At 43.7% G+C, this 262884-nt stretch overlaps 3 protein-coding genes and 1 long non-coding RNA gene across 5 annotated transcripts; 1 reads left to right on the plus strand and 3 right to left on the minus strand.

The window, feature by feature from the left end:
- Positions 1 to 2106: 2106 nt before the first annotated feature.
- ASIC5 (acid sensing ion channel subunit family member 5) lies at positions 2107 to 100608 on the minus strand. 2 transcript variants are annotated; one of them, XM_077477098.1, is made up of 10 exons: positions 100388 to 100605; positions 45429 to 45750; positions 41474 to 41711; positions 29761 to 29880; positions 23970 to 24119; positions 21838 to 21985; positions 18977 to 19033; positions 18619 to 18787; positions 11303 to 11394; positions 2107 to 4359 (listed from the first exon to the last, which is right to left on the minus strand). In XM_077477098.1, the coding sequence occupies exons 1-10, from the start codon at positions 100410 to 100412 to the stop codon at positions 4178 to 4180; spliced, it is 1503 nt and encodes a 500-aa protein (XP_077333224.1). In that variant the 5' UTR covers positions 100413 to 100605; the 3' UTR covers positions 2107 to 4177. The 2 variants fall into 2 exon arrangements, with proteins under 2 accessions (XP_077333224.1, XP_077333225.1); XM_077477099.1 differs by lacking the exon at positions 29761 to 29880 and having other exon boundaries at positions 100388 to 100608.
- Positions 98880 to 122172, plus strand: TDO2 (tryptophan 2,3-dioxygenase). The gene is made up of 12 exons (XM_077477101.1): positions 98880 to 99032; positions 99127 to 99232; positions 102547 to 102637; positions 104933 to 105003; positions 106327 to 106454; positions 106699 to 106885; positions 107951 to 108058; positions 108901 to 109012; positions 111002 to 111059; positions 111168 to 111247; positions 112912 to 113002; positions 116229 to 122172. The coding sequence occupies exons 1-12, from the start codon at positions 98998 to 99000 to the stop codon at positions 116380 to 116382; spliced, it is 1221 nt and encodes a 406-aa protein (XP_077333227.1). The 5' UTR covers positions 98880 to 98997; the 3' UTR covers positions 116383 to 122172.
- An 8444-nt stretch (positions 122173 to 130616) lies between these two features.
- CTSO (cathepsin O) lies at positions 130617 to 172504 on the minus strand. Its single transcript, XM_077477102.1, has 8 exons — positions 172220 to 172504; positions 154201 to 154306; positions 148300 to 148439; positions 147363 to 147530; positions 145891 to 146012; positions 136239 to 136402; positions 133733 to 133825; positions 130617 to 131408 (listed from the first exon to the last, which is right to left on the minus strand). The coding sequence occupies exons 1-8, from the start codon at positions 172427 to 172429 to the stop codon at positions 131374 to 131376; spliced, it is 1038 nt and encodes a 345-aa protein (XP_077333228.1). The 5' UTR covers positions 172430 to 172504; the 3' UTR covers positions 130617 to 131373.
- Positions 172505 to 221396: 48892 nt separating this feature from the next.
- LOC143975099 (uncharacterized) lies at positions 221397 to 237452 on the minus strand. The gene is made up of 2 exons (XR_013272324.1): positions 237281 to 237452; positions 221397 to 222158 (listed from the first exon to the last, which is right to left on the minus strand). It is a non-coding gene; the product is annotated as an uncharacterized LOC143975099 (long non-coding RNA).
- Positions 237453 to 262884: the final 25432 nt, after the last annotated feature.

The following is a 262884-nucleotide window of genomic DNA, read 5'->3' on the forward strand; positions in this document are numbered from 1 at the left end:
TGTAGGGGAGAAATGTCAGAATTGGCCTGGCGGTCAAGCGGTTAAAGTTGAGTTGAGAGTCTCCACCCAAGAAATTGTGTCCATATTCACTTTAATAATTCAATCATTTGAAAAGCAAATTCTTGCTTATGTATTTCTTCTACACATGACTGGATAATTCAAGAGAATATTCAGACAATTTATTGTGAGGGAATTCTTGACTCTTTTAGTAATCAACCCAAAGATGTCATCCGCATCATCCAACTCATAGGAATTGATTTACTGTAGAGTAAACTGTTCAATTAGCAATGTGAATGTTCACCTACCTCAGGAAATAAAGCAAAGTTGTGTTCGTCCAATCATGGCTAAGCACAGTGAACATACTTTCTCTGTATTTACTAAGCTAAGTAGATATTACTTTACAAAGTAAACAGTTTCTATAAACTATGGGCTTGATTTACTAATATTGGAGGGTGCAAAATCTGGTGCAGCTCTTCATGGTAACCAAACAGCTTCTAACTTCAGATTATTTAATTAAGCATTGACAATAAAACTAGAAGCTGACTGGTTTCTATGCAGACCTGCACTAGATTTTACTCTCATCAGTTTTAATAAATCAACCCCTATGTTTTAAAGCAACCCCATATGCATAGAACCATAGTATAGTACTGCTATGTAAAGCAGGAAGCAGAGCGTGTGTATAATAGAAGTATATATTGTTGCCACTGTGTGCACATATAATTACAAACTACGGTATACATTAAAACAAAGTTTGAAATAATAAAAACAGATTGTTAACATCAAATTGATTTCTTTTATATCTAGAAAATCATTTCAAAGGCTATACATTACCTTTAACAATGTGGAAATGTTTAATTTAATTTGTGTGCTTGTACAGGAAATATGATATGAATATTAGAGTTTTATATTTAATATTTAATATAATAAAAATATAGTAATTTCGAGTTTATACAACATTATTGAAAAAGACAAATATTACATCAATTATACAGAAAATATATTACTCAAAAAACATTAGTACATTTTTTTCATTTGTTTTTGAATGAAATGGAAGAGTTGTCAGTATAAATCATTACTGCAGTAATCTACTGCTAGAAAGACGGCAGTGGTCTGTGGGTGGTAGGTATATCTATTGCAGGGAGAGGCTGGACAGGGTTGAAAACAATGAGGAAGCTGATCAATCCATCTCCTTAGATTAGGTCTGGACTCCAGTTGTCACTTACAGCAAGAGATGCCAGTGCAAATGCCATCCGGGATCTGCACGAGCCACTGAGTCCGAATTCCATTTTAAAATGGTACTGGGATAAATAAGTGCTGTCCTAGGTACTGTTTTAAAACACACAATACTCAAATAATTAAGGAACAAAAACTATGAATATGAGTTTCCTGCCTCATATTCCTAGTCTTTGTTTCTTAATTATGGGTGTTTTCAAAAATCTTGTGTGGCAGCTTTTACAGGGTAAAGAGTTTTGAGGTTTAAAGCTGTCAATTTTTCATCAAAGAGAAGGAAGCAGGACTTTAGTAAATTTCTTTAAGCAGTATCTTGAGCAAGACTGCACATACTCACACATGCATGTGATTTTGAATTACAAAAAAAATCCTTAAACATGGTGACTGAGCAGTATTTCATATTTTTTGAGGATCTAAATTTGACTGGGTCTAAATTTGCTGGATTCATTTAAAATGTACAGGCTATGGGGCATTATGCTAATGTAGGCCTAATAGAGGGTCATAAGGCTGGAACATTTACAGTATTTCACAAAAGTGAGTACACCCCTCACATTTTTGTAAATATTTTATTATATCTTTTCATATGACAACACTGAAGAAATTACACTTTGCGAAAATGTACTATAAAGTAGTGAGTGTACAGCTTGTACAGGCATACCCCACTTTTAAGAACACAATGGGATTTATTTACTAAAGCTAGAAAGTGCAAAATCAGGCTCAATTCTGCATAGAAACCAATGAGCTTCTAACCCCAGCTTGTTCAATTAGCTTTGGTAATACAACCTGGTAGCTCATTGGTTTTATGCAGAAGTGAGCCTGATTTTGCACTTTCCAGCTTTAGTAAATAAACCCCATTGTGTACTTAAAAGTGGGGTATGCCTGTATAACAGTGTGAATTTGCTGTCCCCTCAAAATAACTCAACACACAGCTATTAATGTCTAAACCGCTGACAACAAAAGTGAGTACACCCCTAAGTGAAAATGTCCAAATTGGGCCCAATTAGCCATTTTCCCACCCCAATGTCATTTGACTCTTTAGTGTTACGATGTGTGAATGGGAAGCAAGTATGTTAAATTTGGCGTTATCGCTCTTACTCTCTCATACTGGTCACTGGAAGTTCAACATGGCACCTTATGGCAAAGAACTCTCTGAGGATCTGAAAAAAAGAATAGTTGCTCTACATAAAGATGGCTAAGGCTATAAGAAGATTGCCAAGACCCTGAAACTGAGCTGCAGCAGGGTGGCCAAGACCATACAGTGGTTTAAAAGGACAGGTTGCACTCAGAACAGGCCTCGCCATGGTCGACCAAAGAAATTGAGTACACGTGCTTAGCATCATATCCAGAGGTATTACATATAAGTACTGCCAACATTGCTGCAGAGGTTAAAGATGATGCACAAGAAAGCCCACAAACAGTTTGCTGAAGACAAGCAGACTAAGGTAATTCCTGGAACCATGTCTTGTGGTCTGATGAGACCAAGATAAACTTATTTGGTTCAGATGGTGTCAAGCGTGTGTGGTCGGCAATCAGGTGAGGGGTACAAAGACAAGTGTGTCTTGCCTACAGTCAAGCATGGTGGTGGGAGTGCCATGGTCTGGGGCTACATGAGTTCATGGAACCATGAATGCCAACATGTACTGTGACATACTGAAGCAAAGCACGATCCCCTCCCTTCAGAGACTGGTCCACAGGGCAGTATTTCAACATGATAACGACCCCAAACACACCTCCAAGACCACCACTGTTTTGCTAAAGAACTGATGGTAAAGGCAATGGACTGGTCAAGCATGTCTCCAGACCTAAACCCTATTGAGCATCTGTGGGACATCCTCAAATGGAAGGTGGAGGAGCGCAAGGTCTCTAACATCCACCAGCTCTGTGATGTCGTCATGAAGGAGTGGAAGAAGACTCCAGTGGCAACCTGTAAAGCTCTGGTGAACTCCATGCCCAAGAGGGTTAAGACAGTGCTGGAAAATAATGGTGGCCACACAAAATATTCACACTTTGGGCCCAATTTAGACATTTTCACTTAGAGGTTTACTCACTTTTGTTGCCAGGGGATTAGACATGAATGGCTGTATGTTGAGTTATTTTGAGTTATTTTGAAGGGACAGCAAATTTACACTGTTATACAAATTGTGCACTCACTACATTGCATTGTAGCAAAGTGTCAATTCTTCACTGTTATCACATGAAAAGATATAATAAAATATTTACAAAAATGTGAGGGGGGTACACTTTTGTGAGATACTGTATATACATTCGTTTCAGACCATTTAGACATGTATGGGCTACATGCTTGTTTCAGTGATTCCCTTGGTAATGAAGGATGAGGATGACAATCCCAGAGTCTTGCACCTTTAAAAACAAGTTAGCAGTGACAGTTGCATAAGTGTGCTTCCACCTCTTTTCACACAGTAGAACAGGTGTTGCATGAAACAGTCTTAAAGCCCAACTCCAGGAAAAATGTAATTTAAATAGTGCATTATGCATCAGATACTCCTCAGATTTGATTACAAATAGTTCTTTCTAAGCCACCTTGCAATGTAATGACTCAAAGTCACAGTTTCCTTTAATTTCACAGTTTCCAAGCTAAATTCCTGCCCAAGGGACCATCTATTTTCCCTGCTCGTCATCTTCTTGGACACTGGTCCCCTCAATACCTCCATGAGTTCTATGAGAAAGAACCTGGCTGCTGTTTCCACCAACAGGAGATGTCCACATCAAGCAGGCAGCGATGTGGACATCTGAAGAATGAACCCAGGAAGTAAACAGAAGAGATTAGAAGGATCATCATGTGACCAAGGCTTTAGGTAGGTAAAAAGGGCCTTTCATTTTTTTAAATACGAGCAGTGAGAGGAGTGTGAGAGGGAAGAGTGGGAGGAGGGGTTACTAATATCCTAAAGTTGGGCTTTAGGTTCACTCACAATAAATACATTGCTGTTTAGCAATTCTGTATCTCTTGTTTGTATCTTGCTTGGCTATCTGCACACCGAGATACGTTGGGTATTTTCAGCAACACGAATGCACAGGCCCAGAGAATATTGGTTAATACAAACTCCATAATTTCTATAACTGTAATCATGCTTGCTCCACAAAAAAGACCAAGCTGTCCACCCACATCAGCTGCAAGAAAAAATATTGATAATAATATATTAGATAGTATATGCAAGACAACTCAGTTTTTTAAACAACTGCTGACATGAACGCTTAAGCAATTTATAATAAGAAGGTTTTGGATAGAGTAGCGGAGAGTAAGGATATACAACCAAACACAAGTAAAACAAGGCATTGGATACTGATTTTCAATGGGTCAACCAAATTATCACTGGGCACATTATCTTTGTTTTTTGCAGCACTACACAATTGGTAGGAAATACCTGGAATTGAGAATCCATGTACTGTATATACAGTCCAATGAGATCAACTAATGTCCAAGATTCCAAAGTTTTAATATTAAATACGGTTCATATTAGAAAAAACAACAAAGGCCTGACATAATCCTTATTCTACTAAACATAGAGAACAAAAGTAGAGTTGTTGTCCTCCAGTCAAATGTTATACTTTGGGGAAAAGAAACAAGCAAACTGATTGTTTATTTTGGGAAACATGAAACGCACCAATTTCCTTCAATTTGTTATAAATACCCTTCAGGTTACTTTACATATGGCTGCATTTTTAGCTCCTTTTTTAGCTCCTGGCACTGTCACACTTTGAATGACAGTCACTGAGTCATCCAACACTGCACCCAAATTAATTTCTTATCATTTTTTTAGACAGATAGAGCTTTCTTTTGGTGGTATTGAATCGCCACTGGGTTTTTTATTATTTTGCTATATAAACAAAAAAAATACCCAACATTTTGGGGAAAAAACAACACATTTCTCTTCCGATATAAAATTTTGCAAATACATTTTCTTTATTCATAAATGTAGGTCAAAATGTATTCTGCTACATTTCTTTGGTAAAAAGAACCCAAATCAATGTAGATTATTTATTTAGTGAAAATAGTTTGTATGTTTACAAACTATGGTATTTATTTACACAGTATTTGGAAATTGATCAATTCTGATGTACTGACTGCCTATCTCATTTCTTGAGGCCCTATAATGTCATGACCATACAACTATCCCTCAAAATTACCCCACAATTTTTGTCAACCTTTTTGGGAAAATTAAGAAATTAAATACATTGTTTTTCACAAAGTTGCTATTTTAGCACATTATTTCTCACCCACACTGCATAGGCATACTTAGAATTACACCCCAAACACATTCAGTTATGCCTCCCATGTATAGGAATACCACATCTGTGAGACTTTTTCACAGCCTAGATGCATAGAGGGTTCCAAAATCCAAGGAGCAACTTTGAGCTTTATATTTTATGCAGCTAATTTCTTCACTATCTATCATATTTTTGGAGGCCTTGGAGCAACAGGACAATAGAAACACCCACAAAATTACACAATTTTACAAATAAAACAACCCTGATGTATTTTCTGAAAGGTATAGTGAGTCTTTTGAAAATGTAATTTTTTTTGCTACAAGTTTTTGGAAAATGCAGGAATGAAATTAAAATATATTTATTTACACAAATATGTCAATTAATAAGATATGTCTAACACACATACGTTACAGGCATACTTAGAATTACACCCCAAAACACATTCTGCTATGTCTCCTGAGTATGGCGCTACCACAGACTTTTTCACAGCCTAGGCACATAGAGGGTCCCTGTCAGGCTTGGGCTCAGCCCTTACTTCTCTGAGCTTGCCGCTCAGCTGTCGGCTAATTGCCAGCTCCTATCTCTCTTCACAGTTACCCAGCTGTTGCTGATATCCTGCTTGTCAGTCCTACCTACTTAAGCCGTCTCGTTCAGAGGAGCTCTGCCTTCGCCTTATTCAACATCACAGAGACGCTCTTCTGCATTTCTGTTAAAAGACTTGCTTGGCTAACATCCCTTCTGGCTACAGATCCTGTTTGCTGTTTTACTAAGCTCATCTCTGGTGCCCTGACTTTTGGCTTGTCTGACTATCTTTTCCGGTTCCTGAATTCTGGTTATGTTTTGACTATGTTTGTTCTATTTACTTTTATTACAAGTGTGACTTAACTGTACATCTGTCTCAGTCTGATTTAATGGTTTCTGACAGTAGGCGAAGGCCATGAATTCAGTAGATACCATCAATCCACTTCTTGGTAATATTTTTTCCAGATTGGATGAGCAAGATCACCGCATGGATCAGTTTTCCATGGCGTTACAAACACTCCTGATTCACAAGGCTCATCTGGAATCTCCCACTGTGGCTGCTCCGGTACAACCTGAGTTTCAGGCCGTCCCTGCTGCTGTGCCAGTCTCTGTGCAGGCACTCTCCTCGAGTATCCACTCTGCTTGCCCAGCGATTTGGGGGCAATCCAGTTAAATGTAGAGGGTTTCTCAACCAGGTTGAGATATACTTTGAGATGCTGCCCTAGGCATTTCCCATGGAGAGAAGCAAAGTAGGTTTCGTTATATCTTTGCTTTCTGAGAGAGCCTTGGCCTGGTCAAACCCTCTATGGGAGACACAAAAACCTGTTGTCTTGAGCTACCCTGAGTTTGTGGCCTCCTTTAAAAGGGGATTTGATGTTCCCACACGCTCCGCTTCTGCTGCCAAGTGCGTCCTGTCCATCAGAGTACGAGAACTGTTGCCGACTACGCCATTGAATTCCGTACTCTGGCAGCAGAGGTTGCTTGAAACAATGAGGCCCTTCTGGCTGCTTTTTCTCATGGTCTCCTGGATTCCATCAAGGATGAGATAGCAGCTTGAGATATAACCACTGAGCTGGAGAGGTTGATTACGTTTGCCATCCTCATTGACTCCAGACTCAGAGAAAGACTCTCTTTTAAAGAGCACTTGCGGAAGAATCCTGTACGTATGCTTCCGAGCTTTGCTGTCCCACCCGTGCCTCCTTCACCTCCCATGCCTCCTGGTACCGATTCAGTCAGTGAAAATGAACCCATGCACTTGGGCTTCACACATCTCTCTGTAGATGAGAGAACCTTTAGGAGGAGGGAGAAAATGTGCCTTTATTGTGGCCAGACAGGTCACTTTTTAAAGTCTTGTCCTACCTGTCCAGGGAACACACGAACCTTGAAGTCCTGTCACGCACAGACCTTAGGTGGCGTTGTTAAGTCCCCAGTTATCCAGAAAGATAAGCCCCTGGTTTCGGTCACCCTTTCTTGGGCTGAGTCATCCATTGAGATACAGGCGCTAATCGACTCTGGGGCTGCAGGCCTGTTAATTGATGCTACCTTTGTATCGAAGCACTCAATTCCGCTGCAGCTGCGTGACACTCCACTTGCCATTGAGGCTCTTCATGGGAGACCTCTACAGCCTGCCCATGTGACTCATGAGACGGTTCTGTTGTCCATGGCTATAGGGGCTCTTCACCATGAGATAATCCATTTCCTCACCTAAGTTTCTGCTGGTTATTGGTTCTCCTTGGTTACAGAGGCACAACACCTTTTTTGATTGGCTCCGTGCTGAGGTTCAATCATGGACGCCACAATGCAGTAAGACATGCTTCGCAAAGGTAGCCATGGTCCTGTGCACCTCTTCACTCTCCTCCCGCTTCAATCACGGACCATGGTTGATATGGTGTCAGGATGATTGAAGTGCATTATTTCTATTATTAATTTGTAATTTAAAATTAAATAGGTTAACTCAGCCTAATGCAGAATCAGTGGGAGCCCTGAGCGTGTCACTTGCCACGTTGCCTGCCACCAGATGCCGAACATCATTTGCCAGGATGCCTGCCACCAGCTGGGGAATGTCACTTGCCACGTCATATGCCTCCAGATGTGGATTGTCACTTGCCACATCACCTGACACCAGATGTGGATTACCACCTGCCACGTCGCCGGCCACCAGATGAGAAATGTCACCTGCCACCAGATGCAGACTGTCACTTGTCACATCACCTACCACCAAATGCGGATTGTCACTTGCCACGTCACCTGCCACCAGATGAGATTGTTGTTACTTGCCACCAGATGCAGATTGTCACTTGCCCCATCGCCTGCCACCAGATGTGAATTGTCACTTGCCACGTTGCCTACCACCAGATGCAGATTGCCACTTGCAATGTGACCTGCCACCAGATGAGAAATGTCACCTGCCACGTCGCTTGTCACCAGATGCAGATTGTCACTTGCCACGTAACCTACCACCAGATGCGGACTGTCACTTGCTACGTCACCTGCCACCAGATGAGAAACGTCACCTGCCAAGTCACCTGCCACCAGATGCAGATTGTCACTTGCCACGTCACCTACCACCAGATACGGATTGCCACTTGCCATGCTTCCTGCCACCAGATGCAGATTTTCACTTGCCAAGATGCCTGCCACCAGATGAGGAATATAACTTGCCACATTGCCCATCACCAGATGCGGATTGTCACCTGCCACGTCACCTGCCACCAGATGAGAAATAAATGTCACATGCCACCAGATGCAGATTGTCACTTGCCACGTCGCCTACAACCTGATGTGAATTGCCACTTTCCACTCTGCTTGCCACCAGATGCAGATTGTCACTTGACATGCTGCATACCACCGGATGAGGAATGTCACTCGCCACGCTGCCTGCCACCAGATTCAGATTTTCACTTGTCACACTGCCTGCCAGTGCCACCAGATGAGGAATGTCACTTGCTACATCACCTGCCAGCTACATCACCTGCCACCCTATGTAGATTGTCACTGCATTGGTGGCAGCGTTGGTTCATTTAGCAGAGAGGCAGGCCTCTGTGCAGAGGTAGTTTCTGAGCGAGGGCAGATCGGTGATGTGGTGTGGGTGGTGAGAGATGATGTCATCTCTCTGCTCACTGCTGCAGCTCTGACAATAAAGAGGCCCGTGTTGTAAGGGCGAAAGAGCAGTGATGCGGGGTGGGTGGAAAGAGATGATGTCATCTCTGCTCACTCGCCTCTCTTATTCACCCGGCTCTCATCCTTCCGCCCGGCCTCCCCATTCTCTTATGCTGCCCACCCCCTGCCTCACCCGGTTGCAGAGAGGCCACGGCCCAGTAGCTTAGTGTAGTGTCACCTATAGCAGTCCCAGTTCCTATAAACCAAGCAAGCCTAAACTACTTGTATATGGCTGACCCCAAGATTGCCATGTTCAGTGGCTATGAAGAACAGAAGGTTAAAGGAAGGAACAGCAAAAGCGTCTGTGTGGTTCTAGGAGTGAAGATGTCCTCAGGGGATGGCTGGGACTGATGTTTCACAGGAACATAGACTACCAGACATGCAGATGGGTCAGTTGAGGTGTAGGCAGAAACATGGTCAGCAAACAAGCAAAGGATAAGTCTAGGCAACAGGTAGAAACGTTGTCAATAAACAGGCCAGGGTTAGTATAGGCAAAATTCAGTGGACACAGCGGGTTACAGATTGCGATGCTGCACATTTTAGAGAACACTCATAAGCAGCTGATGCAGGAGGACGTACAGGTATGTCAATCTGCATCAGTGCTGCTCCCCTCCGGCCCTTTATATTCATTGGCCAGACAGGGAGCAGTTAAACCTTAAAACTAAAATTCATTATATTGCGGCTGCATTAGCTATCTTTTTCTCCTTTATTTTCAGACAGGAAGTCTTATTTTTCAACTTCTTTTAACAGACCAAGCTGTCCAGAAAAGGTGTTGGTTAGAGGGTCGGGACAGACCATTTAACACGGACAGGGGTGTGCACAATGGTCAGCTTTTATTTATTTATGTAAAACCTTTATCCCAAAAGGAAAAAAACAGTTGCTGTAGTTCAGCTTTAATTTGTTAGTGAAGTCGATCTAATTCTGTTAGTGTGTCTAAGGCCGCGTACACACGCGCGGACTGTTCGCCCAACCTTGTCCGCTGAACAGTGTTTGGGCGGACAGTCCGCTCGTGTGTGGGGCTTCAGCGGACAGTTTCAGCGGACAGTTGGCCGAACAAGGTCTTACGGAAATTCCGAAAAACTGTCCGCTGAAACAAGGTTTCAGCGGACTGTTCGCTCGTGTGTAGGCTTGTTCGGCCAACTAAGTCTCGCGCATGCTCAGATAGGATTTCCACGTCGGAAGGTTGCATTGCAGTGTATAGGACGTCGTATTTTTCGTCCCGTCGTACGTGCCGTTCACGTCATCGCGCACGGTTTCAGCAAACTGTTCGTCCGTCGTGTGTGGCCATGTCCGTCCATGCTAAGTTTGAGCGGACTGTTCGCTCAAACTGTTGGACGGACAAAGTTGGGCCAACAGTCCGCGCGTGTGTACGCGGCCTAACCTTACCCTCTCCCTAGGATAACAGTGCCACTATCCAAAAGAGGAGTCACTTTAAGACAGGAAGTGTGTTACTGGCAGATCATCAGGTTGAAATAAAAAAAAAAGTGCAGCCACCACATTTAAAGATTACTAAGCTTTTATACCTAAAAATTTTTGTTTTGGTTTAATACTACTTTAGCTTTCCATCTTCTTAAATTCAAATGTATTCATCTGATATGAGTTTCCCTTTGTGCTCCCTTTTGTTATATTAATGTGGAATCTGTATGTTTCTTCTGCAATGAGAGCATCTTACCTGCCTGTTAGAAAGTTACTAAAGACTGTAAAAAGAGTCTCCTTGGGCCAGCCAATCGGTAGACGCGAGTAAAGATGTCAGCAGTGACCAGGAGCTTGTGGATTTTGCAGCACTGGGGTGGATGTAAGTTGTACTTCATCTATCATTTTATTATAACTATGTATTTATTAATATTGCATTTAATATTTTTTTAACTGCAAATAGCAAAACAAATTGGCCTTGTTGCATGAAGTATGTAATGCACTGTAATAAGAAAAATGTTAAAAAGACTACTTGCTTTTACAAATCTAATCTTTTGCTACATGTGAAATAAAGCAGGCTATGAGAATAGAGTTCTAGAATAGATTTAAAACATTTGATAGCAAAAACAAAAATTCACTCCATATTGATTGGTTAACAAAAGCACATTGAAACCCATATATTTATTGATTAATAAATTGATTTATTGATTATAGATTATTAATCAGTATTGATTCATAAATCAATACTTACATAGCAGTGCACTTGACGTCATAGCTTTTTGCTGCTCGGTTACTTTGTAATTCAACTCACTGTACTTAATGTCAATATACACCAAGTTATTCCTAGAAAAATATACATATTAAATAGGAAAACAATCTTCACTTTAACCTGTTTGCACTGTTAATTAACAAGAAAGCAATACGTGTAATGACATTGTGGAAATTGTTTGTTTACATACTACAATATCTTCTATAGCAGTACAAATTATGGAAAAAAGTTAAATAACAGAGGTATTTATATTTGTTGGCACTTCAACGTTTCCAGTACTGTATTGTGCATTTCATATAAAAATGTTTAGGTTACGAACAAAGTTATCATTAGAACTTATCCTTTTAATGCTTACTATATTCATAGGTAGCCCATTCAGAAATGATCATGTCTAAGCTTACATATTGTGAGCAGTGGAGGAAGGGTGCAATTTGGCATCTTTGCCCTGGGCACTGGATGACCTTGTCCCTTGCGTTGAACTTCTGCACTTTTCGCCTAACTGAATTCTTCTTTATAGTATATGTTTTTCTGAATAGGGCTCCTAGGTAGTGCAGAGTAGAACATTGACCAAAGTTAGAATTTATCCCTTTTCCTATAAGTCAGATGCCGACATGGTGATAAAAGGGCAGCAATTAATGGCTAAGTAATGGTTGAGCACAACCCTCACCCAATTCCAATCTTCTTCTGAGCAACCCAGTCAGTAAGAATAGAGTATCTTCTGTGCCCACCTGCTCTCTGCAGCATCAAAGTGATTTCTTTTAGCCACTCACCCAGACCTCATAGAAGTCAAATTGTAGAAACCAGGATGTCTGCTAATGCAGCTCAGTGGTATTGTACTATATACTGCAGAACAGGGGCGTTGCTAGGTGGCAAAAAGACCAAGGGCTTCAGCCTGAAGTCAGAGCCCGGCACCGGGGGGGGGGGGGGGGTGGGGGGGTTGTATGGGGGGGGGGTGTTACCTACCTGACATACATTGACCTACCTGACACACACTGACATACCTGGCTGACACAAACTGACCTACCTGACATGCACTGACCTACCTGGCTGACATACACTGACCTACATGACCCACACTGACCTACCTGTCTGACATACACTGACCTACCTGACCCACACTGACTTATCTGGCTGACATACACTGACCTACCTGAACTACACTGACCTACCTGGTTGACACACACTGACCTACCTGGCTGACACACACTGACCTACCTGACATACACTGACCTACCTGACATACACTGACACACACTGACCTACCTGACATGCACTAACTTACCTAACACGCACTGACCTACCTGACACACACTGACCTACCTATCTGACATACACTGACCCACACTGACCTACCCGACATGCATTGACCTACCTGCCCTTGCTCCCTTAAAGCATACATTTATTTATTTAAAATTAATCAAGGGGCAGTCAAATGAAGCCACTGTGCCATCAACTGCAGCCACTGTGCCCCGTCAAATACAGCCACTGTGCCCCCGTCAAATGCAGCCACTGTGCCCCGTCAAATGCAGCCACCATGCCCCATCAACTGAAGCCACTGTGCCCTATCAAATTAAGCCACTGTGCCCCGTCAAATTAAGCCACTGTGCCCGTCAATTGCAGCCACTGTGCCAGTCAATTGCAGCCACTGTGCCCTGTCACATGAAGCCACTGTGCCCCGTCAATTGCAGCCACTGTGCCCATCAATTGCAGCCACTGTGCCCATCAATTGCAGCCACTGTGCCCCATCACATGAAGCCACTGTGCCCCGTCAATTGCAGCCACTGTCCCCATCAATTGAAGCCACTGTGCCCCGTCACATGAAGCCAATGTGCCCCATCACATGAAGCCACTGTGCCCGTCAATTGCAGCCAATGTGCCCATCAATTGCAGCCACTGTGCCCTGTCACATGAAGCCAATGTGCCCCACCACATGAAGCCACTGTGTGCGTCATTTGCAGCCACTGTGCCCATCAAAAGATAGAGAGACGAGAGAGAGAGAAAACAAGAGAAAAAAAAGAGAGGAGAGAGAGAGAAAATAGAGAGAGACAGAGAGAGAGAGAAAAAAAACAGAGAGGAAAAAAGAGAGAGAAAGAGACAGACAGCGAGAGAGAGAGAAAAACACCTTTTTTTTTCTTTAATCTTCGTCGTTCTGTCCCAGCCACCATGGCCGTTATCCAGCATGACTGGATGTTGAGGGCGAGGGTGAGAGAGAAGGGGGCGTCGCCGCGCCGTCATCCTCCTGATCTCCTGCGGCATATTACTCCACCTACTGTCAGTCAGTGTGTGGCACCGCAATATCGGAGAACACAGTCTGTGTAAACTGCTGCCGCTGCTGTCTGCCTGTCTCAGTCTGACCCTTCTCTGACACTCTGGGCTATTGGCCACACATTTGGGACTCCAGCCTCAATAGCCCCATGCGAACGAGGCCTATGCTGCAGAATATAGGAACTCTATTTTAAAAATGCTAAACATCTGCTGGACATGCAAAGTCGTAATGCCTGATGTGTGTGATAATGCCAGAATCAATTGAAGTAAAGATTGGTTCCAATGGACCTACCATAAAGCAAATTCGTGATTAAGTCTAGTATGGGTGGACCCTGTTCTGGTCTAGTTACACAAAGAAGTGCTCACTAGATTCTTAAATGTACACAGAAGAGTGCCTGGTCCAAAATTAATTTTAGTTAAAGGATTTTTGAAACATTTATAAGAGCCTTAGGTATAGCCAATTGATTTTTTTTGGGGGGATTGGCTCTCTGATCTTCAGGGATTGAACAATCAGTGTGATAAAATCACAGCAGAATGCACAAAGGAACCTGTGTTAAGGCTTGATGAGGACTACCATCTCCTGATGGCATTGTAGACTCTTTTTTGCCCCCAAAAAGCATTGTATAGTCTGTATCCGATGGTCTTAACCATTAAATGTTTCACGTGAGATGAACTTTTATAGCAGGTGCTCCTCTGTACACATTCAAGATGCAAAGCCTTGAGGAAGTTCATAACTCACAGAAAACAAAATGAACCAGTGAAAATGCAATGGAAAACTGCTAGTTATTTTCCTAGGAGGCATATAGCAACCACACTCCATGTGCTCCTTGATTATTATGTGCAATTTAGACTGGACTGACTTGACTGGCACAGAAAAAGTGATTGTAAAGTCTTGTTCAAAAAAGCATAAAAAATAACAAACATGTTATGCTTACCTCCTGCAGTTGGTTTTGCACAGAGCAGCACAGATCCTCCTCTTCTTGGGTCCCTCTTCTGTAATCCTGGCCCCTCCCTCCTGTCGAGTGACCCCACAGTCAGCAGCTTCCTATGTGGGCACTGGAGCCAAGTCACAGCTCCATGTGTCCATTCAGACATGGAGCCCCGCCCCGACCCAGCCCCCTCTCTCCCCTGATTGGCTGACTGGCTTTGACAGCCACGGGAGCCACTGGCACTGCTGCTGTGTCTCAGCCAATCCGGAGGAGTAACCGGGACAGCTTAGACATTTGTGGACATCGCTGGAGAGAGATGGGGTTCAGGTAAGTAATTGCATTGCATTGCATTGCATTAGGATAAAAAACCTTCTGCCTTTACAACTGCTTTAGTTTAATATGCCTTCCTATGTTATTCTTTAGCATTGTGCTGTGTTTATAAATAAATATATATATATATATATATATATATATATATATATATATATATATATATATATATATATATATATATATATATATATATATATATATAGTATTTGAACTTCCATGAGTTTAGGTTTGTAAGAAGTTTATTAAAACTTAAAGCCTTCTGAGCAGCACCAGCTGAGTCATTTGAGCCTGTGCCAAACAGATCCATCATTATGGATAAGGCTAAAGTTTGAAAGGGGAGTCCCGTGGGTTCAAGTTTCAGAGTCCTAGCATGTTTATGTGCAGATTTGCCTTGAAGACTTTTTCAAACCATAATGTAATGCATAAACTTTAAACTACTGGCAACAAGCTTAAAAGGACGAGCACTGAACTTACTCTCTCTGGAGAAGAGACGCTTGAGAGGGGATATTATTTCAATTTATAAATACCGTACTGGTGACCCCACAATAGGGATACATTTTTTCCGCGTAAGGGAATTTAATAAGTCAAGCGGCCATTCACTAAAATTAGAAGAAAAGTGGTTTAGCCTGAAACTACGTAGAGGGTTCTTTACTTTAAGAGTGGCAAGGATGTGGAATTCCCTTCCACAGGCAGTGGTCTCAGCGGGTAGCAACGATAGTTTCAGAAAACTATTAGATTAGCACCTGAACGACTGTAACATACAGGGATATGCAATGTAATTCTGACATATCATCACACACATAGGTTGGACTTGATAGACTTGTGTCTTTTTTCAACTTCACCTACTATGTAACTATGCTGTAGTCCTGGATTGGAGTGGGAGAGTCACGTGACTGGCCTGAAGATACATAACAGAAAGGTATTTAGAGGCCTCGTTTTTAACAAACAATTACACAGTGCAGTGTGGCTGCTTAAAAGAGAGGGGCTGGTAGCAATTTTTTTTAAAGTTTAGTTTGTACTGACAGCAGCATGGGGGGGGGGGGGGTGCAGAGACAGCTCACACAGTCTCCCAAGTGGACAGGCAGGGAAGGGAGGGGGAAGAGGATAGGGAGAGCAGAGAGGAGAGCTGCAGATGATGGAGGCACGTAAACTGACCACGGTTTCAGGGCTCAGCAGCCGAGGGGAGGGCAGAACCAGGCAGGATCAGCCAGATTTTTTACAGCTTCCAGAGGGGGAGGTTAGACAGCACACGCACTGTGCTGTTTAACCTGCTATAAGGGAACAGGGTCTCTTTTTTTTTTCATAGGGTTACAAACACTTTAATTGAATGTTAGCTCCATCCATTGCAAACTATATTGTTTACTGCAAGGCTTCCTTTTAAAAAAAATTAGGTATATTTCATTTATTTTTTAAAGTTATGCTAGTTTTTTTTAGTTAATGTTGATCAGTTCTTTATTTTTCTGCTTTTTTTTGCTGTCAAATTTCCCTTTAACCACTTAAGGACCAGAAGAATTTTCCCCCAATGACTAGGCCATTTTTTGCGATACGGCACTGCATCGCTTTAACTGACAATTGCGTGGTCACGCAAAGCTGTACCCAAACAAAATTGCATCCTTTTTTCCCACAAATAGAGCTTTCCTTTGGTGGTATCTTATTTGATCACCTCTGCAGTTTTCCTCTTTTGCGCTATATTGTTTACAATTTTGAATTTTGAAAAAAATAATAATTTTTTTACTTTTTGCTTTTAAACATATAATATATATATATATATATATATATATATATATATATATATATATATATATATATATATATATATATAAAACAAATATATTTATCAGTATAGGCTGATATATATATATTCTTCTACATATTTTTGGTAAAAAAAAATCTCAATAGATAGTATATTGATTGGTTTGAGCAAAAGCTGTTGCGTCTACAACTATGTGATAGATTTAGGGACTTATTTTTTTTATTGTTTTTACTGGTAATGGTGACGATGTGCAATTTTTAGTGGGACTGTGACATTGCGGCGGACAAATCTAACCCCAAATGGCACTTTTTTGAAAATCACACTAACAGGGAAGAGGTTAATGCTAGGGGGTGATCAAGGAGTTAACTGTGTTCCCTAGGTATGTTCTAACTGTAGGGGGGATGGGCTGCCTAGGACATGACAGAGATCACTGTTCCCGATCATGGCAACAGTAGATCTCTAACATGTCATCTGTCAGAATGGGGATCCGCCTTGTTTATAAAGGTAGATCCCCATTCTGCCTCTGTACCAGGCGGTCACGGGCGGGCGGCGGACATCGAGCCCGCCCGACTAGCGTGCACACTCCTGCAGCATACCTTGGTGTGAGCACGCGCCGCCAGCGCCACGCACCCGCCCACAACTGTGCCTGCTGACATACAATGATGGTGATTCGTGCAGGGGAGCCAACCTGCCGTAGTACAACTTGCGGCAGCTGGTCCTTAAGTGATTAAAAAAACATGGGATTTTGTTTTAGGGGTGGTATTTTAGGGTCTTCATTTATTTTTGTCTCTGGTAAATTTGGGCCTAGCCTAGCTCATTAAAATTGTCTTCCTGATGATCTTATATTTTGATGAGAAATTGAGCAGTGCTAGGACAGTTTTTCATTAGTGAAGACATGGACAGCCAAAGCAAAATACTGGCAAATATGTATCTGTCATTCAAAGCAGCCCTATTACTTTTTGATGAAAAAAGCATGTGTTTCTGCTAAAAGTGCCTCAAAAAATACTTTTTTGAAAAAGTGAAATTAAGCCAAGCTAATTGTAAAACAAAATAAATAAATTCTATGGTCAAATATGTGCTGCAAGTATATACTGTTGCCTAGACTGTCCGCGAACAAACAGGTTCAGCTTATATGCATACAGCTTTAAGGCATCCCCCCCAAACATGTTCTTTAAACGATTTGCTTATTTTCAGTGCTGCCTTCAAAGTCACATGTGAAGAACCTCTCTTTCAATACTGTGTTTTATTTCAATTCCATTTGCATTTTTGCATTGGCATATGTCCCCCATGGCAGTGCCCAGCTTTCAGTGTCTTTTTTGACCGTAGGCTGCATATTACCCCCAAAAATGGCCAGAATTTAACAAGATTTGCCTCCCTTCCCCATTAGACTTAAGTAGGATTCGCCTCTAAGATCAAGTTAAGTTTTAACCAAGATTTGCCAATTCCTTGTTAAATCAACACATAGTAGTTACCAAAAGTTACTAACTGTGACTGTTTTCCTACCTGTCTATCCATCTATCTTTGTGCCTATCTATCTATGGAACACAGGTGGACAACACTGGAATAGAAGTGAACACAAACACAAATAAATACTGTATGAATGACTGACGCCTCTGCTCATTAATGACTCTGTGTATATAATGCATTAATGATGCTTGCTTTGTGGATCACCCATGTTCTTATCTATAAAATAACAGAGAAAAGCTTTCTTTTTTCAGACTACACGTTTGAAATCAATAGACATCTCATTTGGAAAATGGCATTTAATGCTTCTCACTCAGTCTACATGATTTATGTTAGTTAAGCACTTAGTGATAGAACAATGTTCTAGACATTAGGTTGTTTAACTGTTAACTTTGGTTTCCACTGTTTGCAGACAATAAAATTACAGCCTTAGAAAACCCGAGGTCACAATGCAGTTCAGATATTCTTTGAAACCAGTAAGAAAACATTGATAAGTATGTGGATCAAGTTGACAACACAAGAACTCTACTTTGAGCTTTAAAAGGTACATTTACCTTATGTAGGTTATATTTTTACTCAGCTTTTTGGAGAGGAAATCTGCAGCTTTGTCACTGGGAAATGTGGAGTATGAAAGGGTAGCTGGGTAGTCAGTCTCTTCACACGGAACTGGGCAAGTAGAATTGTAGGTTCCAACACTACACAGCTCCAGTTTTTCAATTCTGACTGTTCAAAAACAAAACACAATTATTATACACAAACGTGTGCTATATATACTGTGTAAATGTATATATATATATATATATATATATATATATATATATATATATATTTATTTATTTTTAAATTATATATATTTTATTATATTAATTTACATTATGAATATATGTATGTTATATATTTAGAAGTACTTACGAAGTGTAGGATATACACAGCTATAAAACTGTGGAAGGTCACATTCCTTTCCAACACCTGTCAAAAAGTTGTATATTAAAGATGATTTCATTTGCAAAAAATTGCATGTACAGTGCTACTAACATTCCTTGATAAAAGAGCAGCTGCAGACTGATAAGTCATTTCTGTGTTCACCGTCAGTTCTTACAGTATGTACTCCAGCAGTGACTGATTGGCTCCTAGTGATATGCCTCCTTCTCCTAGCCTGAGTGCTGCTGTACAGAGGCTGTGTCTGGAGTTCAGCTCCACATGAACATATTGTATTTGAATAGACTAAATGAATGCAGTCTACCCTCTGTGCAAGCTAACTCTCTACATACAGTTAGGTCCATATATATTTAGACACAAGCACAATTTTAGGTTTTTACAGGTATTTACCAAAACATATTTAAACTATAGTTATATAATGGATGTTGGCTGAAAGTGCATACTCTCAGGTTTAATTTGAGGGTATGTCCATTCAAATCGGAGGAAGAGTTTAAGAATTACAACTCTCAAGAATAGCCATCCCCCCATTTTCAAGGGACCAAAAATGAATAGGACAGTTGTATCAAAAGCTTTTTCATAGCCAGGTGTGGGCTACTCCTTCATTATTTCTTCATCAATGAATTAGGTAAAATGTCTGGAGTTGATTCTAAGTGGTGTAAAACATGGTGGAGGCAGTGTGATGGCATGGGCATGTTTCCAGTGGTCCACTAGGTCATTGGTGTTTATTGATGTGACAGAAGAAACCGGATGAATTCTGCAGTGTTTAGCGCTATACTGTTAGCCCAGATTCAGCCAAATGCTGCAAAGTTGACTGGACGGCACTTCACCGTACAGATGGACAATGATCCAAAACACACTGCAAAAGCAACCCAGGAGCTTTTGAAGGAAAAGAAATGGAATATTCTGCAATGGCCGAGTCAATCACCTGATCACAACCCAATTGAACATGCATTTCACTTGCTGAAGTCAAAACTAAAGACAGAAAGACCCAGAAACAAAGAACAACTGAAGATAGCTGCAGTTAGAGCCTGGCAAAGCTTCAGAAAGGAGGAAACCCAGTCTTTGGTAATGTCCATGGGTTCCAGACTTCAGGCAGTCATTGCCAGTAAAGGATTCTCAACAAAATCTTAAAAATTAACATTTATAAGTTATATTCATTTGTCCAATTACATTTGAGCCCCTGAAAAAGGGGGGACTGTGTATCAAAATTGTTGAAGTTCCTAAAATTTGTACTTGATATTTATGTTCAATCCCTTTACTTAAAAAGTTTGCACTTCAAAATTCATTTAGATTGTTTTGTTTTAATTTTATTCTGGCGGCAAACAGAGCCAAAAGTATGACAATTGTACCTGTGCCCAAATATATATGGACCTAACTGTATGATTTTATGTTTATCTTCTGAATAGCCCTAAACATGTGCCTTTATTAGAGCTAAGAGAACTTGATATCTCAATCCCTATGAGAAGTTGGCACTCTTGATGTTGGGATTGGTGTAGTAAAAAGTGGCAAGGTAAGTACATTAATGGATTGAAAGGTGTGCTGGTGGTTCTGCACAATAGGCTAAATAATTAAAAACTGCTGCCCCTACAGATACAGCCACCTGGGTGGAGTACAGGGTATGATTTAAAGGGATGTAGATGTGGCGCTGTTCACGTGTTATAAGGGGGGGATTATTTACAAATGTTAAATCCACTTTGCACTACAAGTGCACTGCAATGCAGTCATTGTAGATCTGAGGAGAAGATCTGAAATGAGTGGAAGCTTTGCTGATTTTATCATCTAATCATGTGCAGGCTAAAATGCTGTTTCTTATTTTCCTTGCTTGCCCCCCCCCCCCTAAGATCTACAGTGACTGCACTTCCAAGTGCACTTTCAGTGCACTTGAAGTGCAAAGTGGATTTGCCTTTTGTAAATAACCCCCATGGTGTATAAATTGCTGTGTAATTTAAATAAATTGGAGTGTACAATGAGTACTGTATTGGTATACACTTGCATGAAGAAATTATTCCCAAACAAAGTGGCAGGTGCTCTTCAAAAGGTGACACTAGTGCTCTTCAATCTTTTGTGCTGGTGCTCTTAATAGTGCCCCTGTAGGAAATGCACTCACTGGAAATCCTCACCCCACACAGGGGCATTGCGCATTTACAGTGGGATGATACACGTGCAAGAGGGATTGACGTCACCGGCGGCTGTCTTCCCATGCTGACTCCATTTGGTTTTATGTGACTTTTTGCTGGCACTTAATAGAAGTGCCTTTCTATATGAACTTTTTATGATTTTTCCTTTCCAATAACTATATGTTTCATGTATTGATTTATTGGATGAGGAGATGTATTAATTGTGATATTTAGTGCTGCACTTTTTATTGTACTATTATTGCCAAGGTAGGTACATTATCAAGGTCAACAGGTGGACAACCTCCTTCTTTGGCTTTCATTGATGAGCCCACATGACCAGCAAGATGCTGTTGGTCAGGGTTAGGTGCTTACATACTCCTAGTTTCAAAAATACACAAATACCTAATTGGTGCTGAAGTAGTTAGTAGGTCAAAGCAATGTGAACATGTCCAATTGAATGTGATTAACTATTACTAGCCGATCCAAGTACATTTAAGTATGAGAAGTAGGGTGCATAGCACAGGATCATATAAAAAAGTCTGCAGCCCCACCGATAATCAACAGTGAACAGTGAAAGACTTGCTGAATCAAACTGCAATAGGTTTAAAAAAACTTGGATAAAACAAGTGGATGTTACAGCTTTAACACAGCGACAATGTTCCCTTGAATATCACTACTGTAAGTGATTTTATATTTGCCAGCAAATAAAATTGTTACCGGGAAGTAAGAATGGTAAGCATCCACATTTTTCTTGTATATAATTTGCCTTGCACTCCTGTACACATCCATATGTACTGTAGATTTCATGATGTACCAATGTTAAATCAGGATTACATTCCCCCCAAGGATATTCTTGCATTATTGCCTGCAATTGAAACAATACATTAATCTTTTGCAAGTTATAATTTCTATAGGTTTAAAGGATCATTCTAGACTAAGATTATATCACAGTTATAGTGCAACTTGTCTGAATTAACTACTGGCATCTTTCTCCTTCTTAGGACTTTCAGCCCACCTGTGTGAAAATAAATTAAATGTCAAAAGGGCAAAAAAGATCCCTTTTCATAGCCACAGCAGGTTGGCAGACCTGGAAAAAACATCACAGAGCAGAAAAAAAGAAGCCAGTGGGTAGTTCAAAGCATACATAAACACTTTGAGATCCTGCTCTCCAATTTTTTCCTTCCGAATTTCCGACGGAAAAAGCCTGATAGAGCCCACACACAATCGGATTTTCCGACAATATAATCCGATCAGACCTTTTCCGTTGGAATTTACGACTGTATGTACAGGCCATTAGTGTGGTGATCACTGATACAGTGACTGGAGTGGCAGTGATCAGGCACACTGCGACTGGTAAAGCCTTTTTATAGTATGTAAAAAAAATGTCTTTTATATACTGTCACCAGAGTAGTTCAATGTCACGACAGTGAGATTGTACTGTTTTGAGAGGGTGATCATTTTTTTTTTTTTGTAAGCAGCCAGTTTGCTTACACCGTTTGGTTGCATTCATACAGTTATTTTTTACTACTGTGATCGCTGTGATTGTTATGGCGATCACATGGTACAGGGTCAATTTCATTGTAGAGCCAACTGATGGTGAAATCTGATACTGAGGCTTTCCTACTAGCCTTTAATAATACTTAAAAAAATACTAAGAATTTGCAATGGACCATAGGAAAGAAAGAAATACCCACACAGCAAGTCCATCCACCCAGGACCAGTAGAGTTTTGGAAGAGAAAACACTCCACGCACCTAAACATGTCTAAGTGCTACGACTATTTAGTGCTTGAGCGTTAATTAATTTCAATAGCCTGAATAAATTATTATTCTGACAAACTAATTAATGCCTAATCAATTAATCTGCATAAACAACCCTAAACACATGTTACAAGCATTATACATTTTTTTCTACCAAATCTCTGCTGCCAGGAGGAAAGCATTCTAGGAGAGTTAGCAAAATATCCAGTATGCACGAGGTCTAACTGACTGACAATAGCTTGCTTAAAGGTACAAATTAAAATGCTAACTAAACTTAAAAAAAAAAAAACAAGAATGTGAAAATTCACCTCTCCTGCTGCAAGCAATACTGAACAAAGTATGGTTGATGACCAACCATGCGTCAAAATCTGCTGCAAAGTCAACACTTCCAGGAGTTCCTATCTCCTGCCCACCCTGTAGCTCTCAGTGGTTCTTTGTGCTGACTTCAATGTCACTATTGTTTCCTGTATCACTAATATGGTCTGCACTGGAAGCCAGTAGGACGGGGTAATGACGCAGAACAACTTAGAGACAGGAACAGTGCATTGCTTGCCCCAAACAAGGACTTCCATGGCAGGATCTCCAGATATGTTAATGAAAGCTACAGGCTTGAAAAGATTGAAAATGACTTTGGAGATTACATTAAATTATATGGGTTTGCATACAGTATAGTTTAATGCCCAAGGTCCTCTGACTATACATGAGCTTGTACCAGTACAGTACAGACTCTGCTTGTTCAAAAACTATTTGATCTGCTTAAGAACGTATTGAATCTAATGGTACCTAAGCACAATTTTCAAATGTCTAAATTCCCCAGCATCATTAGCATATTCTTCAAAGCTATACTAATGATGGGAAGCTGACATTTATTGGCTTTATAACCTGCTGAGTTGCAGCAGTGTCATCTAACTTTGAGAGAGAGCATTAAATATGCACACTTAATTGAAGAGTCACCTCTGTGCCGTGTAAAACCTTTTAATTTGCTCTTCCTGTTTAAAAACTGTGTGTGAGTTATATATTTGCATTGGAAATGATCTATCAACAAAAACATCTGGACCTTCATTTGCCTATCTATTAAACATATAAATACCTTGTAGAGTCTGATGGAAGCATGTGAATGCATCCCCACTGGACTGTGCAAGCCCAAACCATTAAATCGGGGAGGAATCTTTGGTGAGTGTATCACAAATGTTATCCCAGCATCCACAAAGCCCAGTGTTGGATCATCTGTGAATTCAGTCTGGTAAAGAAGAGCCATTGTTACTACTGTAATAAACATATACTGTATATCCAAAATGTCATCTCAACACAAGAGGAAAAGATATAAATTTTCCTGAAAACATACAAGCAGAAGTTCTATGAAAACACAGATAAACCCTGCATTTTTGAAGGTGTTACCAAGATTAAAGGGTTGTTGTTAAACATGCAGCTACAGTATGTATTGTGACACAATATTAGTGCATGATCCATCCAATTCTGAAAACGTATTTATGTTGCACTTGGTCTTTGGATAGATGGTTCAGTGACTTACAAGCATCCCAGAACCCAAGGTGCATCAAGCATTGACTAAATCTACAACAGTCACACAAAAAATATTCTTTCTCGCATAGGAGCCGCTGGATTTACGGGCCTTCCCCTTGCTCACAGCCAAGCAACAGGAATTTTCACATTTCCTTCAAAGGCTTCATAGGTTTTTGTTTTTTGTTTTTGTTTATTTAGGGGATAACTTGGATAGAAAATAGAGATACCCATAACTGAAAAACTTGAATAAACACTTGAGGACCTTTCTGCTAAGAATTGGCTTCAAAGGTGCTGCTCACCCATGGGAATGATGATGCTGCAGGAATAACATCAAAAAAAGGTTCTAACTGGCAATGCAGGTGCTGTTCTGCAGAAATGCTAAAGCACCTGGCTACTACCGTTCCAAGCTAAAGATGTGGGGATGCTTCTGGCTGCTTTGTGCTGGATCCAAGTTGTCCTTTCGTCCCAGACATGTAAAGTATCACAGCCTTACTGTTTTCTCTGTACAGGCTTGGGGTAAATTGAAATGAAAGGTACTCACTCAGTCCCTTCCTGGAATTCAAGAGGATGCTGTATGGGCACACTGCTATACAGGTCTTGCTTTCAGGATGGCTTCAGCTAAACCTAGCTGAGGCTGGTAAAGGGTGTGATACTTCCAACTGCTCTTTCTCTCTCGCTTTCTCCTGCTCCTGCCCAGGGAAGGAGCCCCCCCAGCACAGGGGCCCCCTCCAGACGACTGGACCCTGGATTCGGCTCCCCTGACTGCCAAAAAAACAGGGGGAGGTAACAGAGCCACAACCCTTGAGGCCCTGTATAGTCAACACCACAATTTAACCTCTGCTTACAGAGGAACCAAACTAAATCTACCTACACTTATGGCCCGTATACACAATCGGACTTTCCGGCGGACTTGGGCGGCCGGACAATCCTCCGGACTTTGCAGTGGAGGTCCGGCGAACTTTCTGAATGAGCGGACTTACACACACACGAACACACACAAACGGACTTCCCACCGGACGTTTGGCAGAGGTCTGACAGACTTTCCAAAAGAACGGACTTGCCCACACATGGACTAAAGTCTGTTCATTTTGAACGTAACTTCAGGTACAACAGGACTAGAGAAGGAAGTCAATGTTGCCGCTTTCATCAGCGAGATTGACACCTTGTGAGCCCCGTCGCCTGGTATGGGTTTTAAGGGTAACCCCCAAAGCCGAAAAAACAGCGTGGAGGTCCCACCAAAGTCCATACCAGACCCTTATCCGAGTACGCAGCCTGACCGGTCAGGAAAGGGGGTGGGGATGAGCGAGCGCCCCCCCCCCTCCTGAACCGTACCAGGCCCCATGCCCTCAACATGGGGGATGGGTGCTTTGAGGAAGGGGGGCTCCCTGCGCCCCCCACCCCAAAGCACCTTGTCCTCATGTTGATGAGGGCAAGGGCCTCTTCCCGACAACCCTGGCCGTTGGTTGCGGGGGTCTGCGGGCTTATTGGAATCCGGGAGCCCCTTTAATAAGGGGCCTCCAGATCCCGGCCCCCCCACCCTATGTGAATGAGTATGGGGTACATCGTACCCCTACCCATTCACCTGGGGGGAAAAGTGTCAATAAAAAAAAACACACTACACAGGTTTTTAAAGTAGTTTATTAGACAGCTCCAGGGGTCTTCTTCCGACTCCGGGGGTCTTCTTCCAACTTCTCCGCGCTTTCTGGTTCTTCTCACCAGGCTCCTCCGCTATCTTCTGCTCTTTTACCTCTCTTTTGTTGACAGAGGAGCCCTGCTTTCTCCTTCGTCGTCACTGTCGTCGCCGTCTTCTTCTTCTTCCTTCTTCTGTTCTTCCACTCTTGACACAACGCTCTCTCCCGCTTTAATGCCGTGGACACAGTGCACGGCGACTTATATAGGCATAAGGGGCAGGGTCACCGGGTTATCGCACATGTGACCCCGCCCATTATGACGTCACAGTCGCGGAGCATGTTGGGACTGTGACATCATAAGGGGAGGGTCACATGTGACATCACCCGGTTACCCCACCCCGTATGCCTATATAAGTCACTGCACACTGTATCCATGGTATTACAGCGGGAGAGAGCATTGTGTCAACATCGGAAGAACAGAAGAAGGAAGAAGAAGAAGACGGAGACTAAGGTGACGACGAAGGAGGCCAAAGAGGTGAAGATAGTGGAGGAGCTCGGCGAGACGAACTGGAAAGCGCAGAAAAGTCAGAAGAAGGCCCCCAAAGTCAGAAGAAGACCCCCGGAGCTGGAAGAAGACCCCCGGAGCTGCCTAATATAGTACTTTAAAAACCTGTGTAGTGTTTTTTATTGACACTTTTTCCCCTAGATGTACCCCATACTCATTCACATAGGGTGGGGGCCCGGGATCTGGGGGCCCCCATATTAAAGGGGGCTCCTGGATTCCAATAAGCCCTCCCGCCCGCAGACCCCAACAACCAACGGCCAGGGTTGTCGGGAAGAGGCCCTTGTCCTCTTCAACATGGGGACAAGGTGCTTTGGAGTGGGGGGCCGCAGGGCGCCCCCTTCTTCAAAGAACACACCGCCCATGTTGAGGGCATGTGGCCTGGTATGGTTCAGGAGGGGGGGGGCGCTCGCTTGTCCCCACCACCTTTCCTGACCGGTCAGGCTGTGTGCTCGGATAAGGGTCTGGTATGGACTTTGGGGGGACTCCCACACCGTTTTTTTGGCGTAGTGGGTTACCCTTAAAACCCATAGCAGGTGACGGGGCTTGCAAGGTGTCAATCTCGCTGATGAAAGCGGTGACATTGACTTCCTTCTGTAGTCCCGTCGTACCTGAAGTCACGTTCAAAATGAATGGACTTTAGTCCGTGTGTGGGCAAGTCCGTTCATTTGGGAAGTCTGTCGGGTCAGTATACAGTCAAGCGGACTACCTGACAGCAGCTGGGTCCAGCGGACTTTCGGCAGAAAGATTTAAAACATGTTTTAAATCTCAGTCTACCAAACTTTGGAGAAGAAAAAGTCAGCTGGAGCCCACACACGATCGAATTGTCTGGCGGACCTTAAGTCCGCTGGATAGTCCAATCGTGTGTACGCGGCATTAGTAACACTGAGGGTGCTAAATGCAAATAAGATGTTGCAGTTTAAGTTAATAAGTTGTTGCAGTGTGTTATATAACTTTACAACTTTACATTTGCATCTCACATTAGGGACCTATTTATACTTGTCTGTCTTCTAGAACATGAATTTCATGAATGAATAAGTATTTCAGGTAGAAATCCTATTTTTTATATGTGGCTGGTTCATAAATATGTGCTGCTTGTTAAATGGCCCATTTTAACCTAAATCGGACCAATTCATTAAGCTTTATCGCATGCAATATCATATTACTAATTTTCATACATTATCGCATGCGGTAAATAAAATCCAATTCATAAAATAAAATAAAAATAACAATTGTGTGGTATTTACCGGGAAAAAAATGTGACGGTAAATATTGCATAAAAAGCTCTTAAGTCCAATTCACAAACGGACCAGAGAGTAAAAAGGCATGTGATATTTATCACCAGAGTTTTGCTGGCGGTATCACATGCGGTGTTTGTCAAAAATCGCTGTTATTTGACAATAGCTGGTTGCTAAGGAGCAGCCGCTGGGTCCTTAACAACAGATGACTCCATATGGTCCCAAGGGGATGGGACCACCAGGTGACATAGCAAAATGGCCCGCCCCTTACCTATATACAAATGTCTAATGGTGGAGCCTGCAATAGGTGGCCAACCATCATCAATGGTAAGAGCATCTTTGTTTTTGTTTTTTTTGGGTCTGGCAGGCGGTGGGCAGCGTGATTGGCGGTGGATTTACATCCGGGGACCTTTTTTTCATTTTTTACCAAAGGAATTGTCAAAAACTGTGTGTGTTTTTATTACTTGTGACACTTTTTTTGGTGAATGGATAGGGGTACTATGTGCCCGATACTCATTCACATGGGGGGGTGGGATCTGGGGCACCCTTCTTACAGCCTCTTACCCGCAGACCCCCACAACCATCAACCACGGTTGTGGGGATGGGGCCCTTGTCCCCAACAACATGGGGACTAGGTGCTTTGGGGTGGGGGGGCACCCAAAGCACCCACCCCCCATGATGAGGGTATGTGGCCTGGTATGGTTCAGTAGGGGGGGGGGGCGCTCGTTCGTCCCTCCCCTTTCCTGACCTGCGGGGCTGCATGCTTGGATAAGAGTCTGATATGGATTTTAGGGGAAACCCCATGTCATTTTCTTGGCATGGGGTTCCCCTTAAAATCCATACCAGACCCAAAGGGTCAATTTCTACATTTTTAATTGTCTGCTTAATTGTCTGCTTTTTTTTCACATTCAGCTGTCAGCAGGGAACCCACTGACAGCTGATGAGTCATCCATTGTTAAGGACATGGCGGCTGGCTTCCCGGCCTGCTCATTTGCAACCAGCTCAATGCGGTAAATTATCGTATTAACTAATGCGGTCACCTAACTACCGCTACATCTAACCAATACCACATTCGGTATTTAACACAAAATTCTAAATGAATTGAACACTTGCACAATTGTTACTACATGCAGTATTTTATTGCATTGTATGCGCCGTTATTTAACTCTTAGCGAGTTGACCACAAAGTGTGCTATATCATGTGGTCATATTTGTGAATGCGCTAAATGTGAATTGCAGAATTTCCTTTGATGGGGTTTGAAACAAGTTCCCATCTTCTATACTAGTCACTCTCAACCAGGATTCCATCAAACCATAGGTTTTCTTCCAGAGGTTGCTAGGGGCTCCTTGAATTGACTTCCCATTTGATGATGCCCGCATAGTTCAAGGATCAATGCCAGAATGACTCAGATGATCATTTTGCTCTATAGGGGGACCTTCTGACCATCACTGTAAGAGGGGCATTCTTCCCACTGGCCTGCAATATAGGATGGGTTTTTCTCACTGAGACCCAATGAATTTGTTTAGCATGAGTTCCCCATGTCCTGAAAATAAGTTCAGGGGTTCCTCTGGGGTAAAAAAAAGTTGGTCTATACTAATCATTGATCATACTCATTGCAGGGTGCGTGAGTATGTGGAGGGTCATGCTAACAGCAGAAGAGCATGTTCACAAACATACCCATAAAAGTAGCAGATGATTCCCTTCACTGCCAAGCAATGCAAGCAAAAGCAAAGTATAGTAACTAGCACATACATAGCTATTCATATGGATAATTTATTATTGAATTTAGTGAGTTTCCCACAACTTTTTAAGTAACAAGCCAGTTAATAAATTATAGCACCAAATACCAGGGATGTAACCAAACAGACATGCTTGCAATGAAAGTATATTATAGTGTTTAATGATTCAAAGATAATTTGCATAATGACCTGTTTGATATCGAACAGTACACTTAATCCTTTCCCTACTGTATTAATGCTTTTTGAATTAGGTGTATTGTGGTTAAAAGTGAAGCAGTTCCCATACTCTGTAAAAACATGCTCAAAGTCCTAAAAGAGAAAAAAGTAAATATAATTATGTATATCTATATATATATATATATATATAAAGGAAAATATATATTAGGAGTTATATGAAAATGCACTGCAAGCACAGTAGGAGTAGCTTGTAACATATCCTATTTATAGAAATAGTGTTTCAGTCTGTAACAAACTGTGGTACAATGAACATCTAAAGCACTCTGATTAAAATTGACAATAAAAAAATTAAGCATCCAAAAAAGGATTGTCAACTGTGCATGAACAGGAATTATTTTAATTTAAAGCTTAACTCGAGTGAAATATATGTTGCATACTTACATCTTTGCAAGCTTTGCACACTATAAATATGCATATATGATACCTGATTGACCTTGAATGACATGCATACAGGATAAATGAAAAAAATAAAATTGTGTATCCCCCCCCCCAAAAAAAAATGCATACATCCAGTATAGATTTTAGGGAAGACCCCATGCAAAAATAAAATAAAAATGCATGAGGTCCCCCAGCATAGGTGGCCTGATAAGGCTGGCTACAAGAATGCACCCTTCTTCCTGAACCATAATAGGCCACATGCCTTCCCCACAAGCCTGGCCTGGTGCTTGTAGGGGTCTGGGGACAGGGGACTTATTGGAATCTGGGAATTTAAAATAAGGGGCACCCAGATACGCCACCCCCCCCCCCACCAAGTGAAAAGTATAGGGTACATAGTACCCCTTCTCATTCACAAAAAAAAAATTTGTGAAAAGAAAAATAAGGAGCAAACTGCGCTACGGAATACCCAAAATTCAAAATAGTCGGAAGCTGCAATTTTAATGTATACCAAAAATACAGAAATCAAAATAAGAAAAGGGAAAAATTGCGCTAACCTCTAGACCCCAAAGTGAAAAGGGTATGTATATATGCAAATCCAAAAGTGAAAAACAAACGAAAAACTTCAGATTATTATACCTGAAAAAATCACTTCAACAAATTGTACATGTGTGTACATGTGCAACACTGACCCTCACAAGTAAAACACACTTATGTGGTACCAGTGTTCGTATCAAAGAAAAAGGAGGAAAAAAGGGAACCACTGTGTATTAAAATAAAACATAAAAATATATGTAAAAAATAACAACATAAATAATGAGCTGGAAGCTCAAACGAGATGTCTAACAAAAAAATATAAATATGTGATACACAAAATAGAGAGATAAATAAATTTAAAAAATATCAACACTGTATAATGTCCATATGATTATAGGTAAAAAATATCTTATTAATAGTGCAAATTGTCCATGTAATTGACCGACAACCAGTGATGAATCTTCAAGTGAATGACTGAATTGAAGCAAACAATTTTTTTCTCCAAAGGTGCAATGTGCTCTTAGCCACCACCAAATATATAAACTGGCTCCTTACCAACTTGAGACGACCCCCCCATTACAGAGGGTCACAACAGATGAAATTGGATTAGATGGGCATTCAGGTTGATGTACCACTTGATCGATCACAGATCTTCCACAAGGTGGAGCTATAGCTGTCTTTACCTTCCCTCCATATGCCACTCTCAGCTCAGCGCGATGCTTTTTCCATGTGACAAATCTGCATTTGTTTCCTTGGTGCAGGAGATTCTGTAAGGAGCTCACAATTCTGCAAATCTCAGGAGGAAGCAGGGGTCTGTGTGTGTGTGTGTATCCAGTGAATAGGCTATGTTACCTCCCCGTTGTCAAACACATAGTGAAAAAACATCTGTAATGGGGGGTCGTCTCAAGTTGGTAAGGAGCCAATTTATATATTTGGTGGTGGCTAAGAGCACATTGCACCTTTGGAGAAAAAAATAGTTTGCTTCAATTCAGTCATTCACTTGAAGATTCATCACTGGTGGTCGGTCAATTACATGGACAATTTGCACTATTAATAAGATATTTTTTACCTATAATCATATGGACATTATACAGTGTTGATATTGTTTAAATCATTTTATTTATTTATTTCTCTATTTTGTGTATCACATATTTATATTTTTTTGTTAGACATCTCGTTTGAGCTTCCAGCTCATTATTTATGTTCAGTTATATTTTACATATAATTTTATGTTTTATTTTAATACACAGTGGTCCCCTTTTTTCCTCCTTTTTCTTTGATACGAACACTGGTACCACATAAGTGTGTTTTACTTGTGAGGGTCAGTGTTGCACATGTACACACATGTACAATTTGTTGAAGTGATTTTTTTCAGGTATAACAATCTGAAGTTTTTTGTTTGTTTTTCACTTTTGGATTTGCATATATACATACCCTTTTCACTTTGGGGTCTAGAGGTTAGCGCAATTTTTCCCTTTTCTTACAAAAAAAAAAATTAAACAGCAAAAGCTTATGTAAAAACCCTCATGATGTAAATCCATTGCCAATCACATCATCCCGCAATATAGAGCCACGTTAGTCATGATGTCTACTGTGTAGGGATTTGGTTTGGCTTTTTAATCATCTGTCTATCATTTAATAAATTGCAGCTTTTTTAACTTTGATTTTATTATGTTTCAAAAATCTATTTCTGCACATATAGAATTCTGCATAGTCATTACAATTCAGCACTGCGTGACAACCTACAAGCATTTACAGGGGGCATCAAGAAACCCCACACCCTTGGGACTTATCTCAAGGAGAACAGTTCGGTTCATTCGGATTGTTTGAAGCTTGAACTTCCAGACCTCCCTAGCAAATTGAACTCTTCAAATAAGAGGTGCCTCAGTAGGTATTGTATCATTATTATGTTTGGAGACTTCTGTGGTGGTGGAACCTCACATCTATAAACCATTCAAGAATCTCTGTGAGTAGTTATGTGTTTTATGTTAATCTGTCTATGTTTGGATTGATGTCAGACTAACCTTTTGAATGTTTGGGTTCCTAGAAGTAGCTACAATTAGGGTTACTGCTTTACAAGGCTTCGACCTCAAGAAGATCAAGGTATATTGCCTTAACGGCTGGTATATCCACCTAGGCATATTAGTGTGTAAATTGGACTACTGTATTTAGTTCTGACCTGTGGAATTCCATGGTCACAAGGGCAGTTCCGTTGTAGCAGTCAGCTCTACACTGTGCACATGGTAGCTGTGTGTAACGGAATCATATGGGCAGGAGGAGCTCTCAGTGCCTGTGCTGAAGCTGTGTGTCATGCAGGGATGGGAGACTGATGGCACAGCATTAGGTGTGGTGGAGGGGGGGTGCAGCTGAACTCCGGGGGGGTGCGCAGGGGGGGAAGGCCCCTAGATCTGGCCACAGTCTTACCAATCCTACTGCTTGTGTAGATGGGCTGAATGTTGCTCTGATCCCCGCTGCCCTCCTCTCCTGTTCATCCCATGTGATCGGAGCAGTACACATCCCACACACACAAGCAGCAAATGCTCCACCTTCAAGGTTTTTCCTTAATCCCTACAAAAGTGCTGCTAGAGGAGCGCCAGAGGGAGGACTGAACTGCAGGAGCCTCCCATGCACCTGGGGCCCCTGGGCAGTGCCCAGGTTAGCCCGTACATTAAGACAACCCTGGGTGGCAACTGCCCCCCTTCGATGCGGCTCCACACTCACCCTTAGCTTATTTCGAACATGTTCAGCGAGTTTTGTGTTCAAGTCCTTGACATATCTTGGACTCCATTTAATAAAGTATATTGGAGTTTGGAGGTGCCAATGTTTTTGGATCTTGTGGATTACATTTTAAATGTTTTATTTCCATCTAATTTTACAGTCCAAAGTAAGACTGTAATGATTTAGTAAAGATATAAATCTGTTCATTTTCTAGGAATATGATTAAGTCCCTCAGGTTTCTGTGGCTATCATAAGCCCCCTATGGTTCATTCTCAATAAATTGCACATCTGCCTCAGGCAGATCGACATCTAAAGAACTGGAGACCTATAATGGTGGTAAGCAAAGTATCAGGTGAGGCTCTGCTTGACTGAAGATGCTATATGCTACTAAAGTGGTCGTTGTACTATAATATATGGATATGTCTGACAACGGGTGCTGAGTAATGAGACTGAGTGCTTGTTGCCTAGTGGTAGGTTTGTGTCTTCAGCAAGACACTGCTCAGTACTGATAACAATTTTTCAGTCCTACAGAAAGTAGTATAAAGGCCTGGAGCCTTGGCTTCAATGGCTGAAAGTTATTAAGCAATGGGGAATATCATGGTTAACTGAGCCTGTTGGACTACATTTGTGAGGAATCAAGCCTTTTTAAGTTCATAAAGTGAACAGTACTCAATTTAATTTGATCAATTGTTATATATGTGTGTTATGAGTCATCCTATGTTATGCCATGAATTAATAGTGTATGGTAAAATATATTAATCTTATTGTTAGTGTATCAAGTAGTAAACAGTATATTAGCAAGGAAACTAGAAATGTAGATATTATGTTGATTCAGAGAAAAATAAGCAGAAGAATTGGAATCAGAGTTTATGTTAAATTATGCCGTGTACACACAATCGGAATTCCGGCCAGAAAAAGACAGACGAGAGCTTTTCATCGGAAAATGCGACCATGTGTATGCTCCATCGGAATTTAGCTGTCCGAATTTCCGCCAGCCAAAAATTGATAGCATGTTCTCAATTTTTCCGACGGAAAAACTTTCTATTGGTAATTCCGATCATGTGTATGCAATTCCAACACGCCAAAAATCACGCATGCTCAGATTCAACTACGAGACAGAAGCTATTGGCTACTGGCTATTGAACTTCCTTTTTCTAGTCACGTCATACGCGTTGTACGTCACCACGTTATAAATGATCGGAATTTGATGAGACCGTGTGTAGGCAAGACAGCTTAAGCCGAATTCAGTCGGAATTCCGTTGGGAAAACCATCAGAGCTTTTTCCGACGAGAATTTCGATCGTGTGTACGCGGCATAAGAGGGAAAAGATTACTACAAATGGTTAAAAGTTGACAGTGACTTACCAGATTGAGGTTAATAATAATAGCTATATGAAGTTACATTTCTATATGTTATGTATTTGAATAGTGCCCTCTGGGGACCTACTAAAAATAAAGTGCATTTTTGTATTGGCTGCCCAGTTGATTTGAGATGTGATTATGTGTGGGAAAGATAGTAAGAGATGTTAGCTATGATGGATTTCCAAGGGGAAATTCATGATACCATCTACCAAAACTCAGATCTCTCCGAAGAAAGAGGTAACTTATTTTATAATTAAATAAAATTATGAATGTTCTAAAAGGTTTACTCAAAATGTTAGGGTGATCATGTGTTGCTTCATGACAATATACAAAAAAGCGGGGACCTCAAGAGTAGTGATGGACGAACTTCCGACGGGACGTTTCGCGAACGCGAAACGCGAACGGACACAAACGTTCGCGAAAACGACCGTTCGCCGCGGGCTCCATTGACTTCAATGGGAGGCGAATTTCGCAAACCTTTAGGTCGAATTTGCGGCCACGGGGTAATTATTAGGGGGTAGCACGTAGTCCCACCACCTGGACAATAGCATAATACATGTATGAGGTGAATTTGGGATCGATAACTACAAGCATTTTTTTTTTATTTGGGAAATTGTTCTGACAATTCAGGACTATGGAGCTAATGAAGGCAATGGAGGAGAGGGAAGGTCAGGGACCAGGGTAGGCAAACAAGAGGGTGCAGGAGATACAGAGCACTGACAGCAGCACCGTAATACAGAGCACTGACATCAGCACCGTGACATACAGCGCTGACAGCAGCTCCGTGACATACAGCGCTGACAGCAGCTCCGTGACATACAGCGCTGACAGCAGCTCCGTGACATACAGCGCTGACAGCAGCTCCGTGACATACAGCGCTGACAGCAGCTCCGTGACATACAGCGCTGACAGCAGCACCGTGACATACAGCGCTGACAGCAGCTCCGTGACATACAGCGCTGACAGCAGCTCCGTGACATACAGCGCTGACAGCAGCTCCGTGACATACAGCACTGACAGCAGCTCCGTGACATACAGCGCTGACAGCAGCTCCGTGACATACAGCGCTGACAGCAGCACCGTGACATACAGCGCTGACAGCAGCTCCGTGACATACAGCGCTGACAGCAGCTCCGTGACATACAGCGCTGACAGCAGCTCCGTGACATACAGCGCTGACAGCAGCTCCGTGACATACAGCGCTGACAGCAGCTCCGTGACATACAGCGCTGACAGCAGCTCCGTGACATACAGCGCTGACAGCAGCTCCGTGACATACAGCGCTGACAGCAGCTCCGTGACATACAGCGCTGACAGCAGCACCGTAAGCAGCCCCAGGAGGAAGTCAGCACAGCACAGGGATGGTGTGATCCCCTCATAATAAGAACCCCCAGGAGGAAGTCAGCACAGCACAGGGATGGTGGGAGCCCCTCATAATAAGAACACCCAGGAGGAAGTCAGCACAGCACAGGGATGGTGGGAACCCCTCATAATAAGCAGCCCCAGTAGAAATATGACACCGCTCAACCTCTTCAAAGAGGAGGGTAGGGGCATATAGTACGGTGTGCTTTTTTGGGTCAGGGAAGTGAGCCAAATGAATTAAGAAGGTCTGTGTGCTTGATTCCAAAAATTGTTTATAGACATATACATGGTCTACTGATCACATGTGTTGAATTCCTCCGAGATCCATGCCTCATTCATTTTTAGAAATGTGAGGTAGTTAACACTGTCGTGAGCTAGGCGAGTACGCTTATCGGTCACAATCCCCCCTGCTGCGCTGAACGTCCTTTCGGACAGGACACTGGATGAGGGGCAAGCCAACAGTTCGATTGCAAATTGGGCAAGCTCTGGCCAGAGGTCAAGCCTGCCCACCCAGTAGTCTAGGGGTTCATCACTCCTCAGAGCGTCCACATCGGCCGTTAACCCAATGTAGTCGGACACCTGACGGTCTAGGCGTTCCCTGATGCTGGATCCGGATGACACCTGTCGATGGGTCGGCTGAAAGAATGACCTCATATCCGAAGTCACCAACACATCTTCAAACCGGCCTCTTCTTGCAGGCGCTGTTGGATTGGTACCCGCAAATCCTTCTCTGGGAGTGGGAATTGCTCCTCTGCCAGCGCACGCAAAAGCAGAATGCAGCATTTCTCGAAGCAAGGCCTGGAAGTGCTGCATTCTGACAGCCCTCTGCGACGGCGGTAACATTTCCGCCATTTTGTGTTTGTACCGGGGATCTAAGTACGTTGCCACCCAGTACTGGTCCTTGACCCTCATGCTTTTTATACGGGGGTCCCTATTAAAACACTGGAGCATGAAGGCCCCCATTTGCACTCAAGCGGAAGGTATGTGGTGGTGGTGGTGTTGTTGGTGGTAGTGTCTTTGGGGGTGCACATAGCAGAGAGTGAAGAAGAGGGTGCAGATCGAGAGGATGAGGAGGGTGCAGAAGAATAAGGCTGAGTGAGCCACTCAACCAAGTCTGGTGCGTCCTTTAAAGTAATTGAACGCACCTTCTGCAACTTCCCACTTTGGCTCAAGGCTGTTGCTCCTGCCCTACCCCTACCACCCCTGCGGAAGGGCCTGCCTCTTCCTCTGCCTGTCATTTTTTAAATCACCCTGTGACAAAACTCTTAGTCCCTATACCGCTGAAGGACTGCTGCAGTATAGGGCAGCGGTCAGCAGTAGTGCACGTCAACCCTATGTATTGTGGACCGATAGCGGTCCTTACAGAACAGCAGACTGTACTGCACTCAGGCCTATGTACCGTAGCACCCTATACCAAGTTACCAGTCCTTATAAAAACTTTTGTGGACCAAGCAGGTTGTGTGTTAGTGATTAGCAGACTGTACGTCAGTCCCTATACCAATGAAGGACTGCTGCAGTATAGGGCAGCGGTCAGCAGTAGTGCACGGCAACCCTATGTATTGTGGACCGATAGCGGTCCTTACAGAACAGCAGACTGTACTGCACTCAGGCCTATGTACCGTAGCACCCTATACCAAGTTACCAGTCCTTATAAAAACTTTTGTGGACCAAGCAGGTTGTGTATTAGTGTTTAGCAGACTGTGCGTCAGTCCCTATACCGCTGAAGGACTGCTGCAGTATAGGGCAGCGGTCAGCAGTAGTGCACGGCAACCCTATGTATTGTGGACCGATAGCAGTCCTTACAGAACAGCAGACTGTACTGCACTCAGGCCTATGTACCGTAGCACCCTATACCAAGTTACCAGTCCTTATAAAAACTTTTGTGGACCAAGCAGGTTGTGTGTTAGTGTTTAGCAGACTGTGCGTCAGTCCCTATACCGCTGAAGGACTGCTGCAGTATAGGGCAGCGGTCAGCAGTAGTGCACGTCAACCCTATGTATTGTGGACCGATAGCGGTCCTTACAGAACAGCAGACTGTAACGCACTCAGGCCTATGTACCGTAGCACCCTATACCAAGTTACCAGTCCTTATAAGAACTTTTGTGGACCAAGCAGGTTGTGTATTAGTGTTTAGCAGACTGTGCGTCAGTCCCTATACCGCTGAAGGACTGCTGCAGTATAGGGCAGCGGTCAGCAGTAGTGCACGGCAACCCTATGTATTGTGGACCGATAGCGGTCCTTACAGAACAGCAGACTGTACCGCACCCAAGCCTATGTACCGTAGCACCCTAGACAGACCAAGTTACCAGTCCTGATAAAGAGCTTTGTGGAACAAGTGAGTTGTGAATGATTAGCAGACTGCAGCAGAAGGGCAGCAGTCAAGTATAATATTCTTTCTATATTTGGAAGAAAGAATATTATACGTGTACAAGCCTATTACCGTACCACTGATACCAGTCCTGAAAAGAACCTTTGTGGAACTAATAGTAACAGCAAGTCTTTAAAATTATCCTCACTGCCTGACACACTGCTTCCTGCCTGTCCCTATACAAATTGGCAAAAAAGAGTAGGCTGGAACGATTAGCTGGAATAGCTCTTTTGTGGACCTGATAGTAACAGCTAATGATGATGATGATGATGATGATGAAGAAAGACTAATCTGGCTGAGCTGTCCCTAAAATAGCAGCATACAGCGCTCTGTCCCTTTATCTAAACTGACAAAAGAAACTCAGGCTGCTGACCTAACACCTATACCAGTCCTGAAAAGAACTTTTGTGTACCAAATAGCTAGCGTTTTCTCTGTCCCTACTCCACACAGGATCCTTTCCCTACAGTGACAGAAGAAAGAATGTAAAATGGCCACCGGATCGGGTGTATTTATAGGTTAGGGGGAATGTCCAAGTGTCCATGAGCTGTCATGTCTCAATTGGTTGTCCTGTAACACATGATAAACGTGTCACGAAAGGTTAAAGTTCTTGTATACATTAAACACGTAAGTCCGCCGGGGCGAACGACGGAAAAAGGCGTTCGAACCCGCGGACGGCGAAAGTCGGAAATTCGCCGCGAAACGACCGCCGGGCGAAACGTTCGTCCATCACTACTCAAGAGAGAATGAATGGAAAAAGTCTGCAGCATTATACGGGTATATCTCCTCTGATGGACATCAAACCCCAAAAGTGCAACTTCAAAACAACTTGTCTTAAAGGACTTTGGATCACTGGACTTTCACATGCTTTATGCCTGAAATCAAGCCATTGATCAAGAAATTGAAAGATCTTGAGGGCACTCTTTTTCTCATAGATTGGAAGTGTTTCTTATATATCTGCTTCAAGGAGATTCAAAATTACGTCTTGAATACTGGCCTGCAAAATACTATTGTTTCCTGTTTAGCTAGAGAGTGAATGGCTGTGTGGAAATTAATAAAGCTGAGTGATAGCTCTGTATGACTGCTTAGGGGTCTTGGTCTATTGTGTCTCTCTCCAAAATGGAGACAGTTCTCCAATCTTATATGTAGGGCTAGCTCACCTTTAAGGTTTTGGTCCTGGAATAAGAGATGGGGGCCTTGCCAAAAATAGCAAAGTTAGTAAGTGATAAGATGTTTGTGAAAACCCTACATTAGAGGACCAGTGGGTAAGGACGTGAGTATAAGATTAGATGGCTAATAACCCAGGCATCTCCACAAATGAGGTGTCAAATATTTTGGGAGTCTCTCACCATGTACACCTTTTGCCTGTGTTACTCCAGGCTAATGTGGGCAAATGCAGGGAGGTGGTCCAAAATGACCATATGGGGGAAATATGTAGGGATTTGGCTTGAAGTGGTCATTTTAATGACCTGTCTATCATTTGTATGAATTGCAGCCATTTTAAGTTTTATCTTACTATGGAGTTTATTTACTAAAGGCAAATCCACTGTGAACTACAAATCAACTCCTATGTCTCAAAGAGCAATTTCTGCATATATAGAACCCTACACTGCATGATAACCTACAAGCATTTATGAGGGGCTGCAGCAAACCCCACAGCCTCGAGACCTATCTCAAGGAGAACAGATCTAAATTGTGCAACTTTTAACTTGTCAATGACGTTAATCAATGCTGTTTAAAGATAATAAAAAAGGCTGAATGATTATAACAAGTTTTGGTTGTCTAGAATCGTAAGCAAACTCACCACACGTGTGTATTGCGGATGTCAAATTAATCTTATCTGATTTGAAACTACCCACAGATGTTGATGCTGCTTTTCTCCCACCAAATATAGGGCAAGGAGATGGCAGCTGTTATATATAAGGGGGCATGGCTCCCACATAATGTAATTAACCATATATGGGACTTGTGATGTAATTGACCAAATATTGTCATGTCCATATATGGTCAATGACAGCACCAAGCCGCCCTGTATATAACAGCAGTTGTCATACATCGGACCTGTCATTCGGTGGGAGGCTAGCAAAGGACCAGGTCAGCGGGCAATATGATTGATGTGGATCTACATCCCTGGATGATGTGGCTGATGGTGGAAGTACATTGTCTGGGTGTTTATTTCTCAATACTTGAACAACCAAAATTTGGGTTAATTACAAATCTACAGCATTTGTTTTACACTGAGAATCATATTGTGGCCAAACATTTACCCATGTCCCCATCCTTCAACAGTCCTATGCCAGAGCCATATTGCAATGTTGACTGCTCAGGCTTAGCACAAACATCAATAGAAGTTAAAGTGATATTAAAGCCTTGTTTTTTTATTTTTTTGTTTATAAATAACAAATATTTCATACTTACCTACTCTGTGCCGTGGATTTGCACAGGGCAGCCCAGATCCCCCCCTTTTCAGGTCCCTCACCGGTGCTCCTGGCCCCTCCCTCCTGCCGAGTGTCCCCCACACCAAGCAGCTTGCTATGGGGGCACCCGAGCTAAGCCACTACTCTGTGTGTCCATTCAGACATGGAGCCATGGCTTGACCTGCCCCTTTTAACTCCTCATTGGCTCACTGACTTTGATTGACAACAGCAGGAGTCAATAGCACCTGCTGCTGTGTCTCAGCCAATCAGGAGGGAGAGCCGGACAGCTGAGTATCTTAGAATGCATTGAGATAAAAAAAAAAAACCTTCTGCATTTAGAACCACTTTAAGAGCCTGTGTTCAGAGGAACACTGATGCATGTAGGAACCAAAACATGCCTATAAGTTAGCAATATTGTTAAGTTCAATGCTTTGAAACCTGCAATGTGTGTAATGTTAACTGCAACAAAGAACCCATTTGCAAATTGTTTTGTTGATCCTTGCTCTTTGAACAGAAAAATAGTACCTTACCTCTCGATAACATGGAATGCCAAAGAAGTCACATTTTAACAGTGTACTGTTATTGAGATAAAATCCATAATTTTTAGTAAAGTCTTTGATGCTGAAATTTTGGTGGAGCTGCAAAAATTTATTAATTTCTTGTATATCCTCGTGATCCTTTCCTGCATTTGAAAAATACAGTACTGTAGATACAATGTTCCACATTACAAATGCAATACTTAGATTGTTCACTGCAGGAGTTTGGAACCTACAATTATGAATAGATGAAAGATAGTTATTGTATTGCAGGTAAATAGATTATTTTGCTTTAAAATTAAAATAGAATTGGTTTACAGAATCTGCTTTACATATTACTTAAAAGAGTTGTAAAGGCAGAAAGTTTTTTTTTTATCTTAATGCATTATTATATGCATTAAGATAAAAAAAAACCTTCTGTGTGTAGTAGAATCCCCTGCACCCTCTAATTACTTATCTGAGCCCCATCTCTCTCCAGCAATGTCAACGAGTGCCTTAGCAGTCTGGGACTCTCCTCCTGATTGGCTGAGACACAGCAGTGGTGCCACAGGGGAGAGAGGGGGCCATTTCGGGGCTCTGTGTCTGAATGGATACACATAGCTGTGAATTGGCTTGGGTGCCCCCATAGCAAGTGCCTCCATAGCAAGCTGCTGGCTGTGGGGGCACTCGATAGGAGGAAGGGACCAAGAGCACAGAAGAGGGACCCCAGAAAAGGAAGACTTTACAATCACTTTAAAGTGAACTTGTGTTTTCCCCACATAATAACATGTTCATTTTTACTTAACTCTTCTCAGCTGCATATTCTTACCTTCTTGTTGTTCCTTCGCCACTCGACCTACCAAGAAAGATTAAGTCTGGGTTCACGATGCAGACAGCATCCCTGTTCTCCATCTCAGGGATGAATCAGGGCCATTTCTAGATTGTAAGCTCTAACGAGCAGGGTCCTCTGATCCCTCCTGTATTGATTTGTATTGTAAGTGTACTGTCTGCCCTGATATTGTAAAGCGCTGCGCAAACTGTTGGCGCTATATAAATCCTGAATAATAATAATAATAATAATTTTTTTTTGCCTGAATTTGGCCCTGAAACTGAGCCAAAGACGCAGAGGACGCCTGTACAAGCCACTCCGCAGCTACCTTGCATCCAATTCGCACTAGTGTGACCCAACCTAAAGGTCCCATGTAAACTACAACTCATATTTTACACAGGGCTATGAACTTCTCTTGTGACAGCACTGATTGGCTGTCTCGTAGAGTGAATCACGTGATCCTCCATACCCAGAAGCATTTTTTTGTCTTTTGGCATTTAGAGCTAAAGAGATTGGCAGGAGAGCAAAAGAAAGATAATTATATATCAGGAGGTGGTGAGTAATTAAAGCAAAGATGAAGGAAAAGTATCTATTTGCTTCACAGCGTATCACTGGTCAAAAATGTTAATTTCCAGATTGGATTTCAATTATATCTAGCCTACTAGTATTAATCTGAATGATCTTTACGTTTGTAGAGAGGAGAGTCCAGTGAGGAGGGGCTGCTTTGCCCACCTCAGCACCTGCTGCTATATGGCCTCAAGCTGAAGGCCTAGAAGCTGGAGAGCTGACCCATGTGTTCTGAATGGCTGAGTGGGGCCATGCCTGAGGTGACTCCTGTGAGTACAGACCAAAAATCTAGGGTCCTGTTATTTTGGAGTCTACTCCTTCTCATAGAGGAATTACTCAAGTGTACATGTGCTGCAAACAGGAATCTCACAGTCAAGTTGAAGAAGTTGTCCTCCCTGTAAGTAGTTAAAGTGGTTTTGTACAGAAAATTGCAAGTTCGTCTTATTCAAATAGCTTTGGAACATAGATGCAGTTATGACCATTGAAATAAAATAATATGCAGTATTTACCTTTTATTTTTAATGTTTATGCCGACTTCTGGGCTCTCCTCTCGTGGGAGTAGGCGTGTTTATTGGCTTCGCAATGGTCCCTGGGAACATTTTTAGCTATTTCCCAGGAATCCATGGGGGACACAGTCAAGCTGAAATTGCCATTTTGAAAGTGGGTAGGCAGCTCTATCAGCCATTACCACTATAGAACAGGAGACAAAAGGAAGGAAAACAAAGAGGACACTCAATGAGCATGTGCGAGATGGAGCAGTGGATGCTGGGAGCTCAGTGTCATCGCATCCAGGAAGTAAATGCCTGTGGGCTTCAAACGCCCACAGTGAAAATGGAAACCGCCGGACTGCTTTTTTAAAAGTTTTCCTTAGCAATGAAATTGTCACGCCGGGGGTTAAAAAGACGCCGATGGTGGCTGAAAAGACCCGGTAGGAATCGCCCAACAGTGACACAGGTAAAAAAAAAAAAAAAACGGCATTTGAATCCCGCTTTAAATCTGGACTATTCCCTTCCCTATCCAAGTTCTCAAATAAACACATCAAAAACAACCAAAACCCCTAGACTGATTATTCAAGAAATAAGCCTAAGTGTGTGCTTGGCTGTGGAAAATAAAAATATTGTGTGCCTGGCTGAAGAGTCAAAGTAAGAAAATATTTAAGTGGCTTCTACAGGGGTAGCGCTACATTTACTTCCTTGAAATCTGTGATATGTGTCCACTGTGCCCTATGAGTAGGCACTGCTGTGTCACAGAAGTCACAAAGCCTGCCTTCTGAAATACAGAGGTGCTGAGAGGAAGAGTTTCAGGAGGCAGAGTCAGCACAGGAATCACAACTTGCAGGTAGCAAGGTACCATGGGATGTGTAGTCCTTGAGAATTGAACATACACAGCAGAAGTGAAGCTGCAAAGCATGCAGGAAATCCAGGCAGTTGTGAAAAGAGAAGACCAGACCAGCCTCCACTCCCTCTGACGTCACCCATTTACATCAAGTGGCCCCGCCCTCAGCTATATAACAGCTGTCAAAGTGAGAAGCGTACAGTGTGTGGGAGCATTCCATGGAGGCAGAGCTGTTTTGCGTTTATTTTTTTTTACTTTTTTCGGTTTGTTGAGTGGCGTGAGATGAATTTACATCACATAACATTTTTATTTTTTAATAAAGGACTTGTCCCAAAGTGTCTCCTGTCATTTTTACTATTTTTTACACTTTGTGCATGTGTAGGGGTACAATGTGCCCATTACCAATTCACATGGGGGGGGGGTCGGGATCTGGGGGTCACTTGCTAAGCCCGATAAGCCCCCTGCCTGCAGACCCCCACAACCACCATCAAGGGTTGTGGGGATAAGGCCCTTGTCCCCATCAACATGGGGACAAGGTGCTTTGCAAGGCTACTCCAAAGCATCCTCCCCATGTTGAGGGTAGTGGCCTGGTATGGTTCAGGAGGGGAGGGGACGTTTTCTCATTCTCCCCCTCTTTTCCTGCGGCCTGCCAGGTTGTGTGCTTGGATAAGGGGCTTTTCCACTTTTTATGGCAATAACTTGCATATAATCCTTTAAAATTAGCACTTTTGGTTTTTCATGTTAGTGTCCCATAGACTTTAATTACACTTTCAAATTTGCCACGAACACAGCTTAATGTTCTTTTTTCGCCAAATATCCGAACAACCAAAGTTCGGCCCGAACTTATGCTTAGGCCGAACCATTTACCCACCCCTAGTGTTTAGTATAAGACACACCAGAGAGCATGTTATACAGTAAAGGTTTTAATTAGTATGCTCCTACTGCCTTTTGACTCTGCGAAATACTCTGTGTGCACTGTAGAGGCAGCAGAACTCACATTCAGAAAGTAATTTATCAATCAACAAAATATGCAATATAAATATATAAATGTATAAATATACAGAATAATATGGTTGTAAATGGCAAAATGAAAAGTTACCCCTATGAACAAATTTAACTTATATGCTTTACGTAAAAGAACAAAATGGTGTTAAAACGTTATTAGACCCTTTAAAATCAGCCCTCTTTGTCTTGTCTTTGTCTTTGTCTTGTCATTAAAAATAAATAACGCATACATACCTGTTCAGATTACAAAATGTGACAGAGGGGAATTCAATCTTTTCAACATACTGGACAGTTACTGATGTCATTGTTGGCCAATTAAAATAATTTACAATGCGTGAGCAGACTTGTGAAAATGCTGCAAAGAGAGAAACCAGTACAACAACGAACCAGACAACTCTGCGGATTTGGCCCCATGTTCCAGTGCTATTGCCATCTACAAGGTTATGTAATCCATGAAATGAGGTGGAAACTGCAAAGTCATGGTTATATTTCCTCCGTTCTTCTGTGCATGGAGCAGAATGCTTTCTAAGGACATTATGCATCTTATGCCATACTGCTGAAATAGGAAAAAGTATCAAATTAGTTTTCATACTACTTATGAAGACTAGTGAAAGAAATGCTTTGTACTTTGTCAGACTTACCCCTATCTTAATGTTATTTTTATTTAAGTTGACAATGGAAGATTTAGATATAAGACTAGATATAATGTGCATTATATATATATATATATATATATATATATATATATATATATATATATATATATATATATATATATATATATATATATATATATATATGTATCTCTTTGACTACCTAATTCATCATAATACATATTTAAGGTCATATAATTACATATGGAAATGTACAAAAAAATTGTAAATGTAAAAAAAAAACAAAAAAAAAATGTAACTAAAAGATCACAGAATATGACATTGCAGCTTGAGTTGTTCAGCCTTATGCCAGAAACTCAGATGGAAAAGGTACGATCATATTATATTGTTGGAAAATCCGATCGTGTGTGGGCTCTATCGGACTTTTTCCATCGGAAATTCTGCCGGAAAAAATTTGAGAGCAGGATCTCAAATTTTCCGACAAAAAGATCAGATCTGACTTTTTCCGATCGTTTGTAGAGAATTCCGATCGGACAAAGTGCCGCACATGCTCAGATCAAATTACGAGACCAAAGCTATTGGCTACTAGCCTCAACGTAGTCCCGTTGTAACGTCATCACGTTCCGAGCGATCGGATTTTCCGACAGCTTTGTCCAATCGTGTGTATGCAACACCAGTTTAGGACAAAATCAGTCGGAAGAAATCAGACGGATTTTGTTGTCGGAATGTCCGACCGTGTGTACAAGGCATTAGTGTTCAGTTGCAAGCTGAAGGCTTTAATTTTTGTCAGTGGAGCCTCCAGTCTGCATGTGATCACTATGACACAGGTGACAGGTGATCACACAAGCAGGTTGATTGATGCCTAATCATCATTAGGGACCAAGGTTGTCATTTACAGCCATGGGCATGGGACATCCTGATGGGGACATTGCTATACAGATTGCAGAATTGAAGGGGTTAGCAGGCAGTATACAGTGGTTTGTTAGATTTTATTTATTTATTGATTATAGTCCAGACTAAACATATCATTTGTAAAAAATAAAAATCTGTTTTGGTAGGTATACAGTATATACAATATTGTATATTTATATTTTGATAAACAGTGTAATCAAAAATGTAAATTTGTGCTCACTGACAATGTGCTATATGTTTCCTCAGGCTTTAGGGTACGTTGTTGGTGAAATTTTCTGTGAAAAATCGGTAAAACTAAAACTTTGCTAGGTTATCACCAAACATGAGGAAAATCTAGATCTATTTAAGCTGTGAGCAATATTTAGAAATAATTATCGACAAAGAAACAACACAGTAAAGATAGTAGATAAAGTATATCATATTATACATATACTGTATCATAATGTTAAATGTTATGTAACTACTACTAGTACAATACAATTTTGAGGTTAATTGTTTGGCAGTAACTAATTTAAAGCGGGATTCCACCCTAAAGTGGAACCTCCACTGATCGGATCCCTCCCCCCCTCCGGTGTCACAATTGACACCTTTCAGGGGGGAGGGGGGTGGAGATACCTGTCAAAGACAGGTATTTACACCCACTTCCGGGCATAGACTCCCATGGGAGTCTACGCCATTTGCTGCCCTGCCGCGCTGTCTGCTGGGACACACACGGGTCCCAGTGACAGCGCGGAGCTTTCCTATTGCGCTGCGCGACTCGCGCATGCGCAGTAAGGAACCGGGAAGTGAAGCCGATTCGCTTCACTTCCTGATTCCCTCACCTAGAATGGTGGCGGCAGCAGCCGAGAGCCGAGCGATCGATCGGCCTCGGCTGTCGGCATTGCTGGAACCCGGGACAGGTGAGTGTCCATTTATTAAAAGTCAGCAGCTGTAGTATTTATAGCTGCTGGCTTTTAATATTTTAGTTTTTGGTGGAATCCCTCTTTAAATACATTAATTGTAATTTGTAGAAACTGGATAACATTTGTTTGTCTCTATTGATAAAATATATTATTTACCATTAAAAAGGTATACTGCTTTTTATGCTATGCAAACCTTAAAGGGAACATATAGTGTAAAGTTAGCCATACATGGATCATAATTTTGTTCAGTTTAGCAGGGACCGGCCACTTTTTGATCAATGTCTGGTCACTACAGTTGAACAGAAGGCGATCAACCAATTGACCTCTGTTCAATCACCCTGTCAGATAAAAGCCGCTCAATCAGCGCCGCAGGCAATAGGCTGCAGCGTTGATCTGTGTATTCTGACAATGGTGAAATCTCCACATCCTCATCCTCCACTGTAAGAATAAAATAGAGCAGCAGAGAGGATTTTCCCATCCACCTCGAATGTGTGGATAGGGGAATTGGGCCAGTTTCTTCCATTTAACCAAAGGGTCCCCAACACCCGTGCCACGGACCGGTCCTTCCCCTGTTTGCAGTGGGGCCGCAACGGCTGCATAAAAAGAGGTGCAGTGGGCAAGCAGACAGATGACATCATCTCTCCCCTGTTCTGCCTTCCGACTGTCATAGGACGGCAGTATAACTACTGTGCATGTGCCAGTTTCCTCGCTCTTGAATGCGGAATGCTCAGGATGCTACACAACTGAGGAGAGGCTGCTGGAGAATACCTGCAAGTGTTTTCACTGCAGTGCACCTAGTGGCAGGATAGTGATGAGGGCCGAAGATGGCAAGTGTCAAGCTGTATCTGGTGGCAAGTGACATGCTGCATCTGGTGGCAAGTGACACGCTGCATCTGGTGGCAAGCAATGGCAAGTGATATGCTGCATCTGGTGGCAGTCAATGGTGGTAAGTGACACACTGCATCTGGTGACAAGTGACAGTGGCCAGTGACACGTTGCATCTGAAGGCAGGTAACAATGGCAAGTGACACGCTGCATCTGAAAGCAGGCAACAGTGGCAGGTGACATGCTGCATCTGGTGACAGGCGACAGTGGCAAGTGACACGCTTGCATCAGGTGGCAGGCAAAGATAGAAAGTGGCAGGCTTCATTTGAAGGCAGGCGACGGTGGCAGGTGACACGCTGCATATGGTGACAGGCAGGGGCGGACTGACAACACATGAGGCCCTCGGGCAATCAGAGATTATGGGGCCTCCAGGCAATCAGAGATTATGGGGCCACACAGTATACCCACACATACAGTATACAATCACATAGTATACACAGTATACACAGACATGTTTCTATAGCCTGAGAAGGTACTGGAGAGGTGGGGCAGCTATAATCTCAGTTTTTTTTTAGACCAAAAGGATGTCGGTAAGGGACATTTCAGAGACAGATGTAAAAAAAAAAAAACGCAGATTTTTACATACTGTACCTGGTTTTACTGAAGCTGGCAACCCTGATGGGGAAAGTGACATGCTGCATCTAAAGGCAGGCGATGGTGGCAAGTGACACACTGCATCTGGTGGCAAGTGATGGTGGCAAGTGACATACTGCATCTGGTGGCAAGTGATGGTGGCAAGTGACACACTGCATCTGGTGGCAAGTGATGGTGGCAAGTGACATACTGCATCTGGTGGCAAGCAACAGTGGCAAGTGACACACTGCATCTGAAGGCAGGCAATTGTGGCAAGTGAGAAGCTGCATCTGGTGGCAGGCAATGGTGGCAAGCGACACACTGCAGCTGGTGGCAAGCAACAGTGGCAAGTGACACACTCAGGCCTCCCACTGCATTATGGTGAGCCAAGCTATTTAATTGTGAATTACAATGTAATAATAAAAATAATGCGCTTCAATCATCCAGACACCATATCAACCATGGTGTCATGATGATTGAAGTGTTAACACCAGCTATTTTCTTCTCTTCACAAATAATTCATGGCATTCGACACCTAACCCCCCCCCCTTCTTCCACTACACCGGTCCCTAGTGCCAAAAAGACCCATGTATGGCCAGCACATATTTGAAGTCATTATTTTTGTATTTATCTAAAATATTTTCAATGTGACTGTCCCATTTATGTTTTTTCTATTGTTAGATAAATTAATTTGAAGATTAATCACTAGAGGGAGCAATATCTTAGATTGAGTCTTGTTTAAAGTGTACTTTTTCAGAAAAAATGTAAAAGTGAACTAACATCCTAAACACTCCCCACCCCTCATCTGTCTTTTCTATCTCAGAGTGGCCATGCACAGGAATAAGTTAAGTGGCTAACAAAGCCTCCATCTTCTTCCTCCTTCTAAATGAAGAGCAGCCAGTCATCTACAACTGTTGCTAATGCACCCTATTCTTACTCTTCCAATCCTCTGCAGCATTCTCCAACATTCACCCTATGGTCTCCAGTAGAATTCTTCCGCACCGCTCCCTACACCACATACAGCTTAAAAGGCATCTTCTAAACATGTAATTTAAAAGATTGATGTTTTTTTTTGATGTTGCCCTCTAAACCGCATTAACCACTTGCCACCTACTCACAATATATTTACTGTGGGCAGGCGGAAGCTTCAGGCTAAGCAATGTACTGGTACGTCATTCAGCACTGGCGCTCGGTACCTGGCTGCTGTGAGCGGCCAGGGTATCACTAAGACCAATCATAGCGATCACATAATTACATGTAAGCAAAACTGTTGTGAAAGTAATCCATTCATGACAGCTTGCTTACTGTTGTGATGCTGTGATTGGCCTCACAGCTATCACATAGTACCAGGGCCAATCACAGAACCCTGTACCGTGTGATTACAATATACAGCATCACAATAATAAGCAAGCTGTCATGAATGAAAACCACCAATGACAGTTAAAACTATCGCTTATAATAGTGATCATCGTCGCCACACCAGTGATATGATGATGCTGTGCTGTAGTGGTGACAGTATGTAAAAAAAAAAAAAAATATATATATATATATATATATATATATATATATATATATATATATATATATATATGTTAAAAGGCCAGTATGGTGGCCTGAATTTATGGGAGGAGCCCGTAGGAGTCATTGATCAGCCCGTTCAGCTGTGTTTCTTATCAGCCAGTACGGTGGCCGGAATTTATGGGAGGAGCCCGGAGGGGTATTTAATCAGCCCATTCTGCTGTGTTCCTTGTCGGTTCCTGTGTGCAATAGTTGCTACGTCACAGACCCAGAGCCGACTATTCAAGACTGTTCGATAGAATGAGTGCAGTGTTCGTGAGTTCCGTCTTCATTGAAGTCCTGTCTTCATCCTTGTGTTACAGTCGGTTTTTGCCGTCGTGAGCGTTCGTGTATTTGTCTGAGGCGCAACACTCGAAAACTTGCCGGTATCGTGCAACGCATCTGGTTCGGCTGTCACGGGTAGGGCTTCAGCTCCCATTTCTCATTTCATGTTATTTCATGTCACTAAACTGTGATCCGTTGAACTCACGAACCACTCACTGAAATGTCACCTTCGTATTTTTCCGATATTGTTTCACGCATCCGTTACCTCTAAACAGTTGTGATCCTTGCTTCTCGAAAGAAGTCGTGGTCATCCGTTCGTGACACCACATCGAGCATTTCATTTCACAAACCTGCTATACCGACCAAATCACTGGTCTCTACTGAAACGTCCGAATCGTTCGGATCATTTCGAAAATTCCCAATCAGATGTTCTAAATTCTAATTAAACGGCTCATTTCAATCATTTTAATCATGGCATTTCCTTTCATTCTTCTCGTAAGAAGTCGTGGTCACTCGTTCATGACACCACATCGAGCATTTCATTTTTCAAACCTTCCGCATACCGACCAAATCACGGGTCTCTACGTCTGAATCGTTCAGATCATTTGGGAAATTCCCAAACAGACGTTCTAAATTCTAACTAACCAGAGAATTTCAATCATTTCGATCATTTCAATCGTTTCGATCGTTTCAATCATTCCGATCATTTCAATCATTTTCGATCATTTCAATCATTTCATTTCATTTCGGTCACGAGTCGCGCTCCGATTCGAATCTAGTCGCATCTCCGATGCACCGATTCGCTCCGATGTGCCCCAGTTGTCGGCCTCATTTCAATACATGCTCCAGTGACAGAATCATTCGCAGGTTCAGCCACGGTTTTCGATTCTTGTCTTTGTCATGGCATATCATTTCTGGTCACCTATCACGCCCCGTTACGAATCCAGTCGCATTATACCGATGCACCGATTCGCCTCGGTACGCCCAGTTGTTTGGCCTCATTTCTATACATGCTCCAGAGACGGATTCTTTACTGAATCGGTGGGCCAGTCGTTGATTCCGGTCTCTGTCATGGTATGTCACTTATTAAGCTCCGATTAGAATCCTGTCACAGTTATGTGCATCGATTCGTCCGGTGTGCCCAGCTGCTTCGCCTCATTTCAGTACATGCTGCAGAGACAGGGTTCACCGTTGATTCTTGAGCGCAGCCGTTGATCCCTGTCTTTGTCATGGGTATCATTTCGTTTCACCTATCACGCTCCGACACGAATAGTCATGCCTATGTTCTAATTCGTCTCGGCGTGCCCCAGGACTGGCCTCATTCAGTACATGCTCCAGAGTCCGTTTCGTGCTCAGTCGCAAAGTTACGGCATGGCGATTCGGGCCTCTATCATGGCGGATTCACTCATTTCACTCATCTCACTGTCACCTCCTGCACCTTTCAGTTCATGCTCCAGAGTCCGGCTCGCTGTCAGTGGCGCCGGTGACACGACCGAGCTGCGCTTCTGCCATGGCAGGTTCTCATCAAAGGCAACATTTCGTTTATGTTTGTTCGTCTCATTTCATTTCCAAAAAAAAAAAAGGGGGGGGGAAAGGAAAAAATAATAATGATAGAAAAAAAAAAGGGGGAAAAAAAAAAAAAATATATATATATATATATATATATATATATATATATATATATATATATATATATATATATATATATATATATATATATATATATATATATATATATATATATAGAGAGAGAGAGAGAGAGAGAGAGAGAGAGAGAGAGAGAAAAAAAATATATATAAAAAAAAAAAAAACATTTCATTGTGTTTGTTTGTCTCATTTCATTTTTATTTTTCATTTCTTTTTTTAAAGCTCACCACTCCCATTAGGAGTCACCATTTGGCCAGTTGTCTGTGACAGGTATGGAATTCTCAACTGGTTTTGCCTTTGTGTTTACAGGTCAGTCGAGTCCAGTAGCACCCTCCATGCACTGATTCATCTAGGCATGCCCCAGTTGTCTTGACCTCATTTCGTTCTGTGCTCCGCGGTTCCAACTCATCGTTAATCATAACATACCAATTCTTGTCTATATCACGGCAAACATTTCATTTATTTCATTTCACATATTCATCGCTTACCAACTCAAATCCCTCAAACCAGCAACGCATTAATCCACACCCGTCATTTCAGCCATACGGGTATAACTCAACAATTCATATCGGATTCATTTCATCTACTCCACGATCGTTTGGGTCGGATTTATCACACAACCAATTCATAGGATTCATTTCACACCTACATCCGGTTCATATCGGATTCATTTTGCACGCATCCAAGTACAAAATTTGTGCAAGCTTGTTGCTAGCACGCATCCAATCACAAACATCCTGCAAGCACATCTAGGCATAACTCCCTGCAATCGTGGCAGACTCACATCCAAGCATAAACTTCTTGCAATCGTTGCAAACACGCATCCAAGCATAGACTTCTTGCAATGGTTGCTAGCACACATCCTAGCAGAAACTTTGCAGTTGTCGCTAGCAAGCCCCAGGCACAAACGTAGTACTATCCTGGCTGGCAGGAGTTCTGGCTGGCTCAGTGCATTGCTGGGTAAGGCCTGGATACTTTCCTAATGTATGTAGTATGACGGGGTGCTATATTGTAGGTAGGTTGATCCAGGGAGAAATCTGATTGCCGCTCGAGGGGTCAGGAAGGAATTTTTTCCCCTGCTGTAGCTAATTAGAGCATGCTCTGCGGGTTTTTTTTTGCCTTCCTCTGAATCAGCTGTGGGGATAGCATTGGGTGTGTCGGGTTGTGCAATGTTGTTTGTCTAAATTGTTGATTTTGTCGTGGGCTGGGTGGACTTTTGTCTTTTCAACCTAGCTAACTACGCATCCTAGCATAACTTCTTGCAATCGTAGCAAGCACGCATCTTGGCATAACTTATTCAGTCTTTTAAGGTCATACTGCTCACAGCCCTGTGTCCGGACGTCTGCGACACCACCGAGTCCAGCCACCACAAACACATCTCCAGTGACGTTAACTCCCTTGCTATCATTGTGAGCACACATTTAAGCGCAACACTTGCTATCACGGCTAGGCGTGCAACTTAGCATAACTTGTGATTGTTGCAAGCATTTTGTTTGCACTCAGCCACACATCATTTTCAGCGGTACCCATTTGGCCACTTAGCCCCAGTGATATTTTTTTTTTTTTCATACGCCACTCGCCATTCCTGACGCTCATTCCTCTCGTTGGGCAGTTGAGTTCAGCTTCCGTCCTACACCAGAGGTCGAGTTGCCACACGCAGCTGGCTTCTTCTCGTAACACTGTCAGGCTATATCTAGCCAGCACCCGACATTTCTATCCTTACAGGACCCCGGTGAGCCGTCTGTTGATGGCCCATACAGTAAGATCCCCTCTAACTGGTATCCAAAAACATCTGCCCGTAGCCAACGCTAGACGCTTGCCCATCACAACTGCCATCTTTAGGGACATGTAGAACATCCTCGCACGCCAGTTTCCCCCTTGACAAGCTGACCCTGTCAGGTCAGTTTTTCAAACACTTCACCCACACACAGGGGTATACCTAGAAGCAGCTTCAGTCTGTTTCGGGTATGCTCAGTTCTGCAATATGGTCATTTCCCAGGGTTGATCTTTATGTCATGCATCCTCCTCTTCCCCTCCCAGATTCAGGGCCCCTGTCAGACCCTTAATCTGGATGCCACGGATCTTTCAATGTCAGAGGTTCCGTACTACGTAGATCGGTATATCATGTTCATACCGTCTATCTCGCCCCTATCACCCCAGCTAGTGACAGATGTAGCGACCATCACAGGCTTCGCTGCAATTTTTGGCCACCATCAGGCAAGCAGCAGAGGTTATTGCAAGATAGGTCTAAATCCCTAGCAGTCATGTCCTTCCTGGGTAGGCTGGTACAGCTGTCGTTGTTAATTCAGTTTAAAGTTGACTATACATTGTTCCTGGCCTAGAGCAATCTCGTAGCAGATGCGCTGTCGTATTTGACTGGAGCCGATCCAGTGTCAGCCATTGTCCTTGGTCGGTCTCACCTAAACCCCGGTTTAGTACAATATCTACAAACAGCGACCAAACTCGTAAACGTCTCACTTTCTCGCAACATGCTCAACCTACCAGACGGTCTGGAGGGCCTTCAGAAATTCCGGACACACCACTCATATGAAACCTCCAACATCAGGCAGTTACTGGCCTTTCCGTCATACTGTCATACCCAGCTGCCTATCCCATAACACTGTTCGGCTATACTTAGCCGGCAGGCAACATTTCTTGTCCTTGCCGGACCCCGCAAACCTTCTTTATTCATGTCCCACGCTGGTTGAACCGTGCTTCGTGAAGTCCAGGAAATCCAACCGATAGTCGGTAAAAAATGCTTACCCGAACGGGTGACATCCTTAAGGGTATTCCGACCATCCTGACTATCCCTTCGTTTGGTCTCTCCCCTAGCATGGTCCTACAAGCAGCCAGGTGTTGGCCTACTACAGGTTCCTGTGACCTGGAAAGTTCACCTGCGGTAATCCAGCAGGCCGAGAGCTATGTAGACACTACTTAGCCTGATACAAAGATCACTTCGTACTTCCCCTAGCGGTTTCAAAGAGCAGCAAGTAAGCTCCAGCGTAGACATCCACTTTTACAGAATCGGTAACAGCGGGTCCCCAGACAATGTCATTGAATAGCTAGGCAGGTAGGAGTCTGCCTGCTCCACCCAGTACAGCCACAATCCTCAGGTGGAAATGGCTCAGGCATCTATTAAACTCACTCAGTGATCAAACTCAATCAATAAAGAGCAATTCCCTACCAGAATGTTTTTGCCCCCTTATTTTGGTATACCGTACGTTAGACCAGGGCACACCTTGCAGGTCTATTTCAAGTGGTAAGTTTATGTTAACCCTGTTTGTCATCGTTATACATATCGGACATAGGGCTCTGAACCATAAGTTAAAAGGCCAGTATGGTGGCCTGAATTTATGGGAGGAGTAATTGATCAGCCCATTCAGCTGTGTTCCTTATCAGCCAGTACGGTGGCAGGAATTTATGGGAGGAGCCCGGAGGGGTATTTAATCAGCCCATTCTGCTGTGTTCCTTGTCGGTTCCTGTGTGCAATACCCACCCTCCCATCCCCTTTTTAGGGCATTTCTCAAGGCATCATACTCCTCACAGAGTACTCATTTCACTTCATTTCATGTTCATTTCATTTAATCCTCATTTCTTATCTAGGGTATGCCCCCTTATTTTGGTATACCGTACGTTAGACCAGGGCAAACCTTGCAGGTCTATTTCAAGTGGTAAGTTTATGTTAACCCTGTTTGTCATCGTTATACGTATCGGACATAGGGCTCTGAACCATAAATATATATACACACACACACACACACATATATACTATATATATATTTCTTCATCTTCCAAAACATTGTGACAAAAAATTACTACTTCAAAAAACTTGCCATGTCTCCTACTAAATACCTTGGACTGTCTACTTCCAAAAAGGGGGAATTTGCAGGGTATGTGTACTGTCCTGACAAATGAGATCGAGAAATTAGGACCTTAAGTAATGAGGTCGTCTGTAAATCAGGATTGATACATTTCCAAATATATATATATATTATAGGAAATGTATCAATCCTGATTTACAGACAACCTCATTACTTAAGGTCCTAATTTCTCGATCTCATTTGTTTATATATATATATATATATATATATATATACACATACATACATACATACATACAATATACATCTATCTATATACAATGCCTTGAAAAAGTATAAATACCGCTTTAAGTTTTCCACATTTTGTTATGTTACGACCAACACAAAGTGGCACATAATTGTGAAGTGGAAGGAAAAGGATAAATGGTTTTCACATTAAAAAAACAGTCCCATTCCCAGCACATGCCGAAAATGTAGTGGTCAGATGTGGCTCTCAACCAAACTGTCAAACCATCCAATGGCTGGTGTCATAACTGATCACATGTGCAGAAGCATGGCAGTTGAAGATTAAGCAGAGGCCAAGATCGCAGCTTCCTTGGCTGAAAAAGAAGAGTAGGGTTTAATTCCACTTTAAATATCTGAAAAGTGTGGTGTGCACTTGTATTCAGCCCCCTTTACTCTGATACCCCTAACTAAAATCTAGTGGAACCAATTGCCTTCAGAAGTCTTTTAATTAGTAAAAAAAGGCCACCCGTGTGTATTTTAATCTCAATATAAATACAGCTGTTCTGTAAAGCCCTCAGAGGTTTGTTAGAGAACCTTTGTGAACAAACAGCATCACAAAGACCAAAGAACACATCAGGCAGGTCGGGGATAAAGTTTAAAGCAGGGTTAGGTTATAAAAAAATATTCCAAGCTTTGAACATCTCACGGAGCACTGTTCAATCCATCTAAAAATGGAAAGCGTAAAAGGCACAACTGCAAACCTACCAAGACATGGCCATCCAACTAAACTGACAGGACAGGCAAGGAGAGCATTAATCAGAGAAGCAGCCAAGAGGTGGGAGAATCTGTCCACAGGACAACTATTAGTTGTGCACTCCACAAATCTGGCTTTTAGGGAAGAGTGGCAAGAAGAAAGCCATCGTTGAAAAAAAGCCATAAGAAGTCCTATTTGCACATTGCAAGAAGCCATGTAGGGGACACAGAAAACATGTGGAAGAAAGTGCTCTGGTGAAACGAGACCAAAATTAAACTTTTTGGCCTAAAAAGCAAAATGCTATGCGTGATGGAAAAATAACACTGCACATCACCATGAACACACCATCCCCACCGTGAAACACTTCGGCAGGGACAGGAATGCTGGTCAGAGATGGATGGAGCAAAATGCAGGGCAATTTTAGAAGAAAATCTGTTATGCTGCGTACACACGTAGCAGACTATCTGGCAGACTTAGTCTGGTGGACTTTCTGCCGGACTGTCCGCACGAGCTACCTGCCCACACATGGTACTTTTGCGGCAGACTAATAAGGTGTACTAAGTCTGCCGGACTATCCGCCGTACTTTCGAAATTAACGGACTCTCCCACACACGCGGAGGAAAGTCCGCTCATTTTGAGCGCGTCTCCAGGTAGCCGCGGCCAGCGAAGGAGGCGTCGCTGGCCCCGTCACCTGGTATGGACTTAAAGGGGAATCCCTATGCTGAAAAATTGGCGTGGGGGTCCCCCCCTAGGTCCATATCAGACCCTTATCTGAGCACGCTACCCGTCCGGCCAGGAAAGGGGGTGGGGACAAGCGAGCGGCCCCCCACCTCCTGAGCCGTACCAGGCCATGTGCCCTCAACATGGGGGGTGCCTTGGGGAAGGGGGGGCGCGCGCCCCCCCACCCCAAAGCACCTTGTCCCCATGTTGATGAGGACAAGGGCCTCTTCCCGTCAAACCCTGGCCGTTGGTTGTCAGGGTCTGCGGGTGGGGGACTTATCAGAATATGTGAGCCCTCTTTAATAAGGGGGCCCCCGAATCCCGGCCCCCCACCCTATGTGAATGAGTATGGGGTACAATGTACCCCTACCCATTCACCTGTGAAAAAAAGTAAAAAAAAACACAACACACAAGGGTTAAAATAGTTTATTGCACAGCTCCGGGGGTCTTCTTCCGTCTTCGGGGGTCTTCTCGCCAGACTCACTAGCGGAGGAGCCCGGCTTTCTTCTCCGCCGCCCTCTTCTTCCGACTTCGAGGGTCTTGTCCCCCTTCTTCGGGGGGGTCTTGTCCCCCTCTTTGGTTCTTCTTGCTGGGCTACCACGCCTTCTTCTAGCTCTTTTACAAGTGGTGGCCCGGTCTTCTGTCGCCGCTGCCGCCGTCTTCTGTTCTTCTCTTCTGGAGATGCTGCCTCGTCGCTGTCTCCGGTCAAAATGGCAGGGACGTGGCGTGCAGTGACTTATATAGGGACATCACCGGATGATGATGTCCAGTGATGGGACATCACCGGATGATGTCACAGTCCCAGCATCCTCGGATAAGGATCTGATATGGACCTGGGGGGGACCCCCACGCTGATTTTTCTGCGTAGGGATTCCCCTTTAAGTCCATACCAGGTGACGGGGCCAGCAACGCCTTCTTCGCTGGCCCCGCCTACCTTTAGCTGCTCTCAAAATGAGCGGGCTTTCCTCGAGAAAAGTCCATTCATTTCAAAAGTACGGCGGACTGGCACACACACAGCCGTACTGACCGCCGAAATGCGAGTCCGGGATTGGAGTGCAAAACTACTTTCTTTGTCTGCCGGACTTTTGGGTAGTAAAAGTCCGCTGGAGCCTACACACGGGCGGATTGTATGGCGGACTTGAGTCCGCCAGACTTTTACACTTTTACACCAGATTGTTTGATCGTGTGTATGAGGCATTAGAGTCTGCAAAAGACTTGAGACTGGGGCAGAGGTTCACCATCCAGCAGGACAACGACCCTAAACATACAGCCAGAGCTACAATGGAATGGTTTAGATCAAAGCATATTCATGTGTTATAATGGCCCAGTTCAAGTCCAAACCTAAGTCCAATTTAGAGTCTATGGCAAGACCTGGAAATTGCTGTTCACAGACGCTCTCCATCCAATCTGACAGAGCTTGAACTATTTTGCAAAGAAGAATGGGCACAAATTTCACTCTCTAGATCAGGGATATGCAATTAGCGGACCTCCAGGTGTTGCAGAACTACAAGTCCCAAGAGGCATAGCAAGACTGACAGCCACAAGCATGACACCCAGAGGCAGAGGCATAATGTTTTTCAACAGCTGGAGGTCCGCTAATTGCATATCCCTGCTCTAGATGTACAAAGCTGGTAGAGACATCCCCGCAAAGACTTTGTATTGACTCATGGGGGCTGAATACAATTGCATGCCACATTTTTCAGATATTTATTTGTAAAACATTTTGAAAACCATTTATCATTTTCATTCCACTTCACAATTATGTCCCACTTGTGTTGGTCTATCACAGTGGTTCTCAACCAGGGTCCCCAGGGGTTCCGCAGCGATCTGACTGTCAGTCAGGCAACTGACAGGAGGATCGCACAGACACAAGTAGAGATAAGCAGGGAAGCGGCTGCATCCTATTGGCTGGAGCGCACTGTTCCCTGCAGGCCCCTCCTCCCCTCTTCTCCTTCCTGAGTACGTGACATCATCTGAGGTGGACACTGGACAGGATAGCAGGGGGGGCCGAGGGGGAACAGCGCCCCACTGGAGGAGAAATTAAAAATGTGCTCTTGAAGCCAGGAGAAGAACCCGGTACTGTGCCCAGCTGTGTCCGCCCCCCCCCCCCCACAATGTGCCCAACAGTCTGCCCCATGTAATGTCCCCCGTCATGTCCCCCACCCCATGTAATGTACCCTGCCCCATGTAATATACCCTGCCCCATGTAATGTCCCATGTAATGTGCCCTGTCCCATGTAATGTCCCATGTAATGTGCCCTGCCCCATGTAATGCCCTGTGTGATGTGCCCTGTCATGTGCCCTGTCCTGTGTAATGTGCCCTGTCATGTGCCCTGCCCTATGTAATGTGCCCTGTCCCATGTAATGTGCCCTGCCATGTGCCCTGTCCCATGAAATGTGCCCTGTCATGTGCCCTGCCCTGTGTAATGTGCCCTGTCCCATGTAATGTGTCCTGTCCCATGTAATGTGCTCTGCCCCATGTAATGTGCCCTGGCATGTGCCCTGCCCCATGTAATGTGTCCTGCTCCATGTAATGTGCCATGTCATGTGGCCTGCCCCATGTAAAGTGCCCTGTCCCATGTAATGTGTCCTGTCATGTGCCCTGCCCCATTTAATGTGCCCTGTCCCATGTAATGTGTCCTGCCCCATGTAATGTGCCCTGTCATGTGCCCTGTCCCATGTAATGTGTCCTGCCCCATGCAATGTGCCCTGTAATGTGCCCTGTCCCATGCAATGTGCCCTGTCCCATGTAATGTGCCCTGCCCCATGTAATGTTCCCTGTCCCATGTCATGTACCCTGCCCCATGTAATGTGTCTGGTCATGTGCCCTGCCCCATGTAATGTGTCCTGCCCCATGTAATGTGTCCTCCCCCATGTACTGTGCCATGTAATGTGCCCTGTCCCATGTAATGTGCCCCACCCCATGTAATATGCCCTACCATGTGCCCTTCACCATGTAATGAGCCCTGTCCCATGTAATGTGCCTTGCCCCATGTAATGTGCCCTGTCCCATGTAATGTGCTCTGCCCCATGTAATGTGCCCTGGCATGTGCCCTGTCCCATGTAATGTGCCCTGTCCCATGAAATGTGCTCTGCCCCTGTCATGTTTTCTGTCCCATGTAATGTCCCCGGTCATATTTCCTGCCCCATGTAATGTGCTCTGCCCCATGTAAGGTCCTCTGTCATCTCTCCTCTCCCATGTAATGTGCTCTGCCCCATGTAAGGTCCTCTGTCATGTCTCCTGTCCCATGTAATGTGCTCTGCCCCTTGTAAGGTCCTCTGTCATGTCTCCTGTCCCATGTAAGGTCCTCTGTCATGTCTCCTGTCCCATGTAATGTGCTCTGCCGATGCCAACTACCAATTACAGTTTTTTTTAGAGCTTGTTCACAACATATAGTACATGCATGAAAACTGATAGGAAAACCACACAGGTTTCACCATTTGTTTTACGTCAGTTTCAGATCAATTTCACATCAGATTCAGTCTCAGATCTGTTTCACAGTTTTTATGTGCATTTCAGTGCAATTTTACAGCCTGTTTGCAATGCGATTTGAAAAAGAGTCCTGTACAATTTGAATGCTATAAACTACAATTTGCATTGAAATCGCACCTGAACCACACCTGAAATCACACTGCAAACTGACCCGGAAGATACAGTATTGGTTTTAGAAACGGAGCATTTGTACCAGTATGTACTCTCAGGGCCAATACCGGTAACGGTATTGGTGCAACCCTAATATATACCATAGTTTTCAATAACTTTCACATCAATTTAGTAAAATAAACTGATTTGGGTTATTTTTACAAAAAAATTTAGCAGACTACATTTTGGTCTACATTTATTAAGAAAGATTATTTATTTGCAGAACAGAAATTAAGAAAAAGCGGTTTTTTTCTTTTTGTTTTTTTTTTTAAGAGTTTTGATTTTTTTTTGTTTATATAGAAAAAAAGAAAAATGAAAGCTCTATTTGTCTGAAAAAAATTATAAATAAATAAATACATTTTATTTGCGTACATTGTTGCATAACTAAGCAATTACCAGTTAAAGTAGCACAGTGCTGAAAAGTAATGCCCTGGTCATGGGGGGGTAAAAATCTTCTGGAGGTCAAGTGGTCAAAAAGACCTACTCCCCACTGTATGGTATTTCAAAAATGTAGTTATTTCTTTGTTAAATATTCTTCATGCCTGACTCTCTATGTCCTCCTTTATTGACAATAGCTTGACTATTAGCCTTGAAAATGGTCAGGATTGAATATCAAGAATTGAACCACCTCCCCAATACAATTAAAAGTGATTCACTGAAGTTCATAGACAATAATCACTCACAGTCATTTTTAAAAATACTGGGAGTGAACTTTTAAAGCACACCTTTCTATATAATGAAATTTAACAGTATTAAGTGTTTTTCATTGACCTATAAATGTCAGTACCCAATTATATTATGTACATTTAGGAAAGAAACCAGGCCTTTTTAAAATAAATATACTGAACTGGCCAGGACCACCTCTGGAGGGACTCTATTCCATATTTTCAAAGCTCTTACTGTGAAGAAATCTTTCCATATTTGGAGATGAAATCTCTTTTCCTCTAGACGTAAAGAGTGCCAACCTTGTCCTCTGTGATGACCTTAAAATGAATAACTCAACACCAAGTTCACTATATGGACCACTTATGTATTTGTACATATTGGTCATATCACCCCTTAATCTTCTCTTCCCAAGAGAGAATAAATTCAGTTCCTCTAATCTTTCCTCATAGCTGAGCTCCTCCCATGCCTCTTATCAGTTTGGTTGCCCTTCTCTGCACTTTTTCCAGTTCCCGATATCCTTTTTGTAAACTGGTGCCCAAAACTGATCTGCATTTTCCAGATGAATTCTTACTAATGATTTATACAGGGGCAAAATGATATCTTGTTCTCTGGAGTCCATATCAATCTTAATACAAGAAAGGACTTTGCTTTGGAAACCACAGCTTGGCATTGCATGCTATTATTAAGCTTATGATCTACCAAATTCCCCAGATCCTTCTCCACTATGGATTTCCCCAGTTATAATCCCCCTCGCATGTATGATGCATGCATATTCTTACCCCCAAAGTGCATACCTTTACATTTATCAACATTAAAACTCATTTGCCACATGGTCGCCCAATTAAACAGTGCATTGAGGTCGGCTTGTAAGTTGCAGACATCCTCTAAGGATGTAAGGTGTCATCTGCAAAGACTGAAATTGTACTTTTAATTCCAGACCTTATATCAATTATAAAGACACTAAAAAGTAAAGGTCCCAGCACTGAACCTTGGGGTACACCACTGATAACCTTAGACCATTCAGAGTAAGAATCATTAACCACTACTCTCTGAATAGTCTTTTAGCCAGTTTTCTATCCATTTACAAACTGATCTTTCCAAGCCTGTAGACTTTACCTTACACATTAGTCGTGTGTAGAGAACTGTGTCAAACGCTTTTGCAAAATCCAAGTATACCAAGTCCCCTGCCACCCCTCTGTCTAAGGTTTTACTTACCTTTTCATAAAAATAAATCAGATTTGTTTGACAACTTTTGTCTTTCACAAATCTATGCTGTCTGTTTATTAAAATATTTATTTTCAGTGGTCTTTTATTAAACTCTCCAGTATCTTCCCAACTATAGAAATTAAATTAAGAGTTCTATAGTTATTTGGTAAAGGCTGTGAGCCCTTTTAAAATATAAGCACTGCATTAACCCTACTGGATAGACCGGAGGTAAATTACAATATCTGATGACTCCCCATCAACAATGTTATTGAGCTGTACCTGGCCAAAGATTTAAACCCCGTACACATGGGCCGAATGCTGGGCGACATTGGCTGGTTCAATAAAAAACAGCCGACATTCTGACCGTGTGTATCCCAGCTGGTCCAACAGAAGCTGGGTGGGGGCATTCCCCTGTCAGAACATAACATCTTAGTGGGGGCGACCGTATTGTACTAACATCGGATTATTAGTACAGATGTTCCGACAGGAGTCAACAGGTTTTTTTCATTCAACCTGCTGGGTTGACTGGAAAAAAAAATCATAGTGTGTACTAGGCTTTATGCCTACATGCAAAAACAAAATATTTTATATTAGTTAAATAAGGCCAGATGTATACATGGCAAAATTAACTGAAAATACTATTTTTATCCACTGCAAACCGAAAAAATAAATCATTATTTTACTTCCCAACTACAGATTGGGGAAGGAATAATAACTTCTGAAAAGCTGTTCTGAACAGTTGCCCAGAGCTTTCCTACCCAGTGTTGCATGTTGCCCCATAATAACACAGAAAAAGTTTGCTGTAAACCACATGAATTATTTTCTGCTACCATAACCTCTGTAAGCTGTGGAAAACTGAGATTAAATTGGAATTTGATATACACCAATGCATTGTGCACAGTTGTTGTCAGTAGCAACCAATCACTTTTATGGAAAAAAAACATTTTTTTTTTTTTAGGAACCAGGCACAGTATTTTTATGTGTCAATATCTTGCATTAATCTCATGAAAAAAAAGGTTCTATGACAGTTCAGTCAAACAGAAAAATATCACACAAGTTTAACTTGCCTTTAAAAAACAGTTAAATTAAATATTATCCTTCACCTCTTTTTTAACAGACACGTCTAAAACATTTAAAAATCCTTTGCCTCATCTAGGCTGTGATATATGAGAAATTGAACAATGTACATACCATTCTTTGGAGGCGCAGGCGATTTGTCTGGTTGGTCCATTGTTTTAGAAAACCAATGCATTATGTTTATTCAGATAGATTTTATAGAAGGTCCAGTGTGGGAGGGGAGCATAGTGTCCATGCATAGTGCAGTTGTTAACCTGCCTGTGTTGCTAAAGTAAAGATAATATCCTTGTAGTACGTACCAAATAAAACTCTAATGTAAAGTCAATAAACACACACTCACTGCAAAATGACCATTAAGGAATCATAATCATCATCAACTGAAATTTCTTCAATATTCCTGATGTTCTCAGCCAAAATATGTAAACATTCATTTCAACCACATTTTATCCAAACAGGATAAAACTTTGCTTAAAGGAGGTCTCCAGGTAAAACACAGTTATGAAATATTGAGGTGAAAAAACCCTTGCGCAATCTCCTATATAATCTGACCAGATAACCACTTCTGCTGCTGCTTGCAATGTCATGTGTTTCCACACACCACCAAATAGTTTGGAACTATCCAATTGCAGTGATGCAAATACACAAGTTTATACCTGAATTACATCATTCTTCCTATTTCCAAATAATATGAACCACAAAATATTCAGTATCAATTTGTACACTAAAAAAGATAAATAGATCTATAAAACATTCCTATATAACACTGTCAGGGAAATAGGCGTAACCTCGCGAGGTACGATCGTGTTAACGCGCGTCAGCGCACACGGAGGTGCAATGTGGTTCCTATACGAACGTCCAATGTTGCGTCTGATCGAGTGCGAGTACGCGGTGTAGGACGAATGCATAACGTTACACGTCGTAGGCGTACGAACGCTATGGCGCGCACACGACGTAACCCAGGCGTCTTGCCTATTTAAACGTTCACCTGACAGTGCCGCATCGCTGGATTATCGTCAGCTTCTCCTGAGTACTTGTGCCTGTGATTCCTGCTGTCTGATCTCCCGTTCACCGACCTGGCTTGTTTGACCTGCTTCTGTTGTTCTCCTGGCTCCGACCTCTGGCTTGCACCTGACGTTCCTTGTGTGCCCCCGGCATCCGACCTCGGCTTGGCTTGGCTCCTGCTCTCCGGTCCTCAGCTCAGGACCCGTTGCTCTGACCTCAGGACTGATCTCCCGTGTTTGACCCTCGGCCTGGTCTTGACCCTGCCATTGGACTTCCTTGCACAGTTGCCCCCAAAGACTGGTCTTCTCAGCTCTTTCATCTGCTGCTGCTACCTGGCAACCTGTGCTACTGTGGGCACTGCATCCCTGTGTCATCTTCAGGGTTGTACTGCACTCGGCCGCAAGGGGAGCCCTCTCAGCATCTCGGCCTCCCTACCCTGATTGTGACAGTATAATCCAGCCGTGTCAGAGGCCGACAGAGGTGACTCCCCGATGGAGGACATCCTACAGGAAGTTATGGCCCTTACCCCAGCGATTGAGGGACTCCAAGAAAGGTATCTCTGGCTGAAAGAACATCTGCAGCACTCTCCCGAGTCGCCCATCCCCTCCTGCCAAGGTTCTACTACTATAATTACAACCTCTCCAGAGCCACGAGTCCCTGCACCAGAGTATTTTCATGGGGGCCGAAGAAAATTTAGATCCTTCAGGAACTCATGTTATTTATACTTCTCCCTACAACCTCAGACTTTTGCTTCTGAAGTAACCAAAGTGGGTTTTACCATCTCCCTACTAAGGGACGATCCCCAGACGTGGGCCCACGGCCTACTAGAACAACGCAGCTCCTTCATTAATACTTTGGACCAGTTTTTTCAAGCTATGGCTCGCTTATATGACGACCCCTTTCGGACAGCAACAGCCGAAGCAACCTTGTACTCCCTTCGCCAGGGTGAGCGGCCTGCAGAGGACTATACAGTGGAGTTCCATACATGGTCTACAGATTCCGGCTGGAATGAGGCAGCTCTAAAATATCAATACCGGATGGGGTTGTCTGAAGTCCTCAAGGACGAGCTAGCCAGATTAGAGGTTCCCCCAACACTTGAGGATCTTATCCGACTTACCATTCAGCTTAATAGGCGTCTACGGGAACGCCAGTCTGAACGCGCTCGGACTCTTTCTCCTATCCAGGCTCCACCCTCGGTCTGCCCGACGGCAACCTCTGTTCCGAATGGCCTGCTTCGTCCCTCCTTAACCTCTGAAGAAAGACTTCACCGCCGACAGGCACACCTTTGCTTCTATTGTGGAGAGTCAGGACATCTTATAAACAATTGTCCCACAAGACCAAGTAAACCGATCCTCTGTCCTCCATTTCACCTCCAAGTAACGAAGCCCGCCTCGGCCCATATCACCCTTCCTGTCACATTGATGGTGGCAGGTCAAGAAGTTCACTTACAGGCAATACTCGATTCTGGGGCCTGCAGCTGTTTTTTGGATTTAACCTTAGCTAAGAGTCTTGCTCTCCCACTACTTCTCAAGAAACAAAGACTGACTGTCCGTCTGGCCGATGGCTCCCTACCTAGCTCTGGCCATGTCACCAGGGAAACAAGACCCATACTAACGACCACAGATTCGGGTCATCGGGAGTTTCTTAAGTTTGATGTCCTGTGTTCTCCTATGTTTCCTGTCATCCTAGGAATCCCATGGCTGCAGGCACACAACCCTCGGATTGATTGGTTCAAGAAAGAGATATCCTTTACTTCCGCCTACTGCCAACAATATTGTCTGGATTCCGAATCTAGAGACTTGTCCAGTTGTTTGACCGTTCAACCCATACCCAGTCCAACTCCTAACATACCAGCAGCCTACCAGGAATTCAGAGATGTGTTCGACAAGAAGAAGGCAGATATCTTACCACCACATCGCCCCTATGACTGCCCCATCGAGTTATTACCAGGAGCTCCCATTCCCTTTGGCCGGATATTTCCTCTTTCTGAGACTGAGCTTGGGGCCCTGAGACAGTATATAGACGAGAACCTGGCAAAGGGATTCATGCGTCCCTCTTCATCCCCTGCCGGTGCAGGCATCTTCTTTGTAGAAAAAAAAGACAAGACTTTAAGACCATGTGTGGACTACAGGGAATTAAATAATATCACCCTTAAGAACCGCTACCCACTTCCGCTCATCCCCGAACTTTTCCAAAGATTCCACACTTCACGTATTTTCACCAAACTTGATCTACGTGGAGCCTACAACCTTGTCCGTATCCGGGAGGGGGACGAGTGGAAGACGGCATTCAGAACAAGATTTGGACATTTCGAATATCTAGTCATGCCCTTCGGATTGTGCAATGCCCCAGCAACTTTCCAGCACTTCATTAACGACATCTTCCGGGAGCATTTAGACCACTTTGTTGTCGCCTATCTTGACGACATTCTTATCTTTTCGACCACTCTGGAACTCCACAGAATACATGTTAGGAAAGTATTATGCATTCTCAGGACTCATGGATTATTCGTTAAAGCCGAGAAGTGTGACTTTGAAAAGGAATCCATTCAATTCTTGGGACTCATCATCACCACAGGTGGAATTGCCATGGACCCCCAAAAAGTGAAATCTATCCTAGACTGGCCCGCTCCTTCTGACAAGAAGGGTGTTCAGAGATTTATTGGTTTCGCAAACTTCTACCGAAGATTCATAAGGAACTTCTCCACCATTGTAGCACCCATTACTCAGACCACTCGTCAGCATACCAAGTTCCTTTGGTCCTCAGCAGCACAGTCCGCCTTTGACCAGCTCAAGACCCTCTTCACCACCGCACCAATTCTGCAGCATCCAGATCCCGCCTTACCCTACATGCTGGAGGTTGATGCCTCAGAGGTGGCCACAGGAGCGATTCTATCCCAACGTCAAGGCCCCAAGGCATTACTGCATCCCGTAGCTTTTTTCTCACGAAGGATGAGCTCCCCGGAGAAGAACTACGATGTAGGGGACCGGGAACTTCTGGCAATCAAAACCGCCCTCGAAGAGTGGAAGTATCTCCTGGAAGGTGCCGCTCACCCCATTCTGGTTTTTACCGACCACAAAAACCTAGAATACCTCCGCACGGCCAAACGTCTAAGACCCCGACAGGCCCGATGGGCTTTATTTTTCTCGAGGTTCAACTTCCATGTAACCTATCGCCCAGGATCAAAGAATGGCAAGGCTGATGCTTTGTCCCGAATGTTCCCAGATTCCCCAGAAAGAATCCCACCCAGTACAATTTTGTCTCCTCAAAATTTCCTGCTAATCCAACCGGATCTAAGAGCTTCAATAGTGCAGGCCTCTAGCCAATGTACGAAAACAGAAGTTTCTTCCCTGAGAAGCCAAGAAGGGCTTCTATGGCATCAGAGTAAAATTTTTGTTCCTCAGCAAGCCAGGTTACTCGTATTAAGGACCTTTCACGACCATCAACTAGCCGGCCACTTTGGAGTCCGGAAGACAATTGACCTTGTGCAGTGGTCCTTATGGTGGCCTACCCTAAGATCTGACTGTAAGAAGTACGTTGACTCCTGTACAACCTGCCAGCGTAACAAGGGGTCTAACGCTAGATCCTGGGGCCTGTTAAGGCCGCTACCAGTCCCAGAAAAACCTTGGAAATCTCCATGGATTTCATTGTGGAGTTACCTCTCTCTGAAGAGTATACTACCATCTTGGTGGTGGTGGACCGTTTATCCAAGATGGCGCATTTTCTGCCGATGAAGGGGACCCCCTCTGCCTTGGATACCGCAAAAATCTTTATAAAAGAAATTGTCCGATTACATGGTGTGCCTGACAGCATTGTATCGGATAGAGGGGTACAGTTTACCTCCAGGTTTTGGAAGGAGCTCTGTAAGTTGCTGTCAATTAGAATATGTTTATCCTCGGCCTATCATCCACAGAGTAACGGTCAAATGGAAAGAACCAACCAGACGCTTGAACAATACCTACGATGCTTCTGTTCTTTCTCCCAGGATGATTGGGTTTCCTTGCTACCTTGTGCGGAATTCGCTTATAACAACTCAGTGCACGCCTCTACCAACCAATCACCCTTTTGGGCAAATTACGGGTTCCATCCTTCATTTTTACCTAATACCATTCCTGAATCTACTGTCCCAGCAGTTCAAGATAGAGTAAACCTCATTCAAGCAAATTATCAAATGCTCCAGGATACCATGAAGAAGGCTCAGGAAGAATACAAGAGACATTATGACAAGAAGAAGAGAATTAACCCCACCTTTAAGATAGGGGACAAAGTGTGGCTCTCAGCAGCGAATCTGAAATTGTCATGTCCATCTCGGAAGTTGGGACCCAAATTCCTGGGTCCTTTTGAGATTAAACGTGAAATTAACCCTGTAGCATTTGAACTTGCTTTGCCTAAATCTTTCAGAATCCATCCATCCATTTTTATGTCTCTCTTCTCAAACGTGTCATCTTCAGTCCTTTTTCAGGGAGAGAAGAAGTGCCCCCGCCTTCGGTTCAGGTTGGTGACGAAACTGAATTCGAAGTCGAGTCTATCCTTGACTGTCGTCGGAGAGATAGGACAATCCAATTTCTAATTAAGTGGAAGGGGTATTCTGCTGAAGAGAATTCTTGGGAACCTGCAAGTTTTGTACACGCCCCTAGGCTCATACACAGGTTTCGCAGCCTTCATCCCGAAAAATGGGCTCGTTTAGGCATCCGGAGGCTGCCCCTTGGGGGGAGGCACTGTCAGGGAAATAGGCGTAACCTCGCGAGGTACGATCGTGTTAACGCGCGTCAGCGCACACGGAGGCGCAATGTGGTTCCTAGACGAACGTCCAATGTTGCGTCTGATCGAGTGCGAGTACGCGGTGTAGGACGAACGCATAACGTTACACGTCGTAGGTGTACGAACGCTATGGCGCGCACACGACGTAACCCAGGCACCTTGCCTATTTAAACGTTCACCTGACAGTGCCGCATCGCTGGATTATCGTCAGCTTCTCCTGAGTACCTGTGCCCGTGATTCCTGCTGTCTGATCTCCCGTTCACCGACCCGGCTTGTTTGACCTGCTTCTGTTGTTCTCCTGGCTCCGACCTCTGGCTTGCACCTGACGTTCCTTGTGTGCCCCCGGCATCCGACCTCGGCTTGGCTTGGCTCCTGCTCTCCGGTCCTCAGCTCAGGACCCGTTGCTCTGACCTCAGGACTGATCTCCCGTGTTTGACCCTCGGCCTGGCCTTGACCCTGCCATTGGACTTCCTTGCACAGTTGCCCCCAAAGACTGGTCTTCTCAGCTCTTTCATCTGCTGCTGCTACCTGGCAACCTGTGCTACTGTGGGCACTGCATCCCTGTGTCATCTTCAGGGTTGTACTGCACTCGGCCGCAAGGGGAGCCCTCTCAGCATCTCGGCCTCCCTACCCTGATTGTGACAAACACTCAACAATCTGGCGGAATCAAAACAATCCTCCCGTGTGTGGGCTCCGGCGGACTTTTTTTTACCCAAAAGTCCGGCGGACTTAGAAAGTAATTTTGCTTTTTAGTTTTTTCTTTCCCTTGTTATAAAAAAAAAAAAAAAAGAAAGAAAGTCGATTTGCATCAAAATTTGTCCGCCAATACGGCTGTGTGTGTGCTAGTCCGCTGTACTTTTTAAATGAACGGACTTTTCCCACACGGAGAAAAGTCTGTTCATTTTGAGCGCGGCTCCAGGTAGCCAGGACTAGCGAAGAAGTCAATGTCGCCACCTGCGGCAACGAGATTGTCAGGTTGCTGGCCTCGTCACCTGGTATGGACTTAAAGGGAAAACCCTACACTGAAAAAACAGCGTGGGGGTCCCCCCCCGAAGTCCATAGCAGACCCTTATCCGAGCATGCAACCCAGTCGGTCAGGAAAGGGGGTGGGGACGAGCGAGTGCCCCCCCTCCTGAGCCATACCAGGCCGCGTGCCCTCAACATGGGGGGTGATTTGGGGAAGGAGGAGCCCTGTGGCTCGGCATAAGAATTTTCCCTGAACTATTCTGAAACATTTTGTAACCATGAGGAAAATGGAGTGAGGAGTACTTTGCTTCTCCAGAGCAAACACTGAGGTTTATACATGGCATAGACAACTATTCTGTTCTTTGGCAGCCAGAAAACACCTCTCCTTTGGGAGTTTCCCATTACATTGTGTACAAGCAATATGAAAATAATAAGCTGGAATGTAAAGAGGTTGAGATTCCTTCAAAACATTCCTGAATGCTTAGATATTTAAAGAAACTGAAAGCAGATGTCACAAATCTTGTCACAAATGTTGCAAATTCAACTTAACCCAAGTAGACCTACTTGTCCACAAATCTTGGGTCAGCCCGGTAACTGGAGTGCCAGCAGTTGCCTGGAAAAAGGCCTTCTTGTACCTCTGATTAACAAATTACCTTCATACCACATTCGATTCTATCCCATGTTTAAGATGAAATGTGTGGCTGAGGAGGCTTTGTAGTTTTGCCAATGAGCACATTTAACAATTGCTACATCTAAGGCCGCGTACACACGGGCGGATTGTCTGTCCAACTTAGTCCGCTGAACAGTGTTTCAGCGGACAATCCGATCGTGTGTGGGCTTCAGCGGACTTTTTCAGCGGACAGTCTGACGAACAAAGTCTTACGGAATTTCCGTAAGACAGTCCGTTCAAACTTGGTTTTGTCCGTCCAGACTTGGTTTCAGCGGACAGTCCGCTCGTGTGTAGGCAAGTTGGACGGACTAAGTATGGCGCATGCTCAGAAAGGGTTTACACGGCCGAAGGTTGCATTGCAGTGTATAGGACGTCGTTTTTCTAGTCCCGTCGTACGTGCTGTACACGTCATCACGCACGCTTTCAGCGGACTGTCTGCTCATCGTGTGTGGTCAAGTCCGTTCATGCAAATTTTGAACGGACTGTCTGTCGGATTGTCTGACGAACTTAGTTGGGCAGACAATCCGCCCGTGTGTACGCGGCCTAACACTGTGAAGAACCCTCTGAAATGAAATGTTAAATCTTCCACCAGTATCACTCAACAAATGAATGCTTAATAATTAATCCAAATTTATTGTAAACAATGTATTTAGAAAGCAGCAGAAGAAATAAAGCACATCACATTCCGCCATATGGCTCACATGAGTAGTGATGTTAGATTGTTTGCTCCACCCTATACATGTTTACCCATTTAGGATGAACAGGTGTTTCTGTTTACTGAAGACATCATTTCTGAGGAAACGTGTGTAGCGCAAGGCAGCCAATCTGATGTCTCCAGACATGTGCGCCTATAGGCAGAATGTAATAAGCTTTTTTTCTTCTGTTGCTTTGTGAGTACATTATGTTTACAATAAGCTTGGATACATTTTATGGAGTTGCGCTATATATGGCCTTTTCTTTGATGAGATACATATAACATGAACATTCCTAAAAGTGAAGAGGAATTACCTGTAGCTGTAGGAGTGATTCTCTTGCCAGGTACCATCTGCCTTAGGCTGGATTCACACCTATGCAGTTTTAGTGCTTTTTGCATTTTGCAGATTTGCACTACAGTCCATTCAACATGGTTTCCTATGGAACAAGTTCTGTAGTGCAAATCTGCAAAATGCAAAAAGCACAAAAAAATGCATAGGTGTGAATCCAACCTAATACAGTATGAAAGAGCACTTGTGACCTACATAATAAGGGGCCTTTGGATTCAGCAAGAGGCATATTTTTAGTGGTGGTGGTGGTGGTGAAGAACTGCCCTGTGGTGATTCACTGGGTGTCAGAGAAGTGACCACAATGTCATTATTACACATTTTATAATTCTAGTGGACCTAAACTCAATATTTCATAAACAAGGTAATGGATAAGCTTATATTGAGATTGTGTTAGGATTTTGCACTAAGGTTGTTTGCATTACATTTACTATTGCATGTGTGGGTGAAATGGTAGGAGTACAATGTACCCCATTACCATTTCACACGGGGGGCCGGGATCTGGGAGTCCCCTTTGTTAAAGGGGGCTTCCAGTTTATGATAAGCCCCCTGCACGCAGACCCCCATAACCACCTGGCAAGGGTTGTGGGGATGAGGCCCTGCTCCCCATCAACATGGGGACAAGGTGCTTTGGGGGGCTACCATAAAAGGACCCTCCCAATGTTGAGGGCATGTGGCCTGGTACGGTTCAGGAGGGGGGCACTCTCTCGTCCCCCCTCTTTTTCTGCGGCCTGCCAAGTTGCGTGCTCGGATAAGTGTCTTGTATGGATTTTTGCGGGGAACCCCACGTCATTTTTTTTCATTTTGGCGTGGGGTTCCCCTTAAAATCCAAAGCAGACCTGAAGGGCCTGGTATGGATTTTGAGGGGGACCCCGCGCCATTTTTTTTTAAATTTTGGCACGGGGTTCCCCTTAATATCCATACCAGACCTGAAGGGTCGGGGTTCCCCTGTGGGGAAATTCCGTGCTGTTTTTATCAATGAGCTGTTATGTGTATTGTCGGACCGGCAAGCAGTTTTAAATGACTTTTTTTCCTTTAGAAATGTAATTTGCTGTCAGACTGTTCTGAACAAGGGAAACATGCGCCCCTTTACAGGAATACTATAGACACCCCCCAGGTACGAAATGTAAAGAAATATTACACTTTTATTGTTTCACTTTAAGCATTATTAAAATCACTGCTCCCGGAAAAACTTCCATTTTTAAAACTTTTTTTTGCATTGCTACATGTCCCCTGGGGCAGGACCCAGGTCCCCAAACACTTTTTATGACAACACCTTGCATATAAGCCTTTAAAATTAGCACTTTTGATTTCTCCCATAGACTTTTAAAGGGTGTTCTGCGTCTTTCGAATTTGCTGCGAACACCCAAAATTGTTCGCTGTTCGGCGAACAGCCAATGTTCGAGTCGAATTCATGTTCGACTCGAACATAAAGCTCATCCCTAGTTATCAGGACACATAATGTATCCTCATGTCCAGGGCCACTAACTCCAATATTGGGCAACCTGGCATTTCCACGCAGTATGTTAGATAAGGGTTTTTTTGCTGGCAACCACCACATCCATCACCTATTTTGCATTCATTCTTGGCTAGTGGCTTGAAACCCTTGGGAGAGCTTAGTTCTCACACTAACTTTAAGGGAGGAGAGTGGCTCCAATATTTTCAATAACATAATTTTCTTCAATGGGCTGAGTAGGACAAGCCTTTATAGGGATTTCACTTGGAGTTGTGCCTCTCTGACTCAAAATGCCCCCATGCTCTCTCTACAACATACAGCATTCTACTAGCACATGCATTACCTGATCGCCCCTTCTAAATCCGAGACTGGGAGCAAAAACTAGGTAAAAACATGACCCCTGAGGATTAGGATAAAGTGTTACCACTCACTTTCAAATTATCTCTATCCTCCTACTCTCAGGAACGCAACTATGAAATTCTGCCAAGATAGTATTGTGTCCAGTCTTATTAAACAAAATGAATCCGACTAAGTCTGATCAATGCTGTAGATGTGGTGAATCGAGAGGCACACTATTACATCTTTGGTGGTCCTGCCCGAATATAAAATCATTTTGGTTGACTATATTTAAACTCAATCATTTGGTCATTGGCAAAAAATGGGCAGAGACCCTGGAGGTAGCGCTTCTTTCCCTGAACCAGCGAAAGAACTATAAAATCCATCAGAAAAAGTATATTCAGATTTTTGCTGATGGCAGGTAGAGCTTTAATTCCAAGATATTGGAAATCCCCAACAATACCGACAATGCGGGAGTGGGTAGTGGAGATGAATTATACAAAACGGATAGAAGAGCTAGTATGCACAGTAAATAAAATGGACTTAAGTTTAGGGAAGTTTGGACTCTGTGGGTGGAGTTTCTTGAATCTCCTCAGTTTCTATCTTGTTTTAAAATAGCTAGGACTCTCTCTGTCTATGTTATTTTTCTTTTTTTTTCTTTCCCGTTCATTTTGTTTATCTTTTAATCTTTTTTTCTTTTTTTTTTCTTTGTACGATGCCATATTATTTTTTCTTTTTTTTTTTGTTGCTCAATAAAAATATATTAAAAAACATACATGTTTGAGGTATCTGTTTGTGGACACTAGTGGAAGAAACTATCTTGCCCATGATATTGGTTGCACTTTTTTATGCTGGTTTATATAATTTTTCTCGATATTCTTTGATGATATATTTGATGATTTCAGATTGCATTAGAGCAGAAGTCACTAGGGTTAGCACATACTGTATATGAAGTTACATTGCTATATGTTATGTATTTCAATAGTGCCCTCTGGGGACCTACCAAAAATAAAGTGCATTTTTGTATTGGCTGCCCAGTTGATTTGAGATGTGATTATGTGTGGGAAAGATAGTAAGAGATGTTAGCTAAGATGGATTTCCAAGGAGAAATTCATGATAGCATCTATCAAAACTCAGATCTCTCAGAAGAAAGAGGCAAATTATTTTATAATTAAATGAATGTTCTAAAAGGTTTACTCAAAACGTTAAGGTGATCACATGTTGCTTCATGATAATATACAAAAAGGTTGAAAAGTTCAAGGGGGCCAAATACTTTCGCAAGGCATTGTATGACTTGAACAAAGAGGGTTCCCAACACACTTTTTAACTAGCCAGCAATAAAACAAAAACTAATCTGTTTCAACTACTCAGGTTATAAACATTGCCTTTAGTAGACAAGCTGTGTTTGTCTGCACCAAATACAAAAAAGTAACAATGACAGCTGCTCTGACTTGTTTTAAACTAGCTAAAAGGTGAAGGTGTATATGGAGAGGGAAATATACAAAACAGTATGAACTTTTTATTGAAAGTTAAGGTAAACAGACTTGTTGGCATGCTCTCCAAATCTATTTCTCTTGATAATGTGGGTTTTGTTTGTGGACAGTCAGCAGTGGAAAATATCAGAAAGGTTCTTGTAGTGCAGTCAAAATTAGCTGGTCCATCTTTATCATCCAATACCTTGTAGGAGAAGGCATTTGATAAGGTCAACTGCCTTTTTTTAGAATGTATAAATACTCTCTTTACTGTCCCAAAGGCACAGATCTTCATGGCAGGATCTCTTTCTGCACTCTTCCAATTACAGGAGGGAACATGCCAGGGATGCCCCCTCTTGCCCTTACTGTATCTCTAAAGTCCCTGGTATGCTCATTTTCCTCACCAACTTTATTCCACTGTAGACGCTTTAGCCATCAAGAGACCAAATCTGCTCTGTTTGAAGATGATATCATCTTATTTCTCTCTAATCCCTAGGCACAGATATGTGCCCTCATCCAACCCCTTCACATTTATGAATCATTTTCAGGTTTGAATACAAGGTATAAATGTGTATATTGCTCTATCTTCTCACCACATTATTATGTGATCATATCATGTAGACAGTGCTCACACAGTAACACTCAATAACATACAAAATTCTAGACATTCGTGCTGCCAAATTTCAAATGCATAACACACAACAATTTAAGTGCATAAACTGATAAAACCACAATATGCTATATTCAAAATACAAATAAAATAAATACTTCACAACAATATTAGTTATTGTGATATCTCACACCATGCTGACAAATGGATTCCCTGTGCCAAAATAAAAATAGTTTAACAAGAAATGTGTTTCCCAAGTACAGTTTTTTTATGAAAAACATATCCTTGCATTTTCTGTGTTTCTCCATGTTTTCCCACACTTTCTGGGCAGTTTGATGACTAACAAGTGTACCCAATACCTGTGGCTATATTCAAATCTAGAAATGTAAAAATTCAGGTCATAATTATTTTTTTTTTAAGAAATCCTTTCTCTAATCTCGTCAATTCTTTAAAACCTCTTGATGCCCTCAATGCAAAGATATATAACATTCCACAGCTCCAAGTAGTATTAGGCCCCTTTCACATGGGGCAGACTCTGCCATTGGTGTTAGTGGGGGTGGAATTATGCCCCATTGTTGGTATCAGTGGATATAATAGTGCCACAAGGGCCAGATAAAAGCAAGCAAAGGGCCACATACCGCAGTTTGGAGACCTCTGTGCAAGACGGATGAGGAACTCCATCCATCTGTTTTTAGCAGATCAGATCGGATTGGATGTTGGCGGGTGTAAATGGACACATGCTTGCTTACATCTGTCCCTCTATAGAGGATAATGGAGGGTCAGATCGGGTCTGCCTAAAAAACTGACAGGTGGACCCGTGTGAAAGCAGTCTTATATCCTTAAATATTGATTAAAAAACAATATTGCTAAAATGACCTTCTTTGGCAGATAGGCCTCTTTGTACAGTTATTTGACAAACTATGCGTTATTACAATAACTTTATTTAGTGTGAGGACTGAAAGTGATTATGTTAGAAGAGTATGAATGTGAGGCAATTATGTCCCTACAAAAAGGTACCATCCCATGTAAAAAAATTACTGAATGGGAACAAAAATGGGGTGGGACTTTACATGTACCTTGCAGGATCTAATAAATACAAATACCAAAAAGGCTTAAAAAAGAAACACATCTTTAATTTCTATATACAAATGGTTAGCTTTAAAAAAGTTGAATACAACTGGTTAAAACCACAGTTACTGTAAGTCTATCCAGGATGTGCTGGTTCTGGCTGAAGAATCAAGAAAACTGGCCTATGCATTTCGTGGGAAGTCCCACTTCATCAGGGCCTTAGATTGGAGCACAAATTTGTACATATACTGCAAAGATATACACACATATTATTGACAAGTATTATATATAAACATTAGCAAATAATTATTTTACCAAGAAATTTTAACCATTAACCACTTGAGATCCGCGCTATAGTAAAATGACGTGTATAGCGCGGATCTCAATTTTCAGGACTACGTCTATTGACGTCGTCCCCTTTAAGAGTTCCCCGCGCGCTCCCGGGAGCGCGCATCGGGGAAAATCTGTGTTGGCCGTGTCCGCTGGACACAGCCAATCACAGATCGCTGTAAACGGCCAATCACAGCGGCCGTTTACAGCGCGATCGCCTCCTCCAATGGGTGATGATCTCAAATGTAAACAAATGAGATCATCACCCATTGCCGAACGTGTCTCCTCACACAGCGATAGCGTGTGAGGAGACCGAATGTGTCTTGTGAGTGTAAAAGTGTCAGTAAACGGATAAAAACCCCACCTGTGCCCAGATCTACCCTGCCAGTGCCCTGCCAGTGCCCAGATCTACCCTGCCAGTGCCCAGATCTACCCTGCCAGTGCCCACCTGTGCCCACCTGTGCCCCGCCTGTGCACCGCCTGTGCCCACCTGTGCACCGCCAGTGCTCCATCTGTGCACCGCCAGTGCCCGCCAGTGCCCCGCCAGTGCCCGCCAGTGCCCGCCAGTGCCCGTCAGTGCCCACCAGTGCCAGCCAGTGCCAGCCAGTGCCAATCGGTGCCCATCTGTACCAATCGGTGCCCATCTGTGCCTCAGCAGTGCCCATCTGTGCCGCCTAAGCAGTGCCCATCTGTGCCGCCTCAGCAGTGCCCATCTGTGCCGCCTAAGCAGTGCCCATCTGTGCCGCCTAAGCAGTGCCCATCTGTGCCCATCTGCTGCCTTATCAGTGCACATCCGTGCAATAAATCAGTGCACATCTGTGCCGACCTATCAGTGCCCATCTGCCGACTCAGCAGTGCCCATCTGTGCCGACTCAGCAGTGCCCATCTCTGCCGCCTCAGCAGTGCCCATCTCTGCCGCCTCAGCAGTGCCCATCTGCCGCCTCAGCAGTGCCCATCTGCCACCTCAGCAGTGCACATCCGTGCAATAAATCAGTGCACATCCGTGCAATAAATCAGTGCACATCTGTGCCGACCCATCAGTGCCCATCTGCCGCCTCAGCAGTGCCCATCTGTGCCGCCTCAGCAGTGCCCATCTATGCCGCCTCAGCAGTGCCCATCTGTGCCGCCTCAGCAGTGCCCATCTGCCGCCTCAGCAGTGCCCATCTGCCGCCTCATCAGTGCACATCCGTGCAACAAATCTGCACATCTGTGCAATAAATCAGTGCACATCTGTGCCGACCCATCAGTGTCCATTTGTGCCACCTCAAAAGCGCCCATCTGTGCCACCTCAAAAACGCCCATCTGTGCCACCTCATCAGTGCCCATCAGTGCTACAATGGCTAAACGCGTCTTTTCCGCTGAGGAGGCGTACCAAATTATTTCCGCGGCCGACGAGAGCAACGGGGAGCTCTCCTCTTCCGATTCCTTTTCGGATTCGGATTCTGAAGCCGACGTAACTTATGAGCCAGTCCTCAGCAGTGAAACACTGACTGATGAATCCGAGGAGGAAGATATCCGGCCCATCAAGCGAAGGCGTTCTAGTGAGGCAGTGCCGTCCACCAGCACCGCAGTGCCGTCCACCAGCACCGCAATGCCGTCCACCAGCACCGCAGTGCCCCAGCAAGAAAGGCCAAGTACCAGTGGGGTGTCATCTCAGCCCCAAAGGGTTAGGAGCCATGCTGGCCTTCCCTATGCCCTTCAGAACCCCTTGTGGCTTCCTCCTAATTCAGGAGAGGCCAATGTTCCCCCTTTCACCGCCCAGCCAGGAGTCCAGGTGGACACGGAGAATTTTAGCCCCATCGATTTTTTTAATTTAATTTTTACGGAGGACATGTTGGCGTCAATTGTGGCCCAGTGCAACCTGTATGCACAACAATGTATTTTTCAAAATCCAACCTCCTATTATGCCCGTCCCTACGAATGGAGAGACCTAACGGTGGAGGAGTTCAAGCTTTTTTTAGGCCTCACATTTAATATGGGACTCAACAAAAAAAAACAATTACGTACCTACTGGTCAACCCACCCCCTCCACCACTCACCGCTCTTCTCCGCGGTAATGCCCAGAAGCAGGTATCAGATGATCCTGAGGTTCTTACATTTCAGTGACAATTCCCAATGCCTTCCACGAAATGATCCAAATTTTGACCGCCTTTACAAAATTCGACCAATACTAAATTATTTTTCTGAAATATTCCCCAAATTGTTTACCCCGGACCAACACATATGTGTGGATGAGTCCCTTATTAAATTTAGTGGCAGGCTTAGGATGAAGCAATTTATGCCCAGCAAAAGGGCCCGCTATGGGGTGAAGGTCTACAAATTATGTGACCGAGCCACAGGGTACACATATTCCTTCAAGGTGTACGAAGGGAAGGACACCCAGCTACAGCCCCCTAATTGTCCGGATTATTTGGGATCCAGCGGAAAAATTGTTTGGGACCTCATATACCCCCTACTGGATAAAGGCTACCACCTCTATGTAGACAACTTCTACACATCTCTGCCCCTGTTCCACAACCTTCACCGGAAGAAGACGCCAGCATGTGGCACTGTAAAAAAGAACCGGAAGGGCTTTCCTCAAAGTCTGGTGAACAAGAAGCTGCGGAAAGGAGAAACCGCAAGTCTAAGAAACAAGGAGGTTCTGGCAGTGAAGTGGAGGGACAGAAGAGATGTGTACATGTTATCTTCTATCCACAACGATACCTTCGTAGAAATCCCCAGAAGGAATGGCCCCGTAAAGAAACCCAAATGTATTTCAGAGTATAATTTGTTCATGGGAGGAGTCGACTTCAACGACCAAATGATGGAACCATATCTTGTCTCAAGACGGACATATCATTGGTACAAAAAAGTAGTAATTTATTTTTTTCAATTGGCCATTTACAATTCATATGTAATTTACAGCAACGCCACCCAAAACCCCAAACGTTTCTTTGGCTACCAGGAGGAAGTTTTCACAGCCCTTATTTTCCCAAACGGCCCACCAGAAAATATCCGATCAGACGTTGTAAGTCGACTCTCCGAGCGCCACTTTCCGGATAAAATTCCCCCCACACCAGCAGGCAAAAGACGCCAAAAAAGATGTAAGGTGTGTACCAAAGCAGGAGTCAGAAAAGACACATCTTATTATTGTGCACAATGTCCTTCCCAACCAGGCCTCTGTATAGGCGACTGTTTTCGGCGTTACCATACTTCAATAAATTTTTAGTGAAGTATGGTAAACATAATCCTCAGTTCCTGCCTTCATACACCTTCACACCCCTTATGCCACTGCCTGCTCTGTAACGGACCCTGGCTTGTTATTTGACCACTCTTATGCCTGCCGATTCTGTACATACCGCTGCCTGATCTGGAACTGACCCTGGACTGTTATTCGACCACGCTTCTGCCTAACGATTCTGTACATACCTCTGCCTCATCTGGAACTGACCCTGGACTGTTATTCGACCATGCTTCTGTCTAACGATTCTGTATATATCTCTGCCTGATCTGGAACTGACCTTGGACTGTTTGACCACGATATTTGCCTGCCTCTTGGACTGATCTTGTATTCTGCAACTGGACTAGTGGGATTCAACACGGGGTCTCACATATGTGAGGGGCTCCAGTATAGTTTTTCTGGAAGAAGAAAACAATTTTCTTTGTTTTCTTATTCCTAGATTAGGGTCTGGAGACTCGGAGGCTTCAAAGAGATTTGGGAGGGAGAAGCCTCTACCCCTATCCCCATTCTGTCCTGAACGAGGCTCTACTTTTGTCTGCTGCCTGTAGGACTTACTGCCATCATGCCGCACTGACCACACCACAAGGACCTGCCTACTACCAGGACCAATATTTTTGGCACTGCTGACATCTCTGCACTAACCCTGGACTGTAATATGGACAGTATCCCTGCCTGCTGCCTGAAAAACTGTGTTCGCTGTTGCTGACCAAGTCCCTGCCTGCTGCCTGGACCAGTGATATCCTCCTGTGGACAACTGCGCTTCTAAAACCACAGGTAATCTTTTCTTTACCCTTTGCTCAGCATAATGTATTTGGGGGTGTAATTCTTGGTATGTGCAGGCTATGTGTCCCTGGAACGCCGACGGTGTTTCTTGCATGTTGCGCCTCTGTATTTGGTCAGGCTGTGTAAAAGTCTCACACATGTGGTATCGTTATGGGGTGTCGTTGGGGTGTTAGCTTTCCAAAATGGGGTCATTTTCTGGACGTTTCCATTGCCCTGGTGTTCCAGGGCCTTCAAAACTGTAATAGGTGGTTGAGAAATGAAATGTGTAATTTATGCTCCTAGAATGCCTGAAGGTGCTACTTCAAAATTAGGCCTCTGTATGTGGTCAGGCTGTGTAAAAGTCTCACACATTTGGTATCGTTATACTCAGGAGGAGTAGTAGAACGTATTTTGGGGTGTTATTTTTGCTATGTAAATGCTATGCGTTGGAAATATCTTATAAACAGACAACTTTGTGTAAAAAAAAAATGCGTTTTCATTTTTTTCCACATTTTCCGAAAACTTCTGGAAAAAAATGAACCATTGAAAAGACTCATTATGCCTCATAGATTATACGTTGGGGTGTTAGCTTTCCAAAATGGGGTCATTTTCTGGACGTTTCCATTGCCCTGGTGTTCCAGGGCCTTCAAAACTGTAATAGGTGATTGAGAAATGAAATGTGTAATTTATGCTCTTAGAATGCCTGAAGGTGCTACTTCAAAATTAGGCCTCTGTATGTGGTCAGGCTGTGTAAAAGTCTCACACATGTGGTATCGTTATACTCAGGAGGAGTAGTAGAACGTATTTTGGGGTGTTATTTTTGCTATGTAAATGCTATGCGTTGGAAATATCTTATAAACGGACAACTTTGTGTAAAAAAAAATGCGTTTTCATTTTTTTCCACATTTTCCGAAAACTTCTGGAAAAAAATGAACCATTGAAAAGACTCATTATGCCTCATAGATTATACGTTGGGGTGTTAGCTTTCCAAAATGGGGTCATTTTCTGGACGTTTCCATTGCCCTGGTGTTCCAGGGCCTTCAAAACTGTAATAGGTGGTTGAGAAATGAAATGTGTAATTTATGCTCCTAGAATGCCTGAAGGTGCTACTTCAAAATTAGGCCTCTGTATGTGGTCAGGCTGTGTAAAAGTCTCACACATTTGGTATCGTTATACTCAGGAGGAGTAGTAGAACGTATTTTGGGGTGTTATTTTTGCTATGTAAATGCTATGCGTTGGAAATATCTTATAAACGGACAACTTTGTGTAAAAAAAAATGCGTTTTCATTTTTTTCCACATTTTCCGAAAACTTCTGGAAAAAAATGAACCATTGAAAAGACTCATTATGCCTCATAGATTATAAGTTGGGGTGTTAGCTTTCCAAAATGGGGTCATTTTCTGGATGTTTCCATTGCCCTGGTGTTCCAGGGCCTTCAAAACTGTAATAGGTGATTGAGAAATGAAATGTGTAATTTATGCTCTTAGAATGCCTGAAGGTGCTACTTCAAAATTAGGCCTCTGTATGTGGTCAGGCTGTGTAAAAGTCTCACACATGTGGTATCGTTATAATCAGGAGGAGTAGTAGAACGTATTTTGGGGTGTTATTTTTGCTATGTAAATGCTATGCGTTGGAAATATCTTATAAACGGACAACTTTGTGTAAAAAAAAATGCGTTTTCATTTTTTTCCACATTTTCCGAAAACTTCTGGAAAAAAATGAACCATTGAAAAGACTCATTATGCCTCATAGATTATACGTTGGGGTGTTAGCTTTCCAAAATGGGGTCATTTTCTGAACATTTCCATTGCCCTGGTGTTCCAGGGCCTTCAAAACTGTAATAGGTGGTTGAGAAATGAAATGTGTAATTTATGCTCCTAGAATGCCTGAAGGTGCTACTTCAAAATTAGGCCTCTGTATGTGGTCAGGCTGTGTAAAAGTCTCACACATGTGGTATCGTTATACTCAGGAGGAGTAGAAGAATGTATTTTGGGGTGTTATTTGTGGTATGCACATTCCGTGTTGGAGAAATAAGCTATTACAATGAAAATTTTGTGAAAAAAAAAAAAAAAAAAATCGTCATTTTGCAAAGAATTATGGGAAAAAATGACAACTTAAAATAACTAACCATGCCTCTTACTAAATACATTGGAATGTCTACTTTCCAAAAAGGGGTCATTTGGGGGGCATTTGTACTTTCCTGGCTTGTTAGGGTCTCAAGAATGGAGATAGGCCTTAGTACATCAGATGTGATCTTTTTTTGCAAATCTTTATGATTTGCACCATAGCTTGTAGACTCTATAAATTTCACACAGATCATATAATATGCAAAAATTTGGGTTATTTTTACCAAAGATGTGTAGTAGTATAAATTGTGGCCAAAATTTATGAAGAAAAATTGCTAATTTGCTAAATTTTGTCACAGAAACGAAGAAAAATTCATTTTTTTTCAAAATTTTCGGTCTTTTTTCATTTATAGCGCAGAAAATAAAAAACCGAGAGGTGATCAAATACCACCAAAAGAAAGCTCTATTGGTATGAAGAAAAGGACAAAAAAATCATTTGGTTACAGTGTTGCATGACTGAGTAATTGTCATTCAAAATGTGAGAGCACTGAAAGCTGAAAATTGGTCTGGGACTGAGGGGGGTTTAAGTGCCCAGTAAGCAAGTGGTTAACAACTTTCAATATATTGAGTCATATTGCTGTAAATTTTTGGAATGGTATCCTAAGGCTCGGTTCACACAGGGGCGACTCAGATCCGACTTCAGGTCCCCCCTAGTCGCCTCAGGTTGGACAACATTTAAAAATCAATGTAAGTGAATGAGAGCCGTCTTAATGCACGCTACTGAAGTCGCTCCGACTTCAAAAATAGTTCCTGTACTACTTCAATCTGACTTGTAGGCGACTTGTACCCATTGATTTCAATGGAGGTCGCCTCCAAGTCGGATCTCTGTCTATACGGAGGCGACTTTGACAGAATTATTAGCTCTGAAGGGGGAACTCCACGCCAAATTTCTGAAAAAAATTTGGCGTGGGTTCCCCCTCCGAGGGCATACCAGGCCCTTAGGTCTGGTATGGATTCCAAGGGGAACCCCCTACGCTGAAAAAACAGCGTGGGGGTCCCCCCCAGATCCATACCAGACCCTTATCCGAGCACGCTACCCGGCCGGCCAGGAAAGGGGGTGGGGACGAGCGGGCGCCCCCCCCCTCCTGAGCCGTACCAGGCCGTGTGCCCTCAACATGGGGAGGTGCCTTGGGGGAGGGGGGCATGCGGCCCCCCCACCCCAAAGCACCTTGTCCCCATGTTGATGAGGACAAGGGCCTCTTCCCGACAACCCTGGCCGTTGGTTGTCGGGGTCTGCGGGCGGGGGGCTTATCGGAATCCGGGAGCCCCCTTTAATAAGAGGGCCCCGGATACCGGCCCCCCACCCTATGTGAATGAGTATGGGGTACAATTTACCCCATACCCATTCACCTGTAAAATAAAGTACAAAAAAACACAACACACAAGATAAAATAGTGTATTGCTCAGCTCCGGGGGTCTTCCGTCTTCGGGGGTCTTCTCGCCGGACTCCTCCGCTATCTTCTTCTAGCTCTTTTGCTAGCAGAGGAGCCCAGCTTTCTTCCTCGCCGCCGCCCTCTTATTCCGACTTCGGGGGTCTTGTCCCCCTCTTCGGTTCTTCTGCCGGGCCACTGCGCCTTCTTATAGCTCTTTTACAGGCAGTGGCCCGGTCTTCTGTCGCCGCCGTCGCCTTCCGTTCTTCTTCTTCTTCTTCTCCTGGAGATGTTGACTCGACGCTCTCTCCGGCCACAATGCCAGGGACGCGCTGCGCGGCGACTTATATAGGGACAAGGGGCGGGGTCATCGGTTGATGTCACATGGGTTGATGTCACATGGCGACAGTCCCAGCATCCTCCGGGACTGTGACAGCGTAAGGGGGCGGGGTCACCATGTGACATCAACCCATGTGACATCAACCGATGACCCCGCTCCTTGTCCTTATATAAGTCGCCGCGCAGCGCGTCCCTGGCATTGCGGCTGGAGAGAGCGTCGAGTCAACATCTCAAGGAGAAGAAGAAGAACGGAAGGTGGCGGCGGCGACAGAAGACTGGGCCACCGCCTGTAAAAGAGCTATAAGAAGGCGCGGTGGCACGGCAGAAGAACAGAAGAGGGGGACAAGACCCCGGAAGTCGGAAGAAGAGGGCGGCGGCGAGGAAGAAAGCCGGGCTCCTCCGCTAGCAAAAGAGCTAGAAGAAGATAGCGGAGGAGTCCGGCGCGAAGACCCCCGAAGACGGAAGACCCCCGGAGCTGTGCAATAAACTATTTTATCTTGTGTGTTGTGTTTTTTTTGTACTTTATTTTACAGGTGAATGGGTAGGGGTACATTGTACCCCATACTCATTCACATAGGGTGGGGGGCCGGTATCCGGGGGCCCCCTTATTAAAGGGGGCTCCCGGATTCCGATAAGCCCCCCGCCCGCAGACCCCGACAACCAACGGCCAGGGTTGTCAGGAAGAGGCCCTTGTCCTCATCAACATGGGGACAAGGTGCTTTGGGGTGGGGGGGCCGCGCGGCTCCCCCTTCCCCAAGGCACCCCCCATGTTAAGGGCACGCGGCCTGGTACGGCTCAGGAGGGGGGGGGCCGCCCGCTTGTCCCCACCCCCTTTCCTGGCCGGCCGGGTAGCGTGCTCGGATAAGGGTCTGGTATGGATCTGGGGGGACCCCCACGCCGTTTTTTCGGCGTAGGGGGTTCCCCTTGGAATCCATACCAGACCTAAGGGCCTGGTATGCTTTCTGAGGGGGAACCCACGCCAAATTTTTTTCAGATATTTGACGTGGAGTTCCCCCTTCACAGCTCATTCCCTTATTGGCCACGGCAAAAGTCGCCTGGCCTGGGGCGACTTGTAAGTCGCCCCAGGTCGTGTCTATAAGTTCATAGTCGCCTCCAAGTCGTCTTCATAGTGTTCAAGTCGTCTCCAAGTTGCCTCACAAAGTCATCCTGAAGTCGTGTCGCCCCTGTGTGAACCGAGCCTAATAGAGCTTGTTACATACACCATAGCATGTCATGGGCAAAGAGAGGGGGCAGGGAGGACACATTCTGTCAAGTAAAATATAAGTATAAACATAAACTGTATTCTAACATCTATATTCCTACCTAGAAAATTATCAAGCAGACTGATGATGAATGCTGATTTACCTGTGTAGTTTTTGTCAGCCGATCCGGTGGAGGAGAAGCCTGGGGAGCCTGTAGGGATTTACTGTCCCCCCCTAAGAGAAAACAGACTCCTATGTGATGATGGTGATAAAGTGTTGATATCAGAGAAATGGGGGCTAGTGAAGGAAAAGAAGGAAAGAGTGGGGGGAGGAAAGGGGAGGAAAAGGAAGGAAGGAAGGAAGGAAGGAAGGAAGGAAGGAAGGAAGGAAGGAAGGAAGGGGGGAGGAAAAATGGGGGAAGGAAGGGGAAAGGGAAAAGGGAAGTAAAAGAAAAGGGAGCGGAGGTAAAGAAGGGGGGAGAGAAAAGGGAAGGGGAATGGGAAAGACTAGTGGGGGGAGGGGGGAAATAAAAAGAAGGAAGAAATGTCATCCCTTTTAAAGGGTTCCTCGCTTATATTAATGCTTTACTGGGTGTGCATACTTCCTCTGTCTGTGTCTTTAAATGAATGAATAGCCACATGCTAACAGCCATGGGTGGAGGTATTTATATTCATTCGAAGGGCTCCCGTCCCTCCGGATCCAATATGGCCCTCATGGACATTTGATCGGGGCGACAGGGGCGGTCTCAGGGATTCCTTCACCCTCCCTCTGCAATTGAAAAACCCTTTTATATATATATATATATATATATATATATATATATATATATATATATATATATATATATATAAATACCTCCACCCATGGCTGCTTGCAAAAGGCCCCTGCCAGGCATGACTGTATTGTGTGGCCACATTGTTTAAATCTCAAGACTGGATGGACAGAATTGTAAATTATTTAGCATGTAGTACAGCTTATATGAATGCATTTTCTCTGTGTATTTAGCTGTTTGCATAGAGTTCAGCTTTGGGTAAGGCTGGCCATACACAGTGCAAAACTTCTTTCCTGCTACACAGACAGTGCTGATTGGGGAATCAGCAATTGTCTTCTATGGGAGGGGGTCTGGCAGATATACTGTAGCAGCTGCTAGCAATAATCAGAAAAGAATCTGGTAGGCTGGTTGTATCCAAGTTGATCGATCTATTAACTTGGTACATTCAGCCCGACATTACTGATTCGAACCTTGGACGGTCAGCCTAACACAGTATAGCACAGCAGGTAGTAAGACACAGCTGAGTGCATTATCAACTGATAGCATTTATAGCTGTCCAGCTGGTCAAACAGACAGACAATGGACTTGAAGAACCAAGGACATTCCTGTAGCCATAAAACATGAGACTATTATGGGGCCAAGTGACACACCTGATCCAATTTTATTTTACCAGACAATTATTTTTCCCTGAAAATCATTTGCTAATTATTAAAACGAATGTGTAAAACATGTATATATGCATTCTAGTCACCTCTATCAGGATCTAAATAGAACTAGTTCCCCCACAAGCGGGGTTTTTAGGCAGCAAGAGACAGTAATAGAAGCCAATAGAAGTAGTATAAAAGGTATTTTAATAATAATAATTGGTAAAAACAAACATGAGCTTCACCTGAACACTTGGATAACAGACAAAATCATGTATATAAAGTACATATAATGTCACATGGAAGTAAAATAACAGACACAACTATGTTACACTGTATGAGTAGATAACAGTGAGAGCATAAAGCTAACGCGTTTCGACCCAAGAGGGGGTCTTCTTCAGAGATGATGGTCTGTTAAAAGAAAAACAAGATTACACTGAATAACTAAATCCGGTGTTATGCATATTAGGGATTACCCAATATCAATTTAAAAATGGTTTACCCAATAATGTACTTCCAGGTAGATAAGATGGATTGTAGTGCTTCAAAAGAAAGATTCTCCCATAAGGCAATATCTCAATTTCCTTTACACATCTTGAATGGTGCTTGGTCCGTATGTATTGCCAAGATGCCAGACGGAAGAAGAGGCAGTGTCATACACCCACTGACGTGACTCACGGGAGGTCACACTGTTGCCTTGCCCCCCAGAGAAGGAAACTCCGGGGGGGTAGGTACGAGTGAGGGTACACCGAAGATATGGCGGGTCACACCTGCAGCAAAATCCCAATAGTGGCAAAAAATTAATTAATTAAATAATTGTAAGCAAGGATTATTTAGTGTTGGAGACATGAGGTGCATACGTACTATGGGGATAATAGTATCATATCCCCGTTATGTATGCCAAGGGTTGTGCATATGTGCACATATACATATACACCCCAGCCCAGGAGGAAAGAAACCTGTATCCGTGGCTAGGTGAGCACTTATTTTCCTTTTGTATTTGACCTATACTTGGTGATATACTGCACCAAAACAAGCTCCTTTTTTCTTTGGCTGTTCAATATGAGGACTGATCTAAACTAATTTGCAGATCGGACTTCAGGAAATACGTTGTAGGGGCTGCGCCAGTTACCACTTGTGGTTTGACGCCTAAGTCGCCGTCCCTCATCTTTACTTTCTGGAACAGTCTCCCATTAGGTCCTACAATTCAGGTAATAACCTCACCACCCGCCTGGCTATTCCAATGACGCTAATACACTGGCGCGGTATTTTTCTACACACCACATTCACACACCTTTTTCATATGTATATACCACCATGCACTTGACACTCTTATTGATCATGTCCCTCATCCCTGTCACTTAGTTTAGCGCATCTTGTTTTTGCACATTTTCACATGCGGTGTCTTTCTGTTTGTCTGTTGTATGACCCGCATATACTATTACTTATTTATGTTTTCACTTTCTCACCATTCCTTTGCGCACTTTTTCATTTTATCTCTCTATTCAAGCGCACACTCATACCGCTTCCATACATTCCACTTCCCATCATATCATGTACACACATCTGCACACTCACTCACTCTAGGCAATCTTTTCCCTTTTTCCCTTGTTCCCCTCCTTCTTAGGCTTCTTGGACTCCCAGGCGTGGTTTCTCCTTTTCCCCCCCTCCTCTTTCTCTCTATGTCTGGGCTTTAGCAAGCATGTTATGTGGACATTTAGGCAATTGGGGTGCAGATGTGTATATGTATATGTGCACATATGCACAACCCTTGGCATACATAACGGGGATATGATACTATTATCCCCATAGTACGTATGCACCTCATGTCTCCAACACTAAATAATCCTTGCTTACAATTATTTAATTAATTAATTTTTTGCCACTATTGGGATTTTGCTGCAGGTGTGACCCGCCATATCTTCGGTGTACCCTCACTCGTACCTACCCCCCCGGAGTTTCCTTCTCTGGGGGGCAAGGCAACAGTGTGACCTCCCGTGAGTCACGTCAGTGGGTGTATGACACTGCCTCTTCTTCCGTCTGGCATCTTGGCAATACATACGGACCAAGCACCATTCAAGATGTGTAAAGGAAATTGAGATATTGCCTTATGGGAGAATCTTTCTTTTGAAGCACTACAATCCATCTTATCTACCTGGAAGTACATTATTGGGTAAACCATTTTTAAATTGATATTGGGTAATCCCTAATATGCATAACACCGGATTTAGTTATTCAGTGTAATCTTGTTTTTCTTTTAACAGACCATCATCTCTGAAGAAGACCCCCTCTTGGGTCGAAACGCGTTAGCTTTATGCTCTCACTGTTATCTACTCATACAGTGTAACATAGTTGTGTCTGTTATTTTACTTCCATGTGACATTATATGTACTTTATATACATGATTTTGTCTGTTATCCAAGTGTTCAGGTGAAGCTCATGTTTGTTTTTACCAATTATTATTATTAAAATACCTTTTATACTACTTCTATTGGCTTCTATTACTGTCTCTTGCTGCCTAAAAACCCCGCTTGTGGGGGAACTAGTTCTATTTGTATCTACTTGGGGTGAGCAGCACCCTCCTAGCTTCTTATAGCACTGTGTTCTTATTTTGATTCCTCTATCAGGATCTATCCTTGGTATGCTGTGCATTTTTTTTTTATTGTTTTTTTGTTTTTGGAATAGCAGTATTAGGATGGCCCTGCTCACCGAGTTTTGAAAGCACAAAGTCTATGTTCTTGTAATTACTGCTTTCGAGAAGTTTTTTTTTTTTCACTTGGCCTTACAAACTGCACCATTAATAAATCATTGGCTATGAACCTGTTTCTGATTCATCCATCTCCCTATAACAAATTACATTTATAATTTGGCAGAGCAGAGAAATGAGTCTTGAGTACTAGTATAATGGGGTAGCGGGCACAAAAACAAAACAAAAAAAAAAAACATTTGTTTACTGGAATTATTTAAATAATACATTTAGTTATCTGGCCTGTGACAAAAGTTACACAAATATGTACATAGATTTGGGTGATAGGACATAATAGACTAAAGGGCACATATGAACCCTATCCTTCTACATTACAGATTGTCCTTGACTTACCAGAGTTCACACATATTGATCACAGAAGGCCAAGTATATCTAGATACTGTTCTATCTATTTAAACAATTTTTCATCTGTGATAACAGAGTATGTCAAATGTCTACAGTTTTATCTTTCTATAACCAGTATATATCTTTATAAAGAATATGCTTTAAAAACAAATGTTAAAAATATGCTTGATAAACATTAAAGACCTTACAGGCAGCCTGTAGCTTGTTTTATTATTTGTATTGACACATGCGATTAGGAAATTGCTCAGAGATACTATGTGCAGGGCAAAGTCTGATGCAATGTGATCTCAGTTCCCCAATCGTTGAGCAACACTGGTGGGAGGAATGTGGGTCAATGACATTATATGACATATAGACAATTCATGGAGATTTTTTTTTTTTACAAAAACAAAATATTCTGGGAAAGCTTCAGGTGTTCACAAAATTGTTCACAATAATGTGGAATTTTGTCTTATATTTATATCTTAAATTATTGTTTCAGAAGAGTAGGCAGAAAAAAAAGAAAATAACACATTTTTGTGTTAACTGGTAAACAAAAAAGAGTCCAAATTGAGAAAAGTTGTAGTTAGATTCAGATTGGTAAACTGAAAAGTCCATTTGGCCCAGTGAGTATTTGTGGGATTGTGCCAACTTCTGTCACAACTAATCAGACCTGTTATCATGTAATATATCACCCAGATCTTGTGCCCCATGCTTATCTCTTCTGTGCCATGTTACTACATAAATTATGCAAACCAAAAGCCCTATGCTAATGGCGACATTTGAAATGGACCATGGGTATGTGTCCTGGTTCAGCAAAGTGCTGTTATGAGGTAAACATTCAGTGGGTGGAACATGTACATGCAGGTCTGCCATGTACCCTATAGCAAGAAATCACATATCACAGCTCATTTATATCAGAAAAATAATTTGTGGTCTTAATGCACCCAATATTTCTAAATACTAAAAAGCAGCTCAAATAGCACTCATAATGATTCCTCATGCTACTTCTGACTTACCAATTTGGACCCATCCAAAACTGCTCTCCTATACCAATCTATAACAACAAGGCCTGGGGTTTGCCCAGGAAAAATCCAAGCCTACTTACCACCAGCTCGCAGACAACCAAATTGACCTGTCTAACAGTACATTAAAAACAGGGGTTTAGTCCACACACATTTGCAAACGCATGCGTAAGCCACAGAGCCTCGTCAAGGCACCCTTGTATCTGTGGTCCTAACACTAAAGTATGAGTGTCCCCACAGTGGAGGCACATGCATTCTAATGGATAGATGAGGTCAGGTGGACTGAACAGGAGCCCACCCCTTCTTAAAGGTACATGCAGTACACCAAACACCCAGCATGTAGCACAATGGCTGCAAACGTGTTGGTGCATTGCTGCACCAATACAAATACGATATGAAAAAACTTGCCACCACCCTCATCTATAGCTGGCTATAGCAGTAAGTGGCATTGGAAGGCTAAATCAGGTAACAACAAGGCCTGGGGTTTGCCCAGGAAAAATCCAAGCCTACTTACCACCAGCTCGCAGACAACCAAATTGACCTGTCTAACAGTACATTCTTCATACCAATCTATAACCTAATTTGGTTCCCCCAAAACTTTGCCCTTCTATTGATGATCCTACTCTACAATTGTCCCTAAAACAATGGGACAAAATATTAAAGTTGACTTATATCTCCACATCTTTCACTTACAGGTATTATAATCCTTTGTTCCCTCATTCATACCCTCTGCTTTTCTTTGGTGGTCAAACAAAGGCATAAAGTATATACATGCACTTTAGGCAGATGTCCTGTTTATGGAAAATAAAATTGAAACAATATTCTGACAGGAAAAAAAAAGGCATGCGTCCCTAACCAAGCTGACAGAACTATGCCAAGTCGTGTGCCCAAATCCTAATATCAATTACATCAGAAAAATAATAGTAAACCTGAGAATGGTATTTAAAAAATTAGCAGAATAAAATACGTCATCTAAAAAGTCTGGTGCAGGAGTGGACGAGATCTATGTTCTATGGCTGTGGTATTCAGAGCGCCTACAGCTCCGTACTGATCAGGTAGATGCCTGAGCTTCAGTATCAAAACTATTGTCAACTTCTGAGCAGGAGTCCTCCCGAGCAGGAGTCAGATGAACCAGAAGAAATGTCAATGGCACAGGTAGTTACATAAATGTCAATGTGATTTTCTGTTATTGTGGTTGCTGTGTGACTATTGCAAAGAAGTAATATATAATATTAAGTAATAAGTAAAATGATAAAACATATATTTGCTATATTTTGCTAACATTTATTTTGTATTCCACTCACAGGAACTTGCCACCAATGAGGACGTATATGCACTCCAATACCACCACTCCACAGGGCCAAAAAGAGGAAGAATCTTGAATATGCCCCATGTTCCTTTCTCTCAAAGACAACTGCTGCCCCTCAAAGAAAGCACAAGAATCCCTGTGCTGTCAGAGGAGAGGAGACATGTCATTTGTTGTTACTAAGTAGGAACAGCGATATGTCTCCTCTCCTACTCAGTCCTTTCCCCATACAGTTAGAACACACATTTACCCCTTGATCGCTCCCTAGTGTTAACCCAGTCGCTATCAGTGACATTTACACAGTAATCAGTGAATTTCTATAGCACTGATCACTGTTTAAATGTCAATGCTCCCAAAAATGTGTCAAAAGTGTCAGATTTGCCTGTCACAATGTCACAGTACTGCTAAAAATCGCAGATCACTGCCATAACTAGTAAAACAAAAAAAAAGAAAGCCATAAAAATGTCATAAATCTTTCCCATAGTTTGTAGACACTATAAGTTTTGCGCAAACCAATCAATATACTTGCTTATTGCAATTTGTTTACTCCATACTCATTCACATGGGGGCAGAATCTGGGGTGCCCCTTGTTAAAGGGGGCTTCCATATTCCAATAAGCCCCCTGCCTGCAAACCCCCACAACCACAGCTCAGTGCTGTGGAGACGAGGCCCTTGTCCCCATCAACATGGGCCCCCCCAGAGCCCCTCCTGCCCCAAAGCACCCACCCCCCATGATTCAGGATGGGGGGCACTTGTCCAGCCCCCTTTTCTTACCTGCTTGCCTGCATGCTAGGATAAGTGTCTATTATGAATTTTGTTTTTTGTTTTTTTTTATTTGGCATGGGGATTCCCCTCAAAATCCATACTAGACTCGAAGGGGCTTAATTTTTCATTGCCATCAATTCTTTTTTTTACATTCAGCTGTCAGCAGGCATGTTTTTTACTGGTTATTAAGAATGCCAGTGGCCGCTCGCTCCTTAAAAAACAGCTATTTACAGTGTTAGTTAAGGACGCCAGCTACCACCAGCGGTAAATTACCACAGGCTTTTACTACTAAATACAGCATGACTCGTGCATGTGGCATTTTAGTAGCATTTTCAAGTGAATGCCAAAAAACATTTTGAAAAACGCTGTGCAGTACCTTACTGCATACTCAAATGCGGCAAGATACCCCATTGTGAATGGAGCCCACTGACTATAAATCTAGAAATGTTCAATAGCAATGTATAGGATGCCAGAAACTAGCTGTCAGCAAACATTGTGTGATTTATGCCCAAGTGTTATTGGGCATATAACACTTGGTGTATATGGTGTATAACTCCAAGTGTCTCCAATGCTGCGTACACACGATCATCCATGGACACCACTTTGAACGTTCTTCCCCACATCCACGTATAAAAAATCGTATTGAGCAGACACCACCGCCATTAACACCACACTATGGAACCCCTTGTAATTCCAGTAGCAAGACCCAGACGATTGCCCCTCCACAGTTGGGAAAGTCCCAACGGGCAGTGAACTGGGATGCCACAGTCTGCCATTCTTGTGGTGTGGAAGGAAACTGTGGAGTCAAACACAAAGAAAAAAGATTATAAGTACTTAAAAAAATAAAAAAAAAATTCTAACAAATTAAACCGAAACATTTTGTAACAGCAGTAAAATATTTTTATAAGTCGTCTTTCAAAAAATCTAATATAAGGCCCAATTCTCAGATTCCTCACACCTCTGATGGCCCATGGAACATAATTTATGTGGGTGGGGGGGGAGGGGGGGTTCTAATTAATTAGAAGACCACACATTACACCTGAAGACATTTAAAAGAGGGTGGGGGGGGGTTCTAATTAATTAGAAGACCACACATTACACCTGAAGACATTTAAAAGCAGGTGAGGGGGGGTCTAATTAATTAGAAGACCACACATTACACCTGAAGACATTTAAAAGAGGGTGGGGGGGGGGTTCTAATTAATTAGAAGACCACACATTACACCTGAAGACATTTAAAGAGGGCGGGGGGGTTCTAATGAGTTTGATGAAAAAAGGGGTTCGTCATCCTGAGATAATTCCCGAAATCCTCAGGATTATTCTCACGGAGCAAAGGCATATGTGAGAATTGGTCACACCGGCGCAGACAATTCTTCGTTCATGAACTCCTCCTCGCCCTGTTCATGGACTGGGCTCGGGTCAAAGTATTAACCCCAACACCAAGCCCCCATACAGCATGAACTCGAGAACGAGTACATCCATGCTCCATGGCTTCAAAACGGTTGGCTGGTCAAACAAACTTAACCGAACGCACTGAAGAACAGCAAGGCCTATGAAGAACGACCTGAAAAACAGGAACGAGTGGAGCAGAAGCGCCTGCGAACAGGTACGAACTTATCCACACGCACTGAAAAGCAGATACAAACCTCACAAGCACAGACTGAACTGCAGAAAACGATTGAATTAAGCTGAAGTCTGAAAAGCGCAAATTGTCTCTACCCAAACTTCTACTAACACGAGATGATACACACGAGATTAGCAGAAGGAGCCCAAAGGGTGCCGTACTGGGTCTTGAACTTATTTTTTCTAATCCAGTTGTACGTGCTGTACATCATAGCATTAGAAACCGCCGGACTTTGAGTGTTCGTGTGTGGCCAAGTCTGTTCACTTGAAAGTCCAGCGGGCCTCAGCTGGAAAGTCCGGCGGATTGCTTGCGGACCAAGTCCGCCGGATAATCCGATCGCGTGTACACGGTACAACGCACACTGATTGTAAATAAAGTAATTTTCAGGTTCACTGTATAGGATGGTAGAAACTACCACTCTTTGCACAGACTGCATATGCATATTTGACTCAATATAAATATAGCAGTTTTCAACAATCATCAGCTACTAACCCTTCCTGCACAGACTCTGTCATCTATCCCTTTCCATATATAAGTTTTATATATGATGGTAGTGAGCAGAGCTTCACCTCATTCACTAAGCTAAGAGAAATTCCCCTGCAAAGTTAACAACCTTTAGTAAATCAACCCCACTTTGTCTCTATGTTTAGGTGGCCACGTCAGCAGAATAGCAGGACATTGCTTCCTCATGTACAGTAATAGCTGTCCTCTTAATGACTCATGATCTAATGGTGATCTGATGACTGGTGGGAATATGTTTATGACAAAGTAGGAGAGATTGAGGAATCACATAGCCACGGAATAAACAAGGAAAAAAACATAGCACTGCAGCTCTTAAGAATATTCTTTAGAAAGCCCCAAGGGGAACTACAAGAACACGATAAAATCTCATTCCACATCTTGTGAGAATAGAAGTCAGAGGTACAATGCCTTGGCTGTTCTTAAACTTTGGATATACACTAATAAGCCCTAACTTTATGACTACTGACCAGTTAAGTGAATAACTGATTATTTTGTTATAATGGCATCTGGAAATTGGAGGGCTATATCAGGAAGCATATAAACATGTCCCAGAAGTTGATGTGTTGAAAGCAGAAAAAATGGGCTTCACAGTTTGTTGTGTATGGGGCTGCGTAGATGTAGATCGGTGCCCAGGCTGACCTATGTCCACAGTCAAAAGCACCTACAGTGGGCATATGAGCATCAGAACTGGACCAATGAGCAATGGATATAGGTGGCCTGGTCTGATGAATTATGTTTTCTTTTACAACATATGGATGAACGCGTGCGTCACTTACCCGGGGAAGAGATGGCACCAGGATGCAGTATAGGAAGGCAAGCCAGCAGAGACAGTGTGATGCTTTGGGCAAGCTTCTCATGGGAAACCTTGGGTCCTGCCTTTGATGTGGATGTCATTTGACATATGCCACCTACCTAAATATTAAAACCATTCATGGAAACAGTATTCCTTGATGGCAGTATACTGTAGCTATCAGGCTATAGAGCAGGAGAGCCTATGCATGGTCACGTTAGGAGAAATCCAACACAAAGTACATTTTTAGGGTACTGCTTAGGCCAAATTGACATCCCTAGATGTTCTATGATCTTCCCTTTTAGAGTTCAGGTCCAATTTAACCAACCTCTTGTCTAGAGTTTAATAGGTAAGGGAATATTAAACCAAAACCCAATTTATTTATTAGCTATTCAATAGTCACAGGTAGCTGAAAATGAATATGAATGCATACATTTTTGAAGAAGATGATGTAGTTTGACACTGGTTGGCCTGACACAGCCCTAATCCTGGGGTTGTGGGTTTTGTTTGAAAGTACAGTTATATACTCAAGAATATGCATGTTATTGCATACCAACCTATCACAATTTACTATATTGAAGATAATCCCAAGGAATACAGATGTCCTTAGGTGTGACTACCTGCACTAATCAGAATCTTCTTATCTTTCAGTTTGTACTGATCTTTAAACGTGAAAGGAATGATCTGTTTTCCGTTATAATGAGATTCACCAAATTCCAGGAAGCATCTCATTTCATCTGCGAACGTTATTTCAGACATTTTAGTACGGTTGTAAAAACTAGTGGCATCAGTATTTGACGGCCTAGTCTGATGACATTAGTTCTTTTACGGCAAGTAAATATTACAACTATTTTGGTTTGAACAGTGACAGCAAACAGACACAGAGATAGCCATCTCAGTTGCTGTTTGATAAAGTTTAACATTATATGGGCAGAATGAAAGTGTGGAGAGGTGATTGGCTAGCACAGCACACACCGCAGGTATAAATAACAGTACAACTCAATCGCTTCAAGTTTGATTGGTTATTGACTACAACATAACATACACAATGAGTGGATGTCCGTTTATGGGAAGGAGATTTCAGTAAGTATAAGGTTTTGGCTATAACAGTCATTAGAATAAGTCAATGTTTTTACCGTCACCGTTTATGTAATTGTAAATATGTATTCTTTTTAAGCCATACATTTAACGAACTATCTCTGGATGACAAAAATGGGGACAGTGCACAAGATGGATTAAATAAAGCTAGCAAGGGAGGGCTCATATATGGTGACTATTTACAGGTAAGTCTTCTTATTTTCGTAAAATAAAAACACAAAACATTAAAAGGTTCTATTAGATTTTGTATGTTTTAAATCAAAAGAATACGAGTTAAAACTTCACTGTGTGATATTGAAAACTACTGCTATTCCTGGTCACTAGCAGAACCTGATAACTGTGAGCAAATTGTAACAACTCACAAACATTTTTGCTGCTAATAGTTATGGTTTATATTTTTATCAGATAAAATAGCTTAGCTATTCCTAACAAATGTTGTTTTAACCCCATATTTTTACAGCTGCCTCGCTTCAGAAAAAAATTAATTAACAGGTTACTAAAAAAGCTGATTATAGCTATTAGAGGGTGGTATTATAACATCTTCAAAAATAATGTATGTATGTTATACACGCTTATATCTCCCTGGCATAAATGTCTATGAAGAATGCAGTCATGCCCAGCGCTATCTAACAAACTTCTGTTGAATGGGCATGCTGGAAAACCAGAATTCTGCCAGTGTTTTCAGGAAATGGCTGCTAGCGCTGATTACTGTACTCTGGCAGGACAAGATGCCTGCATCAACATCATTTTTGTTGATGCGGAGATCTGTCATAATTTTTTTTTTTGTTAAAAAAATTTCTGCATATACCCAGCTTAAGTCAATGGCAGAGGTACCTGGTTACAATCCCCTATTTTGACAGATATAAGTATGCACATTCAGGGGATTTAATCATGCATGTTTATGTGCCAATCTATAAAAAGTATTTTCAAGACATCAGATCTTGCTATAGCATTAACTAGCAGCTAAATGTCCATGGGCATCAATAAAAGGACAGGTGTTTATTAGGTTGGTAACCAATAAGTGTAAAAATATGTGAAAGATTTGCCATCAAACGCACTGTGCCATCAAACGCAGCCACTGTGCTCATCAAACTCAGCCAGTGTGCCCATTAATTGCAGCCACTGTGCCCATCAAATGCAGCTGCTGTGCTCATCAAACGCAGCCACTGTGCCCATCAAACGCAGCCACTGTGCCTATCAAACGCAGCCACTGTGTCCCATCAAATGCTGCCACTTTGCCCATCATGTAGCACCACTGTGCCCATCAAATAGTGCAACTGTGTCCATCAAAAATTGCCACTGTGACCCCCCCGCCCACTCGGCGTCTGCCCAGCACTTACCCTGTCTCAGTAGCGGATCAGGCATGCGGGGGGCAGCGGTGAGACCTTGCAGTGGGTCAGACAGCAGCTCCTGTGTCCTCTGTGTGTCTCCTCCCCTCCTCCTGATAGGCGTCCAATCATAGTGCCTGTCCTTTCAGCCAATCAGGTGACGGGTAAAAGACCCATGCACCTGATTGGCTGAGACGCGGTTCAGTGTTAGAAAAGCGAATATTCATTCGCTTTTCTAACACACTATGCCTTGCGCTCGCAGTTCACCTTTTTTGAAGCCTTTTTCCCTGCTGCTGGAATTCAGGTGCCTGGCATCCGAAAAGGGGCCGGATGCCTGAATAGGGGGTGGCGGCAGTGGCCATTGATAGATTAATGCAATGCCATTATACACAGAGGAGGGTGGCTGGAGAGAGGGGGGCGACACCCGTGTGCCCTTAAGGGACGCACTGTCACTGTGTGCACACTCACTGTGTGAAACTCCACCATTTCCAGTTACCATAAATCTTCTCCACCAAAACATGCGCACAAGGCAAACACAGTCATAGTTTATTCACATTACATACCACAAAACCCAGGGCCACTTGCAGGAGTAGAAACACTACATATTAAAAGTCAGAGCCATAGAAGCCTTTGTGTTACTCTTTGCACTGTATCGCCTCTCCTAAATTGGCTGTCCAAATCTTAAAGTATCTTTATGTGAAGGTATAGAAAACAAAAAAAGAAACTTGAACGTCTAATTTTTAACATTGGCTTGCATTTACTTTAAATATCCAATTACGTTTAGAGTATTTTGAGAAAGAAAATCAAAAAGTCTTTGCTGACACTAAATGGGTATTTTTTAAGTTAACACGAGCCAGTGTGAAAATTACTCACAAAGCGGGTGAGATAGATACTGTTATGCCCCATACACACAAGCAGATTTTCCGTTAGGAAAAACTTGGATGTTTTTTCCGACGGAATTCCGAGCAAGCTTGGCTTGCATACACACGGTCACACAAAAGTTCGCTGAAATTTCGACTGTCAAGAACGCAGTGATGTACAACACTAAGACGAACCGAGAAAATTAAGTTCAATGCTTCCGAGCATGCATCAAATTGTTTCCGAGCATGCGTAGGAAGTTTGCACATTTGTACAGACGATCGGACTTTCCGATCTGAACTTTTTGCGACCAAAAAAAATTGAGAACCTGCTCTCAATCTTTTGCTGTCTGGAATTTGGACAGCAAAAGTCCGATGGCGCATACACACGGCCGCGTTTTCTGACCAAAAGCTCTCATCGGTCTTTTGCTGGCCAAATTTCCAATCGTGTATACGGGGCATTACACGGCAATAAAAATAAAAATTATAACTAGAGTTATCATTAGGACTTTAAACAGAGCTGCACCATTAATCTCCCGCAGTGTAGGTTGCAGACCTGGCTGTGCTGTCTTGTTGCTGTAACTGAATCACAAGACTGACTCAACAAAGATACATTTTTAATAGGCTATTATAATCTGAAGATAACTAATGTCATGCAAAAGAATCAAAGAAAAGAATCAAAGGGAACTACCATCAACAGTTTAATCATGTCACATTTTCTATAGAAACTGTTGGTGATAGGTCAATGTACTGGGCAATTCTCATTTTGGCAAGTGAATTAAAAGGTGTTTAAATTTTGTTAATGACATTTTGTGCTATGTGTATGCTGAACGTTGTTCCCAATGTTAAGCTAGCTTGATTATACGCATGTACTATATTAAGCATTATTTAAGAATTTAAACTGTTGATGCTGTGCTCTTGTCATCTTCACTTCATAAAGTTTTTATTTTAAAGCTGAATTCTTGCCAAGCAGCTAATTACAGACAGGGGAGCTGGTTTCCCTGCCAAGGGATAATCTATTTTAAAGAAGTGAAATATATACGTTTTAGTACTTTAATAATTGAAAAAATGTAGCAAAGCATTAAATATAGTATATTTTTGGGGGAGGGGGCGGAAATAAAAACTGCAAGTGGAATAGGATTTTGCTATAACTGAGGTACAGGGCAATTATTGTTGTACGGTTTGTCATTGTTTATCAAGTTTTGTTTATATCCCACAAAGATGTATACAGTCTGCTTATTATATATGTCTGTGCCAAATATTATTAATAAAAAACGGAGTTTCAAAAAAAAAAATATAGTATATTTTTTATAGCTTGATAAAGTGCTGGACGCACAGGTACTACAGAGTGAGCTGAAGGGAAACAAAATCCACGATGAGCACCTTTTCATTGTCACTCATCAAGGTAAGCAAATAAAGCTGTAAACAGAATTTAGAACTTTTCTTTTTATGTTGCTTTTTTCAATTATTTTTTTAATGTCATAGCTGTACCTGGCAACAATTTCTTTGATCTCTTTGTAACCTACTGGACATGCAGCGATCTATTTATTATTCCAAGTATCAGTATCAACATGGAGTGTTGACTGCTAGAACTTCTATGGCAGGGAAATTGCCCTTTACTCCCTATTTTGTCATCAGGACAGCAAGTGATCAAAAATTTCTCCAAGTAGGGCACATTAAAAATCGATTTAAAGTGGTTCTAAAGGAAGAAGGTGTTTTATCTTAATGCATTCTATGCATTAAGAAAAAAAAACTTCTGCATGCAGCAGCCCCTTAATACTTACCTGAGCCCCATCTCGATCCAGAAGTGTTGCATGAGAACATCGGCTGTCCGGGACTCTCCCTTCTGATTGTCTGAGACACAGCAGTGATCGCCATTGGCTCCCGCTGCTGTCAATCAACGTCAGTGAGCCAAGGAGCAGCGAGAGGGGGCGGGTTCAAACCATGGCTCCGTGTCTGAATGGACACATAGAGCAGGAGCTCGGATTGTCTACCCCATAGCAAGCTGCATGCTGTTGGGGCACCCAGCAGGAGGAAGGGGTCAGCAGTGCTGGCAAGAGACCCAAATAAGAGGAGAATCTGGGCTGCTCTATGTAAAACCACTGCACAGAGCAGGTAAGTATAAGCCCTTGTACACACGGTTGGAGATTCCGACGGAATGTGTCCTATCGGACCGTTTTGTCGGATATTCCGACTGTGTGTGGTCTGCATCGGACTGTTTCCGTCGGAATATCCGACGGACCAAGTTTTCCAACTTGCCGGTAAAATTTTCAGACAAAATGTTCCTATCGGACATACTCCGACGGACAAAGTGCCACGCATGCTCAGATCAAATTCCTAGACCAAAGCTATTGGCTACTAGCCTGAACGTAGTCCCGTTGTAATGAAATAACGTCATCACGTTATGTGCAATCGGATTTTCCGACAACTTAGTCCGACCTTGTGTATGCAACATCACTTCCGGACCGCTTCCGGAATGAATTCGTCGGAATTACTCTGACGGATTTGGTTGTCGGAATCTCCGATCGTGTGTACAAGGGCTAACATGTTTGTGTTTTTTTTTTTTTTTAAACAAAAAAAATCAAGACTTTAATATCACTTTAAGTAGAGAAGGGATTGGACCTTTGTCAGCTGTATGATTTCTCCTCACTTTCCTGAGGAGGTAGTGCCAGGAGTTCTTGAAGAAAAAGAACTAAGTAAATATAACACACCACAACAGCTGCTGTTTCCCTACTGTTAGGCTAAATTACAAAATGAAAAGAGATTTCTATATTGTTTCACTCTAAATTTAGCCTTGTGATTTAATAAGAGATGTAAAATGATCATAAATCTCCAGGGTTATACTCAAGTAACATTTTTCATAGTAACACAAAAATTAACAACTAACACTAGAAACTTTAATGTACAAGGAAAAGTCAGCTAAGCAATGTAAACTTAATTTAAAAGTGTACTTTACGTAGCACATGGCCTAAAGGAATGGTAAAGAGAATTAAAGAAGTGTAGCCAGAGCTTTTTTGGCTGTACATCTCTTGGGGATCACAGGAGTGCAGTTCATTCTGCACTGTAACCCGTTTTCAGACGTCACTCAGCCAAGCCAGGCTTGGGAAAGATCCCGACTTTACAGTCGGTATCCACCCAGATGCCTGGACGAGCAGCTGGCTCAGCCTCTTAGTGAGGTGCTGAGAGGCTGAACTAGCCCCCTGCTGCCCTCTCTACAGCCCAGTTCTCCAGTGAGCACTGGAGGGCCAGAGCAGAGAGCCAGAGACAGACAGTCACTGGCCCCCTGCTTACTGATCGGACCAAGTGCCACGCATGCTCAGATCAAATTCCTACATCAAAGCTATTGGCTACTAGCCTGAACGTAGTCCCATCGTAACGAAATTATGTCATCACGTTCTGAATGATCGGATTTTTCGACAACTTAGTCCGACCGTGTGTATGCAACAGTTTCGGACAAGATCCGATGGACAAAATCTGATGGATTTGGTTGGCAGAATGTCCGACCGTGTGTACAGGGGCTTAGAGATGGCAGGGAACAGATGCAGCATCAGGTTGCTGCATCCATCTAGGTGAGTATATATATATATATATATATATATATATATATATATATATATATATTTTTTTTTTTTTTTTTTTTACAAGCCCATACTTAATATATTATGATATAATAATGATATTGTCTTTAATTTTATTGCAGCTTATGAACTTTGGTTTAAGCAAATTCTTTGGGAATTAGACTCTGTTCGGGAAATCTTTCAGAATGAACATGTAAGTAAAAACATTACACAAAGCACCAAGTGAATAATAGGTAATGCACCTCATCTTTTACATTGGCACATACACTATAGGCACTACTTTTTTTCTGCAGTCTATTTTTAAAGTGTATCTAAACCCAAAAATAAAAATGTAATACATTATTTACTAATCCCTAGGTTAGATTATATATCTTTATTGGTTTTTTCCCTTTCTTTTTCACCATGTAACACACCTTCTATTCTAGGGTGACAATGCTCACTCACTCACCCCCTGGAGGAGTAATGTTAAGAATACAGAACACCTTCTCCTCTCCATTACATGTCAGGGTGTTTTGTAGTTCATAGAAGATAGCAGTGAAGGATGATCAGATTGTTTTACATTTCAGCTACACGGACACTAGCATTCAGATCAGATAAACAGATATTTCCCTGTACTTGCAGAAAATGTACTTAGCTTGAAAAAAAAAGAAATGCAGCAACCACAATAAGGATTGCTAAACTGCAATGTATGAAATGTCTGTACTTCAGTTTAGATACACTGAGTTTTTTTTGTTTTGGTTTCACCTTGAACACCACCGTAAAGTGGTTGTCCACCATAATTCATCTTTACCTGAAGGCTATTACCATGGACTGCACTTTCTTGCATGCCTTCTCATTAACTGCTGTTTTTTTTTTTTTTAACATCAGCTCAACAGATATACGAGCTTGTATAAAATGGAATAAAATAAACATTGGGTCTTTTTTATTGCCTTAATAAAACAAAAATTAAAACAAAATAGTAAAGAATCAGATGAAAATGTCGGCCATAGTGGATTGTGTTACAATCATAAATTGCAACAGTTGAGTTCAATTTGATGTGTCCTAATCTGATTTATTTTGGGGCAGCACAGTGGTGTAGTGGTTAGCACTCTCACCTAGCAGTAAGAAGGGTCACTGGATCAAATCCCAACCATGACACTACATGCCTGGAGTTTGCATGTTCTCCCTGTGCCTGCGTGGGTTTCCTCCAGGTACTCCAGTTTCCTCCCACATTCCAAAGACATGCAGGTAGGTTAATTGGCTTCTGTCCAAAATTGGCCCTAGTATATGAATGGGGACCTTGGATTGTGGGCTCCTTGAGGGTAGGGACCACTGTGAGTGTGCAATGTACAGGGATAGGGACAACTGTAGACACTCACTCTGGATGGACTGGTGTCTTTATTCAACCTTACTAACTATGAAACTATTTTCTATATTGATAAGAATGTCAGATATTTTTGATCAGTGCACCAATTTCTGTTTATCTATGATCTCTATCTGTAAAGTGCAGTCACACTTCGATTATGATCTCATCTAGGTGAGAGATGAAAGAAACATGCTGAAAGTTGTGACGCGCATTCATCGTATTTCAATGATTCTAAAACTGTTGGTAGAACAGTTCTCAGTTCTAGAGACCATGACCCCTATGGACTTTTTCGACTTCAGGTAGGACTTTGCTTTTAGCAGATAATGTTCTTGTAATCTAAATCTCTTTATTGGACTTTTTGGAGAAAGAAAATATTCTTAAACTGCACTGAAAAATATATTGTCATGTTAAGTGGCTTAAAGGTTGCAATAAGATAGGGCACATTATGTTTATTGTCATAGTGACTGGTCAGTTGCTTCTTCTTGGATGGATCCTAAGTCATGTAAGGAAGTTTTTATATTTGTTTTTCTTTTAATCCAAAAGGGAGTATCTAACCCCAGCCTCTGGCTTCCAGAGCCTGCAATTTCGACTTTTAGAAAATAAAATTGGCGTTCCAGAAAGTCTAAGGGTTCCCTATAACAGACGTCATTACCGTGATAACTTTAAAGGAAAAGAGAATGAAATACTGCTTAAATCTGAAGAAGAACCCACCTTGTTGGGTTTGGTTGAGGTAAGTCACTTGATCTAAACATAAAGGTGTTCATTGTTGCTGGTCTTATTCTGTATAGCGGAACACAGAGTAGATAATATGCACCCATAGTATCCAATCAGATTTTATCATAGTCAGATCAGTTTAGTGATTGATTGCTTAGTTATTGCACATATCAATCAGATTTATTTATGTATCTATATCTCATTACATCAATAAGCAAGTAGTATGTAACTGGATAGTTATCTTAGTATATAAAATTTCAGAGATACAAATTATTTAAAAGAACAGAAAAAGAGAAAAACTGTATGATTTCAATCATCTAATACTGGGTTTCTTGACTCCAGTCCTCAAGGCACCCCAACAGGTCATGTTTTCCAGCTTTCCATTATTTTACACAGGTGATTTGATCAGTTTGAGTGCCTTAAGCCCCGTACACACTATCAGATTGTCTGCTGAGTTTTTCCTTCAGATTTACCAAAACCATCTAATATGAGGTCAAACTTTAGGAGTTTCAATGTGTATGCAATCAGGCAGGCCCTTCTACTACATGGTTTTGGTAAATCTGAAGGAAAAACTCAGGAGACAATCTGATAGTGTGTACGGGGCTTTAGTAATTACTACAGCAGTTTCATCTGAGGAAAATCCTGAGAACATGACCTGTTGGGGCACCTTGAGGACTAAAGTTAAGAAACACTGATCTAATAGGTAGATTATTTTTTTTATACATGATTTATATAGTCTCAACAGTTTGCGCAATGCTTTACAATGTAGAGGGGGGACAGCACAATTACAGTACAGTTCAATACAGAAGGGCCCTGCTCATAGACCTTACATTCCAAAAGGAGGGGGTGGTGGTACAAAAGGTAATAGATGCGGGGAATGGGGATGGCTTGGGGACAGTTGTTAGGTGGGTGTGGGATAGGCTTCCCTGATTAAGCGAGTTTTCAGGGATTCCCTAAAGGTGGACAGGTTAGGGCCTGATTGGATATTCTGGGGCAGGGAGTTCCAGAGGATGGGAGAGGCTCTGGAGTAGTCCTGAATTTACAAATGACCATGATATTATATTCTAATATTTTACTTAAGGCATGGCTCGAACGTACACCTGGATTGGATGAAGCTGGATTTAATTTCTGGGGGGAATTACAGACCAATATATTTCAAGGATTAGAGGAAGAGCTCCAAAAAGCAAAGGTATGTATAGGTAGCCACTTTCATTAATCTATCATATAAACAGCCTTTTATTTATTGTGCCAATTTCTTAATGAGGGTTGGTTATATCTGCTTTATTGATCAAAACTTACTACATGTTTGCTCATCATTGCATACCTCAGAACACTTCTTGTTTGAAAAAATGGTATTGGGAATAACACGTGTATGCAGGTCTGACCAAGAAAATTCATCAGGGGATGGAGCTAAAAGTCCAGTTTTCACTGATGCCGCGTACACACGAGCGGACTGTATGGCGTACTTAGTCCGTCGAAACACATTTCAGCGGACAGTCCGCTCGTGTGTGGGCTTCAGCGGACTTTTTCAGCGTGCAGTCTGGCGTACTAAGTATTTCGGAATTTCCGTAATTCTGTTCGTCATACTTTGGTTTCAGCGGACAATACGGTCGTCAGTGTGCTAGTTGGACGGACTAAGAATGGCGCATGCCCAGAAAGGATTTACACGGCGGAAGGGTGCTTTGCTGTGTATTGGACTTCCTATTTCTAGTCCCGTCGTACGTGCTGTACACGTCATCGCGCAAGCTTTCGAGGGACTGTTCGTGTATCCGTGTGTGGTCAAGTCCGTTCAGTGGAAAGTATGGCGGACTGTCCGTCGGATTGTATGACGGACTAAGTACGCCATACAGTCCGCTCGTGTGTACGCGGCATAAGATATACTGAACCTTGTATATTAAAATGTCTATTTTGTAGGTACATTATTCATGTAAATATTGTGATGTGCCATCCTATACAACTATGTAGATTGTATAGCATACTAGAGTTTGGTGTTTAAAACATTAATAAAACATATGAATTTATTTTATTAAGGCTAAACCAGATTCAGAGGATAAAGAAGAACATCTGGCAGAACTGCAGAAGCAAAGGGAAGTCTTTACTGCTTTATTTGATGAGAAGAGACATGAGCATCTTGTTAGTAAAGGTACAAGTACTATTCGTTATGAAATCTTTAAATCCAAATATGTGAACTCTGCAGTCTACTAAATGTAAAACAAAATAAAAGTAATATGCCATTAATAAAGATACGGTAAGTGAATTTTATCTGAGCCATCTATCTTAGCTATACATCACAAAAGAAACCAGCTGGAATGTACAAACGTAGATGAAGACCTCAAACTTTGAAAGCTTTATTCTCTATTCTCTTATTCTCACACAAAGAAAACTACTTGTTGCAAAGAAAAATTCATATCTGGGGGAATTTATCAAAACTACAGCTGTGAATATCAATCAAATTATATCTTCAGCTTTTTCAGTTAGGCTTTTAAAATGAAAGAAAGACGCTGGTTGGTTTCCATGCGCAACTGCTCCATATTCTGGTCGGTAAATTTATTTTCTGTACATTACATAACGATGTCTGATGCATGCAAGTGCTCATTTCCCTATTCCAATTAACCTCTAAATGGCTCAATAGGAACTAGATTGTTGAAATCAGTACTTGAATCAAGCTCATTGCATGCAACTAATAGGTTGTGTGTATGGCTAGAATTTGTGTTTGTGCAATGACTGTGAATACTTTAGGTGCCTGCTGGGCAACAGATAATGTAATTGATGCAAACTGGTTTTAGGTAAACAGTACAAAATATGGTTCTTTATAAACACAAGGAACAATAATATGTGTTCTTTAAATCAAATCTATGTGAAAAGTACACTGGCATATTGTGCTTCCTAAAATTTTTGAGGTTAAAGTGTTACTAAAACCACAACAGTAAAATTAGTCTGTATATGCAGTAAAGCATGCTTGTTATACTCACTGTGGAACCTAAGGGGTTATGCCTCTGCATTGTGTAAAAAGGCTGTTTGATCCTGTACACACAGATCCTCCCCTTCTTGTATTGCCTCCAATACATGTCCGGATAAAACAGAGTTACTGGAGTAAGGCTGCACATGCTCAGTTTCGTGTGTATTGCTAGAGAGTTTTTTTTTTTTTTTCTTGGGAGAGTGCATGTGATCAGCACTTTCCAGAGGGTCAGGGGTCCCATCCTGATAGGACAGACATGCAGTATGAAAACTCTGCCTACAAGCTTTAATCAGGCATTGATAGAAGTCACACGACTGCTATATACTGCTAAAAGGTATTTAACAGTTTGTATTTACTAAAATGTTTGCATTTCCATGTTCTGTGTATTGTGGGAGACTAGATATAGCGGATGCAGGGTCCTGGGTTTGGTAACACTTTAAGTCCCACCTAGATGTGATTTATAAGTATGAACTAATGACATACAAAGATGACTCTTCTGAAAATATCCACCATAGATGGGAACAGTAGAAAAGATTCAGCTGTATTCCTTAAAAAAAGGAGTATCTTTAAGTTTTTGTATGGTTTCTTTCTCTTTGTTCGTTTTTTTTTTCTTCACTTTGTAATAATGTCCTAGGATGCTTGCTAAGATGTGGATGATTGATGGAATGCGTTATATGTTTATGTGTTGTCTTACTCTTTAAACAGCTGTGATGTGACAGATGTTATTATAGAAAGTTTACGATGTTCTATACATTTTTTTTTTTAGACCATGTTGGCCAATATTTGTACACTTTATTAAGATCCAATAAAATGTATTTGAAAGAAATGTACACTGGCATACTGTACAACCAATGTGCTACATTATTCTAACTGCTTTATACTAATGACAAGGGAATCTCATTATTGGGCATGTCATCACAGAATTATGTGCGGTTTTGTTCAAAAATGATGACTCTTTTGCAGGGTAATATCCCCCCAGAAAATATGTTCTTGTCACACATTTCACAAAATAAGAAGCAATTTATGTAAGCTTAAAATAGTAAACAGTATAAAATAAAATGCAGTGATAATTATATCCATGTATATAACTATAATATATAAATATCTATGTATATTAATGTAGTGGAATTATATCCATATTATAGGTTTTAAATGTGTAATATTTTTAAACAGGTGAAAGACGGCTGTCATATAAAGCTCTGAAGGGGGCTTTAATGATCTACTTCTACAGGTATGCTAAAATTACCTACATCCAGTAGTTGTAATTTATGTATTTATATATGTACTGTATATTCAGTTACCTAACATTTATTATTATTATTATTATCTGTCTCACTAGGGAGGAACCACGCTTCCAGGTCCCATTTCAACTGCTCACCTCGCTAATGGATATTGATGTACTGATGACCAAATGGAGATGTGCGTATTGCATTAAGCTTGTTTACAGTAGTTAGCTCATGTTCTTAGTGTTTTCAATTAAAATTATGTTAGGATACTCTATTATCACCATGACATGAGGTTTACATCTGTACAATAATCATTGTAATAGGTACAATGTGAAAGGTTTAGAACCTCTGTAAGGTTTCTCTGTTACTGCTGGAAAACTGGCCATAGATGGATCGAAAAATCGGCCAGTTCACCAGGAACCATATGAAATTTGATCCATGTATTCCTGTTTGAGACGTCAATCTAAAAATTGGCTTCTCTTGAACAGGAATGTTGGAAAATGTTCATCTAATCAGCGTAGGCAGTCAACTAGCTGCAGTGCTGATCAGTGTATTCTGAGAGCTGAGGAAATCCCACTGTTGGAATACAATAGCACAGTGGGGGGGGAAGGGTGACTGCTCAATCCACCTTGCTTTTATGGATGGGGGAATCTGTAATTTATTTATTTTTTGATCAGCCCACTGGATGATCAAAATAAAAAAAGATCCAGCTATGGACAGCTTTGCTCTGTTTTGGTGGCCATTGTGCCTTGGACAAGACCACTTCCTGTTGTGCCCCCTAGATATGAAAGGAAATCTTACATAAAAAAAAAAAAATAACCTTACTGGGCTTTTAGGCTTGATTCACACTAATGCATTTTTTGATGCATTTTGCAGAAATGCAGGGACATTTTTGAACATGGGTTCCTATAGAACATGTTCACATCAATGCATTTTTGTGCCTTAGCGTTTTTGGAAAGGGTTGGGGACTTTTTTTCATGCAAAATGCAGCGTTCTGCATGTAATAGAAGTCAATAGACCTGCATCAAAAACGCAAATACCACGTTTTTACCACATTTTTCCCGCGATTTTGACGCGATTTGCATATTTTTTTTCATTTTTTTACACTGTATATAGCTGGTTGCTAAGCAACCACACTGTAAAAAAAAAAAAAAAAACACAACCCGCAAAAAGCGGCAAGCACCGCAAAAAGCACTGCAGCAACGCTCAAAAGCAACATGCATAGATGTGAATCAAGCCTAACACCTATATTCACACCTATGCAGGTTGCAGTTTGCATACTTCAGGTGCATTTTGCATTTTTCAATACAGGTTTTTGATTTATCAAAGTCTATAGAACCAAAAAACTGAAAAAAGTCCCAGGCCCTTTCCAGAAAATGCACAGATGTGAACATGACCCATAGGAAACCATGTTAAACGAACTGAAGTGTGTTTCTGCAAAAATTAAAATGCATTAAAAAAAATGCATAGGTGTGAACCAGGCCTAAACTTTCAATCCTCTGGCCGAAAAAAGGTATGCTTACAAATGTACTTTAACAAAAAAATTTAAAACTACAATTTGCAATTTCCCCCCAAAAAAGTGAGTTATGGATGTAGACAGTCGGTTCTCTTACAGACAATGGGGAATGAAAGATCTGTAGGTTCTTTATTACTGAATACCTTGTGATTTTTAACCTTGTTTGTGGGATGCTTATGCATGCACATTATTGCTTTATTGTAACCCATTCCTGTCTGATTATACCAAGCAATGAGAATGATCTAAGCCACATCTATTTGTTCAGGTTGCAGGAGTGGTCAAGTGCAGGCAGATTGCCAAATCCACTGTTACATACTGACATCTGTTATTTTCTCCCTTAGATAACCATGTGTGCATGGTGCATCGAATGATTGGCAGCAAAGCTGGGACAGGTGGTTCATCAGGTTACCACTATCTACGATCAACTGTAAGGTGAGATGATTGCTCAGAAAGTGAATGTAAGATTGTTATGCATATTAGATCTAGTATTATCGAATGCATTAGCATGAGAAATAACAATAAGAAAATTGCCAGTGAGTAGTTATTTAATAAATGCTGAATTCCAGTTGGCCATAAATCTTCAGTAAATTGTGGCGTTTCCCCCAATATATAAAGTGTTAAACACTTGTTTAGTCTAGTAGAGGAGCACTTACCTTCTTCCTTGCACCCCTTGCAGTTGGTGCTCCCCTCTGCTCCTGTAATGATGACATGTCCTCACGTCATCAACAATTAAAGTATACTGTATTCTTTACTTTTTGAATTTGGTGCCGAACTCCGTCCCCGTGCGTCACAACGCTCACAGGGAACGGAGCACAGCACTGTGAAATATTGAGCGAGACACGGGGGCTCGCAGATCACAGCGAGGAGACATTGCATTATCCAGGGGACAAGGTAAGTAACCTCTACATAGATACTGCCAAGCCAAGTCTGGCTTGGGGTTACCGCTTTTGGCACTGAAATCTCACCCCGGCCAGACTTGGGAATACCGCCAGGGAGGTTACCTCTTCCACTGCAATCTACTCCTTCACCTCATGACAACACTGCACCCAAGATGTGCTCTCACATTTGGTATATGACCTTTAACTAATTGCCTACGGGGCACTTTTACCCTCTTCCTGCCCAACACCACATACCTTTGTATTTATTTACTGATGAGACACTAATATGCATCACTAATGAGCAGGCACTGACTGGCATCACTGTTGGGCAATGTTGGGGCTGCACTGATAATTAGTGCCCTAATTATCTGTGCAGATCTCCCCTGTGTGGAAATACCGCTGATTGGCTCTTCTCTCCTCACAAACCGTCAATGTGAGGAAAGGAATGCCGATAACCAATGTTGTAAAGCGAAGTGTAAACTGTCGGCGCTATATAAATCCTGTATAATAATAATAATAAATAATAACCAGTATTTCCTTGTTTGCATGCTATCAGCTGTGATTGGACACAGCTGACTACATGGGTAAAGAGCCTCATTATCAGCTCCTTACTGAGAACAGTGACGCACCGTATCCCAGGGACAGGAGCGCACCACCGATCACTGCGCTGCGCACCCCTGTGGGTGCAAAAGTGTGGCAAGAGTAGGACAGTGTCATATGATGTTGTCCCAGAATAAGAGAGCCACCGCCCACCTGTCATTTGGCAATATGGCGGGTGGGAGATGGTTAAGATGGATGATATTAAACCTACAATTATTATTTTTTTAAATAAGAAACATGTTATACGTTCCTGCGGTGTGCAATGGTTTTGCACAGAGCAGCCCCGATCCTACTATTCTCGGGTTCCCCAACGGTGCTCTGCCCCCATAGGTGCTTGCTATGGGGGCACTCTAGCAGGATTGCTCCCTAGCTGCAATTGTGTGTCTATGGGACACATAGAGCTTGGATGAGTCCCTCCCACTCACCTAGTTGTGATTGACAGGAGTGGGAGCCAATGGCTCCTGCTGCTGTGCCTTAGCCAATGAACCTTCTGCCTTTAGAACCACTTTCATTTATAGTGGTCAAAAATCACTTTTCCCCTGCAGGAGTCAATTAGCATTTTTCCTCCTCGCCTTAGCTGTACCACCTCCACTTTTCCTGGCAATAACACTTTATCCACAGGATATTAAAAGTATAACCAAGAAGAAAACAAGTAGGAAGTAACTTGATCTTTTCAACAGTACCCACAGACAAAATTATGAACTATAACCTGACTCTCCTTACTGAAATCTTCATCAATCAGTAACTCAGGGTGAAAGTTTCCTAAGGTCCTGTTGAAAAGATTGAGTGAAAAAAACCCTAAAAATCTTCTTCTCCCCACTGTAACTACTTTATGGCAGGAATTTGCAAATGCAAGTATGCTTGGTAAAAGCGAACCTTCAGTAATATTTTCAACTTTCCATCTATTAAAACTTCTGCCCTTATTGTTTTAACTTTGGATAGAATTTTTTTTTTTCTGCCAGTAAATATCTTATACAGCCTACTTCCTGTTTCTTGTCTGGTAAAAAACCTAGGCTTATGACATCATGCACAGCTCTCTCACTCAGTCTCGTGAGAGTTTGCCAGAAAGGGGGGTCATAAGAGGGCCAATGAGAGCTGCAGAGCTGGAGGTGTGCCTCTGTGTAAATCCAGGAAGTGAACAGGCAGCTGCTTCAGCTGCCCACAGTTAAAATGGATGCAGCCAGTCTTAGTGGAGGGAGATGTCTACAGCATATTTGGCAAGTACAGAATCACAGTATATATAAAATGTTGTTACAAATTATGTGAGCAGAGTGCAGTTCCTCTTTAAGTGCTTGAAAATAAAAAAATAAATACCTGGCAATCCTGCATTATCATCACTTCACATGGGCTTCTAATGAAGACTACAAATGGTTGTTTCAACACAAAATACCCTGGCATGGTCCACTATTACCATCATCAGGAAACCAGTCCTGGGAAATGGCATGTGGTTATTTCTGGAGTGCATGTAGAGAAAATGTAAAAAGGGCTGAAGGAGAGAGAGTTTTTTTTTCTTGGGAGGGTGCATGTGATCCACGCAGGGCCAACCAGCACTGTCTAGACATAGGGTCAGGGGTCATGCAACCTCATAAGACAGTCAGAGAAGAATGAAGAATGAAAACTCCTCCAAGGTTTAACCAGTGCTCGGCTGGACACTGATAGAAGTCACAAGACTGTTATATACTACTGATGAGAAAAGGTATTTAGCAGTTTATATTTACTAAAATAATTGCATTTCTATGTTTTGTGTACTGTGAGAGACCAGATATAGTTAATGCAGGGTCCTGGGCTTAGTAACACTTTAAAACACGTATTTTATCTTAAAAAAAGGCAATTAAGATACTAAGTCTAGTATGATAAAGCATTTTGTGTAAGTTAGGATTTAGATGTTTACTATGTTAAAAGAAGAGCTCACTCTTCATTATGCAAAATTCAAGAATTAAAAGCAAACCTCCTCCTCCTCCTGCAGCAGGATGGAGATTTAACTCCATAAATGTTCAGAACCAGGATCCAGGATCGCTTTACCACAGTCATTTTAGCTGAAGAGGTCAGTGGTTTATTAAGGCCACCAGGATCACCCGTAGCTGAAATACCAATAACCGTGTGGACAGACTTGTTAAAAAGAAAATGTCTTTTAATGGACCAAACAACAGTATCTAATAATTGTTTTCCCCCCCCAACAGTGACAGATATAAAGTTTTTGTGGATCTTTTCAATCTTTCAACGTTTTTGGTGCCTAGACACTGGGTACCTCGATTGAACCCGAATGTACACAAATTTCTGTACACTGCAGAATGTTGCGACAGTTCTTACTTCAGCAGTGAGGATTCTGACTGAAGACACCAAATACAGCCGCCTGGCAGATGTTCAAGTTGCATGTTTCAAGAGCAAATAAACCTTCATGTAAAATGTTAGATTTTACAGAAATGTTAGAAATTACAAATTGCTGTACTTAATGGGATGATGTCATGTCTTTATAAATTTTTAGATCTGAATTTATTCAAAGGCTAAACACACAAAATAATTCTTAAGTCTTACAGTACCTAGGAGAAAACCAAAAAAAAACAAAAAAACTATACATTAAAAAAGACATTTTAATATAAATATATAAATATATATACACACACACACACACACACACACACACACACACACAAACACACACACATAAATAAAAGGGGATTGCTGCACAAATGATAAAAATGTATTTGTAAAAAATCACATCACATCAGGCATTTTCAGGTGACGTTTTGGTTTAACAATGATATCGTCCTTCTTCACGACCACATACCAAGAAGGGCGATACCATTGTTAGCCCAAAACGTCACCTGAAAATGCCTGATGTGATGTGATTTTTTACAAATACATTTTCATCGCTTTTGCAGCAAAACCCTTTAATTTTTTTATATTTTAGTCCCTGGGAAGGACTAGATACTTCCAATAGACCGTTCTGTGCACCTAACCTATTGAATGAATATATATATATATATATATATATATATATATATATATATATATATATATATATATATACATACATACATACATACATATATACACACACACACCTACACACTTAAAATGTTAGTATTCTTGTATGGTTTTTTAAGATTTTATTTCCTGGGAAAGACTAGATACATAATATATATTATATATATATTATATATATACATACCTACATACATACATACACAGTATATTGTAGGGGATCAGAGGGGCGAAGAGCTGGCTCAGAGGCAGTCCAGTAAAATAAAATTGGCTTTTACTCAGCAAAAACAAAACATAAGACCTGACAGACTTGTCTTATCACACTGATGTGCACCCAGGTACAGCTCACCGTTCATCAGCCCACAGGCTTAGAGGTAACAGTTCATGGTTCCAAACACAACTAAAGTCTTTTTTGTGGTTTAAGCTCATCCAGCAGGTACACCTTCCAGCAATGGACGTTTCCACACAGCGTGCTGCTGTGTCTCTCTCTCCTACTCAACAACTCCACACTGACACTTTCAGCACACCTGATAATAAGCAGGGCTGCAGGGAAAGTACCTGCCTTCTTCAATTAACCCCCTCTTAACCCTGCCCCAGGCTGACCGTCTACATATCCCCCCCCCCCCCCCCACTGTTCCAGGCCAGGAGTCTGGACACCATGACTCCAGTGGCAGTAGACCCGGGAAAGGGCATCCGCATTCTGATGTACCTTTCCCTATGTACCACTACAAACCTGAAGTCCTGTAGAGCAAGGAACCATCGGGTGATTCTGGAGTTTTTATCTTTATTTTGGGCCATCCACTTAAGGGGCGCATGATCTGAAACTAACTTAGGCTCCTGAGAATTCCTTATGAGGTCTCAGGACGAAGTCCATGGCCCTCTGGAAAGTGGCTGGGGCCCCATGTAACCCGAATGGCATTCGGGCATACTGCCATAAGCACTCGGGTGTGGCAAATGCAGTTTTGTCTTTAGCCTCTGGGGAAAGTGGGATCTGCCAGTATCCCTTGGTCAAGTCAAGAGTGGTGATGTACTGGGCCGGTCCTAATCCCTCGATTAATTCATCGACCCGGGGCATGGGATACGCGTCTGGCTTGGAGACTTCATTTAACTTGCGAAAGTCATTGAAGAACCGCCAGGTTCCATTCGGCTTGGGTACAAGGACTATAGGGCTAGACCAGCTACTTGAAGACTCCTCAATGACCCCAAGGTCCAACATGCTCTTAAGCTTGGCCGACACAATATTCCGGCGAGCTTCGGGTATGCGGTAGGGTTTGAGGTTTACTCGAACGCCAGGGTCTGTAATGACATTATGTTCAATTATCGAGGTTAGCCCCGGTAGGTTTGAAAAAATGTCTCGATTCCTCTGCAAAAACTCCCAGGACTCCTGTTTTTGAGAAGGGGAGAGTCTTCCGGGACTTTCAGACTGACTGTCAAAACCTGTCTATCTTTCCATGGTTTGATCAAGTTGACGTGGTAATTCTGGTAGGGTTTACGTTTGGTGGGCTGATGGACTTTATAGTTGACCTTGCCTACCCTCTCAACTATCTCGAAAGGGTCCTTGCCACTTGGCGAGAAACTTATTTTCGATGGTAGGCACTAAGACCAGCACCCGATCCCCAGGTTTAAACTCTCTAATCTTGGCAGACCGGTTGTATACCCGACTCTGGGCATTTTGCACAGCCTGCAAATGTTCCCGTACTATGGGCATAACTTTTGTTATTCGGTCCTGCCTTTGAGACACGTGTTCCACCACACTCCGATACGGGGAAGCTTCTTGTTCCCACGTCTCATTATATCCATTAGTCCACAGGGGTGTCTCCCATAAACCAGCTCAAAGGAGGAGAACCCCGTGGAAGCCTGGGGTACCTCTCTTATGGCAAACAAGGGAGGCAACAAGCAATCCCAATCCCGACCATCCTCCTCAACTGCTTTGTTTAGCATTTCCTTTAAGGTTTTGTTGAACCGCTCCACTAACCCATCAGTTTGTGGGTGATACACTGAAGTCCGCAAGTGTTTAATTTTAAACAGGTTACAGAGTTCCTTCATCACTTTTGACATGAGCGGGGTACCTTGGTCTGTCAAGATCTCGGATGGGAGCCCTGTTCTCATGAACATCTGAAACAACTCCCGTGCGATGACCTTGGATGAGCAATTTCTTAAAGGGACCGCTTCCGGATACCTGGTGGCATAGTCGAGGACAACTAAAATGTATTGGTGTTCCCTAGCTGACTTAGGTAAGGGGCCCACCAAGTCCATGGCTATGCGATCAAAGGGAACCTCGATAATTGGAAGCGCTACCAGTGGACTGCAAAAATGGGGTATTGGAGCGGTTCTTTGACAGGTAGGGCAGGACTCACAGTAGTCCTTAATTTCTCGATATACACCGGGCCAAAAAAAACGCTTTAAAACCCGTTCCTGAGTTTTAGCCGCTCCAAGGTGACCCCCAAGTACATGACTATAAGCCAGATGCAACACCTTAGACCTAAAAGGTTTGGGTACCACCAGTTGTTCCAACACTTCTTGATTGACCTTAGTTACTCGGTACAACAAGTCATGATTCACAGCAAAATGGGGGAACTTCACGTCCGCTCCAGGGTACTGTGGTTCACCGTTTAAGACCATGGCCTGTTCCCTGGCATGGATCAAAGTGGGGTCACTCATCTGAGCACTAAGGAAATCTTCCCGGGAGCCCCCGAGATTTGACATGTCTGGCTCAGAGGAGGTACTTTCCACTTCCAAACCCGCAAACACCTTCAGGGGCCCGGGCTCACTTTCTGCAGGTTCAGCAACCTGGTACTGATAGTTAGTAACAACCTCCTGCAACACAGTATTATTCCCCACCTCTGTGGGTTCTTGCTTTTTGGGGGAAACCCCCGAACCTTTGAGCTTTTGCTCATACAAGTCCCAAAACATGGGGCAGTCTCGCTCGATTAGTAAATCATGCAGTAGTCCTGGGACCACCCCCACTTTTAGTTTAGCCGTTCCTGCTGGTGTAAACAGGGTCACACAGGCCCCCGGATAGTTTTTAACATCATCATGCACACAGATGACCCCAACCTGTTCCCTTGGTACCAGCTTTCTTGGCAACCCATCCGATCGGAGCAGGGTAACGACACTCCCAGAGTCAAGGAGTGCTACCACCTCCTGTCCATTGACCAGCACCACACACTCATGCGGATTTAGGTTGGTTGCAGCCCAGAATGCATGGACATACATGGAGCGATGGCGACCCACGTCACACTCCATTGGTTCTTCCCGACTTGGGCACTGGGCCGCCAGATGACCCAGTTGATGGCAGGACCAACAGTGAACATCACGGGGTTCCCCCTGTTGGTTCCCTGGAAGCTTAGGTCCTGTGGTGCTCTTGGTAGTTGTATTATCCCTCCGAGCAGCCGCTATGCGATCACTGGGAGGCACACTGGTACTGGAATGCACTTCTTTGAAATGGGCCCACTCTCTTGTGACAGAGGGACTCTCCTGGAACTTTTCCTCACAACTGTAGCGCTCAACAACTGTAGCCATCTCATCCAGTGACTGAGGCTCGGACTGAGCCACCCATCGGTGGAGCTCCCTGGGTAGTCCGAGTGCGACTCTTTCCACAATCTGAGTGGGTGTCTTTTCCTCAGGTTTCAGCCAATCTTGGAACAAGTGCATCAAGTGGTAAAGCTGCGGACGGGCAGGCTTAGCCTTGTCAAAGCGCCAGCCATGGATTCGGTCTGCCCTTAAAGTGACAGTCACTCCTAGCCTTGCTAGGATTTCTGCTTTCCGGAGCTTATAATCGTGTGCCGATTCCGGGGCCAAGTCACAGTACGCTTGTTGGGGGTCTGCAGTCAGGAAAGGAGCCAGTACATCTGCCCAGTCTTTATTAGGCAGACCCTCCCTTGCTGCAACCCGCTCAAACATAGCTAGGTATGCTTCCACATTCTCTAAGGCCGTCATCTTTTGCAGGGTCCGCTGCACTGCCTTCCAGGGGTCACTCTTTACAGCGGGGTCACCTTTCGTCACTTCAGGCTGCTGGGCCAGCATCTTTTGTAATCCTACTATCTGTTCACTCAGTAAGTGATTTGGTTCCTGTTGTACAGCAACTGTCTGCACCAGGATCTGCTTCTGCCGGGTCTGTGCTTGTACCAAGGCCTGCTGGGCCTCCTGATGGCGGGCCTGCGCTTGTGTATTAGCCAGTACCAGCTGCTTAACCACATCCTTCATGGCTTGTTCAGAAGATTTCACTGTCTGCGCAGCTTTAACCCAGGACATTGGATTAGACTGGACCCCTCAAACTGCCCGATGCACGCTCCACCAATTGTAGGGGATCAGAGGGGTGAAGAGATGGCTCAGATGCAGTCCAGTAAAATAAAATTGGCTTTTATTCAGCAAAACAGCAAAAACAAAACATAAGACCAGACAGACTTGTCTTATCACACTGATGTGCACCCAGGTACAGCTCACAGTTCATCAGCCCACAGGCTTAGAGGTAACAGTTCATGGTTCCAAACACAACTAAAGTCTTTTTGTGGTTTAAGCTCACCCAGCAGGTACACCTTCCAGCAATGGACGTTTCCACACAGCGTGCTGCTGTGTCTCTCTCTCCTACTCAACAACTCCACACTGACACTTTCAGCACACCTGATAATAAGCAGCAGGGCTGAAGGGGAAGTACCTACCTTCTTCAATCAACCCCCACTTAACCCTGTCCCAGGCTGTCCCTCTACAAATATATATATACATATATATATATATATATATATACATACATACATACACACACACACACTTAAAAAATGTTACTATTCTTGTATGGTTTCACAGGTCAATGAAGAAAAAAAAAAGTAATTGAAGTTCTATGTAAATATTTGAATGTATAAAATATTTACTTAGTATTAGTAAAGATGCTAAAATTAACATGGTTCCGGCCATGCTTATGTGTGCGTACATACACACACCTGCACAGAACTATATATATGTAAAGAAACAGTATTTAAATATAATAACACATTTGTTGTAACTTAAAATACTTTATTTATACAAAATCAGTACATAGCCCTTCATAATTTAAAATTAACAGTTTTTGAAAATGTCTATAAAATATGTATGTTACCTCTTCTTTATATTATTCAAATATATTATTTCCTTTTCTATTCATATTGTGTGTGTACGTTATTCTCAGAAAAATGAAATATATACATAACATATATACACAAGAGATTAAGCAAAATATTTTAAACAAGATTTTCAGTTATAGGTTTCAATGGGAACATATCTTGACCATAAATCTTATGCCGGAGCTTATCATTTAAGTATATGAAGATCAAACCCCTCCATTCGAGGTCACAACACAGCAGCACCTACTAGATTCCTTTTATTTTAGGTTAGGTCTAGGGTAAACATGTTAGCATTTGCAATATATCCAGCGATACCCTTCTGCTTCCCAAATATAACCTCTTACCTTAGCCTCTTCTATCCTTGTCCTTTGAGAGCTGGCCTATGGCAATGTAAACATTGTATTTTTTATATTCTGTTTGTCTGCACTGCAATTCCTGGTACCCAGCGGGTTGAGCCAAAGAAAAAAACTGTCAGCTTCGGTCAGAGCTGCTGTAAAGATCCGATGTTAGTACAGCAATCTTCCTCACTGAGCTGTTGTGTTCTGACAGCGGGATGGCTCCTCCACCAGAACAATCTGATCAGCACTCTCAGCTATTGGCTGAGAGCACCGATTGGGAGCCGGAGACCAGCTGCCATACACATGGGATGATTGTCACCTGCTGTATGTCCAGGACAAAGGACAAGGAAGCTTATCCCCACACAGTACCTGTTTGACGCAATGTCTTCTCATAGATTATGATATTTAAGCTGCTATTATTTAATCTCTGGGAAAACTATTTAAACCAGAAGAAGGAGCACCAGACCAAATTCATAAAGGATTCCAAAACAGCAGTTGGCTTTCAAGGAAAAATTATCCCATAATCCCTTTTGCGGTGTTCTGAAGGTAACAACCATACAATCCCCATACGTCTCCGGCGCCAGCACCTGCAGTGATTCCCTGGCTCTCCTGTTCCTCCACGGGACTGGCACTGGATCCAGAAGGAACTTGGAGAACATCTATTTATCAATCTCCTCTGTGACTAATGGACTCAGAAGCGATATGTATTCATACCCGCTTGGTTCAGAGCGGTCATTCCCCAACTACCGTAGCCAGGGAAGCAGCTACTCAAGCACGAACTGTGCTTGATTAGCTGCAATGGAGACATTGGAGGCCAACAAGTAATAAAGTTAAATTTAAAAACAAAATTGAGAATACAATAATAATAATTAAAAAAAATAATAATAATTTAAAAGACCCCCCCCACCACCCATTTGTGTGACGCACATGTGTATATAAAGAGATGCTTCATAAAAATCACTACCGCCAGTAAAACTTTATGGCCTTAATAATAAAAAGCACTGGATCCCAGGGTCCAGCTCTCTAAAAAGAGAAGCGTTTAAGGCACTGGCTGGTTCCTGCTGAACCGGCCGAGATTCAAACTGTCTATGGCCGGCTTTAACCACTTGCTTACTGGGCACTTAAACCCCCCTCATGCCCAGAACAATTTTCAGCTTTCAGCGCTGATGCACTTTGAATGACAATTGCGCAGGCATACAACACTGTACCCAAATGAAATTTTTATAATTTTTTTCCCACAAATAGAGCTTTCTTTTGGTGGTATTTAATTACAGCTGGGAGTTTTATTTTTTGCTAAACAAACAAAAAAAGATGCAAAAAAAAAATCATGTTTAATAGTTTGTTATAAAATTTTGCAAACAGGTCATTTTTCTCCTTCATTGAAGTGCACTGATGAGGCGGCACTGATAGGCTGCACTGGTGGGCACTGATAGGCATAGTTAAGGCGGCACTAATAGGCACAGATAAGGCGGCACCGATGGGCACAGATAAGGCGGCACTGATGGGCAAAGATGGGCACAGATAAGATGGCACGGATGGGTGGCACTAAGGGGCACTGATAGGTACCACTGATAGATGGGACTGATGGGCACTGATAGGTGGCACTGCTGGGCACTGATGGGCGGCACTGCTGGGCACTGGTAGATGACACTGATGGGCACAGATATGTGGCACTGGGGTGCAGCACCTTTGTTGAGGCAGATTGTGGGCACTGCTGAGTGGCACTGTGGGCACTGCTGGGTGGCACTGACAGGGGGGGGACACATTTTTTATTGATGTGGCAAAGCAGGGGGCAGGTGGGCACTGGCAGGGGGCAGGTGGGCACTGGCAGGGTTGGCCGTGATCGGGACTGATGTCCCGATCACGGCCGCCGGTGATCGGCTCTTTTTTTTTCTCCTCGCGCTGTGAGCGCGAGGAGGAATAATAGCCGATTAACGGCTCCGTTGTATCACATGATCAGCTGTCATTGGCTGACAGCTGATCACGTGATAAGGGGTCGGGATCGACCCCCTTGCTCGGATCAGTGATCAGGCGAGTCTCATAGACTCGCCGATCACAGAGCGCGCTGCGCTTGCCCCTCAGGGGTCGCGCAGGCCGCTCGTGCACGGGACGACGTCAATAGACGTAGTCCCGGCAAAGGAGATCCGCGCTGTAGCCGTCATTCGGCTATAGCGCGGGTCTCAAGTGGTTAATATGCTAGTGCATCTAACACTACCCTTTCTTGTCTGGTAATGCTGCTGTCCAAAGGTGTCTCTGTTACTCTTCCATCCAGAGTGGAGACACCTCAATTACGTGGTCATGCTACACTATACCCATATGAATTTTTTTTTTTTATTTCACACAAATAGAGCTTTCTTTTGGTGGTATTTAATCACAACTGTTTTTTTATTTTTTTTTGTTAAACAAAAAAGACCAAAAAAAAAACAACATTTGTTATAGTCTGTTATAAAATTTTGCAAACTGGTAATTTTTTTCCCCTTCATTGATGTGTGCTGATGACGCAGCACTGGTTGGCACTGATAGGCAGCAATGATGGGCACGTTTGGAACTGCACTGATAGTCTGTGTCCTGATTATCAGTGTAGATGTCCCTTTAACACAAACCCCATCTCTCTTCTCCCTTCCTTTACGTTGTCAGCGTGAAGAAAGGAAAGCTGATAACCGGCTTGTGTTTACATCCATGAACATCTGTCATTGGACACAGCTGAACACGTGGTAAAGGGCCTCTGTGATTGGCCCTTTACACCAATCTGTGGTCAGCTGAGTCTGAAAGACTTAGCGATCACAGAGTGTGCTGCCCGTGTGCTGCAGTGGGTGCATGGGCAGCAAGATCATGGGAGGACGTCAATGGATGTCTTCCCAGCAAAGTAAGTCTGCGCTGTAGCCGTCTTTCGGCTATAGCGTGTGCGGGAAGAGGTTACAGATCGATAAGCTGCAATGCATTACATTTTTTAATTTGGGTTTAATACCACTTTATAGCTCTCATTCAAGTCTTCTATACATTCTTTGCTGTATTCTGTTATTTAAAATTGTGCATTTTTCCTGACACAAATGTATTACATTAAGGATTTCTTTACAATAAACTAGAAAGTACATACCGGTAGATCCCATACATTTGCAAACCTTCATTCTCATGTGTTTATCAAGAATCTCCCAATTTTATGCCTAGAACCCCTAGCCGAGTCCATACGTTCTCATCCAGATATCAGCTGGGTGGTGATGCGACAGGGGGAGTATAAATTATCACTCTTCACAGACGACATCTTGCTAACCATTTGGGTGTTTTTTTGACCCCTTCATATTCCCATCTGTTCTGTGCAAACTTCCCTCCCCTATTCCAAGACATCTATAACTCCCTACTGACTTGGTCCAAATACCCTCTATCCCTCTTGGGCAGGATCAACGTCCTCAAAATGTCAGTTTTGCCCAGGCTGCTCTATCATTTTGAGACACTGCCAGTCACCCTTCCAACCCCCCAGCTTAAACTTCTCCAAAGACGGTTTTTAAAATGTATATGGGCTGACACATCTCACCGCCTTGCCAGTTCAGTGGTATTTGCACCTCGAGATCGGGGAGGTCTGGGGGCTCCGGATATCGTGAAATAGTACCATGCCACTCACTTACGAATGATTACCTCTTGGTCCTCTCTTAACGCCACGAGTCAGTGGGCTGCCATTGAGAAGGGGGTCCTGTATCCGGTGCACCAATGCTCCTTGATCTGGGGTGCCCCTTCCCCTCTGCAACCGAACCTTAGGAGCCAATGTACGGCTCCAATGTCCTTCACCCTGGACATATGGCAAAGATGCAACAAAAAGTACTCCCTTTCTTCGCCCTGCCCCCCCCCCTCACGAACGTGTTGTTCAACCCCAGTATCCCGGATGGACTGTCTTTGGGCAGGATCTTCACGTGGTTAGACCCCCCCCCCCCCCCTTTCCAACTCAGAAACCTGGTGCACCCCATCTCACGTAGGCTTCACACCTTTGAAACCTTACGTGACAAATATGGCATCCCCAAGCACTCGTTTTACTTTTACCTACAGGTTAGGCACCTTTTCAGCTCCAAATCTCTGACCTTAACCCTTGACAATCCCACGGCTTTTGAACACCTTTGCGCCCAGTGTCCCCACCAATTACATCTAATCTCCTCCATCCACCGAATCCTCCATGAGTCGACCCCCTTAAACGAACTTACACATCTGTATATAAGTAAATGGTCTCAGTTGATAGACAAACCCATCCCCCTACAGACATGAGATAAGATTTGGGCCTCTACTTTTAAGTCCTCTAAGTGTGTCACGCAAAGGGAAACGGCAATTAAAATTCTCATGTTCTGGTATAGGACCCCCAACGTCATCCACAAATTTGATCCCTCAGTCTCGCCGCGATGCTGGAGATGTGGGCTCGAGGTCGGGTCACTGTTCCACATCTTCTGGAAGTGCTCCCTGATACGTCCTTTTTGGTTAGAGGTGGGATCGTTGATGATGGAGGTGATGGGGGTGTCCTTTACGATCGATCCCCTACACTGTTTGTTGGGTCTCCCTATCCCAGGCCTACCCAAAAATACCAACCGGCTGATCTCATATATTCTATTAGCTGCTAAGAGGCTCATACCGTTATGCTGGTTGTCTGGCGCAACCCCCCCGCCTAGATTTCTCCAATTGGTGTCCGAAATACGGAGAATGGAGTACATGACGGCTTCGGTACTTGACTTGGTTTCCCAGTTTGATAAAGTCTGGGAACCCTAGGATCGATCGGAATTTGGGTCCCCCATTTGTACACCCTTAACGGCTGCAGTTGCCGGTGGTAGTACATCCTTTCCGGCCTCTGCGCCCATCCTTCCCCCTCCCATTAACTTTCGCTATGTACTAGTCCGGTGACTCTCTCCCCTTCCCCTGAGATTTACCATGATGTTCTTATGGCTGTTTTGTTGTTTTGTCTATCTCTGGCCTCCGGCCTATTGTCGCACTGACTTTCGTTTTTTCATAAACTGTATGTTATTTACTTTAACTGTAGCAGTTTTGCAGTTCACTTTTGTGCCTGCATCTGTGGACATTAATATCTGACTTCTGTAGTGAACGCTTACGTTATAATCTATGTTTATTTCTGCTTACTGATCATTTCATTGCTTGATTATTTTGTACTTGCTTTGAAATTTAATAAAAATACAATAAAAAAAAAAAAAGAATCTCCCAATTTTGTTGAATTTTTAGTTCTCTGAAAGCACTATTTGACTGGATCTAACATTAAGGCTCGATTCACATCTAGGCATGTTGCTTTTGAGCATTTCTGCAGTGCTTTTTGCTGTGCTTTCTGCGTTTTTGTAACCAAATTTTTACTGAAATTTTGCCACAATTTGTGTTTTTTTTACATTCACTGTATATAGCTGGTTGCTAAGGAGGGGGTGGGGAAGCTGGCAGCTGCATCCTTAGCAACCGATGATGTAAAAAACAAAATTGCAGACTGAAAAAAATTCATTAAAAAAAAAAAAGGGCGGCCCCCCACCAAATTTTTTTTTTTAAATGGCGCAGGTCAGGGAAGGGAGGGGGCAAGCAAGACCCCCCTCCTGAACCATACCAGACTGCATGCCCTCAATATGGGGGGGTGGGTGCTTTGGGGCAGCGGGAGAAGACGGCTCGGGGAGAAGACGGCTCAGAGCTATTTTTTTAATAAAGGATATTTTTTAATAAAAAACAGCTCTTGTTTTTCTTTACATTTCACAGCTTTTTTGGTGAATGGGTAAGGGGTACGATGTATCCGATACCCATTCACATGGGGGGGAATCTAAAGGGTCCCCTTGTTAAAGGGGGCTTCCAGATTCCAATAGGCCCCTCACCCGCAGACAGTGACAACCATCGGACAGGGAAGTCGGGAAGATGCCCTTGTCCCCATCAAAATGGGGGCAAGTTGCTTTGGGGTGGAGTGGCGCACCAAAACACCCACCCCCCCATATTGAGGGCATGCGGCCTGGTATGGTTCAGGAGGGGGCTCTCGCTTGTCCCCTCCTCTTTTCTTACCTACCGGGCTGCATGCTAAGATAAGAGTCTGGTATGGATTTGGTGGTCTTTGGGGGGGGCATGCCATTTTTTTAACCGCCAATTTTGTTTTTTACATTCAGCTGTCACCGGGGAAGCCTGCTGACAGCTGATGATGGCTGTTAAGGACGCGGCGGCTGTATACAGTGAATGTAAAAAAAAAAAACTCAAAGTACAAAACGCGAATAGTGGCAAAATTGCATCAAAATCGCAGTACTTGCATTTGGATACGGGTCTATTGAAGTCTATTACATGCAAAACACTGCATTTTGTGGGGAAAAAAAAGGTACCAGACCCTTTTCAAAAATGCACTGATGTGAATGTGTTCCATAGGAACCCACGTTAAAAAAAATTCCCTGCATTTCTGAAAAATGCAAAGCATCAAAAAAACACATTCGTGTGAATCAAACCTAAGGGCCAGTTCACACCATAGAAATGCATTCCGCGTTTCTACATGCACTCTTGACACGTTCCGGTCCATTTTTCCGCTCTTTTTTTTAACCTTAAGGATATGTGCATTCCAGTGCTTTTTTTTATGCCTTTTACTGTGTTGCAGTACAGTTCAGTGCAGAAGAAAAGCAGCATGTTCTACTTTTTTTTTCCTGGAACTGACCGCACTGGTGTGAACTGTGCCACTGGAAACCATATAACCTACTATCCATGCGTTTTTGATGTAGAAAAACAATATACTGGGCTACTTGTGGTGTGAACCGGCCGCAAAGCAGTATTAAACCCAAAACCAAACATTTATTTTATTGCAGCTCACCAATTCTTATATGCAATGGCTGCATTTGTTTTATTTTTTAGGCTTTCTTTTCCCGTTTGTTACCTGGTGATCCTGCCAGTAAGTCTATTGTTTTTCAACAGAACAAGCTGTCCAGCAGAATGTATCAGTTACAGGGGTGCTTACAATGATCAGCTTTTATGTAAAACTTGTATCCCAAAAGGAAAAAATCAGTTTGGTGTAACTGCTTATAAAAGTGTGAGCTTAAGTTTGTCTTCAATGTATTAAATGTTAGATGCAGATTTAAATACACAAATACTCCCCTCCCCCCAGACCACCAATGCTGCTCTCTTCTGTGCCTCCTTCATTCAGACTGGGGGAGCTCTAATACAGAAGGTTTTTTACTGGACAGATTACCAGGTGAAAATGGGGGGGGGGGGGCCTAAAAAGCTAAACAAATGCAGTCACCCCAGCTAATGATTGGCAAGCTGCAATGTATTATATTTTTGGTTTTGTGTTTATTGCCGCTTTAACTTACAAAGGCTTTTGAGCTTTCAATTATTGTAACAATTATTGTAACAAAACCACTCCTAGTATTTAACTCATTCAAAAAGTCCGGAAACCTAGACATACTTACAGCATATCTAAAAATCCAAAAATAAAAATATAATACATTGCAGCTTTCCAGTCCCTGGATGAGGTGAATTCGTTTTCTTTGTTTACATTTTTTTCCTATACCTGGTAATCTTGCAAATAACAACCTTCCTCGACTCCTCCACTATATCTATAAAGCAAGCTAAGGTTGCCACCCAGGATGGACATCAAACATGTTTGCTTTTGTCCATTTCCATAACATTGGGGATGACAGATTTCTGGGCTTTCAGTTCAGGTCGAGATCAAAGATCAAAGATCACCAGGGTTTGGCACCCTAAACTAACACAGTTTACTATGCTTCAGTTATGAATGAACAAAGTGAGTAATTGGTACTGATCATTCACTGCATTTGTTAAGAAAGAAAGGTGCTGGTAAATTACATATTTACCAGCCCATCAAACCACTCCCCATCCTGAAAACATGCTGTGCAGCAGCTGGGGGAAGGAGGGGGACCAGGGGAGCACGGGGGGGGACCACGGCAGCAAGAGGAACAGGGACAGAAGGGGGGGTGGGGGCAGCATTTACTAGACCCGATCAGCTGTACTTTCCTACACCAGCTGAATGCTAGCGGGAGGGGAGGAGGAAAAACAGTTAACTGCTGCAGGAAAATACAGCTGACCAGTTCCCTCCTACCCCTGCTCCTCTTGTTGCCCGGGCCCCCTGGAGGACGAGCGGGGTTGCCATTGTGACCCTACTGCTATGCCCATTCCTACAAAAAAAGAATAACAGACATAAATTAAAAAAAAAGGAAATTAGATTCTGAATACAGGGACACAAACAAGGGAACAAAACATTGCACCAATATATGATGCAAGCTGTGCAGCCACATTAATTCATTAAAACTTATTACACATAACTTTCTATATTTCTGGCTCATACAGCTGCACCTTCAGTTATGTGGAGCACCACAACTAAGATGTTATAGTGGTGAAACTGCACACCTGTGGGACATCATTTATTACATAATACATTAAAGCTTTGGTTGTTTGGGGAGGGAGGTGTTTATATATCAGGGAAGGCAAACCATTGAAGAATGAGAATCCTGTTTGACATGAGAGATAGTGGACTGGATGTGGACCTTAGCTAAAAAGTGTAATGACCATTCTCACCTCTGTGACCTCCCCCCCCCCCCCTCCTCCTTAGTCCTCTTCTCTACTCCTTATTGGACTCATTTTCTTACTTTAATTACCCTTGCTTGTGTGTCTTTGCTAAGCTTTTAGGTATTCCATGGTCAGAGAAAGGGTGGGTGGGGGGGGGGATTTAGGCTTCAACAGCTTGCTCTGAAGTTTTAACGGTTATTGTAAAAAAAATAAAAAGAAAGGATCATAGTGACACTGCTAGGGCTTCTTTACCGCACTGTCCAAAAAAAGAGAGAATCTTATGACGGTAAACATGGCCTGTAAAACAATAGTCTTTTGCCCGTTATGATAACGGATTTTGATGATGCATCTTCATCTTCAAGGACATTCATAAGTGTTTATATACCTTATCCAATTCACATCTCAGGAAAAGCTACAAAGTCCGCAATTCCTGAAAAAAAAAAAATATATATATACTGTTTACAGTTGAAATACAGTGCTAAATTTTGTATTATATATCAGATGGAATTGGAGAGCATAGGTCACAAACATATTACAAACTGATAAAAAGACATTTCAGAAGATCTAAAGAAAAAAGGTAAAAAGGCTACAAAAACATTTCTAAAAAGGGAAGAAAAAAAGCTGTGTACATATTGAGGAAATACAGCACTGCTGCTAGGCTTCCTAGGAGATCATTGCAAAGATCTCAGCAAGGGTACAACATGCAGCACTAAAATAGGTGATGAAGTCCCTTATTATTTTGCCTCTGTAAGAAAAATACAGAGCAAGAATGGTGTGTGTAAACACACAACATAGAAGAAAACCACTACGCTCCTTAAATACAATTCTACAGTTTCAAAGAGACCAGCACAATGATTTTGACCAATGGTTGGAGAAGTGTGAAAAAAACTAGCACTCCATTATGAAAACAAGTAAAGCTGTGTTTAACGACAACAAGACCTAATTCTTAACTTTGGGTATAATGAATATAGGTCGAGGGGCAGGAAGAACTTCCTACCATGAAAAAAAAATAAATCTAAGAGAACAACAAGGTAGCAGGTTTATATCTGCAGCTTAAAATAAGAAATATAGTCAAAGTTTTTTTGGCTATACTTCTCCTATGGATCACAAGAGTGCAGCTTATTCTGCACTCCTGTGACCCTTTGTCAGCCAACAGCAGTCTAAAGTTCACTGTTGGCTGATGTCACCAAGCCGGTCCACCCAGCAACCTGGACTGGCACCTGGCTCAGCTTTTCAGTGATCAGACAAGAGCCTGAGCCAGCCGTTCCCGCCGCCCTCCACATCCCGATGCTCCAGTGAGCACTGTGGGTGCAGAGCAAAGAGATGCTGACTACCAGCCCTGGCTCTTTGCTCAGAGCTGTGGGGAGAACTGAGCAATCACTGGTGTTTGATCAGTCAGTTCTCACTGCAGAGCTGTAGTGAGACAGATGCAGCATTGTATCAACGCTGCATCCACCTGGAGGATTAGAATTTTTTTTTAATGTAAAGTCCATACTTCTCTTTTAAAGCTGAATTCCAGGAGTATCTGTATTGCATACTTAGATTGGTCCAGCTTGGCACAATGTACGTATGCATACCTCACACCTGACAGGCTGCTGGGGAAGTGGGTGCTACTATAATGATAGTCATGATCTTTCAGGTACTGCTGGGTTTCTGTGTGAGTGGCTTCCCTATGCACATGGAACGCAAGGAGTCACTTGCTCAGCACAGCCACAATCCATAGATACCCATGTATTTTTGTCAATGTCTAGAAGGTGTCCTCTAAATGGACGTGTTGGTGATCACGACATTATCACCCCTTCACTACACATTGTGCAATCAGAAAAATATTAATAATCACTGAAGAAATGAATAACTAAATAGACAACAGAATGACTCAAACAGAAGAAATTCTATATTAAGGAAGAGCAAAGTTGTGTCCAGATTTCAATACAATTGAAATGCTGTGGGATGACCAGAAACATTTCACATAGGGAATCTTATGAAATTCAGGAATGTAAATAAAGTTTTAAAGGAAAAGGCTTAAATGGAAATACCGGGTAGTCGCTCACACCAACCCCATATGTGGTTCCATTCAGCCATATAATGAATTGGACCATACCGGTACTTGGTAATGGAAAAACACTAATGAAATTTAAAATCAATATAATTTTAATAAAGGTATAAAACAAAACAGTAATAAAATATCACTTGAAGAAGTACAATAATAGGAATGTAAATAAACAGCTTTGTAATGAAGAACAGTCTTCATTTATTCTTCAAGAGCTGCAGGAAAACATTGGCTGGGGGTTGTTTTCATAAAACAGATCACATACTTTTTCCAACCTTCACTGAAAATTATAAAATAAAACTCTTAATAAAGATGTGAACGAATAAACCTCCATGGTAATTTAATTATGTTAACAAGACAATAAGCTTCCACATCGTCCATCATTGGACAACTGAACAATCACGTATCTTGACACGTTCCAATTTAATTGGATTAGGGTGACTGAGAAACCTATATGGATATAAATAATAATGATGTATGTCCCCAGCCCCGGGTGTAAAGTTTTAAGGTCAGTTTAAGGAGAACTGTACTACATGCTATTTAACCAACTGCAGTGAGTATAATGAGTAAATATAATTTGTTTTTAGAGATCATTTAAACTTACCACATATTGGGAGCCATACTGCTGTTGCTGTATGCCTGTGCTATTACTTTTGTCATGCGACTACGAAAAATAAACTGTTATTTGCAAAAAATAAACTTACCACATAAATTACCTCCCATTTTTATATGTACATAGCCATCTATACCCCAAGATGTACCCCAAGAGTTTTTCACAATCCAATAAGGAATATCACCTAAAAAACATTAAAACAAAAATAATATTCCACACAGACCAGAAGTTACAAATACAAGCGCAACAAAGTAAAGGAGGAGGTAAACATTTGCATGAAATGTGTACCAGCCATGAAAAGTATTAGCTGGTGTATATAAAGAAAGTCTGAGAATGTTTTCAACCGTATTCCAGAGAGTATAACTTAGTTATTACATAATGCTTAAACACATTTTCACGTAATCCAAATACAAAGTCAGAAATCCCAACTTGAATGTTTTTTTGCCCATTCATTATTCTGTATGATGCCATGGGGTTGATTTACTAAAACTGGAGAGTGCAAAATCTGGTGCAGGTAAAGGACTTTAGTTCTCCCATATAGAGAAGTGTATTTCTCCCATGGTTCAGAGAAGCAGGATCTTTCATTCTATGGATAGTGTAGGACCAACTAATAATGGGGCACTTTAACATAGTAATGAGCTTAGCACTGTACAGCCATACAGTGTAACTAAATCCCCATATTTTAGGAATATATTCAGGTGTTTTAAATAGCCTTGCAGGAGTTAAATGTCATTTTTGTTTCTGTGCGCTGTAATCTTTTGTTCTGTTTGTATGGTCCTACGGCTGCACCATCTTTAATGCATTTTTTAGGGTGTGCCCCCCAAATCTTTGTCAATTAGGGACCTGGACACGGAAGACAATGGGGAAGATTTACTAAAGCTGGTGCAACTTTTAGGTTTTATTGTCAATGCTTAAATGAACAAGCTGAAGTTAGAAGCTGATTGCTTACTATGTACAGCTGCACCTGATTCTGTGCACACGAGTTTTAGTAAATCTCCCTCAATGTATGTAGAATCGTATACTCTCATTCTGCCGAGAATACAGTTTTGTTTTTTTCAGAAACTGTTGGCATAATTTAAAGAGAACACAGGGCAAGACTTATCCATCAAAATTCAGTTTGAAAGATGATGTAAATCCCCTCCTTGATAATAGTTGGCTCAAGTTGTCCAATGATTGGGATTGTTAAAACGTTAAGCTGATGATCACGGGTTGTCTTTGGGCACCCAAAGTACCTTTATGCTGCAGTTACACATTTCCCAAACAATGAGTGATAACTTTGCAATACAGCCTGTGACCATACAAATAGAGAAAACTCCTACTGCAGAACATTAGTAAATGTTAGCTATGTAAATATATTGCCAATAAAACAAATGACTATATTAACCACTTTCAGACCGGACCAATTTGCTGGTCAAAGACCAGACCACTTTTTGCGATTCGGCACTGCGTCACTTTAACTGACAATTGCGCGGTCGTGCGACGTGGCTCCCAAACAAAATTGACGTCCTTTTTTTCCCACAAATAGAGCTTTCTTTTGGTGGTATTTGATCACCCCTGCGATTTTTATTTTTTGCGCTATAAATAAAAATAGAGCGACAATTTTGAAAAAAACGCATTATTTTTTACTTTTTGTTATAATAAATATCCCCCAAAAATATATAAAAAAACATTTTTTTCCCTCAGTTTAGGCCGATACGTATTCTTCTACATATTTTTGGTAAAAAAAAATCGCAATAAGCGATTATTGATTGGTTTGCGCAAAAGTTATAGCGTTTACAAAATAGGGATAGTTTTATAGCATTTTTATTAATAATTTTTTATTATTTTTTTTACTAGTAATGGCGGCGATCAGCGATTTTTATTGTGACTGCGACATTGTAGGGGACCCATCGGACATTTTTGACACATTTTTGGGACCAGTCATTTATACAGTAATCACTGCTATACAAATGCAGTGATTCCTGTGTAAATGACACTGGCAGGGAACGGGTTAACCAGTGGGTGGCAGTGTAGGGGTTAAGTGTTCCTAGGGGTGTGTTACTAACTGTGGGGGGGGTTGGGCTTTCATTTAGTGAACACTGATCTCTGCTCCAATCACATGGAGCAGAGATCAGCGTCACTAGTTGCTAGGCAGAATGAAGAAATGCTGTTTACAACGACATTTCTTAATTTGGCCGCTCCGTGAGACGATCGCGGGGATGCCCGCGGGTCCCGCGACTGGACTCACGGGGGTCCAGACCAGCGCGGGAGCGCGCTGCCCGATGGCAGGGCAGCAAATTTAAAGGGACCTACATGTACGCCCATTTGCCTGCCCGTGCCATTCTGTCGACGTACATCGTCGTGCGCTGGTCGGCAAGTGGTTAAAGAAACACTATTTTACAGAAACATGGAGATAAGGTATACATTTGTGGTTTATGGCTATAAAATACTTCCCAGAAGTTATACTTTCAACAAGGGTGATGGTGAAATGTCCTATTACATACCTTAGAGGAAACACAACTACTGTATAGTAGTAGCCAAAACAATGACAAATCAAACCCATCATGGGACACCCAGGATTTCAAATGAATTAGCCATAAATATCAATGTCTTCTTACCTGATTTATCATAGCCAACTACAAGGACAGCATGGTTTGAATGGCCGCTAGAACAATGATACTGAATTATGCCTCCAAGATAATCCTGCCAGCTAAGTGCATCAACAATAACGGCTAATGGACCATAGTGTATCAGCAACTTCATAATCACATTTTCAGAATCACTAAAAAATAAGGAAATTAATCAAAACCTATGCCACTAAATAATCAAAATTAGCAAAAGTATCAAATATTATTTGCTGATGTGTCAGCAACCAGTAGAACACATTTAAATTATTATTATTATAACTACTAAAAGTTCAGGAAATAAAAAAAAAATTGTAACATGCACAACAAATGCAAAGTTACATAGTTATATAGTAGGTGCGGTTAAAAAAAAGACAAGTCCAACCTATGTGTGTGATGATATGTCAGTATTACATTGTATATGCCTGTATGTTGTGGTCACTCAGGTGCTTATCTAATAGTTTTTCAAAACCATCGATGCTCCCTGCTGAGACCACCACCTGTGGAAGGGAATTCCGCATCCTTGCTGCTCTTAAAGTAAAGAACCCTCTACGCAGTTTAAGGTTAAACTTCTTTTCTTCTAATTTTAGTGAGTGACCACGTGTCTTATTGAATTCCCTTCTGCAAAAAAAATGTATCCCTATTGTGGGGTCACCAGTATGGTATTTGTAAATTTAAATCATATCCACTCTCCTAGTGTTTCTTCTCCAGAGAGAAGAAGTTCAGTGCTCGCAACCTTTGTTCATAACTAATATCCTCCAGACCCTTTATTAGCTTTGTTGCCCTTCTTTGTACTAGCTTCATTTCCAGTACATCCTTCCTGAGGACCGATGCCCAGAACTGGACGGAATACTCCAGTGGAGGCCAGACCAAAGTCTTGTAGCCTGGGAGAATTCAGATTAGTTGTTACAACCAGGAACTTCACTATTCACTTTCATGTTTCTAAACTGCCCATGTAAGCAAAGTATGCTTTTCTTAGCACGCCAACAGATTTCAGAATTATCACAGCAAGGGCAGAGAAAGGCTGTGTACATTGAAAAGGGCTCCCGAATTTAAAAGCATTTTTAATTCACTGGTGCTTGTATGAAATGACAAAGCAATAGGAATCTACTAACATTTTAAATTACTTTACAGGGACATTTTTCCAACATATCTCAACTGTTTTATGTATGATTTTGACACTTTTGAAGGGCAAGTCTTCTGATAAGACTGGATTAGAAAATTATGTATTTGTAAAAAAAAAAAAAATATATCATTTATCTTCAATATATATTAAAAACAGCAGAGAACGAAAATATGTTAGCTATTGAAACTACAGAAAACACTGAAACATAATCTGTGATTAGAAAGAGGATTATCTGGACAGTTTAATTACATTTATGTAGATGCACAGAGATGCAGTTTCACCAAATAGAAAAAACAAATTCACACAAAGTGTGCATTGCATTACACCACTAATTAAAAATGAAGACAGCATTTTGTCTATTAACATGCACTGACTGTGGCGGAGATATGTGTTTGAAACTGGATAAGTGGTATCACCACTCTGATACTGTGTATCTACACCAATGTATTCACCATCTGCTGGTGTGCTTCAATTCGCATGAGACACTCATTTTTTTTCTTTTTTACATAAGATGTCTCTAGCAAGTATCACACAACTGTGCCATCCGACCGTAATTTCACATTAATACTCAAACAGTCCTCTATTAAAAGGAAAGTATATCTATATGTGAATGTAGCTAGGAGAGTAGCTGTACTTCCTTCACATAAGGAGTTTCATCTAAATTATAAAACGTGCCAACTATTGTTGTCCAGCAGGGGCACAGTATCAAGATTGCTGGACATCAGTGTTTGTCACCTCTTTTATAATTTAGCGGAGATGCCTCAAGGAATTACAACTACTGTATCATCTACAGTAATATATATATAGCTGATTTCCAAGAATGGTGGACTGTTGCAGTAATGATATAGGATTATGATTGCTGAACACACTTGTAAAATACTGGTCACAGTTCTCACCTGAGACATGTAAAAAACAATTAGATGGAAGCACACCAGCAGATGGTGGAAGCTATGCATTAGTGCCCCTTTTCATGACTTGCAGTATTTAGTCATGTAGAGATACTATTTATCCAGAATCACTCATGAACCTATGGACCTGCTATGTACATTCATGATGTTTGTAAAGGGAATAGAATAAATATCCTAAATGTACATTTTTAAAAGCTCAGCTGGTAGAAAGTACATTGACTCAAGTTAAACAAACACCAGTGCTGCAGTTTACATGATAGCTGATGTCTGACAGCAAATTTTCAGAGGCCTCCACATGTTTTGAATTGTTTTTCTTTCTTTCTGCAATAAAAGTTTAAAATAATAGGGCTAAGGAGAGACCACGTTTTCTACAAGAGTAGGTTCAGAAAAGCTGAATGGATAACCCTCTGGAGCCATTTATTTGAAACCCATTGCACCCTTAAAAAAAACACACACACACACACACACACACACACACCTTACTATAGGCTTTCCTGTAGGTAAAAGTAAAAAAATTGAGTATACAACCGCTTTAATACAATAGCAAAAATAAAAGCATGTAAAATTGAAAAAATGGTGAAGGTAAATACTTAAATAATAACTAAACGAGGATTTTTGTTTTACCTGTAAAATCTTCTTGGGAGTACAAAACATGACACAAAGGAGGTAATATTTAAGACTACATGAATTATGCTGCCAGCTTTAAGTGAACAGGCACTCACCAAAGACAGACAAGAATCCCCATGCAGGGATAGGCCCTCCCAGCTCCACTAAGGTTAAAGGGGAAGTAAACAACCGGTGATTTTTCTTATTTTTTCAACATATAAATATTATGGCTAATTACAAATGTTAATACAGTTAAATTGGCATAAAACGAGGTCGGGAAATACCTTATTTATCATCTTTATTATATCTCCATTTCCGGGTATTGGCCACGCCATTACTAGTACTAGTAATGGCCACGCCATTACTTTCATGAATCTATTGTGGTTGTCACATTTGCCCTTACCCTTTGTAAAACTCGCACATGTGCCGTAGCACCGTCACAAGGGGGAGATCAGGAGATGATCACAGCAGCATCGCAAGATTTCCCTCAGTCCCTCTGAAGCTCGTCTATACTAATGTAGGGGAGATAGAAACAGTAAACATAGAATTCCGTTAATGAAAATACCTAGTACGCAATCGCGCCTGACGTCACTCAAACTTGCACGGTGATTTCTATGGAATTGAATACAGCGAGTAAACTTTCACAAGCAGCAATCAGCTGCCTGTGCTATCTAGATTACAGAGAGATAAAGTTGTATTGGAGGGTTTACAACCACTTTAAGACTCAGTTCTGTAGCAAGCACATGTGAGCAAACAAGAAGGGAGGTATCTCTGCATCCTGTGATGCACTCGAACGATTTTACAGGTAAACCAAAAATCTTAATGTCTTAATCATACATCACAGGATACAGAGGAGATACTATTCATGTCTAATTGGAATGTCCCAAAGCAATGAACATGAAGGGTGGGCAACACAGAGATAAGGCCAGCAACCCAAAACAGAAGAGGGGACAATCCCACCACAAAAGTTGCCTGCAAGACCTTTCATTTAAAACTTGCATCCACAGAGATGCAATTATCTATCTAGTAGAATGTCGTAAACATGTAAAGTAAACACTGACATTCCTTTTGGAATGAGCCTTGGCTGGGAAAGGAGGAATCCCCTCCTTGATACTAAAGCCCTGAGAAATGAGATGACTAAAAACACCTAGAGATAGTGGATCAAGAAGTAGCCTAACTCCTGCTAGAACCTTCAGGTAAAACAAACAGGGAAACCAATTGACAAAAAAAAAAAGGAGTCTCCTTCAGATAAACTTAACCACTTCAATACAGGGCACTTAAACACCTTCCTGCCCAGACCAATTTTGAGCTTTCAGTGCTGTCGCACTTTGAATGACAATTGCGCGGTCATGCTACACTGTACCCAAATGACATTTTTATCATTTTTTTCCCACAAATAGAGCTTTCTTTTGGTGGTATTTGATCACCTCTACGGTTTTTATTTTTTGCGCTACAAATAAAAAAAATTTTTTTTGTTTCAGTTTCAAAACTTTGTAAATAAGTACGTTTTCTCCTTCACTGATGGGCACTGATGGGGCTACACTGATGGGCACTGATAAGGCGGCACTGATGGGCACCAATGATGTGGCACTGATGAGGTGGCATTGATGGACACTGATATGTGGCACTGATAGGCGGCACTGATGGGCGACACGGATGGGCACTGATAGGTGGCACAAATTGGCACTGATAGCTGGCACGGATTGGCATGGATGGGCGGCACAGATGGGCATAGATAGGCGGCACAGATGGGCATGGATAGGCGGCACAGATGGGCATAGGTGGGCACTGATAGGCGGCACAGCTGGGCACTGATAGACGGCACAGGTGGGCACTCATAGGCGGCACAGGTGGGCACTCATAGGCGGCACAGGTGGGCACTCATAGGCGGCACAGGTGGGCACTCATAGGCGGCATTGGTGTTATACTGTACTAATGGATGCCAATCAGTGCCAAACAATAATGCATGCCAATCAGTGATGCCCATTGTGGGCACTGATTGGCATCCATTATGGGCACTGATTGGCATCCATTATGCTGACTGGCATCCCTGGTGGTCTAGGGAGGATTACCTTTTCCCTGGTGGTCTGGTGGCGTCCCTGGTAGTCCAGTGTGGGCATCCTCGGGGGGGCTGTGCTGATAATCGATCAGCACAGACCCCCCCTGTCAGAGGAGCAGCCGATCGGCTCTCCTCTACTCGCGTCTGACAGACGCGAGTGAGGAAAAGCCGATCACCGGCTCTTCCCATTTACACTGTGATCAGCCGTGATTGGACACGGCTGATCACGTGGTAAAGAGTCTCCGTCGTAGTTGCCGGGTGTCAGACTGACAACGCAACAACGCAACAACGATCGCCGCGATGCGCTATATGATGTCCGGTCAGGATTATGCAACCACTTTGCCACCGTCAATTGCCTATAGGGCGGGCGGCAAGTGGTTGAACAATTTTAACAACATCCAATGTGTGAAGAATTTTCACCTTTGGATGTTTAGGATTAAGACAAAAAGATTGCAAAAAACAATGTCCTGATTCAAGAGGAAAGAAGATACCAACTTAGGTAAGAAATAGGTCCAAGGCCTCAACACCACCTTGTCCTGGTGAAAATCCAGGAAGGGTTCCTTGCAGGAAAGTGCAACCAACTCGCAGGTGAATATAAAATAGCCTGATGTGCAAACCAAACAAAAGAATTCAGAGTTGCAGCCAACATAAGCAAATGCGTCCCCGCATATATATATATATATATATATATATATATATATATATATATATATATATATATATATATATATATATATATATATATATTGAATTCCACTTCAAGTCAATATTCAGTGTAAAAAGTGCATATGCAATTGATTAAAAACTGTATGTAAAACATCAAGTCCATAAATAAAAAAATTCAAAATTCATAAAAGTGCACGTGCAAACAAAATCTTCAATGTTAGCGAGACATGCAATAAAAAGTGCAATAATCAAAACTGCAAATAAGCTTCAATTCTTAATGTGTAGTCACAATCTCCTCCACCATCATCCGTAATCCACCACAGGTGTGCCTCAGCCTCTCACCTCAAGCAAAGACCCCAACAGGTCTAACGGTGCTTTAGGTAGATAAAAATCATGAGAATACTATTTTATTCCCAATCTTCTCCTTGGAGTGTCAGACACAGTTGAGTTATGCAGCAATAGCGGTGGATAGGAACAAGCAGTGTACTCCCTCCATATGTTCTCCTTAAGACTCCTCCACTCTCCTCCATGTACAACTCATCGAAGATAAAGGAAATCTCCATTGTGTAATATCTCAATAAAATCTAATTTATTTAACAGCAGCAACTTACATATAAAATTGGAATTATCAGCATCGAGCTAATGAAGACCTTCCGGTCTTGGCCGCGACCGGAAGTACAACGTCACCCGGCTCCTTCCCAATGTGTTGCATTATAGATCACGCTAAGTTCTGCTTCTCTGACGACCATGTTCCTTGATCCGAGAGGTTTTCCAGCACACCTCCCCAGTCTAACAGGCTGGCATCCATCTTCAAGACTTTCCAGTTCATCAGAAGAATTTTCCAGTATTCAGCTTCTGCGTGAATATATACCATTCCAGAGTTTTCCTGGTCTTGGGAGTCAGGTGTAATGGTAGATCCAAGAACTCCTAACGGTTGTCCCATACCGACTAAATAATTAGCTGTGGAGCTCTAGAGCAGGGGTGCTCAACCTGTGGCTCTCCAGTGAAACTGAGCATGAGGGACTGCATTAAAGGTGGCTATCATGCATGTCCAAAATTAGGGACTTTCCTTAGGGACTCCAGCTGAGCTTGAAGTGACAGCCATTTTTACTTAACCTGTGCTGTGTTGAGTACTAAGCCTAAGTACTAAGTACTTTTAAAAAGGTACAGCACCCAGTTGAAACTCTCCATAACTTGTACCATCTGCTGGACATTTGATATTAGATTCTGGGCCGATGTCTCCCTGAGCAACAGGTTGTCCAGGTACCCCAGAATGAGGATACTGTGAGTCCTCAACAGCCCCAGATTCCAACACCTTTGTAAACACTTTTGGGTCCAGGGGCAAGCTGAAGTGAAACACCAAAAACCAATAGTTCAGCAATCCCAGCGCCTATCATCACTCCAAACCTTTCTGCATGTTCTTCCTCTTCCTGTGCAACAGCCAGGTGACAAAGCTTCAGTATCTTTCCACGCTCCACTCTGCTGTAAAACAGACTTAGTTATATATGATTAAGCATGTGATAGGTAAAATGCATTAGGACATGGCTTCTGGGAGAGAATTTCAGTGTGTGGTGTCAGTTTGATTATACTATGCTGAAGCAGAGACTTCTTTTGTGTGGCTTGTTTTCCCTGTTTCGCAAACAAACTGACAGTCTCCATCCTCCATTGCAAATCACGGAAATCACTGGTAAGTCCAAAAAAAATCAGGATGTGAAGGAAGGCTTCCCTGATATTCACCGACACCAATGAAGATTCCCTGGTGGAATAAAAAAATAAACAAATCACTGACCAGGTGATTCCCCAATTTCTGTACTTTCGGGAACTTCTGGAGACCCTTAAAGGCTAAGTTCACTTTTTCCAGAAAATAGCCTATGCAGTCAAAAGGCCTCATTAGATATTTTTAAAGCAGTGCTGCTTTTAGAATATCAGTAATGTTTTGTTTTACATATTGGCCATTTTGCTTCCCTCAGAAGCCTGGCTAAAAATCTCCTAATTAGCAACTCCAACATCCTGACTGGTTGGTAGGATGTGAAAAACACTGGATGCTCACACCCAGAACCTCTCATAATCGGGAGTCTTTAAATACCGTGGACTCATCCACCAAGACTGCTAGGGTCTTATTCAAATAGAAAAAAAGCTTGGTCAACATCCAGATAACTGAATGGACACACAGAGCTGCAGCTCAGCTAAGGTACCCCCATAGCAAGCTGCTTGCTGTGGGGGCACTCAACAGAAGGGAGGGGCCAGAAGCACCAAAGAAGGGCCCGAGAAGAGGAGGATCTGGCCTGCTCTGTGCAAAACCACTGCACAAAGCAGGTAAGTAAAACATGTTTGTTATTTCTAAACAAAAAAAAATTATGAGACTTTAGTATCATTTAAAGGTTAGTTCATACCACAACCTCCAGGAAGCCCACAGTGGTCTATTGTGTTTCAGTCTTGAGATTGTTCCTGGGACGACTTGACCATGGAGGATTCCTGATCCTCCACAGCTTACTCTTCTTCCTCTTCTCTCCAACACCTCATCCTCCTGTAAATGAGGCAGGGGTGAAGAAGAGCAACTACGTTTTCTTCCCAGGCACTCCAAGCCAGTGAGAATCCCTAAAGGCTGATAACCCAGCCTAGATATGGCTTCAGAAAATTCTTCCCTTGACACAAATGAAGTGGAGGATTGTGCCCCTGAGATAGTGGAAATACCAGGTAATACCAGGCAAGGGCAGGGATTCTGAACTAATCTGACCCTTTGGAAAGCTATTACATGGTGAACTTTGCAAAGGGTCCTCCTTACCTGACAGAGGTGTTTGGGAAACCATCCAATCATTTTTTGCCTGACCTCTGTGCCAGCACTAGGCCATGGCTCGCTAAGGGCTAAAACGAGGCCTGTGAGGTCCGAGGGAGCAGCCACCAAGTTGAAAAGAGTTTAAGTTAAACCCAGACCACCTATAGTATATGGAAGTCACCCTCAACAGACACATATTCTAATACTTTCTGTGCCTAAATGGAAAAGCAGCAACATTGCTGTGCAGGACTGTACAGGGCAGAATTCTCTGAGTAGGCAAACTATTTGCACGGTGTGACCAGGTAGCTGCACACCTTGTAACTCAAGAGCTTTGAAGGATGTGTACTGCATACAGGAATTGGGGGAAAATGGCACCTGCTCATGCACAAACATGTGTGATAATGTCATTGCACATGCATGCCATCCTGCCCCTTCATCGCATCTCAACTGCTGAATGTCGGTTCATTGAATAACTGCCCAAAAATCACAAAATACACAGGGGAACACTGAGGGGACCTGCTACACAGTTCCACTATACAGCAGAGGCACTCACCAGTCAATAGTTGCAAGGCATCATGCCCAATATTTCACTTATCTTGCCCCCCCCCCAGGACCTTCAAGGATTCGCTTCTCTACTGTTCTAAACTTTCAGAGCACCCTGCCAGCAATGTCAGTGGGTACACTGGATTCAAGCATGAAATTCTACTGACTGGCGCTGGACCCTGTCTCTTCTTTTACATGTGGGATCCAGGGTTCAGTCCCTTTTGGCCTGCTGGCTGCAGTGGCCGATCCAAACAAAAAGCCCACCTCTGCTCCACCAAGGATTAAAGGAACAGGCCAGGAGGTACAGAAACAAAGCCCCTGAAAGAGATCTTCAGAGAGACACATTCCTCACTTAAAATGGAGTTCACCCCAAAAATTAAACTTCTGCTTTAAGGTGACCCCCTGACATGCCACATTTGGCATGTGATTTTTTTTGGGGGGGGAGCGGATACCCTCTTTTCAGAGGGTTCCAGATCCCACTTCCTTCTGGTGAACCCTCGGCGCTGGAAGGAAGATCACTTCTACCCCATCCCTCTAGGCAATCATCTGGGACACGTCACAGGTCCCAGATGATTGCGTGGCCAGTCACGGCGCGGCTTGTGCACAGCCGGGCGCCCACAGTTACAATGCTGGCGCCGACGAGCGGAGGGGGGAGACGAGCGGGGCTTTGATCCCCCGCATCGCTGGACCATGGGACAGGTAAGTGACTGATTATTAAAAGTCAGGAGCTGCAGTATTTGTAGCTGCTGACTTTTCATTTTTTTTTTTTTTTTAAGCTCAACTCCACTTTAAAGACAGGTTTAGTGGAACTGGGAGGATTTAAGTCTGGGATGCATGTCTTTTTTGTTCAGTCTCCATTTACCTAAAGGTGGCAGCATAACCCAAGTAGTCATGAATACTAACTATTCTGTGTTTTGTGATGAAAATACAACATAGAGATTGATGATCAGAAAATAATTTACCTTAAGTCATAGGCATGATATCCTTTTATGGACACCCCAAATTCTGGCGCAGGGAAATAATGGCATGATCCAGTGTGTGATTTAAAGGGGTATACCGAGGACCGCACCAGTTTAGTTTGAGACTTAAACAAAACATAAATAAGATTGGTAAATATTTTAAATAATGGAGAGCTAAAAAGAAATGTCAACCAATTCAGAATAAATTATATGAAAGGAATTCATGAGATATATTTGCAACTAAAAATAAGCTTTAGGCTCTAAAATCCCTATAAGGTCTTTGTCAGATTGCTATCAGCATCTTATTACCCTTCCAAACACTAGGCAAAATGCTTCCTTACTCTAAAAAGAAAACCATTTTATTTCCCCCTTTTTCTCGGACAAGGTGCATGCATTTGCGGATACATGCATTCATTTGCAGAGGTCAAAAAAAAAGGACACATTAGTCAAATTCCATCTAAGAAAGGCAGAGTTGTTTTGTAACCGACAGGTAAAGAGAAGTTTACCAGTGCCTAGAAATTGTGTCACTGCAATAAAGGTAGTTAATCTAGCTGCATTGGTATAGGGTACATTTTGTAACTTGACAAACTCAATACTTAAAACTATGCTAGCAAAGATGGGAATTTAAAGCCATGCATAATAGATTTTTATTTTTGCCCGTAAATACGTTATTTTATAAAGATTTTTTGGTCATACTTCTCTTCTGAGTTACAGGGGTGCACTTACATTTGCACTCCTGTGATCCAGAATTAGCTGATGGCAGGCTAAAAAACTGTCACAGAGCTGCTCTAGGCTTTGGAAGGATCCCATGTTGTTGGGATCCATCCAGACGCCTCTCGCCCTTAGTGTGTGGGTGAAAGCCAAAGCCAGCTTCTCCCATCCCAATTAACTAGCCTGGCACTCAAGTTAGTACCAGAGAGGCAGAGCAAAAAAGCAGTGACTGGCAGTGACTGCCCTCTGCTCAGAGCCCACTGAGAACTGAGCGGTCAGCAGTCATTTGATCTCTCAACTCTCAGGCTTAGAGTAGGCCACGGCCAGGGATCGTACTGATGCTGCCGCATTGAGGCGACTATGTTTGTTTTATTTATCTATCCCAAGATTCTTGTTTAACAAGAGAGAAGCTAACCGTCTAAGGCTTAATTAAAGTCTCATACCTTTCATGAACTCTGAAATACTGTAGGTTATGCTTTTTAACAATTTTAACTGGGAAATGCCTTAAAATGTCCTAACATTTTCACTTAGTGGAAATGCACTTCTTGCTTCAGCAATCTGTGTTGACATATAAAAGTAATGGCTGCATCACAGATTTCCTCACACAGAAGTGTAGTGCTGAAGAATAAAGGGTGTTCGAAAACCTGACTGGATATCTATTGCTGTGACTTTAATTTGAGTTAATCTTTATACCACACTGGTGTCTGGTGCTCTTCTATGAAGGACAAATTATGTCAATATGGGAGAAAGGAAAATCAAACAACCTGATATAACCACTTCAAGGCACTGAGCGTGGATCCACCATTGCAGCCATTGTCCATGTACGAACAGTCAATGACCTGCTGTACACTAAGCTCCGTCAGAGGATGTCCTTTGATAGCATAGGCAGACTCCACCGTGTCAACTATGCTGAAAGCCCAGCAAGCACCACACTGAAAAATAAAAGCTAAAATAATTACACAGTTTTGTAAACTGGATATAATACCAGATTACTGCAATGCCACCAACATATTTAAAAAGCAGCATTCTCATAAATGAAGTTACAGCACAGCCACAGCAAGAGCTCCCAACAGACACGCACAGTGACAGCGATCTCTTGGCTCAGCAGACATGATAATTGGAGTCTGCACTCGGTGGGGGGGGGAGGATCAGGACCTGGCATTTTAGAACAGGAAGTGTAGGAGATCATTTAAAAAGCCAAAGCACCATGCTGCTAATTTCACATTAAAGGGACAGGAGAAGCATTTTTTTGGGGGTTAATAAATGCTTTAATTTGGAACATAAATCTGGCTATACCCAGACATTTTTGACTGGTTCCTGATGAACTAGAAAAAAAAAAAAAAAAAAAAATCAGATGCAGCCACTGTTTGGATATTCTGACTGCTGTGGATGCCACCTGTCTGAATACAATAGCCAGCAGGGAAGATTCCTCCATTCAGATTGTTTAGTGTGGATGGGGGAATTAATAGATTTCTCTTGTTCAGTCTCATGGTGAAATCTTACAGTGTATGGCCAACAGAGCAATATGATACATAAAACTGTATGAGCGGGCGTTTCATAAAAATGAAATGGAGAAGTGACTGATTAACACTTTTATAAAGAATAACCATGTCCATTTAACACTCCCACAAATACATGTTTTGTGACAACATCCATTCACTGGAGAACAAAAGCGAGACAGAAAGGACTCTTGGAACTTACATCCATCTGATTTTTCACTGACGTCACAAGATTTTTGTCTCTCCAGTCAAATCGCAATGGCAGTGCATTTTCACTTGAAAAGGTTTTATTAGGCACAATGTAATTGTCTTTCATAGCAGGGTAGCTCTTCAAGTAAATGTCTAAAGAAAGAATGCAAAGAAAAAAGTAGAAATATGGCAAATAGCTTATCACTTTAATTAGTCTATACATTTATGGAAACATTGTTTTCTAAATTTGCCACAAGTTCTGCATAGAATAAGCTTTGTGTGCTGCTTAAAAAGGAACCTGTCATTGTTAAGCTTTCTTGAAAATACAAGTTGCCTGTCATGCTGGTCCAGTGGCTTCTCTGGAATAAGTATGCAGATTAGAGATTCTCAGTTTGCTTTAACTTGTTCAAATATTTTATTCACATTTAACAGAGTGTACATCGATACACTGGAGTCAGAAAAAGGTTAGATTCATGTACAATAATCCAGCACAGTATGTGTCATCAATATTTAGTACATATAAAAAAAGACAAAAAAAAAAACAAAAACAAGAAAGAGGCCTTAGCCAGGCTTGTAGGATTAAACTATGGATTACATTAGAGGGGGGCCCTCTGGTGGGAGGAGGATAGGTTACACAGCATGGTCAGAGTCAGGAGTAAGGACCCCCTATATAAAAAGGTACAATTAGGTGCTTCAGAGGGGGGGGGGGGGAGGAAGTAGGATGGTAATAACCACACCAGGGTACCTCCGAGTACGCCTGAGGGCCACCAACAAAATCTGTCCGTAGTCATGTAACTGAAAAGTAGGAGGAGGGTGTTGGGGGTCGCCCATATGAGCAGGGCGAGACATAGAGCATTCTCTGGACCATTGGGGGGGGGGGGGGATTAAAGCAAAGCAAATGGTGGAAAGAGAGAAGGGGGGGAGGGGGGTTAGGACCATAGGTGGGGTAGCTAGTAGATTATGGCTGTAAAAGGGATTTGTTGAAATTGGGAAGTAGTGGGTAATCCAGGGCTTCCAAAAAATTTTGTAAGAAGTAAACAGCATCAGTTTTAGCGTGGATCGCTGCTTGAGTAATTCTGTGTTTCATTGCTAGGATATTCAGGGAGGGTCAAGTCAGTGCCAGGGTTAGAGTTTTGGTCAAAGGTCAGGGTCAGTATATTTTGGCAGGATTTTTTTTTTCAAATTTTTCATTAGTATTAATGTCAGTGTGTTTTAGGCAGGAGAAAAATAAAACAAACAAAATAGGCACTAATTTTTCTGGGCTGTACTACGAGTGTTCACACAGCCCATGTGCTGAGCCCGCCAGGAAGTTGGCGCTGCGCTAATCACAGGCAGTGAGACATTTTCCCGATGCGCAGCTGCAGAGATTGGGAAAAGTCTCACTACCTGTGATTAGCACAGCGCAAGCTTACTGGCGGGCTCTGCACATGGGCTGTGTGAACACGCCGGAGCTCATCCTTAACAATGAGTACAAACAAAACATAAAACATACATGGTATCATTGCGGTTTTCCAAGAAATATACAGCTACACATTTTTAAAAAGAAATCTTTTTTTTCTTTTTTACTATTTTGGGCCAGTTTTACTTTAATAATAATAAAAATCAGGAGATATTCATTACCATTTACAAGAGAATGAAAGCTTAAATTTGTTCTAAAAAAACAAAAACCAAGGTATAATTCACCTGGATACACAAACTAGTTGTGATGATATGTAAGGTTTTACTAACATATTTCAAAGTTGCCCTTAGGCATTATTAATCTGTTTTACCCTCAGGCATGAAGGGATTAAGGCTTATGAACGTGTGGAATTTTTAATAAGTATTTCTAAATAAAGAGAATAATAAAAAAAAAAAAAAAAAAAAAAAAGTCTGCTCTTGTCACAACTATGCACAAAGGAAAACAGCATAGTCCTAGTGTCCCAATCATCTCCGCTACTTAACCACTTCATGACCGCCTCACGCCGATATACGTCGGCAGAAGGGCACGTACAGGCAGAATCACGTACCTGTACGTTGTCCTTTAAGAAGCGGCGGGGCGCACGCTCGCGGGAAGCTCTGCGAGTCCGGTCGCCGGTCGTGCGGACACGATCGCCTCACGGAGAGGAAGAACGGGGCGAAAACAAGCATCTCCCAGTTCTGCCTAGCAACAGTGACACTAATCTCTGCTCCCTGTGATTGGAGCAGAGATCAGTGATGTGTAAAACACAGCCACAACCCCCACAGTTAGCAACGCGCCCCTAGGACACACTTAACCCCTACACTGACACCTAGTGGTTAACCCCTTCACTGCCAGTGTCATTTACACAGGAATCAGTGCATTTGTATAACACTGATTGCTGTAATGCGTCCGCCATAATGTCGCAGTCACGATAAAAATCTCTTAAAAAAAATATATATATATATATTTTAATAAAAATGCCATAAAACGATCCCCTATTTTGTAAACGCTATAACTTTTGTGCAAACCAATCAATAATCGCTTATTGCGTTCTTTTTTTTGCCAAAAATATGTAGAAGAAAATTTTTTATATATTTTTGGGGGATATTTATTATAGCAAAAAGTAAAAAGTAATGCCTTTTCAAAATTGTTGCTCTTTTTTTGTTTATAGTGCAAAAAATGAAAACCACAGAGGTGATCAAATACCACCAAAAGAAAGCTCTATTTGTGGGGAAAAAAAAACGTAAATTTTGTTTGGGAGCCACATCGCACGCCCACGCAATTGTCAGTTAAATCGACGCAGTGCCGAATAGCAAAACACGCTCTGGTCAAGAAGGGGGTAAGCTCTTGCGGAGCTGAAGTGGTTAAAGGATAAGTTCACCTTTTTGAGAAAAATAATAAATGCGCATCTTTTTGCATCTAACAAAATGTGCATTTTTTTTTTTTTATTTGGAGCCTGCAAAGCATTGCACCAGCCCCAGTCCCTGACATGCAGGACTCTTGCAGACTTGTCAGTATATCTGTCTGCTTGCACCTTGTGGTAAGCCATCCTCCGAATGAAGTGACCAAAAAAAAATAAAAAATTACACATATACATATAACAAAGTTTGCCTCTGCCTCAGAATCAATAATTAAGTTCCAAAACAAAGAGGAAATCACGCCATACAGTAGATATATATATATATATATATATATATATATATATATATATATATATTTTTTTTTTTTTTTTTTGTGCCCCTCCTCTTGGAGGATAGGTTACACTTTTGGATTATAACCACTTAATTGTATAACCTTACTTTTTTGATTGGTTGAATTTACATAACTTGATGTTTATATTTTGTATATACTCCTTCAGCTTTGTTTTATATATACAGGAGAATACTCAAGGTCAAAAGGTCCTGAGGAAGCAGGAGACAAAACAAAACACGTCTATGCACATTGATCTTATTTTCAACCTTCTAGAACAGGGGTGTCCAAACTTTTTTCAAAGTGGGCCGGATTTGATGAAGTGAACATGCCTGAGGGCCGACCATTTTGCCTGACATTCTTTGAACCATTGAAAATTCGGTCTAAGTGTGTCCATCCGAGCACGAATACACTGCCCAACAAGAATTCTCTTGCCTTTGTCGCACTCGTTCCCAACACACAGACGAATGCTCTGCACTTTAGGGGGCACCGTTAATTCTTAATGGTACCCCACACATTGGAAAATGTAGGGTGCTTTTGGTGCAGTGCAATAAAAAAAAAAAAAAAAAAAAAAAAAGCTCGGGAACTTCTTTCCCAGCATTTTTGTGAGTAGGGAAGTCCATTGAAATTAATGGGCTGCCCTACACACAGTACACAGCCACACAGATGTTGCATTTACGGGCTTAAAACAGGTGGTGAGGAGGCAACATAATGCCTCTTTACCGCCATTCAAATACCTCTGAAAAGATCTGTGCATGGATTGCTTTTCAGAGGACCAGCAGTCCTGGCTAATATCACACACAAGCCCTACAAAAGCAGTTTTGATGGTATAAGAATGGGGGGGGGGGGGGGGGGGTCCGGATTAAAAGTAACACACACACAGACACAAGCACACAAATGCAGGCACACATATAGACAAATGCATGCCGCACACACATACAGACATACATACAGACACACACATACACACACACACATACAGACACATACATACAGACACATACCCACACACACATACATACAGACACATGTGCACACACACATACATACAGACACATGTGCACACACACATACATACAGACACATGTGCACACATACAGACACATGTGCACACACATGAATAAAGGCCTTTTTAACACTAATCTAACTTGTAGTACAGTACCTTTGCTTCCTCATTCAGCCGGGTACTGCACTGTAGGGGGAAGCAGAGAGCACAGCACAATCCTCTGCACTTTACTTTCACTTTTGAAGCTCACGGAGCTTCTCACAGTGCCAGGGATCAGCTGATCTGACAGCCCTGATCCCGCAGCACAATAAATTGAGAAAGACCAGGCGGGCCGTTCAAAACCGTACCGCGGGCCGCAATTGGCCCGCGGGCCGGACTTTGGACATGCCTGTTCTAGAACATTCAATGAAGTTGGTTGATGTTGTGATCTCTGGATATGCAAGCTATGAAAACATTTTTTTAGAGTGTTTGTCTTGAAGGACATACTTTTAAACATTGTGGAACAAATATATTTGTAATAAAATATTTTATACTACGCAATAGTGAGATTGATCATTTGAGGCATATGCAAAGTCTCATTATGAAATGGCTTTTCAAAAATATTTAAATGAGGGGATGATGCTGTTGTGAAATATCGATAACACTCCACTCCTGTTTATATTTTCCTAGAGTTTTAGTAAATCTTCCCCATTATTTTCTTTAATTTTTTTAACATTTACACTGAGATTTTGTAAACTTAATAAAATAAAAATGAAGGAAACCACAATGTGCTAATATGTGTTATGTTAACACACGTTACAACAACACGCGGGCACGTTGAGTTGCCATTCATTTTCCATGGCACCTCAATGCGCTAGGGCAATGCACTTCCAAAACACGTGTTAAAAACACACCACAGCACATTACCATGCAATAAGAAGGTGGTGCATGGCTGATTTTGTATACGTACTGGTGTGTTACATAGTTGGTACAGTTGAATAAAGACACCAGTGCATCCAGTTTAATCTGTGTGAATGTGAGTGTGTGTGTGTGTTTATGTCACTACCATTTCTCATATCCCTCTACATTGCCTTTGCCAAGATGCCCATCTAAAAGTTTTTTTTTAAATACTGACACTCCCCTCTGACACCACTAATTGTGGAAGGTAGTGACACATCCTTACTGCTCTACCAGTAAAAAAAACTCCCTATGCAGTTTATGGGTAAACAGTTTCTCATCCAACTTGACTGAATGGCCGCATGTCTTCTTGAGTGACAGGAGACTGAACAGTTTCCTCGCTAGGCTAGATTCTCTATTTAGATATTTGTAGATCTCCATCATATCCCCTCTTAAGAGTCTCTTATCCAGTGAGAATACATTTAATGTTTGTAATTGTTCCTCACAACCGAGTTGTGTCGCCCTTCTCTAGACTTTCTCCAGTTTCAGCACATCATTCCTGAGGACTGGAGACCAGAACTGGGTGGCAAACTCAAGATGTGGCCAAACCAGCATTTCTTGTAAAGTGGTAGAATGGCAGGCCATTTATAGATTTCATTCACATAACGCACCTTTACAGGCTTCTGTAACACAACACACATTATTGCAATTCCCCAGAGCAGACAGGTTTGAATGGGCCTCTATTGGCAAAGTGGGCATTTGCCCGCTCCTTTTTTCCCCTTCATCATCCCTCACCGGTCATTATGTAGGAGGCAGGAAGGGATACCCAAGTTTCAGTTTCTAGGAACTTGGTATAGTTTGCTCGATATCAATGTAGGCAAATATACCATGTTTTAAAAACTTACCTGAAAACTCCTGGACTGACAAATCAGAAAACTGGTTAATTCCATAAAATGCATCTCCAGCACTGCGTGCAAACCCATTCAGATATTTATGTCTTTCCAAGCTTTCCTGGAACATAAAAAAAAGGATCATCTACAGGATCTCATAATAATATATATGTAACTGAAATAAAGAACACAGTTGCTGAAGTTGACATAAAATATGCATAACTTCGATTTAAGTTAAATAACTCACTGCCTACTAATACATCAGAGAGGCTATGGAGGATGTTACCAGCGTTCTCCGTGCCTTACTTTTCATTAAATAAAAAGAAAAGGACATATCAAAAGAGGCAGAGCCAGACACCCTCAAGAACGCTGGGGCAGGTGGAAAAACCTTAGAACTCAAGTACTGAGCTTCTAATGACCCCAGGATTCCCAGAGACAGTATGACAGGGTGAGGAATTGGGGAGGGGGGGGGGGGTTAAAAGACTTATGTAATAATATAAAATTATAGGTAAAAATGTACTCCCTCATAAGTAAAATATTTGTAATTAAGATAGTTGTTATTTCACAATTATATGTTGTGAATGTAAATACTGTAATGGTCCAATACTGGGATCATCATCGATGGAATAATAGAGTGATTTACTCCCCTGAATCACACATTCACAGTGTAATGTTACTCACCAACTTCAGCGGGGACACTCTACTCTTAGCTTCTTTCCTCATCAGCTCCTCTCTAGGCCCCAGGCTTTCTCCTAAGCCTAGCATGTGTGCATTTGTGTGTATTTGTCCTTCCCCTTTTTATAGGTTCATGTTGCAGGACTTCTATGGCCATCACGAATATCGCCATATCTTGCTCTGGGGAGCACCAGGCACAATGATGTGGCAGTACACTGGTCACACAGTGGTGTGTCAATGGAGGCAAGGGGCACCATCGTTTTTCTTGTCTAGGTGAGACTGATATAGCCTGTACCACCGGCAGACTACTGGGATATTAATGTTGGATTGTTATCAAGATATACCGTTTTTTATAACGCACCAAAAATGTAAGTAGTGTTTACATATATTGTATAAGTATTCATATAGCAACCCCAATTCAAGCAATGCTTTTTATACAAAAATATATACGGTTTAATATTATAAATATATATTAGCGCAAACATACAAAAATTCAAAACGAGTAACTTAAATCTTACAAGCACCTAATCATAATGAGTAAATATTAGGATTTAATCACAGAATTTGGCCATACCATGCTTAAGCCCACCACTGCGCCAAAGTACCCCATTTTCAGTGGTTCCTACACTATTCATAAAAAAGAAAGATAAATGCCACTTCTCTTAACCATGGGAGATACTCACCCCTTACATGGGAGCTGTGTGCTAGCTGCAAACTACACTGCTTAACCACTTAAGCCCCGGACCAATTTTCAGCCAAAGGACCAGGCCCCTTTTTGCGATTCGGCACTGCGTCGATTTAACTGACAATTGTGCGGTCGTGCGACGTTGCTCCCAAACAAAATTGGCGTCCTTTTTTTACCACAAATACAGCTTTCTTTTGGTGGTATTTGATCACCTCTGTGGTTTTTATTTTTTGCGCTATAAACAAAAATAGAGTGACAATTTTGAAAAAAATGCAATATTTTTAACTTTTTGCTATAATAAATATCCCCAAAAAATATATAAGAAAACATTTTTTTTCCTCAGTTTAGGCCGATACGTATTCTTCTACATATTTTTGCTAAAAAAAAATAAAAAAAATTGCAATTATTGATTGGTTTGCACAAAAGTTATAGCGTTTACAAAATAGGGGATAGTTTTATAGCATTTTTATTAATATTTTTTTTTTTACTAGTAATGGCGGCGATCATTATGGCGGACACAGCGGACATTTTTGGGACCATTGTCATTTATACAGCAATCAGTGCTATTTAAATGCACTGATTCCTGGGTAAATGACACTGGCAGTGAAGGAGTTAACCACTAGGGGGCAGTGTAGGTGTTATGTATGACGTTATCTGTTGTTTTTATTGTAGGGGGTTGCCTGGCTTGTGACATCACTGATCGTCCTTCCCTATAAAAAGGAACCAGACGATCGGTGACAACCACACTAGGAAGCACGGGGAGAGGTTTGTTTACACAGACCTCTCCTCGTTCTTCAGCTGTGAGCCGATCGCGGGACACCAGCGGCGATCGGGTCCGCTGGTCCCGGGGCCACTGTCCAAACCAGAGTCAAGTAGACATCCTGGGTATGATAAAGTTTGAAAAAAATAAAGAATTATACCAAATAATAAATATAAATTATTCAATAATGTAATCAAATCAAAAACACAGAAATTTGCTGAGTTGCAGAATTGTCACTGTCATTACTTTTCAGTATTTGATGACGGATCTCCCCACAAATCACTATCACTCAAATCTGTGAGTGATTCCAATTTATTATCACTGTTTTCTAGCTGGTCTAAAATCATTTTTGATGTAAAGGGACAGATTTGGTTGTCATGGACAACCTCCAGTTTCCAGGCAGAAAGAACAGTTTTTATAATATGGGTACTGGGCAGACCACTAGGGACAAAAGGCATGTGAAATAATTACAAACAGTAATGATTACATTAAAAGATTACATTATACTGTATGAAATGTGTATGTTTCACTTTTTGAATTTGGTGCTGTTCTCCGTCCCCGGGCGTCGCAACGCTCGCAGGGAACAGAGCTTGGCTCAGTGATAGATCAAGCAGAGGACGAGCCGCTCGCACAGCAGGGGGACATTGCTGGATCCAGGGGATAAGGCAAGTATACTCATCCTGGATTCAGCGATGCGATCCCGAGTCTGGCTCGGGGGTTACCGCTAATGCTACTGAATTTTTACCCAGAGCCAGACTCTGGAATACCGCCAGGGGGGTTAAACAAGCTAAAGTTAGAAATTGATTGGCTACCATGTACAGCTGCACCTAGTTTTGCATTCTCCAGTTTTAGTAAATCAACCCCTTAGTCCACATTGGAACAATTCATGATGCGATTTGACAGGTCAAATCGCATGACAAGTCACATCCTATTGCTGGCAATGGCAGTGTTCAATCAAATTGATGCAACGTCGACTTTGTGGTGCTGCATCAATTTAAAAACATAGCACATGCACTGCTTTTGGCGATTTTGGGTGCGACTTCACTAGACATCAGTGCATAAAGCCACACAGATGTCTTCAAAGTCACACCCAAAGTCACACTAATATGCAGCTTTAAAATCACACAATTTCAAAGCCACACTCAATTTGAACGGGGGGCTTATTTGTCGATAGTCTGGGCACAGGTGCACTTTGATTGCAAACTATTCTATATTCAGTCGAGGCAAAAGAACAGATCGTGGGATTCTACTGCCATCTCGTGGATATATTAAGACATACAGACAAATATGTAAATCATGAAAACCTTAACTAAAATGGTTCCCCGAGGAGAAAAGAAATAAATAAAAAATAGGTACCCAAATGGGGCAAGGTTATCTAATCCATATAATATTTCTGTATAAATGAAGTGGAAAAAAAAAAAAGACTTTTAGCAGCCCCTAATTAAAAGTTGTAATTATTAAAAAAATTAAAGGCATTAATAGCTTTGTTTGCTGCTACACACTTATGCCGTGTACACACGGCCGGACTTTTCGGGCAATTCAACTGTGTGTGGGCTTCATCAGACCTTTGCTGTCAAAAAATCAGACATACTTTAGATTTAGAACATGTTTCAAATCTTTCCGATGGACTCAAGTCCGGTCGAAAAATCCATTCATCTGTGTGCTAGTCCGGCGGATGAAAACCGACACTAGGGCAGCTATTGGCTACTGGCTATGAACATCCTTATTGTAGTCCGGTCATACATCATCACGGTTGAATCCGTCGGACTTTGGTGTGATTGTGCGTAGACAAGTCCGTTCGTTCGGAAAGTCTGACGGAACTCTGCCGATCCATTGGACCTAGTCTGTCGGAAAGTCCAGTCGTGTGTACGGGGCATTATTTTTTCTGTGGCTTCATGTCTACATACTAGAGCTGCATTGGCAACTCAATGGAGCATTCCCAATGTCATAGAAGGTTGAAGTGGGAGTTTTGGATCTGCACTAGGGCCAATTTAGCCAGAAGACAATTAACCTACCAGCATGTTTTAAAGAAGAGAACAGTACTGCGCAAGCATGGAAAAAACATGCAAACTCCATGCAGATAGCGCCTTGGCTAGCAAGACAAACGTGTCAACACAAACCACTGTGCTGCCCTAATCACTGACATAAAGTCTTCTCTGATATTACACCGGCTCCCAAGAGAATAAAGAGTCTAAAAGGTGATGTAAAAGAAAGGAATATGTTAAAAATTGCCGGTAAGGCCTCAGAACGTTCGATTTTGAGGGGAGATTTGGGGGAGATTTACTAAAACTGGAGCACTCAGAATCTGGTACAGCTGTGCATGATAGCCAATCAGCTTCTAACTTCAGTTTGTTCAATTTGGTTTTGACAATAAAACCTGGAAGCTGATTGGTTTCTATGCAGAGCTGTACCAGATTTTACACTCTCCAGTTTTAGTAAATCAACCCCTATGTAACTTAATGCTGAAGTTGTCAAGATAAAAAAAAAAAAAAGTGAGACACTACTGGCATTGGGGTTTATTTACTAAAGCTGGAGAGTAGGGATGAGCCGAACACCCCCCTGTTCGGTTCGCACCAGAACCTGCGAACAGACCTAAACTTCGTGTGAACTTTAGAACCCTATTAAAGTCTATGGGACTCCAACGTTCACAATCTAAAGTGCTAATTTTAAAGGCTAATATGCAAGTTACTGTCCTAAAAAGTGTTTGGGGACCTGGGTCCTGCCCCAGGGGACATGGATCAATGCAAAAAAAAGTTTTAAAAACGGCCGTTTTTTCAGGAGCAGTGATTTTAATAATGATTAAAGTGAAACAATAAAAGTGTAATATTCCTTTAAATTTCGTAGCTGGGGGGTATCTATAGTATGCCTGTGAAGGGGCGCATGTTTCTGGTGCTTAGAACTGTCGCTGCACAAAGTGTACATTTGTGCAGGAAAAAAAAGTCTTTTAAAATCACTTGCGGCTAAATTGTCGGGTCTCCGTAATACAGAGAACACTCAATGAGTGTTCTCTGTATTAGCCGACAATTCATTTATTCATTGATTAAAAAAAAAAAAAAAAAAAAAAAAAAAAAAAAAGCGTGGGGGTTCCCCTAAATTCAATCAAAAGGCCCTTCAGGTCTGACATGGATATTAAGGGGAACCCCGTGTCAAATTTTAAAAAAAAATTGACGTGGGGGTCCCCCCAAATATCCATACCAGACCCTTCAGGTCTGATATGGATATTAAGGGGAACCCCGCATCAAATTTTAAAAAAAAATTGACGTGGGGGTCCCCCTAAATATCCATACCAGACCCTTTATCCGAGCACGCAACCTGGCAGGCCGCAGGAAAAGAGGGGGGGACGAGAGAGCGGCCCCCCCTCCCTCCTGAACCGTACCAGGCCACATACCCTCAACATTGGGAGGATGCTTTGGGGGTCTGTGACCCCTCAAAGCACCTTGTCCCCATGTTGATAAGGACAAGGGCCTCATCCTCACAACCCTGGCCGTTGGTTGTGAGGGTCTGCGGGCGGGGGGCTTATCAGAATCTGGAAGCCCCCTTTAACAAGGGGATCCCCAGATCCCGGCCCCCCCTGTTTGAAATGGTAAGGGGGTACAAAAGTACCCCTACCATTTCACAAAGAAAGTGTCAAAATGGTTAAATAAGACAAACACACTTTTGAAAAATTCCTTTATTAAAAATAAAAAAAATAAAAAAAAAATTCCAGCGGTGCTAATCCACTCTTGCTATCCAGCGACGGGTCTCCGGGGTCCAGCGATGGATGATCATATCCAGCGACGGGGGATCTCTCAGTCCAGCGCTGTCCATACCTCCTTCTTCTGTCTCCACTGCGGAGACACTGCAGAGAGCCGAGCGCTGACATTTCTTATATTGGGAGGGCGGGGCCACCCGTCACCTGACCCCGCCCCTCTGACGCAGGAGAGGGAAGCCAGGGGTTCCCCAGTGACATCAGAGGGGGCAGGTTTCCGTTACATCAGAGGGGGCGGGGTCACCCACACGTCACTGGGGAACCCCTGGCTTCCCTCTCCTGCGTCAGAGGGGCGGGGTCAGGTGACGGGTGGCCCCGCCCTCCCAATATAAGAAATGTCAGCGCTCGGCTCTCTGCAGTGTCTCCGCAGTGGAGACAGAAGAAGGAGGTATGGACAGCGCTGGACTGAGAGATCCCCCGTCGCTGGATATGATCATCCATCGCTGGACCCCGGAGACCCGTCGCTGGATAGCAAGAGTGGATTAGCACCGCTGGAATTTTTTTTTTTTTTTTTTTTTTTAATAAAGGAATTTTTCAAAAGTGTGTTTGTCTTATTTAACCATTTTGACACTTTCTTTGTGAAATGGTAGGGGTACTTTTGTACCCCCTTACCATTTCAAACAGGGGGGGGGGCCGGGATCTGGGGGTCCCCTTGTTAAAGGGGGCTTCCAGATTCTGATAAGCCCCCTGCCCGCAGACCCTCACAACCAACGGCCAGGGTTGTGAGGATGAGGCCCTTGTCCTTATCAACATGGGGACAAGGTGCTTTGAGGGGTCACAGACCCCCAAAGCATCCTCCCAATGTTGAGGGTATGTGGCCTGGTACGGTTCAGGAGGGAGGGGGGGCGCTCTCTCGTCCCCCCCTCTTTTCCTGCGGCCTGCCAGGTTGCGTGCTCGGATAAAGGGTCTGGTATGGATATTTAGGGGGACCCCCAACGTCAATTTTTTTTTTAAATTTGATGCGGGGTTCCCCTTAATATCCATATCAGACCTGAAGGGTCTGGTATGGATATTTGGGGGGACCCCCACGTCAATTTTTTTTTTTTATTTGACACGGGGTTCCCCTTAATATCCATGTCAGACCTGAAGGGCCTTTTGATTGAATTTAGGGGAACCCCCGCGCTTTTTTTTTTTTTAATCAATGAATGAATGAATTGTCGGCTAATACAGAGAACACTCATTGAGTGTTCTCTGTATTACGGAGACCCGACAATTTAGCCGCAAGTGATTTTAAAAGACTTTTTTTCCTGCACAAATGACACTTTGTGCAGCGACAGTTCTAAGCACCAGAAACATGCGCCCCTTCACAGGCATACTATAGATACCCCCCAGCTACGAAATTTAAAGGAATATTACACTTTTATTGTTTCACTTTAATCATTATTAAAATCACTGCTCCTGAAAAAACGGCCGTTTTTAAAACTTTTTTTTGCATTGATCCATGTCCCCTGGGGCAGGACCCAGGTCCCCAAACACTTTTTAGGACAGTAACCTGCATATTACCCTTTAAAATGAGCACTTTAGATTTCTCCCATAGACTTGTATAGGGTGTTCCGGCTTTTCGAATTTGCTGCGAACAGCCCAAATTGTTCACTGTTCGCTGAACAGGCGAACAGGCAATGTTCGAGTAGAACATGAGTTCGACTCGAACTCGAAGCTCATCCCTACTGGAGAGTGCACAATCAGGCTACTTCTGCATAGAAACCAATGAACTTCCAGGTTTTATTGCCAGAGCTTAATTGAACAAGTTAGAACCTGATTGGCTATCATGCGCAGCTGCACCAGATTCAGATTGCACCAGTTTTAGTAAATCGCCCCCATTGCTTCTGAAGGGCAATCTTCACATTATACTTAACCCCCCTGGAGGTATTCCCGAGTCTGGCTCGGGGTGGAAGTTTTATACCAAAAGCGGTAACCCCGAGCCAGACTCGGGACCGCATCGCTGAATGCAGGAGGAGGTTTACTTACCTTCTCCCCTGGATCCAGCAATGTCCCCCCGCTGTACGAGCGGCTCGTCCTCCGCTCGATTCATCACGGAGCCGATCTCTGTTCCCTGCGAGCATTGCGACGCACGGGGACGGAGATCGGCGCCAAATTCAAAAAGTGAAACACACAGTATACATACAGTATAATGTAATCTTACAGATTACATTGCTGTATGTAAATATTTCACATCCCCTTTGTCCCTAGTGATCTGTCCAGTGTCCTGCATGCAGTTTTATATTATAAAAACTGTTCTTTATGCCTGGAAACTGGAGATTGTCCATAGCAACCAAACTGTCACTTTACATCAAAAATTATTTTGGTCCAGCTAGAAAACAGCGATAATAAATTGTAATCACTCGCAGAATTGAGTGATAGCGATTTGTGGGGAGATCTGTCATCAAATACTGAAAAGTAATGACAGTGACAATTCTGCAACTGAGCAAATTTCAGTGTTTTTGATTTGATTACATTATTGAATAATTGTTATTATTGTTATATTATTATTTGGTATAATTATTTATAGTTATTTATTATATTATAATTTATGATTTCATTTTCAAACTTTATCATACCCGGGATGTCTGCTGGACTCTGGTTTGGACAGATTTAAGAGAGTTATTCCTAAGAATTACAGGACTACAATATAAAATGCCAAATTTTCATGCAAAATAATTGTACCACTATCAGCACCTAAAATCTGAAATAATCGTACCGCCAGGGAGGTTAATGGTTCGCAAACCCAAAACAAGCATGCAGGTTAGGAATTTAAAGTATAATTAAAAGACAAAACTTTTTTTTTTTTTTTAGCTTTGGATAGAGTGGAGAGGGATTATAACACCTGCCAGGTTTTTACTACTGCTTGTGCCCCTGTTAAGCCTCATGCACATGGGTATGCTTAAATTATGCTGCCAGAAAAATGCCTCCAATCTCACATATTTGTGTGTGTTTATGCACATACAAGGTTGTGAGTGTAAACGTGCTCTATTAACTAGAATTAGCGTTGCACTGATATTGATACCGGTATCGGTGCAGATACTAAGTACTGTAATTACTAAATACTTGTACTCATGCAAGTGCTCCGATACTAAAACTGGTACCTTCAGGCTCGGTTCACATTGGTGTGACGCAAGAACCCTTTAAATCCACTGCGGGTCCCCGCATTGCACCCGACTCGCAGGCAGTTTACACTGCCCTATGTGAACTGCTGGGACTGTCAATAGAAAGTTAATGACACCCCCAAATCAGTTCGCATATCGCAGTGTGAACTGTCATTAGACAGGAATCGGATCGCATGGGTGTGAACACCCATGTGATCCGATTCTGTTGCGGACCAAAAAAAAAAAGGGTCCTGTGCAAGTTTTTCCGAAAGTGATGTGAATTCAGCCATATAATCTGTAGTGAGTTTGCACTGCACAGACATCGCATGTGATTTGCACTGCAGTGCGGTGCAAATCGCATCCAATGTCAGACAGTACACCAATGTGAACTGAGCCTCAGACTTGGTTTGCATATGTGCAGGCCAGTTTGCAATGTGATTTCAAAGCCCGGTCCGGTGTGATTTTGTGCGATTCCAAAGTAGCAAATTGTAGTAAATGACATTAGAAATCGCACCTGAACCGGATTGAAATCGCCCACACGTATGTCAACAGGCTGCAAAAACTCTGCACCTGAAAACTGGTGTCTCTGCAAGTGAAATCTGTGCCGTTTTCATGCATGTATGATGAAAAAAATAAATACTGTCACACCACGCTAAGAATAGGTATCGGTAATTGGTATCGGTGAATACTAGAGAAAACGTATTGGTACTCGGTCTTAAGAAACTGGTATCGGTACATCCCTAACTAGCATACTAATGTATTCTAGCCACTGGAATAGATTTACATGCATACACATATGAAATATGCTCGAACGTGCCTCTCCAAACACAGCTTTAGGGCATTTTATCTGTATGCCCCTGAGCGCTGCACATAAATGCCTACATGAGCATGGCCATACCAATGCCCCGTTCACATAGCAACACTCATTCCCGCTACGCAACTTTCAAGAATCGATTCTTGTGTGATTTTCCGTGATTCATAGGGCCAGCCCATTCACTTGAATAGCCTACCATGTGCACGCTAGTCGCCCGCAAAGAAGCACCTGCTACTGTTCGGGCGACAAGCTTCACATGATTTTTAAAGGTGTGATCCTATCGCGTGACAGTGGCAGCAGAATAGCATACCATTACAGGTGTCATTAAAGTATAATGGTACCCAAATGGGCTTCACAGGTTGTGCAGCAATTGCTATGCGATTTGGAATTTTAGGCAAAATCGCAGCGATTCCAAATCGTGAAGTGTGAATAGAGTCTAAATAACATGCAGCTATGTTCATGGGCATAACAAAAGACAAAAAAACAAAACAATAAAAATAAACCACCAGATGCCTCCTAATAGCAGTATTTTTTCTACTCGTGTGCATGAGCCCTTAGGGAGATGCATCCTCTTTATCTCTCCTGTTTACCATTATGGAAAGGGAAAGAAAATCCCCAAAAAATAGAGCTGTTTTCCAATGGGGACACCCAAGGATTCCCTCACTTTAGAGGGATTTTCTTTCACTTCCAGTTTTGGCTATAGGACAGGAAGTGGAGGGAAATCTCCCCCCATGGAATGGATGGCAAAAAATAAACCTTAAAGAGGAGCTCCAGTCTTGTGTGTAAATATTAAAAGTCAACCGCTACTGTAGCTGTAAAAACTGTAGCAGCTGACTTTTAATAAACAGCAACTCACCTGTCCCACGATCCAGCTCTGTGCTCAGCCCAGTTGTTTTCACCTTGTGCCATCTGTCCCCAGCATCTTAATTATGGGCACGCCATAGCTGCAAGCTGTCACAGCCGGGTGCATACTGTGCATGCGTGAGCGGCGCTTGACATTGCAATTGGTTCCACAATCTTCTGGGCCCTGTCACGTGTCCCTGAAGACTGCCGGAGGAAAGTAAGAACCTCCGCTTCTGATCGCCTAGGAGGTCGCAGCAAAAACCTGGGCACCCCACTCCCCCCTCCTCAAAAGCCCCAGTTTACAAACAGGTGCAGGGGAGGAGGCCTTAAAGTAGAACTTTCCCTTTTGGGTGGAGCTCCGCTTTAAAAGTGTCATAACCCTTCCTTACGCTACCAAAAATGAAATGATCAATTATTTTGCCTTTAGTTCTACTTTAAAAGATGGGGTTCGTTTTTTTTTCCTAAATCATACTTACCTAGGTGGATACAGCATCACTGCATGCTGCATCTGTCCCCTGCCAGCTATAATACTGAGAACCGAGTGATCTAACACTGCAGATCGCTTGGTTCCCTGGGCACCCCGGGCAGAGAGCTGCTGACTGCACTGCCAACCCCTCCCCCCCCGGCTGTGGAGGGGGTGAGAGCGGCTGGCACAGGCTCTCTTAGCGGCCTGCTAAGAGGCTGAGCCGGGTGTCGACCCAGGCATGTGGGCGGATCCAGACTTCATTATCTTGCCTGAGCCTAGACCGGCTCTGCGACATCAGCCAACAGCAGGCCGAAGCCTGATGCCTGCTGAAAATGGGTCACATGAGTGCAGAACGAACTTTGGCTGTACTTTTCTTTTAACTTCAATGACTGCCTGCTTGTTGCAGGTTAGTAACTCCCCAAATAACGACCCAGGGGTGAACATAGGAGGCCCAGAGTTTATATCATCCAACTCATGTAAGCAGTGCTACCTTCTGATTTCTACCCTGGCAGGTTCCCTTTATGTTTTAGGAAAGTTTAGAATTCCAGAAGTGTTCAGAGACATGCTGACCTTACATTTGACCATTGTAGGTCAATAGGTCCCCAACGTTTTCAATTGCTTTCCAGTTTTTAGTGAGCAAATAATTTGAAACCTTATGGAAAATGACTTTCAATTTGCACTGGTATGGGGGGTTCGATTCACTACAATGACTCTGGTACATGGCAAGAAGCCTCGAAATGCACAAATCCTCATAAAGCTTTCCTCATGTTGTGTCCATTTTCTGTCCACCTCAGTAGATTTTTTGGTTAACCTAAGAAAAGAGAAGAGAACTTGGAAGAGGGTGTGAGGGATGTTGAGAAGAGTGATCAGGAAACATGAATCGTTTCTCCTTTCTCTTCTTGGATTGTTTGTATAGGTCAGGGGTGCTCAACCTGTGGCCCTCCAGCTGCTGTGGACAGTGGTGTATTTAGATTTTGTGCTGCCCTAGGCCTGACTAAACTCGTGTACCCCCTAATTTAAATATGACCCACCCCTTCCTATCAAGGCCACACCCCTTGCTGTTTAAGACCCGCCCTGAAATTTTTGAGTGGGGACACTAGTTCTGAGGGCCTGGGGGGGGGGGGGGGGGGGGGCAATGGATTCCCTTAACCACTTTCAGACCGGACCAATTTGCTGGTCAAAGACCAGACCACTTTTTGCGATTCGGCACTGCGTCGCTTTAACTGACAATTGCGCGGTCGTGCGACGTGGCTCCCAAACAAAATTGACGTCCTTTTTTTCCCACAAATAGAGCTTTCTTTTGGTGGTATTTGATCACCCCTGCGGTTTTTATTTTTTGCGCTATAAACAAAAATAGAGCGATAATTTTGAAAAAAACGCATTATTTTTTACTTTTTGTAATAATAAATATCCCCCAAAAATATATAAAAAAACATTTTTTTCCCTCAGTTTAGGCCGATACGTATTCTTCTACATATTTTTGGTTAAAAAAAAATCGCAATAAGCGATTATTGATTGGTTTGCGCAAAAGTTATAGCGTTTACAAAATAGGGATAGTTTTATAGCATTTTTATTAATAATTTTTTATTATTTTTTTTTTTACTAGTAATGGCGGCGATCTGCGATTTTTATTGTGACTGTGACATTGTGGGGGACCCATCAGACATTTTTGACACATTTTTGGGACCATTGTCATTTATACAGTAATCACTGCTATATAAATGCAGTGATTCCTGTATAAATGACACTGGCAGTGAAAGGGTTAACCAGTGGGTGGCAGTGTAGGGGTTAAGTGTTCCTAGGGGTGTGTTACTAACTGTGGGGGGGGTTGGGCTTTCATTTAGTGTACACTGATCTCTGCTCCAATCACATGGAGCAGAGATCAGCGTCACTAGTTGCTAGGCAGAATGGAAAAATGTTGTTTACACAGCATTTCCTCCATTCGGCTGCTCCGTGAGACGATCGCGGGGATGCCCGCGGCGATCGAGTCCGCGGGTCCCGCGACCGGACTCACGGGGTCCTGACCAGCGTGGGAGCGTGCCGCTGGCGGCGCGCTCCCGATGGCACGGCCGCATCGAATATTGGACGTACATGTACGCCAATATGCCTGCCCGTGCCATTCTGTCGACGTACATCGTCGTGCGCTGGTCGGGAAGTGGTTAATTTGCATAGATTTCCTCTCACTTCCTGTTTGGCAATGGTGCAGGAAGTGAGAGAAAATCTCTGCAATAGGACAGGGATGGTAAAAAAATAAACTGTCAGGGGTTATAACCCTCCCTCAAAAGTGAGCAACAAAGAAATGTGTTGCCTATAGTTCTACTTTAAGCACAAATTTCTGATAAGAAGATATAATCATGCCAATGGTGCAGCAGAAAACATAGCACAGTGAGGATGTTTTGTGGTCCAGGATAATAGGACAGTCAAAATTAGAAGCGGCGCTCCCCACCACACAGTTGCGGATTGCCGGCCATCTGCATTCTGGAAGCAGTGTGGCCGCTTTATGGGGGCGCTAGACTAATTTGCCTCTCAGCCCAGTCTACCCCATAAGACTGGCGCTACAATAACAGTCTAGCACAAGCCAGCGGGGACTCTGCCCTAGGCCTGGACATTGTCAGCCTACGCCAGGATACAGCTTTGGCTGTGGAACTACAAGTCCCATGAGGCATTGCAAGACTGAAAATTACAAGTACGATGCCCAAAGGCAGAGGCATGATGGGACTTGTAGTTCAGCAAAACAACTGGAGGGCCACAAGTTTAACACCCATGGTATAGATAAAGAGAAGTCTGCATATAAAGGAGAACTAATACCTCCAGTGTCACAAGCACATGACACAAGGGGTAGAACATGTACAATGGGTGCCATTATCCAGGTATGCCTATGGCAGTATAGTGCCTAAAAGCACGTGGAAGGAATCTACCTTCACTTCAGTTTGGATCACTGGCCCTTCAGAACCAGAAAATTATTCAAACAGTGACAATACAATGTGACAAACTAATCAGTGCTGAGTGACCTTTCTTTGGGTTGAACACACAAATTTGCCTTGAGCCACATTAAGGGATTGCCAGTCGGGTAAAGACCATCACTCTATGTGGGCGATTTATTAAGTATTCTGCATTTACATATGAATGTAAAATGTTCTATGAATGGACAAGCATAGAGAAGGGGGGGGGGCAGCTTAAAAGGCAGGATCTTCCCTTATCCATTCACAGTACTCCTTGCATTCTGCCAACATAATACACAGCTTTTAGTGAATTGATGGGAGGAGAGGAAGGGGTGGACAAATGACTGGATCCTTTCACTGTCATATTCATTGCTCTCATCCCTGCAGTGCTCTGTGTAGTGTGTGTTTCTGTGTCTGTGTGTTTCCAGAATCAAAGAGGTTTGGATCTTTACAGTAAACAGCAGTCAGTTGGACTTAGAATAATCTTCTTTAGCTGCATATTGTTAGAAACAAAATAGGTATGTGCTCATAAAAGTCCTGATAATCAAGGAGCAAAATAAGCTCATGGCTGCTGCAGCAGTTGTGAGCTTGGTGTTGATTTTTAAAGCTGACTCTCGATCACTTTTACAGGGCTCCAAGGTTGCCACCCTCAACACCGATGTCTATGGTGGTTTCCGGGCTCTCCCGTTCCTGCCATAACAGGAGACTTATGGACCTGGATGTGAAGTCTATTATGTCACTTCTCAGTCATGATACAGCAGACAGGGACGCAGCTAATCAAGCACAATCTGGGCTTCATTAGCTGCAATGGAGGGCAGGGGTGACATAGAGATTAAATCAGACACCTGATGTCTCCATAGAGAGGACTTGTGTCCTATCAATGCTATCAAATATTACCATCCCAGCCCAATCCTGCCTGCAATCTGACCAGAATATTAACCCCTTCATGTGCCTTATCCTGCACACTGTCCCTCGTCATCTCAACCCTCCCACAGTGACCTGTGCATGAATTCCTTCACATCTCCTTCTTCTGTGTATGAACTATACACTACCACATTTGCCACCACCGACATGTGGTATAGGGCCACACCTGCCAGGAGCGTGTGTAAATCTGACAAGCTGACTGTTTGCACAGCCATCGGATTGCTTCCATATACCCCAGTAACTGCTAGTGTCCCCCTGGCATACCCTCACCATGGTTCACAGCAGATCCAGGACTGGCATGGCGGGTGCTGCTGGGTAGAGGGGAGGGAGATCAGAGAGCCAATGACCTGAAGTCCTGGTGTTACTTTTCCTAGTCAGTATAGTGAAGGAAGAAGCTAATGGAGCATCATCTGCGCTCCACTAACTTCACTAGAGGGCAGATGAGCCATTAGGGATATTTTAGGCAGCTGATGTCTCATTAAAGAAAACCTGTCACCAAACAAAGTTATATAGGGGACTTTTTGTCCCCTGTTTGATGAAAACTTTTTTTTTTCCACTAAAAAGGGTGAAAAATTAAAGCCTCACCCAAGCACTAAGGCCTGATTCACACCTATGCATTTTTAGTGCTTTTTGCATTTTGCAGATTTGCACTACAGAACGTGTTCCATAGGAAACCATGGTAAATGGGCTGTAGTGCAAATCTGCAAAAAGCACTAAGGCTGGATTCACACCTATGCATTTTTAGTGCTTTTTGCATTTTTGCAGATTTGTACTACAGTCCATTTAACATGGGTTCCTATGGAACACGTTCTGTAGTGCAAATCTGCAAAATGCAAAAAGTACTAAAAATGCATAGGTGTGAATCGGGCCTAAAACCTCACCCCCCCCCCCCCCCCAAAACATTTTGAGCCCCCTCATACACAAACATGCACACTTAAAACAGTCGGGCGTCTACGCACAAAAAAGTATGCGATACATGGGTTACTCTCTGTCAGAGTGAGATCAATAATTCTAGGCCCATTTTTCATGTTTATCGCTAAAGCGATGACCCGTAAGGGGCTTTTAAAACATTTCTTATGGGAAATGTAAGGTATTGAGGTTTGCCCGTGGCTTCACAGGTGCACAACTGCACACAAATTTAGGCCTTGACATGTTGGGTATCTTTTTTACTCAGCGCAACCTCATCTTTTATATTTGATCAAAAATAGGGAACTATATTGTGTTTGTGTGCCCTTAAATTAGCTTTAACCACTTAAGGACCACCTCACGCCAGTATACATTGGCAGAATGGCATGGCTGGGCACAAGCACGTACAGGTATGTTGCCCTTTAAGAGCCCAGCCATGGGTCACGCGCACGCCACCGGCGATGCACTCGCGACCCGGTCCTGAGCTCCGTGACCTTGGATGCGGGACCCGCAGACCCAATCGCCACCGGTGTCCCGCGATCGGGTCACAGAGCTGAAGAATGGGGAGAGGTAAGTGTAAAAAAACTCTCCTCGTGCTTCCTACTGTGCCTGTCACTGATCGTCTATTCCCTATTATAAGGAAAGACGATCAGTGCTGTCAGACGCCAAGCCACGGCCCCTAGTTAAAAAAAAACACACATTAGGTCACACTTAACCCCTACACTGCCCCCTAGTGTTAACTCCTTCACTGCCAGTGACATAATTTTTGACATTTTTTTTACAGCTGTATTAATGCCAATGATCCCAAAAATGTGTCAAAATTGTCCGACGTCTCCACCATAATGTCGCAGTCACAATAAAAATCACTGATCGCCGCCATTACTAGTAAGAAAAAAAATGATTAATAAAAATGCCATAAAACTATCCCCTATTTTGTAGACGCTATAACTTACGCAAACCAATCAATAAACACTTATTGTGATTTTACCAAAAATATGTAGAAGAATACGTATCGGCCTAAACTGAGGAAAAAAAGTTTTTTTTTTTATATATATATTTTTTGGGGGATATTTATTATAGCAAAAAGTAAAAAATATTGCATTTTTTTTTTCAAAATTGTCGCTGTATTTTTGTTTATAGCACAAAAAATAAAAAACACAGGGGTGATCAAATACCACCAAAAGAAAGCTGTATTTGTGGGAGAAAAAAAAAGGACAACAATTTTGTTTGGGAGCCACGTCGCACAACCGCGCAATTCTCAGTTAAAGTGACACAGTGCCGAATCGCAAAAAGGGGCCTCGTTCTTTAGCTGCAAAATGGTCCGGGGCTTAAGTGGTTAATGTGTTTTTTTTGTTTTGTTTTTTACTAAAACTTTGCATTTCATAAACCATTGTGTTAATACTTTGTGACATAAAAAAATTGGAACGGCCAGCATTTTATTCTCTAGGATGTCTTCTTTCAGAAAATATATAACGTGGGGGGGTTTAACTAATCTTAAAGTCTAAAATGATTTTTGTGTATGCAAAAAAATAAAATAAATGAAAGTGTAAAACCAGCTTTGGCAGAGAAAGGGTTAATGATTGGCTTGCCATCTAGTGCCCTATTACCAAGCTTGTTCCATGTTTTAACCACCCCCAATACCAGCATACGTCTTCATTTTCCCCCAAAAATGGGACAAAAATTGAAATCACTTTTCCAAAAATTGGGTCATTATAGGGGTGTTTATACGGTGTCAACATTTTTATTTGTTATGTAAGGAAAATGTTATAATATATATATATATATTTATTTATTTTGTTATAATAATAACATTATATATATATTTTTATTATTATTATAACAAAAATAATGATATATATAATTATTATTATAATAAAAAATTTATATATATATATATATATATATATATATATATATATATATATATATATATATATATATATATATATATATATATATATATATATGGTTACAGTGTTGCATTTAGTTATAGTGAAAATGTCTGGTAGTGAAGTGGTTAAACAGACACTAATCGTCAGGCTAGGAAGTCTTCGCTTCCTCTCCAGCTGACACTCTGCTTCCCCCTGCTGGACACTCCGCCTCTGTACATTATAAATGAACTCCCATTCACTCCAATGAAGTCCCGTACACCTCCCCTATAATAACCCACAGAGAGCACAGGTCATACCACGAACACTCCGTATCGTTCCTCCACAGGACTCCCAGGGGCGGGGTACTTGCTGCTGAATGTCTCCAGGAAGGTGGTGAAGGTGTCATTCTTCGCACACGGCTGTGTACTGGGCTGCCCTGTATGGTTGTGGTGACGTTGTGTTCCCTGGCAGAGCACAGGCTGAGAGAGGCACAGCTGAATACACAGCACACACACGATACCCAGCATAGCTGCCCAGTCACCCTCTCCAATACATGAGGAAGTGACACCCCACTCTGCTCTGTGACTGGAAACACCAGAGGAACTAATGACCAGTGACCAGTGTCTCATACTCAGCAGCGCCATCTTGCTGGAGACCAGGAAATGACAGACATGTCAACTTACCTGTCTATATATATATATATATATATATATATTATGGTGTCTGTTTATGAAACATTGAAATAATGTCACCGCTTCATTCTCCGGTGTCCTATGATATAAGGTCCCTCATCCGATAGTGTCCGCTGTGTACTGCGCATGCGCAGTACACAGCAACACAGATTCCGAAAATTGCCGAGGATGAACGGCGCCTGCGCCTTGAGTCCAGGTTCTATTCCCACTATCCAAGTGGACATAGAGCAGGAATATAAAAGAGCCGAGCGCAGCGAGGCCGAGCCCGAAGCGTGGCAAGCAAAGCTCGCCCGTGAGGGGCCCTCTAATATTCACAACCCTATGTCAGGGGCGGATCCAGGGGGGGGGCAACGGGTCAATTGCCCCCTCCGAGAATACCGCCAGCTAATGACAGCACGGCCGGTTCCGCGGGTCCAATCGCGGCCGGTTCCGCGGGTACCCGCGGGCCGGTTCCGTGGGTCCAATCGCGGCCGGTTCCGCGGGTACCCGCGGCCGGTTCCGCGGGTCCAATCGCGGCCGGTTCCGCGGCTACCCGCGGGCCGGTTCCGCGGGTCCAATCGCGGCCGGTTCCGAGGGTACCCGCGGCCGGTTCCGCGGGTCCAATCGCGGTCGGTTCCGCGGGTACCCGCGCGGCCGGTTCCACGGGTACCCGCGCTGAGTGGACGGGTGAGGGGGGGCAGCTGGGCGGCTTAGGAGGGCTGCTGGCCAATCAGGAAGCCAGCAGGCAGGGGAGCAGGGAGATGACATCATCTCTCACTGCCCTGCATCCCTCCAGTTCCACCCTCACTGTGTAGGAAGCTGTGTGCAGCAGAGAGATTGCATCATCTCTCTGCTGCCTATCTTCACTCTGGGACCCAACAAAAGACCACCAGTAGGTGACAATCCGCAGTGTGTGGCAGACTACGTGGCAAGTGGCAATCCGCAATGTGTGGCAGGTGACGTGGCAAGTGACATTCCACAATGTGTGGCAGGCTACGTGGCAAGTGGCAATCCGCAATGTGTGGCAGGCAACGTGGCAAGTGACAATCCGCAATGTGTGGCAGGTGACGTGGCAAGTGACAATCCGCAATGTGTGGCAGGCTACGTGGCAAGTGGCAATCCGCAATGTGTGGCAGGCAACGTGGCAAGTGACAATCCGCAATGTGTGGCAGGTGACGTGGCAAGTGGCAATCCGCAATGTGTGGCAGGCAACGTGGCAAGTGACAATCCGCAATGTGTGGCAGGTGACGTGGCAAGTGACAATCCCCAATGTGTGGCAGGTGACGTGGCAAGTGGCAATCCGCAATGTGTGGCAGGCAACGTGGCAAGTGACAATCCGCAATGTGTGGCAGGTGACGTGGCAAGTGGCAATCCGCAATGTGTGGCAGGCAACGTGGCAAGTGACAATCCGCAATGTGTGGCAGGTGACGTGGCAAGTGGCAATCCGCAATGTGTGGCAGGCAACGTGGCAAGTGACAATCCGCAATGTGTGGCAGGTGACGTGGCAAGTGACAATCCCCAATGTGTGGCAGGTGACGTGGCAAGTGGCAATCCGCAATGTGTGGCAGGCAACGTGGCAAGTGACAATCCGCAATGTGTGGCAGGTGACGTGGCAAGTGGCAATCCGCAATGTGTGGCAGGCTACGTGGCAATCCACATCTGGTAGCAGGCGACGTGGCAAGTGACAATCCGCAATGTGTGGCAGGTGACGTGGCAAGTCACAATCCGCAATGTGTGGCAGGTGACGTGGCAAGTGGCAATCTGCAATGTGTGGCAGGCTACGTGGCAAGTGACAATCCGCAATGTGTGGCAGGTGACGTGGCAAGTAACAATCCGCATTTGGTGACAAGTGACAATCCACATTTGGTGGCAGGCGACATGGCAAGTGACATCCTCAGGGCTCCCACTGATTCTGCAATATGGTGAGTTGAACCATTTAATTTTATATTACAATGTATTAATAGAAATAATGCGCTTCAATCATCCTGACACCATAACAACCATGGTGCCGTAATGATTGAAGCGCCAATACCAGCCATTTCCCATATAAATTGCCCCCCAAAAAACATATTTTATAGCAGTGCCCCTCCCGAGATTAGACTCTGGATCCGCCCCTGCCCTATGTCCGCTTGGATGGTGGGGCTACCACCTCCACTCACGGTGCAGGCGCCGTTCAGCTTCGGAAATTTTCCGAAGCTTTGTCTGCTCCGTACTGCGCATGCTCAGTATGGCCCGGACGCTATATGATGGCCGGACACTATATGGCAGAACACCGGCATTCTCAGAGGAGACCGTTCTCCTCTGGATACCAGTTTATGAAGGTTTGTAGATCGCTTCTCCTTTGGAGGAGTTAAGGCGATACACAAACACATCAAACTGTGGAGAGCGGATCCTGATACTGGAATCCTGTGAGACTACGAGATTACAGCACCAGAAAGTCACTGAAACACTGAGATGTCCGTTTATTAACCACTTGAGGACCGCCGTATTGCCATTGTACGTCAGCACAATGGCACAGGCAGGCACAATCACGTACATCTACGTGATTGCCTTCCAGCGGGTGGGGGGTCCGATCGGACCCCCTCCCGCTGTTTACGGCGGTCCGATTCGGTCCAGGAGCGCTCCGTGATGAGGGGATGGCCGTTGGTTTTCGGCCACTCCCTCTGGATCGCTCCTGGCCAATGAGAAGCTTCCTCCCCTGTGTATTGTTTACACAGGAAGGAGGAAGTGATGTCATTCTCCTCGGGGCGGTCTTTTTGACCGGACTACGAGGAGAAGAGTAAAAGTAAGTGTGCACCAACACTACACTGACATGTAGGTACACACAGGCACACAAACCCCCCCCCGATCCCCCCCCCGATCGCCCCCCGATCCCCCCCCCCGCCCCCCCTCCCCCCCCAGTCACAGTGTCACTGATTGCATTGATCATTTCTTTACTGATCAATGCATTCAGTGTCAGTTGTGACAGTAAAAACTGTCAGGACAGTTAGTGTTAGGTCCAGGGTAGCCCCCTATCACCCCCCAATAAAGATTTAACCCCCTGATTGCCCCTAGAGTTAACCCTTTCACCCCCTTTTGCCAGTGTCACTAAGCGATCGTTTTTCTGATCGCTGCATTAGTGTCGCTAGTGTCGCTAGGTAGCTAGTTATTTTTTTAGGTTCACCGCCAGGTTTTTATAGCGCTAGGTACCCCGATATACTACCCAATAATGTTTTTAACCCCCTGATTGCCGCTAGTTAACCCTTTCACCCCCTTTTGCCAGTGTCACTAAGCGATCATTTTTCTGATCGCTGCATGTGTCGCTAGGTAGCTAGTTATTTTTTTAGGTTCACCGCCAGGTTTTTATATCGCTAGGTACCCCGATATACTACCCAATAATGGTTTTAACCCCCTGATTGCCGCTAGTTAACCCTTTCACCCCCTTTTGCCAGTGTCACTAAGCGATCGTTTTTCTGATCGCTGCATTAGTGTCGCTACAGTCGCTAGGTAGCTAGTTATTTTTTTAGGTTCACCGCCAGGTTTTTATAGCGCTAGGTACCCCGATATACTACCCAATAATGGTTTTAACCCCCTGATTTCCGCTAGTTAACCCTTTCACCCCCTTTTGCCAGTGTCACTAAGCAATAATTTTTCTGAACGCTGCATCAGTGTCGCTAGTGTCGCTAGGTAGCTAGTTATTTTTTTAGGTTCACCGCCAGGTTTTTATAGCGCTAGGTACCCCGATATACTACCCAATAATGGTTTTAACCCCCTGATTGCTGCTAGTTAACCCTTTCACCCCCTTTCACCAGCGATCACAGTATAAGTGTCACTGGTGACGCTGGTTAGCCAGTTAGTTATTTAGGTTCCCCGTCAGGTTTTTATATAGCGCCAGGGACCCCCATATACTACCTAATAAAAATTTGAACCCCCTGATTGCCCCTAGTTAACCCTTTCACCACTGATCACCGTATAAGTGTTACGGGTGGTTAGTTTGTTTTTTATAGCATTTTATATTCAAATCCGGAAGGCAGTGCTTGGTTTTCGGGGTCCCGTACGTGGCTAGGCTCCCAAAAAGTCCCCCACATGTGGTATCCCCGTACTCGGGAGAAGCAGCAGAATTTATTTTGGGGTGTAATTTGACTTCTGCCCATAGCATGTGTGAGCAATATATCATTTAGTGACAACTTTGTGCAAAAAAAAAAAAGTTTGTAATATTCCCGCAACTTTTGGCAAAATATAAAATATTCCATGGACTCAACATGCCTCTCAGTAAATAGCTTGGGGTGTCTACTTTCCAAAATGGGGTCATTTGGGGGGGTTTTGTGCTATTTTGGCATTTTATGGCCTTCGAAACTGTGATAGGTAGTGAGGAGTTAAATCAAAAATTTGCACCCTTAGAAATCCTGAAGGTGGTGATTGGTTTTCGGGGTGCCGTGCGCGACTAGACTCCCAACAAGTCCCACACATGTGGTATCCCCGTACTCGGGAGAAGCAGCAGAATGTATTTTGGGGTGTCATTTCACATATGCCCATAGCATGTGTGAGCAATATATCATTTAGTGACAACTTGGTGCAAAAAAAAAAAGGTTTGTAATATTCCCGCAACTTGTGGCAAAATATAAAATATTCCATGGACTCAACATGCCTCTCAGTAAATAGCTTGGGGTGTCTACTTTCCAAAATGGGGTCATTTTGGGGGGTTTTGTGCTATTTTGGCATTTTATGGCCTTCGAAACTGTGATAGGTAGTGAGGAGTTAAATCAAAAATTTGCACCCTTAGAAATCCTGAAGGTGGTGATTGGTTTTCGGGGTGCCGTGCGCGACTAGACTCCCAAAAAGTCCCACACACGTGGTATCGCCATACTCGGGAGAAGTAGCGGAATATATTTTGGGGTGCAATTCCACATATAACCATGGCATGTGTGAGCAATATATCATTTAGTGACAACTTTTTGTAAAAAAAATTTTTTTTTTTTTTTTTTTGTCATTATTCAATCCCTTAGGACAAAAAAAATAAATATTCAATGGGCTCAACATACCCATCAGCAATTTCCTTGGGGTGTCTACTTTCCAAAATGGGGTCATTTGGGGGGGATTTGTACTGCCCTGCCATTTTAGCACCTCAAGAAATGAGATCGGCAGTCATAAATTAAAAGCTGTGTAAATTCCAGAAAATGTACTCTAGTTTGTAGACGCTATAACTTTTGCGCAAACCAAAAAATATACGCTTATTGACATTTTTTTTACTAAAGACATGTGGCTGAATAAATTTTGCCCTCAATGTATGACTAAAATTTAGTTTATTCGATTTTTCTTATAACAAAAAGAAGAAAATATCTTTTTTTTTCAAAATTTTCGCTCTTTTTCCATTTATATCGCAAAAAAAAAAAATCGCAGAGGCAATCAAATACCATCAAAAGAAAGCTCTATTTGTGGGAAGAAAAGGACGCAAATTTCGTTTGGGTGCAATATTGCATGACCGCGCAATTACCAGTTAAAGCAGCGCAGTGCGAAATTGCAAAAAGACCTCTGGTCCTTAAGGTGTTTATTGGTCCGGAGCTGAAGTGGTTAAAGAGGAGGTAATAATAATCGGACACTTACCTGTCCTGGAGTCCAGCGATGTCGGCACCACAGCCTATTTTTCCATCAGCTGTCTGGTGCATGCCGCTTCCATTGCGAGTAAGGGAACCCGGCAGTGTAGTCTTACGGCTTCACGCCGGGAACCCTACTGTGCGTACGCAAGGCTCCGCTCCTCTCTCCTACTGGCCTGGCGGCCGAGGAAGGAGGAGGGATCCCGGGCGGTGATGTCAATACCGTGGCTGAGGCTCCCAGAAGTGGGAACAGGATACCTGTATTAACCACTTCAATACCAGGCACTTAAACACCTTCCTGCCCAGACCAATTTCCAATTTTGAGCTTTCAGCGCTGTCGCACTTTGAATGACAATTGCGCGGTCATGCTACACTGTACCCAAATGAAATTTTTATCATTTTTTTCCCCACAAATAGAGCTTTCTTTTGCTGGTATTTGATCACCTCTACGGTTTTTATTTTTTGCGCTACAAATAAAAAAATACCGAAAATTTTGAAAAAAATAATGTTTTTTTTTGTTTCAGTTTCAAAACTTTGTAAATAAGTACGTTTTCTCCTTCACTGATGGGCACTGATGGGGCTACACTGATGGGCACTGATAAGGCGGCACTGATGGGCACCAATGAAGTGGCACTGATGAGGTGGCATTGATGGACACTGATAGGCGGCACTGATAGGTGACACGGATGGGCGACACGGATGGACACTGATAGGTGGCACAAATTGGCACTGATAGCTGGCACGGATTGGCATGGATGGGCGGCAGAGATGGGCATGGATAGCCGGCACAGATGGGCATGGATAGGCGGCACAGATGGGCATGGATAGGCGGCACAGATGGGCATGGGTGGGCACTGATAGGCGGCACAGGTGGGCACTCATAGGCGGCACAGGTGGGCACTCATAGGCGGCACAGGTGGGCACTCATAGGCAGCATTGGTGTTATACTGTACTAATGGATGCCAATCAGTGCCAAACAATAATGCATGCCAATCAGTGATGCCCATTGTGGGCACTGATTGGCATCCATTATGGGCACTGATTGGCATCCATTGTGCTGACTGGCATCCCTGGTGGTCTAGGGAGGATTACCTTTTCCCTGGTGGTCTGGTGGCGTCCCTGGTGGTCCAGTGTGGGCATCCTCGGGGGGGCTGTGCTGATAATCAATCAGCACAGACCCCCCCTGTCAGAGGAGCAGCCGATCGGCTCTCCTCTACTCGCGTCTGACAGACGCGAGTGAGGAAAAGCCGATCACCGTCTCTTCCCATTTACACTGTGATCAGCCGTGATTGGACACAGCTGATCACGTGGTAAAGAGTCTCCGTCGGAGACTCTTTACCTAGATCGTAGTTGCCGGGTGTCAGACTGACACCCCGCAACAACGATCGTCGCGATGCGCGCCCCCTGGGGCGCGCAGCGGCTCATAATCCTGAGGATGTCATATGACGTCCGATCAGGATTATGAAACCACTTTGCCACCGTCAATTTGTAATAGGGCGGGCGGCAAGTGGTTAAACAAGTATCATGTCCCTCCCCTCCCCCTGAAAGGTGGCAAATGTGGCATCAGAGGGGGGAGGAGTACAACCAAACAGAAGTTCCGCTTTTGGGTGGAACTCTGCTTTAAGCAATGATAAATTATCACTGCTCAGTACATGGACAGACGGTGTGGTTAATGGTAATAAAATAAAGAGTCCCCCTACATTATATATATATATATATATATATATATATATATATATATACACACATATACACACACACAATATATATATATATATATATATATATAAATAAATAAATATATACATATACACACACACACATTTTATATATATATATATATATATATATATATATATATATATATATATATATATATATCTACACATACATATACACACACTATTATTATTATACAGGATTTATATAGCGCCAACAGTTTGCACAGTTTACAAAACGAGGGTATAAATATATATATACACACACACTCTCTCTCTCTCTCCATATATATACATATATATATATATATATATATATATATATATATATATATATATATATAGATAGATAGATATATAGATATATAGATATATATATATATATATATATATATACACACACATGTTTTATTATATATATATATATATATTATCCCTGATTCTCCACCTCTGAGCTGCTGAATCTGGGAGGTGATTTCTGACACAGATCGCCAGTGAAGCGCTGAGATTGCAGCTTCATAAAGTGCCCATTTCTGTGTCAGTCTATGAGGATTCTCAGTGTGCGGAGATCATCGGCAGGAAAACATGTTCCCACGTTCTCCCCCCATTATCTCTGTTTCATAAAGCGTTTATAAACTGTAATCAGTGGCAATCCTCTGGGATCACCGCTGTTCGCTGCTTCATAAATGGACCCCTATATCCAGACGCAGGAGAAAGAAGCAGCCGTTCATCCGCTTTTTATAATGAACACAGCAAGTACACTGCTATGAAGGAGATCTATGGTCACAACATACATTTTAATTTTGTAACATCAGCATTTTAATAGCAAGGCAAACATTAATTAGTTATAGTGGTTCTAAAGGCAAGACATGTTTTTATATTATTGCATTCTCTGCATTAAAGAAGAACTATGGGCAACACTTTTTTTCATTTTGGATAGAGTAAGGGAGGGTTATAACACCAGTCAGATTTTTTTTTTTTTTGCCATCTGTACCCCATTGCAGAGATTTCACTTCCTGTCCCACAGCCAAACAGGAAGTGAATTAAAGGAATCCCTTGGGGACTCCCGGGTCACCAGAACTATTGAGAGATTTTCCCTCTATTAGTTTTCTGGGAGCAACCCAAAATTTGGGATTTTCTTTACTTTCACTGATATTGATAAACCAGACAAATAGAGGGGGCAAATCTCCTTAACGTGGGCACAGACCACAGTAGAGACTGGCAGGAGTTCTAATACCTCTCCACTCTATCCAAAACGAAAAAAAAGTTTTGCCTTTAGTTATACTTTAACCACTTCAGCCCCCGAAGGATTTACCCACTTCCTGACCAAGCCATTTTTTGCAATACGGCACTGCATTGCTTTAATTGACAATTGCGCGGTCGTGCGGCGCTGTACCCAAACAAAATTTATGTTCTATTTTTCCCAAAAATAGAGCTTTCTTATGGTCGTATTTGATCACCTCGTGGTTTTTATTTTTTGTGCTATAAACAAAAAAAGAGTGACAATTTTAGAAAAAAATTTTTGTTTGGGTACATCGTCGAACGTCCGAGCAATTGTCAGTTAAAGCGACGCAGTGCCATATCGCAAAAAAATGGCCTGGTCATTAAGGGGGCAAATCCTTCCGGTCCTTATGTAGTTAAAGAGGAACTGCAGTCTGCTCACAGTGGGGCAAAAAAGTATTTAGTCAGCCATCAATTGTGCAAGTTCTCCCACTTAAAAAGAGAGAGAGGCCTGTAATTATCATCATAGGTATACCTCAACTATGAGAGGCAAAATGTGGAAACAAATCCAGACAATCACATTGTTTGATTTTTGAAAGAATTTATTTGCAAATTACGGTGGAAAATAAGTGTTTTGTCAATATCAAAAGTTCATCTCAATACTTTGTTATATATCCTTTGTTGGCAATGACAGAGGTCAAATGTTTTCTGTAAGTCTTCACAAGGTTGTCACACACTGTTGCTGGTATGTTGGCCCATTCCTCCATGCAGATCTCCTCTAGAGCAGTGATGTTTTGGGGCTGTCACTGGGCAACACGGACTTTCAACTCCCTCCAAAGGTTTTCTATTGGTATGAGATCTGGAGACTGGCTAGGCCACTCCAGGACTTTGAAATGCTTCTTATGAAGCCACTCCTTCATTGCCCGGGCAGTGTGTTTGGGATCATTGTCATGCTGAAAGACCCAGCCACGTTTCATCTTCAATGCCCTTGCTGATGGGAGGAGGTTTGCACTCAAAATCTCAGGATACATGGCCCCATTCATTCTTTCATGTACACGGGTCAGTTGTCATGTTCCCTTTGCAGAGAAACAGCCCCAAAGCATGATGTTGCTACCCCATGCTTCACAGTAGGTATGGTGTTCTTTGGTTGCAACTCAGCATTCTCTCTCCTCCAAACACGACGAGTTGTGTTTCTACCAAACAGTTCTACTTTGGTTTCATCTGACCATATGACATTCTCCCAATCCTCTTCTGGATCATCCAAATGCTCTCTAGCAAACCTTAGACGGGTCGGGACATGTACTGGCTTAAGCAGAGGGACACGTCTGGTACTGCAGGATGTGAGTCCCTGGCGGCGTAGTGTGTTACTGATGGTAGCCTTTGTTACGTTGGTCCCAGCTCTCTGCAGGTCATTGACTAGGTCCCCCCGTGTGGTTCTGGGATTTCTGCTCACTGTTCTTGTGAACATTTTGCCCCCACGGGGTGAGATCTTGCGTGGAGCTCCAGATCGAGGGAGATCGGTGGTCTTGTATGACTTCCATTTTCTAATTATTGCTCCCACAGTTGATTTCTTCACACCAAGTTGCTTGCCTATTGAAGATTCAGTCTTCCCAGCCTGGTGCAGGTCTACAATTTTGTTTGTGGTGTCCTTCGACTGTTTGGTGTCCCGTGACTGTTTGAGGGCCAATCACAGCAGCCTTGTACCATGTGCTAGCTGTGGCTAATAACATTATTTTTCAATGGCCACAGGAATGCAGCTGGAGAGAGTGAGACATTATTGCTTTTACAGAAACCATAGCTGTAAAAGCAATCACAATGTAAAAAAAAATCCTAATTCCTGCTGCCTATACCAATCCCAGCCTGTTTTTTCAACATGTCTCTGCCTGCAGCCTGAACTGACCCATCTGCAGGTCCTGCTGACTACCTTTCTGCGAGACACCAGTCCCAGCCATCCCCTGTGGACAACTTCACTCCTTGAACCAAAGTAACTCTTTTGTTCTTCCTTTCTTCAGTCTCCTGTACTTCCTGGCCAGTGAACATGGCATTCCTAGAGGCAGCCATATACCAGTAGGCTAGGCTTATGTAGCACCAGCTCCTGAAGAGCATGCGCTATGTGTTTTTTCTATTTAAAGTTCCTAAAACACAGTTGGGTTTTAGGGTCAATTATACCAAATTATGGTTTCAGTACCAGTCTAGCTGGATTGCACTGTGTTCTGCTTGGCCACAGGTGGCACTGTCATCACTGGCAAGTGTGAGAACGCAGTTTAGCTAGGCGCATTGAGTGCCATTCTTTCTCGGAACCAGCCCAGTGGGAGTGTCATCTTGCTGTGCATTCTGGGAGAGGGTACTTAAGGTACTGACATCACGTGCTTATGTTTTCCAGTCCAGAAGATCTTTCTGTCTGTTTGGTCCTGGTCCTCCTGACCAGCCCCCATGGCCCTCATGGCTTGGGGGTGTGGATCCATCCAATTCCAAGTCTCGGGTCTGGCTATCCTGAGGCAAAATAACTGGAAGGAGAATTCAAAGGTGTTCGGGTGCCATCTCAGTTGTGGAGAGGCCCAGCAACTGGAGAAGCAACCAGGGGAGGACTCTTTGGGAGAAGGCCGCGCTAAAGGCTGGCTTCTCAGAAAGAGCCTGGAGGCTCAGTTGAAAGACACCAAGCAAATCTACACTCATACGGTATCGCCGGACCGGCTGCGAGATACTGGTACCGCATGATAGCTCTCTAAATTTACCTACATCCTTCCGTTACATTCAAGTCTTTGGCATTGCTGCAGAGGTTGAAGGGATGGGGGTCAACCTGTCAGACCATTTGCCGCACACTGCATCAAATTGGTCTGCATAACTGTTGTCTCAGAGGGAAACCTCTTCTAAAGATGATGCACAAGAAAGCCTGTAAACAGTTTGCTGAAGACAAGCAGACTAAAGACATGGATTACTGGAACCATGTCCTGTGGTCTGATGAGACCAAGATAAACTTATGTGGTTCAGATGGTGTCAAGCGTGGTGAGGAGTACAAAGACAAGTGTGTCTTGCCTACAGTCAAGCACGGTGGGAGTGTCATGGTTAAGCGCTGAATAAGTGCTGCCGGCACTGGAGAGCTAAACTTCAATGAGGGAACCTAGAATGCCAGCATGTACTGTGACATACTGAAGCAGAGCATGATCCCCTTCCCTTCGGAGACTGAACTGCAGGGCAATATTCCAACATGATAACGACCCCAAACACACCTCCAAGACAATCACTGCCTTGCTAAAAAAACTGAGAGCAAAAGTGATGGACTGGCCAAGCATGTCACCAGACCTAAACCCTACTGAGCATCTGTGGGGCATCCTCAAATGGAAGGTTGCGGAGCGCAAGGTCTTTAACATCCACAAGCTCCATGATGTCCCAATGGAGGAGTGGAAGAGGACTCCAGTGGCAACCTGTGAAGCTCTGCTGAACTCTATGGCCCAAGAGGGTTAAGGCAGTGCTGGAAAATAATGGTGACCACACAAAATATTGACACTTTGAGCCCAGTTTGCACATTTTCACGTAAGGGTGTACTCTCTTTTGTTGCCAGTGGTTTTGAGATTGATGGCTGTGTGTTGAGTTATTTTGAGGGGACAGAAAATGTACACTGTTATACAAGCTGCACACTCACTACTTTACATTGTAGCAAAGTGTCATTTCTTCAGTGTTGGCTCATGAAAAGTATAAAAAAATATATATAATTAAATATTTACAAAAATGTGAGGGGTGTACTTACCTTTGTGAGAAACTGTATGTTTACTATTGTTTCCAATAGCTTTTGGGTATACATAATATCAAAAGTCTGATGACAGAAGTATATCTGTTCCTTTGTTGTTATTTCACATGCACTATACCAAATAACTAAGCCTGCGGTGTGCATGTGTAATAGTTAGCTTCCTGTATGTTTGTAGATAACCCTGTTTATTGCAATATAATTTATATACAGCTGTTGTTAACCCCGTCCTTCTGGTCTGGGATTCTATAGCTAGTTTTAGCTCAGGGTGCAATTACCAGCATAGTCTAGATGCAGTTTAAGCATCTGATGGGCACTTGTCTGGTTGCGTGGGAGATTAACAGCTACTAGGGGCAAAGGTCCAGTGCCACACTACAGTTTATGCTGGTGATAAGCTGCATTTCAGGCTGGTTGGACAACAGTTGAAGGATTTTGTCTTTAGGTCTCCCACACCAGGATAGACTCCACATGGCTATCGTTCTCAGGGGCCTCTGCAGTAGAACTTTGCTGCAACTGTCTTTTGGAGGTATCTTTATTACTAACTATATATACACCTAGATATATGTGCACAATTCAACCATTGGATGTACTGTTATTACCTTTTATTATATAAAGCTTGTATTATTTCCATACTGGTGTGCATCTACATACAATAGTTATGTTATATGCTGGTTGCAGTAGTTCCTCTGCTCTCAATTACCTTGATTAAATTACTGGTTAATTTCCCAGGTAGGGGATCCCCTCTGTTCTGTCCTGGGTGGAAGCACTGTCAGCTTTATTATTAAACCCACTCTTTCACTTAGTATAGGTTCTGGTTCTCTTATTTACCTACAGGTTTAGTGCAATATGCTGTTTTGGGAGGGCCAATTCTTAGCCCCTCCAAAGAGGGCTACAAAAGAAAGCCTAAAGAGAAAATTAATACAGCAATCATATCAAAAATTAGTAAGCTGCAATATAATAAATGTTTGCTTTTGGGTTCAATACCGCTTTAGGAAAACAGAAAATTGTACTTACCATAAAAGACACGGTTGGTTGTATTTGTATCCCAAGCCAACATTTCCAGTCCATCCCTGTTTTAAACCATGCTTTATTGAATCAGATCCTTATTTTTGAATGTACAGATGCTTTCTTTAACCAGTTCCCGACCGGCACACGCCGATGTACGTCGGCAGAATGTCACGGGCAGGCATATTGGCGTACAGGTTCGTCCATTTTTTTTTTTTTCAAAAAGTTTTTATTGTTTTATCGTAATATCGAAATACATAACATAGAAGCCATATAACAGTCATATGTTACAGAAAGATATCAAGTAACACATTTTTCATAGCATAAAGATGAACCGAAATATAGAACCATTGGAGGGTACAATAGCAAATTACAATTGTCCGTAGGATCACTCTGTAGCTCCCCTTAAGATCGGGGTATAAGCTTTGCTGGTGAATCTAACGATATTCTGCTTAGCTTAAGTCAAAAAGAACAGCTGTATTACTATAAAAAGAAAGGAGTGAAACGGAGGGAAGGTAGGATGTGTCTTCATTCCCTACAATGGATATGTGCCCATTTGGGAAGGGGGGGGGGGTAAGGGAGCGACAAGGGTGATGGAGATATTTACAAGGAGAAAGAAAAGGTCAGAAGGAAAATATTATTAGGAGGAAGGGTAGATATATGGGAACTCCGCTGCTCGCCTGCACTAATGTTTGGTTTATGTAATGGTATTGACCATGCCTCCCTCTAGCTAACTCAGCAGGAAGCAAGAGACATAGGGGGGTACCGCCTGGTAGCCCCATGTGACAGAATAAGTTGTAGCTCTCGAGTACAGTACCGTGTTTGTCTGATCAGTACCGGTGATTCAATCATGGTGTGGTTGGATTATATTGTGAAAGTCAGGGGTGGTCACAAAATGTTTCCAGGGGGCCCATTTCGATCCAAATTTTGTCGGTGTGTCTTTGTTTATATGAATTAATTCTTCCAGATCAGCTATTTTATTTACCCTTCGTAACCAATCTTTGGCAGAGGGGATGGAGGTAGACTTCCAGTGGACCGGAATGCATTGTTTGGCCGCGCTGATTAGATGAAGCGTTAAGGATTTGCGATAGGAGGCTTTAGAGGAAACATTATGATGGAGAAGGTATTGGGCTGGTGTAAAAGGTATGTCTGCTCCCGTGATCTTCTTGATCAATTTATGTATGTCCTGCCAAAAGGGTTGTATGGCCGGGCAAAGCCACCATAGGTGGATAAGAGTGCCACGATGTTAATGACATCTCCAGCAGCCATCTGGGGTTTGGGGATCCCAAGTATGTGTTTGAGCGGGTGTTCGATACCAACGACTTTGGAGTTTATACCCATTTTCTTGGGTCGAGACATTCAATGTACCCTTGTGAATGTTGAGAAATATATTTTCCCAGTCTTCCCGGGACAATGAAATTTCCAAGTCTCTTTCCCAAGCTTTGCACGCTAAAGAATTTTCTGGACTATCTTTGAGAAATAGGAGTGAGTGTGTCTGGGATATGAGATGAGTCTGGGGCGTCGTGGAGGAGCATAGTTTTTCAAAGGGAGTCAGTTGCCTAGAACAGTCAGTACGGTTATTAATGTATGTTAGGTAATGTAGTATCTGTTGATAGGTCCACATAGGTATGGGAGGGTTACGCAGTTCCACCGCTAATTGGTTTCATCCATTTTTAAATGCCGCCCTGCAATATCGTGCGTGCTGCTGACGGCGCGCTCGCATGTCGGACGGGACCCCCGTGAGTCCGGTCGCCGGTCCCGCGGACTCGATCGCCGCGGGGATTCCCTGCAATCATCTCACGGGGCGCCTGAACGGGGAGATGCCGTTGTAAACAGCAAAAATGTGTCAAAAATGTTCGCCACAATGTCGCAGTCACAATAAAACTCGCTGATCGCCGCCATTACTAGTAAAAAAAAATTATTAATAAAAATGCCATAAAACTATCCCCTATTTTGTAAACTCTATAACTTTTGCGCAAACCAATCAATAATCGCTTATTGCGATTTTTTTACCAAAAATATGTAGAAGAATACGTATCGGCCTAAACTGGGGGAAAAAATGTTTTTTTATACATATTTTTGAGGGATATTTATTATAACAAAAAGTAAAAAATTATGCGTTTTTTTCAAAATTGTCGCTCTATTTTTGTTTATAGCGCAAAAAATAAAAACCACAGGGGTGATCAAATACCACCAAAAGAAAGCTCTATTTGTGGGAAAAAAAGACGTAAATTTTGTTTGGGAGCCACATCGCACGACCGCGCAATTGTCAGTTAAAGTGACGCAGTGTCAAATCCCAAAAAGTGGTCTGGTCTTAAGCCAGCAAAATGGTCCGGTCTGAAAGTGGTTAAGCATACTTTCCTTCATTCTAAATCATGTGTAGTCATGAATAATGTCCACATGATGGCAGCAAATGATGCTCATGCAATTTTTGTCCAGACGGTACTAAATAATTTGGTGCACAAATCCTTGCAAATAAATATTAAATATGTACACCCAAGGATAGTACTGAAGACCAGGGATAAGCTTTGGGTTTGGGTTCATTCAACCTAATTGCAGTTTGGTGAAGTGCCAGAAAAGCTGAACATATATGACCAGTTCACCTAGTAAAATCCTAGGCTGCTGTTTGTAAGCAGAGGCTGTTGTTAAAAATACACAAAAAAATATTTTTAGCAGACACAAACACAAATTAACTTACATTCCTGATAAATCTAAAAGATAAAACTCTACTGAGTTAATAAATAAAGTTCTGTTTGTGAAGGCTTTGGGGCTAATTCACATGGGCGATGTGTCCCGTATAGAGTGATTTAGCATTTTTGGAAGTGGCTGGAGCTGTGCACAGGCAACATACAGTATAGTATGCTATGGGGACATAGCAGTTGTATGAATACAGCCGAAGGTCCTATTTGACAGGCGTGTGAGTGCAGGTGTACAACCCTGGACACAAATAGTGCATTTGAGTCCACCCCTCACACCTGCACACCTGTCAAATTAGGACCTGCGGGTCTGTACAGCAGCTGCATCCCTATAGAGCTGGGATATGCAATTAGCGGATCTCTAGCTGTTGCAAAAAATACAAGTCCCATCATGCCTCTGCCTCTGGGTGTCATGTTTGTGGCTGTCAGAGTCTTGCTATGCCTCAAGGGACTTGTAGTTCTGCAACAGCTGGAGGTCCGCTAATTGCATATCCCTACTGTAACAGCAGCTCCAACTGCATGAACAAACTGCTCATTCACACTGTATGGGCCAGGGAACACAAATGAGACATTCATTTTTTTAATAATTTTTTACAACTTTTAATATTTATTTTACTATTTTTTGTAACACTTTTGGAGGGGACTTTTTTGAAATATTAGAGTTCAAATAGACCCCTGATGTCTCACTTTTGACAGAAAGAGAGACTGAGGACAAAGGTCCCCAATACCTTTTACTGCAGCCTTTTTCTGCACAGCATAAGCAGCCTTCTGTACAGAGGCTTCTTTTTCATTCACAAGCTGAATCATAGTACTGTACACACAGTTTACTATGCTTCAGTTATGAATGGACATAGTGGGGTTCATTTACTAAAACTGGAGAGTGCAACATCTGGTGCAGCTACGCATGGTAGCCAATCAGCTTCTAACCTCAGCTTGTTCAATTAGGCTTTGAAAAAAAAAACCTGGAAGCTGATTGGTTTCTATAAAGAGCTGCCCCAGATGTTGCACTCACTTGGTTCACCTGTAAATCAACCCCAGTAAGTGATTGGTACCAATTACTCACTGTGTTCATTCAGGAAAGGAAAGGGACTGGGATATATGACATATTTACCCCCCTTCCTAAAATGATCCTCTGTGCCCACAACAGGAGGGAAAGGAGGGGGAAGCCTGCTGTTCTGTGGGTGAATGGGGCACACAGGGGGGCCCAGACAACAGGAAGAATCAGATCTTGGAAAGGGAGGGTGATCAATGCGATGGGGATGCAATTACTGGAACCGATTTCACCCATGTAGCTCCCCTTGTAGCAGCTGAAAGGTGGCAGAAGGGAGAGCAGGGAAAGCCAGCAGCACTGCAGGAGAAAAGATTACACGGGGGGGGCGGTTAGACAGCAGAGGGAAGGGGATCGTGAACAAGAGGGGGTGATTGGTCCAGCAAGGGAGCAATTACTGGTTCTTATCCCCCATGGCTCTCCCTGCAGCAGCTGAAATTCAGTAGGAGGGAGAGGAGAAGAAGCCAGGTTTCAGTAGTACCAGTAATAGCCCCATTGCTGCACCAATCACTCTTGTTCACGATCCCCTTAAAAAAAGTTTGACTGGAAGGATTGCCCTCTCATCCCCCTTATACTTACCTGAGTCCTATCTCAATCCAGACCGTCTGCAGCAGCACTGCAATCTCTTTCTCCTCACAGGATAAAGAGGCAGCAGAGGGAGCCATTGGTGTGCCGCTAAGGAGTTAGGTTGTGCGCTCCTTGAGGGCAGGAACTCATGTGAATGTATAATAAATATGTAAATTGATGGTGCTATATAAGTACCTGTAATCTATATATACAGTTTCTCATAAAAGTGAGTACACCCCTCACATTTTTGTAAATATGTTATTATATCTTTTCATGTGACAACACAGAAGAAATGACACTTTGCTACAATGTAAAGTAGTGATTGTACAGCTTGTATAACAGTGTACATTTGCTGTCCCCTCAAAAAACCTTAACACAACCATTAATGTCTAAACCTCTGGCTACAAAAGTGAGTACACCCCTAAGTGAAAATGTCCAAATTGGGGACAATCAGCCATTTTCCTTCTCCGGTGTCATGTGACTCGTTAGCGTTACAAGGTCTCGCTCGCACTCTACCATACTGGTCACTGGAAGTTCAACATGGCACCTCATGGCAAAGAACTCTCTGAGGATCTGAAAAAAAAGAATTGTTGCTCCACATAAAGATGGCCTAGGCTATAAGAAGATTGCCAAGACCCTGAAACTGAGCTGCAGCACGGTGGCCAAGACCATACAGTGATTTAAAAGGACAGGTTCCACTCAGAACAGGCCTCGCCACAGAGGTTGAAGGGGTATATATATAATATACACACACACAGTGTCTTGAAAAAAGTATTCATACCCCTTGATATTTTCCCCATTTTGTCATGTTACAACCAAAAACGTAAATATATTTTATTGGGATTTTATGTGGTAGACCAACACAAAGTGGCACATAATTGTGAAGTGGAAGAAAAATGATAAATGGTTTTCAATTGTTTTTTTACAGATAAATATCTAAAAAGTGAGGTGCACATTTGTATTCAGCCCCCTTTACTCTGATACCCCTAACTAAAGTGTAGTGGAATCAATTGCCTTCAGAAGTCACCTAATTAGTAAATAGAGTCAACCTGTGTGTAATTGAACCCCTTCCCGCTGAGCGTACGTAGATATGCGGCCTTGGCTTTTGGGGGTTATACCGGAATGATGCCCGCAGCTGCAGGCATCATCCTGGTACCGTTTTTTAAAGCGGGCGATCGGCTTTCCACGGATAACAACGGATGGGCCTAAAAGCCGCTCAATTGTTATCCCGGAGGAGCGGGAGGGGACACCCCCCTTCCGCTGCCTCTCGACGTCCCCCATTCCGCCACCTCCTGGCGTCACTTCCGGTTTAACGGAAGTTTTAAATAAATAAGATTTTTTTTTTTTTTAAAGCGTCCTGTCCCCGTGAACTCACACAGCAAAGAAAACGCATACGGAAGTCGCGCCCGCATATGTAAATGGTGTTTAAATTACACATGTGAGGTATTGCCGCGATCGTCAGAGCGAGAGCAATAATTCTAGCACTAGACCTCCTCTATAACTCTAACCTGGTAACCATAAAGAAAATTTAAAACGTTGCCTTTGGAGATTTTTAGGTACCATAGTTTGTCACCATTCCATGTATGTGTATATATATATATATATATATATATATATATATATATATATATATATATATATATATATATCTCATATTATGTTTGGGGGTTCTAAGTAATTTTCTAGCAAAAAATACAGATTTTAACTTGTAAACACCAAATATCAGAAATAGGCTTAGGCGTGCAAGGGTTAATCTCAGTATAAATACAGCTGTTCTGGGAAGCCCTCAGAGGTTTTTTAGAGAACCTTAGTGAACAAACAGCATTATGAAGGCCAAGGAACACACCAGAGAGGTCAGAGAGAAGTATAAAGCAGGGTTAGGTTATAAAAAAAAAAAATCCCAAGCTTTGAACATCTCACGGAGCACTGTTCAATCCATCATCCAAAAATGAAAAGTATATGGCACAACTGCAAACCTACCAAGCCGTCCACCTAAACTGAAAGGTCGGGAAAGGAGAACATTATTCGCAAAAGCAGCCAAGAGGCCCATGGTAACTCTGGAGGAGCTGCAGAGATCCACAGTGGGCGACACAGCAAACATACAGAAAAAGGTGATCTGGTCAGATGAGACAAAAATTTAACATTTTGGCCTAAAAGAAAAACGATATGTGTGACAGAAAACTAACACTGCACATCAGCCTGAACACAGCATCCACACTGTGAAACATGGTGGTGACAGCATCATGTTGTGGGGATGCTTTTCTTCAGTAGGGACAGGGAAGCTGGTCAGAGTTGAGTTTGGGTTAGAGTCTGCAAAAGACTTGATAATGGGGTGGAGTTTCACCTTCCAGCAGGACAACGACCCTACACATACAGCCAGATCTACAATGGAATGATTTAGATCAAAGCATATTCATGTGTTAGAATGACCCAGTCAAAGTCCAGACCTAAATGCAATTGAGAATCTGTGGTGAGACTTGAAAATTGCTGTTCACAGATGTTCTCCATCCAATCTGACAGAGTTTGAGCTATTTTGGAAAGTAGAATGTGCAAAAATGTCTCTCTTTAGATGTGAAAAGCTGGTAGAGACATACTGAAAAAAGACTTGCAGCTGTAATTGCAGTGAAAGTTGGTTCTACATATTATTGACCCAGGGGGGCTGAATACAAATGCACACCCCACTTTTCACATATATATTTATTAAAAAAAATAATAATTGAAAACCATTTATTATTTTACTTCCACTTCACAATTATGTGCTGCTTTGTGTTGGTCTATCATATAAAATCCCAATAAAAATAAATTTATGTTTTCGGTTGTAACATGACAAATTGTGGAAAACTTCAAGGGGTATGAATACTTTTTTAAGGCACTGTGTGTGTGTATGCCACAGCCTGGCCACATAGAGAGGCCGAACATTGAAGTAGTACGTTCAGGCGTTCTAGGAGCATAAATGACACATCTTATTTCATTCCTACCCATCACACTTTTGAAGGTCCTGGACCACCAGGACAGTGCAATTACCCACAAAATGACCCCATTTTGGAAAGCAAACACCCCAACGTATATTCTATGAGACATGGGCTGCAAATAGGTACTCGGGTACTCTGATGGGCTGGAGATAGGTACTCGGGTACTCTGATGGCCTGGTGACAGGTACTCGGGTACTCTGATGGCCTGGTGACAGGTACTCGGGTACTCTGATGGCCTGGTGACAGGTACTCGGGTACTCTGATGGCCTGGTGACAGGTACTCGGGTACTCTGATGGCCTGGTGACAGGTACTCGGGTACTCTGATGGCCTGGTGATAGGTACTCAGGTACTCTGATGGCCTGGTGACAGGTACTCGGGTACTCTGATGGCCTGGTGACAAGTACTCAGGTACTCTGATGGCCTGGTGACAGGTACTCGGGTACTCTGATGGCCTGGTGACAGGTACTCGGGTACTCTGATGGCCTGGTGACAGGTACTCGGGTACTCTGATGGCCTGGTGACAGGTACTCGCGTACTCTGATGGCCTGGTGACAGGTACTCGGGTACTCTGATGGCCTGGTGACAGGTACTCGAGTACTCTGATGGTCTGGTGACAGGTACTCAGGTACTCTGATGGCCTGGTGATAGGTACTCAGGTACTCTGATGGCCTGGTGACAGGTACTCGGGTACTCTGATGGCCTGGTGACAAGTACTCGGGTACTCTGATGGCCTGGTGACAAGTACTCAGGTACTCTGATGGCCTGGTGACAAGTACTCAGGTACTCTGATGGCCTGGTGACAAGTACTCAGGTACTCTGATGGCCTGGTGACAAGTAATCTGATGGTTTGGTGACTGGTATTTGGGTACTCTGAAGGGCGGTGACAGGTACTCATATGGGCTGTGACCGGTACTCGGGTACTCAGATGAACTGTGACAGGTACTCGGGTACTCAGATAACTGTGACAGGTACTCGGGTACTCTGATGGGCCGGGACAGGTACTCGGGTACTCAGATGGGCCGGGACAGGTACTCGGGTACTCTGATGGGCTGGGACAGGTACTCCGGTACTCTGATGGGCCGGGACAGGTACTCCGGTACTCTGATGAGCCGGGACAGGTACTCCGGTACCCTGATGTGCCGTGACAGGTACTCGGGTACCCTGATGTGCCGTGACAGGTACTCGGGTACCCTGATGTGCCGTGACAGGTACTCGGGTACCCTGATGTGCAGTGACAGGTACTCGGGTACTCTGATGTGCCGTGACAGGTACTCGGGTACCCTGATGTGCCGTGACAGGTACTCGGGTACCCTGATGGGCCGTGACAGGTACTCGGGTACCCTGATGGGCCGTGACAGGTACTCGGGTACTCTGATGGGCCGGGACAGGTACTCGGGTACTCTGATGGGCCGGGACAGGTACTCGGGTACTCTGATGGGCCGTGACAAGTACTCGGGTACTCTGATGGGCCGTGACAGGTACTCGGGTACTCTGATGGGCCGTGACAGGTACTCGGGTACTCTGATGGGCCGTGACAGGTACTCGGGTACTCTGATGGGCCGGGACAGGTACTCGGGTACTCTGATGGGACGGGACAGGTACTCGGGTACTCTGATGGGCCGGGACAGGTACTCGGGTACTCTGATGGGCCGGGACAGGTACTCGGGTACTCTGATGGGCCAGGACAGGTACTCGGGTACTCTGATGGGCTGTGACAGGTACTCAAATACTCTGATGGGCTGTGACAGGTACTCTGATGGACTGTGATTGACAGGTACTATGAGGGGTGGTGACAGGTCCTCTTTATTGGGGGGGGGCAATCAGTATGTTTGGTGTACACTGTATGCGGTAACGAGATGTTACCGCAATCTCCTCCTCACACACGATCGGTGTGTGAGAAGGAGAACCCGGTAACATCCCGTTACCGCGGTTTGTTTACATTTGAGTGATCGGCTGTGAAAGGATCACAGCCGATCACGTGGGTAAATAGCCGGCCAATGGCTGTTTACCAGCGTCGGTGACGAGCAGTGTTCCCGGGGAACACGCCGCCACCGCCGTGCACGCGCAGCGCGCTCGCGATCGCGCGCATGCGCCGTGCATGTTCGGGGTGTTACCATCTGTGATCGGCCGTGACTTCATCACGGCCGATCACGTGGTAAACAGCCATAACAAATGGCTGTTCACCCCCTTCGGTGGCGAGCGGTGTCTCCGTGACACGCCGCCACCGAAGAAACAGGGATGCGCGCGCACGATCGCGCGCATTCCCTGTTTAAACGGGAGGCCGTCATATGACGGCCTCCCGCCACAATAGGTGCGCCGCCTGGCCGTCATTTGACGGTCGGCGGTCAGCAACTAGTTAATGGCATAGTTCACATACTGGTGCTTGCAGTTCCAGTGCGTTCCAGTTCCGGAAAAAAAAGTAGAACATGCTGAATTTTTCCTGCACTGGACTGTACTGGATTGTAAAAAAGCACCAAAAACGCACTGAAACGCACCTAAATGCACCAAAAATGTATTGGAACACACACGTCATTATTTAAATTTAAGAAACAAGAGGGGGGGAAAATGTGCTGTAACGCATAAAAAACACGCATGCAGAAAAGCATCTGGAACATATCAGGGCTGTGTTTCTATGGTGTGAACTGGCCCTTTCACTATATGAATTTTAGTATATGATATACCAAATTACAGCCTTTTTACACCTGCCAAGGAGTCCTAATCCTCTGGAAGATGCAAGGCAGCTGTTGTATCCTGCCTGTTGTGCAATTATCAAACAAATCCAACATGGAAATGAAGATGAGCTCTCCACAGGCAGTAGATTCAGAAGCAAACTTTCCAGAGCCTATACTAGTTCATATTTGACCTTCGCTCATCACACTTCCTCTATGAGGATAAGGGGGGATGCATATTGGTCATTGTACTTCAATGCAAAGCCCATCTTGAATAGGGAAGTCTACTAAGCTTTTTATTTCAATCCATGATGTCTCACCCATAAACTGGAGAGCAATTAGGTGACAGAATTGCATGCCAATAAAGCATGAGGACCAAGAGATTCATGCACTTTTAAGGGCATTGCTAAATCAGGCAGGGGAGCAGCAGGGTACACCAAAGCCATACGCCATAGAACAATCCAGAAATTGAGGAATATTTATGGTGGGCCTCTGATAAGCTGTGAATTAATATTATTTCCTACTACCTGAAAACATGACCTGTTGGGGTGCCTTGAGGACTGGAGTTGAGAAACTCTGTCTTACTGTATGGTCCTTACAATAATATTGCTTGTATGGCACTTGTACATATTGTATGATTTTGTTTTTTATTTTTCTACCTTTTTTCGCTATTGTAATGAAAATGTCATCTTTTCTGCATTATTTGTCCGACAGACAGGACTATCACTTGACATGATAGGATGCATTTTGTAAACTGTAAAGGAATAATGGTTGACAGATAGTACACCAAGTATGTTCGGTTTTTCAGATTTTTTTTGTTTCATTTTATTTTTATTCTGTTTGACTTCTAGTATTATCAGTACCAATGAATCATTGATAACTAATAGACTGGAAGGGTGAGCCCTCACATGAGTCATTGTTAGCAACTGGTCTGTACAGCCAACTAACTAAGAAACACACCAGCAAAACAAATTACATAGCAAAAAACTTTTATATTTATCCTTGAGACCATAAAATATGTGTATAATGATTTAAACATCAATGTACAGTCATTTTATTTTACTAAAAATGAGCCCTTATATGTACATCAAAAAAAGCTATGGATGTGATGGCCGATGGAGGGTTTGGAGGGAAGGCATCCACCAAGGTGGTATGGTGGGACTTCTAATGTAAATATATTGGATCAACTAAATCAGTATAATAACATGTTAAGAGTCGGTGGACGTGAAACTCTATATCTGGAATTAGCAAAAGCTTAATTCTGTTATTAATACTATCCTATTCTTGTTCCTATTCTATTCTAACCTAAACTGATATAAGAAGTAACAGCTACTTGCTATATCGTGTTAGTATAGAACTTTGCTTCCCTAGCGTTTTATATGGTATAAGTATGATGGTCTAATTTATTATAACTGTAACAAGCATCAAACGATACCTTGCAAGCTGTAAGGTAAAGGTTGTGTTTTCCATGACACTTTGATGTAATGCGACATATGATGTAATAGATGACAAAGCTATGTATAGCTAAAAGCGTGGGGAATTCTGTTTCCTTTCATTGTTAAAAATTATTTGTTTCCTTTCTATGCTGCGAACTGTATGTTCTGTAATTCTTTGAAAACCTCAATAAAAACAAAGTTGAAAAAAAAAAAAAAGCTATGGAAAAAGAAAAAAAAAAAACATCAGATATGCAAATAACTGGGGTGAAATTCCCTCATCTGAAACAAACTGACGTGAACATAAATTTGGCTTTGTATCAATTTGTACCAGTTATTTTAATGCACCTATAAATCACACTGTCTTTTTCATTGTTGCTGCAGAATGCAGTACATCTGCTTGTAGCACCTGTTCCATGAAAGCTGTGTTGAAATCTACTTTGTGGACAAAAAAGAACTGGAAAGTACTTAAAATAATTGTCCATCACAGCAAGATTTTCTGTGCTGAGAAAATATTGAATTATCATAGTAATGCACACTTTGTCATGTTCTTGGACACCAATCAAATTTTTGAAAAAAAATAAATTTTCCAAAATTAATTAGTACCAGACCAGTTCAATTAAAGTGTTACTAAATCCACAACAGTAAAATCTGTCTGTATATGCAGATTGGCATGCTTGATATACTCACTGTGGAACTTAAAGGGGTGTTCCGGCCACTATGTGTTTTTTTTTATTTCTTTTAAAGTCAGCAGCTACAAACTGTAGCTGCTGACTTTTAATAGGGGCACTTACCAGTCCAGCGAGCCCACGATGTCAGCCCCCCGAGGCCGATCCGTCCATCGGATCGGTTGTGGGCGCTGCCATCTTAACGAAGGGAAACAGGCAGTGGAGCCTTGCGGCTTCACTGCCCGTTTCCTACTGCACATGCGCGAGTTGCGCAACGCTTTGTGAATGGCCCCGTTGTTTTCTGGGACACAAAAATAGAGCAACAATTTTGAAAAAAAATGCAGTATTTTTTACTTTTTGTTATAATAAATATCCCCAAAAAATATATTTAAAAAAAAAACATTTTTTTCCTCAGTTTAAGCCGATACGTATTCTTCTACATATTTGTGGTAAAAAAAATCACAATTAGCGATTATTGATTGGTTTGCGCAAAAGTTATAGCGTCTACAATATAGGGGATAGTTTTATAGCATTTTTATTAATTATTTTTTTTTTACTAGTAATGGCGGCGTTCAGCGATTTTTATTGTGACTGCTACATTATGGCGGACACATTGGACATTTTTGACACATTTTTGGGACCATTGTCATTTATACAGCAATCAGTGCTATTTAAATGCACTGATTCCTGTGTAAATGACATTGGCAGTGAAGGAGTTAACCACTAGGGGGCGGGGAGGGGTTGTGTGACATGTGTGTGTTTTTTTTACAGTTGGCGGACGTGGCTTGGCATGTGACATCACTGATCGTCTTTCCCTATAACAGGGGAACAGACGATCGGTGACAGCCCTAGTAGGAAGCACGGGGGGAGGTTTGTTTACACGGTCACGGAGCTCAGGACCCACGGCTGACGTATATGTGCAGGAGGCGGTCCTTAACCACTTCCCGCCCGCCGCACGACGATGTACGTCGACAGAATGGCACGGGCAGGCATATGGGCGTACCTGTACGTCCCTGCCTTCCCGCGGGTGGGGGGCCCGATCGGGCCCCCCCGGTGCCAGCGGCGGTCGGTATCCGTGCAGGAGCGATCCGGGATGAGGGGGCGGCCATTCATTCATGGCCACCCCCTCGCGATCGCTCCTGACGAATGGGAGTGAAGCATTGCATCACTTCCTCTCCTGTAATGTAAACACAGGAGAGGAAGTGATGTAATCTCTCCTCCGTGTCGGTATTTTTCGTTCCGGCACCGAGGAGAGAGGATCGGTGAGTTGCACCAACACGACACTTCACAGTAGAACATGCCAGGCACACTCACACCCCCCCTTTACCCCCCGATCACCCCCCCAATTACCCCTGCCCCCCCAGTCACAGTGACACCAATGCATTTTTTTTTTGCATTGGTGTCATTTGTGACTGTAATAACTGTTAGGGCAGTTAGGGTTAGCCCCCTTTAGTTCTAATGTACCCCCCTAACCCCCCCAATAAAGGTTTAACCCCGTGATCACCCCCCGTCGCCAGTGTCACTAAGGCTGGGTTCACATTGCAGCGGTTTATGAGAACGGATGTGATTCGCACCGCACTGCAGTGCAAATCACATCCGATCTCTGCGATTCGAGTTCAGCCATTCGCCGCACCCGCCGCAAATTCGCATGGGACCCTTTTTTTGGTCCGCAGCAGAATCGGAACGCATGGGTGTTCACACCATGCGATCCGAGTTTGCAGATCGCACTGCGATATGCGAACTGATCTGGGGGTGTCATTAACATTTCACTGACACTCCCAGCAGTTCGCATAGGGCAGTGTGAACTGCCGCCGGGAGGCATGCGATGCGGGAACCCGCCGCGGATTCGTGGCGTTCCCGCATCGCTCCAGTGTGAACCCAGCCTAATAAGCGATCGTTTTTCTGATCGCTGTATTAGTGTCACAGGTGATGCTAGTTAGGCAGGTAGGTATTTAGGTTCGCCGCAGCTTTTTATAGCGCCAGAGACGCCCATATACTACCGCATAAAGCCCCCTGATTGCCCCCTAGTTAACCCTTTCACCAGTGATCACCATATAACTGTTACAGGTGACGCTGGTTGGTTAGTTATTTTTTTATAGTTTCAGGGCACCCGCCATTTATTACCTAGTCTCACTAGTGTACCCCTAAATTTAGGGGTGTCTACTTTCCAAAATGGGGTCATTTGGGGGGGGTTTGTGCCATCTTGGCATTTTATGGCCTTCAAAACTGTAACGCCCTTAGAAAGCCTGAAGGCGGTGCTTGGTTTTCGGGGCCCCGTACGCGGCTAGGCTCCCAAAAAGTCCCACATATGTGGTATCCCCGTACTCAGGAGAAGCAGCCGAATTTATTTTGGGGTGTCATTTCACATATGCCAATGGCATGCGTGAGCAATATATCATTTAGTGACAACTTTGTGAAAAAAAATAAATAAATAAATAAGTTTGTAATTTTCCCGCAACTTGTGGCAAAATATAAAATATTCCATGGACTCAACATGCCTCTCAGCAAATAGCTTGGGGTTTCTACTTTCTAAAATGGGGTCATTTGTGGGGGTTTTGTGCCATCTTGGCATTTTATGGCCTTCAAAACTGTAATAGGTAGTGAGGAGTGAAGTCAAATATTTACGCCCTTAGAAAACCTGAAGGCGGTTCTTGGCTTTCGGGGCCCCGTACGCGGCTAGGCTCCCAAAAAATCCCACACATGTGGTATCCCCGTACTCAGGAGAAGCAGCAGAATTTATTTTGGGGTGTCATTTCACATATGCCAATGGCATGCGTGAGCAATATATCATTTAGTGACAACTTTGTGAAAAAAAATAAATAAATAAATAAGTTTGTAATTTTCCCGCAACTTGTGGCAAAATATAAAATATTCCATGGACTCAACATGCCTCTCAGCAAATAGCTTGGGGTTTCTACTTTCGAAAATGGGGTCATTTGTGGGGGTTTTGTGCCATCTTGGCATTTTATGGCCTTCAAAACTGTAATAGGTAGTGAGGAGTGAAGTCAAATATTTACGCCCTTAGAAAACCTGAAGGCGGTTCTTGGCTTTCGGGGCCCCGTACGCGGCTAGGCTCCCAAAAAATCCCACACATGTGGTATCCCCGTACTCAGGAGAAGCAGCAGAATTTATTTTGGGGTGTCATTTCACATATGCCCATGGCATGTGTGAGCAATATATCATTTAGTGACAACTTTGTGAAAAAAAAACACTTTACCAGCAAAATGGTCCGGTCTGAAAGTGGTTAAGCGGTTAAAAAAAAATCTAAATGTTTTGTTTTTTGTTTTGTTTTTTTAAGAATATTAATGCTATTTTTTATTTTAGGGTGGACTCTACTTTAAGTGGTTAATCTTCTGCATTGTGTAAAAAGTTTTTTTGATCCTCTATGCACAGGTCCTCCCCCTCTTGCAGGGTCTCTCTGGGCAAGGCCAGATAAGACACAGTTAGAGTAGTAAAGCTGCATATGCTCAGTTTGGTCTCTATTGCTGGAGAGAACAGTTCCTTGCTGAGCTGAGTTTTTCAGGTCATATGATATAGTCATCACACATTTGGGCATGTATACAGATCCTAAATGACAGCTCCCTCCTCCTCCATGCCCAGTAACTAAAAAAAACACAGTGGGTGGGATGTCACGTCTTGATTGATGGATGCTCCACTTCCCATAACAGCATGAGGACATGGGCTATAGTGGAAATCTCCTCCTACCTGAACACTCAGTAGTCGGGCAAACCCTGAAATTTATTACATGACTGTGGTATACAGATCAGCAAAAAAGGTATATAGTGGCAGTATATTTATGTAAAAATAAGATTTATACACTGTGGGTACTGCAGGGGGGGCTGATGAACTATTTTCATATCACTGGGTTTAGTAGCACTTTAACCACGAGTGTGCCCACAATATACAGTTCCCGAGCCGACGTACAATGACGGAGATTCATAGGAACAAGCCGACCTGTCACAGTACAATGACGGCGGCTGATCGGCAAGTGGTTAAGTTCATTACTTTTAAAGTGATAATAAAGGCTATTTTTTTAAAGATGTTATACTTGCCTGCTTTGTGATAGCAAGCTAGGTGGAGCACTCTTGATGTGGGTGATGTTTATCTATAGACACACAGAGCATTGGCAAACCATGCCCCTGCTACCTCTTCACAGGATTTTAATTAGAGCAGCAGGAGTCATAGGCACCCACTGCTGCTCATGTTTCCAGTGAGATGAGTAAGAGAGCAGAGCTGCAGCTGGCACCACACTGGAGTAGTGATAGGAGCCAGGTAAGTGTTTAGGGTTGGGGGGAAACAGTTATTTTTTTTTACCTCAAAGCAGGGAATGCATTAAGGTAAAAAGCATTTAGTGTTTAGAATCACTTAAAGAGGAGGGCCACCTTAAACAAAAAATATTAAAAGTCAGCAGCTACAAATACTGCAGCTGCTGACTTTTAATAAATGGGCACTTACCTGTCCCAGGGTCCAGCGATGTCGGCAGCAGATAATGAGCTTTCGCTCGTCTCTTGGCTGCCCCCGCTGCCATCCTCTGTCAGGGAATCGGGAAGTGAAGCGATGCGGGTTCACTGCCCGGTTCCCTACTGCGCATGCACGAGTCGCGCTGCATGTCTTTACTGGTCCCCGTTGTGTCCTGGGAGCTGTCCCAGAACACATGGGGGGGCATCTGTGGCTAACTGCGGCTAGCTATTCCCAGAAGTGGGTGCAGGTATCTGCACCCCCTCCCCCCGAAAGGTGCCAATTGTGGCACCGGAGGGGGAGAGGGTTCCGATGAGCGGAACTTCCACTTTAGGGTCCGCTTTAAAAATACAGTTTATAAACTGTTACATTAGGATCCTCCAATATGAAAAAGCTGAAAAGAAGTACAATCTAGATGCCCCCCAGAGCTCCCCTTTTCCTTACCTGAACCTGATCGTTACGGCGACGAGAATGAGCCCAGCAGCTCCAGCTGCTGTTTCAGGTCCTCATTGGATAGATTGATAACAGCAGGAGCCATTGGCTCCCGCTGATGTCAATCTAATCCAGTGACACAAGAGCCAGGGCTGAGTCCTGCTATCTGTGTCAATGGATGCAGCAGAAGGACTTGGGAGTGTGCCCATACGTATGCCCCTATGGAATGCGGCTCTCTGTGGGGGCACTCGATGAAGACGAGGAGCCAGGAGCGCCACCAAGGGACGCAAGAAAAGTAAGGAACCGGAAAATTCTGTGCAAAACCCTTGTACAGAGCAGGCAAGTAAAAAAAAACCTTTACAAACACTTGTAAAAGTTGTAAAAAAACCTTTACAAATAAAAGCGTTGAGAAAAGAAAACCAACACAGCCATCATATATAAGTATTGGCTAGACATGGGCCGTCAATAAATTTGTTTCGTTCTGTTCCGTTTCGATTTGTAATAAAATTAATTCGTACTTCGTATTTCGTGTCCGAAATTCCGTTCTGTTTCGTACGAAATACGAATTGTCGTTCGTTCGTTCTTAACGATTAATTTAAAGGCAAAAACATTGCTCATTATGCTTATTATGACTTGCAGAAGACTTCTGTAATACCGTGTTTCCCCGAAAGTAAGACAGTGTCTTACTTTCTTTTTATCCCCAAAAGCCCCACTATGTCTTACTTTCAGGGTATGTCTTATATTGGAAAAAAATCCCAGCATGCAGAGCTGCACTGCGCTACAGAAGAGGACTACAAGTCCCAGCAAGCAAGGCTGCACTGCATTACAGAGGACTACAAGTCCCAGCATGCAAGGCTGCACTGTACTACAGAGGAGGCCTACAAGTCCCAGCATGCAAGGCTGCACTATGGAGGACTACAAGTCCAAGCATACAAAGCTGCTATGCTCAGCAGAGGAGAACTGTAAGCCCACACAGCCCGGTATGTTGGGACTTGTAGTCCTCCTCAGCTGCATCTTGCGGTTACATAATAAGAGCTGCAGAGAATCTCTTCACACCCCCCCTCCCCCTCCTTGGTCTCTCTCTGTATGACCAGCACTGACCTGTACCGGGAGGACACAGAGCCAGTGACACCCGTCGGCAGTGATCCGGGACCTGGCGCAATAATCCCCTTCTCTGTGGTTGCATCGCGCCGTTCTGATCAGTCTCGGGCAGCGGCTGTCACTCACAGCCGAGCAGAGTGAAGCCACCTCCCCCTCCTCTTGTATGGCTACACAGTGCTGTGTATGGAGGAGGAGGAGGAGGGGGAGGCGGCTTCAGTGAAGCCACCTCCCTCTCCTTCTCCTTCATGGACAGCACTGTGTAGCCATACAAGAGGAGGGGGAGGCGGCTTCACTCTGCTCGGCTCTGACAGCCGCTGCCCGAGACTGATCAGAACGGCGCTGTCTCTTCAGTCGGAGGGGGAGGGCGCTGGCCTGGCACCCCCCCAGGGTGTGGCACCCGGTGCGGCCCGCACCCCCCGCCCCACTCTTAGTACGCCACTGGAGGCGGCAATACCCCCGTGTTTCCCCGAAAGTAAGACATATGTCTTACTTTCGGGGTACGGCTTATATTAGCCGACCCCTCTGAAACTCCCGATACGTCTTACAATCGGGGGTGTCTTACTATCGGGGAAACACAGTAGAAGTCAATGTAAGTTGCCTGAAGACATCAGTGAAGGACTTTCATCCTCTCTGGGCAGGCTGCCAAGAAAAGATCGAAGTGATACAATGTTTCTTCTTCAATGGGCTGAACTCTGTGTGTAGAAGTTCTCAGTTTAACCACTTAAAGACTAAATCTTTTCTGACACTTGTTGCTTACTAGTAAAAATCCAGTATTTTCTGCTAGAAAATCACTCAGAAGCCGCAAAAATTATATATGTTTTTTTAGCAGAGACCCTAGGGAATAAAATAGCGGTTGTTGCAATATTTTATGTGACGCTGTATTTGTGCAGAGGTCTTTCAAACGCAAGTTAGCCCTTTTTTTTTCGGTCGACCTCTAGAGAGCACTGACATTAGCAGCGTGACATACAGCAATGACACCTGCACCGTGATAGAGTGATCTGACAGCAGCACCGTGATAGAGAGCACTGACATCAGCAGCGTGACATACAGCAATGACACCTGCACCGTGATAGAGTGATCTGACACCAGCACCGTGATAGAGAGCACTGTAATCAGCAGTGTGACATAAAGCACTGACACCAGCCCCGTAATATACAGCACTGACACCTGCACCGTAAGCAGTCCCAGGAGGAAGTCAGCATAGCACAGGGATGGTGGGAGCCCCTCATAATAAGCAGCCCCAGGAGGAAGTCAGCACATCACAGGGATGGTGAACTTTACAAACCTACAGGTCATATTTGCAGCCACAAAATAATTACTAGCTGTGCACACATAGTCCCACCATATGGCCAATGACATAGCACATGTATGAGGTGAATCTGGGATCGACAACTACAAGCATTCTTTTATTATATATGTGAAATTCTGAAAATTCAGGAATCTTGAGACAATGGAGGCGAGGGAAGGTGAGGGTAGGCAAAGAAGAGGGTGCAGGAGATGATCACCAGCACCGTGATATAGAGCACTGACACCTGCACCGTGATAGAGTGATCTGACACCAGCACCGTGACATAACACATGTATGAGGTGAATCTGGGATCGACAACTACAAGCATTCTTTTTTTATATATGAAATTCTGAAAATTCAGGAATCTTGAGATAATGGAGGCGAGGGAAGGTCAGGGTAGGCAAAGAAGAGGGTGCAGGAGATGATCACCAGCACCGTGATATAGAGCACTGACACCTGCACCGTGATAGAGTGATCTGACACCAGCACCGTGACATAACACATGTATGAGGTGAATCTGGGATCGACAACTACAAGCATTCTTTTTTTATATGTGAAATTCTGAAAATTCAGGAATCTTGAGATAATGGAGGCGAGGGAAGGTCAGGGTAGGCAAAGAATAGGGTGCAGGAGATGATCACCAGCACCAGCACCGTGATATAGAGCACTGACACCTGCACCGTGATAGAGTGATCTGACACCAGTACCGTGACATAACACATGTATGAGGTGAATCTGGGATCGACAACTACAAGCATTCTTTTTTTATATGTGAAATTCTGAAAATTCAGGAATCTTGAGACAATGGAGGCGAGTGAAGGTCAGGGTAGGCAAAGAAGAGGGTGCAGGAGATGATCACCAGCACCGTGATATAGAGCACTGACACCTGCACCGTGATAGAGTGATCTGACACCAGCACCGTGACATAGCACATGTATGAGGTGAATCTGGGATCGACAACTACAAGCATTCTTTTTTTATATGTGAAATTCTGAAAATTCAGGAATCTTGAGATAATGGAGGCGAGGGAAGGTCAGGGTAGGCAAAGAAGAGGGTGCAGGAGATGATCACCAGCACCAGCACCGTGATATAGAGCACTGACACTTGCACCGTGATAGAGTGATCTGACAACATCCGCCCCCTTCATGTTAGATCAGCACTGGCCTTCAATGAAAACATCTGCCCCCTTCATGTTAGATCAGCACTGGCCATCAATGAAAACATCTGCCCCCTTCATGTTAGATCAGCACTGGCCATCAATGAAAGCATTCAACCCCTTCATGTTAGATCAGCACTGGCCTTCAATGAAAACATCCGCCCCCTTCATATTTGATCAGCACTGGCCTTCAATGAAAACATCTGCCCCCTTCGTGTTAGATCAGCACTGGCCTTCAATGAATACATCCATCCCATTCATGTTAGATCAGCACTGGCCTTCAATGAAAACATGCGCCCCCTTCATATTAGATCAGCACTGGCCTTCAATGAAAACATCTGCCCCCTTCATGTTAGATCAGCACTGGCCTTCAATGAATACATCCGTCGCCTTCATGTTAGATCAGCCCTGGCCTTCAATGAAAACATCCGCCCCCTCATATTAGATCAGCACTGGCCATCAATTAAAACATCCGCCCCCTTCATGTTAGATCTGCACTGGCCATCAATGAAAACCTCCGCCCCTCTTCATGTTAGATCAGCACTAGCCTTTAATGAAAACATCCGCCCCCTTCATCTTAGATCAGCACTGGCCATCAATGAAAACATCCACCCCCCTCATATTAGATCAGCACTGGCCATCAATTAAAACATCACCCCCTTCATGTGAGATCAGCACTGGCCATAAATGAAAACATCCACCCCTTTCATGTTAGATCACCACTGGCCTTCAATGAAAACATCTGCCCCCTTTATGTTAGATCAGCACTGGCCATCAATTAAAACATCACCCCCTTCATGTGAGATCAGCACTGGCCATGAATGAAAACATCCACCCCCTTCATGTTAGATCAGCACTGGCCATCAATGAAAACATCTGCCCCATTCATGTTAGATCAGCACTGGCCATCAATGAAAACATCCTTCCCCTTCATGTCAGATCAGCACTGGCCATCAATGAAAACATCAGTCCCCTTCATGTTAGATCAGCACTGGCCATCAATGAAAATATCTGCCCCCTTCATGCTAGATCAGCACTGGCCTTCAATGAAAGCATCCGCCCCCTCATGTTAGATCAGCACTGGCCATCAATGAAAACATCCGTCCCCTTCATGCTAGATCAGCACTGGCCTTCAATGAAAACATCCGCCCCCTTCACGTGAGATCAGCACTGGCCATCCTTGAAAACATCCGCCCCCTTCATGTTAGATCAGCACTGGCCATTAATGAAAACATCAGTCCCCTTCAAGTTAGATCAGCACTGGCCATCAATGAAAACATCCGCCCCCCTTCATGTTAGATCGGCACTGGCCTTCAATGAAAGCATCCGCCCCCTTCATGATAGATCAGCACTGGCCTTCAATTAAAACATCCGCCCCCTTCATGTGAGATCAGCACTGGCCAGCCTTGAAAACATCCGCCCCCTTCATGTTAGATCAGCACTGGCCATAAATAAAAACATCTGCCCCCTTCATGTTAGATCAGCACTGGCCTTCAATGAAAACATCCGTCCCCTTCATGTTAGATTAGCACTGGCCATTAATGAAAACATCCGTCCCTTCATGTGAGATCAGCACTGGCCATGAATGAAAACATCCACCCCCTTCATGTTAGATCAGCGCTGGCCTTCAATGAAAACATCCCCCCCTTCATGTTAGATCAGCACTGGTCTTCAATGAAAACATCCGCCTCCTTCATATTTAATCAGCACTGGCCTTCAATGAAAACATCTGCCCCCTTCATGTTAGATCAGCACTGGCCTTCAATGAATACATCCATCCCATTCATGTTAGATCAGCACTGGCCTTCAATAAAAACATGTGCCCCCTTCATATTAGATCAGCACTGGCCTTCAATGAAAACATCCGCCCCCCTCATATTAGATCAGCACTGGCCATCAATTAAAACATCCGTCCCATTCATGTTAGATCAGCACTGGCCATCAATTAAAACATCCGCCCCCTTCATGTTAGATCTGCACTGGCCATCAATGAAAACATCCCCCCCTTCATGTTAGATCAGCACTGGCCTTCAATAAAAACATCCCCCCTTCATGTTAGATCAGCACTGGCCATCAATGAAAACATCCGCCCCTTCATGTTAGATCAGCACTGGCCTTCAATGAAAACATCCCCCCTTCATGTTAGATCAGCACTGGCCTTCAATGAAAACATCCCCTCTTCATGTTAGATCAGCACTGGCCATCAATGAAAACATCCGTTCCCTTCATGGTAGATCAGCACTGGCCTTCAATGAAAACATCCGTCCCCTTCATGTGAGATCAGCACTGGCCATCCTTGAAAACATCCGCCTCTCTTCATGTTAGATCAGCACTAGCCTTCAATGAAAGCATCCGCCCCCTTCATCTTAGATCAGCACTGGCCATCAATGAAAACATCCACCCCCCTCATATTAGATCAGCACTGGCCATCAATTAAAACATCAGCCCCCTTCATGTTAGATCAGCACTGGCCTTCAATGAAAACATCCGCCCCCCTCATATTAGATCAGCACTGGCCATCCAATTAAAACATCCGCCCCCCTTCATGTGAGATCAGCACTGGCCATCAATGAAATCACCCCTCCCCCCCTTCATGTTAGATCAGCACTGGACATCAATGAAAACATCTGCCCCATTCATGTTAGATCAGCACTGGCCATCGATGAAAACATCCTTCCCCTTCATGTTAGATCAGCACTGGCCATCAATGAAAACATCAGTCCCCTTCATGTTAGATCAGCACTGGCCATCAATGAAAATATCTGCCCCCTTCATGCTAGATCAGCACTGGCCTTCAATGAAAGCATCCGCCCCCTCATGTTAGATCAGCACTGGCCATCAATGAAAACATCCGTCCCCTTCATGTTAGATCAGCACTGGCCTTCAATGAAAACATCCGCCCCCTTCATGTGAGATCAGCACTGGCCATCCTTGAAAACATCCGCCCCCTTCATGTTAGATCAGCACTGGCCATTAATGAAAACATCAGTCCCCTTCAAGTTAGATCAGCACTGGCCATCAATGAAAACATCCGCCCCCCTTCATGTTAGATCAGCACTGGCCTTCAATGAAAGCATCCGCCCCCTTCATGATAGATCAGCACTGGCCTTCAATTAAAACATCCGCCCCTTCATGTGAGATCAGCACTGGCCAGCCTTGAAAACATTCGCCCCCTTCATGTTAGATCAGCACTGGCCATAAATAAAAACATCTGCCCCCTTCATGTTAGATCAGCACTGGCCTTCAATGAAAACATCCGTCCCCTTCATGTTAGATCAGCACTGGCCATTAATGAAAACATCCATCCCCTTCATGCACGGATCTGAGGGGGTTAAATATCAAAGCTCACTCCATTCGTTTCTTCCCCAGCCAGGGACACGAAGCCCTGGAAATTATGTTTTACATGTCGAGGAGATTGCCAGTGGGAGACCCATCAAAAGGAAGGTTAGGAGCCGTTCTGTACAAAACCATCGCACAGAGAAGGTAAGTATAACATGTTTGTTATTTTAATTTAACCACTTCAATACAGGGCACTTAAACAGCTTTCTGCCCAGACCAATTTTCACCTTTCAGCGCTGTCGCACTTTAAATAACAATTGCGCGGTCATGCTACACTGTACCCAAATGAAATTTTTATCATTTTTTTCCCACAAATATAGCTTTCTTTTGGTGGTATTTGCTCACCTCTACGCTTTCTATTTTTTGCTAAACAAATAAAAAAATACAGAAAATTTTGAAAAAAAAAGTTTTTTTGGTTTCAGTTTCAAAACTTTGTAAATAAGTAAGTTTTCTCCTTCACTGATGGGCACTGATGGGGCTACAATGATGGGCACTGATAAGGCGGCACTGATGGGCACCGATGAGGTGGCACCAATAAAGTGGCACTGATGAGGTGGCATTGATGGACACTGATATGTGGCACTTATAGGCGGCACTGATAGGTGGCACTGATGAGCACTGATAGGCGGCACAGATGGGCACTGATAGCAGAAATTGGCACTGATAGCTGGCACAGATTGGCATGGATAGGCGGTACAGATGGGCATGGATAGGCGGCACAGATGGGCATGGATAGGCGGCACGGATGGGTACTGATAGGCGGCACAGATGGGCACTGATAGGCGGCACAGATGGGCACTGATAGGCGGCATTGTATTGTTTTATACTGTACTAATGGATGCCAATCAGTGATGCCCATTGTGGGCACTGATTGGCATCCATTATGGGCACTGATTGGTATCCATTGTGGGCACTGACTGGAATCCCTGGTGGTCTAGGGTGGCATACGTTGTGCTGGGCATCCCTGGTGGTCTGGTGGCGTCCCTGGTGGTCCAGTGTGGGCATCCTCGGGGGGGCTGCGCTGATAATCGATCAGCACAGACCCCCCCTGTCAGAGGAGCAGTCGATTGGCTCTCCTCTACTCGCATCTAACAGACCCGAGTGAGGAAAAGCCGATCACCGGCTCTTCCTATTTACACTGTGACCAGCCGTGATTGGACATGGCTGATCACGTGGTAAAAGAGTCTCCGTCGGAGACTCTACCGAGATCGTAGTTGCAGGGTGTCAGACTGACACCCCGCAACAACGATAGCCACGATTCGCACCCCCCGGCTCAAAATCCTGATCACGTCATATGACGTCCGGTCAGGATTTTGAAACCACTATGCCGCCGTGCTTTTGTTATAGGGCGGGTGGCAAGTGGTTAAAAAAAAAACTGATGGCACCTGCCATGCTGGTCCTGGCTTCGCTGATAGGGACGAAGCCTGAAACAGAAAAAGGAGATAAGGTCACATTTGCTGATCTTCTTCCCTTCTACCCAGTGGCATCGGCCATGCAGATTCTGGGTTCACCAATGGGTACATGGAGCCCAGAAAAATTTGGCGACAGAACAAGTAGGAGACCAGCATTTTCTGGGGTATGCGGAAGTGATCTGCCAGAAGAATAAAAAAGTAAAAAAAAGGAATCAATCAGCGCAAAATATAATAAACCCTAAAAATTCTGCCGCTGAAATACTGAGGGTCAAAATATCAAATCCCAAATAAATCAATGCGGCTTCCCTGCATACAATTCACAATAGCAGGAGATTTTGACCAGCTCTCTATGGAGCCGGTTCACATATCTCCGCTGCGGCTCCGATGTAAATTTGTACAGGAGCCCTGTGCGTCTTTTGGTCCATTTCAGGTCCGAATTTGGACCTGAAACGGTGAACGAGGACACACCGGACACCTGCTGTGAGCCATATGCGGCGATAGTGCGAACCCAGCCTAGTTCACATTTGGGAACATGGTACACCTGATTTTAGGATGGAACATGTTGTTCCCAGTGCTGCTGCCCACTACCACCCCCTCCTCATGACAGCAGTAAAGGGAGAATTTCCCCATACTAGCTGTCTGTTTGAAAACAATGTCATTCCTACACAGAGCTCTATGTATCTGAATTAACTACAAACCCTGTGGAGCGCTGTGGTAGATCATTGAGTCTTACCTGTACGTGATGTACGGGTAAGCAGATAACACTGGTAGTGGGCAGGAGACCTGTATGGCATCAGAAATCTGGTGATCGCTGGTGTAATGCTTTACAGGCTACTGCTACAAAAAATAATACATCTATTAGATTGTAAGCTCTTCCGAGCAGGGCCCTCTTAATCCTCTTGTATTTTATTGTATTGTAACTGTATTGTCTCCTTTTTATATTGTAAAGCGCTGCGTAAATTGCTGGCGCCATATAAATCCTGAATAATAATAATAATAAATACACATTTGTTTCCCTGCAAAAAAAATGGGCATTCTTAATTTTTTTTTAGAAAGTGAACTTATCTTTTAACCACTTGCCGCCCACCATATAGCAAAATGACGGTGGCAAAGTGGTTTTAATATCCTGACCGGACGTCATATGACGTGATCAGGATATTAAGTCGCTGCGCGCCCCCGAGGGCGGGCATCTCGGCGATCGTTGTTGCGATGTGTCAGTCTGACACACTGCAACTATGATCTCGGCAAAGAGTCTCTGACGGAGACTCTTTACCATGTGATCAGCCACGTCCAATCACGGTTGATCACAGTGTAAATAGGAAGAGCCGGTGATCGGCTTTTCCTCACTCGCATCCGTCAGATGCGAGTATAGGAGAGCCGATCAGCTGCTCTTCTGACAGGGATGCCCACACTGGAACACCAGGGATGCCACCAGACCACCAGGGATGCCTAGCACCAGGTATGCCCCCTAGATCACCAGGGATGCCAATCAGTGCCCACAATGGGCATCACTGATTGCCATGCATTATTGTTTGGCACTGATTGGCATCCATTCCTACAATACTGTACACTACAATGCCGCCTATCAGTGTCCATCCGTGCTGACTATCAGTGCCCATACATGCCACCTATCCGTGCCCATCCGTGCCGCCTATCCATGCCGCCCATCCATGCCAATCCATGCCACCTAGTAGTGCCTATTTGTGCCACCTATCAGTGTCTGTGTCGTATATCAGTGCCACCTATCAGTGCCACTTCATCGGTGCCCATCAGTGCCACCTTATCAGTGCCCGTCACTGCAGCCCAGTCAGTGCCCATCAGTGAAGGAGAAAACTTACTTATTTACAAAGTTTTGTAACTGAAACAAAAAAAGCATGTTTTTTTTAAAAAATTTCGGTCTTTTTTTTATTTGTTTAGCAGAAAATAAAAATCCCAGAGACGATCAAATACCACCAAAAGAAAGCTCTATTTGTGGGAACAAAATGATCAAAATTTCGTTTGGGTACAGTGTAACATGACCGTGCAATTGTCATTCAAAGTGCTGAAAGCTCAAAATTCATCTGGGCAGGAAGGTGTATAAGTGGTCTGTATTGAAGTGGTTAAGGTATTCTGGTCCGTATTCATATTAATTTTTCCTACAACATGGTAAAAGACATTTTTTTTTATCTAGTTTTGGAGAGATTGGGGAAGGGTTAGAACCCCTGTAAGATTTTCATTGCTGTGTACCTACCGAGCAACCAAAAAGTCCACACTCAAATCTGTACATTAGCACGGCAAAGCTGGCCATACACTGATCAAAATTCAGCTGGTTCAGCATGGACCGGCCAAATTTCGATCAGTGTGTGTGGCCATCCCTATTCAACAGAGGCTGATTGTTTGATCGACTTCTGTTAAAGGGACAAGTTGGAATATTGCAGCTGAATTGAGCCGCTGTCAGACTATAATGTCCCGGAGAGGGGGAATTCCTCCATCCACCTTGTGTGTGGACAGAAGATGTTTGGCCAGCTTAAAGAGGATGTAAACTCACTCTGCAGGCGTGTGCCTATAATAAGGCTTACCTGTAGGTACTATGAATATCTCCTAAACTTTCACGGTTTAGGAGATATTCGTACTTCATGCAGCCAGTTATGTCATCGGCGCATGCCCTCTGAAGGGATGGTATACCTGTGCCGTCCCTTCAGAGCGCTGTGCTGCAGTCCGTGACTCCCATGCACGAGTGCTGTTATCATGGCACGGCCAATCAGACGGAGGACGCAAACCCGCAAAGAAGACCAGGTGAAGATGGAAGGGTTTGTCAAAGCCGACAGCAGGGCAGTGCAGGGCTTTGTTCTAAAGGTATTCCATAAGGTGTTAGTATATTATGCCTTTACTGTGCAGAGTTTAAAAAAAAAAAAATAATTGGGCACGGTTTACTTCCTCTTTAAGGCCTTCTTATAACAGAAGGTGTTTAGCTGGGCTGTGTGATGTAATGAGATATGTGAATACCTTTTGCTTTAGGTAAGCCTTAGGCCCCTTACACATGAGCGGAATTTTCATCGGAAAAACCATCCAAGATTTTTCTGACGGAAATTCCGCTCAAGCTTGCATACACACGGTCACACAAAAGTTCTCTGAACTTTTGACCGTCAAGAATGCGGTGATGTACAACACTACGACGAGCCGAGAAAATAAAGTTCAATGCTTCCGAGCATGCATCAAATTGTTTCCGAGCATGCGTAGGAATTTTGCGTGTGGGAATTGCTACAGACGATCGGAATTTCCGAACTGAACTTTTTCCGTCGGAAAAATAAGAGAACCTGTTCTCAATCTTTTGCTGGTGGAAATTCTGTCAGCAAAAGTCAGATGGAGCATACACACGGTCGGAATTTCTGACCAAAAGCTCACATCGGACTTTTGCTGGCGGAATTTCCGATCGTGTGTACGGGGCATTACTGTGCTAACACATTGATTTGGTTGGAGGGCTATGTGACTGACGTTGTCTTGTTGGGCCCTGAGCCCTACTCCACAGAAGTTATGGTTGCCATACACTGCACTGATGATTGCCTGAAATATTGCACTATAATAGACTATACAAGAGCAGTTCTGGATGTGCAGCTGGCCAGAGGGACAAAAAGTAATAATTTGTATGGTTCCCCCACTGCCCTGAAATGAGGAACAATCGTCTTATTTTGAGATGTGATGGAATGAGACATATGAATACCTTCTGTTTTAGGAAGAACTTCCGGTGTACCCATTGGAAAGATTTCCACTCTCTTCCTGTCCTGGTAACACCTTTTGGCTGAAGTTCAGCCAGTTTTAAGAAAAAATATAAATAAAAATTTTACAAAGATTTCCAGAGTTGTTTGAGATCCTTACCTTTTCTTTATTGAAAGAAATTTCTGTTTCACAATGTTATTTCTGATACAATCATTAATGGGACACATTATAACCACCTGGGAAAAAAAAATCAGTGCGGTAATGAGAAAAGCTGCAGGATTCGCATCTTTCGTAAAGAATCAGCCTAAGCCCACGTTCACATCGGGCCGATTTGACATGTCAAAAATCGCATGCTAAATCAGTGGCTATTGCCAAGAACGGCACCGCCTGAATCAGTGCGACAACAAATTTGCGGCGCTGCACCGATTCCCAAAAGTAGTTCCTGTAAACTTTTGGCGACTTTGGGGGCGATTTGAATAGACATCTGTGCATGATCCCGCACAGATGTGTCAAATCACCTTTGAAGTCAGACTGCATTGCTAGTTTGAAATCGTGCGAGTTCAGTTGAACTTGCATGATTTCAAACTCACATTAGTGTGAACCTGGGCTCAAGACCAGTTCACACCATAGAAATTCGTTCCAGATGCATTTCTGCAAACGTTTCCAGTGCGGTTTGATGCTTTCCAGTGCATTTGTCCTTTTTCTTCACCTTAAATTGAGACATGTGCATTTTTTGATGCATTTTACTGCATTCAAGTACAGTTCAGTGCAGAAAAACTGCAGCATGTTCTGCTTTTATTTCTGGAACTAGAACACACTGGAACTGCACTGGTGTGCAATATGCCATTGGAAATCCTATAACCTACTCTCCATGTGTTTGATGAAAAAAAAAGGCACTGATCTGCATGAAAGACAAAACCAGAGAAAATTCCCAGCTCAACTCACCAACCAGTCTGACTACCAACCAAATTAACGTGTCCAACAGTAAGCGCTAAAAACAGTGGTTTAGTTAGCACAGATTTGCAAATGCATACATAAGCTGCAAGGCCTCTTCACGGCACCCTGTATCGCTTAGGATCCTTTCACACGGGGTGGATCCATGATGATCCGCCCTGTGGATATCCGCTTGCTCAGCGGGGATTGCTCCATCACCGCTGACATCCAACGCTCCATAGACCTGTATGGAGCATCCGTTCAGGTCCGCCTGAAAAACTGACAGGCGGACCTGAACGGATCGGCTGTGTGAAAGAGGCCTAAGGCTGGATTCACACCTATGCATTTTTTGTGTTTTTTTGCATTTTGCAGATTTGCACTACAGAACGTGTTCCATAGGAAATCATGGTAAATGGACTGTAGTGCAAATCTGCAAAATGCACTAAAAATGCATAGGTGTGAGCCCTAACCTTTCTAAATTTGTGTGAATCAGCCCTAGAGAGTATCTAGTGAAGATAAAACTCCTGCAGGGGATGCCTTACATTTGGTATCCTGGGAAAAAGCAGCAAGAATAACGCGATATAGCAAAACTGTTGGCGCTACATAAATCCTGTATAATAGTCATAATTTGCAACTAATGAAACGGCTGAGGTTCATTGAAAATGTGTTCTTGGCATCTATAGGTGTCATTACATCACAGTGTTACCCCCTTAGAATATTCTCCCTTACCTGATTGGATTATATAAGGCAATAGAACAAATTGGTCATTTGATTTGATTTGGTACAGTTCAATTGTTCCATATAGCATATTTTCAAAGCATTTTATTGCTGGAATTACAGCTCTGCTAATATTATCAGTAGTTTTTTTATCGGTTATATGTATTAACCACTTACCCACTGGGCACTTAAACCCCTTTCCTAACCAGACCAATTTTCAGCGCTCTCACATTTTGAATGGCATCCATAGGGCATTTTTTGTCCTTTAAATGGTAATATTTTATTCCTGCGCTACCACTGGTGATCTGTCAAATAGCAAGTGCTGCTGCAACTACCGAAATGGGTCACACCGTATCCACTTAATATAAAACTAAAAATATGTTGGCGTTGCGCTGCTCTTATATTGAATAAAGGAACTAACCCACAAGGGGTGGTAAATAAAATGACTAATTACACAAATCATTAGTGAGGAATATATGTATGTAAATATCTAATCTGATATAAAGTAAAAAAAGTTATATCAAGAAAGTGCAAAGTGCCAATTTCAAATAAGTAAACACACCACAGAGGTGCTAAAAATCAGAGTAAGTGAAAACAAAGTGAACAAAGGTAAGTATCTAGAGACAATGTTCTAAACAAAAATGTCTCACTTGATAAAGTGCAACGGAGGAAAAAAATGTATAAAAAAAGTGAACGCACTACAGAGGCGGTTATATCAAACATCCACAGAATCACTCCCAACTACGTGGATTGAGTGCAAAACCAAAGATAGTGAATTAATCATAAAGTGCCAAGTGCTTCTTATAAACTGTGCAGCTAAATAAACACTCTCCAGAGGTGATATAAAAGAGACACGCCAATAAAAAGAATACTAAAAGCAGAAAACAAGAAACTAAAAAGAAAGTAATCCCGCTCAGAAGAAAATATCAATGCAATACAGTGATAAACAGTAGACATATAATAAACACACTACAGAGCCGGCTATAACATATGTTTACCCGAGTGAATCTAGACTGTATAGATTTAGGGTCCTTTCACACGGGGCGGATCAGTTCTGATCCGCCCCCGTGGATGTCCGTTTGCTCAGCGGGGATCACTCCGCCGATCCCCGCTGAGCAGGGAGATGACAGCTCTGTCTCTGCACACTGCGCAGGGACGGACCTGTCACAGCGCCGCTCTCCCCTATGGGAGATCGGATGACGACGGACCGCAGTGCCCGTCGTCACCCGATCCGATCCACAGACGGATGGAAAAATAGCTTTTTCCTCCGTTACACTTTTTCGGATCGGAGCGGGTCGGATGTCAGCGGACATGTCACCGCTGACATCCGACGCTCCATAGAGCTCTATGGAGCACCCGTTCAGGTCCGCCTGAAAAACTGACAGGCGGGCCTGAACGGATCGTCAGTGTGAAAGGGGCCTAAGTGTCCATATTGTGGAAAATCAATAACTCGAAAGAAAAAACAAAAAAAATAAAAAATTGAGTCCATAAATAAACAGCGGTCTCCTTTAAGTGCAAGTGCTTTGTGCAAACTTGTGCAAATTCAACTGAGGCCGCGTCCACACGCGGGGACTGTTCGCTCAACTTTGTCCGCTGAACAGTGTTTCAGCGGACAGTCCGCTCGTGTGTGGGCTTTCAGCGGACAGTTTCAGCGGACAGTCTGCTGAACAAAGTTTTTCGGAAATTCCGAAAAACTGTCCGCTAAAACTTTGTTTCAGCGAACAGTCCCCTCGTGTGTAGGCTTGTTCGTCAAACTAAGTTCCGCGCATGCTCAGAAAGGATTTACACGCCGAAGTTTGCATTGCAGTGTATAGGACGTCGTTTTCTAGTCCCGTCGTACGTGCCGTTCACGTCATCGCGCACGGTTTCAGCGGACTGTTCGTTCGTCGTGTGTGGGCAAGTCCGTCCATGCTAATTTTGAGCGGACTGTCCGCTGAAACTGTTTGACGAACAAAGTTGGGCGAACAGTCCCCGCGTGTGTACGCGGCCTAAGGTGAAGATCTCCCAGTGCTTTATCCCGCTGTGTATAAGGTAAGGGGCCACTGCCCACTAAAGTGCGATCACAGCGGGATAAAGCACTGGGAGAAAAGGAGACCGCTGTTTATTTATGGACTAAAATTTTTTCTTTTTTTCTTTCGAGTTATTGATTTTCCACAATATGGACACTTAATCTATAGAGTCTAGATTCACTCGGGAAAACGTATGTTATAGCCGGCTCTGCAGTGTATTTATTATTATGTCTACTGTTTATCACTGTATTGCATTGATATTTTCTTCTAAGCGTGATGCGCAGAGGGTTACTTTCTTTTTAGTTTCCTGTTTTCTGCTTTTAGTATTCTTTTTATTGGTGTGTTTCTTTTATATCACCTCTGGAGAGTGTTTATTTAGCTGCACAGTTTATAAGAAGCACTTGGCACTTTATGATTAATTCACTATCTTTGGTTTTGCGCTCAATCCACGTAGTTGGGAGTGATTCTGTGGATGTTTGATATAACCGCCTCTGTAGTGCGTTCACTTTTTTTATACATTTTTTTTCCTCCGTTGTACTTTATCAAGTGAGTAATTTTTGTTTAAAAGATTGTCTCTAGATACTTACCTTTGTTCACTTTGTTTTCACTTACTCTGATTTTTTAGCACCTCTGTGGTGTGTTTACTTATTTGAAATGAGCACTTTGCACTTTCTTGATATAACTTTTTTTACTTTATATAAGATTAGATATTTACATACATATATTCCTCACTAATGATTTGTGTAATTAGTCATTTTATTTACCACCCCTTGTGGGTTAGTTCCTTTATTCAATATAAGAGCAGCTCAACACCAACATATTTTTAGTTTTATTTTTTGTCCTTTATTTCACACAAATAAAGCTTTCTTTTGGTGGTATTTAATCACCGCTGGGGGTTTTATTTTTTGCGCTATAAATAAAATAAAAGACCAAAAATTCTGCAATAATTTATTTTTTTATTTTTCTGAGTTTCTGTTATAAAACTTTGCAAAATTAGTAATTTCTCTTCATACATTTTAGCCAACATGTATACTGCTACATATATTTGGTTATAATAACCCAAATCAGTGTATATTATTTGGTCTTTGTGAAAGTTATAGAGTCCACAGGCTATGGTGCCAATGACTGAAAATTGATCACTCCTGATGTACTGACGGCCCATCTCATTTCTTGAGACAATAAGCCCTCTTTCACATGAGCGATCCGTTCAGGTCCCCATGTCAGTTTTTTAGGCGGACCTAAACGGATGCTCCATAGAGGTCTATGGAGCGTCGGATGTCAGCGGTGACAAGTCCGCTGACTTCCGACCCGCTCCGAAAAAGCATGACTGAGGAAAAACTTACTTTTCCATGCGTCATCGGATGGGATGACGACGGACTCTACGGTCAGTCGTCATCCGATCTCCCATAGGGGAAAGTGGCGCTATGACAGGTCCGTCCCTGTACAGTATGCAGAGACAGACCTGTCATCTTCCTGCTCAGCAGGGATCGACGGAGTGATCCCCGCTGAGCAAGCGGATGTCCATGGGGGGGATCAGCACGGATCCACCCCGTGTGAAAGAGCCTTAAAAGAAAAAGAAAAAAAAAAAAAAAACTGCAAATAACCCCCAAATGACCTCTTTTTGGAAGTAGACATTCCAAAGTATTTTTATTAAGAGGCATGGTGAGATTTTTTGAAGTTGTCATTTTTTCCTCACAATTCTTTGCAAAAATACATTTTTTTCTTTTCCACAAAACTGTCAAACTAACAGGTTATTTCTCCTCCTGAGTATGGCGATACCACATGTGCGTGACTTACACAGCACGGCCACATACAGAGGCCCAACATGCAGGGAGCACATCAGGTGTTCTAGGGGCATACATTTCAAATCTAATTTTACTACCTATTACAATTTTGTGAGGCTCTGTAGTGGCACGGATGATAACTGATGTGGCGTAGATGAGCATGAATGAGGCAAAAATGAGCCGTGGATGGGGGTGGCTGAACATGCATGGGGGTGCCTGAATATAGAAGGATAAATGAGGCAGAAATGGGCACTACAGATCCAGCCCACATCGCTGCTGCACCCGATCTCTCCCCTCTCACTGTATCGATCGGTACGGAGAGGGGAAAAGCTAAGCTGGGCATGCGCCGGTCCTCTGGACCCGGATATTCCCATGGGTGCGCGGGAGCAAGATCCTGGGAGGACGTCATAGTACGTCGGAGTTATCCGACCATGCTGCAGCGATTTTTCTTTTTTTGGAGTAGGAATACATATTTTAAAAGACTTTCAAAATCAGAGTTTAGTGTCACTTTTAAAGCCCTGTACACATGGGCCGAATGTCAGAAGACATCAGCCAGTTAAAAAAAATAAAAAATAAAACACACCGACATTCGGCCGGTGTGTATGCTACCCTGTCCAACAGAAGCCGGCCATTTGGTTGGCTTCTGTCAGACGAGCATGCTGAAAAAAAGGAGCCAACCGACTCTCGATCAGCGGCAATTGGCAATCAGCGCAGATCGCCAATTGGAGTGTTCTGGTGCGGAGGGCCATCCGTGGGGGAGATCGCTAAACTAACTTCACATAGTTAGTACAGCAGCTCTAACCGGAGCTGAAGTTTTTTTTGTTTAACCCACTGGGTTGATTGAAAAAAAAAATGTGTGCCAGGCTTAAGCCCAGTGGGCTTAATGGAAAAAAAACTGACAGTTCAGGAGGAGCTGCTGTACTATCTGATGTTAGTACAGCGCTCTTCCCTGCTGTGATACCGTGTTCAGACAGGGGGACGCCCCCCTACCCCTTGCCTGCCAGAACACTCTGGTCAGCACACCTTTTTTGGTCATGCCCTCTTTGACAGAAGCTGGCTTTCATCGGACTGGCTGCAGTACACACGGGTCGAATCCCCCCCCCCGACATTCGGCCTGTGTGAACTAGGCTTCAGAGCCCCCTTCCCATCCAAGTATGAAATAATTTGGCTATAACACAAACATTAATACAATCATTGCATTGCTTTATTCAAAATTATTTTTTAACACTCGAGAGTCTATTGTTGTTCTCTCTAAGTTAATAAGATACCATAAAAAAACAAAAAATAAAAAATAAACACACACACAGGTCTGTTACATTACTGGGAGCACTGGGCAGGGTGGTCAAACTCTGGTACCCACATAGTCCTATTCAGACAACCTGCTCAACCATTACAAGGTTAGTGGAAGGAAGACCATGAAAATGTGAGTTTAGTATAACTGGCCAAATTCATGAAGCTTTACACAAGGATGATAAACTTTATTTTAGCCCATTTATCAATCATTTTTTTTTAAATTAGGTTCCTTATACTGATATTAAAGTTTTGTAAGCTGAGCCACATAACTGGCTGAATAGGACTTCAGTGGGGATTTCCAGATACAAAAGTGACATCACGAGCCTCATATCTCAATGATGTTACAAGTCTCCAGCTCCTGATGTTTGGCCAACAATGACCTCACAGTCCGGAAACTGGTACACACATTCGACTAAAGAACATTTTGAAACAACGGACAATTTAGTGCAAAAGAGTCTGAATTCACATTATTCCAGTCAGAAAAGGTTGGTACAACAACATCTTTAATTATAGAGATGCTACTTCTTTATACATTGTGTGGTGCCCAGTCTGGGAAGGTGTCTAGATCAAACACGGGTATTCCTCAAGCATAAAGTCCAAAACATAAAACGCCAGCTGGCTGATGAATTTTGTCCCCAGTTCAGCTTTCATCTAAAAAAAGAAAATAAGGAAACAAAGATAAAGTATTAGAGCAAAGCCAATGTACACCATGTTCAAATACAATATATCAAAAGCTGCAATTGTGTCTAAATAGAAGAGGGGTGTGTATAGTTATTTGAATGTTGGTGTCCTTTGTGCATTTCTTCCAGATCTGTGCAGTAATCCAGCATGCAACAACTGCTGCACTTTCCCCTGTTCAGGAGCTTCCTATAATAAAAACCAGTCAGCGCTGCTCTCTCGCCCCGTTCAGGGTGACTGGCCTGGTGTCTGCCCCCCCCACCCCCTGCAGTTTCTTGCAGGCAGCCTGTAGTTTAAAGTGATTCTAAGAGGCAGAAGGTTTTTCAAAGCTTCTTTAAAGGCTGCCCGGGGACTCTGCTTCCTCATTGGCTGAGACAACAGCGGGCGCCATTGGCTTTCGCTGCTGTCAAAGTCAGTCGGCCAATGAGTAGAGAGAGAGAGGGGGGGACCAAGGCCAAGCGCCGCTCTGCGTCTAAATGGACGCACAGAGCAGGGGCGAGGAAGCAAGCCTACTCGGGTGCCCCCACAGCAAGCTGCTTGCTCTGGGCAGGAGGGAGGAGCCAGGAGTGCCAGCAGGGGATCCGAGAAGAGGAGGAACAGGACTGCTCTATGCAAAACTTCTTCACAGAGCAGGTAAGTATAACACAAGTATAGCATAACTTTAAGGATAAGTCCATCTTTGGGAACATGTGCCACACGTTTTTAGGGTGGAACATGTAACATGTTCCCAATTCTGTAGCCGCTGCCCAATTCCCCCTCCCTGTGACAGCAGTATGGGGAGAAGTTCCACGTACTATTGGTTAGTTTTTCAAAATTAGCACAGCCATGCGGGGCTCTGCCCACACAGCTGCATCATTTTTTCTTAGAGTTCTGTGAATGAACTACAAGTACCGACATTCTTTGCGGATGTCGGCTTGTAATTCTCAATGAACAACTACAGTGCTGTGGAGCTCTCTAGGTAGTTCATCGATTCTTCCTCTCAGTGTATCTGCATTGCCCATACGGGATGTACGGGCACACAAATGCACTGACAGGTCTGCAGGAGACCTGCACAGAACCAGCAATCTGCTGATCGCTAGTGCAATGTTTTTCAGGCTCAAATATATATATATATTTTTTTTTTTTTAAAGCACTTTAACCTGCAAAAAAATGTTTTTTTCTTTTTAAAGTGAACTAATTTGAACAATTTTCAGCCCAGGTGTATTTTAGCATTCCTTGCCTACATGTAAAAATCATAATTTTTTGCTATAAAACAACTCCAAAGAACCCCCAAACATATATTTTTTAGCAGAGATCCCAGGGAATAAAATGGCGGTCAGTGCAACTTTTTATGTCACACGGTATTTGTGCAGCAATTTTTCAAAATGCCTTTTTTTTTTTAAAAACTGTTTCTTGATTAAAAAAAATAAAAATAAATATAAAAAACACACACACACACACACACACACACACACAAGCATTATGTTAGCCCAATTTTTTTGTATAATGTGAAAGATGATGTTACGCCAAGAAAATAGATACCCAACATGTCAAATTCGGTACTTAATCTCCATAGGCAACATTTTACAAATGTTTACAGGTTACCCGTTTATAGTTACAAAAGAGGTCTTGGGATAGAATTATTGCTCTCACTACAACATTCATGGCAATACCTCATATGTGTGGTGTGAATGCAGTTTTACATATGTGTTCACTTCTGTGTGTGGGACCGGGGTGTTCCAAAAAAAAAAAAAAAAAAAAAAAAAAAAAATTATATATATATATATAAATATATATATATTTTTTTACTCTTAAAAAAAAAAAATATTGAAAAGGAAAAAAAGTGTAATCACTTTTATTCCCATTACAAGGAATGTAAACATCCCTTGTAATAGGAATAGTGCATGACAGGTCCTTGTTAGAGAGAGATGTGGGGTCTATAAGACCTCAGAAAAAAAAAAAAAAAAAAAAACACACAATCTCAGCCGTTTCCGTTAAAAACACAGTAGTGTTTACATTTGCCGAGGCCGGAAGTGATGTCTTAACGTCGTACCCGGCCTCCGAAGGTCATAGAGATGGCCGGGGACCATCTAGTCCTTGGTCAGCTCTATGGTAAACGGCCCCTCCTGCCACCTGTAAAAACAGCCACTATGATTGTTTTTACTGTGCAGGGAATCACTGGCAGAAAAAAAATATCTGGATGATGCCTGCAACTCCATCATTCAGATATCTCCACTCAAAGTCCAGGACATCATATGACGGCCTTGTGCGGGAAGTGGTTAAGGACAGCTGTGCCCCTCCCAAAGCTCTGCTATCTGTACAGGATACATGCAGTACAATGATGGTGCCAGCACTACTTTTACAAGGTAAAATTGAGGTTTGCAAAGACCTTTGGTGCACACAAAGCGGCTATTGAGGAACATATTGAAAAAAAAATGTAGTTTGTTCTGCACTCGTGTAACCCGTTTTTAGCAGACAGTGGGCTGAAGTCCGCTGTCAGCTGACGTCACAGAACCGGTCCAGGCAAGATCGCGACACTGGAGGCGGGATCCGCCCACAAACCTGGACCAGCACCCGGCTTAGCCTCTCAGCGAGCCACTTAAAGCCTGAGCCGGCCGCTCCCTTCCAATCCACAGCCCAGCACTACAGTGAGCAGTGACTGAGCTCTCTACTCAGGGAGCTGTAAGAAAAGAGCGATCTGCGGTGTTAGATCTCTCAGTTCTCAGTGTTAGAGCCGGCGGGGGAGCGATGCAGCATCCACCTAGGTAAGTATAAATCTGCAAAAACCCCAAACCCCATACTTCTCTTTTAAATGCATGTCACAGCCACCATAGTTTGCCACTTAAAATGTTGGCAATGTATAGAGAATATGTCATTATGATATCCAGTGTTAGACGTGGATTGGCAGCAGGCAAAAGGAACGCACATGAGGCACTTTGGTTTCTTCAGCCCTTATCCAATGAAAACAAAGTTTAGTTTAATTTTAAATCTGAAATCTAGGCAGATATTAAAAGACAAGCATGAATGCAGTTCTGTAATTAATATATAAGTAAATGTATTTTTAAAATTTCAAGGAGTGTAAGGACCTAAATCTGAGCTGGTGTCGGCCTATTGCAGTTTCTGTACAGTAAGTATGGAGTGTGATAAGAATAAGCAGCACAAGCAGCCAATCAGTTCATGTGCCAACAAGAATGTTGTTAGGAGAAAGCAGCGTGAAAGATTAGCTCATCGCTGTGTTGCTTCTCTTTTCACTGTCCAATCACAGGGGGTCCAGGGTGATCTGGGCTCAGAATAAGTGGGTTGAATGATGCTGGACATCAAACTCAGGTCATCTTGTGGCAGAAAAGACGTACTTACAGGGGAAATTCTCTGGATTGAAAGTGAATATTGCTACAAAAGCGGCTTCATTTTTGCCTGAAGTTTTGCTTAAAGCGGAGTTCCACCCATATAAAAGTCAGAAGCTACAAAAAGTGTAGCTGCTGACTTTTAATAATCAGATACTCACCTGTCCCACGGTCCAGCGATGTGGGTGCAGGAAACCTCGTTCCTCTCCCCCTCCTCTCCACAGTGCCGTCATTCTGTGGGCGCCCGGCTGTGCCTTCACAGCCGGGCACGCACTGGGCATGCACAAACATTTAAAAAAGGGAAAGATCAAAGCTGATATTTTCCAGTTCCACCAGGTGGCAGCACATTACCAAAGTTTTTCAGTGCCAATGCTACTAGGAAGCCTGGGGGCTGCTTGTTATGATGTCTAAAAGGATAAACAATATTATTACTTTAGAACAGTTCACTAAAATTGTCTGTTTCATAATTCAATAAAAGCTTTCTCGGCAACAAGCGCGCACTTACTTTTGCACTCCTGTGACCCGGAGTCGGCTTATTATGGGCTATTGCCTGCTGTCAGCGAACATGGCAGGGAAGTTACAGCCTCTGGAAGGATCCCGACCATATTGTTGGGATCCACCCAGCTTCCTGATCAACAGCTTGCTCTGAATCTTAGAATACAGCCAAGAGCTGCAGCCAGCTGCGCCCACCCCTCTTCTTGGAGGAGTCGGAGGAGAACTGAAGTTTTCCCATCTTAACCGCATGCCGACCAGCCGCCGCAGTTGTACTCAGCAGTTGTTGGCTCAGCTGTGCGAATCACCGTTTTGCTACGTTGGTAACATAAACGGCCACTAGGGGGGACGTGCGCACCCAGCTCGCTCCCCGAGCCGCTCGGGGCACACGGAGAACCGGGAGCTGTGCATGTAAACACACAGTTTCCGGTTCTCTGAGCAGGGAACTGACAGATCGTCTGTACACACAGAGTATGGACAGCGATCTGTTAGTTTCCCTGCACAGTCCCATCCCCCCTTCAGTTAGAACACAAAATAGGATACATATTAACCTCTCTCCTGCCCCTAGTGTTAACCCCTTCACTGCCAGTGACATTTTTACAGAAATCAATGCAATTTTAATCGCACTGATCGCTGTATTAATGCCAATGGTCCCAAAAACGTGTCAAAATTGTACGATGTGTCCGCCATAATGTCGCGGTCATGATAAAAATCGCAGATTACCGCCATTACTAGTAAAAAAAAAAAAAATTTATGAAAATGCCATAAATCTATCCCCCATTTTGTCTATAACTTTTGCGCAAAACAAATCAATAAATGCTTATTGTGATTTTTTTTTACCAAAAATATGTAGAATACTTATCGGCCTAAACTGAGGGAAAAAAAAAAACTCCAGGCTACTTTGTAAAAAAATTCAGCAGCTACAAATTCTGTAAATGCAACATTTAAAAAAAAAAATAAAAATAAAAAAAATAAGGACACTTACCTGTCCAGGGATCCCGCGATGTCCTATCCTGAGCCAATTCTTCAACTGGCTTTGGGTGCAGGCGCCAACACCTCTGGTAAGGGAAACAGGAAGTGAAGCCTTGCAGCTTTACAGCCTGTTACCTCCTGTGCATGCGCGAGTCACGCTGTGCCTTGTTAATGGTCCCGCAGTCTTCTGGGACCTGTGTGTAGGATGGGTAGGGGGCGAAGTTCCGGGTAAGTTCGCCATGGTGATCTGAGCCAGAAGTGGGAGCAAGTACTTGTCTAAACCAGGTAGCCCCCCGCCGCCCACAAAAGTGCCAAATGTGGCAGTGGAGGATGCAAACAAACAAAAAGGAGCTTTACCCTTTGGGTGGAGCTCTGCTTTAAATCCCGTATAAAGGTTTGTTTTTTCTTTTTATATACCCCAAACTTCTCCTATCAAGATAAAAAGCCTTCTCTGTTCAGCAGCCCCCCCCCCCCCAGCCCCCCTAATACTTGCCTCGGGTCCCTCTAAATCCACCAAAGTTGCAGAAGTGTCTTGGCTGCCCAGGACTCCCTTCCTCATTGGCTGAGACAGCAGAGAGGACAGACATTCTAATTAGTATTAATCACTTCAGCTCTGGAAGGTTTACCCCCCCTTCATGACCAGGGCAATTAACTGACAATTGCGCGGTTCTGCGACGTTGCACCTAAACAAAATTGACATCCTTTTTTCCCACAAATAGAGCTTTCTTTCGGTGGGATTTGATCACCTCTGCGGTTTTTATTTTTTGCGGGAAAAAAAAGAATAATAGTTTTTACTTTCTACTATAAAATATATACAATAAAAAGATGTAAAACAAAACAAACAAAAAAATCAAATTTTTCTCATTAATTTATTGGAATATATATTCTGCTACATCCCAATAAGTGTATATTGATTGGCTTGCGCAAAAGTCATAGCGTCTACAACTATGAGATATATGATTTAGTTTTTTTGCTTTTTTACTAGTAATGGCGATTTTTTAGTGGGATTGCAATAGACAAATCTGACACTAAGGCCCCTTTTACCTGAAAGTTGTGCAATTTTTGCCACGACTTAAAGCAATGCCTGTGTAATCTTTAGGTCTATGGACCTCAAGTCGGACCAAAGCAGGGCAGGGACTACTTTAAAGTTGCACAGATATGAATGGTACTCATTGGAAATCATGGGGTACGACTTGTCATGCGACTTTGTAGTCCCAAGTGTGAAAGGGGCCTAAGGTCTTTATCACACTTGTGCGACTTTGGACATAGGAATCACATGACAAGGCGTACCCCATGATTTCCAATGATCATCATCCATATCTGTGCAACTTCAAGTTGCACCAACTTCAAAGCAGTCCCTGTACTACTCTCTTCAACTTTGATGCAAATTGACATCCGTAGACATTAAAGCGGTTGTATACCCGCTAATGTTTTTTTTTTGCCACCTGCAAAGGAAATGGCATAATGAGCTAGTATGCACCGCATACTAGCTCATTATGAAATACTTACCTTAGAACGAGGCCCGACATCTGGCCCGATCCACGCCGAGGGAGCTGACATGCCCCCTCAGCGTTTCTTCCGGGTATCGCGGCTCCGGCGCTGTGAGTGGCCGGAGCTGCGATATCGTCACTCCCGTGAATGCGCACGGGGAGATTTCATCCCGGTAGGGTCCGGCGACTGCCGGGCTTTCAGCCGAGTATCCCCTTGTGCGCATGCGCCGCTGCAGTCAGCGGCGCATACCGAGGGGAATATCTCCTAAACCGTACAGGTTTAGGATATATTTTTTTACCTACAGGTAAGCCTTATTATAAGCTTTCCCTGTAGTAAAATAAATTACTATACAACCACTTTAAGTTACACAGGCATTCCCTGAAATCGCATTCCCTGAAGTCGCATGAAAATCGCACAACTACCAAGTCGGATGAAAGATCTCACTTTTTGGGGACCAGTGACACTAATACAGGGCAAAAAAATGCTCGGTATTAATGACACTGACAGAGAAGGGGTTAACAGTGGCCGCGATCAAAGCATAATATGTGCTCGTAGGGAGTGCTTTATACTGTGTGTGGGGGTGGGGTGGGGGTGCCTTGACTGGAGGAAGACAGATCACATGATCTCCATCATCCTCTCTGAGGGAATGGCGGTCTGCCTCTCCTGAGAACGATCTGTGTGTCCCGGTGGACATCACATCCACTGGACCCGCTGATTGGCTTCCGCCGTGTCCAATCACAGCGGGAGCGGGTTCACTGGCGGTGCACGCCCCTGATCCAGCGCACAGAATCATGTACAGGTATGTGATTTTGTGTAGGCTCCATATCAGAGTAATACACAATTACTTCTCTCTCCTCCTTTCTTTATACACAGATTTCTCTTCTATCTCTATCACTACTGGCTGCATCTAGTGCAGATTTATGGACATACCTGAGGACTGTGTGTATATAAAACCTCTAGAGACGGTATATACACCCCATATCATTATCACCTATATACAGTCTACTTGTATAATATCAAGGTCTCCATATATGGCTGAGAACAATTGTATTTTATCTCCAGGGCTCTCCTCTCCCCCCACTTTTTCTCACCAAGCTCCTTTCACGTTTTAGTCAATCAGATGGAGGTCCCTCCCCTGTCACCTTTCTTTTTGGTGTCAGCAATGATTCATGCAGATATCAGAGGAACGAGGCAGTAGACAGAAATGAGCCTTAGGGTGCTTTCACATGGGGAGGATCAGTGCTGATCCACCCCGTGGATATCCGCTTGCTCAGCGGGGATTGCTGGAGTGATCTCCGCTGAGCAGGAAGATGACAGGTCTGTCTCTGCACACTGCGCAGGGGACGGACCTGTCACAGCGCCGCTCTCCCCTATGGGAGATCGGGTGACTACGGACCACAGTGTGAAAGGGGCCTTACTGCTCTGGACTGAGACAAGTACACACTATAGAGGGATATGCTTTGATCAGATTTCATTACAACCACTTCAACCCTCCAAATTAGCAGTCATGGAAGTGTCATTTATCCATCCCCACATTAGATGTCTGTGGCAGGAAAAAGGTGGGGTAAGACTTGCTGGTACACAGACTGGGGGGGCAGATGACACAACGCGGCTGGGGAAAGGGGGGTTTGGCAGATGACAGAACATGGCTCGGGGGGGGGGGGGGGGGTGGGGGGCGATGACAGAACACGGCTCGGGGGGGGGGGGGGCGATGACAGAACACGGCTCGGGGGGGGGGGCGATGACAGAACACGGCTCGGGGGGGGGGGGGGGCGGAGCGATGACAGAACACGGCTCGGGGGCGGAGCGATGACAGAACACGGCTCGGGGGCGGAGCGATGACAGAACACGGCTCGGGGGGGGGGGGGGGGGGGGAGCGGATGACAGAACACGGCTCGGGGGCGGAGCGGATGACAGAACACGGCTCGGGGGCGGAGCGATGACAGAACACGGCTCGGGGGCGGAGCGATGACAGAACACGGCTCGGGGGCGGAGCGATGACAGAACACGGCTCGGGGGCGGAGCGATGACAGAACACGGCTCGGGGGCGGAGCGATGACAGAACACGGCTCGGGGGCGGAGCGATGACAGAACACGGCTCGGGGGCGGAGCGATGACAGAACACGGCTCGGGGGCGGAGCGATGACAGAACACGGCTCGGGGGCGGAGCGATGACAGAACACGGCTCGGGGGCGGAGCGATGACAGAACACGGCTCGGGGGCGGAGCGATGACAGAACACGGCTCGGGGGCGGAGCGATGACAGAACACGGCTCGGGGGCGGAGCGATGACAGAACACGGCTCGGGGGCGGAGCGATGACAGAACACGGCTCGGGGGCGGAGCGATGACAGAACACGGCTCGGGGGCGGAGCGATGACAGAACACGGCTCGGGAGCGGATGACAGAACACGGCTCGGGGGGGGGAGCGGATGACAGAACACGGCTCGGGGGGGGGAGCGGATGACAGAACACGGCTCGGGGGGGGGAGCGGATGACAGAACACGGCTCGGGGGGGGGAGCGGATGACAGAACACGGCTCGGGGGGGGGAGCGGATGACAGAACACGGCTCGGGGGGGGGAGCGGATGACAGAACACGGCTCGGGGGGGGGGAGCGGATGACAGAACACGGCTCGGGGGGGGGGAGCGGATGACAGAACACGGCTCGGGGGGGGGAGCGGATGACAGAACACGGCTCGGGGGCGGAGCGATGACAGAACACGGCTCGGGGGCGGAGCGATGACAGAACACGGCTCGGGGGGGGGGGGGGCGATGACAGAACACGGCTCGGGGGGGAGCGGATGACAGAACACGGCTCGGGGGCGGAGCGATGACAGAACACGGCTCGGGGGCGGAGCGATGACAGAACACGGCTCGGGGGCGGAGCGATGACAGAACACGGCTCGGGGGCGGAGGGATGACAGAACACGGCTCGGGGGGGGGGGGCGATGACATAACGCGGCTCGGGGGGGGGGGGAGCGATGACAGAACGCGGCTCGGGGGGGAGCGATGTCAGAACACGGCTCGGGGGGGAGCGATGACAGAACACGGCTCGGGGGGGGAGCGATGACAGAACACGGCTCGGGGGGGGGGGTGACAGAACACGGCTCGGGGGGGGGGGGGGGGGTGACAGAACACGGCTCGGGGGGGGGGGGGGGGTGACAGAACACGGCTCGGGGGGGGGGGTGGTGACAGAACACGGCTCGGGGGGGGGGGGGGGTGACAGAACACGGCTCGGGGGGGGGTGACAGAACACGGCTCGGGGGGGGGGTGACAGAACACGGCTCGGGGGGGGGGGTGACAGAACACGGCTCGGGGGGGGGTGACAGAACACGGCTCGGGGGGGGGGTTACAGAACACGGCTCGGGGGGGGGGGGGGGTTACAGAACACGGCTCGGGGGGGGGGGGGGTTACAGAACACGGCTCGGGGGGGGGGGGGGGGTGACAGAACACGGCTCGGGGGGGGGGGTGACAGAACACGGCTCGGGCGGGGGGTGACAGAACACGGCTCGGGCGGGGGTGACAGAACACGGCTCGGGGGGGGGGGGGGGGTGACAGAACACGGCTCGGGGGCGGAGCGATGAAGGAACACGGCTCGGGGGCGGAGCGATGAAGGAACACGGCTCGGGGGGGGGGGGGAGCGGATGACAGAACACGGCTCGGGGGGGGGGGGGGAGCGGATGACAGAACACGGCTCGGGGGCGGAGCGATGACAGAACACGGCTCGGGGGCGGAGCGATGACAGAACACGGCTCGGGGGCGGAGGGATGACAGAACACGGGCTCGGGGGGGGGGGGCGATGACAGAACGCGGCTCGGGGGGGGGGAGCGATGACAGAACGCGGCTCGGGGGGGAGCGATGTCAAAACACGGCTCGGGGGGAGCGATGTCAGAACACGGCTCGGGGGGGGAGCGATGACAGAACACGGCTCGGGGGGGGGGGGAGCGATGACAGAACACGGCTCAGGGGGGGGGAGCGGGTGACAGAACACGGCTCGGGGGGGGGAGCGGGTGACAGAACACGGCTCGGGGGGGGGGTGACAGAACACGGCTCGGGGGGGGGGTGACAGAACACGGCTCGGGGGGGGGGTGACAGAACACGGCTCGGGGGGGGGTGACAGAACACGGCTCGGGGGGGGGGTGACAGAACACGGCTCGGGGGGGGGGTGACAGAACACGGCTCGGGGGGGGGGGTGACAGAACACGGCTCGGGGGGGGGGGTGACAGAACACGGCTCGGGGGGGGGGGTGACAGAACACGGCTCGGGGGGGGGGTGACAGAACACGGCTCGGGGGGGGGGGTGACAGAACACGGCTCGGGGGGGGGGTGACAGAACACGGCTCGGGGGGGGGGTGACAGAACACGGCTCGGGGGGGGGTGACAGAACACGGCTCGGGGGGGGTGACAGAACACGGCTCGGGGGGGGGGGGGGTGACAGAACACGGCTCGGGGGGGGGGGTGACAGAACACGGCTCGGGGGGGGGGGGGGTGACAGAACACGGCTCGGGGGGGGGGGGGTGACAGAACACGGCTCGGGGGGGGGTGACAGAACACGGCTCGGGGGGGGGGTGACAGAACACGGCTCGGGGGGGGGGGGGGGGGGACGGTGACAGAACACGGCTCGGGGGGGGGTGACAGAACACGGCTCGGGGGGGGGGGGGGTGACAGAACACGGCTCGGGGGGGGGGGGTGACAGAACACGGCTCGGGGGGGGGTGACAGAACACGGCTCGGGGGGGGGGGGGTGACAGAACACGGCTCGGGGGGGGGGGGGTGACAGAACACGGCTCGGGGGGGGGGGGGGGTGACAGAACACGGCTCGGGGGGGGGGGGTGACAGAACACGGCTCGGGGGGGGGGGGGGGTGACAGAACACGGCTCGGGGGGGGGGGGGGTGACAGAACACGGCTCGGGGGGGGGGGTGACAGAACACGGCTCGGGGGGGGGGGTGACAGAACACGGCTCGGGGGGGGGTGACAGAACACGGCTCGGGGGGGGGGGGGGTGACAGAACACGGCTCGGGGGGGGGGGGGGGGTGACAGAACACGGCTCGGGGGGAGGGGGGTGACAGAACACGGCTCGGGGAGGGGGGTGACAGAACACGGCTCGGGGAGGGGGTGACAGAACACGGCTCGGGAGGGGGGTGACAGAACACGGCTCGGGGAGGGGGGTGACAGAACACGGCTCGGGGAGGGGGGTGACAGAACACGGCTCGGGGAGGGGGGTGACAGAACACGGCTCGGGGAGGGGGGTGACAGAACACGGCTCGGGGAGGGGGGTGACAGAACACGGCTCGGGGAGGGGGGTGACAGAACACGGCTCGGGGAGGGGGGTGACAGAACACGGCTCGGGGAGGGGGGTGACAGAACACGGCTCGGGGAGGGGGGTGACAGAACACGGCTCGGGGAGGGGGGTGACAGAACACGGCTCGGGGGGTGGATGACAGAACACGGCTCGGGGGGTGGATGACAGAACACGGCTCGGGGGGTGGATGACAGAACACGGCTCGGGGGGTGGATGACAGAACACGGCTCGGGGGGTGGATGACAGAACACGGCTCGGGGGGTGGATGACAGAACACGGCTCGGGGGGTGGATGACAGAACACGGCTCGGGGGGTGGATGACAGAACACGGCTCGGGGGGTGGATGACAGAACACGGCTCGGGGGGTGGATGACAGAACACGGCTCGGGGGGTGGATGACAGAACACGGCTCGGGGGGTGGATGACAGAACACGGCTCGGGGGGTGGATGACAGAACACGGCTCGGGGGGTGGATGACAGAACACGGCTCGGGGGGTGGATGACAGAACACGGCTCGGGGGGTGGATGACAGAACACGGCTCGGGGGGTGGATGACAGAACACGGCTCGGGGGGTGGATGACAGAACACGGCTCGGGGGGTGGATGACAGAACACGGCTCGGGGGGTGGATGACAGAACACGGCTCGGGGGGTGGATGACAGAACACGGCTCGGGGGGTGGATGACAGAACACGGCTCGGGGGGTGGATGACAGAACACGGCTCGGGGGGTGGATGACAGAACACGGCTCGGGGGGTGGATGACAGAACACGGCTCGGGGGGTGGATGACAGAACACGGCTCGGGGGGTGGATGACAGAACACGGCTCGGGGGGTGGATGACAGAAACACGGCTCGGGGGGTGTGGATGACAGAACACGGCTCGGGGGGTGGATGACAGAAACACGGCTCGGGGGGTGGATGACAGAACACGGCTCGGGGGGTGGATGACAGAACACGGCTCGGGGGGTGGATGACAGAACACGGCTCGGGGGGTGGATGACAGAACACGGCTCGGGGGGTGGATGACAGAACACGGCTCGGGGGGTGGATGACAGAACACGGCTCGGGGGGTGGATGACAGAACACGGCTCGGGGGGTGGATGACAGAACACGGCTCGGGGGGTGGATGACAGAACACGGCTCGGGGGGTGGATGACAGAACACGGCTCGGGGGGTGGATGACAGAACACGGCTCGGGGGGTGGATGACAGAACACGGCTCGGGGGGTGGATGACAGAACACGGCTCGGGGGGTGGATGACAGAACACGGCTCGGGGGGGTGGATGACAGAACACGGCTCGGGGGGGGGATGACAGAACACGGCTCGGGGGGGGGTGACAGAACACGGCTCGGGGGGGGGGGGGGTGACAGAACACGGCTCGGGGGGGGGGTGACAGAACACGGCTCGGGGGGGGGGTGACAGAACACGGCTCGGGGGGGGGGGGGTGACAGAACACGGCTCGGGGGGGGGGGGTGACAGAACACGGCTCGGGGGGGGGGGGGGGTGACAGAACACGGCTCGGGGGGGGGGGGGTGACAGAACACGGCTCGGGGGGGGGGTGACAGAACACGGCTCGGGGGGGGGGGGGGTGACAGAACACGGCTCGGGGGGGGGGGTGACAGAACACGGCTCGGGGGGGGGGGGTGACAGAACACGGATCGGGGGGGGGGTGACAGAACACGGCTCGGGGGGGGGGGGGGTGACAGAACACGGCTCGGGGGGGGGGGTGACAGAACACGGCTCGGGGGGGGGGGGGTGACAGAACACGGCTCGGGGGGGGGGGTGACAGAACACGGCTCGGGGGGGGGGGGGTGACAGAACACGGCTCGGGGGGGGGGGTGACAGAACACGGCTCGGGGGGGGGGGTGACAGAACACGGCTCGGGGGGGGGGGGGGGTGACAGAACACGGCTCGGGGGGGGGGGGTGACAGAACACGGCTCGGGGGGGGGGGGGGGGGGGGGGGTGACAGAACACGGCTCGGGGGGGGGGGGGGGTGACAGAACACGGCTCGGGGGGGGGGGGGGTGACAGAACACGGCTCGGGGGGGGGGGGGGTGACAGAACACGGCTCGGGGGGGGGGGGGTGACAGAACACGGCTCGGGGGGGGGGGGGTGACAGAACACGGCTCGGGGGGGGTGACAGAACACGGCTCGGGGGGGGGGGTGACAGAACACGGCTCGGGGGGGGGGGGTGACAGAACACGGCTCGGGGGGGGGGGGGTGACAGAACACGGCTCGGGGGGGGGTGACAGAACACGGCTCGGGGGGGGGGGGTGACAGAACACGGCTCGGGGGGGGGGGTGACAGAACACGGCTCGGGGGGGGGGGGTGACAGAACACGGCTCGGGGGGGGGGGGGGGGGGTGACAGAACACGGCTCGGGGGGGGGGGGGTGGATGACAGAACACGGCTCGGGGGGGGGTGGATGACAGAACACAGCTCGGGGGGGGTGGATGACAGAACACGGCTCGGGGGGGGGGGGGGGGGGTGGATGACAGAACACGGCTCGGGGGGGGGGTGGATGACAGAAAACGGCTCGGGGGGGGGTGGATGACAGAACACGGCTCGGGGGGGGGTGGATGACAGAACACGGCTCGGGGGGGGGTGGATGACAGAACACGGCTCGGGGGGGGGTGGATGACAGAACACGGCTCGGGGGGGGTGGATGACAGAACACGGCTCGGGGGGGGTGGATCACAGAACACGGCTCGGGGGGGGGGGGGGGGTGACAGAACACGGCTCGGGGGGTGACAGAACACGGCTCGGGGGGGTGACAGAACACGGCTCGGGGGGGGGGTGACAGAACACGGCTCGGGGGGGGGGGTGACAGAACACGGCTCGGGGGGGGGGGGGGTGACAGAACACGGCTCGGGGGGGGTGACAGAACACGGCTCGAGGGGGGTGACAGAACACGGCTCGGGGGGGGGTGACAGAACACGGCTCGGGGGGGGGGTGACAGAACACGGCTCGGGGGGTGACAGAACACGGCTCGGGGGGGGGTGACAGAACACGGCTCGGGGGGGGGTGACAGAACACGGCTCGGGGGGGTGACAGAACACGGCTCGGGGGGGGGGTGACAGAACACGGCTCGGGGGGGTGACAGAACACGGCTCGGGGGGGGTGACAGAACACGGCTCGGGGGGGCCATGACAGAACACGGCTCGGGGGGGCCATGACAGAACACGGCTCGGGGGGGCCATGACAGAACAAGGCTCGGGGGGGGGGCTATTACAGAACACGGCTCGGGGGGGGGTGATGACAGGAGGGGAGGGGGGGTGATTAGTGAACACGGAGGGGGTGATTAGTGAACATGGAGGGGGGTTAGTGAACACGGAGGGGGGTGATTAGTGAACATGTTGGGGGGGTGATTAGTGAACATGGAGGGGGGGGGGGAATAGTGAACATGGAGGGGGGTGTTGAGGATGATTTGGGGTCTCCAGCTCTGTCTCCCCCCCGGACTTTCCTCCTCACCATTCCCGCGGTCTCCTCTCCCCCCCCCCCTCCTCTCCTCCTCACCTGCACAGCTCTGCGCCCCCCGGCCGCCATTTCTGCCCCCGCGGACCGTTCCTCTCAGCTCCCCCTCAGTAACAGTCTCTCGTCACTCCTCCATAGAGATTTCCAGTACTAAAGATGGCCGACGGGTGATGATGAAACCAAAAAATCACTGTCGGCTGATCGGGATAGGAGACACCTGTGGCGGAGATCGGTATTACAGCCGGAGAAGACAGAGATTGCCATCTTGTGGCCAAATTCAAGAATAACCATTAAAATCACCCAATACTGTTGAATTAGAATTAAAATCAATAAAATGATATAAAATTGATATGGGTTTGTGTTATATGACATAGTTGGTGTGAGGCGCATCAGGTCAGGTGCTTCAGTAAGAGGCGCTGTGATTGGTCACAGGTTCTTATTTAACTCCAGTCTGAGGCGGTCTCAGGTCACTTCTCCTTAGCGAGTTGACGGAGTGACATTCAGAGAGGATAGCTCCTGCATTTCACTGCGATTTTCAGCGACTGACAGCGAATAACTGCGATTTTTATCATTTTTATTGATATTTATCGCTATTACTAACCCCTATTATAATATTATTGTTAATATTATAATTTTTTAGCCTTTTTCAGGTATACAGGCATCCAACATCAACAGGATGCCTCGGCCTTCACGTCCCAGATCCCGGCGAAGGCGTTCACGTCAGGACGGCGACGAGTCACCAATCGCCCACCGGACGCGATCCAGAGCTCCACATCGGCGGAGACAGGAGGCAGAGCCACCCAGGAACAGGAGCCGTTCGCCAAGACACCGCGACAGGCCTGCTGAACATCTCCCAGCACCGCCGCCGGCCATGGAGCCGCGTGGCGAGGAGCAGGTAATCTGTATCATCTGTCTTGCAGGGTATGAAGGTGGAGAAGACACGACCACTCTGACCTGCACTCACCAATTCCACACGACGTGCATCCAGCGGTGGATGGAGGAAAGCGCAACCTGTCCACTGTGCCGGGCTGCTATCCCCATCCCCCAACAGGACCACGGCCATCAGGGGATCAACAACAGGTTTGACATTCAGGTTGATGAAAATGGTAATATGTGGTTCATTGACATTGAACAGCAGCTGATCCGCAGGATTGACTTGGAGTATGGACTAATGTGGCAAAGGTTCATTGAGAATCTATAGAGTAACATCTTTTTCTTTATATATACAGGATTGTAGTAGGTTTTTTTTTTTTTTTTAAAAAGGATAAAAAAACTAATTTATTTTTATAAATATATATATATATATATATATATATATATATATATATGATATATCAGATATATTTTCTTTTTATACAGTAGTTTAATAGTAGTTTTGAAAAAAAAAAGAAATTTTATAAATGTATATGTATAACGATAACAAATATTTTCTTTTTATACAGCATGCTTGTAGTAGTAATTGTAATTGTTTTTGCTTGTAGTAGTTTCATAGTAGTTTTGAAAAAAAAAAAACAAAAAAAAAAAAAAAAAATTGTGTATATATATATGTATAAATGCATAAGTATAACAGATATTTTCTTTTTATACAGCATGCTTGTAGTATTAAATGTAATTATTTATGCTTGTTTTAGTTTTATAGTAATTTTGAAAAACAAAAATAAAAAAACAAAAAAAATTGTTTAAATATATATGCATAAGTATAACAGATACTTTCTTTTTATACAGAATGCTTGTAGTAGTAATGGTAATTGTTTATACTTGTAGTAGTTTTATAGTAGTTTAAAAAAATAAAGAAAAAATATATTTTTTAGGGCTGGGAAATTTAAAGATTAATTCCTTGATTAATTGTTCATTTTTTTTAACGATCAAATTTTTTTTGATCGGAACTCACCTCTCCACCGGCTTCTGGGTCTTCAGGGAGTTCTGTCAGAGATCCGGTGACGTCACTGACATCAATGTCACCGGCCTCCTCCCCCCTTCCCCAAGTGCCTCTGTAACGACATATTTGGCGACCCATCGCAGTTTGCTACGGAAGTGACATTCCGTCACCGCCATCTTGCTACACCCCACACTCGTCCACAGTAAGGATACACAAAGAAGGGGGAAAGCGAACATGTTGTTGCACCCACCGGAGTTTCGCATTTTAGACGTATTTATAACAGGAAAGTCAGTTTATATAGTGAAATACAGGACTTAGAACTCCGTCTGACTGCTTAGATGTTGAAATTTAAAAGCAGCGAACTTCTGTCAGATTAGCAAACATGTGAGATGAGAAGGGTTGCCGCTGCTTTTAAAATTCAAGATCTAAGTAGTCAGACAGAGTTGTAAGTCCTGTATTTCACAATATAAACTGACTTTACTGTGCGTTATAATTAATTGAAATTAGTTGATTAAAAAAATAATCGATTAATCGAACACGAAAATTTTAATCAGTAACAGCCCTAATATTTTTATATATATATATATATATATATATATATATATATATATATATATATATATATATATATATATATATATATATATATATATATATATATATATATATATATATATATATATATATATATATATATATATATATATATGTGTATGTATGTATGTGTGTGTGTGTGTGTGTGTGTAACAGATATTTTCTTTTTATACAGCATGCTTGTTGTAGTAATTGTAATTTTTTATGCTTGTAGTATATAGTAGTTTAAAAAAACATAAAAAACATAAACAAAAAAAAAAATAGTATAAATATATATGTATAAATGCGCAAGTATAACATATTTTCTTTTTTTTATGCAGCATACTTGTAATAGTAATGGTAAGTACTTGAAGTTTTATGATATTTTTGAAAAAAACAAAAAAAACATTTTTATAAATATATATGTATAAGTATAACAAATATCTTCTTTTTATACAACATGCTTGCAATTGTAATTGTTTATGCTTGTAGTAGTTATATAGTTTAAAAAAACTATACTAAATATATATGCATAAGTATAACAGATATTTTCTTTTTTATACAGCATGCTTGTAGTAGTAATGGTAATTGTTTATACTTGTAGTAGTTTTGAAAAATAAAATAAAAAACCCCAAAAAAATGTATAAATATTATATGTATAACAAATGTTTTCTTTTTGTTTTATACAGCACGCTTGTAGTAGTAATTGTAATTTTTTTATGCTTGTAGTAGTTTTATAGTAGTTTAAAAAAAACATAAAAAGCAAAACCAAAAAAATTGTATAAATATATATGTATAAATGCGCAAGTATAACATATTTTCTTTTTTTATGCAGCATGCTTGTAATAGTAATGGTAAGTACTAGAAGTTGTAGAAGTTTTATGATATTTTTGAAAAAACAAAACAAAAACATTTTTATAAATATATATGTATAAGTATAACAAATATCTTCTTTTTATACAACATGCTTGTAATTGTAATTGTTTATGCTTGTAGTAGTTATATCGTTTAAAAAAACTATACTAAATATATATGCATAAGTATAACAGATACTTTCTTTTTATACAGAATGATTGTAGTAATAAATGTAATTGTTTATTCTTGTAGTAGTTTTATAGTAGTTTTGAAAAAACAACCCCCCAGAAAAAATTTTTTTATAAATATAATATATATATATATATATATATATTCTTTTTATACAGCATGCTTGTAGTAGTAGTAGTTGTAATTGTTATGCTTGTAGTAGTTTTGAAAAAAAAAAAAAAAAAATTGTATAAATATATACATATAAATGCATAAGTATAACAGATATTTTCTTTTTTATACAGCATGCTTGTAATAGTAATTGTTTGTTCTTGTTGTAGTTTTATAGTAGTTTTGAAAAAAAAAAGAAGTATAAATATATATATATGTATAAGTATAATGGATATTTTATTTTTTATACAGCATGCTTGTAGTAGTAATGGTAATTGTTTATACTTGTAGTAGTTTTGAAAAAAAAAAAAAAAAAATGTATAAATATATATGTATAACAAATGTTTTCTTTTTATACAGCATGCTTGTAGCAGTAGTTGTAATTGTTATGCTTGTAGTAATTTTTATAGTAGTTTTGAAAAAAAAAGTATAAATATATATGTATAAGTATAACAGATATTTTCTTTTTATATACAGCATGCTTGTAGTAGTAATGCTAATTGTTTATAATTGTAGTAGTTTGACAGTAGTTTTGAAAAAAACAAATAAAAAAAACAAAAAAAAAATGTATAAATATATATGTATAACAGATATTTTCTTTTTATACAGCACACTTGTAGTAGTAATTGTAATTTTTTATGCTTGTAGTAGTTTTATAGTAGTTTAAAAAAAACATAAAAAACAAAACCAAAAAAATTGTATAAATATATATGTATAAATGCGCAAGTATAACATATTTTCTTTTTTTATGCAGCATGCTTGTAATAGTAATGGTAAGTACTAGAAGTTTTATAATATTTTTGAAAAAAAAAAACATTTTTATAAATATATATGTATAAGTATAAAAAATATCTTCTTTTTATACAACATGCTTGTAATTGTAATTGTTTATGCTTGTAGTTAGGGATGAGCCGAACACCCCCCGGTTCGGTTCGCACCAGAACTTGCGAACGACCCCCGCGTTCGGTACGAACGTTAGAACCCCATTGAAGTCTATGGGACTCGAACGTTCGAATTGGAAAGTGCTAATTTTAACGGCTAATATGCAAGATAGTGTCCTAAAAAGGGTTTGGGGACCTGCCTCCTGCCTCAGGGGACATGGGTCACTGCAAAAAAAAGTTTTAAAAACTGCCGTTTTGGCGGGAACACTGATTTTAATGACGATTAAAGTGAAAAAAAAAAAGTGAAATATTCCTTTAAATATGGTGCCTGGGGGGTGTCTGTAGTATGCCTGTGAAGTGCCACGTGTTTCCCGTGTTTAGAACAATCCCTGCACAAAATGACATTAAACGGAAATAACATCATTTAAAACTGCTTGCGGTTTTAATGTTGTATCTGGTTCCTGCAATATGGTTGAAAATCATTGAGAAACATGGCATGGGTAGCCCTCCCTGCCCATTACCAGCCTATTTGGGTCTTGTACGCATATTAAGGGGAACCCCGTACCCATATTAAAAAAAGGAAATGCGTGTGGCCCCCAGGCCCTATATACTCAGAACAGCAGTATACAGGCGGTGCAAACAAGACAGGGACTGTGTAGGTTTGTTGTGTTAAGTTGAATCTGTTTGTCATTTTCAACCGGTACATTTTTAAAGTGTAGCTCCAGTCAAAAAAACTATCTTTAAGCTTTTTGGAAAACATAGGGAAGGGTTATCACCCCTGTATAATTTGTTTTGTCGTCCATCTTTTTTCATCTCACTTGCTGCTGTCTCCTTGCGTTTGCAAGTAGGAGATGTTTGTAAGTTGGATGTTTGAAAGTAGGGGCCTGCCCTATATTATAGCGGTATGTACTGGGTACAGAGCACGCAGACAGCACGCACTATCTCCTAACACTACTGACTGCAAGCTCTATTATTAACCACTTGTTAGCCCAATGTTTGCATAAAGTGAAAGATGAAGTTATGCTGAGTAAATAGATATCAAACATGTCACTCTTCAAAATTGCACATGCCCGTGGAATGGCACCAAACGTCGCTACTTAAAAAAATCCCCATAGGCTACGCTTTAATTTTTTTTTTACTGGTTACATGTTTTGAGTTGCAGAGGAGGTCTAGGACTAGAATTATTGCTCTCGCTCTAACATTCTCGGCGATACCTCACATGTGTGGCACATGCGAGCACATGGGGACATGGGCGCTTTAATTTTTATTTTATTTTTTTATTGTTCATTTTACTTTATTTTAGTTTGACATTTTGTTTCCCAAAAATATATTTTTGATCACTTTTATTCCTATTACAAGAAATGTAAACATCCCTTGTAATAGGAATATGGGTTGACAGGTCCTCTTTACAGTGAAATCTGGGGGGTCAATATGACCCCACATCTCACCTCTAGGCTGGGAAGCCTGAAATAAAAAATAAAAAAAAGATTCTGGCTTTGATCGTACTGGCGAGTTGGTAGAAGCACCGGAGGGCGGTGAGGGGTGGGGGGCGTCTATGGCTGGGTATCTCTGAGTATGGCTGGGTATGGCAATTTATGGCAGGGTATTACAGAGTATTGGCGGGGTACTACAGAGTAATAGCAGGGTACTGCAGAGTATTGGGGGGTACTACAGAGTAATGGCAGGGTACTGCAGAGTAATGGCAGGGTACTGCAGAGTAATGGGGGGTACTGCAGAGTAATGGCAGGGTACTGCAGAGTAATGGCAGGGTACTGCAGAGTAATGGCAGGGTACTGCAGAGTAATGGTGGGGTACTGCAGAGTATGCACTGGTATTGCAGAGTATTGGCAGGGAATTGAGGGGTTAAATTCGGTGAGCAGCGATGTGGGCACTGCAGATGCAGCCCACATCGCTGCTGACACCGATCTCTTTCCCCTCCGCTGTACCGATCGGTACAGAGAGGGGAGGGAGGAACCGGCGTCATAACATGTTGTAAACATGGTTTGTTTCCAAGTGATCACTCCGTCATTTGACGGAGCAATCACGTGGTAAACGGCCGCTATGAGCGGCCGTTTACCGTGATCCGTGATGCGCCGGGTCCTGTGGACCCGGCGGTCACGGATGCTCTCGAGTGCGCACACCTCGGGGCACGCGAGAGCAGAACTCTGGGAGGCCGTTAATTAACGGCCTCTCAGAGTTAAACAACCGCCCTGAAGCCGTTAATCGGCAATGGGCAGTTGTTAAGTGGTTAAAGCTAGATCACTAGCTATATAGGGGAGGTGAATATAGTGGTGTATACTGCAGTCAGGGCACAGACAACAACCACTACACAGCAGCAAGATAGGAAATCAGCCAAAAACGATTGGTGTGTACTGTGTTGAAGGTACACAGAACACCCACTGCTTCAGATGCTAAGTAACACACTACACGAAGCCGCCTCAAAGGCGGCCTTATATAGTGTGGGGCGTGCACTACACAGCCTGAGCTATGATTGGCCACAGGCAGGATGCCTGTGGCCAATCATGGCTCTCCTCGCTGCCGGCGCTGCGATTGGCCAAGCATGCGGGGTCACAGTGCATGCTTGGCCAATCATCGGGCAGCAATGCACTGCGCCAACGCAGTGCATTATGGTCCGCGCGCGCGTCACTCGAATTTTGACGCGAACGGCCAAAACGTTCGGAATTCGCCGAACGCATGAACAGCCAATGTTCGAGTCGAACGTACGTTCGACTCGAACACGAAGCTCATCCCTACTTGTAGTAGTTATATAGTTTAAAAAAAACTATACTAAATATATATGCATAAGTATAACAGATATTTTTGTTTTATACAGAATGCTTGTAGTAGTAAATGTAATTTTTTATTCTTGTAGTAGTTTTATAGTAGTTTTGAAAAAACAACCACCCAGAAAAAAAATTGTATAATATAATATATATATATATATATATATATATATATATATATATATATATATATATATATATATATATATATATATATATATATATATATATATATATATATATATTAAAAAAAATTCTTTTTTATACAGCATGCTTGCAGTAGTAGTAGTTGTAATTGTTATGCTTGTAGTAGTTTTATAGTAGTTTTGAAAAAAAAACATAAAAAAACAAAAAAAATTGTATAAATATATACGTATAAATGCATAAGTATAATAGATATTTTCTTTTTTATACAGCATGCTTGTAATAGTAATTGTTTATTCTTGCTGTAGTTTTATAGAAGTTTTGAAAAAAAAAAAAGTGTAAATATATATATGTATAAGTATAACGGATATTTTATTTTTTTATACAGCATGCTTGTAGTAGTAATTGTTTATACTTGTGTAGTAGTTTTGAACAAAAAAAAAAAAAATGTATAAATATATATGTATAACAAATGTTTTCTTTTCTTTTTATACAGCACGCTTGTAGTAGTAAATGTAATTTTTTATGCTTGTAGTAGTTTTATAGTAGTTTAAAAAAAAACATAAAAAGCAAAACAAAACAAATTGTATAAATATATATGTATAAATGCGCAAGTATAACATATTTTCTTTTTTTATGCAGCATGCTTGTAATAGTAATGGTAAGTATTAGAAGTTGTAGAAGTTTTATGATATTTTTGAATAAATATATATGTATAAGTATAACAAATATCTTCTTTTTATACAACATGCTTGGAATTGTAATTGTTTATGCTTGTAGTAGTTATACAGTTTAAAAAAACTATACTAAATAAATATATATGCATAAGTATAACAGATATTTTCTTTTTATACAGAATGCTTGTAGTAGTAAATGTAGTTTTAAAAAAAGTATAAGTATAACGGATATTTTATTTTTTATACAGCATGCTTGTAGTAGTAAGGGCCGGTTCACACAGCGAGGCGATGCGAGGCGACACGGCTCGCCTCACCTCGCTCCCGCAAGTCGCCCCCGTTCTGTACAATGGAACCGTTCTGAGAGGAGCGACTCGAGTCGCTCCGACTCAGAAAAAAGGTTCCTGTACTACTTCTGGGCGACTTCGGGGGCGACTTGCATTGACTTCTATACAGAAGTCCTCTGCAAGTCGCCGCTGAGGTCCCCGCAGGTCGCGGCGAGGCAAGTCGGAGACGCCTCGCCGCGCCTCGCTGTGTGAACCGGCCCTAATGGTAATTGTTTATACTTGTAGTAGTTTTGAAAAATAAAATAAAAAGAAACAAAAAAATGTATAAATATATATGTATAACAGATACTTTCTTTTTATACAGCATGCTTGTAGTAGTTTTATCGTAGTTTTGAAAAAAAACTAAGAAAAAAAACAAATTGAATAAACATATATGTATAAATATATAAGTATAACAGATATTTTGCAAAGGGGGGGGGGGGACTTCTATTGACGGCCTCCTGGCAAAGTAGATCTGCGATACAGCCGTCATTCGGCTATAGCACGGATCTGAGGGGGTTAAATATTAAATCTCACTCCATTCCTTTTTTTCCCCAGCCAGGGACACAAAGCCCTGGAAATTATGTTGAGGAGATTGCCAGCAGGGGACCCATCAAAAAGAAGGTTAGGGGCCGTTCTGTACAAAACCATCGCACAGAGAAGGTAAGTATAACATGTTTGTTATTTTAATTAAAACAAAAAAAACTGATGGCACCTGCCATGCTGGTCCTGGGTTCGCTGATAGGGAGGAAGACTGAAACAGAAAAAGGAGATAAGGTCACGTTTGCTGATCTTCTTTCCTGCTACCCAGTTGCATTCGCCATGCAGATTCTGGGTTCACCAATGGGTACATGGAGCCTGGAAAAATGTGGCGCCAGAACAAGTAGGAGACCAGCATTTTCTGGGGTATGCGGAAGTGATCTGCCAGAAGAATAAAAAAGTAAAAAAAGGAATCAACCAGCGCAAAATACAATAAACCCGAAAAATACTGCCGCTGAATTACTGAGGGTCAAAATATCAAATCCCAAATAAATCAATGTAAATAGGAAGTACAGCGCAGATAGAACTCACTATTACAAACTAAAACTAGAATCAAAGAGAGAAATAGTCCATTTTCTTTATAATGAAAAAAATCATTGATGAAAACAGCAGAGAAGACAGCAGAAATCCAGTGAGATAGGTGATCTAAGAGTCAAGTATGGTGACTTAAGTGACAACCTCCACCACCGATAGTAATGGCCGCTCACCTCAGACAATGGACCCCTGAGTGAATCAACAGTCCGGTCAAACACAGCGGTCCCTTTAAGGGATTATGTCAGCAGAGTCAGCAGGATCAAATACTGGTAACGAATATTGGGCTTGCTATATCTCAGGCATATCATCATCACCAGCTCCCAGATAAGGTACATGAAATGAAAGCAACGAAACATAGTGCTCTCTGAATACTAAAAACTATTTTAGAGTGCTAAGGGGAAATCTGGGATGTAGAGGAGTCACAGTGCTGGGGGGATATCTAGGGTGTAGAGGGGTCAGAGTGCTAAGGGGAAATCTGGGATGTAGAGGAGTCACAGTGCTGAGGGGATATCTAGGGTGTAGAGGGGTCAGAGTGCTAAGGGGAAATCTTTGGTGTAGAGGAGTCACGGTGCTGGGGGATATCTAGGGTGTAGAGGGGTCAGAGTGCTAAGGGGAAATCTGGGATGTAGAGGAGTCACAGTGCTGGGGGGATATCTAGGGTGTAGAGGGGTCAGAGTGCTAAGGGGAAATCTGGGGTGTAGTGGAGTCACAGTGCTGGTGGGATATCTAGGGTGTAGAGGGGTCAGAGTGCTAAGGGGAAATCTGGGGTGTAGAGGAGTCACAGTGCTGGGGGGATATCTAGGGTGTAGAGGGGTCAGAGTGCTGGGGAGTTGAGAATCCAGGGGTGTGGAGGTGGTAACAGGATAACAATGGTAGGGGGAAACCTGGTGTATGTGTGTGGGGGGTTAGTTGGATGGAGTTAGGAGTGATGAATGTATATAAGATGTAGAGAGGTTACAATGTTGGGGGTATCTGAAGCCCTGTGAGGCTGGATGGTGCTACATGATTTTTATTGGCGGCCATGTCTATACTTGTTACTGAGCATCATTCTAGCAGATATATTATATGCGCAGGACAGCTTTGTTACTTTATGTATGTAGTATGTATGTAGTATTTCCCCACTGTTTCTTTGCTGTACAGAATGATTGTTCATGTAGTTAAAGCGGAGCTCCACCCAAAAGGGAAGCTCCGCTTGTCTGCCTCCTACCTACTTGATGTCTGTTACCTGCGCTGTCTCCATTGTAGGGGGCCCAGAGCATTACTTTGTCCAGGGGGGCCCATGATGCTATTAAGACGGCCCTGGTGACAGGTTCTCTTTAATGAGACATCTGAGGTCTCACCTGTCATCACTGATCTTCTCTTCCTCTACCTGGTGGCACCCACCATGCAGGTTCTGGGTTCACCACTGGGCACATACCATGGAGCCCAGAAAAATGTCAACGGAGCATGTGAGGGGGGACCGGAATCTGTGAAAGCGATCCGGCAGAAGCCCTTGGGTGTAAATTAAATTCTTTACACTTTTCTCTTACTTTTTATATTTCCTATGTGATGCATTTTTGGTAACAGGTTCTCTTTGATGAGACATCAGGAGTCAAAAAGAGCTCTGATGTGACATCTCACCTGTCCTTTAATAAAACTAACAGGACTCAGAAGTGATGTTTTAGATGTTGCTTTTGGTTTATTAACAGGAAGGGGAGATCATCAAAGAGACATTGCTGATCCCCCTCTCATCTACCTGGTCCCAGGTTTTCTGATGGACACGGAGCCTGGAAACCTGATGGAGGAGGACCCAAAATCCCCCAAATAAGGAGGTTCAGGGCCGCTCTGTGCCATCTTGTTGCACACAGAAGGTTAGTATAACAGGTTTGTTATTTTAACCACTTCAGCTCTGGAAGGTTTTACCCCTTCATAACCAGGCCATTTTTTGTGATACGGCACTGTGTAGCTTTACCTGACAATTGCACAGCAGTGTGACGCTGCACACAAATACAATTGATGTCCTTTTTTTCCCACAAATAGAGCTTTCTTTTGGTGGTATTTGATCACAGCTACAGTTTTAATTTTTTGCGCTATAAACAAAAGACAGACAATTTTGAAAAAAAAAAACTATTTTTTTACATTCTGCTATAAAACATTCCCAATAAAAAAAATCCAGAAATCTAATTTCTTTATCAATTTAGGCAAATATGTATTCTGTTACATATTTTCGGTAAAAAATCCCAATAAGCATATATTGATTGGTTTGTGCAAGAGTTATAGCATCTGCAAACTATGGCATATATTTATGGATGTGTTGTTTTTATTATTGTTTTTACCAGTAATGGTAGTGTTCAGCGCTTTAAAGCGGGACTGCGACTTTAAAGCAGACAAATCTAACACTAAGATACACTTTTTGGGGACCTGTGACACCAATACAGTGATCAGTGCTTAAAAAAATGGACTGTCACTGTATAAATGACACTGGCAGGGAAGGGGTTAACACCAGGGGCGATCATGGGGTTAAATGTGCTCTCAGCAAATTCCTTGGGGTGTCAAAAAGGGGTAATTTGGGGCGTGGTGCAGTGTACTGCCCTGCCATTTTAGCACCTCAAGAAATGAGACAGCGAGAAAGTAAAAGCTGCGTGAATTCCAGTATACAGTATATACCATAGTTTGAAGACGCTATAACTTTTACGCAAACCAATCAGTATATGCTTATTTGGATTTTTTTACCATAGAAATATAGCTGAATACATTTTGGCCTAAATGTATGACAAAATTTGAGTTTATTGGATATTTTTATAACAAAAAATAGAAAATATTGGTGATCAAATATCACCAAATGAAAGCTCTGTTTGTGGGGAAAAAGGGACATCAATTTTGTTTAGGTACAGCGTTGCTTTACCGTGCAATTACCAAATTGCAAAAAAATGCTCTGATCGGGAAGGGGCTAAAAGCTTCCAGGGGTCAAGTGGTTAAAAACGCTTTAACAAGAAAAGGAGATAAGAAAACATATGTTCACTAATCTTCTTCCCCTCTACCCAGTGGCACCCACCATACAGGTTCTGAGTTCACCGATGGGCACAAAGAACCCGGAACAAATGGTGACAGTGCATGTGAAAGGGGGACAGGCATCGCCTGTGATATGTGTAAGCGTTCCGACAGAAGCAACTAACAGAGTGCAGATCGCAATCCACTCGTGTTTTCTCTAGCCATGGGAAAATGAAACCAGGACCTGAAAGTGGCATTTATATGTCGCATCTGAGTCATCAACAGGAGGGGAAGATCAGCAAACAGAAGTCCACTGATCTCCCTTCCAGCTACCCAATGGCACCCACCATACTGCTCCCAGGCCTGGAATTTTGAAGGAGGAGCCAAGATCACTGACGGTGAACCCCAGAAGAGGAGTTTCAGGGCTGCTGTTTGCTTTGCAGAAATGCCAATCACTGCAGCACTGATCTGTGTGTTCTGACAGCAGCAGTTGTGACATAAATAGTTGTGGGTTTAACAAACATTTTTAGCATATGGAATCTTCATGGTCTAAATCAGTGGTTATCAACCCTGTCCTCGGGGCTCACTAACAGGCCAGATTTTATGCATTACCTTGGGGAGAAGCAGACTAAAATACTGCAATCACTGATCAGCGAATGATATCACATGTGATGTATTTTAGTTATCTTGCAAACCTGGCCTGTTTGTGGGCCCTGAGGACAGGGTTAAATGACCACTGGTCTAAATAACAGGACATGGGAGGGGTGTATCATTTGCTTACATGGTACTTAGTTGCTCCACAAGGATGTATATCAGGTCATGTAAATTGTATACATGTATAAAACTATAAATATATGTATGTTTCCTTTCTTATTGTTGTTTTTGTATTGTAGAACTATTTATCCATTTTGTCGGTTCATCTTGTTCACCTGAGGAAGCCAATGCTTTGGCGAAACATGTAGGGAAGTCCCAACTTGAATATCTAATCAAAGGCCGATTACCACACTGGGGCCTTTACTATCTGGACTCTGCTCCCCAATATCATTTGTTTTTTATTATTTCTTGTTGTTTGTAATTAAATTGTGATTTAATAAAATTAATTATATAATATTTTACAAATCATGGTGTACACATGTCTTTTTCCTCCCAATTTTTTGATTCTTTCTTATTGGGATGAGGTGCCCTGTCTAAATACGGACCCTATCGCCCCACTTTCTCTCCAATGTTCTACTATATTAGGTGTTCCTCTTTTCAACTCAAAAAGTTGGGAGGTATGGAACAGGTACACTTACTTGCAAGTGTTTTTCCTATAAGATTAGCATTTTGCATTTTTACCCACAAGCTCCCGTCTCAAACCAATTGTTACCAATTGTTTCTCTCTTTGGAAATGACATAAGGGAGGTTATTTACGAATGGCAAATCCACTTTGCACTATAAGTGCAAACTACAAGTGCAAAGTGCACTTGAAATCCGAGGGGGACATGCAAGGAAAATAAAAAACAGTATTTTAGTTGCACATGATTATGATTATGATAAAATCAGCAGAGCTTCCCCTCATTTCAGAGCTACCCCTCAGATTTACAGCGACTGCACTTCCAAGTACGGTCGGACATTCCGACAACAAAATCCGACGGATTTTTTCCAATGGATTTTGTCCGAAACTGGTGTTGCACACACACGGACAAAGTTGTTGGAAAATCCGATCGTTCGTAACATGATGACGTTTGTACGTTAGGACGGGACTACGTTCAGGCTAGTAGCCAATAGCTTTGGCCTCGTAATTTGATCTGAGCATGCGTGGCACTTTGTCCGATCGGAATTCTCTACAAACGATCGGACAAAGTCCTATCGGATCATGTTTCAATTTGATATCCAGCTCTCAAACTTTATTGGTCGGACATTCCGACAGAAAAAGTCAGATGGAGCCCAAACACGGTTGGATTATTCGACAACGCGGTCCAATCGGACATTTTCTGTCTGAATTTCCGACCGTGTGTACAAGGGCTTACACTGTCTCAAATCCTTGTGCTGATAGAACAGAGCCTTGGGGGCACTCTGAACATGCTCAGTTTCGTGTTTTGCTAGAGAGTGTTTGTTTTTTTTTTCTTGGGAAGGTGCATGTGATCAGTACAGGGTGAATCGGCACTGTCCAGACAGAGGGTCAGGGGACATGCAGCCAAATAGGACAGTCCGAGGAGAATGCAAACTCCTCCTATGAGCTTTAACTAGTCCTTGGCCAGACACTAATAGAAGTCATAAGACTGCTATATACTACTGATGAGAAAAGGAACTTAGCGGTTTATATTGTATTTCTATGTTTTGTCTACTGTGGTAGACCAGATATAGTGAATGCCGGGTCCTGGGTTTAGTAACACTTTAACATAATACACAGTATATGAGCCTTGCCTTTTGGTGTGTTGTGTTTTACATACATTTTTAGGCACACTACCATTGAACTCTATTAGAATGCAGATTTTCTTGAAAGCACGTCAAAGTCCTCCATGCTTTGCTGTGCTTTCTAATAGAACTCAATAGGAGCATGCCCAAATATGTGCGTAAAATGCGCCTAAACTCGCACTGCACCAAAAATGAAGCACATATATGTGAACCTGGTCTAAAAAAAAAGCGCATCACAACACATGTAAACACCTGTTCCTTTAACTCTTTAGGATGGGAACTCCACTATCATTGGACATATTTCCTGCCATTTCTTGTTGAACATCCAGGACAGGAAGTGAAAAAAATAAATAGATTAGGGTTTTATCTCTTCCCTACTTTATCTAAATCTAAAACAAAAAAAAATGCTTTATATACACTTTAAGGCTTTTATCGCCTAGGTGCTGAGGTCCATTGACCCTGAATGGGCTGCGGGTTTATGTGGCTTGAGACGCCAGGTGCTGTGTGCAGGTATCGTTAAAACTTGTCTGAGAGTTCAAAAAATGAGGGCAGAGAGCTGAAGTTACACTCAGTGAGGGGAGCTCTGACAGCTGATTGGAGGGAAGGGACACACCCTCCTCCACGCAGCACACGGGAACGGAGCTGAGGCTGTCAATCAGCTGGAGATCCCTCCCCTGTCACCATTTTTTTCTTGGTGTCAGGAAAACTTGTCAGAAGTGATTCACACTGATAGCAGAGGAACAATGCAGCTAACAGAAATGACACTTAGTGCTCTTAACCAATTCAGCCCCGGAAGAATTTACCCCCTTTCTGACCAGAGCACTTTTTGCGATTCGGCACTGTGTCGCTTTAACTGACAATTGCGCGGTCATACAAAGTGGCTCCCAAACAAAATTGGCGACCTTTTTTTCCCACAAATAGAGCTTTCAGAATTTCACATATAAAAAAAGAATGCTTGTAGTTGTCGATCCCAGATTCACCTCATACATGTGTTATGTCACGGTGCTGGTGTCAGATCACTCTATCACGGTGCAGGTGTCAGTGCTCTATATCACGGTGCTGGTGCTGGTGATCATCTCCTGCACCCTCTTCTTTGCCTACCCTCGCCTCCATGGTCTCAAGATTCCAGAATTTTCAGAATTTCACATATAAAAAAAAGAATGCTTGTAGTTGTCGATCCCAGATTCACCTCATACATGTGTTATGTCATTGGCCATGTGGTGGGACTATGTGTGCACAGCTAGTAATTATTTTGTGGCTGCAAATATGACCTGTAGGTTTGTAAAGTTCACCATCCCTGTGATGTGCTGACTTCCTCCTGGGGCTGCTTATTATGAGGGGCTCCCACCATCCCTGTGCTATGCCGACTTCCTCCTGGGGCTGCTTACGATGCAGGTGTCAGTGCTGTATATCATGGTGCTGGTGTCAGTGCTGTATATCACGGTGCTGGTGTCAGTGCTATATGTCACGCTGCAGCCCACTGAAGAAGAAACATTGTATCACTTTGATCTTTCCTTGGCAGCCTGCCCAGAGAGGAGGAAAGTCCTTCACTGATGTCTTCAGGCAACTTACATTGACTTCTATTACAGAAGTCATTTACAAGTCATAATACATCCGTAATTCGTAAACAAAAGTACGTATTCCGTACAGAATTCGGACACACGGCAATTCTTATTTCGGATCTTCCCGAACGTACAAATTTTGGGAAATTCGTACGAATTTGAGATTCGTACGAAACGAATTGCACATGTCTAGAAAACATCCGACACCTTCATATTACATCAACACTGGCCTTCAATGAATACATCCGTCCCCTTCATTTGAGATCAGCACTGGCCATCAATGAAAACATCCATCCCCATCATGTTAGATCAGCATTGGCCATCAATGAAAACATTCGTCCCCTTCATGTTAGATCAGCACTGGCCTTCAATGAAAACATCCGCCCCCCTCATATTAGATCAGCACTGGCCATGAATTAAAACATCCGCCCCCCTTCATTTGAGATCAGCACTGGCCTTCAATGAAAACATCCCCCCCTTCATGTTAGATCAGCACTGGCCTTCAATGAATACATCCGTCCCCTTCATGTTAGATCAGCACTGGCCTTCAATGAAAACATCCGCCTACTTCATGTTAGACCAGCACTGGCCTTCAATGAATACATCCGTCCCCTTCATGTTAGATCAGCACTGGCCATCAATGAAAACATCTGCCCTCTCCATGTTAGATCAGCACTGGCCTTCAATGAAAACATCCACCCCCCTCATATTAGATCAGCACTGGTCATCAATTAAAACATCCGCCCCCCTTCATGTTAGATCTGCACTGCCCTTCAATGAAAACTTCCGCCCCCTTCATGTTAGATCAAAACTGGCCTTCAATGAATACATCCGTCCCCTTCATTTGAGATCAGCACTGGCCATCCTTTAAAACATCCGCCCCCTTCATGTTAGATCAGCACTGGCCATCAATGAAAACATCCGCCCCCCTCATATTAGATCAACACTGGCCATCAATTAAAACATCCGCCCCCTTCATGTTAGATCACCACTGGCCATCAATGAAAACATCCGCCCCATTCATGTTAGATCAGCACTGGCCTTCAATGAAAACATCCGCCACCTTCATGTTAGATCAGAACTGGCCATCAATTAAAACATCCGCCCCCCTTCATGTGAGATCAGCACTGGCCTTCAATGAAAACATCCCCCCCTTCATGTTAGATCAGCACTGGCCTTCAATGAAAACATCCGCCCCCCTCATATTAGATCAACACTGGCCATCAATTAAAACATCCGCCCCCTTCATGTTAGATCACCACTGGTCATCAATGAAAACATCCGCCCCCTTCATGTTAGATCAGCACTGGCCTTCAATGAAAACATCCGCCACCTTCATGTTAGATCAGAACTGGCCATCAATTAAAACATCCGCCCCCCCTTCATGTGAGATCAGCACTGGCCTTCAATGAAAACATCCCCCCCTTCATGTTAGATCAGCACTGGCCTTCAATGAAAACATCCCCCCCTTCATGTTAGATCAGCACTGGCCATCAATTAAAACATCCGCCCCCCTTCATGTTAGATCTGCACTGCCCATCAATGAAAACCTCCGCCCCCTTCATGTTAGATCAAAACTGGCCTTCAATGAAAACATCCATCCCCTTCATGTGAGATCAGCAGTGGCCATCCTTGAAAACATCCGTCCCCTTCATGTTAGATCAGCACTGGCCTTCAATAAAAACATCCGCCCACTTTATGTTAGATCAGCACTGGCCATCAATGAAAACATCTGCCCCCTTCATGTTAGATCAGCACTGGCCTTCAATGAAAACATCCGCCCCCTTCATGTTAGATCAGCACTGGCCATTATTGAAGACATCCGTCCCCTTCATGCACGGATCTGAGGGAGTTAAATATCAAAGCTCACTCCATTCGTTTCTTCCCCAGCCAGGGACACAAAGCCCTGGAAATTATGTTTTACATGTCGAGGAGATTGCCAGTGGGAGACCCATCAAAAAGAAGGTTAGGGGGCGTTCTGTACAAAATCATCGCACAGAGAAGGTAAGTATAACATGTTTGTTATTTTAATTTAACCACTTCAATACAGGGCACTTAAACACCTTCCTGCCCAGACCAATTTTCAGCTTTCAGCGCTGTCACACTTTAAATAACAATTGCGCAGTCATGCTACACTGTAACCAAATGACATTTTTATCATTTTTTTCCCCACAAATATAGCTTTCTTTTGGTGGTATTTGATCACCTCTACGGTTTCTATTTTTTGCTAAAAAAATAAAAAAATACCGAAAATTTTGAAAAAAAAATGTTTTTTTTGTTTCGGTTTCAAAACTTTGTAAATAAGTACGTTTTCTCCTTCACTGATGGGCACTGATGGGGCTACAATGATGGGCACTGATGGGCACCGATGAGGTGGCACCAATGAAGTGGCACTGATGAGGTGGCATTGATGGACACTGATATGTGGCACTTATAGGTGGCACTGATAGGCGGCACGGATGGGCACTGATAGGTAGCACAAATTGGCACTGATAGCTGGCACAGATTGGCATGGATAGGCAGTACAGATGGGCATGGATAGGCGGCACAGATGGGCATGGATAGGCAGCACGGATGGGTACTGATAGGCGACACAGATGGGCACTGATAGGTGGCATTGTATTGTTTTATACTGTACTAATGGATGCCAATCAGTGCCAAACAATAATGCATGCCAATCAGTGATTCCTATTGTGGGCACTGATTGGTATCCATTGTGGGCACTGACTGGAATCCCTGGTGGTTTAGGGTGGCATACATTGTGCTGGGCATCCCTGGTGGTCTGGTGGCGTCCCTGGTGGTCCAGTGTGGGCATCCTCGGGGGGGCTGCGCTGATAATCGATCAGCACAGACCCCCCCTGTCAGAGGAGCAGTCGATTGGACACGGCTGATCACGTGGTAAAGAGTCTCCGTCGGACTGACACCCCGCAACAACGATCGCCGCGATGCGCGCCCCCCCCCCCGCTCAAAATTCTGATCACGTCATATGACGTCCGGTCAGGATTTTGAAACCACTATGCCGCCGTGCTTTTATTATAGGGTGGGCGGCAAGTGGTTAAAAAAAAAAAAACTGATGGCACCTGCCATGCTGGTCCTGGCTTCGCTGATAGGGACGAAGCCTGAAACAGAAAAAGGAGATAAGGTCATGTTCGCTGATCTTCTTCCCTTCTACCCAGTGGCATCGGCCATGCAGATTCTGCGCTCACCAATGGGTACATGGAGCCCAGAAAAATTTGGCGACAGAACAAGTAGGAGACCAGCATTTTCTGGGGTATGCGGAAGTGATCTGCCAGAAGAATAAAAAAGTAAAAAAAAGGAATCAACCAGCGCAAAATATAATAAACCCTAAAAATACTGCCACTGAAATACTGAGGGTCAAAATCTCAAATCCCAAATAAATCAATGCGGCTTCCCTGCATACAATTCGCAATAGCAGGAGATTTTGACCAGCTCTCTCTATGGAGCCGGTTCACATATCTCCCCTGCGGCTCCGATGTAAATTTGTACAGGAGCCCTGTGCGTCTTTTGGTCCATTTCAGGTCCAAATTTTCTGTGCTGCTGTGAGCCATATGCGGCGATAGTGCGAACCCAGCCTAGTTCACCTTTGGGAACATGGTACACCTGATGTTAGGATGGAACATGTTGTTCCCAGTGCTACTGCCCACTACCCTCCCCCCACCCCCTCCTGACAGCAGTAAAGGGAGAAGTTCCCCATACAAGCTGTCTGTTTGAAAACAATGTCATTCCTACACAGAGCTCTATGTATCTGAATTAACTACAAACCCTGTGGAGCGCTGTGGTAGATCATTGAGTCTTACCTGTACGGGATGTACGGGTAAGCGGATAACACTGGTAGTGGGCAGGAGACCTGCATGGCATCAGATCTGGTGATCGCTGGTGTAATGCTTTACAGGCTCCTGCTACAAAAAATAATACATCTATTAGATTGTAAGCTCTTCCGAGCAAGGCCCTCTTAATCCTCTTGTATTTTATTGTATTGTAACTGTATTGTCTCCTTTTTATATTGTAAAGCGCTGCGTAAATTGCTGGCGCTATATAAATCCTGAATAATAATAACAATAAATACACATTTGTTTCCCTGCAAAAAAAATGGCCAATCATAATTTTTTTTTTAAAAGTGAACTTATCTTTCAACCACTTGCCGCCCACCATATAGCAAAATGACGGTGGCAAAGTGGTTTTAATATCCTGACCGGACGTCATATGACGTGATCAGGATATTAAGTCGCTGCGCGCCCCCGGGGGCAGGCATCTCGGCAATCGTTGTTGCGATGTGTCAATCTGACACACTGCAACTACGATCTCGGTAAAGAGTCTCTGACGGAGACTCTTTACCATGTGATCAGCCGTGTCCAATCACGGTTGATCACAGTGTAAATAGGAAGAGCCGGTGATTGGCTTTTCCTCACTCGCATCTGTCAGATGTGAGTATAGGAGAGCCGATCAGCTGCTCCTCTGACAGGCATGCCCACACTGGACCACCAGGGAGGCCACCAGACCACCAGGGATGCCCAGCACCAGGTATGCCTCCTAGACCACCGGGGATGCCAGTCAGTGCCCACAATGGATGCCAATCAGTGCCCACAATGGGCATCACTGATTGCCATGCATTATTGTTTGGCACTGATCGGCATCCATTCCTACAATACTGTACACTACAATGCCGCCTGACCATCCGTGCTATCAGTGCCCATCTGTGCCGCCTATCAATGCCCATCCATGCCGCCTATCAGTGCCCATCCATGTCACCTATCAGTGCCCATACATGCCACCTATCCGTGCCCATCCGTGCCGCCTATCCATGCCACCTATCAGTGCCTATTTGTGCCACCTATCAGTGTCTGTGTCGCATATCAGTGCCACTTCATCGGTGCCCATCAGTGCCACCTTATCAGTGCCCGTCACTGCAGCCCAGTCAGTGCCCATCAGTGAAGGAGAAAACTTACTTATTTACAAAATTTTGTAACTGAAACAAAAAAAGCATGTTGTTTTCAAAATTTTCTGTCATTTTTTATTTGTTTAGCAGAAAATAAAAATCCCAGAGAAGATCAAATACCACCAAAAGAAAGCTCTATTTGTGGGAACAAAATGATAAAAATGTAGTTTGGGTACAGTGTAACATGACCGCGCAATTGTCATTCAAAGTGCTGAAAGCTCAAAATTCGTCTGGGCAGGAAGGTGTATAAGTGGCCTGTATTGAAGTGGTTAAGGTATTCTGGTCCGTATTCATATTCATTTTTCCTACAACATGATAAAAGACATTTTTTTAATCTAGTTTTGGAGAGATTGGGGAAGGGTTAGAACCCCTGTAAGATTTTCATTGCTGTGTACCTACCGAGCAACCAAACAGTCCACACTCAAATCTGTACATTAGCACGGCAAAGCTGGCCATACACTGATCAAAATTCAGCTGGTTCAGCATGGACCGGCCAAATTTCGATCAGTGTGTGTGGCCATCCCTATTCAACAGGCTGATTGTTTGATCGACTTCTGTTAAAGGGACATGTTGGAATATTGCAGCTGAATTGAGCTGCTGTCAGACTATAATGTCCCAGAGAGGGGGAATTCCTCCATCCACCTTGTGTGAGGACAGAAGATGTTTGGCCAGCTTAAAGAGGATGTAAGCTCACTCTGCAGGCGTGTGCCTATAATAAGGCTTACCTGTAGGTACTATGAATATCTCCTAAACTTTCACGGTTTAGGAGATATTTGTACTTCATACAGCCAGTTATGTCATCGGCGCATGCCCTCTGAAGGGATGGTATACCTGTGCCGTCCCTTCAGAGCGCTGTGCTGCAGTCCGTGACTCCCATGCACGAGTGCCATTATCATGGCACGGCCAATCAGACGGAGGACGCAAACCCGCAAAGAAGACCGGGTGAAGATGGAAGGGTTTGTCAAAGCCGACAGCAGGGCAGTGCAGGGCTTTGCTCTAAAGGTATTTCATAAGGTGTTAGTATATTATGCCTTTACTGTGCAGAGTTTAAAAAAAAAAAAAAAATTGGGCACGGTTTACTTCCTCTTTAAGGCCTTCTTATAACAGAAGGTGTTTAGCTGGGCTGTGTGATGTAATGAGATATGTGAATACCTTTTGCTTTAGGTAAGCCTTAGGCCCCTTACACATGAGCGGAATTTCCATCAGAAAAACCATCCAAGATTTTTCTGACAGAAATTCCGCTCAAGCTTGCATACACACGGTCACACAAAAGTTCTCTGAACTTTTAACCGTCAAGAATGTGGTGATGTACAACACTACGACGAGCCGAGAAAATAAAGTTCAATGCTTCCGAGCATGCATCAAATTGTTTCTGAGCATGCGTAGGAATTTTGCGTGTGGGAATTGCTACAGACGATCGGAATTTCCGAACTGAACTTTTTCCGTCGGAAAAATAAGAGAACCTGTTCTCAATCTTTTGCTGGTGGAAATTCCGTCAGCAAAAGTCAGATGGAGCATACACACAGTCGGAATTTCTGACCAAAAGCTCACATCGGACTTTTGCTGGTGGAATTTCCGATCGTGTGTACGGGGCATTACTGTGCTAACACATTGATTTGGTTGGAGGGCTATGTGACTGACGTTGTCTTGTTGGGCCCTGAGCCCTACTCCACAGAAGTTATGGTTGCCATACACTGCACTGATGATTGCCTGAAATATTGCACTATAATAGACTATACAAGAGCAGTTCTGGATGTGCAGCTGGCCAGAGGGACAAAAAGTAATAATTTGTATGGTTCCCCCACTGCCCTGAAATGAGGAACAATCGTCTTATTTTGAGATGTGATGGAATGAGACATATGAATACCTTCTGTTTTAGGAAGAACTTACGGTGTACCCATTGGAAAGATTTCCACTCTCTTCCTGTCCTGGTAACACCTTTTGGCTGAAGTTCAGCCAGTTTTAAGAAAAAATATAAATAAAAATTTTACAAAGATTTCCAGAGTTGTTTGAGATCCTTACCTTTTCTTTATTGAAAGAAATTTCTGTTTCACAATGTTATTTCTGATACAATCATTAATGGGACACATTATAACCACCTGTGAAAAAAAAAAATCAGTGCGGTAATGAGAAAAGCTGCAGGATTCGCATCTTTCGTAAAGAATCAGCCTAAGCCCACGTTCACATCGGGCCGATTTGACATGTCAAAAATCGCATGCTAAATCGGTGGCTATTGCCAAGAACGGCACCGCCTGAATCAGTGCGACAACAAATTTGCGGCGCTGCACCGATTCCCAAAAGTAGTTCCTGTAAACTTTTGGCGACTTTGGGGGCGATTTGAATAGACATCTGTGCATGATCCCGCACAGATGTGTCAAATCACCTTCGAAGTCAGACTGCATTGCTAGTTTGAAATCGTGCGAGTTCAGTTGAACTTGCATGATTTCAAACTCACATTAGTGTGAACCTGGGCTCAAGACCAGTTCACACCATAGAAATTCGTTCCAGATGCATTTCTGCAAACGTTTCCAGTGCGGTTTGATGCTTTCCAGTGCATTTTTCCTTTTTCTTCACCTTAAATTGAGACATGTGCATTTTTTGATGCATTTTACTGCGTTCAAGTACAGTTCAGTGCAGAAAAACTGCAGCATGTTCTGCTTTTATTTCTGGAACTAGAACACACTGGAACTGCACTGGTGTGCAATATGCCATTGGAAATCCTATAACCTACTCTCCATGTGTTTGATGAAAAAAAAAGGCACTGATCTGCATGAAAGACAAAACCAGAGAAAATTCCCAGCTCAGCTCACCAACCAGTCAAATTGGTCATTTGATTTGATTTGGTACAGTTCAATTGTTCCATATAGCATATTTTCAAAGCATTTTATTGCTGGAATTACAGCTCTGCTAATATTATCAGTAGTTTTTTTTATCGGTTATATGTATTAACCACTTACCCACTGGGCACTTAAACCCCTTTCCTAACCAGACCAATTTTCAGCGCTCTCACATTTTGAATGACATCCATAGGACAGTTTTTGTCCTTTAAATGGTAATATTTTATTCCTGCGCTACCACTGGTGATCTGTCAAATAGCAAGTGCTGCTGCAACTACCGAAATGGGTCACACCGTATCCACTTAATATAAAACTAAAAATATGTTGGCGTTGCGCTGCTCTTATATTGAATAAAGGAACTAACCCACAAGGAGTGGTAAATAAAATGACTAATTACACAAATCATTAGTGAGGAATATATGTATGTAAATATCTAATCTGATATAAAGTAAAAAAAGTTATATCAAGAAAGTGCAAAGTGCCAATTTCAAATAAGTAAACACACCACAGAGGTGCTAAAAATCAGAGTAAGTGAAAACAAAGTGAACAAAGGTAAGTATCTAGAGACAATGTTCTAAACAAAAATTACTCACTTGGTAAAGTGCAACGGAGGGAAAAAAAAAAAGTATAAAAAAAGTGAACGCACTACAGAGGCGGTTATATCAAACATCCACAGAATCACTCCCAACTACGTGGATTGAGTGTAAAACCAAAGATAGTGAATTAATCATGAAGTGCCAAGTGCTTCTTATAAACTGTGCAGCTATATAAACACTCTCCAGAGGTGATATAAAAGAGACACGCCAATAAAAAGAATACTAAAAGCAGATATAACAGCCTCTGTAGTGAGTTCACTTTTTTTATAATTTTTTTTTCCTCCGTTGCACTTTATCAAGTGAGTAATTTTTGTTTAAAAGATTGTCTCTAGATACTTACCTTTGTTCACTTTGTTTTCACTTACTCTGATTTTTTTAGCACCTCTGTGGTGTGTTTACTTATTTGAAATTAGCACTTTGCACTTTCTTGATATAACTTTTTTTACTTTATATAAGATTAGATATTTACATACATATATTCCTCACTAATGATTTGTGTAATTAGTCATTTTATTTACCACCCCTTGTGGGTTAGTTCCTTTATTCAATATAAAAGCAGCGCAACACCAACATATTTTTAGTTTTATATTAAGTGGATACGGTGTGACCCATTTCGGTAGTTGCAGCAGCACTTGCTATTTGACAGATCACCAGTGGTAGCACAGGAATAAAATATTACCATTTAAAGCAGTGGCCATCAACCCTGTCCTCGGGGCCCACTAACAGGCCAGGTTTTATGTATTACTTTGGGAAGATGCAGACTAGAATGCTGCAATCACTGAGCAGCAAATGATATCAC

This window comes from Lithobates pipiens, unplaced genomic scaffold, assembly GCF_037356315.1.
Source record: "Lithobates pipiens isolate NorthernLeopardFrog02 unplaced genomic scaffold, aLitPip1_a1.2 Scaffold_13, whole genome shotgun sequence".
NCBI lineage: Eukaryota > Metazoa > Chordata > Amphibia > Anura > Ranidae > Lithobates > Lithobates pipiens.

What these genes read in the sequence shown, in the direction of transcription:
- CTSO (XM_077477102.1), bottom strand. Translation starts at nt 172,429, where the DNA reads ATGCTGGGTATCGTGTGTGTGCTGTGTATTCAGCTGTGCCTCTCTCAG. An exon ending in CAGTGAAAAATCAGATGGAT is followed by an intron (nt 147,531 to 148,299) that starts GTAAGTTCCAAG and finishes TTTATTTTTCAG; the next exon opens with TGTGGTGCTTGCTGGGCTTT. An exon ending in AGTTGGCTATGATAAATCAG is followed by an intron (nt 133,826 to 136,238) that starts GTAAGAAGACAT and finishes AATGTTTTTTAG; the next exon opens with GTGATATTCCTTATTGGATT.
- ASIC5 (XM_077477098.1), bottom strand. Translation starts at nt 100,412, where the DNA reads ATGCCTGATCCGCTACTGAGACAGG. An exon ending in ACATTTTGTAATCTGAACAG is followed by an intron (nt 41,712 to 45,428) that starts GTATGTATGCGT and finishes TCATAATTGTAG; the next exon opens with GTTCCAAACTCCTGCAGTGA. An exon ending in GACGTCAAGTGCACTGCTAT is followed by an intron (nt 4,360 to 11,302) that starts GTAAGTATTGAT and finishes TTTTTCTTGCAG; the next exon opens with CTGATGTGGGTGGACAGCTT.
- TDO2 (XM_077477101.1), top strand. Translation starts at nt 98,998, where the DNA reads ATGAGTGGATGTCCGTTTATGGGAAGGAGATTTCA. An exon ending in ATGGACTTTTTCGACTTCAG is followed by an intron (nt 106,455 to 106,698) that starts GTAGGACTTTGC and finishes TTAATCCAAAAG; the next exon opens with GGAGTATCTAACCCCAGCCT. An exon ending in ACTGATGACCAAATGGAGAT is followed by an intron (nt 111,248 to 112,911) that starts GTGCGTATTGCA and finishes TTTCTCCCTTAG; the next exon opens with ATAACCATGTGTGCATGGTG.